The sequence below is a fragment of the Trichomycterus rosablanca genome, chromosome 1, assembly GCF_030014385.1.
Source record: "Trichomycterus rosablanca isolate fTriRos1 chromosome 1, fTriRos1.hap1, whole genome shotgun sequence".
NCBI lineage: Eukaryota > Metazoa > Chordata > Actinopteri > Siluriformes > Trichomycteridae > Trichomycterus > Trichomycterus rosablanca.
The window spans coordinates 62233821-62439124 of NC_085988.1; the positions used below are offsets into that span (position 1 = coordinate 62233821).

The window sequence follows — 205304 nt, forward strand, 5'->3', positions numbered from 1 at the left end:
AGGATCCATGCTGTGTTATCACATAAATGTTTTTAAATACAAAATAAAGGCTTAATTATGCCCATAGTTCTAGTAAATGTACATAAAAGCATGCTCAGTTTTAAGCACACTCTGGACGTGAATGGCGGATAATAGTGAAATCGGGGATAAAAAACCTCAATTAACCTCTAACACAGGGTACAAGTGTCAGCTGGCACTATCTCTCGTCATCTAACTCTGGAGGACTCTGAAACAGAGACATAAAGCCAGACTGGAGTTTTCCTGAAACCACAACCATTTAAAGAGAACATACAGTGAGCCAAATAAGACCACAATAGAGTTTTTTCAAAGAAAATAACACAGTCCCATGAGTGAAAATGGTGAAGGTTCACAAATGTTTTGGGGTTGCTTTAGTGCCTCTCTGGACTGGAAGCCTTGACCGTGCCTGACATTATAAAATCTGATGACTACCAAAACATTTTGGAGCACAATGTAGGGCTCAGTGTTAGAAAACCAGGTCTCTATAAGAAGGTTCTTCAAGCTGGACAGTCACCCAAAGCATAGTTCAAAAAGCACCCAAAAATGTATTAAGACAAAGTTCTGGAGAGTTTTGCAGTAGCCAACAATGAGTCCAGATCTAAATCCCAGTTTAAAGAAGGCACGCTTCAAATCTGAGAGACCTTAAGCAGTTGATAAAAAAGAGTGGTCCAAACGTCCAGTGGAGTACAAATCATTCATGGTTACAGTAAGAGACTGATTTCAGTTATTGTTTCCAAAGGGTGTGCTATCAAATATTAGGGTGAGGGTGCCAATAATTTGTCCAGTTCGTTTCTGGAGTTATTTGTAAAATAATATCAGATTTGATTTTTTCTTACCTTTTTTTATGTGGTTTTAATGTTAACCATAAATAAACACAAAAATGCCAAAGCATTTTTTAGAAGTGATGTTTTTTCTGAAAGAAGTGTGTTGATGTCAATATTTTCGGTCATTATTTTCAATAAACTCATTATTAATTCATCTTTAAGAAATGCTTCATCCTGATCAGGGTTGTGATCTGTCTCAGGCCGGTTAAAAAAACACTGTACACAAGGTAGCAATACCCCCTGGACAGGGCATCAATTAATTACCACTATCACACAGACTTACTTTCTCTCAGGGGTAATTTAGACACCAAATACATTACATAAAGAAAAAGGTATTATACGTCAAAACAAGCTCATCAGACATAGTATTATAAGAAAAACTGCATAAAACTGAGAATTTTTATCTATCCAGTTAAATGTTATTGTATATTTTATTTTATGTTGTCTGCTCTTCATACCATTTTTTAATGGTTCCAGCCATTAAAAAAAAACATATTTTGCTAAATTATTAACACACAGGTGGCACAGTGGCTAAGTGGGTAGCACTGTCGCCTCACAGCAAGAAGGTCCTGGGTTTGATTCCCAGGTGGGGCGGTCCGGGTCCTTTCTGTGCGGAGTCTGCATGTTCTCCCCGTGTATGCGTGGGTTTCCTCCGGGAGCACCGGTTTCCTCCCACAGTCCAAAAACATGCAGTCAGGTGAATTGGAGACACTGAATTGCCCTGTAGGTGAATGTGTGTGTGTCTGTCCTGCAATGGACTGGCGCCCCGTCCAGGGTGTTACTGTGTGCCTTGTGCCCATTGAAAAGCAAAATTTAGATTTTTCTATATTTATGTTTTTACTTGCTTAAAATATGCTTTTTGTTGTGTCCTAAAAACATACACACTTTACACTGGGTGTTAATTACTGTATACACTATATGGGCAAATGTATTTGGACACCTGATCTCATTAAAAAAAAAAAAAATGGTATCAAATAAAGTGACCTCTGTGTGATATTTTAGCTATAACAACAGCCACTCTTCAGAGGCTTCTCACAAGACTTTGAAGCATACCTGTGGGAATTTGTGCACATTCAGTCAAAAGAGCATTTGTATGGCTGAGCACTGATATTGGTCAAGAAAGCTTTAGTTGATGTTCCAGTTTATTCCAAAGCTGTTCAGTAGGGCTGAGGTCAGGGCTCTGTGTAGGTCACTGGAGTTTCTTTAAACCAAGCTTTTCCTCATGTCTTCATAGACCTTGCTTTGTGCAAAGTCATGCAAGAATGGCAAAGGGCATTCCTTAAACTGTTTCTTAAAGCATATAATTACTTTTATTTAACTGATTTATAACTCCTTTTGGCAATTGTTGTGGCTGAAACACTTAAAAGATCTGAATACTTTTGCTCAGGTACAACCAATAACCTCCTAGATAAAACACCAGGCTAACTGTTCCCCACTTGACACTAATTGTAGGGCATTTATTTAAAATACAACTTGCTGGTTCCTAAAGGTTTTACTACAGGATGTGAATTGTAATGCATAAAAAATTGGTTATGGTTAAAAGGGTGCTTGGAAAGGCACAAGTTGGAAGATGAAAATAAAAAAGATTTCAGGAGCTTTAACTGTCCCTTATACTGTAAAAAGTGGCTGATGGCACCGCCAACTTCTGGCAAATTGGAATTTTATTGTCAGATGGGACAAAGAATAAACTTTTTAAACTACTAGTCCCACTCCAAGCACTCTGATTGGCAAAAAACCAAAACAGCACACATGACACACCCCAAAATACACCATATCAACAGTGAAGCATAGTGGTGGCAACAATATGCTCAGTTGAAACTGTGCAATTGGTCAGGATTGAAGGGAAAATGGATGTTTCCAGGTACACACAAAACCTTGAATTTTCTTGTCTGGCCAAATCAGACAGAACCCTGACCTCAGTCCAATAGAAGGTGTGGATGGAGCAGTCCATTCTAACTCACCGTGAAAACTGAACTGAACTGAACTGGAACAATTCTTCAAGGAAAGAAGGGTAAATATTCCCCAATTCAGCTGTGCAAAGCTGGTACAGACATATTAAAACAGACTGGTGACTGTAATTAAAGCCAATTGGCTCTGCAAAGTATAAAATCATTAGACTGATCAAATTTTTAGCCCTGTTGCAGTAGCTTTTTATTTAATAATATTTACAACTGTTGCTTACTTCTTGTTACTTTGATGTTCTAAGGCAAAATGTGTAAATTAGATTTGAAGATGTGTGTGCGCGCGCGTGTGTGTGGTGGTTGTGGATGTGTGTGTGTATTTCAGGCTATAAGCCTAAAAAATTGACCATTTTAAGAGGCCATAAAGATTTTCCATAGGCACTGTATTTTAAATAATCTAGTCTATTGAAAGTGACCATGAACCTTAAGGACAAAACATCTCTGGAATGAGGAATACAAAACATGACTCAATGATGAAAGGCCTGTTTGATTTACTTAAGTATGTCCAAATACGTATGTCCCCCCGGTATCGGCTCCACATGGTACCAGGCTTCTGATAACAAGGTGCAGGCTGTTTTGCGTCCTGTCAACTCCTACAACTCATCCTCTCCTCACTCCTCACTTCATTCCTGCAAAACTTCACAGTCTCATAACCATATTATACAACACTATCTTTATAAACACCATTCCTAAACCTGCAGAGACCTCTTTGCAACTCAACAAATTTAACACTAAACCAAAGCTGTTATTCATTAAATACATGTTTTTGACTTTTGTATAGAACTGTCTTATTTGTCATATTTGTGTGAAGCGTAATTGGAAGGTACACATACAGTACATATGGTAACTGTCATAAGATTTACACATTTTTGTAGTGTACTTAATCTAGAACACACTTACCAGGCAGCAGTAAATCTGGTAAATCAGGATTCAGTAACACTGAGATACTAAAAAGACCAATACCCAAGATTATGTCTTAAGAATTTCATCAGCAGGTGCTTATGTGTCCCTATGAGAAGTCATGCCATGTCACAATGCCATCATCGCTTTGCGCAGATGGGTGAACTTTTTCTGAGTTCTTCCACAAGTCCTGTCATAACACTGCCTTCCATGTTGTAATTTGGGAGCCTCATCACATGTCCAAAGTAACGTAGCTAGTGGGACTTAATGTGGTCCGGTGGCACCTTTACTCCATTTTATCCTGGGCGATGTCTAAGCCATTATGGTATTGTTTCTTGGACCTACTTATTTGTGCTCTCTGGGATCAAATAGACTGACTGAGCATCCCAATCTCTTGTCAGTCTTGCAGCTGACTCACCATTGTTGACCCAGCATGCACATTGTCATGAAAAATAACATATGTTATTAGGAACTGCGCTGCAAATTACAGTTCTTGTGCCTCATGGGTGAGGTTGTGATCACTCTTTGACCAGAACCTCCTCTTTCACCTTACTGTTAAAGGGTGACCTTATGAGCACAGCGCCAAGCAGTATTGCTTATAAGTACATAAGTACTGTGGTAAGTGGCTAGCTTACTAAGAACTCATGAAAATAGACACCACCTTTTTGGTGTTCCAGAATGCCCTGTGTCACTCTTGTGAGGGCTGGGCACTGTTTTTTCTGGTGCCGCCTGCTAAATAATGTGACTAAATGTGAATAGTAATTGTGTAAGAAGAATCCCTCTTTTTTCCCCAATTTTTGTCCCTCAGTCTAGTTGTGTCCAATTACCCTGATTGCGTCCTCTATACTGATTCAACCCTTCACCGCTGACTCCGGTATGTACAGTCAGTACATACTGCATTTTTCACCTGCACGAGTCGAGTTCATACACTTGACGGGCACTGTGTATGGAGGGCCACACCCCCATCAGCATTATTCCTCAGCCCTGTACAGGCGCCATCAGTCAGCCAGCAGGGGCCGCAGTCGCACCAGTTATGAGGACCTATGATCCGACTTTCTTACCCTCTAACCCTGAACAACAGCCAATCGTTGTTCATGCTGCCGCCCAGCCCAGTCTGAAAGGCAGAGCTGAGATTCGATATGATGTATTCGAAACCCCAACTCTGGTGAGCTAGCGTACTTTACCACTGCGTCACCTGAGCGGCGAGTCTACAATGTTGTACGCAATGTTTGGAGTAGCTTGTATGGCAGGGGCAGTTATAGCCTAGTGGTTAAGGTACTGGACTAGTAATCCAAAGGTCGCTGGTTTAAGCCCCACCACTGCCAGGTTGCCACTGTTGGGCCCTTGAGCAAGGCCCTAAACCCTCAACTGCTTATACAATATATCGCTACAGGGCTGTAAGTTGCTTTGAATAAAAGCGTCTGCTAAATTCCCGAAAATGTAAATGTATGGTGGTTTGTGTACTTGATTAATGCCGATCATGTTGTTGAGTATCACATTGTTTTATTTTGTAAACTTCTTTACTAACATACATGTTTTTCTTGTGTCTGTTGGGTTTCCTAAAGCTTCATAAAAATGCTTGTAGGTGGATTGTAGGTTTTAAGTGAGTGAATAGTTAATAGTTGCAGATGTCCTGTAAAGAACTTGTACCCTGGTTAGTACATAATCCCTTGTTTGCCCAGTGTTTACAAAAAGGCTCTGGAGCCTTCGTGACCCTGATCATATTAAAGTGCCTACTGACAATGTACTTATTTATTATTAGTTACTTCATCAGCAAAGCACTCCTTGGACATCTACATACCGTATGTGGACATCCATCCTGAATTACTAACTTTAAGTGTTTTAGCCACAATTGCTAACAGGTGTACACAACCAGTGGAGGGTTCTTTTCTGTTCTATCATGACTGTGCCACTGTGCACAGGGCAAGATCCATAAAGACATGATTTGAGAAGTTTGGTGTAGAGGAACTCTGGTGGTCTGCACAGAAATCTGACATCAATCCCATTAAACAGAGAGTGTAAGCCAAGCCTTCTCACCCAACACAAATGTCTACATTCCAAAGACACTCCAAAATATTGTGCAAAGTCTTCACAAAAGAGTGCAGGCTCCATATTAATGACCATGACTTTGGAATGAGATGTCCAACAGGCTTGTGGTCATGTAGTGTAGGCTAAAATGGAAGGAGATTCAGACCCAAGGCTTATCAGAGGGCCGCTGGTACGTGCTGCTGGTACTTGGCACAACATTACTGCTGAAAAGATCTGAAGAGGAGCAGAAAGCACATGAGGTGAATAATACTCTCTCACATTCCAGGAATTCCATTCACCATTGTGGGTCTCCACTGACTAACGCTGTGAAACAGGGTCCAACAGAGGCCCTTGACCGAGCTAATGGGAGGTAAATTCCTAAAGCTGAACGCCAAAGGAGGGCTCCATGTGCCAAATTATTTAGCATGCAATTCCACTGCCCTGTTTCATTACAAATTACATCATCGCCATCACCCCATGAATCCCAGAAAACAAGGAATGAATGGTACTACACAAATACAGTTTTAAATCTTTAAATGGGTTAAGTAACTTAATTTTAAAAAGTATGACACCTGACCACAATCTTGTTGGACAGTTTATTTCTAAACCATGGACACAAATATAGAGTTGACCATTTTTGTGGCTATAACAGCCTCAATGCTTATTTAGGGACTTCCCCAAAATATTAAAGTGTTTCTGTGAAAATTTGTGTCAGTTCAGTCAGAAGAGCAAGTCAGAGACTCTGGAATGAGAAGACCTGGAATGAGAATTAGACTCAAATGAGAAAACCCAGCTTGCAACTGACATCCCAATTCATTCCAGAATAGTTTAACTGGGTCAGGTTTTCTCAAACCATGTATTTTGAACCTTGCTTTGTGCACCACAACAAAGTTTTTTTTTAATGCATTTTCTCCCCCTTCAGAGCATCCAATTGTTCAATTGCATCATGCTTTTTCTCCGCCTATGCCGATCTCTGCTCTGACCTAGGAGATCGAAGCTAACCCACGCTCCCTCCGTCACGTGAGCAGCAAGCCGCATGCATCTTATCACCCACACATTGACGAGTGTTGTGCCACCTAGCGTTGTGTACGGAGGGACACACCCTAAGAGCACTCTTTTGGCATCTCTGTGTAGGCACCTCTAATCAGCCAGCAGAGGTCGTAACCGCACCATTCTGACAGAGAGAGACCCATATCTGGCTTAAGTCCCACCCATCTGAACAACAGGCCAATCGTTGTTCATAGCCGCTCAGCCTTTAATTTGTTTTATAAATTTGATTTTAGCTGAAACATCTTAGATTTATAGCGGACATGGTCATTGTGACTATGATGTACATCCTTGTGCTTGTGGGCATTGTCATACTTGAATGTACCACTCCCATCACTATATAAAAATCCATGATACTGATCAGGTGAAAAGTCTTATAACTATGTATGTATTTACACTGGCACAGTAAAACCACTGGTGGGATGGACGAGGCGAGATGGACAGTTGCTTGAAGTTGGGGCTGTCAGGTAAGCCTATTTCTATTCATATCTTCTAGAGGCACTTGGGTGGTGCAGCAGTAAATTGCACTAGTCCACTACTGCTGGCATCCTGGGTTCTAATCCCCAGCTGTGCTATCAGCCAGTTGGTATCTACATACAGATATGATTGGCTATATGTGAGGGATTATGGCCCAGTTTTAAGTGCTTTGAAAAAAGTATGCATTTTTATGTTCTATGTTCCCTTACATACTGTATGTTTTATGAGAAAAAAACAAAGACAACTGTTAGTAGCATTAAAATACAAAATACTGGCAATAATTAAAATGCCTAGTTAATTTTTTTTATGGTGATATAAGTCTTAGCCAAGAGGAATGAATGTTAATGCTGATGATTTGAAAGTGGTGACAGCGGTCATTTTAGTCAATATCACTTTTGTACTATTTTTGGCCTCTGTGAGTTGGTCAGGAAGACTGGCCCACCGCACCCATGTGTTTATCACACTGTCACTCAGTCAAGCAAACTAACATTTCCTCTCTGATGCTAACAACCTGCCCATAAGCTTAGCTTCCCATGACTTGACATGCGTCACACTTTAAACAATTGCATTTTTTTATACTCTTAATTCTCTTTGTAAGGAAAATGAAATACCAGTCTGGATGGCAGTCCTATTAGATGAAAGATTATTCTTTCTTTGAAAATAAGTTCACTGTGACATTGCTGATCCCGGCTACTCCAGAGACCATACAGGGTGACCATACGCCTTCTTTTTCCCGGACTTGTCCTCTTTTTGGGACCAAATAAATGTGTCCGGCTGGGATTTCTAAATCACCAAAAATGTCTGTGATTTAGCTTCTCTAGTCTGCACTCTTTAGTTTCTGTGTGTTTCTTTTGCATTGATTTCACCTTTGTTTTTAGATCTTTTTGGGAGTTTTTTCATTTTACACCACAAAGCAACACAGCAGGTGCAGACCAACCTATAAATAAATTTGTTAAAACCTTAATTTGTTGTTATTATTGTTTAGGGCTAAACGCTGAATGGAGTACAATTATTAAGCCATAAAGGCATTTGTTAGTTGGCTTGTTAAAGAGTAGCTGTATACAGTGTATCACAAAAGTGAGTACACCCCTCACATTTCTGCAAATATTTCATTATATCTTTTCATGGGACAACACTATAGACATGAAACTTGGATATAACTTAGAGTAGTCAGTGTACAGCGTGTATAGCAGTGTAGATTTACTGTCTTCTGAAAATAACTCAACACACAGCCATTAATGTCTAAATAGCTGGCAACATAAGTGAGTACACCCCACAGTGAACATGTCCAAATTGTGCCCAAATGTGTCGTTGTCCCTCCCTGGTGTCATGTGTCAAGGTCCCAGGTGTAAATGGGAAGCAGGGCTGTTAAATTTGGTGTTTTGGGTACAATTCTCTCATACTGGCCACTGGATATTCAACATGGCACCTCATGGCAAAGAACTCTCTGAGGATGTGAGAAATAGAATTGTTGCTCTCCACAAAGATGGCCTGGGCTATAAGAAGATTGCTAACACCCTGAAACTGAGCTACAGCATGGTGGCCAAGGTCATACAGCGGTTTTCCAGGACAGGTTCCACTCGGAACAGGCTTCGCCAGGGTCGACCAAAGAAGTTGAGTCCACGTGTTCGGCGTCATATCCAGAGGTTGGCTTTAAAAAATAGACACATGAGTGCTGCCAGCATTGCTGCAGAGGTTGAAGACGTGGGAGGTCAGCCTGTCAGTGCTCAGACCATACGCCGCACACTGCGTCAACTCGGTCTGCATGGTCGTCATCCCAGAAGGAAGCTGACGCACAAGAAAGCCAGCAAACAGTTTGCTGAAGACAAGCAGTCCAAGAACATGGATTACTGGAATGCCCTGTGGTCTGACGAGACCAAGATAAACTTGTTTGGCTCAGATGGTGTCCAGCATGTGTGGCGGCGCCCTGGTGAGAAGTACCAAGACAGCTGTATCTTGCCTACAGTCAAGCATGGTGGTGGTAGCATCATGGTCTTGGGCTGCATGAGTGTTGCTGGCACTGGGGAGCTGCGGTTCATTGAGGGAAACATGAATTCCAACATGTACTGTGACATTCTGAAACAGAGCATGATCCCCTCCCTTCGAAAACTGGGCCTCATGGCAGTTTTCCAACAGGATAACGACCCCAAACACAACCTCCAAGATGACAACTGCCTTGCTGAGGAAGCTGAAGGTAAAGGTGATGGACTAAACCCAATTGAGCACCTGTGGCGCATCCTCAAGTGGAAGGTGGAGGAGTTCAAGGTGTCTAACATCCACCAGCTCCGTGATGTCATCATGGAGGAGTGGAAGAGGATTCCAGTAGCAACCTGTGCAGCTCTGGTGAATTCCATGCCCAGGAGGGTTAAGGCAGTGCTGGATAATAATGGTGGTCACACAAAATATTGACACTTTGGGCACAATTTGGACATGTTCACTGTGGGGTGTACTCACTTATGTTGCCAGCCATTTAGACATTAATGGCTGTGTGTTGAGTTATTTTCAGAAGACAGTAAATCTACACTGCTATACAAGCTGTACACTGACTACTCTAAGTTATATCGAAGTTTCATGTCTATAGTGTTGTCCCATGAAAAGATATAATAAAATATTTGCAGAAATGTGAGGGGTGTACTCACTTTTGTGATACACTGTATGTGTTAAAGTTCAATAACATAGTTGCATGATTATTAATGCATTTGTCAAATATTTAAATCTCTATCCCATACACATTGCCATGGCACCACTAATTATATAAAATTTAACCCAAAGACCAAGTGTCCTCTTTTTTCAAAACCAAAATATGGTCACTCTGCTTCAACTCGCATCATATAAATATATATTTTTTGCATTTTTTGGAATTTTGCATCCCAATCGAGTCGTATCTAATTACCTGATTGCATTACGCTTCCTCTCTACTGATGCTGATTCCCACTTCTGATTGAGGTGAGCGAGACTGTCACACTCCAACACGACTGCATCTTTTCACCTGCACGAGGCGAGTTCATATGCGGATCAGCTTTGTGTATGGAGAGCCACACCCTGCCTACATTATCCCTTGTCTCTGTGCAGGCACCATCAACCAGCCAGCAGAGGTCGTAATTGCATCAGTTATGAGGTCCCTATCCAGCTTCCCGCCCTGTATGAACAATCATATAGCCGCCCAGCCCAGCCCAGCGCTGAGTTTCGAACCAACGAGTTTGAAATGTCAGCTTTGGTGTGCTGGTGTGTTTTGCTGCTGCGCCACCTGAGCGGCCTTCCCACCAAGCTTTGTTTTTACCAAACCTGCTCACTGTGCAGTCATAAAACATTCTTGGTATAATGTGAAAAGCTTTAAAATTTTTCCCATTTGACTAAATCCAATACCATAGTACAAGACATACCAGATATACATATCATACAATGTTATCCTGCATGCCATCCTTTGTTTATATTTATTTAAATAACTATAACGTCACATCATGTAAGTAAATTAAGAATGGACATGAATACTGGAATTATTCAATATTTGTTCAGTTTTATATTTACACACACACAAACACAGTCCTCAAAATGGTTGTCAAAAGTAGTAAGGCACAATGTGGATGCAAAAATCAATCTGTATTTTGCACCCCCATAAAAAATCCTATTCTTTACGGCAGACTGAAGTAGAAATTCAATTTAAATTAAACCATCCTTTTCAGAGTCTGTAGGTAAATCAGTGTGGATAACTTTTTACTGGTGTTAATGAGTTAGCATGTGTGTCACATTTAATAAATGAAAGCAAAATTAAGTACCAAATTATGGCAGGTTTAGTTTAGTTTTAGTAAAAGGCATGGATAGCAGGTAAACATTTATGCTGTGCCAGAGCAGGCAGTTCCTCCTTTTCATCCCTTCTCATGACCTTGCTAACAGGTGCTAAAAATCTTCAGATTTCTTATCAGTCAAGCTGTTTATACCATTGATCTCTCCCCCAGCTACTCTAATACTTGGTGTTACAGCAACATTCGTGGTTTTCTGGATCACTACAAAAACATGCAGCAACGTTTTTATGTTTCAACTGTTTGCCATTTTAGCCAATTTTGTTACATACAAAATCAAGTCAGAGAGAATTTTATTTTAAAATTTGCTACATTTTTATATATTCAGGAAGTTCCGGGAGTCTCCCGCATATACATAGTGGCTCCCTGATGCCCGCAAGTCAGATAATATCTCCCAGAATCTAGAACAAGCAGCCAAGAGCGACACACACACACACGCGCACGCATGCGACACAGACTTTATTCCCGATCGCGTATTAAATCCGTTATCTGATATACAATCTAGTGCACTGTGTGGTAGTGTGCAAACAAATCAATTGTCTAATATACTGTCTAGTGCACTAAGTTGGGAACATAAATCTGTGATCGAATATACAATCTAGTGCACTCTGTAGGGAACATAATTAATTATGTAATACAATATCTAGTGCACTATGTAGTGAACATATATGCGTTATCTAATATACAATCTAGTGCACTATGTAGGGAACATAAATCTATTATCTAGTTCACTATCTAGTGCACTATGTAGGGAACATAAATCTATTATCTTGTACACTATCTAGTGCACTAAGTAAGGAACATAAATTATTTTCTAATATACAATCTAGTGCACTATGTAGGGAACATAAATCTATTATCTTTCACACTATCTAGTGCACTATGTAGTACACATTAATGTGTTTGTGATGCAAACAGTTAGCTTAGTAGCTCAGTTAGCAGCTCCTAAAAGTTCTGTTATCACCCATATCCTTTGGTGTGTGCGAGAGTTTTTTTTTTTGGGCTTGGGATGTCTGTATATTCAACTTTTGTTTATTAAATAAAATTCATTATGTTAGTTTGTTAAAGAAGCACTCAAAGTGAGTTCTCTGTATTACAACACCAAATCGGAAAAAACTGGGACAGTATGGAAAATGCAAATACAAAATGCGTGTTTCTTAGATTTACTTAAACATGTATAGGTGCAGTACGGTATTGATTCACAAGGCGGCAGTAAAAACAAGCAGCAATTTCCTTTAGTATGGCCCTGAGCTCATGACCAGACAGTTATCATTTTTGTCTTTTTTGAGCCTGTTTTAGAATCAAAACAAGAATACTGTACTGGTCAGATACCGATACATATGCATTGACTTGACAGAATTGGTGTGGCCTACAACAGATATAACTGTTCAAATAAAAATCCAATTCCATAAAGCTGAGATATATAATTTATATATTACACATATAAATGAAATACATTTTTAGGAACAAAATATAACAGTAATCCATGACTTACTGCTTTCTGTTTTGCTGAGGTATATATATATATATACATACACACCGATCAGCCATAACATTAAAACCACCTACTTGTTTCAACACTCACTGTCCATTTTATTAACTCCATATACCATATAGAAGCACTTTGTAGTTCTACAATTACTGACTGTAGTCCATCTGTTTTTTTGCATGCTTTGTTAGCCCCCTTTCATGCTGTTCTTCAATGGTCAGGACTCTTCCAGGACCATTACAGAGCAGGTATTATTTGGGTGGTGGGTCATTCCCAGCACTGCAGTGACACTGATATGGTGGTGGTGTGTTAGTGTGTGTTGTGCTGGTATGAGTTGATAAGACACAGCAATGCTGATGGAGTTTTTAAACGCCTCACTGTCACTGCTGGACTGAGAATAGTCCACCTACCAAAAATATATCCAGCCAACAGCGCCCTGTGGTCCACCTTGTAGATGTAAAGTCAGAGACGATCGCTCATCACTGATGAAGGTCTAGAAGATGACCAACTCAAACAGCAGCAATAGATGAGCGATCGTCTCTGACTTTACATCTACAAAGTGGTCCAACTAGGTAGGAGTGTCTAATAGAGTGGACAGTGAGTGAACAAGGTATTTAAAAACTCCAGCAGCGCTGCTGTGTCTGATCCACTCATACCAGCACAACACACACTAACACACCACCACCATGTCAGTGTTACTGCAGTGCTGAGAATGATTCACCACCTAAATAATACCTGCTCTGTGGTGGTCCTGTGGGGGTCCTGACCATTGAAGAACAGGGTGAAAGCAGGCTAAAAAGGTATGTAGAGAAACAGATGGACTACAGTCAGTAATTGTAGTACTACAAAGTGCTCCTGTATGGTAAGTGGAGCTGATAAAATGGACAGTGAGTGTAGAAACAAGGAGGTGGTTGTAATGTTATGGCTGATCAGTGTATATTGATTAGCTGACATGGGTAAAATTCTCTTATTCGTTGTTCAACATGGAAATACAAGAGAATACACAAATCAAATGAGGAAAAATTGTGTTAACTTTTTTATGTCATTGAATAGCTATTAAAAAAACCTAGTCTGATTATAAAAAATCCTCTCATCTAAAAAGGCCCATATCCACAGTCCATAATGAACAAGTTCCAATAATCTGGAACTGTGACAAACTTGGTGAGGACCCAAATTTGTTTTGCCCCCCCGCATAGGGTAGATGATGGAATAAAAGTCAAATAATCCCTAGAGATCACTGTTTGATAGTTACAGATTGCCAGAAAAAGCCTTCTGTTATCCAGTCTGAAATGATGATCTATGGTCAGATGAAAGGAAATTTTATCATTTTGGCAACAAACACTCAAGAAGGATTTGGCCTACAAAGTAGAGTGATTGCACTGGAAAGTACCTGATGTCCACTGTTAACCATGATGGGAGGTCTGTGATGTTGTGAGATTGTTTTTCCTCAAAGGTCCTGGACTCCTTAAAATACCGAAATCTTTTCAATCCAATCTGTCTGCCCCTGCCTAAAAACTAAAAATGAGTCATTATTAAATCTTCCAGCTGATGGCAAAATTAAGCCATGGCAATTTTAGTCCCTTGATCTAAAATAAACCCCATTAAAAACACATATGCCGCTCAGGTGGTGCAGTGGTAAAACACGCTAGCACACCAGAGCTGACATTTCGAACTCATCGGTTCAAAACTCAGCTCTGCCATCCAGCTGGTCTGGTCGGCTACATGAACAACGATTGACTTGTTGTTCATCATAGGGTAGGATAAGCCAGATAGGGAGATAGGGACTCCTCAGAACTGAGCAAATTATGACCTCTGCTGGCAGGTTGATGGCGTCTGCACAGAGTCGGCGAATAACGCAATCGGGGTGTGGCTCTTCGTGCACAAAGCTGATCCACATATGAACTCGCCTCGTGTAGGTGAAAAGATGCAGTCGGCTGCTGTGCACGTGTTGGAGGGGGGCGTGTGATAGTCTTGCTCTCCTCAATTGGTGCGAGGGTCAGCTCCAGTGGAGAGGAAGCATAACACAATTTAAAAAAAAATCGGGAGGAAAAGGGAGAAAATGCATAAAAAACACATATAAGATGTTATAGGAGAAGACTAAGTGCTGTTTTATTGGCCAAATAGGTTGTACAAAGTATTAAATGCAGTGGTACCAGTAATTGTGACACATGTGGTTTTATTAAACAGAACCACAGAAGCAATTATTTCTTAATGAGGAAAAATGTTCTTCTTATTTTTTTAGAATAAATTAAAGATTGGATTTACTCATTTTTTCAGTATGAGAGATACAATTACTAAAATCCAAGACCACCAGGACATACTTATCCTTTAAAAGTTTATGTAAATATTTAACTTTACCTGCACCTATTGACTACATCTGCATCACACTTAGTCTTTTCCATTCTCAGCCCTAGGCTAAGGTGTATCAGTGTGCTGGAATTAAGTCATTCCTGCACTCATCAGGAGTAACTGCACTGCATGCAGAGAGAAGATCATTACAGGTAAGACTAGAATACCTGGTTTTGTCTTATCATTTTTAATACATTGAATAAAAGAGTAGGATGTAAATGCTGCGATTCCACACTTTATTACTAATAATTGTATCACCTGTATAATATTGTTATACTCTTTACAGTGTAGTTATAACATTTCTGTGGTATTCTCATGATATTATGTGGTACAGCTGCATGCAAATGTTTGCAAAGTGTTTGAATAAAAAATACAACTTGTTTTAATAATCAGGTAACTAAAGTGTAACGCATGAAACCAAAAACTCTACATGCGGTTTTATTATTTATAAAAAAAATACAAATTATATATATATAAAAAAAAAAAAATACTTCTCACTAAATAAATGTTCATATGTTGGTGGTATTTCATTTGATTTAGTTTAGTTAAGTCTTCTTGCAATCAAAGAGGTAAATGCTTTGAAATAAAAAATATTGAAGTAATAATTCAAGTGTTTGCATTTTTAATTACACATCTCAAATTTACACATAGTGTTTTGACTTAAAATACTTAAAATATGCATAATTATTAAAAAATATAAAAATAAAAAGTCTTATGACCTGTTTTACCTTTTTGAGTACTTATTTATACATGCTGCATAAATACCTAACTTAACAATAATAAATTACATGAACAAATGTATGTTAACATGCATTCAATAACTGAGTTTAGGTCTTTTAGTCACACTCATTGGTATCAGATATATGAACTCAAATAATATGAGTTAGGTGCTTTAAACGTTTTGGCAACAATCTGGGAAAGGCAATTTGCTGTTCCCGCTTGACACTGTGCAAAACGTGAGGTCCATCAGTTTGTTGTAGAGGAACTTTAGTGGCCTGCACAGATCCCTGACCTCACCTGCAAGGAAAACCTTTGTTCTAAACTGGATGTCTCTTTGAACTGCTCTTCATATTACCAGTTTCAGGTGGAGCAACTTTACATTCAGAATCAGAATCAGAATACTTTATTGATCCCAGAGGGAAATTGCAGTTCTTACAGTTGCACCCACTTATGTAGAAAGAATAAACACTCTACTAGCTAAAAACTAAGAAGAAAAAAAAGAAAAAAAATTTGCAAATAGAATTTAAAAAGTTATTTACACATTATTAATAATTAAATGCTAAAAAATAGAGCCGACTTTGGCCCTTCTTGTAGAGGGCATCGGTGTTCTTAGCCCAGTCCAGTTTATTGTCAATGTGCACTCCCAGATATTTGTAGTCCTCCACAATGTCCACACTGACCCCCCTGATGGACACAGGGGTCACCTTGTCCCTCCTTGTCACCTTGTCCCACCTTGTCCCTCCTCAGGTCCACCACCAGTTCCTTTGTCTTTGTCACATTGAGCTGCAGGCAGTTCAGCTCGCACCATGTGACAAAGTCCTTCACCGTTGCCCTGTACTCATCCTCATCACCCCTTCTGATACATCCAACTATTGCAGAGTCATCAGAAAACTTCTGTAGGTGACAATTCTCTGTGCAGTAGCTGAAGTCCGTGGTGTAGAGGGTAAAGAGGAAGGGAGAGAGGACCGTTCCCTGCGGTGCTCCAGTGTTGCTGATCACTCTATCCGACACACAGTGCTGCAGGCGTACATACTGTGGTCTGCCAGTTAGGTAGTCAACAATCCAGGACACGAGGGGGGCGTCTACTTGCATTACTGTCAGTTTGTCACCCAGAAGAGCAGGCCGAATGGTGTTGAATGCACTGGAGAAGTAAAAAAACATGACCCTCACAGTGCTGGCTGGCTTGTCCAGGTGAGCGTATACTCGGTTGAGCAGGTAGATGATGGCATCCTCTACTCCCAGACGGGGCTGATAGGCGAACTAGAGGGGGTCCAGAAGTGACTGGACTATGAGCCGGAGCTGATCCAGGATGAGCCTCTCCATGGTGTTCATGATGTGGGACGTCAGTGCTACTGGCCTGTAATCCTTGATGTAACTAGGTCGCGGCGTCTTCGGAACAGGAACAATGCAGGACGTCTTCCACAACACAGGGACCCTCTGGAGACCCAGGCTCATATTAAAAACATATTGCAGTACTCCACAAAGCTGGGTGGCACAGGCTTTAAGCACCCTGGGGGGGACCCCATCAGGTCCTGCAGCCTTGTTTGTTTGGAGTCTCTTTAATTGTTTTCTCACCTGGTCAGAAGTGAGGCTCACTGTAGAGGTGACGGGTGGGGGAGGGGTGGAGGTGTGAGGTGTACGATCACAGGAGGGGGGCAGACTACCAGGAGGAGGAGGGAGGGTGAGTATAGTGGGCTGCTGAGGACCAGCAGCAGAAGAATCAGGACTGGGGAGGACAGAGCTTGTAGTGTCAAACCTGTTAAAGAACAGATTTAGCTCATTGGCCCTGTCCACGCTGCCCTCTGCTCATAACACAGCAGCATTTATTAATATCTTGGTTAAAGAGTAATTCCATTTTTATCTCAGTTTTCCTTTTTATTGTGATGTTAAAAAGATGTATTTACATGTAGAGTAAAACACACAAAAAGTACACGAGTTAGTTAGTGAATTACACACTTTGCATCTACAATTGAAAGTTTTGCTCCATCATGCTTAGATAACATGCAATAGTATAACATTATGCAAATATGCTTGCATTAAGCTCATACAGACTCATACTTTAAATAACGTACAGCTTTATGGAAACTATGCAACACTTAGAACATTAATTTTAATTTAACCACAAGAGCATTAGTGAGGCTGGGTAGAGTAGAGGTCAGGCCAGTCAAGTTCTTCCACACCAAACTCACCTTACCACATATTTTTGGACCTTTTGTGCATGGAGGCATTGTCACACTGGTACTGAAAATTGATTTTCTGACCTGTGGACACAAAACTGAAGCAAGGCTCAAAGCAACCCAGCTTTAGACCTTTAATGCTACTTCACTATACTTTGCAGCTGGCACTACACATCTGGGCAGGTACTGTGCCAAACCCTTCCTGGTCTGTTAGACTTCATTGATGGTGAAGTGTGATTATTCACTCCACCACTCCAGCTTACAGCCATTCATATTTCAGTGGATGTGCATCTGCTTAACCACTAAAAGCAATTTCATCTATCTCTATAATTATGGCTTGTGTTGATGCTGCTTCCAAAGGCCATTTGTAACACATTAACAGGTTAGGTCACACTCCAGGTGTAGCCCTTGACCTGCAAGATTTACCTGCAGACAGCGACAGAGATAGGAGAAAGGAGCTCAGTATACGTCAGTTGACAAAAAGGAGCCGAGCGGTCACTCCATCACTGATGCTGCCCGTGTCCATTATGGATTTGTCTATGGGGCTCTGTTCAAAAGGCAGCTTGCCTATCCAGGGTGGTTACTCTGTGATGGCCAATAAGCTATGCAACAATGGCTAAGGTTCTTGAAAAAAAAAAGATTAAACAAAAGATAGGAACGAACACCATACAATGCAAAGCCAATGAAACCGGACAGGACAAGGATCTCCTAGCTGCAGTGCATTACCGCTGATGAGACTCTCTGATTAAAGAGACCACTTTAAACAGTCATCTGCGCCTCCATGCCCCCTGTCATTTATTAATGTCAATCTCCATGGGCCTGTTACAAAGAATAATATTTGTTTCTTTCATATATATACTGTATATATACTGTATATATACGTATATATATTGTTGAGTACTTATTTATACATGCTGCATAAATACCTCATTTATAATAATAAACTACATGGACAAATGTATGTGGACATGCGTTCTAATAACTGAGTTTAGGTCTTTTAGTCGCACTCATTGGTTTCAGACATATTACATCTATTAAATAATATGAGTTAGATGCTTTCAACTTTGTGGCTACAATCTGGGAAAGGCAATTTGCTGTTCCCGCTTGACACTGTGCAAAACGTGAGGTCCATCAGTTTGTTGTGAAGGAACTTTAGTGGCCTGCACAGATCCCTGACCTCACCTGCAAGGAAAACCTTTGTTCTAAACTAGATGTCACTTTGAATTGCTCTTTCGGTGCTGACTGTCATTTACATCTCTATTTACATTTAAGGAATTTGGGCAGATGCTTTTGTTCAGAGTCACGTCTTGATTGACTTGTTTGCTAGTGCAGCTTAGCCTGACAGTGCTGATAAAAGAAGAAATGTTGGGATGCTTTGTGTGTGTGTGTGTGTGTGTGTGTATATATATACAGGTCCTTCTCAAAAAATTAGCATATTGTGATAAAGTTCATTATTTTCCATAATGTAATGATAAAAATTTAACTTTCATATATTTTAGATTCATTGCACACCAACTGAAATATTTCAGGTCTTTTATTGTTTTAATACTGATGATTTTGGCATACAGCTCATGAAAACCCAAAATTCCTATCTCAAAAAATTAGCATATTTCATCCGACCAATAAAAGAAAAGTGTTTTTAATACAAAAAAAGTAAACCTTCAAATAATTATGTTCAGTTATGCACTCAATACTTGGTCGGGAATCCTTTTGCAGAAATGACTGCTTCAATGCGGCGTGGCATGGAGGCAATCAGCCTGTGGCACTGCTGAGGTGTTATGGAGGCCCAGGATGCTTCGATAGCGGCCTTAAGCTCATCCAGAGTGTTGGGTCTTGTGTCTCTCAACTTTCTCTTCACAATATCCCACAGATTCTCTATGGGGTTCAGGTCAGGAGAGTTGGCAGGCCAATTGGGCACAGTAATACCATAGTCAGTAAACCATTCACTAGTGGTTTTGGCACTGTGAGCAGGTGCCAGGTCGTGCTGAAAAATGAAATCTTCATCTCCATAAAGCTTTTCAGCAGATGGAAGCATGAAGTGCTCCAAAATCTCCTGATAGCTAGCTGCATTGACCCTGCCCTTGATAAAACACAGTGGACCAACACCAGCAGCTGACATGGCACCCCAGACCATCACTGACTGTGGGTACTTGACACTGGACTTCAGGCATTTTGGCATTTCCTTCTCCCCAGTCTTCCTCCAGACTCTGGCACCTTGATTTCCGAAAACAGTACTTTGGACCACTGAGCAACAGTCCAGTGCTGCTTCTCTGTAGCCCAGGTCAGGCGCTTCTGCCGCTGTTTCTGGTTCAAAAGTGGCTTGACCTGGGGAATGCGGCACCTGTAGCCCATTTCCTGCACACGCCTGTGCACGGTGGCTCTGGATGTTTCTACTCCAGACTCAGTCCACTGCTTCCGCAGGTCCCCCAAGGTCTGGAATCGGCCCTTCTCCACAATCTTCCTCAGGGTCCGGTCACCTCTTCTCGTTGTGCAGGGTTTTCTGCCACACTTTTTCCTTCCCACAGACTTCCCACTGAGGTGCCTTGATACAGCACTCTGGGAACAGCCTATTCGTTCAGAAATTTCTTTCTGTGTCTTACCCTCTTGCTTGAGGGTGTCAATGATGGCCTTCTGGACAGCAGTCAGGTCGGCAGTCTTACCCATGATTGCAGTTTTGAGTAATGAACCAGGCTGGGAGTTTTTAAAAGCCTCAGGAATCTTTTGCAGGTGTTTAGAGTTAATTCGTTGATTCAGATGATTAGGTTAATAGCTCGTTTAGAGAACCTTTTCATGATATGCTAATTTTTTAAGACCTGAAATATTTCAGTTGGTGTGCAATGAATCTAAAATATATGAAAGTTTAATTTTTATCATTACATTATGGAAAATAATGAACTTTATCACAATATGCTAATTTTTTGAGAAGGACCTGTATATATACAGTATATATATATATATATATATATATATATATACTACAGTATATATACTGTATATACAGTGTATCACATAAGTGAGTACACCCCTCACATTTCTGCAGATATTTAAGTATATCTTTTCATGGGACAACACTGACAAAATGACACTTTGACACAATGAAAAGTAGTCTGTGTGCAGCTTATATAACAGTGTAAATTTATTCTTCCCTCAAAATAACTCAATATACAGCCATTAATGTTTAAACCACCGGCAACAAAAGTGAGTACACCCCTAAGAGACTACACCCCTAAATGTCCAAATTGAGCACTGCTTGTCATTTTCCCTCCAAAATGTCATGTGATTTGTTAGTGTTACTAGGTCTCAGGTGTGCATAGGGAGCAGGTGTGTTCAATTTAGTAGTACAGCTCTCACACTCTCTCATACTGGTCACTGAAAGTTCCAACATGGCACCTCATGGCAAAGAACTCTCTGAGGATCTTAAAAGACGAATTGTTGCGCTACATGAAGATGGCCAAGGCTACAAGAAGATTGCCAACACCCTGAAACTGAGCTGCAGCACAGTGGCCAAGATCATCCAGCGTTTTAAAAGAGCAGGGTCCACTCAGAACAGACCTCGCGTTGGTCGTCCAAAGAAGCTGAGTGCACGTGCTCAGCGTCACATCCAACTGCTGTCTTTGAAAGATAGGTGCAGCAGTGCTGTCAGCATTGCTGCAGAGATTGAAAAGGTGGGGGGTCAGCCTGTCAGTGCTCACACGATACGCTGCACACTACATCAAATTGGTCTGCATGGCTGTCACCCCAGAAGGAAGCCTCTTCTGAAGTCTCTACACAAGAAAGCCCGCAAACAGTTTGCTGAAGACATGTCAACAAAGGACATGGATTACTGGAACCATGTCCTATGGTCTGATGAGACCAAGATTAATTTGTTTGGTTCAGATGGTCTCAAGCATGTGTGGCGGCAATCAGGTGAGGAGTACAAAGATAAGTGTGTCATGCCTACAGTCAAGCATGGTGGTGGGAATGCCATGGTCTGGGGCTGCATGAGTGCAGCAGGTGTTGGGGAGTTACATTTCATTGAGGGACACATGAACTCCAATATGTACTGTGAAATACTGAAGCAGAGCATGATCCCCTCCCTCCGGAAACTGGGTCGCAGGGCAGTGTTCCAGCATGATAATGACCCCAAACACACCTCTAAGACGACCACTGCTTTATTGAAGACGCTGAGGGTAAAGGTGATGGACTGGCCAAGCATGTCTCCAGACCTAAACCCAATAGAACATCTTTGGGGCATCCTCAAGCGGAAGGTGGAGGAGCGCAAAGTCTCGAATATCCGCCAGCTCCGTGATGTCGTCATGGAGGAGTGGAAAAGCATTCCAGTGGCAACCTGTGAAGCTCTGGTAAACTCCATGCCCAGGAGATTTAAGGCAGTTCTGGGAAATAATGGTGGCCACACAAAATATTGACACTTCAGGAACTTTCACTAAGGGGTGTACTCACTTCTGTTGCCGGTGGTTTAGACATTAATGGCTGTATATTGAGTTATTTTGAGGGAAGAATACATTTACACTGTTATATAAGCTGCACACAGACTACTTTTCATTGTGTCAAAGTGTCATTTTGTCAGTGTTGTCCCATGAAAAGATATACTTAAATATCTGCAGAAATGTGAGGGGTGTACTCACTTTTGTGATACACTGTATATAACTGTCCTGCGACCCAGTTTCCGGAGGGAGGGGATCATGCTCTGCTTCAGTATTTCACAGTACATATTGGAGTTCATGTGTCCCTCAATGAAATGTAACTCCCCAACACCTGCTGCACTCATGCAGCCCCAGACCATGGCATTCCCACCACCATGCTTGACTGTAGGCATGACACACTTATCTTTGTACTCCTCACCTGATTGCCGCCACACATGCTTGAGACCATCTGAACCAAACAAATTAATCTTGGTCTCATCAGACCATAGGACATGGTTCCAGTAATCCATGTCCTTTGTTGACATGTCTTCAGCAAACTGTTTGCGGGCTTTCTTGTGTAGAGACTTCAGAAGAGGCTTCCTTCTGGGGTGACAGCCATGCAGACCAATTTGATGTAGTGTGCGGCGTATGGTCTGAGCACTGACAGACTGACCCCCCACCTTTTCAATCTCTGCAGCAATGCTGACAGCACTCCTGCGCCTATCTTTCAAAGACAGCAGTTGGATGTGACGCTGAGCACGTGCACTCAGCTTCTTTGGACGACCAACGCGAGGTCTGTTCTGAGTGGACCCTGCTCTTTTAAAACGCTGGATGATCTTGGCCACTGTGCTGCAGCTCAGTTTCAGGGTGTTGGCAATCTTCTTGTAGCCTTGGCCATCTTCATGTAGCGCAACAATTCGTCTTTTAAGATCCTCAGAGAGTTCTTTGCCATGAGGTGCCATGTTGGAACTTTCAGTGACCAGTATGAGAGAGTGTGAGAGCTGTACTACTAAATTGAACACACCTGCTCCCTATGCACACCTGAGACCTAGTAACACTAACAAATCACATGACATTTTGGAGGGAAAATGACAAGCAGTGCTCAATTTGGACATTTAGGGGTGTAGTCTCTTAGGGGTGTACTCACTTTTGTTGCCGGTGGTTTAGACATTAATGGCTGTATATTGAGTTATTTTGAGGGAAGAATAAATTTACACTGTTATATAAGCTGCACACAGACTACTTTTCATTGTGTCAAAGTGTCATTTTGTCAGTGTTGTCCCATGAAAAGATATACTTAAATATCTGCAGAAATGTGAGGGGTGTACTCACTTTTGTGATACACTGTATATATATATATATATATATATATATATATTAGGGCTGTCGAAGTTAACGCGATAATAACGCATTAACGCAATCTCAATTTAACGCGATTATAAAAATTAGTGCCGTTAACGCAAATTCTAGTTCATGTTGAGACTTGACTGGTAGAACCAACGTTTTAATGTCGGACTTGCCACCGTTTTTCATTTGCGGTTTGTTAACATAATGTTACCGAGCGTCGCAGTGTCGTAGTAATGCACTTGCATAATAAAGAAGCTGCCAGTCCTCCATTCACGTAACGCTAGGACGGACACTTCAAAATCCTCCTTTTGGAGTGAACTGGTTTCATTTTTGATCAATATTATTTACCATTGGCTCAGGTACATGTCGAAACAAATGCTTTGTATTTCATTGGTTTAACAGCCTCATTTGACTCCTTATAGAGCTACCACTGGCCAGTCGGAGAAGGTCCGCCCTCTAAATGCTAGTCTGTGATTGGGTGGTTGAATTTCGCCCGCCCTCTCTGTTTTGTAAACACCGCGCTACCTGAGTCAATCACTCAGCTCTCATGATCAGGAACGCGGTGAAAATGCCAAAAAGTAAACTTTTGAGGCAGCGATGAACGGACCTAAATATGAAAAGACACAACATTTAGTGAGTAAAACAGTCATTTGTTATATAATTCTTGCTTAAATTGGTCAAAAACTGTTATATGGGTTCTGGATTCATTCTGTGTGTTGCAGTAGCATGTCCCCCTGTTCCTAATAAGATGTCCGGCTTTTTGGGGTGTAATGAATTTTTTTTGTTACTATGAATCTGGCCACCCTAGTCTAAACACACTCAGTTCGTGTAGAAACGTCCATTAAACCATTGGATAGTATTACTGCCTAGTATGTTAGTGAATAAACTCCCTTACAGTTTTCTCTTGTCCCAGCAGTTTTTAACATTAGTACATTTAGCATAAAATGTGTTCACCATTGTAATTGTAACATTTCACTTAAAAATCCTTGTTTTCTATAACATTTACACAGATTTTTTTAAATGCGATTAATCGCGATTAACTATATGAAATTCTGAGATTAATCGCGATTAAAAATTTTAATCGTTTGACAGCCCTAATATATATATATATATATATATACAGTGTATCACAAAAGTGAGTACACCCCTCACATTTCTGCAAATATTTCATTATATCTTTTCATGGGACAACACTATAGACATGAAACTTGGATATAACTTAGAGTAGTCAGTGTACAACTTGTATAGCAGTGTAGATTTACTGTCTTCTGAAAATAACTCAACACACAGCCATTAATGTCTAAATGGCTGGCAACATAAGTGAGTACACCCCACAGTGAACATGTCCAAATTGTGCCCAAAGTGTCAATATTTTGTGTGACCACCATTATTATCCAGCACTGCCTTAACCCTCCTGGGCATGGAATTCACCAGAGGTGCACAGGTTGCTACTGGAATCCTCTTCCACTCCTCCATGATGACATCACGGAGCTGGTGGATGTTAGACACCTTGAACTCCTCCACCTTCCACTTGAGGATGCGCCACAGGTGCTCAATTGGGTTTAGTCCATCACCTTTACCTTCAGCTTCCTCAGCAAGGCAGTTGTCATCTTGGAGGTTGTGTTTGGGGTCGTTATCCTGTTGGAAAACTGCCATGAGTTTTCGAAGGGAGGGGATCATGCTCTGTTTCAGAATGTCACAGTACATGTTGGAACTCATGTTTCCCTCAATGAACTGCAGCTCCCCAGTGCCAGCAACACTCATGCAGCCCAAGACCATGATGCTACCACCACCATGCTTGACTGTAGGCAAGATACAGTTGTCTTGGTACTTCTCACCAGGGCGCCACCACACATGCTGGACACCATCTGAGCCAAACAAGTTTATCTTGGTCTCGTCAGACCACAGGGCATTCCAGTAATCCATGTTCTTGGACTGCTTGTCTTCAACAAACTGTTTGCGGGCTTTCTTGTGCGTCAGCTTCCTTCTGGGATGACGACCATGCAGACCGAGTTGATGCAGTGTGCGGCGTATGGTCTGAGCACTGACAGGCTGACCTCCCACGTCTTCAACCTCTGCAGCAATGCTGGCAGCACTCATGTGTCTATTTTTTAAAGCCAACCTCTGGATATGACGCCGAACACGTGGACTCAACTTCTTTGGTCGACCCTGGCGAAGCCTGTTCCGAGTGGAACCTGTCCTGGAAAACCGCTGTATGACCTTGGCCACCATGCTGTAGCTCAGTTTCAGGGTGTTAGCAATCTTCTTATAGCCCAGGCCATCTTTGTGGAGAGCAACAATTCTATTTCTCACATCCTCAGAGAGTTCTTTGCCATGAGGTGCCATGTTGAATATCCAGTGGCCAGTATGAGAGAATTGTACCCAAAACACCAAATTTAACAGCCCTGCTCCCCATTTACACCTGGGACCTTGACACATGACACCAGGGAGGGACAACGACACATTTGGGCACAATTTGGACATGTTCACTGTGGGGTGTACTCACTTATGTTGCCAGCTATTTAGACATTAATGGCTGTGTGTTGAGTTATTTTCAGAAGACAGTAAATCTACACTGCTATACAAGCTGTACACTGACTACTCTAAGTTATATCCAAGTTTCATGTCTATAGTGTTGTCCCATGAAAAGATATAATGAAATATTTGCAGAAATGTGAGGGGTGTACTCACTTTTGTGATACACTGTATATTGTAGTGTCACCGCTAGGGGGCCGCCACGGGCTTTACCCAGAAGCCCTTGCGGCCATGCTGTCCGTGCTTACCGTGACCGTGTAGCCCAGTGTTGGGGCTGGGGTGGCTACGGTGAGGGCTGGATAGGCAGCTTTTATGTTTGTCTGTTGTATAAATGTCTATGTGTATGAATGAGTGTCTGTCCCAAATGACTGAGTGAACTGCCGAGGGCAGCTCGCTCGCGGCCCCGACGCTCTCCTTTCTACTCGCCGGAGCCACATTGGTGTCAGCAGTGGGATAGTGGCGTTTGGGTGGCTCTGGTGGTTCGGTGGGCCAATATGCCCAGTCTGTCCGATTGCGCTAGCCCAGGTGCTGCTGCGGGGGCATGTGTTACTGGCGGCTGAGAAGATGGAGTTCTTCTTTTTGTGCCCTGCCCATTGAACGGGTCAGTGCGGTATTCCAGTAAGCCAGGTGCAGCAGTGGGTACAACGGCGGCTCGGCAGTGTAATGGGGTGCGGTCCGGCCGAGGAGCCACCCAGTGAACGCTGGTGAGTTGGTCAGCGGGTCGGTTGACCATTAGGGAGGGGGCAATGTAGCGTCACCGCTAGGGGGCCGCCACGGGCTTAAACCAAAAATAGATGGACTACAGTCAGTAATTGTAGAACTATAAAGTGCTTCTATATGGTAAGTGGAGCTGATAAAATGGACAGTGACTGTAGAAACAAGGAGGTGGTTTTAATGTTATGGCTGATCAGTGTATATTGCAGGGCTCTAGAGTGCGACCAATTTGGTCGCACATGCGACCTAATTTCTCAATGGTGCGACTAAAAAAAATCTCAGGTCGCACCGGTGCGACCAGGCGACCGAGGGAAAAACAAAACAAGACACACATTAGGCCAATATCATGGTCTAAACCAATCAGAGATAGTGAAGGGCGGGACAATATTGTAGCGGTGATATGTGAGCGACATTCAGCTCAGCCAATCAGAATGCAGCACCAGGTTATACACGTGCGTTCGGACGTTCTGCCGTAAGTTTAGTTTTGTATATGAGGCTCGCCGGATGTCCCCAGAATGGAAGTTCGGGTTCTGGAGCTCGGCGGTGTAAAGTGTTGTAACGCTCACTTAAGTCCTGACTAAACAGTTAAAGGGACTCGACCCTGTCGTGTGCCTTTATTCCCACACCTCCACCACCGCACAGCAAAAGACCCGCAGCATCCCCACCGGACAGCGGCTAGGTGAGCCGACCCTCTACAGTAGCAAGGGGCTAATGCTAGCGGTAAAGTGCGGCGATAGTGAAAGTAAAAACACGACAATATTTTCGTTAAGTAAAATATAAAAATAACTAAAAGACCAAAATATATTACAATACATGTAGTCAAAATACGCAGTGAGTGCACCGCAAGCGATTTTGGGAATCTGTGTAAAAGATTCAGTAAAGCCGATAATATAATGCACTGCATTTAAGATTACACTCTAACACACACACAAACATATACATATAATTTTAAATATACACACACATATAAATAGATATACATACATACATACACATTTACTCTATTATTTTTATAATTTTTATAAGTGTGCTATAATTAGTCTGTAATACTATAATTAACTGTAAAGAAGACAGTGGCCGGCAATAGTATATTTGTGACTGATTCTAATACATTTCGAATTGAAAGGCTGAAAAAGCCCAGTGCATCTATAAAACACATTACATGCCGCGATAAATGCACTGCCCAAGTGTCCCCTCTCCCCACTGCCCTTCATTGTCAGGCAGCAGCAAACAGATCATCAGACAAGGCCATGTTGACCAGATTGTTAGTTATTTCCAAGTCAATATTGCCTGTATGGACAGTGATTAAAAAAAAAAAAAAAAAAAATGAACCTGTAAAACTGCGGTGTTAAATGCGATGCGGTCGAAAATTTGGGTGCACCTAACTTTTGTGCTGGTGCACCTAAGAAAAAAAGTTAGGTGCACCAGTGCAACCAGTGCAAAACGTTAGTCTAGAGCCCTGTATTGACTCTCTGTTGACTCTTTTGACTAAATAGAGTCTTGTATAAAGACTTTTCAAAAAAGTTTAACTTTTAACAGCCTGAAGTAGCTTTGGGACACGTTTCTGAATATCCGTAAATGTCCCAAACAAAGCCCAGACATATATCGCTTCAAACATCTGTGTAGAAACCTGAACATGGCAGTTCACAGACACTTGCCATTTAATCTGGCAGAGTTTTAAAGAACCTGCATGAAGAATGAAACAGGTGTAAGAAGCTACTAGAGATGTATCCAAAATGATTTGAAAGGGTCTGAATACTTTAAACTGAATACTTAAAAATCCTAAAAACATTTTTTACTGTGTTATTATTATGGGTGATTAAGTGTGGATGGGTGAGTAAAAATAGCAAAAATATTGATTAAGATCAAAACACAATGACATGCAAAAAGTCAAGGTGTCTGAATAATAGTGTATTTAAATGACTAAAACATACTTTTTGGTCAAAAAAGATTATGTTTATTCATAGGTCTCCCTGTGTTAAATCATATAGTATACACATAGCATACCTAATATTTAGTTATATGTCTATTTGCGTTTTTCACCTTGATCAGATGTTTTAGGGTTAAAGTCAGGACTTTGACTGAGAACTTACTGAGAACTTACAGCTAAGTTAGGCTTGCAATGTGTGCCAAGAATTATAGGTAACCATTTAACACTACACAGTCTAAGCAAAGTGATCTTTTCTGTTATTCTTGCTGCAAGTATGGAAGGTTTCCAATTACACATGCTATTGCCTCTATATCTGCATACTGCTCTACCATCTTCATCTAATCTCTGCTGACATTTCAATTGTGAAATTCCCCAGCAGGATACTTCATCTTCTCACAGCTTATCACCTCTCCATATTTCCACTGGACCTTTAACCTATAGCATTTCTGTTTTGCAGCACTTGGAAATCTGCACACACACACACACAAATATACACTATATGGTCAAAAGTATTTGGACACCTGACCATGAGCTTGTTGGACATCCTATTTTGGAAACAAATGGTATTATGGTGATCTATATGTGATCTTACTAGCCAGAAGATCAATCACTACTCTAAGAAGGTCTTCTATAAGACATATTTCCACAGGACTATGCTTTTGATAATTTGTGCCCATTCAAAAAAAACATTTGAATGTTCGAACAATTGATGTACCAGTTCATTCCAAGCTGTTCAGTGGGGGCTGAGGTCAGGGACAAAGTCATTATCGAACAGGAAAGGGCCTTCCCTAAACCCTAATTTCCTTTATATAATTGATTCATTAGATTGTTAGCAATTGTTCTGGCTGAAACACATGAATTCAAAAATTAAAAGGGGTGTCCCAATACTTTAAAACCCAAATGTCTAAAACCACTAGTCAAAATGCTGTTAATTACATTTTCTTTAATTTACAATGTATAACAAAATCCTAAAAACCAAAGAAGATCAAGCAATGCTTACTGTCTTGGTCTTTCCTCAACAGTCAAATGGTCAAAATCTCATTTTCAGATTTTGTAGGGCCAATTAAAGATAAGGAAAGCAAAGCATTTAGTAACATCACAGGATGGTTTTTTGGAATATTAATAAATCACGCTGGTACAACATGGATGTCCAGACTGGTCTATCCCAGCTTGAGTGCATTACAGCAAAAGAAAACAAAAACTATGAGGGTGGGAGGAGTAGTAATTGGTCGTGTCTGGGAGACAGAGAGAGCTTATAGGCTGAATTTAACACCATGTAGATGAAGATGTAAAAGCAGCGGCCCAGTGGCTATGTGCTCAACCAAAAATGTTTTTTTGCTGATGGCATTAAAAAGTTGGTACGAGCCGCTCAGGTGGGGCAGCGGTAAAGTACGCTAGGGTTGGGGTTTAGAATACATCGTATCGAATCTCAGCTCTGCCTTTCAGACTGGGCTGGGCGGCAGCATGAACAACGATTGGCTGTTGTTCAGGGTTAGAGGGTAAGAAAGTCGGATCATAGGTCCTCATAACTGGTGCAACTGCGTCCCCTGCTGGCTGACTGATGGCGCCTGCACAGGGCTGAGGAATAATGCTGATGGGGATGTGGCCCTCCATACACAGTGCCTGTCAAGTGTATGAACTCAACTCGTGCAGGTGAAAAATGCAGTCTGTACTGAATGTATGTGCCGGAGGGGGCGTATTTCAGTTGAGAGGCGTTTTCAGTCAGCGGTGAAGGGTCGAATCAATATAGAGGACGCATTCAGGGTAATTGGACACGACTAGATTAGGGGAAAAAAAACTGAAAAAAAGTTGGTACGACACTGGGAAAAAGGTGACTAAAGAGTTAAAAGAAGGTGACTAAAGAGTTAAAAAAGTGCGGAAACTTTTTGAACAATATATATATATATATATATATACATATATAAGATAAGATAAGATGCCTTTATTGTCAAAATGCTTTATTAGAAGCAAAAAATATATACATATACACAATACACACACTAAAAATCTTAAATATAAAGAATAAAGACTAAACTATAATTATTAAAAAGGACAAAAGACATTGTTTACAGCAGTGAGGTAGCAGTGGGGTATTGCACATGCCCTGAGTAGCTTAAGAGAATATTGCACAGAATATATATTTAGCTCTAAAAAAACAGTAGTGCAGACATAATAAATATAAATATAAATACGGTCAGAGTAGAATGAAACATTGTGCCATTTTTAAAGGAGTCCAGTGTTTAATTTTGTTTTTCAGTTTACTTGTGTACTCTTTATAAGAGTCAGTTGTTAGTGTGTGGTTTGGGAGTGTTTAGTTCCCGTATGGCCCTGGGGTAAAAACTGTTTTTTAGTCTGTTTGTCCGGGCTGTGATGGACCTGAAGCCCGGACAAACAGACTATTGAGGACAGCAAAGCCTGAAGCCCGGACCTGAAGCCCGGACAAACAGACATGTATTGAGGACAGCAAAACCTGATCAATTGCAGTAATAAGCGCCAATTAAGCTGTGTGGTAATAAGATACATTCCTGTTTGACTCTGCTCTGTTTTAGCAGTGTTTTACTCTCTCTTACAAAAATAATTTAGTGACAGACCAAACGCAATCGAGTATTACAAATTATAAAGCTTATCTTAAATCCTCTAAGCAATGCACAATGCATATTTGATATAAATATAATATAATATAATATAATATTTGAGTATATTATATGTAATATATTTTTAAAGAAAATTTGTAGTAGACAGAACTATTTGCATACAGTTTATGCACCTAAATCATGACATGTCTAAATCATTGATTTAGTGCTGTGTGCGTTTTCAAAATAATTTGTGTCTGGTTTGCTTAAGTTTGCTTTAAACACAGATAACCTTGCATAACTCTCTTCTGCTTCTGTTGTGTGATTATGCAGTGCAAGCCATGTTAATATTTGCAATATTTGTTAAAAAGTTGACAAAAACTGTTTTAAAGATTTAGCTTTCACACTGAATGGAATTTTTTTCCAATCATTTACTAATCTGTGTGAGTGTTGTAAATGTGTTACCATTTTGGTTAGATTTGGTTGGGTTCATCCTGGGTGGCAGATTGTCATTTGATATTTTGGCTTTGTACCTCACATACATTACATATCTCTATCTTATTCTCTTTCTTGCTTTGTTTCTCTGAGAGGTATGTCCCGTGTTACTGTTCATATCCGTGGACAATGGCTGACGATTCCGTGCACAGACCGTTCTTTGAGTATGCGCTGGCTGGGTGAGGAGGCACGGCGACGCTATGCTAAGTCTTTTCCCAGTGAAGGTGTAAATGGAAAGAAAGGTTTTACACTCAGAGGCTGTCAGGATGGAGGACTGCTGGATCTGGATGATGCCATTATCAATGTGCTTGACACCATTGATTTTGTTGAGCTAAGTGTGTTGCATTTGTAATTAGTTTGTATGTTTTGATATGTTGTTTTTTGCATCAGTCATTTGGTTTTTATTGTAAATGTTTGCTATTTAAATATATTTTGTTTTTACAGACATTGATGGAGACACTTGGACGTCTCAAGTGATGTTGCCTGACAATATGTATCTTTTGTCTACATATTTTGTTCTTCAAAATATACCACTGCCGTGTTTATTAGCAATAAATCTGTCAGTTCCCATACCTAAACATTTAAACATTAAGTTAATACTTTTTATTCAATGTAAATTAAAACCAAGACAGGTAACAATCCGAACAATTGAAAATTAAGGGCTTTGCTCAGAAGCCGAGCAGTGACAGATTTAGAAATTAGACACTGGACCTGTACCTTTGCACACAGGTGATTTCCTGTCTGCATCCCAAGCTGTATCCAATGTGCTACATAGTGTGTAAGCAAACTATCAGTAATGCGATAATTACATGTAATATTTAGTGTACTAGATATACGTACACAGGCAGTTTTAATCTAGTTCGTAACAATCAGTCTTTAGGAGGTCTTCAGGAGTCTGGCTTCTAAAATCCCAGTGAAATTTTCTTCACCCAGCTAAAAACATGCTTCTCCAGATTTAAATTAATAAAATATCATACTTCACGAGTATTTAAGTTATTGAAATAACTCATAGGCCGCTCAGGTGGCGCAGCGGTAAAACACACAATAGAAAACCAGAGCTGGAGAGGAACCATGGTTCCTGGAGAGGAACCATGACTCAATCAGGCAACTGGACGTGCTAAAGTCTGGAGAAAAAGGGAGAAAATGTATAGAACTAAATATAAAATAACTCATATATTGTTGCTTCTAATTTCCTATATGCTATCCCTAATCAAGAGTCGAAAGAAAACTCCAATTGAAAAAAGCTGAAAAGGTAGAGTCTAATACACTTTGACACAGTTATCACTTCGTTGTCAGTTGTTGCTTGTGTGTGTTACACCACTCTTTCTCATTGTGTTTTCTTGCAGTATATCTTTTTGGATGGGAAGAGCCTAACTACTGCTGATTTGGTCAATTTGGGTAAAGGACTTTACAAAATTAAGGTACATCACTTCTGCACAGAACAGAACAGACCTTTATGAAAATCATATGTAAGAACATTATTTATAAATTATGGCCATTAAGGAAAAAATAGCATGCAAGCATGATATTATACATTTTTGTGTTTGCATTGCACATATGTTTGAGGATGAGTTAAAAAAAACCTATAGCCATAAGACAATCACAGGAAATTACTTTGCATTTCTTAAACTGCTACTAGCTTAATTTTTTGAATATGTTTTAATTTGTCTAAAGATATGTTGTAATGTAAAGCTTTAAACATAATGCTTTAATGATCAACAATTAAAATGCTTAGTTTATCTTGGATGGCTGACCCTGTTTAAAAATGTCAAATGCTTTTATTTAAAGAGATTTCCATTAAATAATTATAATCGACAAAAAATCTCTAGGCTATTTAGGACGCTGAAGACTTTTTATCAATAACTTCATAAGTCACACATTTAGCAAACCAAGGTGACTTACAATTGAAAAAGATAACAATCCAAGCAGTTTCTATTAAATACATTCATAATATACTACTATTATTTATATATTATCTATGTTGTTTCTGACCAACTTAGATGTATTTTGATAGTATAAACAAATTTGTTATTCAATGGCAGAAAAGTTGGGACAGAGGCATGTTTACCACTGTGTTACATTACCTTTCCTATTAAGAGAAGAGAACTGAAGAGACCAAAAACTACCTAAATCATAGACTCTTCTGACCACAACACACATTTCCACTGTCTTTTGAATCTTCTAAGATGAGCTCGAGCCCAGAGAATTGATGTACAGATTTTCTTTATGTAAAAGAGTTTCAGGTTGCATTTCTTTATGTAGCGGGCAACTGTGTTGAGTGTCAATGGTTTTCTGCAGTACTGCTGAGCCCATGTTCATATTCATATTCATCACAGTAGCATGACAGTTTCTCATGAAATGACATTTGAGAGCTCAAAGGTCACAAAGATTCAACAATGGTTTCTGGCTTTGCTGTACACAGACTGAAATCTCTCCAGGTTCCCTGATTCTTTTTCACAATATTTTAAATGGTAGATGTGGATGTGAAAGTCTAAATTATTTGTAATATTCCATTGAAAATTTTCTTATTGAACCAATTGACAATTCTCTCCTGAGGTTGGGCAGAAAAAGGTGAGCTACAACCCACAATTGCTTGTAAAGACTGATCCGTTAGTGGATTTTTCTTTTATATTCAATCACCTGTTACCAATTCACCTGCTTTTTGTGAAACACTATAACTTGAATGTTTTATAACTCCCAACCCAACCCTGTTGAAGTGTGTTGCATAATTCTAAATTCCATTCTTCAATGTCCCAACTTTTTTTAAATACAGGAATTGTAAATATATAATCCAGTTGTTTTTGTATCTTAGCTGACTGCTGATTCAGAGCAACGTGTGATCCAAGCCAGAGATCTCATTGAGAAGATCATTTCTGAAAACAAAGGTAGTAAACTTCATGCTTTTATAGATTAGAGTGAAAACTGACCTTACATTTAATTGACTGTTAGAAAACATTATTAAGTTGCAAAATCCAGCCAAGTCTTCTGACAATTTTAGTTATGCTACAGTATTTAAATCAACAATTAAAAATGGTTTAGTTGTACTAAAGAATTATTAGGAATGCACCATAATATTTCAGCAGGTGAGGAACATTACTTTAAAACAAACTGGAGATCCTTTGCCCATCTTTTTTCATCAAAGACTTAACCTTTGTGTATACTTCTTTTTTGTTCCAGTTCATGATTGCAATTGAATTGTAATTACCTGTTTAAAATCACATCATTATTTATGCTGTATCTTAAGATTTAATGTTTTGAAACATTTGCTAATCCTTCTAAATTGGCCTGAAGACTCTCAAAGAATAAAAAACGTAATTTTCAGAGGTTTCCAAGGACATAATTATGCTATAAAGGTGGCACAGTCATACAGTTGGTTGTGTGTGTGTCTAGACAACACCCAGGTCTTGGGAAGCTGGGTTTGACACCGCCAGTCCCATTCTGAGGGGTGTTTTGCATATCCTCTTGGATGGGTTGTAGTGTGTGATCCGAATAATTGGTGTGTTGGATGTACTCTTTAGATGGTGTGAGATGAGAAGGTTTCCAAAACTCACCATTAAAAATATGGTAAAATAAAATCTTATCTTTGACTTTGCATTTTTTGTTTTTCATTACAGTTGTTTATGGAGTTAACACAGGATTTGGAAAATTTGCACAAACTATTGTGGGAAAAGATCTACTTAAGTAAGTTGAAGTACTGTTTTAATTTAAAAAGACTAAAACATTGACCAACATCAGAGCCTGATCTCAGAAGTCTTTTGCCTAAAATTTCCATAGATACATTCCAAAATCTTGCATGCAATATAACTGTGTGTGTGTGTGTGTGTGTGTATGTGTGTGTATGTGTGTGTATGTGTGTGTGTGTGTTTTAGGGAACTGCAGTACAATCTGATTCGCTCCCACAGTGCTGGTAAGTATATATTTTCTACTGTGAAACAACTAATGGTAAAATCAGTCTTTTACTGTAATGCTAGAGTGTTAGTAATTCTTTACCAGTCTAAGGTTGTTGGTTCAGTATGACTAATTTATTTACAGATATCAGTGTCAGCATATTGTGTGCATGAATATGACTTATGTGACTGGGCCACTGTGTGTACTTGCAGGGGTTGGACCCCCCCTAAGTCCGGAGCAGACCCGGATGCTACTTGCTCTTAGGATTAACATTCTAGCCAAAGGTTATAGTGGTGTTTCCTTGGAGACCCTTCAGAAAATGGTTGCAGCCTTCAATGGTATTTAATGGATTTTTTCTTTATTTTATTTTGTATAGTTATAATTATTAGAAAGTAAGGTTTTATTAGGTGACCAACTGTTGCTAGGCAAAATTAATACAAATATACCAATATTGGTTTACCACACTATATGAGTTCACAGCAAAGCAGTGACAGTGGAATTTTAGTCTCTTCACAACCGTAATGTAATTTGACACTACAGTGTAAAACATGGCCAAAAGAATAGCATTTTAGATTCAACAACATTAAAATATTGAATATTGAACTCCCCTATTTCAAATCTTAGCTCTGCAACCAGCTGGCTGGGTGCCCCCTAGTGGACACAATTGGCAGTGCCTGCAGCACACAAAATTGACCACTATAGACTACCGGGTGGGATATATACCCTCCTCGGATGTGATCGGGGTCTCCAGCAGCGAAAGACAAATTGGCTATGTTCTAAATCAGGAAAATAAGGGGGAGAAAATGCAGAAAAAAATGGCAAACAAATGCATAAATCACAAAGAGGAAAGGCATAGTAAAGGCACATTTTGTCAATTTTAGTTAAATAAATATAGACGTCTTGGAGTAGGCTTGCAAAAAGGTGGCATTCCAAGAACCGAGTGAAAAACACTGCCATTTACAATACGTGAAAAACAGACAAGTGTATGATTGTAGTAATCATTCTCCTGTGTGACTGCAGACTTATTTGTGCACTGTGTTTCTGTAGCCTCTTGCCTCTCTTGGGTCCCTGAGCAAGGGACAGTAGGGGCAAGTGGAGACCTGGCACCCCTAGCTCACTTGGTTCTGGGGCTTATAGGAGAAGGGCGCATGTGGTCCCCACAGACTGGCTGGGCTGATGCCAGAAATGTAAGACTCAGCTTCCTGCAATGCTCTGCTTTTAAAATTATACCCCAGACTTTGATTAAAAGTTAAAATCGTTGTAAAATTATGTTTTATTCTCTTGATCTAAAAAGGTACTAGAAGGCCATGGTTTGACCCCAATATCACTGAAACCCAAGGAGGTATTTATGCCAAGCACTGTGGAACGTTTTACTTAATACATCATTTTTCAAATATAGCAGATGGTGACAACATGAAACTACATTACAGGGTATTGCTCTCATTAATGGAACGCAGTTGATATCATCACTGGGAGCTGTTGCACTTGTAAGAGCTGAGGCTATCGCTCGACAGGCTGATGTCATTGCAGCTCTTACTTTGGAGACACTGAAGGGAACAAACAAAGCGTTTGATCCTGGTGAGTGTTAACATAAGTGATTTTGTGCTTGTATGTGTGTTGAACAGCTTAACGGTGGCATGATAGTGCAGGAGGAAATGATGTTAAACTGTAGTTACTTAATTGAATCCTGAAAAATTTCTTCAGATATGAATGAGTGTCAATGTGTTTGTAGGATTGTAATGGGTGTACTGTACAGGATGCCTTGCACTTAAAGCTTAGACACAAGCACCTAACCACTACAACCTTGACCAGGAAAAGTGATTTTTGAATATGAATTGTATGCCTCTTTTCTTAAAATGTTAGTTTTTATATAATTTGGCAAATTAAAGGTAATTCAAGTGTAAGCACATAAAGCATGTGGTGCAAAATGTACTGTATACATTCCAGAATGGAGCATGTCTCTGTTGGAAATGTGCATGCTCATGAAATGCTTATATTAATAATCTAATTATATGACAATGCTAACTCTTTCTGTATCAGATATCCATGCAGTAAGGCCTCACCCAGGTCAGATTGTGGTTGCCCAGCGATTCAGGTCTCTTCTCCATTCTGACGTTTTTCCTTCACAAATCACAGGTACAATCACAGATATAGAAACTAGTTTTGACTCTATTAGTGGAACGTAGGCACAGTAACACAGTAATGCTTTAGTTAGTTTATAAAGCCCTGATGATTGGTGATTCCTTCTTTTATACCCTATCATGATTCCATCGCCTGTTACACATCTGCTTATTGTAGAATAGTTAAAATCACTGTACCTTCAATATTCTATTTTGCCTCTGTCCCAAATTTTGGAGTGTGTTTCAGACATCAAATTTTAAATATGTTTATGTTAACATACCACAATGAAGCTGATAAAGGTGGCTCGGTGGGTAGCACTGTAGTCTCACAGCAAGAAGGTCCTGGGTTCAATACCCAGGCGGTCCGGGTCCTTTCTGTGTGGAGTTTGCATGTTCTTTCCGTGTCTGCGTGGGTTTCCTCCAGGAGCTCCAGTTTCCTCCCACAGTCCAAAAACATGCAGTCAGGTTAACTGGAAACACTGAATTGCCCTATAGGTGAATGGATGTGTGTGTGTGTGTGTGTGTGTGTGTGTGTGTGTGTGTCTGCCCAGGGTGTTACAGTGTGCCTTGCGCCCATTGAAAAGCTGGGATAGGCTCCAGCACACCCCGCGACCCTAATGGGATAAGTGGTTAAGAAAGTGACTGAGTGCGTGAATGAAGCTGATAAAGTCATAAAAACACTGGACATCTACTCTACTTTTGTCCGTTAAATACTGTAGATTCAAATGAATAAACAAGTCATGCATTCTTCTCATTATTTTATTTTACAAAATGTCCCAACTTTTTAGTAAATGGGGTTTGTACATATACATTATACACAGTCAAGTCACATCATTATGACCACTGCTTACTCTTGACGGTGACAGCACGTAGCTCATAAAGGAAGTCATGTTTCATGAGCTGGCTTGGTAGGTATATAAGGTGTGCGATAGGCTGCCTGCACACATATCCCTCGTTGCTGTCATGGGTAAAAGTACCGTGGGTAAAATTGTCTTCCTTGGGGCGGATGGGATCTTCCAGCAAGACGATGTGACATGTCACACAACTAGAAGTGTTCGACGTTAGTTGGAAGAGCATGACCAAGACTTCCAAGTACTACCCTGCCCCCCTAATTCCCCAGACCTGAAATCAATTGGGCATTGGTGGGACCACCTAGATTGTCGTGTTCGCTCTATGGATCCCCACCACGCACCCTTGAACAACTGTGGGATGCACTGCAGTCAGCATGGCTCCAGATACCTGTGACAACCTACCAGGACCTTATTGAGTTACTCTAGATATTGGCTGGTGGTCATATTAATGTGACTCGACTGTATAAAAGTCATGTATAGACAGGACAAATGCATTTATTTGATCTTAGCTAATAATTTACCATCTGAAAAACATTTTATATTCTTTTTAACTTTTATTTATATTTATTTATTCTCTCTCAATGTTTTGTTTGACTTATAATTTAAATAAAATGCTACATCCTTCTTTTAAAGGGGAAGGCTCTGACTGTGTTCAGGATGCTTATACCCTACGCTGCTGCTCTCAGGTAAATTCCTTAATTCAGAATAAAAAAATGACATACATTAAAATTGCTTGATTTATGTATTTTCATCTTTTTAGGTGCATGGAGTGGCCAACGACACCATTGATTTTGTGAATAAAATTCTCACTGTTGAACTAAACAGCGCTACAGACAATCCTGTATCCTTCTTTACCTGGCTATATATTTATGAACCATATATACTACTCAAAAAAATTTAAGGGAACACTTAAATCATGCATCAAATTTTGATAACTAAAAGATTGAAATTGAAAATCTTTACTTATATAAATTGTGTAGTTTGTTAAGAACAAAAACATCAACCCAATGAAGCCTGAATTTCAAATCACACCAAAATTCTAAGTAAAAAAAATTAAATCACAGGCTAATTGTGTGAATTTAATAATGTGTGGAACTCATAATGTCACTCAGTAGTGTGTATGACCCCCACGTGCCTGTATGCACTCCTGACAACATCTGAGCATGCTTCTGGTGAGATGGTGGGTGAAGTCGTGGAGGATCTCTTCACAGACCTGGATTAGGGCATCAGTAAGCTCCTCTGATACATCACGTCCCAGAAACTTTCAACTGGATTTAGGTCTGGGTAATGTGAGAGCCAGTCAGTGGCATCAATGCCTCCATCATTCAGCAATTACATACACACTCGGGCCACATGAATCCAGGAATGGTCATGCACCAGGAGGAACATAGGGCTACTGCACCATTTACATTTACATTTTCAGCATTTAGCAGACGCTTTTATCCAAAGCGACTTACACAATGAGCGGAACACGATGAGCTTGAGGGTTAAGGGCCTTGCTCAGCGACCCAACAGTGGCAACTTGGTGGTGGCGGGGCTTGAACCGGCAACCTTCTGTTTACTAGTCCAGTACCTTAACCACTGAGCTATCACTGGCCCCACTGTAAAGTCTTACATTGTCTTTGAGGATTTAATTCCAGTACCTAACAGCAGTCAGGGCACTGTTGGCTATCGCACAGAGACTTGTTTGACCCTCTAAGGATATGCCTCCCCAAACCATCACTGACCCACTTCCAAACCAGTCGTGCAGGCTGATGTTGCAGGAAGCATAATGCTCATCATGGCATCAGTGTGCCAGTGGTGAACCTGCCGATTCTGGTATTCTCTGGCAAATAACACACAGGTCCTGCTAGAGGGAGTCGAGTCCTTATGCCACCCTCATGAAGTCTTTTTCTGACAGTTTGGTCAAAAACATGCACACCGGTGGCCCACTGGAGATATTTTGTAGAACTCTGGCAGTGCTCCTCCTGTTCCTCTTCACAGAAATGAGCAGAATTAAGTACTGCTGCTGGGCTGATGCCATTTAACAGTGCTGTCCAGCTCTGTGTCCTGGTATCTCCTCCATGCTCTTGAGACTATGCTGAGAGACACAGCCCTTCTTGTGACAGCACGTGTGACATCCTGGAGGAGCTGGACTACCTGTGCAAACTGAATGGGCTGCAGATACCGCCTCATGCTACCAGTAGTGACAAGGACACTAGCAAAATGCAAAACTAGAAAAGAATTACTCAGAAAAGAGTATTTGTCTAAAAACATCCCCTTTTTGACGGTGGTCTAGTGCACCCACTTTAACTTTCATTTGCACCAAAGCAGTTAAAATTGATTCTTAACTGCGTATGGTTCCTAACTGGACAGATTAATATCCCTGACCTTAGTCTTTACACTGTGATAATTAAGTGTTCCCTTAATTATCCCTTAAAAACAGCACATTTTGTTAAACATGTATTCATTCATGTATTTACCTGAATGTTACTTGAATCCGATCATTTGATGGCCCTTAGTCATGATAGTGCCATCTAGTGATAATTACAAAAACTGGGTTTTTTTAATTGACGAGACAACTTGTTATTTATTTAGGAAATGCACTAAATGATTTATTACATCCTCTGATCATCTCTATCACTTAACCCCTCCCCATCAGCTGGTGTTTGCAGATCGAGGAATCACTATTTCAGGAGGAAACTTTCATGGAGAGTATCCGGCCAAGGTATAAATACAAAGCGTTGCCACTATATTTTTGCACTGCTTATCTTGTCCTAGTCTGAGTATATCCAATGCAAGGGACGGTGGGAAGAAAATGTTCTAAATTGTCTACTTATCAGACTTCCTTTTCCAGGCTCTGGACTTTCTGGCCATAGGAGTGCACGAATTGGCAAGTATCAGTGAACGTCGCATTGAGAGACTGTGTAACCCCTCACTCAGCAAACTTCCTGCTTTCCTAGTGAAAGACGGAGGCCTTAATTCAGGCTTCATGATAGCCCACTGCACGGCTGCTGCCCTCGGTGATAACAGATTTCTTCTAAAGTAAAATTAATTTATACCTGTACATGTTATGCTCTGAGTATTGAGACTACCCCTTATATGTGCAGTGTCAGAAAATAAGGTGCTGTGCCACCCGTCCTCCGTGGACTCCTTGTCCACCAGTGCAGCCACTGAAGACCATGTATCTATGGGGGGATGGGCAGCCAGGAAAGCCCTAAGGGTGGTTGAACATGTGGAAAAAGGTATGTCCCAAGGAAGGCATATCAAAAAGGAAATATTTAATGTTAATACACAGCAACAATCTGTTTATACCTGTCCCTCCCTTTCCATCTTTGCCCACAAACACAGTTCTTGCCATAGAGCTGCTCGCTGCCTGTCAGGCTTTGGAGTTTCACAGGCCATTGAAGACCACAGCACCACTGGAAAAGGTTTATGAGCTGCTGCGCTTTCTAGTCAGGTAGTTACCAATTTACAGCCACCTACTTCTTAATAAAATCCTAAATCCAGTAGTCTATCTTTCCAATGCACATTAATCACACTACTGGCAACAAATAAATCCTAGGGTTATGCTTCTATCTAAGCCTTCAAAGCCTACAATGCCTTAAAGTGCTTGGATAAGTGCATCAAAAGGGACAAGTGCAGTTTAAAAAAGGACATCTTTGAACAGAGGAATTTAAAAACTCTTCCCTACTTAGTTGTGATAAGGAGTATGGAAGATAAGGGAAGTGCACAAAGCGTCTGCAAATGTTCGAGCCAGATACATGTCTGTGTTCCAAACAACATACTACCATCCTAAATAGTTTACCAAATTGCTTGACCGGTCACAAAAGTCCATGATTGACTCCTATATTTCCAATACAGACCATACAGTAAGAATGTTTGAACATTTTTTATTTTTATTTTACTACTTTTCTCAGCTTTCCTGTTTCATGGCATTGGGTAGATTAGTGCACACATGCATAAACTGACAGATTACTGACAGCAATGGTGTCTGTCCTTTAAATAAAAAAAACAGGCCAAACAGCTTGGGTTTGTGAGGAGTGATGGCACTTTTGAATAATGAACTTCTCACCTGCATTTTTATTGTATTACCCCATTCTATAAAGTGGTGCATAATAGTGCTGCATTTTTTAATTCACTGCAAAATCAACATTTTAGTCTACTATAAAGACTGTGGGATTTAGTTGGGGCTGCTACACTATAAGGTCAAAAGTATTGGACACTTGACCATGAGCTTGTTAGACATTCCATTTAAAAACTAATTATATTAAAAGTGATTTCTTTACGATGTTTTAACTATAACAACAGCAACTCTTCAGAGAAGGCTTTTCACAAGAATTTGTAGTATGTTTGTTGGAATTTGTGGCCATTCAGTCAAAAAGCATTTGTATGGATGGGCACTGATCAAATGTTCCAGTTCATTCCAAAGCTGTTCAGTGGGGCTGAAGTCAAGGCTTTGTGCAGGCTACTAGTGTTTCTTTAAACCACGATTTTCTTCATGTCCTTATAGACCTTGCTTTGTGCACAGGAGCCCAGCCATGCTGGAAAAGGAAATGTCCTTCCCTAAACTATTGCTGCAAAGTTGAAAGCATATAATTTCCTGTATATAATTTATTACATTTGTTTGCAATTGTTGTGGCTGATGAACACATGAATTCAGCAGTTAGAAGGGATGTCCTAATACTTTTGTACACATAGTGTAAATGCTCCTATTTTTACATTTACATTTTCAGCATTTAGCAGACGCTCTTATCCAAAGCGACTTACTATTGAGACTATATACACTGCAAGCAATTGAGGGTTAAAGAGCCTTGTTCAAGGGCCCAACAGTGGCAATCTGGTGGGGCTTGAACCAGTGACCTTCTGATTACTAGTCCTGTACCTTAAGCGCTGAGCTAGCACTGCCTCATGTTTTTACTATTATTGACTATACTAATATTCAAGCACATTATCAAGCAGTTTCTGCTTAACCATTTATCCCTTTGGTTGAGCAAACCTTGAGTCTAAATAAGCTGTATTTAAATCATCTAGTTTGGGCTGTATCTACTTCTTGGTTAACATGTGTTATACTCAAAAATATTGGTCAAAAATGATGGTTTTAAGTAAACAACCTTTTTAACCTACTGTATATGTCAACTTAAAGCTAGCAGCTGAAAAATCATCCATTAAAAATGTTTGGTAGTCCTCATTAAAAATACTGTGTGAATTAAAAATGTTAATTCCTTGTTGTTGGTATAATCCCAAGAAAATAAGAAATGCAAAGAAAAAATTTTTTAACCATTGTTTCTTGGTGAGACCATTAAAGGGTTAAGGAGAATGGTGATGGAAACAGTATTATGTAGTAGTAATGCTATATGTAGTGTAGCTTAAATGTTTATCAGTATTTTCAGGCTGTAAGGAGCCTATGGAAGTGCAAGTTCAGTGTTTAGGGCTCTGGGATATTAACTGAGATAATGAGGTGCTGCAGAGTTTCTTGGTTCTTGGAAAAGTAAGTGAGTAAATAAATGTGTACAGAATATATTCCTGTATTGTGGCCAGACACACCACGACTCCAAATACATAAACAACCCAAAACATAATGTAAGCAAATAAAAAAAAATCTTCAAAAGAACCATTTTGAAAAAAACTATTACAAAGCAGACAAACCTTTGGATTCTAGTCAAAAGCACAAAATGTTCTATATTTATTATTCTGCTAATATTACACCATGTCCTTTAAATCACCAACATGGAATACCTTAAACGTCCTCATGTTATTGGACATTATTTGTGAAACAACACAGGTGGTGATTTAGTTTGTAGGAAAACCATTTTGGTGTTGGTTAAACTTAAGTTTTACAATTTTAATTTAGATTTGGCCAAATCATTTTAATGAAGTTTGTTTAGTTTATGTGTGTTTTGTAAAAGTGCCTGTTCAAATTGTGTTTTTTCTGTTAGGCCGTGGGACAAAGATCGTATCATGAGCTGTGATATCGAAGCAGCTCACAACCTCCTTCTAGAGGAAAAAGTAAGTATCTTTATTCATGATTTTTAACCCATATTCTTCACTACACCCCTTTCCTGCTCTCTTTTTGACATAAACACTTTATGGACAATATATGTGCACACCTGACCATGTGCTTTTTAGACATCACATTTAAAAACCATTGGCATAATATGAAGTTGGCCCATTCTTTGCAGCCATAACAGTATCCACTGGTCTGGGAAGGCCTTTGAAATGTGTCTAAATGGAATTTGTGCCCATTCAGCCACTAAAGCATTGATAAGATTAGACACTGATGTTAAACTAGAAGGCCTAGCATTTAAATACATCCCAAAGATGTTATGCAGATACAGTCATCCTGGAACAGATAGATTTTCCAAACAGTTGTCACTCAGCTGAAAGCATGCAATTTTAAAAATTGGGATATTTTGTAAAATACAATAAAAATAAGAATCTGTCATTTGTTAATTCTCTTAAACCTTTATTGAACTAAAAAAAACACTCCAATGTTGTCACTTAATTGTATTTTAATACAAACAATTTTGAATTTGATGCCTGAAATTGAGACAGATGCAACAAAAGAGTGAAAGATTCATAGAATTATACAGTTACACTGTTTTTAAACATTTCACAATAAATGGGTAAATTGGCAATGGGTGAGGGTGCAATGATTGGGTGTAAAAGGAGAATCCACAAAAAAATGCCAAACAGTTTAAAAAGAACTTTTCTGAATGCAAGATTTCAAATAATTTCGATGTTATCTTCTGTACATATTATTATAAAAATATTGATGGAATCTGAAAAAGTCAGTGTAGGGCAAGAGTGGAAGCCCTTTGGCATGGCATAAGAAATTGTCATGTTACTATGATAAATATAGCCAAATGAACTTGGGAGTACATATGAAAACCATTGTCACTTAACTCATACTGTCACTGCATCAAGAAATGCAACCTAAAACTCTGTTAAGAAAAGAGAAAGACAAATCAGTTCTTCGCAGAAATGGTGCCTCTCATCTCAGATGGAGAGAAATTAACATAGAAATGTGTTTCTGATAAGGCCTGTTTCTGGGAATAATGGACATCAAGTTGGGCATATGTGAGAAGGTTCAATTGAGCTGGAGGCATTTACTGGGATTTTAGAGAGAGTTATGGTTTTGTAGACACAGAGTGTATGTGCTTGACTGGCCTGCCTACAGCCCAGATGTGTCTCTTACTGTATGGTGGATCATCAGGAGGAGAATCAGAAAAACGGTGACCAAAACTTTTAAACAGTTGAACAAACAAAAATGCAACAATTCATTTCTTCAATTCCCAAATGAATAAAATGTGTTATTAATAGGTACAGTGGTGTAGCACAGTAATAAACATACACAGACGAGGCAAAACATTATGACCACTGACAGGTGAAGTGAATAACACTAATTATCTCTTCATCACGGCATCTGTTAGTGGATGGCTGGGTGCGTGTGCGTTGCTTACCTGGGGAACACATGGCACCAGAAAACTATGGGAAGTAGGCAAGTCGACAGAGGCAGTGTGCTGCTTTGGACAATGTTCTGCTGGGAAACCTTGGTCCTGCCATCCATGTGGATGTTCCTCTGACTTTGATACCTAAGCATTGTTGCAGACCATGTACACCCTTTCATGGAAACGGTATTCCCTGATGGCTGTGGCATAGCTGTGGAGCACAACAACGAGTTTGAAGTGTTGACTTGGCCTGCAAATTCCCCAGATCTCAATCCAATTAAGCATCTGTGGGATGTGCTGGACAAACAAGTCTGATCCATGAAGCCCCACCTCGCAACTTACAAGAGTAAAAGGATCTGCTGCTAACATCTTGGTGCCAGATACCACAGCACACGTTTAGGGGACTAGTAGAGTCCATGCTTCAACGGGTCAGGGCTGTTTTGGCAGCAAAAGGGGGACCAACACAATATTAGGACGGTGGACATAATGTTATGCCTGATCGGTGTACTTGGCTATACAGTGTATAGAAAAGTTTTTTGTCAGTAAACAAAGATTTTGACCAAAATAAGTTGTCAGTTTCCATTAAGTTTGATGATAATGTCTGTGTGTAGGTGTGGGAGGCAGTGCTACCCTACATGGAGCAGTACAAGCAGAAGCAACACCAAATGACTGACAGCTAAAATCAACCTTTTTGGAATTTCATGATCTAAGTCTTAGCATACATATAGCATATGACTGTACTGAATTATCAGTTGCATTTACTGTTTTGTTTATTGAGGAATAAAGCAGAATCTTGATAGCTACAGTGTATCACAAAAGTGAGTACACCCCTCACATTTCTTCAGATATTTAAGTATATCTTTTCATGGGACAACACTGACAAAATGACACTTTGACACAATGAAAAGTAGTCTGTGTGCAGCTTATATAACAGTGTAAATTTATTCTTCCCTCAAAATAACTCAATATACAGCCATTAATGTCTAAACCACCGGCAACAAAAGTGAGTACACCCCTTAGTGAAAGTTCCTGAAGTGTCAATATTTTGTGTGGCCACCATTATTTCCCAGAACTGCCTTAACTCTCCTGGGCATGGAGTTTACCAGAGCTTCACAGGTTGCCACTGGAATGCTTTTCCACTCCTCCATGACGACATCACGGAGCTGGCGGATATTCGAGACTTTGCGCTCCTCCACCTTCCGCTTGAGGATGCCCCAAAGATGTTCTATTGGGTTTAGGTCTGGAGACATGCTTGGCCAGTCCATCACCTTTACCCTCAGCCTCTTCAATAAAGCAGTGGTCGTCTTAGAGGTGTGTTTGGGGTCATTATCATGCTGGAACACTGCCCTGCGACCCAGTTTCCGGAGGGAGGGGATCATGCTCTGCTTCAGTATTTCACAGTACATATTGGAGTTCATGTGTCCCTCAATGAAATGTAACTCCCCAACACCTGCTGCACTCATGCAGCCCCAGACCATGGCATTCCCACCACCATGCTTGACTGTAGGCATGACACACTTATCTTTGTACTCCTCACCTGATTGCCGCCACACATGCTTGAGACCATCTGAACCAAACAAATTAATCTTGGTCTCATCAGACCATAGGACATGGTTCCAGTAATCCATGTCCTTTGTTGACATGTCTTCAGCAAACTGTTTGCGGGCTTTCTTGTGTAGAGACTTCAGAAGAGGCTTCCTTCTGGGGTGACAGCCATGCAGACCAATTTGATGTAGTGTGCGGCGTATGGTCTGAGCACTGACAGGCTGACCCCCCACCTTTTCAATCTCTGCAGCAATGCTGACAGCACTCCTGCGCCTATCTTTCAAAGACAGCAGTTGGATGTGACGCTGAGCACGTGCACTCAGCTTCTTTGGACGACCAACGCAAGGTCTGTTCTGAGTGGACCCTGCTCTTTTAAAACGCTGGATGATCTTGGCCACTGTGCTGCAGCTCAGTTTCAGGGTGTTGGCAATCTTCTTGTAGCCTTGGCCATCTTCATGTAGCGCAACAATTCGTCTTTTAAGATCCTCAGAGAGTTCTTTGCCATGAGGTGCCATGTTGGAACTTTAAGTGACCAGTATGAGAGAGTGTGAGAGCTGTACTACTAAATTGAACACACCTGCTCCCTATGCACACCTGAGACCTAGTAACACTAACGAGTCACATGACATTTTGGAGGGAAAATGACAAGCGGTGCTCAATTTGGACATTTAGGGGTGTAGTCTCTTAGGGGTGTACTCACTTTTGTTGCCGGTGGTTTAGACATTAATGGCTGTATATTGAGTTATTTTGAGGGAAGAATAAATTTACACTGTTACATAAGCTGCACACAGACTACTTTTCATTGTGTCAAAGTGTCAATTTGTCAGTGTTGTCCCATGAAAAGATATACTTAAATATCTGCAGAAATGTGAGGGGTGTACTCACTTTTGTGATACACTGTATGTATAGTGGAATACAAAATGATGAAATCATAAATAATAATTAAACAATTATGCTGACTTCTGGTGTATTATTTCTTTTACCACTGTATTCATTATTGTAATTAAACTTTTAGATTTTCTGATTTAATAAAAGCAAAAATAAAGACCCTGCCTATTTTTTAAAAATAGATCTATTATCTATGCTTGTGGCTATGTCAATTTGTGTTAATTTAATTTTGGACAAAATCAGCTATGTCAATCTATTTGGCTCATTGTGCTGTTGGAACACCCAACTGTGTCCAAAATAACACATATTTGGGTTTAAATGCCTGTGATGATGTTGAATGCATGGTCATAGAGGTCAAGGGAAAAGTAGCAAAACCATGACGAAAAGTTCAGGTCCCAAAAAACCATTTAACCAAAAATGTGTGCTTTAAAAAAAATAATAGCACACCGTGCATAAACCACAAAAATACAAAAGCATAATAAACTAATTATAAAAAAAACTGATGATAATAAACAAAAACTAATGATAAATAAAACGAGGCTCAGTCAGTACACTAGGACTGTAAGTTATTTCAGGACATCAAAACTTTCTGAAGCACTGAAGGTTACTTTCCAACTGTGTAGAAAAATGGTTAATTACTCGATGCTTTATGACACAGTGCACATTAGCGGCATCTGGTGGTCAAAATGATGAAGTGTTCCGTGTAAAAAAAAGTTTTTTTATTGTTATAATTTTTTTTTTTTTACATTTATTCATTTATTTATTTTTAAAACTGTGTTCCAGCATTAAAACATGACATCTGTTGTTGTTTTAAAAGCAACTAATGAATCGTTTGTTGTGCATGTCTTGGGTTGGGTATGAATATCCAGGGTTGAGCAGGATGCTTTATAAAAAGTAGTGATGGCTGAATAAAGTAATGTATTCTATTACAAGGTATTAAACAGTAATTTATGTAGAATATATGTAGAACACAAAACACATATTGATAAGCCACAGTGGAAACATTGTGTTGTATTTATTATTATATTTACACTGTAGCTGGTTGGCACTTATTGTCATGTTATTATTCTGTTAACATAGTGTGGCATCACCTTGGTTAGGAATGATAAAGAAAGAACTGTTTTATTTGCCCTTTTATTGAACAGATAATAAACAGAATCTACTCTGAGACTTTACTCTGAACACATGGCTTAGCCCACCAAAACCAATACAACATGTCAAAATGGTGGCTCAACATAAACACATCAGCCTTGACACCACAGATATACTTCGTGATGTTACAAAGTTACTTAATCATTTATGCTTCATCAATTATTTACATTACACAACACAATTATTTACACTGAGAGTGACGCTGGCATCCTGGGAACGCCAGAATAGCTACTCTCAATAACTCAGCAAACGTGCACTGCTATCTACTATTCAACTACAATACTACAATTCTTCAACAAACTCTAGAGTGGGGCTTTTGATAACATATTTACATTTACCACAGTCCTAATCCATTGTTATTAATAAATATATGAGCACAGAAATGTTAGCAGTTGTGTTCTGTAATCACAATCACAGAAAAAAACGGCCATGCCATAAAAATTTAATGACATTAAAAGAATTTTTTACAACCCCAGAGTAGCCTGTTGAGTTTTTGCAGTAAAGTTGTTGGTCACACTGGAAGGCAGAGGGTATTGGGTTGGATTCTGTTTTTTCTGCTTCAGCACTTTAATCATTCACCCTAATAGGCCGGTAAGAACACTAGGCAGAGAATACAGTTCAAACTTTACAGTGGATCAGCACAACATGACCGTTTTCATGAACAATGGCATCTTTGGCTTTCCATAACCCACACTTATGATACAATTAACTGAATATCCAAATTTAAGCATGGGAATGTTGCAAATTCAGACAGTTCAAATGACTCTGGTAGGTAAACTTGCCTAGAGGTGTGGGTGCAGCTATGTGTTTGTGTGTGTGTGTGTGTGTGTGTGTGTGTGCATGTCTAAATGTATGATTTGGTTACTTAATGACTTTCAGTTACAGTAAGTTTAGTTAGTGTAGTTGTACAATAAGTTAAGTGTACTCAGAGATACTTTAGCACTGTTCTGCACTCAGGTGTGTAAGTCTCTATTATGCACTGCACTGTTTAGTTATTTTCTATATCTATAAAAGCTTAAATATGATCTTTGCTTGTGTTATGTTTATAGGGACACTTGGAAAGAGCCTGGCAACATGTATTCTTTATCTGCTGATATTTAATGTGTTCTTGTGTATTTTACATTACTTTTAAATTTGCATTTGAAGTTAAAAGCTTAATCTAAATGTATATCATGACAGCTGTGTGATTTCAATGATTTCTGCAACTGTTCTTTTTCTGTGACTAAACACACAGCTTTGCACAGTGTTACAAAAGTTTTTTTTAACTGAAATTATTTAAGATTCCACTTGTCATATAGTAAAACATAATAACATAATTATATGATATTAAAGTTTATTTATTATTATTTTTTAATAATTGATAAGGCAGTGGTAGCTCAATGAGTATGCCCTTGAGAAAAGCATTTAAAACTCAATTGTTTAGATTGTATTCAAGACAAGTGTAAGCTTGTACAAAATCATCTGCTAAATGCTGTAAATATTTAAAAAATATGCAAGCAATGAGTATAGCAAATACACCATAAATTAATCTGTAGAAATGTCCACAGCATTATGCTATATAGTGTATTGTCACATGTAAAGTACAGTTGCAGAAATCAGAAGAAAATCCAAAACTACATTGAACTTTTAACTTCAACTATTAATACACAATTAAAATTTGAGTAAATTCATATTTTCATTCTTAACCTCAATAACAAGGAATAGCCAGTCAACGAATCAAGATAAGGTAGGAAAGTGCTGCACATTTACACATTTTTCAATTTACCTTGAAAGATCCTGCAAAGCTGCATTTTTAATGAATACAAGCTTCTCTGTTTTACATAAGTTGTAGGTCTTACATTTGTTATTCATATATACAAACTAATGAGTACATTCATGTAAATTCAACTTATATTTTACCAAATCTGCTACTAGTAATGTTTATTATAAATTTTGAGACATGTGGGCACAACAGAATAATGAAGAATAACCATGTACTTCAGAATAAATATGCAACATGCATTTACTAAAGATAGCAGTAATTTATACTGGGATCAACAACTTGGACCTAAAGCTCAAAATATTTAAGGTTTTTTTTTCTTTGCATTTTTCCCAATTTTCCTCCTAATCTAGTCGTATCTAATTACCCAATTGCATTACGCTTCCTCTCTACTGATGCTGATCTCCACTGCTGATTGAGGAGAGTGAGATCAGCTTTGTGTATGGAGAGCCACCCCCTGATCAATTATTCCTCGTCTCTGTGCAGGGGGCATCAATCAGCCAGCAGAGGTCATAATTTCATCAGTTATGAGGTCCCTATCCAGCTTCCTACCCTGTATGAACAACAAGCCAATCGTTGTTCATGTAGCCACCCAGCCCAGCTGGATGGCAGAGCTGAGTTTCGAACCGACGAGTTTGAAATGTCAGCTCTGGTGCGCTAGTGCGTTTTACCGCTGCGCCCCCTGAGCAGAAATATTTAAGGTTTTATTTAGATGTTGCTTGTTTAGATGTGTCCCATTAACAAATCTATTATTAAATAGTGAATAATTTATTAGGAAATACTACTGTTGAGCAGTATTAAGTTATCAATTTCCATTATTTTAATATAACATAATTTGAGAGTGTCACTTTTATCCTGGAGGACTAAAAAATTTGGGCCAGTTACTTATTCTTTTAATGCAGTGCAATGCACAACCAACTAACTGCAAGTGCTTGACTGTTATGGGGCTTTCGGTTCTGGGATCTGTGAAGTTGCTTTGAGACAATGTCCATTGTAAACAGCGCTATGCACATGTCTGCCGCAGACGTGATTGATAACTTCCTTATCACTGCTGCAATTATAGCCTATGCTGGCTGGTCAGTGGTGTCTGCACAGAGACAGTGGATAACGGAGAGCAGTGCGCGACTCTCTGTATGTGGTACTGTTCCATGTTTGTACCCGCCTCGTGCAGGTAAAAAAGAGTTGTTGGTAAATGCATGCATGTTGGAGGGGGCGTGTCTTAGGTACGGCCCTCCTAGGCCAGGATCTAAATATACTCAGTGTAATTGGATACAACTAGACTGGGAGAAAAAGAGAAAAAAGCACAAACTGAATTTTGAAAAAGCACTGTACAAATCCATTTGACTTGACTTTAATTGTGCTTTCTTGAACACCCAGCCAAGGATGGCTGTGGCATTTCTAAATACTTGTGCGACTCTGAAATTCACTTCTAGCATAGAATACGCTAAGTTAAAGTTAAAGTAAATTAAAGTTTGCGAATAATCAGCTTGTTGTTGTAATCTCAATAATAGTACAAATAAACAGTTTGTGTTTATTTAATTCTGAGCTGCTCCTATTGTGTTTTCTTGTAGTATATCTCCTTAGATGGAAACACCCTCACAGCTGCTGATTTGGTCAGTTTAGGAAAAGGACTTTATAAGATTAAGGTGAGTGAGGTACTGTAACACTAGGTATGTCATCTGAATTACAGAGCAGATCATCAGTGCTTTGTATAAATCTGTTATTTTTGTCTATTAGCTGACCGCTGAGGCAGAGCAGCGTGTGAACAGAGCAAGAGATGTTATTGAAAAGATCCTCTCTGAAAACAAAGGTACCATATTTAAACACAACATCAAACTCAGCCTCTTTTTAAGAACACTTACCCTGTAAGCACTCATTGTAATGAATCAGCCAGTGATCCCCTCTTCCACCAGCAGAACAAATAGTAGTAGTAGTTTTAGAAGAATGACATGATCCAAGAGCTTTTGCATTCACTTGCGCTAATTTGCTCTAGCTGAATTCAACACACTATAAACTAGTAAGGTAGAGGTTCGTGCTGCATTTGCATATTTTTTTTCTGAAAATGCTGTCTCTACCCAGTAGTAGTGTGGAACATCAAACGGATCAGTGATCCGATTCTGCTTGAGTTGATTCTCTAGTTAGGATCAGAATTAACCGGCAGTTGTAGCCTAGTGGTTAAGTTACTGGACTAGTAATGGAAAGGTTGGTGATTCAAGCCCCAACGCTGCCATGTTGCCACTTTTGAGCAACTGCTAACCCTCAATTGCTTAGACAATATACTGTCATAGTAATGTAAGTCGCTTTGGATAAAAAAGCATCCACTAAATGCTGCAAATGTAAATGGAAATATTCAATAGTATTGTGTTGAACATCAAACAGATCAGTGATACGATTCTACAGAGTTGATTCTCTAGTTAGGGTTAGAACCAAAAGCAACACTCAGCAATCAGATCACAGCACATTGGTGGATTGAGTAGCTAACATGGCAAGTTCAATTGCATTTTCAGCCTTGTGCTCTGTTTTCCTTAGTTCTCTATTTAATTAAGATATCTCCTCTTATTTGTTTTGCAAAATGATTAGTGTGTTTAAAAAACCAATCACATCCACCCATTTGAGAGTTTCAGTCCTGCAGCCTTGCTGACAGTTTAGTGCACTTGTCCCTGATGTGCTACAATGTGAAAGTGAATTCCACCATAGCCGATTAGTTTTTCCTCATCATCCCATACATAGAGAGACTAGAGTTGATTTCTATTTTATGAACAGTGTGTATACATCTTCCTATAGTCTATCAGTAAACACTTTCTGATCACATGATGTTGTTGAATTACATTTTTGGAAGTAGCACTAATCTCCTTCCAGCACTGACAATGAGATACAACACCCACTACCTTGTTATTTTAATATTTGTGTCATATTTGTGCTCAGCCATACAAATGCTCTTTTGACACAAATTCCACAGGCATAGTTCAAAGTCTTATGAGAAGCCTTCTATAAAGCATGGCTGTCATACCTGAAAAGATCAAATATAGGTCACCATTTTAATACCATTTGTTTTTGAAAAGGGATGTCCGGCAAGCTTGTGGTCAGGTGTCCAAATACTGTTGTCTATATAATGAATGTGTTATAACAATACCACACCCTACTACAGTGAAATACACATATCTGTATTCCTACTGTTTTTTGTAGAGTCTTGTATTATTTTTAACGCTCTTATTGCAGTTGTTTATGGAGTTAACACAGGATTTGGGAAATTTGCACAGACTGTCGTGGAAAAAGATAAACTCAAGTACGTTGATTATTAACACGGTTTGATACACATGATATGTGTATGAAAGTTTAACATCCTGTTTACTTGTGTTTTTTTTGCAGGGAACTGCAAGATAATCTTGTACGATCCACATGTGCTGGCAAGTGTTTAACTTATTTCTTGTAATACTTGAACAGTTTGCACATTTGTATGTAACTATGGCATGGACACCAGTTATTTTTTGGCAGCGCTTAAAAGACCCTTAGTTAATGTGTATGGGCAAGCTATATTTAAGCCTACGGTTTTGTAATCATAAGTCAAAGTCAGGTGTCCACATACATTTAACCGTATAGTGTACCTCAACCACCTTCATCACTCATATGAATTAACTGAATAAAAACATGACCTCTACCAGCCCCAAATCAGAAAAAGTTGGGACAGCAGGGAACATGCAAATAATAAAAAAACACAGAGTTTCTTACATTCATTTTGACTTTTATTTGATTGCAGACAGGATGAACCTGAGATATTTCATGTTTTATCTGCTCAACTTCATTTCATTTATTAATAAACATCCATTCCTGCATTTCAGGCCTGCAACACATTCAAAAAAAGTTGGGACAGTACAGCATTTACCACTTTGTAATGTTACCATTTTTTTTCACCACACTTAAAAGATGTTTTGTCACCGATGATACCAAGCGATTTAGTGTTTCAGCTTTTATTTTGTTCCATTCTTCCTGCAAACACGTCTTAAGATGTGTAACAGTATGGTGTCATTGTCAAATGTTTTGTTTCAAAATTCTTCACACATTCTCTATTGGGGACAGGTCAGGACTGCAGGCAGGCCAGTCCAGTACCCATACCCATACCTTCTTCCGCAGCCATGCCTTTGTAATGTGTGCAGCATGTGGTTTTGCATCGTCTTGTTGAAAAATGCATGGACGTCCCTGGAAAAGATGACGTCTTGAAAGCAGCATATGTTGCTCTAATATCTCAATGTACTTTTCTGCATTAATGCTGCCATCACAGAAGTGTAAATTACCAAGGGCACTGACACAGCCCCATACCATGACAGACCCTGGCTTTTGGACTTGCTGATAACAGTCTGGATGGTCCTTTTCGTTATTGGTCCGGAGCACACAGCATCCATTTTTCCAAAAAAAGACCTGGAATGTTGATTCATCTGACCACAATACATGTTTCCACTGTGTGATGGTCCATCCTAGATGCCTCAGAGCCCAGAGAAGTCGACGCTGCTTCTGAACATGGTTAACATAAGGCTTCTTGTTTGCACAGTAAAGTTTTAAGTGGCATTTGTGCATGTAACTCCGTATTGTAGTGCTTGACAAAGGTTTGCCAAAGTAATCCCTCACCCATGTGGTTATATCCATGTGGTGCTGTCTGAGGGATCAAAGATCATAGGCGTTCAGCTTAAGCTTGCGCATTTAATGATATTATGCACTGTAGAGGGAGAAATATGCAATTTCCTTCCAATCTTTCTTTGAGGTACATTGTTTTTAAACATTTCAATCATTTTCTGCCATCTTTGCTCATCAAAGACTCAGCCTTTCCTGGATGCTGCTTTTGTACCAAACCATGATTACATTTTTTTGTATTGTGTTGCAGGCCTGAAATGCAGGAATGGAGTTATATTAACAAATGAAGCTGGCCCGACAAAACATGAAATATCTTGGGTTCAAACTGTCTGCAATCAAATAAAAGTCAAAGTAAATGTACGGAACACTGCATTTTTATTTTATTTGCATTTTCCATACTGTCCCAACTTTATCTGATTTGGGGTCGTAACTTGTTGGCTGTATTCAAAATTGGCAAATTAAATATACACTTTATATATTTAAAAATGGGATGCACACTTAGACAGCAATCCATTCAGACTATGTAAATGACCTGTGTTAAATGATGTGTGTGTGTGTGTGTGTGTGTACTTGCAGGGGTTGGACCCCCCCTAAGTCCAGAGAGGACCCGGATGCTTCTTGCTCTCAGGATAAACATTCTAGCCAAAGGTTATAGTGGCATTTCCTTGGAGAATCTTGGGAAAATGATAGCAGCTTTTAATGGTATATTCTCAGAATCCACCCTTTATTTTTATTTTATTTGTTGGTTTGAGTATGACGCATCACATAATTAGAATTACAGGTCCACTAAATACACACGTTTGCATGTTTCTGTAGCGTCTTGTCTCTCCTGGGTCCCTGAGCAAGGTACAGTGGGGGCAAGTGGAGACCTGGCACCCCTAGCTCATCTAGCTTTAGGGCTGATGGGAGAAGGTCGCATGTGGTCACCAGAGACTGGTTGGGCTGATGCCAAAACTGTAAGTTTGCTATCATTTTAGACAGCCTGTTTTTAATGTTTACATACATTATAAAATCAAAAGTGTTGGGACACCTACAGGAACTTTTGTGGTATCTCATTGTTAATTCATAGGCATTTAAATGGAGTTGGTCCCCCTACCAGTGTGTCGGTAGCTATAACAGCTTCCACTTTTCTGGGAAAGCCTTCTACAAGATTTATGATTGAGTGCCTATTCACCTAGAGATGCAATTGTCAGGTCAGACACTGATGTTTGCTCACAATTTCCATTCTAGTTCATCCCAAAGGTGTTTGATGGGGTCAAGGTCAGGGCTCTGTGCGGGCCAGTCAAGTTCCTACAAAATAAACTCACCCACCTTGCTTTGTGCCCTGGACACAGTCATCCTGGAACAAAAAAGGGCATTCCCCAAAGTGTTCTCACAAAGTTGGAAGCCTACAATTGTCTAAACTGGCTTGGTATGCTGAAGCTAGTATTCTCCTAACCAAGAGAAGTGTAATTCACCACTCCATACAACTTGTTTCCACTGATCCAGAGTCCACTGGCAGCATGCTTTACGTCACTCTATCAGACACTAGGCATTGTGCTTGGTGATATAAGGCTTGCATACATCTGCTCGGCCATGGAAACCCATGACATGAAGCTCCTGGCGTACAGTTTTTGTCCTGATTTTAATTTAAGAAGAGGTTTGTAACTTTACAGTTATTGAGTCTGTAGAGTGTTCGTGACTGCCACTTGATGGCTGAGCTGCTATGGTTTCTAAACACTTCCACTTTTCAATGATACCACTCACAGTTGATCGTAGGAGGGAAGAAATCTGTGGCAACGGTAATATCTAAATGGCAATACATTTTCACGATAATATTCAGTGAGCTCTTTAGAATGAGCCATTCTTTCACAAATGTTTATAAAGACAGACTGCATGGCTAGGTGTTTGATTTTTAACACCTTTGGCAGTAAGACCGAATGAAGTGTGAGGTGTGTCTCAATACATTTGTAAATTTGTAAGGGACATGTATGTCATAGCAGTCTTGTCGTTGTAATTGTTTCTCTTATTCTGTGACTACATGATAGGAACAATTATTTTTGTCCTAATAATAACAATAATAATAAAATATTATTGTTGTTATTGTTATTATTATAATAATTATTATATATTTTTTTATATTAATGTAATAGTAATAATAATAACAATAATGATAACAAATTTTATTATAATAATTATTTTATTATTATTGTGATATTATATATGTTATGTTAATTTAATAACAATAATAATAATTATCATTATTTTTATGATTATTATTACTATTATAACTGTTATTATTGTAATTAGTATTATCATTTATTGTTATATTATGTAATAAGTATCATCCAATCACCAACATAAATGATTACAAGTTTCTAGCTTATTTTCAATAGTCACATTTTTATGTTTATCATTTCTATTTAAGGTACTAGAGGGCCATGGTCTGACTTCTATTTCACTAAAACCCAAAGAGGTACTCAAATAATCCTTGCTTTGCTTGTAAATATTAATACATATTTAATTAAGTTGGTGTGACTACATGATACTATGTTTTAGGGTCTATCTTTAATTAATGGGACACAGTTGATATCATCACTGGGTGCTGAGGCCCTTGTAAGAGCTGAAGCTATCGCCCCACAGGCTGATGTCATCGCCGCCCTTACTTTGGAGGTGTTGAAAGGAACAAACAAAGCCTTTGACGTTGGTAAGACTTTCACCATCTATTATTATGTGTTTGACTACATTTTGTTTATGCTGGTACATACATACTTTTTTGTTCATACTTATAAGTACAGTATTTATAATTGTCTGTGCATATGTAAAGTACAGTACAGTAGGCCCTTGACTTACGAATTTAATTGGTTCCGAAGGGCTGCTCTTAAGTCAAAATGTTTGTTAGTTAAACCGATTTTTTCCATAAGAAATAATGTAAATAGAATTAATCCGTGCCAGACCTCCCAAACCACCCCCTTACCTAACCTCTCTAATGTCTTAAACGGTCTTTTTTGTTATAAATACAAGTATATTTTCCCTTTAATCTTAAATTATAGAATAGACATTACTGTACTAAACAATAATAAACAACAATACACAGTAGTACTGTACATAAAACAACACACATCACATTTCAGTACAATACGTGTGCTGTACCATACACCATAATACATTTCCTTCTTTTTTTAGAAAATGTATCTACCAGAAACAACAATAACTCTCATATTTCTCTATTATTTCCTACTTTATTTCAATAGTGTTGTATTTTGTAGGTGTAATTACACGAAAGAAAGAATACTTTACTCAGCCAAGTTCCTTCTTCTCTCTCACTCACTGTCCCCTCTGTCTGATACACAGTGACACCTACTGGCAGGAGTAATTATACAACACAACAACGCCTTCTCTGTAGCTTTTTTTTGGCCATTTTAATACAGAATTTTACAAAATATAAAGAAAACACCGAAAAAAACACCGTCTGGTGTCCGAATGTTCACTCACTGTGTATATATAGAGAGAGAGATGGTCAGAGTGTTTCGTGAATTTCGGTTCGTAAACCGAAATTTGTTCGAATGTTAAGTTGAAAAAGATCGCTCGTAACCCAAAATGTTCGTATGGTAAACGGTTCGTAACTCAAGGGTCTACTGTATATGCAAAGAAAGTATTTTAAACAAACGTGATTGAACCCTTGTTTCTCTCTCACTGTAATGTAAAGAAAACAGTGAAGGACTACTATTGTTGGTGCACATTAGTGCTTAAATATTTGTAGGTCTGTTGGGACAAATCTTTTGATCTGTTATTCTTCACTTACACCACTGTGTTTTGTTCTGTATCAGATGTCCACGCAGTAAGGCCTCACTCAGGTCAGATTTTGGTTGCCCAAAGATTCCGCTCCCTTCTCCATTCTGATGTCTTCCACTCCCAAATCACAGGTACAAAATATCAACAATCAACATTTTACATTTTTGTTCTTTGGTTATCTGCTGATAAAGTCTAAAACCCAACAAGTAATGCATGTTGTCTTAACCCAAAAAAGAAACCAGATTAAAAAAAAAAATTCAATTTACTTTGGTAATTCAACCTGTTTTATCAAATCATAGAAATTGTGACCTCTGTCAGCATTTGTTTTTTATCACTTTGTTTTGTCTTTTATGTTTGGGCTACACCTCAGGTTTATTGCAATAAATCCTTAAACACTAAATAAAGAAGTTCATCATAAGTTAATGATCATTTACGATAGCTCAAGGGGGTTTATTGTTTAATAAACTGTTTAATAAATTGTTTATTATTTAAAGTAGTAACTTTGATAGCCAGTGATAGCTCAGTGGTTAAGGTACTGGACTAGTAAACAGAAGGTTGCCGGTTCAAGCCCCGCCACCACCAAGTCCCTGAGCAAGGCCCTTAACCCTCAATTGCTCGTTGTGTTCAGCTCATTGTGTAAGTCGCTTTGGATAAAAGTGTCTGCTAAATGCTGTAAATGTAAATGTAGTAACTTCAATAGGTAAGTAAGAAAAATGTTAATATACAGAATGTGAGGCAAAAGTTGTAATACGCACTTAGGCATGTGCATGTCTTTCCAAGTTATTGACTAAAGTTGAAAAACATTAAAGGAGCCCTATTTATTATGCAAATTAAGGGCATATTACACTGCTAATATTTTCTCATGTTTCCACTGATCCCACTGATTGTAGGGCAAGCCGTAGCCTAGTGGTTAAGGCACAGGACTAGTAATCCAAAGGTTGCTGGTTCAAGCCCCACCACTGCTAGGTTGCTGCTGTTGGGCACTTGAGCAAGGCCCTTAACCCTCAGTTGCTCAGACTGTATACTGTAACTGTAATGTAAGTCGCTTTGGATAAAGGCGTCTGCTAAATGCTGAAAATGTAAATGTAAATGATCCACTGAGTAACACTTGCAAAACGCATGATTTGTTTAAAAAAAGTCTTAGCACTCTAAGTTAAAAGGTCTAAGGCTAAGTCAAAGTAATAGGGGAATTTGGATTTGTTTTAGCAAATTTTTAGAAATAGCTACTAAAGCTTTCTTTAATGCTACACTACTGCCAACATTTTTTTATTATAGCAATAGGGCAAAGTTTGACAAGTTTTGGCAAAGTTTTCTTTTTATATCGCTACTCTTAAATGTGTCCATAAAACAGTGTGTGTGTGGCACGCCCGGAGTGGCTAATCGGGAGATTCGGGAGGATTCCCGATGGGCAGACTCATGTCATCTCGAGTTTGGGCCGGTTGGATGGGAAAAATGATTTTGACACTTATCTGTCACTTATCTAATCTTTTTGCATTCATTCTCCATTCATCTGACAGCGCAGCCCCTACATCGCTGTAGATTAGATGGGTTCTACCATCTGAGGCAATTCTCCCCTCCCAAATGTTTAAGTTGGTTGGGCCCATGAGGCGTCTTTTCTGGAGCGCCGGTAAAAGTAAATATAGCAACAGAATAGCGCAAACCATCAGTCGGTGGTGATGGAGGGCAGAAAGAGGCTAGGGGGGGCCGAAAAGGCCAGGTAAAAAAAAAGAAAGGCGTTGGAAGAAGATGCTGCCAAATGTGCCAAATGAACAGACCTGTTTTCCAGAGGACAGACCCCAGTTGCAGCCGGTAGAGAGAGATATCGAAATAATTTTGTATTGTCACTGTAAGGCTATTGCGCAACAATTGCAACGTCAACTTAGCGTAGTTTATTTTGTAGAACCCAATTCACACCATTAATCACAAATATCCAGTTTCAAGCTGAAAATAATGAACATAATTTGAAGTGTAATATATTAAATAGCCTAACTCATTAATGGAATGTTTTTGTTCCGACGCTACTGTACTGATGATCCCGAGGAGGCCATGACTACTGAAGGGACAGGTAGAGCAGAGTTAAAACTAAGATAGTTATTTGTAATGTAAAATATAACGTAGAGAATATACCTGATATATGTTAAATTGTTCAGACATTCAGAAAGATGTCAGCACGATAGCCTCATTTATTTTAACAAATGGAGACAAATAGCCTAAATCACTATAAATTTTACACCATCATAATATAGGCTAAATTGTTTAAAAAAAAAAAAAAAAAGAGCATCAGAGCAGCAGATAAGTCATGTCGATAGACAATGACACCGTTATTAATAAAGTTGCAGAAACCAGTGCACTTCTTAGGAGGCTTTTGATGCTTTTTATGTAGCCCACTAAATAGTTCCGGTCCTAAAATCTGATTGGCTGAGCCGCGTTCTAAGCCGTTGTAAAATCCCCGATAAACGCACACCTATGACCACCTCACATCATTCCATATTAATACGCCACTGAATAGAGAAAATTAATGTTATTTTCGCCCTCATGTTGCCTAGCAACACTGTTAATCGAACTATTTTGCGTCGCGGAAGAATGCTTTATTGTACGTTTATACACAATAAATACATTTATGAATTAAACATTGTTGTATTTATTATATTTTATGTTGACCGCCGTTTTATAAAAGCAATAAGCCACTCGAGACCGTGCATTACTGTTATGATTTTAGCACGGGGAAAGAAGTTTTAGGCACGTCATCCCCGTGCTGAAATCACAGTAACGCACGGCCTCTCGTGGCTTATTGCTTTAATAGAGCACCTCTGTTGGGAAGACAAATGCAATTTTAATTTCAAATTATTTTTATTTCAACTTATTGCTCCTGTACAAATGTAAATACGTTCTCATCTTTATTACATTTTTTTTACCTTTTAAATCTTTATCGGATTTAAATTTGAATTAAACATGTTTAAGTGAAGTGTTTTCTGTTAACTTACCAACATATACCTGAACTTATACCCAATAAAAAGGCATTGTAAGAGCTAGCTGCTGTTTCATTTATTCAAATTCCTCCTCCATGGAAAAAGTGGGCCGGGTTTGGGCATGAAACTCCCGGGCTGAAAAAGGGGCCCACTCCGGCCCTGATGTGTGGGAAGTTCTAAGCAAAAAAAAAAGTCCCTCCCCAAAACTTACTGCAAAGACACAAAGACATACAGTACTTATGGGTTGGCTAGGTGTAGGTGTGCCACATTAAGACATGTTTTGCCCCCCCTCCCCCAAAGCATATTTAATAATAAATCACACCTCAGCCTTATGTTTTTTAAAATGAACTGACTGTTATACACACTGGATTTTTAAAAATAATTTATATAATTTATAAATAATAAATAATTTATTTATTTAATTTTTAATTTACAAATTTATAACACTAATTACAAAAAATCTTCTTTTTTGATGATTTAGGTTTTTTTTGTAGTTTACTTTTTTTCCAGTTTTGCCTGAACGTCAACTTTAGTCTCAGCTGCAAATGTTTATTTATCATGAGTATAAAATGATTATGTACTGCTGACAACACTAGACTTAGATTTTACAATCCTATTTAGTATGTCGTCAGTACGTTTATAGTAATATAATATTAATTACATAATTTAAACTATCCTCTAGGCCTTTCAAAAAGTATGGGTCCCTTTTGAGTCTGGTTCCTCTTATTTTAGAAGATTGTCCTTGCCATTGTTGCCCTAGGCTCACATTAGAAGGGTTTTGGACTTGGATTTTATGTAAACCTGCTTTGAGACAATGCTCATTCTAAAAGGCTACATCATCTGTTAGGACAGATTCAATATGCTGTTGTGATTGGCCCAAACAGTAAGGTATTAAATTCAGTACCATTATGTTTACTGTGATAACATCACGTCAGGTAACATGAAAACAACAAAGTGAAAATACCTGACATCAGCTTTTATAACTGATGGTTTAAGTAAATAGTTATTATATCACATTCATGTTTCAGAGTCATATGATGGTGTTCAGGATGCCTATACCCTGCGCTGTTGCCCTCAGGTAACCACTTAATTATTTGCAAAGATCATTTTTATTAAACACATTCTACATCTGTTTAAAATGTGTTTTTGCCCCTCTGTAGGTACACGGGGTGGCCAATGACACCATTGCTTTTGTGAAAAACATTCTCAACACTGAGCTAAACAGTGCTACTGATAATCCTGTATCCTTATTTACATAATTGTTTCTTACATAGTTATACAATCTATTTATCATTTTGTAAGAAACATATGTATGATCTTCCCTGTACAGAAGGTAATAGATTTTTGTCCAGAATCATTTTAAGGTCCCAAGATCTTATGTTCTGATGATTGTTCTTAAGTACCAAGTGCATGAAACAGTGGTCTCTTTATCAAAGTCTAACAAAAATCTCAAATGATAAGAGTATATCAAGATGTCTGATTTAAGTTAATTTAAATTAGAAGCAGCAAGATCACAGGTGTCATCATCCAAAATCATGATGTACACTGTCATAGGCTTAGAGGCTGCCATGCAAGAAAGAAGCTCCTGCACCAAAAAACACCACCCTAAAGACAAACAAAGTTTGTTGTTGTACTCTAGATGTAGAAAAGGCCATTTTAGACTGTCTCATCAACAACAAATATGAGGGCAAGACCTTATACTAGATGAAGACTGTCAGACTCCCATCACTATAAAACTTCCTGGCTGAATGCCCTAAATACAAAAGAGACTGCACATGCATATGTACTTAAAACAATAGTTGGGTCATTTAAAAAAAAAGTATAGAAGCAGATATATCCAATAATGACGCACCCTTTTTTGGTCGTTCTATCACTTAACTTCTTTTCCAACAGCTGGTATTTGCAGATCGAGGAATTACTATTTCAGGCGGGAACTTCCATGGAGAATATCCGGCTAAGGTACTGGATGAATAATCATTGAGGTATATTCTAGAGTGGTTACTGTAGAGCGTCTAATCTTGCCTCTGGTGATTATTGCTTGCATACCCTGTATGGGTTTGCTCTGGATACTCCAATTTCCCTGTACTTTGTTGAATATGTTGAAGCTTAAATGACTGCTTTTATCCATTCCTGATTGTGTCTAGCCAGTAGAGTAATTATATCTTTTAATTATGTTAAGTTAAAGCCAAATCCTCTTTCTCCTGTAGGCTTTGGACTTCCTCGCCATAGGAGTGCATGAGCTGGCAAGTATCAGTGAGCGGCGCATTGAGAGGCTGTGTAACCCCTCACTTAGCAAACTTCCTGCTTTCCTGGTAAAGGATGGAGGTTTGAACACAGGATTCATGGTGGTTCACTGCACTGCTGCTGCCCTTGGTGACAACATTTTACTGTTTTTAAAGCCTATACCTGTTTAAATTTTAGTGCTCATGATTAATACCTATTTTTTACCCTGTAGTCTCTGAGAATAAGGTGCTGTGCCACCCATCCTCGGTGGACTCCTTGTCCACCAGTGCAGCCACTGAAGACCATGTATCTATGGGGGGATGGGCAGCCAGGAAAGTCCTGAAAGTGGTCAAACATGTAGAACTAGGTATGGTCCCAGTTTTGGCAAATAAAAATGTTAAAAAATTGGATATTTCATGTCAATTTATGTTTACAATTTTGGTCATGTACATTTATTTAACATTAATTGTCTTTCTCTCATTTGACATTTAACTTTTTTGCCTCCACACACAGTTCTTGCAATAGAGCTACTTGCTGCCTGTCAGGCTCTGGAATTTCACCGGCCATTAAAGACCACAGCACCACTGGAGAAGGTTCATGAGCTGGTGCGCTCCAAAGTCAGGTGGCCAAATTTCTAACAATTCACTTTTAACTTTGGACATGGTTAATATTCTAATCTTCTTCTAATATTCTTTTATCCTTTATTTTAGAAATTTCACTTGCCAAACTGCAACAATTAGTATCTTACATTTACATTTTTGGCATTTAGCAGATGCTTTTATCCTAAGTGGCATACAGTATTGTGACAGTATAGTGTCTAAGCAATTGAGGGTTAAGGGCCTTGCTCAAGGGTCCAACAGTGGCAACCTAGCAGTAGTAGGGCTTGAACCAGAAACCTTTCGATTACTAGTACATTATCCGCTAGGCTACAACTGCCCTATCTTCAATTTACAAATGATTAAAAAGTTAAATCGAGCCGCTCAGGTGGCACAGCGGTAAAACACGCACCAGAGTTTTCAAATACATCGTATCAAATCTCAGCTCTGCCATCTGGCTGGGCTGGGTGGCTACATGAAAAAAGATTGGCTGTTGTTCACAGGGTGGGCAAGCCGGCTCCTCCCAGCTCTGGTGTGCTGGTGCAATTACGACCTCTGCTGCCTACACAGAGTAGAGGAATAATGCTGATCAGGGTGTGGCTCTCCGTGCACAGGGCTGATTCGCACATGAACTCGCCTCATGCAGGTGAAGAGATGCAGTCGGTACTGCACATGTGTCGGAGGGGCCGTGGGCCAGTTGCGAAGCTCCTCAGTCAGCAGTGGAGGGTTGTATCGGTAGAGGTGAAATGTAACGCAATCAGGGTAATTGGATACGACTAAATTAGGGGAGAATTAGAGGAAAAAAAGTTTAATTAAAAGAAAAGCTGAACCTGTATTGCCAAGATTTAAAAACAACTGTTAAATTCTTGCATTTCTTATTAGACCATGGGATAAAGACCGTGTTATGAGCTCTGATATTGAAGCAGCACACAAGCTCCTACTAGAGGAAAAAGTGAGTATACACATTTCTCCCTGATTTACTGACTGCCACTACTAAATCAATACAGTATACAGTATTGTAATTTAATTTTCTACTAATATAATGAGCTACTTGCAGTGTGTTTGTTGAGTGATAATGTCTGTGTGTAGGTGTGGGAGGCAGTGCTACCCTACATGGAGCAGTACAAGCAGAAGCATCAGTAATAACTCACTGTTCCTGACTAAAATTGACACTTCTATTACTTCATTTCTTGCACTAATAAAAATCAAAGTTATTATAAGTCATTGGCAGTTAAGTAGTTCTGCTTAAACCAAAGTATGATGCACTGTGATGTGAATGATGGAACTTCAAATGTCTTCATTTCTCCTAATTTTAGACTTACTGTATATGTTTTCTTACACCCACTGAGTCTTCCTTATCCCTTATCTATAGGTACTATACCTGGAACATAACTACTCACATGCATTTGTTAAAGGTCTGTACTCATGAGCTTGCAATTTGACTATGATGAATAGTACGAGGGATCCGTAAAAGTTTCCGCACTTTTATATTTTGCTTGGAAACAGTGAGGGTGGGAGGAGGAGTAATTGGTCATGTCTGAGAGACTGAGAAAGAGCTTATTGTCTGGATTTAGCGCCATCTGATTTCCACCTTTTTGACATACTTCTGACCTTATCCTGTATTTCTGTCTTTATGAATGATCCATTAAACCCATAAAATATTTTCATTTCTTTATTTTTGTTCATAGTCATTACACAAGAATTCAAATTCTGTCACATTAAAGGAAAACAAGAACAAACCAAGAAGTAAACCATCCACCACAAATGCACATTTTATCACTTATGCGACATCCAGCATAGTGGGTCCTCAGTCAGTTCATTCAAATTCAGCTTCATGCTGTCACCATTCAGTCTGATATCTGTTTACCATCTTCAATGTACTGCTGCAGCTGAGTGTCTTTTCAAAGCTGTATAGCAGATCAAACTCCAAAGAGCTTCACAGAAAGTCTGAGATTGATTCAGCTATCCTGGAGAAGGTCATAGGGGGCTCCTTCAACCACCTGATGCTTGTCTTCCTTCTAAAACAAAGTATTAGTTAGTCTCAGTACTTTATAATAAACAAGAATATTGTAATGATAAATAAAGAATTATTATAATGAATAAAATGCATAATGAATAAAACTGAATGAAGTGTTCATTGTTATATATAAGCATTATTCATTGGTCAGCATGTGGTTAAATAACCTTGGCAGCCAGTACAGGCAGTGTTTTTTTGTCTTAGTTAATTAGATCGTTTAATTAAGCAATACAACCCCATTCCTTTGTACAAAAATTCTTTGAATTAAGACATATTACAAAGAGAGTATTGGTGTACAGCAGGGCCGGCGCTAGGGGGGGCTGAGGGGGGCATTGCCCCCCCAAATTGTGTCTTTGCCCCCCCAAATTGTGTCTTTGCCCCCCCAAGCACAATGCAAGCAACGGCTATTTTTAAAATTATCTCTGAACCAATCACAAAAATGCATTTTGTTTTACAGTGTGAAGATATTTCCTTGCTTATTCCTGATTGGCTCTTTGAGTCATAAAAATCGGCAGACTGCCCCAAACAGTTCAGTTCGGCAGTATATGTTCTGTTAGTGTGAGCGAGAGGCAGGTATACTGGTAAACACTTTTTTTTTACAGAATTAGTATTCTTTTGTTTTCTTTATATTTTAATTTCCCAATAATATAAATATTCTCACTCATTCCTATTTCCACGTTTGATTATTCTCAGTCTGTGTGTAGGTACATTTGTCAGCTTTGACTTAAATTTGTATTAAAGCCTTTCAAGAAATAGAGTTGTTCTATTAGTAATGGCAATTTAATTAAGGGGGCGTATTAAAATGAAATACAATTAGATAATCTTTTTTCTCCATTTACATAATCAACATGTATTTTTTAATCATTGGGTTTTAAGTTTAAGTTCGAAAACATGCATTTTTATTTCTTTACCTCATACATCACTTTAAGCCAGTATCAATAGCTTGGCTGTCATCATTCATGCACAAATCAAGCCTTGAATATATTTCTGGCTTTAAAAACATGACTATCAACATGCCCCCTCATTAGGTTTTACTGCCCCCCCAAGCAAAGCAGTCCAGAACCGGGGCTGGTGTACAGCAATTTTGAGTTCTTGTCACAGATTGTCATTGTCTTGCTGACAACCTCCTTCTCAGTTAAAGCTCTCTGGCATGATGACATAATGCTACCACCACCAGGTTTTACAGTTGTGATTATGTTACCTGGCTGAGGAGCCGTCTTTGATTTCTAATAAGTGCCTTTCTAGTGTGCTGTCTAATGCAGCATTCACATGAAGTGTGGCTAAACCACTTTTGTGCTGGCCATGCCATCGTTTCCTATAGAGTGAGATAGTGCCGCTTACTTTGCTGCAGCACTACCTTGAGCGTCATGCACTACACACATTTAGCTTTTTGATGCTTGTTTTTACAAAACCTTGAATTGTTCTATTCCACTTTAATAAGACCCATGGCATTATGAGGAAAAAAAACAGTACTGCATAATGACTAAGTGTATTTTAGTTAATCATTTTTCTAATCCTGGAATTGCTTGTTGTGGTTTTGTAGCTCTTTAATGTGATTTAATTCACATTTTGATTAAGGAAACCATAAAGTTTCATGAACCCACTTTATTTATTTGTTGTTTTTTCTTCTCATGTCTCTAAATGCTGACCATTGCCATAGATTTTTTGCATAAACTAGAATACTAGAATACATTAAATGCAAAACTGCATCTGAATTCACTGTCAATAGTCATTCAGTAGTTTTCATTAATTCAAGCTTGGTGCTCAGTGGCACAGCCAGCAGAAAGCAGTTTTGCTGTGTAACATGTGAAAGGCTTAAACGCTGGGCTAAGCAGCAAAGTTCAAGCCTTGCAGTGAACGAAGAGCAAAATGTTATAAAAAGGCAATTTTTCTTTATTAGCATAGTGATTTAACTTCAAGAAACAGAAAACTTACAGGTACATCTTCTACTGGAAGCGCTGGAGCACTGGGGGCAGATGTAGACTCATACATGGGGTTATTCACATATGGAGTGGATTCAGGTGTGCTCTCATCTTCCTTCTCATCCTCCTGAAAGCAAATAGACATTTAAGTATATAAAACATACAACATACAATACATTTGGATTAATTCTTTATTGTTCAAGACGTTTCCTCCCCAATTTAGTCACTGATATCTACCCATTAGTTTAACTAGCTTTTTCAGAATATTTGGGGCATTATGCAGACAAAAAGCCCATTTTTGCTTGACCCAAAGGTTGCTTCTTTGGTGGATCCTCCTTTACTTCCCAATCATGGAATCCTCATCTGTTACTAATTCACCTACCTATTGTGAAATGTTTAAAAATATAATTTGAATAATCTATAAACTTAAAAATTTTTGCCCCTTTCTCAGCTTCATTGTGAGTGTGTTGGAAGCATCAAATTTGTTCATATTTACAAGAAAACAATCATGTTGGTCAGTGAAAACAATGCAATTTTTTGTGGTCAGTTTAATTATGATTTAGAAATGTAATTAAAAAAACAGATTACTGCTTCTCTATACATGGGACCATGTAGCCCTTTTCCGAATACATAGTTATAATACCGGTTCAAGAACTTCAATTCATTTTGGAAAATGTATGTACTTTTCTACTAAATTTAATCTAATATTCAGCTTAAATCTGGAACTTGGAATGTGTCATGTGTTCCAGGGTGTTTTTTTTTGTCCTTCATGACAGCTAATAAATTATAAATATTTACAGTGTAAAGAGTTTAAAATCATTTTTAATAAAAATAAAATAATGTGTTACACAGATCAGTCACATGTTCCAAAAAAGCACTAGTGATGTGGGGTTTAAATGCTGTATGTATGTATATGTGTGTGTGTCTTGACCTAAATATTGGACCACATTTTATGAGTCAAAAATGTATAAATCAATAACATTAAATGTGTTGGCAACTTTTACTTGATTCTGTACTTACCTTAAAATAATGAAACTGAAATGGCTTGGTTTGCTGCTTGTAGAAGTGATACACTACAAATGCACCAGCAACAATGAGAGCTATCAGCAACAGAACCCCAATCCCCATCCCAGCCCTATGTGCTTGAGGGAAGGACTGCAGTGAAGGAGGTGGTGCTTTTAGTGGCCCCTGCAGCACATGGATGATCCCGTTGGATGCTAGAATATCTGGTTCAATGATATAACGATCATTCACATATCCAGAGGAGATCTGATGAGGGAAATCATATTTGAAATTAGCTAGGTAGTCATACTGTTAATTAGATCATAGTAGCCCAATTCCAAAAAAGTTGAAACAGTCTGTAAAATGTGAATAAAAATAGAAAGAAGTGATGTGTATTAAGTGAACAGTTAACTTCATTACATCCCATCAACACATCAAGTTTTATGTCAACAAGACAAGCTTTGCTTAATAAAATCTTTTGACTTATCTTTGACATCTTGACTTAGTGTACATGGCAGTGTTGTAGCACAACGACATAACTATCATGACCAGAACTATTCATATTGAACTGTTTATTGTTAGAACATTAATTCATCATGCTAATCATAGAATAGAGGTGCAGCCATTGTCTTAAAGTTTTTCACAGTATTTTTGAAACTGTATATATACAGGTTGGTATATGTAAATATATAAGAAAACAATAAAAATTGAATTGGCTAAACATTCTTGAGGGTCAATCCAAGTATCCAGCAGACTTAATGCAATTTAAGTCATGTAGACTTACGAGTGTTTGAGGGCTTTGTAGACTGGGGACACCTTTTACAATCAGTGTCTGTCCCAGATAAGACCGGATGTGACTGACGTTGATAAGATCCTGTAGCACCAGAGCTCTACCATCCAACATGTGGTGCTCCAAATCCCTGTAGGATAGTGTCTGTTTGGCAGATAGGGAGAGATAATTTTTTTGTTGTTGTTTTTTTTTTGTTGTATACCGCAGGACTCTTTCTAATGAAATGTTTATAATATTAAAGCTTATATATCTCAAAATACTGTATAAAAATGTTCTAGTGTTAAGGTTACTGCTTAGTATTTTAACAAGTGATAAAGCTAAAACTTTCAAGTAAAATTAAAGTTTCAGATTTCCGTATAATACACAAACCAATAATTCTCATATACTGCATTTCTTACTGCATACGAACATAAAAACAGTTGCAAAACATACTGGTGAGGTTGCAGTACATTTCAAACCCAGTCATTGTGTATATGTGGTACCAATGAAGAATCGTTACCTCATTCTCATAGAGCCCGTTGTTATCAGGTACAAACATAGTGGCCTGGTTAGTTATGTTGCTGAGGCGCTTTAAAAACTCTTCTCCTTTTGCTGAAGTTCTGGAGTAGTTCAGGATTTGCTGCAGAAGGAAAACAATGTTAAATGAAAAGCAGGATACTGCACTCAGGTTAGAGTATTCTACAAACTGCACGAAAAGTCATCTTTGGATTGATTATTCATTAATTGGATTTGGAAACGCTACTATTTTACTACCTAGTAACACTCCCTTTGTCAGATATCACAGCTTGCACACTTTTTATGTAACCAGCTATTAGTTTTCTTTTATTTCTTAAATATTCATCTGCCATCTTGCATAGACAGCATGTTTAAGATCTACCCACATATTTCTTTATTTTTTATTATTTTTTAATTTAATTTTTTAATGCCTTTTTCTCCCGATTATTAGCGCATCCAATTTTTACCCAATTGCATTATGCTTCCTCTCTACTGGTGCTGACCCCCGCCCTAATTGAGGACAACAAACTGACACGTGTGCAGTAGCCGACTGCATCTTTTCACCTGCACGAGGCAAGTTCTCATGCCGATCAGCCTTGTATAATTGCATCAGTTATGAGGTCCCTATCTGGCTTCTTACCTGGATGAACAACAGCCAAACATATAGCCATCCAGCCCAGCCGGGTGGCAGAGCTGAGATTGGATACGATGTATTCAAAATCCCAGCTCTGGTGTGCTAGAGTATTTTACTGCTGCACCACCTGAGCGGTCCTACCCACATATTTCTAATAATGGTAATTGTTGTCCTAATATAAAAGCCATTTGTTGACTAAACAAATCCACATTCAACTTTTTACATAATGTTTTTTTAATGTAATATATGTGTATAAATATACACACATACAATGTCTCTAATCTATGGATGTGTCTGTTATTTCACTCTCCTACAATGCCTGGTTGGTAAGAAATTCATTGTAAACAAAGGTGCCACTGCTAATTCTAACATATGGAACCTTCACACGTTAATTGCAAAACAATTATTGCTTACAACCAGATAACAATGCAGCACAGTAAAAAAAAAACTAACAACATTTGTTTAATAAGAGTTACCTTTGTTACATATTTCATTAGAAGTAGAAAAACGTGAAGTCTAGAAGGTATGTTGCAATATTTTCAAAAAAGCTATTGTACTTACTGATAGAAAGTTGGAAAAGTTAGGCTTAGCGGTAAGAACTTGCAAGATGTTTCCAGTGCACATGAACCCATCACCAATATAGCCGATCTTACACTCACAATTCACATCTAAAACACACACAAACACAGTCACACATATTGAGATGACAGGTAGACAGGTGTTGTAACACCGCTGTCTGCTTTCCAAAATGGCTCAAACTAGTTCAAAATACATATGAATAGTAGACATTTCAGTAAACAGAGACATTTTCGAGGAATAGATATTACAGTGAATAGCATTCTCATACCTTTTACTCTGTAGCAGAACGTATCCCAGGTCTTACTCAAATTTGTTTGAGTGCCATAGTCCACAATGCCCACATGGCCAAAACCACAGGTAGGACGGGAGTAGCTCATAGGATAGGCTACCAGTTTCTGTGCTAACCAACCTGCAGAACACATGCTATATCCTGCCTGCAGAACACACAGTGAGGGTCACATACATCAATACAAAAAGTAAAATGTTGCATCACATTTTTATGAGACCAGAATTAAAACAAGCAAACTTTATAAAACTTTCAACCAGTGCACTGATACTGTAGCTAAATCACACACACCACATGTGGTACAGCCTACTAATTTAGAGACAGGCTTTAAAACTGCTGTAAAATAGTAATAACTAGCCATTCAATGGCTGCCAAAAAGCTCTAGATTTAAGAAATGAATTGAAACAGAAAAATAGAGTAAATAATATAAAAGGACAATCTGAAATAGAGATGCATGTCACGGCAGGTAAATGTGAGCAGGACTGACATGTCATTTGATTCTCAGGTTAATTATAAATCTATAAATCTAAATGTTATGTAAAAAAATCCAAATTAAAGGGATTCTCATGGATTTCAGTCCTTATATGTTGTGGCTGGTTGACTGTACTGATTTAAAATAATCTAAATGCCAGATAGAATCATGGCACAATTAGATTATTAATTCATGATTAGATTGTAATGATTTTATTATTTAAGAAAATGACATGGTTTCAACACTAATTTCGCCTTTGTACTTTTTTAATGCTAATCTGGCAACCCTGATTATGGCACCATAAACTATATAGAATTTATTTGATAAGAATACAAACCAATACTTTTATTTATAAATGTGCGTTTAGTTTTTATATGCAGTATAAAAGCGAGACAGTAGCTTACAAGCATCAATGGATGTGCCCCCACCACCACTTAGTTTACAACCAGTATTGTTGTTACTAATTTAGATATAATGTAGTCTCTTGTAAGTCCTTACAGTATTTAGTCAAATTGTATTTAAAACTGGCGCAAAAGGCTCATCATGTTTAGCCATCAGTGTGTTCACTTGAGTTTATACATACCTGCTGTGCATACGAGAGCTGTGTATAAGTAGCGATGGTGCCTCCTTCCTGCTTACAGGATTCTTGAGCCTGAGTGTAATTCAGTTTGTATGAACCCAAAGGAGAACGGTAGTGGAAAACACCAACCGTTTTATCTGTAAATAAATAAACAAATAAATAACACAACCCAAACTATGCAAACAAAAGCTACTATGCCATAAAAAATACAGACCATAAACATTCCTATTTGAGCAGGCTTACAGCTCAGTTTAAAACACTGTTCACCTTTCATCCTGTAAAAGCACTTCATTATCTTTATTTTTTTTGAGTAAATAGACAGAGATAAAGAAAAGCTATAAGGGTAATAAGAAACTGAATAATAATTAGATTTCCCCTTGTGCAACGTCAAGCTTCTAGTATAACTGCAGCACTAGCCAAAGGAAAATCCGTCTAAAATACCAGAGGTTAACAATTTCATGAATTTAACAAATTCATTTATGATATATTTATTAATAATATATTTATGAGACTGTTTATACCCTTTAAATGTCATTTAAATTAAGTGTCACCTACTTGTTTGCTGTTTTGGCTCTTTAATCCAGCAAATTTAATTTGTAAGGCAACATGAATAGAAACAAAATAACAGCTTTAATTCAATGACAATTAAAATCTAAAGTGAATGAATATAGACAACAATCTATTTTCTTTTATCTGCTCCCATATGTAGGGGTCGCCTAGCGGAACTGAACTACATAACAGATGTGGCACAATTTTTAAGCTGGATGCCCTTTTTGAAGCAACACTTCTATTTTTAACCAGGCTTGGGACTAACTCTGAGAGAGCCTGCCAAAGGCTAGGCTGTTTTGGCCACCCCCTTGATAATTCACTAGTCATGTCAATGCACACGCCCGACCGGCTGATAGCATGGCTAAGATTCAAACCCTGGATCCCCTAGCACTAGTGGGTTAGTGTACTTTACCACTGCGCTACTCAAGTACAATTCTAGCTCTAAGTTTGCTTATATTCATTTTGACTGAGCACGGTAATTAACTACAAGGATTTTTACATCCTGTTTTTACCAATCTTAACAAAAGGTGGCATTGATTTTGAAGCTGACTGTAAAGAAAGACTACAATACTGACCCTGGTAGTGCAGGTCAGTGCACTGTGCATCTGGATGACACTGGCCATTATCCACCATACAGCGGTTCACTGGAAGCACCTTCAGTTCACACACCAGTCCATCGCCAATGTAGTTAGTCTTACACTCACATTTCCTTTTAGCCTGGGGTTCAAATACACACAAATGTAAAACATTAAATATACCATTTCTGCATTTGACCAAACAAAAGTATGGATATGAAGTACACTATATAGTCAAATATATGTTTATACTTAGAAGTATTATTGAGTTCAGATGTTTTAGCCACACCCAATGCTAATACATGCAAACCCATGCTACTGGCTTAAACAGAGCTCTAACCGTAACCCCACTAGACACCTTCAGTTTAGAGCCAGGCTGTTCATCATTAATGTCTGAGCTTACAAATGCTTGTTTGACAGAATGGGCACCACAGAATAGGCAACTCCATACTAATGCCAATCGTTTTGGAATAGGATGTTACATTAGTTGATGGCCAGGTGTCTTCATACTTTTGGCCATACAGTGTAAGTAATACATATGCAATACCAATGTTTTGCTCTTTACATTAATGAAGAATACTACAGAGATAAAATAAGAGTAGCTTGTTTACAGGTCCAGTCAGGGTGCAGATGGCATGCTCATGGCATCCTCCGTTGTCCTCTTCAACACAGAGGTCCACCTGTGAGCACACATGGCCATCTCCAGTGTAGCCTTTCAGACAGGTACAGTTCACCTTCTCACCTTTCTGGGAACATTTAGCATTCTTTGAGCAGCCTCCATTCCAGAACTTGCACATGTCTGTCACTAGAAAAAAAGTGGGGTCAGCATTACAGAAATTCAAACAGGTTTGGTGATCATACACACATCATAAAAACAATTTGACAAATGGCTGTGTGCAGGGCTTGAACATGATTGACCAGTCATAGCATGTGAGAGGCAGGACTTATAGAGAAGTATGAAAGCAAGCAGTTTAGGTCCTGGTCGTGACAAGAAAATGTCCAGGAAAAAGAGGATGTATGGTCCCCCTAGTCTGTAAGGACTTGCATAAACTTCTGACCAAGATAATTATTTATGTATTTATGTAATCCTTTTTTGTGGAAAGAACAAACTTTCTTTGACAAAAATCTTAATAGAACTAAGAATAGAATAGAAATGCAACAATCAACAACAGTAAACAGCACAATAAAATACTGATAGCAAAAAAATGTCTGTTCACAGGGACAAATAGAGACTAAAATTGAATGACAGTTTTTACAGCAAGTATTTTTGACAGAGTAAACCAGCTTTAGTACCTGCTTATTTTTCATTAGAGTAGAATATTTACCTGTGCAGGAGATTCCATCTCCCTCGTAGAAAGGCTTGCATATGCAGGTGTTGTTTGGAGTACACACTGCCTTCTCATGACAAGCAGGCAAGCACACAGGACCATCAGCTACACAATTAGAAAAAAACACGAAGTACATGTGGGTGAATCTGGAAGCATCTGTATTCCGAAAAACATTTACTTTTGAGAATTGTTTTTACATGTCATACCTAATTTTTGCTCACAATGTGCACCAGTCCAGCCCTCATCACAGAAACAGGAGCCAGTGCCTTCTCGACCCACATCACACGATCCATGCTCAGTGCAGTTACATTCTATGAAGACAAGATGTGAAGAAAAAAAGTTTTACAATATGAACTGTTACTTTCAAACATTCACTTGAAGATGCTGTCCACAAATATGATGACATATTGCAGGTCTAGTTAATGGGCAGCCTGTAAGCTAAAAGATGAAATTGCTTTATCATTTACAGTATAAAAGGTATATTTGTTGAACTTGCTGACATGCAATAATGTAGAGAGACTGTGGCTGTATCTAAATTGCTCATGTACTGGTTTAACATAATATTTAACACAGCAACATGCAAATTGGAACACAGTCTAGGCATGTGTGAGGTATCATGCTGTTGTTTACTATAGCATTTTTTTTTTTGTCACACAATCAGTTTAATAATTAAATGCATTGGATGGATGTAATATGTACATTTAAAGTATTTTATTTATTTTTATTATTTTTTATCCTGGTCTGGGTTGCACTGGGTTTGGTTTCACCGGGAATCACCAGACGCAAGGCAGGGGCTACCCTACACAGGGTGGCAATTTATTTAGGTTTTTAATTCCATTTGTTACCAATATGAATGAGTGCAATAGCCCAATGTTTACTAGAGAAGTGCGCGCAGTGACAGTTTTTTTATTGTCTTTATTTTCTACAGCACAGTTTGCTGATCTGAACACCAAAGGGTGATTTGTTTTTATTATTTTGTTTGTGCATTTCTTCACTTTGTCTCCCAACTCTAGCGTATCAAATTACCCAATTGCATTCCTCTCCACCGATGTTGATCTCCACCCTGGTTGAGGAGAGCCGGGACATACACATGCCCTCTCTGACATCTTTTCACTTGCACGAGGCGAGTTCATATGCAGATCAGGTTTGTGTACAATTGTGCCAATCGTTGTTTAAGTTGGCCGCCCAGCCTGCTGAACAGCAGTGCTGAGATTCGAAATGACAAGCTCGAAATTTCAGCTCTGGTGTGCTAGTGTGTTTTACTGCTGCGCCACCTAAGCACCGAAAGGCTACACAGGCTACATAACATCTACACATGAAAAACAACAAATATAAACCGTCAGAAACTTATATCAATTCAACTTTAACTTGTTAAAAAAGCCAACAACTGCCACATTGTCTATTTTACCACTGCTTAGGGCGAAAAGTAAAAAACACCCTAGACAGGTCACCAGTCCATCACAGGGCAAACCCACACACACAATTGTGTATCTCCAATTAACCTGACTGCATGTATTTGGACTGTGGGAGGACATCCAGACAGACACAGGGAGAACATGCACACTCCACACAGAAAGGACCCAGATTGCTCCACCTAGAAATCAAACCCAGGACCTTATTGCTATGGGGCGACAGTGCTGGTGTAGATCTGACTAGATTAATTATTTTATAGTAAAAATAAATATGATGATGTCTTACAAATGCCTTTCTACTAAATGAGTACATGTCTAGTAAAAAAAGAATATTAAAGGTCTTATTGCTTGTTTAAAAATATTAAAAAGCACCTTTACAGTCTGGTCCGAAGCGACCCTCTGTGCAGAGTTCACAGGCCACTCCATGAAACCCAGTGTCACATGTGCAGGTACCATTGCCAAGATTATCCTCATCACACTGCCCATGATTACTGCATGGAGATCCAGATCCTCCAGGACAGACTGGAGAGAAGGTTTTAGAAAGAGTACAGGAACAAAATACATACAGAGACCTTAGCAAGATAACCAAAGTTATTATTCCAGTGTGGCCAATCCTGAGCACTTTATTGCGGCCAGGCCAAGACCTCTGTTAATCCTGATTATTACTTGCAGCTCAGCTCAGAGAACATGTTCAATATGCCTAAAACTGCAAAAAATAGAATAATCACTGTGCTGTGAAAAAGTACTTGTCCCTTTTCTAATTTCTTCTTTTTTGCATTTTTTTCTCTCAATTTAGTCATATCCAATTACCCAATTTCATTTTATATCCTCTCTACTGACTGAGAAGAGCCGTGAATAACATACGCCCCCTTCGACACGTGTGCAGTAGCCGACTGCATCTTTCCACCTGCACGAGACAAGTTCATATGAGGCTCGGTCTCGCACATGGAAAGTCACGCACTGATCTCTATTATCCCTTGTCTCTGTGCAGATGCCATCGTTCAGCCAGCAGAGGTCGTAACTGCATCAGTTATGAGGAAATTTCCTCCAGCATCCAACCCGACAGACGAGCCAATCATTGTCCGTGTAGGCGCCCAGCCTGCTGGTAGCAGAGCTGAGATTCGAACTCACGAGTCTCACTGGTTCAAGATGTCAGCTCTGGTGTGCTAGCGTGTTTTACCACAGCGCCACCTGAGTGCAAATTTCTTCTATTTTTACATATTTTTCAGATCATCAAACCTCAATTTACTTTTAAGATCAGAAAATGACAATTAATTGTAAATTAATTAATTAAAAGTACATTAATTGAAGTTGATGAATTAACGGAAAAATGCTGTTCAGTCCTACCTGGCCCCTATGTAAAAAAAAAACTAATTGCTCCCTTATCTACTAAATCAACCAGTTAACCAAATTCAGTTGATAGATGGGTTCAGTTTCACCATCCACATCCAGGTATGATTACTGCCAGATCTGTTGAATCTAAACATCACTTAAAGAGAATTTGTCTAACAAAGTAAATCCAGCTATAATGTCTTAAATAGCAGCACATGATGTCACATTCTAAAAAGATTCAAATACAGATGTGTAACTACGCCATTGCTAAGGCTCTGAGATGCCGGCGAGCCTACAGAAATGTTCCCCAGAACACATTGCCGAATCATTCAGAAGGTCACAAAAGAACCAAGACAAACATCTAGAAAAACTGCAGGTCTCACCTGTTTCATTAAAGGTTTTACGATAAGAAAAAATTTACAATAAGAAAGATAACAGGCAAAAATGGCATGCATAAAAGAGCTGCAAGGCACAAAGAACAGCTGACCAAAAGGAACACAAGGCTCGCCAAAAACATCTGCATGACTCACAAGACTATATATAAATATTCTGTGGTCTGATGGGTCAAAGACCTATTTGTTATACAGTGGTGCTTAAAAGTTTGTGAACCCTTTAGAATTTTCTATATTTCTGCATAAATATGACCTAAAACATCATCAGATTTTCACACAAGTCCTAAAAGTGATAAAGAGAACCCAGTTAAACAAATGAGACAAAAACATTGTACTTGGTCATTTATTTATTGAGGAAAATGATCCAATATTACATATTTGTGAGTGGCAAAAGTATGTGAACCTTTGCTTTCAGTATCTGGTGTGACCCCCCTTTGCAGCAATAACTGCAACTAAACGTTTCCGGTAACTGTTGATCAGTCCTGCACACCAGCTTGGAGGAATTTTAGCCCATTCCTCCGTACAGAACAGCTTCAACTCTGGGATGTTGGTGGGTTTCCTCACATTAACTGCTCGCTTCAGGTCCTTCCACAACATTTCGATTTTATTAAGGTCAGGACTTTGACTTGGCCATTCCAAAACAGTAACTTTATTCTTCTTTAACCATTCTTTGTAGAACGACTTGTGTGCTCAGGGTCGTTGTCTTGCTGCATGACCCACCTTCTCTTGAGATTCAGTTCATGGACAGATGTCCTGACATATTCCTTAAGAATTCTCTGATATAATTCAGAATTCATTGTTCCATCAATGATGACAAGCCGTCCTGGCCCAGATGCAGCAAAACAGGCCCAAACCATGATACTACCACCACCATGTTTCACAGATGGGATAAGGTTCTTATGCTGGAATGCAGTGTTTTCCTTTCTCCAAACATAACACTTTTCATTTAAACCAAAAAGTTCTATTTTGGTCTCATCCGTCCACAAAACATTCTTCCAATAGCCTTCTGGCTTGTCCACGTGATCTGTAGCAAACTGCAGATGAGCAGCAATGTTCTTTTTGGAGAGCAGTGGCTTTCTTCTTGCAACCCTGCCATGCACACCATTGTTGTTCAGTGTTCTCCTGATGGTGGACTCATGAACATTAACATTAGCCAATGTGAGAGAGGCCTTCAGTTGCTTAGAAGTTACCCTGTGGTCCTTTGTGACCTCGCCGACTATTACACGCCTTGCTCTTGGAGTGATCTTTGTTGGTCGACCACTCCTGGGCAGGGTAACAATGGTCTTGAATTTCCTGTATTTGTACACAATCTGTCTGACTGTGGATTGGTGGAGTCCAAACTCTTTAGAGATGGTTTTGTAACCTTGTCCAGCCTGATGAGCATCAACAACTCTTTTTCTGAGGTCCTCAGAAATCTCCTTTGTTCGTGCCATGATACACTACCACAAACATGTATTGTGAAGAGCAGACTTTGATAGATCCCTGTTCTTTAAATAAAACAGGGTGCCCACTCACACCTGATTGTCATCCCATTGATTGAAAACACCTGACTCTAATTTCACCTTCAAATTAACTGCGAATCCTAGAGGTTCACATACGTTTGCCACTCACAAATATGTAATATTGGATAATTTTCCTCAATAAATAAATGACCAAGTACAATATTTTTGTCTCATTTGTTTAACTGGGTTCTCTTTATCTACTTTTAGGACTTGTGTGAAAATCTGATGATGTTTTAGGTCATATTTATGCAGAAATATAGAAAATTCTAAAGGGTTCACAAACTTTCAAGCACCACTGTATATTATACATGAATGGGCAGCTTACCAAGACAGTCCCTGCCATAGTACCCTGGGCAGCACTTGGGCTTCCACACAACCATGGAGCACACAGACTGACATCCAGAATTTATGGATAAGAAGGTCCTTGGAAGGTCGCATTTCTTTTTAGTCTGTATGAAAAAACAAGTTTTAATGTTATAATGTTACTGTATTCAAACACATGCTTTTCTTCAATTCAAAGGTATTTTTTTCCATCACCTGCTTTCCTGGTGTGCCCAAGGGCACAACAACGCGCACAAGGCAGGGCTTTGGCCATAACCCACAACTCCATTATACATAGCCAGTCATGTCTGTGTAGGTGCCAGGCCAGATGATGGCACGGCATCAGTGGTGGTGGGCTAGCGTAAAAGACCATGCACCAACCGAGCACTTTGCCAGCTTATAAGTGATTTGATTAGCTGTCAGGGTTTTATTCTGGTACACTTACCTTGTACCTACACTGATTGCCATTGTCTATTATACACCTACCACATACACTATATGTTAACACCCAACCATGAGTTTGCTGGACATCCTATTATAAATCTATGGACAACCCAATCAGTTAAAAGCACAAGAGGACCTGATTTGCAATCATATTTCAACTTAGACTATATGGACAACATTATTGGGACAAACCTCTTAATCATTAAATGTAGGTGTTTCAGTCAGTTTCATTGCCACATGTGTATAAAAACATTCTAAATAGCTCACTGAATTTAAATGTGGTGCTGTAACTATGATCACACTATTGCAACAAGTCAGTCTGTGAATTATTTTCCCTCCTTGATATTCCAGCAGAGAGCCCAGACTGTTAAGCAGCTGTTTTATTAATCAAGAATAGAAAAGGGTTATTCCACTTTCATAACTACAACAACTGTGCTAGTAAAGGTCAGGTTACATCCTGTGTTGCACCAGTAACAACTGTATCAACTTTTTCTGGAATTGGTATTTCAGATAGAGAACATACACTTTAGTTAGTGAATTACACATTTCTGAACATTAAAAATCCACAGGATGTCTTCAAATCAGACATAAATGCAACATACCTTAGGTTTACTCACTGCAGGGCAGTCAAAGACTTTGAAACCACATTGTCTGCATGGCATCTGTTACATAAAAAATAAACAATGTCTATATACTGACAGTTTCAGTTATGTACCATTCATTGATTTTAAGATAATTAAGAACTTACTGTGATTTCTACAACATCTTTCTCATCACAGCGTCCACCAAGACTGGGTGGGGTTAGCAGACAATCAATACCGTAGACAAGGCCTCCATTGAAATCAATGTTCCTCTTCACAATTGGACAGCTTTTGTCATTGATATACAGAGCCCCCTTTAAGGTGGAAAAAACAAATAACATAATGGAGAAACATAAATTTGGTTATCAATGTGTTTTTCTTTTATAGTGCTGAATGCTGAATGAACATGTATCAGATACAGTATGTACTGAATAATAAACTGTTGGGTCTAGTTCAGTCAGTTCTGTTCCTAACAAAACGTAACTCTTTGCCAAAATCTCTAAGTTTACTTGATATGATTTGCCTAAAGATATGATTTGCCTATATCTGGGTCATTATAGCATTGCATATCACTTCAAATAAAAAAAGAATAAATTTTTTACTACATTGATGAAAAAGAACAATTAATGTTATCTTAAAATGCTATTTTACTTAAACTATGTAAACGTTTTAACTAGTCAGCCCCATCTGCTGTACTGACTAGTAAATGTTTAGCCAACTGTCTCTAAGACTTGCTTTTCCTAAGGGTTATCAGTCAAAGTGAACTACATCTTGCAGTTATGTTCAGTTACACCCAGAGGCACGGGGTGTAACTGAACCCAACTGCAAGATACATAACCAGGCAGAACAATAGATTACCTTTTTCATAAACTTTTCAGTGGGTTTAGTAAAACTAGCCCTACTTAGTTGAAGAACAAGTTGTACAGTTGTATGAGCCATTGACATACACATTCTTTACAAGTGTATGAAAACCTTGACTTAAATTAAACACCAACCCACTGTGCATCAACCTGTATGATATGTAATGGTCATTAGAATAGAATTGAATAGAATTGTGTTCTGTTCTTTCATCACTCACTATGTAGTCTTCTCCAACACAGCCTGCAGTGATATCAGAGCCCTGAAGCGTCTTTATTGAATCGTAATGCACCATCTCTGCAGCCTGCACCTAAACCAGACACACACAAAACATATTTACTCTACTGTAGGGGTGCCCATGCTTGCGTGGCTTGAGATATATTATTTTCAGTCGACAGGTCATCGCAATCTACTTTTTTTTGTTGCACCCCCCCCAATATTCCTCCTAATCTAGTTGTATCCAATCAGCCTATTGCATTACGCTTCCTCTCTACTGATGTTGATCTCTACCCTGGTTGAGGAGACCTGTGACTAACACACGCTCCCTCCGACACGGGTGCAGTAGCCGACTACATCTTTTCATCTGCACGAGGCGATAAATATGTGGATCAGCTTTGTGTACAAAGAGACACACCCTGATCCTCATTATCCCTTGACTCAGTGAGGCCCCCTCCGGCACCCTGCCCTTGAACAACAGCCAAATGTATGGCAGAGCTGAGTTTTGAACCGATAAGCTTGAAATGTCAGCTCTGGTGTGCTAGCGTGTTTTACCGCTGCACCACCTAAGTGCCTACTTTTTAAAAAGTTCGGCCTCATCATTTTTCAAAAAAGCAACATTACAGGCCAAGCGACTGAAACGTCACACCAACCTTATTTTAATGATTTGCACTGAATGGTGTCAGCCAGGTTTATATAGTCTGAACAGTAGCTGCTGATGCCAATTCTCAAGCAGTCTTAAGGGTGGACTGATATATAATTTTTATGTGGTTCTATTACAACTACAGACAGGTGGGCAACCATAAGGGCCAGTGATAGCTCAGTGGTTAAGGTACTGGACTAGTAAACAGAAGGTTGCCGGTTAAAGCCCCGCCACCACCGAGTTGCCACTGTTGGGTCCTTGAGCAAGGCCCTTAACCCTCAATTGCTCATTGTGTAAGTCGCTTTGGATAAAAGCGTCTGCTAAATGCTGAAAATGTAAATGTAATGTAAATGTGGGAAAAGGCTGATTTACACAAGTAGGTTGATGCTGTCAAATATGTGGCATATGTTTGGATATTTTTCCTCAGCCAGCAAATTCCAAAATTGTCCAGCAGAGGCTCTTGACTTCATATGAATGTCAGAATGTAGGGTCAAGAGCAGATGGGTCCATGTGGAACAACAATGCAGTTTTTAAAGCCAACACATCAGCTTCAGCTGTACCACCAAATAGAAATCGGCTCAAGCAAACACAAGTCTCGAAAGTGCTGTTCAAAGTCTGCTTTCACATTCTAAATTTGTTTAATGTACCGTGCACTTTTCAGTTGTATGCAAAATGCCCCCTGCTTTTCCAGCTCCGATGACACGTTTGGGAAGTTCTGTAAGTTGTGATGTAACTTTGAGGACAATAACTCTTTTTATTTGAAAGTGTTCACAAAGCTGATCATGTCTACCACACATTTGTCTTTGCCTTGCAGCTCTAAATTAAGCTTATTAACATGTTTGTTAGATCTGTCATAAATGCCAAATCTAAGAGCCACTGTTTGTCATCCAGCTGGGCGTATTCTCTACCGTTTGAGATATGAAGAAACTCTTTGATGTCGGGTAAAAGATCCTAAAATTCCTGGAGAAATTTGCCTCTACTAAGCTATCTAACATCTGTATGTAACATCAGATCTGAATATTCTCCGTCAGCTTCATCCATGTTTTAACGAAACGGTCGTCTTTGCAGTGTTCTTGCCCGAATCGGAACTGTTTGGTTGTGCACTCATCTTCAGACCCAGTGTAGGTTACAAAAGGAAAATGCTAAAAATTGCGCAAACTGGCTAATGATGATTGAAAACTAAATTAGCGGTGCTTTAGATGGGCTGATGCGTAGCTCTAGTTACAAACGGCAAATTAAAAAAACAGTGGCCACTTCATGTCAATCAAGTTGACCTGTTTGAATGAGGCACGATCGATCAAAGTATGGGGCACCCATGCTCTACTGTATATATCAGGTTTTACTGAGGAAGACATTGTTACTTTTTATAGTACAGAAGACTATTTACATCATGTGGCTGTGCTTTGAAGCAGTGCCCCCTAGCACAATTCACTAAATCCAGAGTTCCCATGAACGCAGCACTCAGCACAAGTCAGCACTAAAAGCATCCTGTCTCACCTTTTTGTCTCGGAGAATGTGATATTCAAGGTACTCTACAAGTTGGGCTCGGTTATGCAGACCATACAGAAAGTCCTTTTGTTTCTGAGGTAAAGCTGCCATAGTGTTGTCAGTTGGCAAAAACAGAGTAACTGGCTGATGGAGAGGGTCCTGAATCTGCTTTATTACGTCTGTATCCTAAAAACAACAAGAGACCCAGTTTTCTTTTCAACAGTAACTAATTATGATGCCATTAAAATAAATAAAAATGGTTTAATTAGTACATACCTCCAGCAGCTTGAAGAAAGTCTTGAAGCCATGTTGTTCTGATACATCCTTGAGGCTGGACTGTAAAATAAAGCTAAGGTTATTTACCAATAGGTAAATAAGTGCATTATTTCAGGAAAAATCAGAAAAAGAAGAAAACCATAGCTTGCAAAAAATAAAAGAATTAAATAATTTAAAACAGCATGCCCTGGATACACAGTGTTTCAGATTACAGTGGCACCTTAAAACTCAACATCAATTGGTTCTGGGACTGGCGTCAAGTTTAAAAGGCATTGAGTTTTAAGGTATTTTTTCCATAAGGATGTATGGACAACCTGTTAATGCGTTCCATGGTCCCGTGGACTTGCATATATTTTAGGCATATTTAAAATAATGGGGTTGTTTTTGACACTTTTACACTGAAAATAACACAAATATAATATAAAAACACTGAAATCAAAAGCTGATTCTTGCAATTTCTCAGAACCTCGAGCTGTAACACAAGTTTAAAAGTTAAACAGTGAAGAGAATCCAGATAAACACAGATACATGTGGAGCTTTCAGAGTGAATCTGACGGTTATTCCACACAAATGCAGATTTGTCTCATATTCTCACTTTGATGACGTGTTACCACACTGTTCAAGCAGAGCGCTGAACAAAGCGGCTGTTCATTGTTAATTTTAAATTAAAGAAATACATTTTGAAAAAACAAACTGAACACTTTGAGTTGAACGGAAACGTTGAGTTTAAGGGTACAAATTTCTCAACAAAGGGCGTTGAGTTTCAAAGATTTTGAGTTAAGGAAACGTTGAGTTACAAGGTACCACTGTATTAGATTTAGGCAGATATAACCAAACCACGGAGGAATGATCCCAAGTAGGGATGGTGATGGCATTGCCATAAATTGGGGTGGACAGTATAAAAATTGGAAATCTTAATTGTACTATCCCACCTATTCTGGAATGGACTTTGTAATATACAGCTGTAAAAAAAACATGCAATTTTACAAAAAACATAAAAAAATAAATAAATATTATGTTGTGAAATTACTGTTACTACTACTAATAATAGTAATAATAATTATTTTTATAAAAATTTTTCTATTTTACTTTAGCGTGGTTAGAATACCAAAACATTGCATGGCTCCAGCCCACTCCTCAGACATATTATTATATTTTTTATTATTATCACCGTTGTTAATGTTGTAATGACCCCTTTATTTTAGATACAATGAGAAACAAACTCACAGTCTTTGTGGTGTTCATTTTGCTTAATTTCTCATAACTGGGAGGAAACAGAACCGTGTCAATCTCATAGAAAATCCCGTTGCTACTTTCTTCATCACTGTACACAACTTTCACATTGTTATTGATATATATTGTGCCCTGTAAAAACAAATTAAGTTAAAAAATATTAGGATGTAATGTCAATACATTTATTTAAATACATTTTTGATGTTTTGGTTAGCCTGTGTACCTCTGAATAGGAAACAGTGATAGTTTCACCAGTGAGCGTGGTGAGGTTGCGAGGTTGCATGAAATCTGCAGGAAGAAGGCTCTGGCATGACACGATGTGGTACATCAGGATTGCAGGTTTTTCAGCATTGTTTAACATGTTTTTATTCTAAAAATAGAAAAAAAGATATAAACAAAAGAAGCAGAGAGATGAGAATTATCAAAAATAAAACAATAAAATAAAGAAGGAATGAGAAAAGTTAAGAGTAAGATTCAGTTTTAATATTACTTAACCCATAAAAAAGGTTAATACCAATTTTATAAGCAAAACAATTTGATAAGCATTAGTATTTTGCTGCTTGTGCATTAAATACTTATAGTTATTAAATCTCTATGTGGTTGCTTGAGATGTGGATGGGAGTCTAAGGTACAGAGTTAAGCAATGAGTTACCACAGCTACCCACAGCTCTGTTCCTGGTTCTTCTCCAGTTACACTGCTTCCAATTCAGTCAACTGTGATCTTTGTTTTCATTCATCATCTCACCTTATTTTTCCACGACAAATCCTTTTTAACATTTTGATGACTTAAGTTTCTAGCTATGGATATAGCCCAATTGCTAAGTGTTATTATATAATAATACAAGTTAGTGTTTTATTAGTTCTAAACTAATAAAAGGCTAATCAATGACCAAAGAGTAGAGTACTAAGACATGCTGTTACATGCTATAGTTTGGAAAGATGTGCAGTTAACAGAGGTGGGCAAAATGTATAAATAGGACAGCACCAACAAAAATGAGCTTACCTGTAGTTTTTTAAATGCTTTAGCATTAGGAGCAAATACAGTGTATGGACCACGTCCTTTAAGATCTATGATGGAAGCCCTCTGAAAATTCAATATATTCATCACTTCAAGCTATTTTTCAGTACATTTGGTTAAATACATGTTTTATTCTGAAGCTTTAATACTGTACACACCCAAAATCATTGTAGTACATGAAAAATATATAGACACACATGAATTGGATTATTATGTGCTTAATTAACTTATTACATACCATGGGCATTAACGTTCACTCATTAATCAGAGCAAATGTCTGTACTGCTTTAGAATCTAAGAATGGTGGGTCTTAAACTGCTTCAGACAAAGCTTGCCATTGTGTATGATAACCTTAAGCTTAGATGATTCTGGAAGCTTCTGACCGTACCTGTTGCTTCCAGAGGCATTTGGGAACTCATAACTAAAGTCTGGCAAGCTAAAAGGGTAATTCTATGTTGTGCATGGCTTAAAATTGGCTACAATTTGAGGCATCTACAAAGATTTGACCAAGAGTGTACAGCAGATGCTTAGGATCAAATTTAGATTTCTGTATAATATAAAAAAACACAATATAACACAAAGCAAACCTAACTTAAATATATTAAAATATATGCAGTAACAATAATACTTTATTTCACTTTTATTGTAATTTTTATATTCCCTAAATAACAGAATGTAATAAAGAAAGACCTAAAGGAGCAACACACCCAAACACCATCAGACTACCACCACCTTGCTGTTGTTATAATGTCTTTATAAAAGGCTGTATTTGTTGTATTACTGTTACTGTATTAAAGAACGTTATTCTAAAAACTTTGGGGTTAATCCAGGTGCTTTTTAAGGTTTCCCCCCTGATACACTCCCACAGATCCCATTGTTGTCTGATCTCTGTATTGTGGAGTCATAAACACTGACCTTAACTGATACTAAAGCTGTTAAATCTTCCATAACCTCCTTGAAGTTACCCTTCATGATATTTTAACAGACCAATAAATCCTACTAGATTCACAACTTTTTTAAGGGTTTTTAGATTAAAGGTAAATGCACTTTCTGTGGTTCAGTGGAGTCAAAGAGCCCTAGGATCGGATTGTAAATTATTTATTCTCAGCTTTTTTTAAATGATTTCCGATTGTGGCATAATGTCCCTGTACAAGCTTTAACATGACTGCTTGACGATAAGGTCCGTGATGAGTGAGGTTTATATTCTGTGTTGCACTGTAAAAACTGTGCTCTAAAATCTTGTTTATATTTTTAATAAGTTAGAATATGTATTGCAAAATGTTTTCTTTTTAAGTTAATTGAGTGTACTTTAGTTCTCTTGTATAAAATCATATATTGTTTATTGCAGTTATACTGTATATATTAATAACTGTACTTACAAGCAAACGAAATGAGAAGTCAATCAGATTCCTGTTTTGAATCTCCTGTAGTCATATTAAATTAAATATTTAAGTTAAACAAGAAAATTACACATTACATTACATATGCAGTGCATTAAATAATTGTACTTACCCGCATGATACTTTCTTTGCATTTTAACCCATCGCCAATAGTGTTTTTTGGGCAAGTGCAGTTCCTTTCTCCTGGTCCTGTCATTGTACATATGGCGATTCTGTGGCAGCCACCATTTTTCTGACAAGAATTAGAAAAGTACACATTCCTTTAAACCACCAAATAATGTATTGTGTTTTGGCACAGCATTTGTTAAGTAGTCCTACTGCAGTTACAACTTAAATGTTGCAATAAAAACTCATAAAACATACAGTCTAGGCCAAAAAACCTAGATACAGTGTATCACAAAAGTGAGTACACCCCTCACATTTCTGCAAATATTTTATTATATCTTTTCATGGGAAAACACTATAGAAATAAAACTTGGATATAACTTAGAGTAGTCAGTGTACAACTTGTATAACAGTGTAGATTTACTGTCTTCTGAAAATAACTCAACACACAGCCATTAATGTCTAAATAGCTGGCAACATAAGTGAGTACACCCCACAGTGAACATGTCCAAATTGTGCCCAAAGTGTCAATATTTTGTGTGACCACCATTATTATCCAGCACTGCCTTAACCCTCCTGGGCATGGAATTCACCAGAGCTGCACAGGTTGCTACTGGAATCCTCTTCCACTCCTCCATGATGACATCACAGAGCTGGTGGATGTTAGACACCTTGAACTCCTCCACCTTCCACTTGAGGATGCGCCACAGGTGCTCAATTGGGTTTAGTCCATCACCTTTACCTTCAGCTTCCTCAGCAAGGCAGTTGTCATCTTGGAGGTTGTGTTTGGGGTCGTTATCCTGTTGGAAAACTGCCATGAGGCCCAGTTTTCGAAGGGAGGGGATCATGCTCTGTTTCAGAATGTCACAGTACATGTTGGAATTCATGTTTCCCTCAATGAACTGCAGCTCCCCAGTGCCAGCAACACTCATGCAGCCCAAGACCATGATGCTACCACCACCATGCTTGACTGTAGGCAAGATACAGTTGTCTTGGTAATTCTCACCAGGGCGCCGCCACACATGCTGGACACCATCTGAGCCAAACAAGTTTATCTTGGTCTCGTCAGACCACAGGGCATTCCAGTAATCCATGTTCTTGGACTGCTTGTCTTCAGCAAACTGTTTGCGGGCTTTCTTGTGCGTCAGCTTCCTTCTGGGATGACGACCATGCAGACCGAGTTGATGCAGTGTGCGGCGTATGGTCTGAGCACTGACAGGCTGACCTCCCACGTCTTCAACCTCTGCAGCAATGCTGGCAGCACTCATGTGTCTATTTTTTAAAGCCAACCTCTGGATATGACGCCGAACACGTGGACTTAACTTTCTTTGGTCGACCCTGGCGAAGCCTGTTCCGAGTGGAACCTGTCCTGGAAAACCGCTGTATGACCTTGGCCACCATGCTGTAGCTCAGTTTCAGGGTGTTAGCAATCTTCTTATAGCCCAGGCCATCTTTGTGGAGAGCAACAATTCTATTTCTCACATCCTCAGAGAGTTCTTTGCCATGAGGTGCCATGTTGAATATCCAGTGGCCAGTATGAGAGAATTGTACCCAAAACACCAAATTTAACAGCCCTGCTCCCCATTTACACCTGGGACCTTGACACATGACACCAGGGAGGGACAACGACACATTTGGGCACAATTTGGACATGTTCACTGTGGGGTGTACTCACTTATGTTGCCAGCTATTTAGACATTAATGGCTGTGTGTTGAGTTATTTTCAGAAGACAGTAAATCTACACTGCTATACAAGCTGTACACTGACTACTCTAAGTTATATCCAAGTTTCATGTCTATAGTGTTGTCCCATAAAAAGATATAATGAAATATTTGCAGAAATGTGAGGGGTGTACTCACTTTTGTGATACACTGTATATAATACAAACACCTCCATTTCACTCCATTTTCAAACTTTCAATATATTTCATATAATCACCTCAACAGCTGGAGTAAAAAGTTGAATGTTACATAAAATTCAGAACGAGATCCTTAGACTAGTCTGTGAGAGTCACTATTTGATCTTTCTTTCTTTCATGTAGTTAATGCAAGGCTTTAAGGTTTAAAATTTGTAATAAAATAAACTGAGAAATAAACAATTACATTTGAGGAAAAAAAGTTAAAGCACACTGAGTACTTGATTTAGTAGCAAGTAATGAGATGTGCCAGTGGCAACTACTGAAACCTTACCTTCTTACACACATTGATAGGAGCACATGCCTTTCCATCGCCAGAGTAGCCAGTTTTGCACACACAAGCTGACTAAAAGCAAACAAAAACAACATGCCTTTGTAAGTACGTGTGTGTGTGTGTATATATATATATATATATATATATATATATATATATATATATATATATATATATATACAATAAGGCATAACATTATGACCACCTAATATTGTGTTGGTCCCCCTTTTGCAGCCCTGTCCCATCGCTGGCCTTCGCTGGCCCTTATTGTCCAATGGATATTAAACTGATAAAGTGTTATACTTTTTGTTAAATCTTAGTTACACTTATGTCCATATACTTATGGTATTAGGCCTAGTATCTCTGCACTTCTCACCACTTACGAGCTGAGCATGCAGTTCTGAACATGGTTTTGTCTAGTTTTGTTCTCTAAAACTTTCTCATGTAGTTTAGCCATCACACACACACATACACTCTCTCACCCACACACATACTTGTCTTGTGTTCTCTTTTAGTAAAGTCATTCATACTTTGACTTGGTGTCTTGTCTGGGTGCTTTCCTTGTGCACGAGATTCAACGAATGATTCTTTTCCTGGTTAAGTTCTTTCTATTAGCTCAAGGGACAGGACTTCGAGGTGACTGAGTAAAAACACTTTTATTTAAGAACAGTTGTCTCTAGAATCAGTGTGCTATACAAGCCTGATTGAAGGGTTTACAAAACAACACAAACTTAAAAAAACAATTATTCTGTACTCCAAATACTGCAAGATTTATTTAGCATCAGTGGCATGAGTAATCAAGTCATTTTACGAATTAATATTTCTTTTTTAAATGAATATACATGGTACAAATCTGATGCACAATCTCTGCCAATCAGGTAAAACACACTTAATAATTAGGAGGGGTGTTTACAGACTTCTGATCACGTAATTATTTTCCAGTAACATTCTATGGTGAAAATGTAAGTATACATTCATTTTTTAACTTCTATAAAAATTTATTAATTACTTAATCATATGACATGCTTCTAACATCTCATTATGCAAAAAAGGCAAGTCTTTGTTCTCTTTCTTTTTTTAATGTATGAGTTTAAAAGCTTTTCATATGTAATTCTAATGCATATGTAAATGACTGTCTCGCATATATTCCTGCCCTGCACTTGAAGGCTTTCATGTGGCTTTAATAAACTGCCAACAGCATTCTGACTAATAACGCATGCAATCTTTCAGACCACTTATGCAAACTTTTTTTTTTAATAAGAGGGAGTCAGGAAGTCATTTGCTACTTTGGCAAAAACATCACATATATATCGGTTTGTTACCTTGTTTGGACCTGTGTGTATGCACTCTGAATTATTACTGCAGCCTGCATTGCCATCCAGACAGGGGTTGATTGCTGGAGGAGAACATATAATCAGAAAATAAACATTTAAAGAACAAACCTGAAATGACATCACTAGCACAAATACTAGGCAGTTCAACAGAAGACAGTAAACTTACAAACACACACTTGTCCATCTCCTGCATAGCCGGGGTTACAGACACATTGCCTGCGTCCTGGTTGAGTCCTTTTACACACAGCGTTGGGGGAGCAGTTGCCATTATTGTTTGCACATTGGTCAACCACTAAGGACACACACACACAAGGTCAGCCACTATTAAGTACTCCCTAAAACAAGTAATAGAGTCAAAGACAGTATAGATCAGGATTTCTTAAGTATCTGATTCTCTTTTGCCCATTGCAGTTAGTGAAAATAAACAAGACTTGACACTGAAAATAGAGAAGCACCTACCTGTGCAGTGTGTACCATTCCCCTCAAAACCAGCTGCACAGCTACAGTAATACGAATTATCTGTTACTCTTAGAAGGCAGCTAAAAATACAAACACACATGAGAGTACATACTAACACTAACAACACAAATATTAATAAGAAACATTAATTATTTATATAAAGTTTTTTAATTTTGACCTTATAATGCAGTGTGATTCGCTCTTTTTGGATTAAACACAAAATACGGTTTTTAACTAATCATTTCATTTATTCAAGCCCTAAAATGCCTATATTACTAGTTGTTTCACATTTAGCAACAAACAACTGCAACTAAATGTTAATGAAAGCTGGTCTTTTAGGTTTTGGGTCTCGTCCTTTTTGCATTATTGCTTTTTTTGCTTTAATTCAGCAGAAGATTTTCAAGCAAACTATATTTTTGTGTTTACTACTTATCTTTTTATATTAAATTTTGTTTTAAAAATTTTATTCCAATTAATGTGACAAATATGCAGTTATGGAAAAATCAGAAGTTGGAAGTAATGCAGCATGGTGGTGGTAGGTGATTTAGGCCTGTTTTGGTGGCTAGCTATTTTGATGAACCAATAAATTCTGAGAATTTATAAATAAATAGTTAAAAAAGAGTAGGAAAGTTAATGTTTCATAAATGTTGTGGAAAGACCTAAAGCTAGCCATTTATGAAAGAATGGGCTAAAATGAATAGGCCTGATCAGCAATGACCAGAAATGTTTAGTCACACCAAGATACTGAATAGATACTGGGTTTACATTTGCAACATTTAGCAGACACTTTTATCCAAAGCAATTATGACTGAACATAATCTCAGTACTTTTACCAGTGAGCTACCACTGCCCTAAAGCAAGTTCCTTCGAGTCGGATTCGAACCAGCAACCTTAGGATGCCAACACTATCCACTATAGTCCTCCACTCTACCAACTAAGCTATCAAAGGGCACTTGCATACACATACCTTATATACATACACATATATACAGGGCTTACATACTTTTGGCACTTGCAAAAATGTAATACTGGATTATATGCCTCAATATATAAATGACCAAGTATTATATTTTGGTCATATTTGTTCCATTGGATTGTGTGAAAATTTGATTTAGGTCTGATTTAAGATTTAGGTCATATACATGCATAAATATGGATTAAAAAAAGGGGTAAATTTAAAAGGGTTCACAAAATAATAATGGGTTTCTGTTATTTTGTCCAAATTAGAATACATACTGTATGTAAACAAGATTAAACAAGATAAACAACACATTGATGCTGCACTTACTTTGCATTTGAGTGGCACTTTCCTGCACATGAATCTGAGGTAATGCCTGAAACAAAACAAAACAAACAAAATAGCATTTTTTTGTTTTTCTCACAAGAGGAATTAAAATAATCTAATTGTGAATGTAATTGTTGTAAATGTGATTTCATACTTATAGAGCAGTAGATTCCTTTCCAACCCACATCACAATCACAGGTGCCATCTCCATTCAGACCACTATTGCACCTACCATTTACACACTTACAGTCTGCATGATGGGGCACAGAGAATGAGAAAAAAGACACATTTTAAATAAAAGTGGTTTACATTAAAAGCTAATAATCATAAATGCCTAAGCAAATAAATAATAAAATATAATGTTAAATACAATGCATTAAAAAAGTCTACATTTCCCAGTTTACTACGTAAATGATTGCTCCAATATGAGACTTGTATTACTTTGGCTATTTGGTGGTGTATTTGTGCAACATATCTTCATTTCCATTAATTCTGACCAGACTGCTAGTCTCAGTTGTTGATAAGCATCCCCAAAACATCCCATATATGTACGGAGCCGGCTGGCCAACAGCACCTGCTAAGGTTCAAACCCTGATATTATTGGTGGTGGGCTAGTGTAAAGTCCACTGTGACATCCGAGTGTCTTCTGTAGATTTATATTTTATTTAATTTTCAGCAGTGGGGTGGCTCGGTGGGTAGCATTGTTGCCTCACAGCAAAAAGGTCCTGGGTTTGATCCCCAGGTGGGGCGATCCAGGTCCTTTCTGTGTGGAGTTTGCATGTTCTCCCCGTGTCTGCATGGGTTTCCTCTGGGGGCTCCGGTTTCCTCCCACAGTCCAAAGATGTGCAAGTGAGGTGAATTGGAGATACTAAATTGTCCATGACTGTGTTCGCTATAACCTTGTGAACTGATGAACTTTGTGTAATGAGTGACTACCATTCCTGTTATTAATGTAACCAAAGTGTAAAACATGATGTTAATATCCAAATAAATAAATACATTTCAGCAGTGGACTCAACTCTATGCTGTATTTAATGAATTTGAGGTGGTCTTGTATGATTCTCTGGGCAAGTCATTTTTCCCTGGCTTTCCCTGGCTTGTTTCACATTTTTCTTTGACTTCTATTTTCTATTTCTATTTAGTTTAGACCATATGAGTAGTAGTTTCCACCATACTGATAGACAATAGAAAGGAAAGCCTTTTTATTTATTAAAGAAACAGCTGATCCACACATTTTCCATGCAGGTACTGACTATCAATATATGTAAATTGGTAATCTAATTTGTTACACGAAATTGATCATAAAGTGGGTCAAATATTTGTACAACTTTTACAGTGGGTCAAATACTTTTACAACACAAACATTCATTCATTAATTTTCTGTTTTACTACTGCTTTATCTTATTAAGGGTTGTGGTAGGTCTGATTCACTGGGCGAAAGGCAGGAAACACCCTGAACAGGTCGCCACTCACACACACACACACACACTCAGGAAACTTTAGTATCTACAATCAATCTCTCTGCATGTACAGTGTATCACAAAAGTGAGTACACCCCTCACATTTCTGCAGATATTTAAGTATATCTTTTCATGGGACAACACTGACAAAATGACACTTTGACACAATGAAAAGTAGTCTGTGTGCAGCTTATATAACAGTGTAAATTTATTCTTCCCTCAAAATAACTCAATATACAGCCATTAATGTCTAAACCACCGGCAACAAAAGTGAGTACACCCCTAAGAGACTACACCCCTAAATGTCCAAATTGAGCACTGCTTGTCATTTTCCCTCCAAAATGTCATGTGATTTGTTAGTGTTACTAGGTCTCAGGTGTGCATAGGGAGCAGGCGTGTTCAATTTAGTAGTATAGCTCTCACACTCTCTCATACTGGTCACTGAAAGTTCCAACATGGCACCTCATGGCAAAGAACTCTCTGCGGATCTTAAAAGACGAATTGTTGCGCTACATGAAGATGGCCAAGGCTACAAGAAGATTGCCAACACCCTGAAACTTAGCTGCAGCACAGTGGCCAAGATCATCCAGCGTTTTAAAAGAGCAGAGTCCACTCAGAACAGACCTCGCGTTGGTCGTCCAAAGAAGCTGAGTGCACGTGCTCAGCGTCACATCCAACTGCTGTCTTTGAAAGATAGGCGCAGGAGTGCTGTCAGCATTGCTGCAGAGATTGAAAAGGTGGGGGGTCAGCCTGTCAGTGCTCAGACCATACGCCGCACACTACATCAAATTGGTCTGCATGGCTGTCACCCCAGAAGGAAGCCTCTTCTGAAGTCTCTACACAAGAAAGCCCGCAAACAGTTTGCTGAAGACATGTCAACAAAGGACATGGATTACTGGAACCATGTCCTATGGTCTGATGAGACCAAGATTAATTTGTTTGGTTCAGACTGTCTCAAGCATGTGTGGCGGCAATCAGGTGAGGTGTACAAAGATAAGTGTGTCATGCCTACAGTCAAGCATGGTGGTGGGAATGCCATGGTCTGGGGCTGCATGAGTGCAGCCGGTGTTGGGGAGTTACATTTCATTGAGGGACACATGAACTCCAATATGTACTGTGAAATACTGAAGCAGAGCATGATCCCCTCCCTCCGGAAACTGGGTCGCAGGGCAGTGTTCCAGCATAATAATGACCCCAAACACGCCTCTAAGACGACCACTGCTTTATTGAAGAGGCTGAGGGTAAAGGTGATGGACTGACCAAGCATGTCTCCAGACCTAAACCCAATAGAACATCTTTGGGGCATCCTCAAGCGGAAGGTGGAGGAGCGCAAAGTCTCGAATATCCGCCAGCTCCGTGATGTCGTCATGGAGGAGTGGAAAAGCATTCCAGTGGCAACCTGTGAAGCTCTGGTAAACTCCATGCCCAGGAGAGTTAAGGCAGTTCTGGGAAATAATGGTGGCCACACAAAATATTGACACTTCAGGAACTTTCACTAAGGGGTGTACTCACTTTTGTTGCCGGTGGTTTAGACATTAATGGCTGTATATTGAGTTATTTTGAGGGAAGAATAAATTTACACTGTTAAATAAGCTGCACACAGACTACTTTTCATTGTGTCAAAGTGTCATTTTGTCAGTGTTGTCCCATGAAAAGATATACTTAAATATCTGCAGAAATGTGAGGGGTGTACTCACTTTTGTGATACACTGTATTTGGACTGTAAGAGGAAACTACAGCTCCCGGAGGAAACCCACATAGACATGGGGAGAACATGCAATTTTGGAGAGCATGTCACCTGGTAATCAAACCCAGGACCTTCTTGCTGTGAGGTGACTGTATTACCCACTTTTTTCTTTTGATTTACATTGATTATATTTTAACTGGTTAAAGCCTCATTTGATTTTACTATATGTAAAAGTGTGAAAAAGTGTAATCTGATACTAGAAAATATTAAAATATGTCAGGGAATGAACATTTTAAGGCACTGTATGTAATTGTAATGCAATTTTTTTTGTTTGTATTTAGCACCTTGGTCACAGTGAATGCTGTATTTGTTAGTTTGGCAGGTCTCGCAGGCAGTCCCATTAAAGCCAAGATTGCACTGACACACACCAGTGCCCCTGATGCCATCCACACATACACCATTACCAAAACATGGCTGGCCCTCTGGCCCTGGACAACTCTCACAGTTAGTGCCATAAAACCCATTACAGCACTTCCGTACCTGCAGAACACATACAGACGTTTCAATGCATTCAAATGCCTTTAATAAACATTATAAAATACCCATAAAGTGGTCATAAAAAAACACTAAAATATGATTTTTAAAAAATATTTGTATGTATTTTTTTTTATTAAAAGCCAAATTAACCCATGTTAAATTAACCCATAATAACCCATATGGCTCCAATGGCCTGCACAGATCCCTGACCTCAGCCCAACTAAACAGTTGTTTTTATAGCCAAAATATAACATAGAGATCACTATTTTAATACCATTTGTTTTTTAAATGGGACGTCCAACAAGCTCATAATTTGGCCACATTGTGTATATAAAAGTATGTGAAATTTTTTTTTATAACAATTATTATTTATCCTCCATTGCTAAATTCACTGCTAAATCATGTATATCAATTATATAAAATAGAAAATGTATATTCATAAGTAATCATCACACTTTTAGCAAACCTTTATACTATTATTCATAATTTATATGGTATAATTATTATTTTAAAAAGAGCATACATACAATATTTAACTTTTCACATAAAGCTGCACAGCCGACGAACAATCCATACTTCTTCACACTGTATGTGCATTTTCTCGCTGTTACCTTTTAATAAAAAGCACATGTTATTGAGGTTATACCATATTTAAAACAACAACAATACAGCTACACTATACTAACTGTTACACTTGGTTTATCACTTGTTGTATATGATAAAGTACCTTTGATTTTAATAACTGTTATATATAAATATTACAGCATATATAGCAGTTTTGCAGTACAGTGATGCAGCTGAAAGAGTGTAATACATACAATACATACATGGGTTCCACAGACAAGGGTTTGATCACTGCTATTGGTTACAGTCTTTAAAGAGTTTGACATGTGCTCACTGTATCCGCTTAAATTACTAACATAAATTGCCTTTAGGTGTAAATAACTAGGTGTGTGTTGCCGTGTAATGAATTGGAGTCATCCAAGTCTTTTTTTCCTTTATTGTGTCCAATGTTTTCAGGTTGCACCTGACCCACCACAACTTTAACTAGGATAAAGAAGGTAATTATTAGGATTTTAATGTCATGGGTAATAACAGTGAATTAATTATATTTAACTGTTAATTAACCCTTAAACTGTGTGCACTAGTAGGCTAGGATTAAAGTGCATAGCTAACAGTGAAAATTTAATTCTGGATTTGGATGTAAAAACCACTGGATCTGGGAGGTTTGAGGAATTTAATCAATTAAGCAGAAACAGTTCGACTTTCAGAATGTAGATTTTAAACAGAGTCAGTAACGAACAGTTCATTACAAGCACTAACTGACCATGCCAATCATAATTGATAATGATGTAGTGGGTATTTTAAAGGCTCTTCCTCACATCATTACTGTAGTTATTGTAAGATGATGAGCTACACTTATTAATTAATTAATTGCTAAATTTAATGAATTATGGCCAGAATAATGATAATACAAATAAGTATTGTGGTGACCGTAATAAGGCGGAAAGGGGAGGGTCCCCTGCGTGCATCATCGGCCAAGGGAGTCTGGCATCCCAGAATGCCCTGAAGCCACAGCCTATGCAGTTTTAGGGGTTGTGGTTGGAATGCTGTTTTTATGTTGTGTGTATTTAATTATTAGTGTGATTGCCTAAAGGCAATCATACTATTGTTATCCGAAAGTCATATTATTAGTGTGATTGCAGAATGCAAGCACACTATTGTTATTGTTATTTTCGTTTTCAATATATTATTATTATTCTGCCCGTTTTTTGTCCGTGCTTCTTCTCCCGCAGTTTTCGAGATATCGACCCCGTTCCAGCGCCAAATCGTCCGGCCCATACGGGAATAGAGCGCTTGTATACAACTTTTTGATCGAACCAACACTGTGGGCACAGTGCCCGTTTTAAGGTGCCCGTTTTTCCCCATTGACTCCCATTCATTTTGAAATGAATTTCGAGCTATCAACGCCGTTCCAACCCTTGATCGACCGGGTCATTAATTAGCGCCCAAATCCAAAAAATCATCCGGATACGCCCATCCGTGTGGCATTTATGCCCGTTTTTGCCCGAATTTTTGGACAAAAATCTTGACACCTTTGGCTTTCCACAGAACGTCAACGTGATGACGTAGACGGCATCTTCAGGCCGTTCTGAGAATAGAAAATGGCGGCCGCCAAAAAATCTGACTTATTTTGGTCTGTAACTAAAGTATTAGTGATTTTTAAGATGAAAACGCTGCACAGAATGAAATTATAGTGCAGTTAGACTTTGCAGTGAGCGTCATATCGTTCGCGCTGCAACAGAAACAAAGATATTTATATCCGTTAGCTTCAAGGCTAACGGATGCATTGAAATCAATGGGAATTGCTAAATGCTAAAAGAGGGACCGAAGTCTGAGTGCACTATGCCTGAAATCTGTAAATGAGACACAGCCGATCATAGATTGCGCAATACCATGGCCCCTGCAGTGATAATCACATGTAAATGAATGAGTACTGATTTGTAAGCAGTACAAACGTGCAGAAATGCATTTTTTTACAGGTTTGGCTTTTCAAACACACCCAGAGTGAACTTGTGCTCACACCACAGCTTGTGCACAGATACAGTGGCCTGTCTGGGAGAAAGTATTCACACCCCACGCACCGCACCACTTCTAAACGCATGCGCGCCCCCGACCTGCGCACGCCCGCCGACCGGCACACGGCAATCACACTCGCATTTTCTCCGGAAATGCACTCTCTAGTTATTATTATTATTCTGCCGGTTTTTTGTCCGTGCTTCTCCTCCCGCAGTTTTCGAGATATCGACCCCGTTCCAGCGCCAAATCGTCCGGCCCATACGGGAATGGAGCGCTTGTATACAACTTTTTGATACGCCCGCGCGTTCGCCCGCCACGCCCGCTTTTGTAGCGTTTTTTGGTCCCATTGACTTCCATTCATTTTTTAGAATGGGATTTTCCTATACTCAAATCGAGAGCTAGGATTTAAAGATAAAGTATTTACCCCCCCCGTCCCCCAAACACACACTGTAGCTCTTCTATACAGCATTTAGATACGCTCACTTCCCACTGATGTAACCCCACTCACATACAGCATTTAGATACGCTTACTTCCCACTGAGCATGGGGATTCGAACCCACGCCCACCTGCCACGCCCGGTTTTTGTCCCCATTCACTTCCATTCATTTTTTGAAAGTTCGAGATATCAACGCCGTTCCAACTCTATATCGTGAAGCTCACTGATGTAACCCCGACTCAGATACAGCATGGGGATTCGAACCCACGCCCACCTGCCACGCCCGGTTTTCAGCCCCATTCACTTCCATTCATTTTTTGAAAGTTTGAGATATCAACGCCGTTCCAACTCTAAATCGTAAAGTCCACTGATGTAACCCCTACTTGGGTACAGCATGGGGATTCGAACCCACGCCCAACTGCCACGCCCGGTTTTCAGCCCCATTCACTTCTATTCATTTTTTGAAAGTTCAAGATATCAACATCGTTCCAACTCTATATCGTAAAGCCCACTGATGTAACCCCGACTAAGATACAGCATGGGGATTCAAACCCATGCCCACCTGCCACGCCCGTTTTTTCTGCTCCATTCACTTCCATTCATTTTTTGAAAGTTCGAGATATCGACGCCGTTCCAACTCTAAATCATAAAGCCCACTGATGTAACCCCGACTTGGGTACAGCATGGGGATTCGAACCCACACCCACCTGCCACGCCCGGTTTTCGGCCCCATTCACTTCCATTCATTTTTTGAAAGTTCGAGATATCAACGCCGTTCCAACTCTATATCGTAAAGCTCACTGATGTTACCCCGACTCAGATACAGCCCGGGGATTCGAACCCGCGCCCACCTGCCACGCCCGGTTTTTGTCCCCATTCACTTCCATTCATTTTTTGAAAGTTCGAGATATCGACACCGTTCCAACTCTAAATCGTAAAGCCCCCTGATGTAACCCCGACTCAGATACAGCATGGGGATTCGAACCCACGCCCACCTGCCACGCCCGGTTTTTCTGTTCCATTCACTTCCATTCATTTTTTGAAAGTTCGAGATATCAACGCCGTTCCAACTCTTAATCGTAAAGCCCACTGATGTAACCCCGACTGGGGTACAGCATGGGGATTCGAACCCACGCCCACCTGCCACGCCCGGTTTTTGGCCCCATTCACTTCCATTCATTTTTTGAAAGTTCGAGATATCAACGCCGTTCCAACTCTATATCGTAAAGCTCACTGATGTAACCCCGACTCAGATACAGCATGGGGATTTGAACCCACACCCACCTGCCACGCCCGGTTTTCGGCCCCATTCACTTCCATTCATTTTTTGAAAGTTTGAGATATCGACGCCGTTCCAACTCTATATCGTAAAGCTCACTGATGTAACCCGGACTCAGATACAGCATGGGGATTCGACCCCACGCCCACCTGCCACGCCCGGTTTTTGTCCCCATTCACTTCCATTCATTTTTTGAAAGTTCGAGATATCGACGCCGTTCCAACTCTATATCGTAAAGCTCACTGATGTAACCCCGACTTAGATACAGCATGGGGATTCGAACCCACACCCACCTGCCACGCCCGGTTTTTGTCCCCATTCACTTCCATTCATTTTTTGAAAGTTCGAGATATCGACGCCGTTCCAACTCTATATCGTAAAGCTCACTGATGTAACCCCGACTCAGATTCAGCATGGGAATTCGAACCCACGCCCAACTGCCACGCCCGGTTTTTGTCCCCATTCACTTCCATTCAATTTTTGAAAGTTCGAGATATCGACGCCGTTCCAATTCTAAATCGTAAAGCCCACTGATGACACCCCGAGTTGGATAAAGCATTAGGATACGCGCCCGCCCGACCGGCACACGGCAATCACACTCGCATTTTCTCCGGAAATGCACATCTCTAGTTAGTGTGATTGCAGAATGCAAGCACACTATTGTTATTGTTATTTTCGTTTTCAATATATTATTATTATTCTGCCCGTTTTTTGTCCGTGCTTCTTCTCCCGCAGTTTTCGAGATATCGACCCCGTTCCAGCGCCAAATCGTCCGGCCCATACGGGAATAGAGCGCTTGTATACAACTTTTTGATCGAACCAACACTGTGGGCACAGTGCCCGTTTTAAGGTGCCCGTTTTTCCCCATTGACTCCCATTCATTTTGAAATGAATTTCGAGCTATCAACGCCGTTCCAACCCTTGATCGACCGGGTCATTAATTAGCGCCCAAATCCAAAAAATCATCCGGATACGCCCATCCGTGTGGCATTTATGCCCGTTTTTGCCCGAATTTTTGGACAAAAATCTTGACACCTTTGGCTTTCCACAGAACGTCAACGTGATGACGTAGACGGCATCTTCAGGCCGTTCTGAGAATAGAAAATGGCGGCCGCCAAAAAATCTGACTTATTTTGGTCTGTAACTAAAGTATTAGTGATTTTTAAGATGAAAACGCTGCACAGAATGAAATTATAGTGCAGTTAGACTTTGCAGTGAGCGTCATATCGTTCGCGCTGCAACAGAAACAAAGATATTTATATCCGTTAGCTTCAAGGCTAACGGATGCATTGAAATCAATGGGAATTGCTAAATGCTAAAAGAGGGACCGAAGTCTGAGTGCACTATGCCTGAAAGCTGTAAATGAGACACAGCCGATCATAGATTGCGCAATACCATGGCCCCTGCAGTGATAATCACATGTAAATGAATGAGTACTGATTTGTAAGCAGTACAAACGTGCAGAAATGCATTTTTTTACAGGTTTGGCTTTTCAAACACACCCAGAGTGAACTTGTGCTCACACCACAGCTTGTGCACAGATACAGTGGCCTGTCTGGGAGAAAGTATTCACACCCCACGCACCGCACCACTTCTAAACGCATGCGCGCCCCCGACCTGCGCACGCCCGCCGACCGGCACACGGCAATCACACTCGCATTTTCTCCGGAAATGCACTCTCTAGTTAGTGTGATTGCAGAATGCAAGCACACTATTGTTATTGTTATTTTCGTTTTCAATATATTATTATTATTCTGCCCGTTTTTTGTCCGTGCTTCTTCTCCCGCAGTTTTCGAGATATCGACCCCGTTCCAGCGCCAAATCGTCCGGCCCATACGGGAATAGAGCGCTTGTATACAACTTTTTGATCGAACCAACACTGTGGGCACAGTGCCCGTTTTAAGGTGCCCGTTTTTCCCCATTGACTCCCATTCATTTTGAAATGAATTTCGAGCTATCAACGCCGTTCCAACCCTTGATCGACCGGGTCATTAATTAGCGCCCAAATCCAAAAAATCATCCGGATACGCCCATCCGTGTGGCATTTATGCCCGTTTTTGCCCGAATTTTTGGACAAAAATCTTGACACCTTTGGCTTTCCACAGAACGTCAACGTGATGACGTAGACGGCATCTTCAGGCCGTTCTGAGAATAGAAAATGGCGGCCGCCAAAAAATCTGACTTATTTTGGTCTGTAACTAAAGTATTAGTGATTTTTAAGATGAAAACGCTGCACAGAATGAAATTATAGTGCAGTTAGACTTTGCAGTGAGCGTCATATCGTTCGCGCTGCAACAGAAACAAAGATATTTATATCCGTTAGCTTCAAGGCTAACGGATGCATTGAAATCAATGGGAATTGCTAAATGCTAAAAGAGGGACCGAAGTCTGAGTGCACTATGCCTGAAAGCTGTAAATGAGACACAGCCGATCATAGATTGCGCAATACCATGGCCCCTGCAGTGATAATCACATGTAAATGAATGAGTACTGATTTGTAAGCAGTACAAACGTGCAGAAATGCATTTTTTTACAGGTTTGGCTTTTCAAACACACCCAGAGTGAACTTGTGCTCACACCACAGCTTGTGCACAGATACAGTGGCCTGTCTGGGAGAAAGTATTCACACCCCACGCACCGCACCACTTCTAAACGCATGCGCGCCCCCGACCTGCGCACGCCCGCCGACCGGCACACGGCAATCACACTCGCATTTTCTCCGGAAATGCACTCTCTAGTTAGTGTGATTGCAGAATGCAAGCACACTATTGTTATTGTTATTTTCGTTTTCAATATATTATTATTATTCTGCCCGTTTTTTGTCCGTGCTTCTTCTCCCGCAGTTTTCGAGATATCGACCCCGTTCCAGCGCCAAATCGTCCGGCCCATACGGGAATAGAGCGCTTGTATACAACTTTTTGATCGAACCAACACTGTGGGCACAGTGCCCGTTTTAAGGTGCCCGTTTTTCCCCATTGACTCCCATTCATTTTGAAATGAATTTCGAGCTATCAACGCCGTTCCAACCCTTGATCGACCGGGTCATTAATTAGCGCCCAAATCCAAAAAATCATCCGGATACGCCCATCCGTGTGGCATTTATGCCCGTTTTTGCCCGAATTTTTGGACAAAAATCTTGACACCTTTGGCTTTCCACAGAACGTCAACGTGATGACGTAGACGGCATCTTCAGGCCGTTCTGAGAATAGAAAATGGCGGCCGCCAAAAAAATCTGACTTATTTTGGTCTGTAACTAAAGTATTAGTGATTTTTAAGATGAAAACGCTGCACAGAATGAAATTATAGTGCAGTTAGACTTTGCAGTGAGCGTCATATCGTTCGCGCTGCAACAGAAACAAAGATATTTATATCCGTTAGCTTCAAGGCTAACGGATGCATTGAAATCAATGGGAATTGCTAAATGCTAAAAGAGGGACCGAAGTCTGAGTGCACTATGCCTGAAAGCTGTAAATGAGACACAGCCGATCATAGATTGCGCAATACCATGGCCCCTGCAGTGATAATCACATGTAAATGAATGAGTACTGATTTGTAAGCAGTACAAACGTGCAGAAATGCATTTTTTTACAGGTTTGGCTTTTCAAACACACCCAGAGTGAACTTGTGCTCACACCACAGCTTGTGCACAGATACAGTGGCCTGTCTGGGAGAAAGTATTCACACCCCACGCACCGCACCACTTCTAAACGCATGCGCGCCCCCGACCTGCGCACGCCCGCCGACCGGCACACGGCAATCACACTCGCATTTTCTCCGGAAATGCACTCTCTAGTTAGTGTGATTGCAGAATGCAAGCACACTATTGTTATTGTTATTTTCGTTTTCAATATATTATTATTATTCTGCCCGTTTTTTGTCCGTGCTTCTTCTCCCGCAGTTTTCGAGATATCGACCCCGTTCCAGCGCCAAATCGTCCGGCCCATACGGGAATAGAGCGCTTGTATACAACTTTTTGATCGAACCAACACTGTGGGCACAGTGCCCGTTTTAAGGTGCCCGTTTTTCCCCATTGACTCCCATTCATTTTGAAATGAATTTCGAGCTATCAACGCCGTTCCAACCCTTGATCGACCGGGTCATTAATTAGCGCCCAAATCCAAAAAATCATCCGGATACGCCCATCCGTGTGGCATTTATGCCCGTTTTTGCCCGAATTTTTGGACAAAAATCTTGACACCTTTGGCTTTCCACAGAACGTCAACGTGATGACGTAGACGGCATCTTCAGGCCGTTCTGAGAATAGAAAATGGCGGCCGCCAAAAAATCTGACTTATTTTGGTCTGTAACTAAAGTATTAGTGATTTTTAAGATGAAAACGCTGCACAGAATGAAATTATAGTGCAGTTAGACTTTGCAGTGAGCGTCATATCGTTCGCGCTGCAACAGAAACAAAGATATTTATATCCGTTAGCTTCAAGGCTAACGGATGCATTGAAATCAATGGGAATTGCTAAATGCTAAAAGAGGGACCGAAGTCTGAGTGCACTATGCCTGAAATCTGTAAATGAGACACAGCCGATCATAGATTGCGCAATACCATGGCCCCTGCAGTGATAATCACATGTAAATGAATGAGTACTGATTTGTAAGCAGTACAAACGTGCAGAAATGCATTTTTTTACAGGTTTGGCTTTTCAAACACACCCAGAGTGAACTTGTGCTCACACCACAGCTTGTGCACAGATACAGTGGCCTGTCTGGGAGAAAGTATTCACACCCCACGCACCGCACCACTTCTAAACGCATGCGCGCCCCCGACCTGCGCACGCCCGCCGACCGGCACACGGCAATCACACTCGCATTTTCTCCGGAAATGCACTCTCTAGTTATTATTATTATTCTGCCGGTTTTTTGTCCGTGCTTCTCCTCCCGCAGTTTTCGAGATATCGACCCCGTTCCAGCGCCAAATCGTCCGGCCCATACGGGAATGGAGCGCTTGTATACAACTTTTTGATACGCCCGCGCGTTCGCCCGCCACGCCCGCTTTTGTAGCGTTTTTTGGTCCCATTGACTTCCATTCATTTTTTAGAATGGGATTTTCCTATACCCGCCCTCGACTCAAATCGAGAGCTAGGATTTAAAGATAAAGTATTTACCCCCCCCGTCCCCCAAACACACACTGTAGCTCTTCTATACAGCATTTAGATACGCTCACTTCCCACTGATGTAACCCCACTCACATACAGCATTTAGATACGCTTACTTCCCACTGAGCATGGGGATTCGAACCCACGCCCACCTGCCACGCCCGGTTTTTGTCCCCATTCACTTCCATTCATTTTTTGAAAGTTCGAGATATCAACGCCGTTCCAACTCTATATCGTAAAGCTCACTGATGTAACCCCGACTCAGATACAGCATGGGGATTCGAACCCACACCCACCTGCCACGCCCGGTTTTCAGCCCCATTCACTTCCATTCATTTTTTGAAAGTTTGAGATATCAACGCCGTTCCAACTCTAAATCGTAAAGTCCACTGATGTAACCCCTACTTGGGTACAGCATGGGGATTCGAACCCACGCCCAACTGCCACGCCCGGTTTTCAGCCCCATTCACTTCTATTCATTTTTTGAAAGTTCGAGATATCAACGCCGTTCCAACTCTAAATCATAAAGCCCACTGATGTAACCCCGACTTGGGTACAGCATGGGGATTCGAACCCATGCCCACCTGCCACGCCCGTTTTTTCTGCTCCATTCACTTCCATTCATTTTTTGAAAGTTCGAGATATCGACGCCGTTCCAACTCTAAATCGTAAAGCTCACTGATGTAACCCCGACTTGGGTACAGCATGGGGATTCGAACCCACGCCCACCTGCCACGCCCGGTTTTCGGCCCCATTCACTTCTATTCATTTTTTGAAAGTTCGAGATATCAACGCCGTTCCAACTCTAAATCATAAAGCCCACTGATGTAACCCCGACTTGGGTACAGCATGGGGATTCGAACCCACACCCACCTGCCACGCCCGGTTTTTGTCCCCATTCACTTCCATTCATTTTTTGAAAGTTTGAGATATCGACGCCGTTCCAACTCTAAATCATAAAGCCCACTGATGTAACCCCGACTTGGGTACAGCATGGGGATTCGAACTTACCCCCACCTGCCACGCCCGTTTTTCGGCTCCATTTACTTCCATTCATTTTTTGAAAGTTTGAGATATCAACACCGTTCCAACTTTAAATCGTAAAGCTCACTGATGTAACCCCGACTCAGATACAACATGGGGATTCGAACCCACGCCCACCTGCCACGCCCGGTTTTTGTCCCTATTCACTTCCATTCATTTTTTGAAAGTTTGAGACATCAACACCGTTACAACTTTAAATCGTAAAGCCCACTGATGTAACCCCGACTCAGATACAGCATGGGGATTCGAACCCACGCCCATCTGCCACGCCCGGTTTTTGTCCCCATTCACTTCCATTCATTTTTTGAAAGTTCGAGATATTGACGCCGTTCCAACTCTAAATCGTAATGCCCAATGATGACACCCCTACATGGGTACAGCATGGGGACTCGAACCCATGCCCACCTGCCACGCCCGTTTTTTGGCTTTATTTACTTCCATTCATTTTTTGAAAGTTCGAGATATCAATGCCGTTCCAACTCTAAATCGTGAAGCCCACTGATGACTCTCCGAGTTGGATAGAGCATGGGGATTCGAACCCACGCCCGATCGGCACACGGCAATCACACTCGCATTTTCTCCGGAAATGCACATCTCTAGTTAGTGTGATTGCAGAATGCAAGCACACTATTGTTATTGTTATTTTCGTTTTCAATATATTATTATTATTCTGCCCGTTTTTTGTCCGTGCTTCTTCTCCCGCAGTTTTCGAGATATCGACCCCGTTCCAGCGCCAAATCGTCCGGCCCATACGGGAATAGAGCGCTTGTATACAACTTTTTGATCGAACCAACACTGTGGGCACAGTGCCCGTTTTAAGGTGCCCGTTTTTCCCCATTGACTCCCATTCATTTTGAAATGAATTTCGAGCTATCAACGCCGTTCCAACCCTTGATCGACCGGGTCATTAATTAGCGCCCAAATCCAAAAAATCATCCGGATACGCCCATCCGTGTGGCATTTATGCCCGTTTTTGCCCGAATTTTTGGACAAAAATCTTGACACCTTTGGCTTTCCACAGAACGTCAACGTGATGACGTAGACGGCATCTTCAGGCCGTTCTGAGAATAGAAAATGGCGGCCGCCAAAAAATCTGACTTATTTTGGTCTGTAACTAAAGTATTAGTGATTTTTAAGATGAAAACGCTGCACAGAATGAAATTATAGTGCAGTTAGACTTTGCAGTGAGCGTCATATCGTTCGCGCTGCAACAGAAACAAAGATATTTATATCCGTTAGCTTCAAGGCTAACGGATGCATTGAAATCAATGGGAATTGCTAAATGCTAAAAGAGGGACCGAAGTCTGAGTGCACTATGCCTGAAATCTGTAAATGAGACACAGCCGATCATAGATTGCGCAATACCATGGCCCCTGCAGTGATAATCACATGTAAATGAATGAGTACTGATTTGTAAGCAGTACAAACGTGCAGAAATGCATTTTTTTACAGGTTTGGCTTTTCAAACACACCCAGAGTGAACTTGTGCTCACACCACAGCTTGTGCACAGATACAGTGGCCTGTCTGGGAGAAAGTATTCACACCCCACGCACCGCACCACTTCTAAACGCATGCGCGCCCCCGACCTGCGCACGCCCGCCGACCGGCACACGGCAATCACACTCGCATTTTCTCCGGAAATGCACTCTCTAGTTAGTGTGATTGCCTAAAGGCAATCATACTATTGTTATCCGTTAGTCATATTATTATTATTATTATTCTGCCGGTTTTTTGTCCGTGCTTCTCCTCCCGCAGTTTTCGAGATATCGACCCCGTTCCAGCGCCAAATGGTCCGGCCCATACGGGAATGGAGCGCTTGTATACAACTTTTTGATTCGCCCGCGCGTTCACGTGCCACGCCCGCTTTTGTAGCGTTTTTTGGTCCCATTGACTTCCATTCATTTTTTAGAATGGGATTTTCCTATACTCAAATCGAGAGCTAGGATTTAAAGATAAAGTATTTACCCCCCCCCGTCCCCCAAACACACACTGTAGCTCTTCTATACAGCATTTAGATACGCTCACTTCCCACTGATGTAACCCCACTCACATACAGCATTTAGATACGCTCACTTCCCACTGAGCATGGGGATTCGAACCCACGCCCACCTGCCACGCCCGGTTTTTGTCCCCATTCACTTCCATTCATTTTTTGAAAGTTCGAGATATCGACGCCGTTCCGACTCTATATCGTAAAGCTCACTGATGTAACCCCGACTCAGATACAGCATGGGGATTCGAACCCACGCCCACCTGCCACGCCCGGTTTTTGACTTTATTCACTTCCATTCATTTTTTGAAAGTTTGAGATAATGTCGCCCTTTCAACTCTAAATCGTAAAGCTCACTGATGTAACCCCGACTCAGATACAGCATGGGGATTCGAACCCACACCCACCTGCCACGCCCGGTTTTTAGCCCCATTCACTTCCATTCATTTTTTGAAAGTTTGAGATATCGACGCCGTTCCAACTCTATATCGTAAAGCTCACTGATGTAACCCCGACTCAGATACAGCATGGGGATTCGAACCCACACCCACCTGCCACGCCCGGTTTTCAGCCTCATTCACTTCCATTCATTTTTTTTAAATTTGAGATATCAACGCTGTTCCAACTCTATATCGTAAAGCTCACTGATGTAACCCCGACTCAGATACAGCATGGGGATTCGAACCCACACCCACCTGCCACGCCCGGTTTTCAGCCTCATTCACTTCCATTCATTTTTTTTAAATTTGAGATATCAACGCTGTTCCAACTCTATATCGTAAAGCTCACTGATGTAACCCCGACTTAGATACAGCATGAGGATTCGAACCCACACCCACCTGCCACGCCCGGTTTTCAGCCTCATTCACTTCCATTCATTTTTTTTAAATTTGAGATATCAACGCTGTTCCGACTCTATATCGTAAAGCTCACTGATGTAACCCCGACTCAGATACAGCATGGGGATTCGAACCCACACCCACCTGCCACGCCCGGTTTTCAGCCCCATTCACTTCCATTCATTTTTTTTAAATTTGAGATATCAACGCTGTTCCAACTCTATATCGTAAAGCTCACTGATGTAACCCCGACTCAGATACAGCATGGGGATTCGAACCCACACCCACCTGCCACGCCCGGTTTTTAGCCCCATTCACTTCCATTCATTTTTTGAAAGTTTGAGATATCGACGCCGTTCCAACTCTAAATTGTAAAGCCCACTGATGTAACCCCGACTTAGATACAGCATGGGGACTCGAACCCACGCCCACCTGCCACGCCCGGTTTTTGTTCCCATTTACTTCCATTCATTTTTTGAAAGTTTGAGATATCGACGCCGTTCCAACTCTAAATCGTAAAGCCCACTGATGTAACCCCGACTCAGGTACAGCATGGGGATTCGAACCCACACCCACCTGCCACGCCCGGTTTTTAGCCCCATTCACTTCCATTCATTTTTTGAAAGTTTGAGATATCGACGCCGTTCCAACTCTAAATCGTAAAGCCCACTGATGTAACCCCGAGTTAGGAACAGCATGGGGATTCGAACCCACGCCCACCTGCCACGCCCGGTTTTTGGTCCCATTCACTTCCATTCATTTTTTGAAAGTTCGAGATATAAACGCCGTTCCAACTATAAATCGTAAAGCCCACTGATGTAACCCCGACTCAGATACAGCATGGGGATTCGAACCCACGCCCACCTGCCACGCCCGGTTTTTGGTCCCATTCACTTCCATTCATTTTTTGAAAGTTCGAGATATCAACGCCGTTCCAACTCTAAATCGTAAAGCCCACTGATGTAACCCCGACTCAGATACAGCATGGGGATTCGAACCCACACCCACCTGCCACGCCCGTTTTTCGGCTCCATTCACTTCCATTCATTTTTTGAAAGTTTGAGATATCAACACAGTTCCAACTCTAAATTGTAAAGCCCCCTGATGTAACCCCGACTCAGGTACAGCATGGGGATTCGAACCCACACCCACCTGCCACGCCCGGTTTTTGTCCCCATTCACTTCCATTCATTTTTTGAAAGTTCGAGATATCAACGCCGTTCCAACTCTATATCGTAAAGCCCCCTGATGTAACCCCGACTCAGATACAGCATGGGGATTCGAACCCACACCCACCTGCCACGCCCGGTTTTTGGTCCCATTCACTTCCATTCATTTTTTGAAAGTTTGAGATATCAACGCCGTTCCAACTCTATATCGTAAAGCCCACTGATGACGCCCCAACATGGGTACAGCATGGGGATTCGAACCCACGCCCACCTGCCACGCCCGGTTTTTGGTCCCATTCACTTCCATTCATTTTTTGAAAGTTCGAGATAACAACGCCGTTCCAACTCTATATCGTAAAGCCCACTGATGACGCCCCAACATGGGTACAGCATGGGGATTCGAACCCACGCCCACCTGCCACGCCCGGTTTCCGGCTCCATTCACTTCCATTCATTTTTTGAAAGTTCGAGATATCGACGCCGTTCCAATTTTAAATCGTAAAGCCCCCTGATGACACCCCAACTTGGATAAAGCATTGGGTTACGCGCTCCCGCCCGACCAGCACACGGCAATCACACTCGCATTTTCTCCGGAAATGCACATCTCTAGTTATTATTATTATTCCACCCGTTTTTTGTCCGCGTTTCTTCGTCCGCAGTTTTCGAGATATCGACCCCGTTCCAGCGCCAAATCGTCCGGCCCATACGGGAATCGAGCGCTTGTATACACGTTTTCGATCCGCCCGCCCGTTCGCCAGCCACGCCCGCTTTTGTAGCGTTTTTTGGTCCCATTGACTTCCATTCATTTTTTTAGAATGGGATTTTCCTATACCCGCCCTCGACTCAAATCGAGAGCTAGGATTTAAAGATAAAGTATTTACCCCCCCATCCACCAAACACACACTGTAGCTCTTCTATACAGCATTTAGATACGCTCACTTCCCACTGATGTAACCCCACTCACATACAACATTTAGATACGCTCACTTCCCACTGAGCATGGGCATTCGAACTCACACCCACCTGCCACGCCCGGTTTTCAGCCACATTCACTTCCATTCATTTTTTGAAAGTTCGAGATATCAACGCCGTTCCAACTCTAAATTGTAAAGCCCCCTGATGTAACCCCGACATGGGTACAGCATGGGGATTCGAACCCACACCCACCTGCCACGCCCGGTTTTTGGTCCCATTCACTTCCATTCATTTTTTGAAAGTTCGAGATATCAACGCCGTTCCAACTCTAAATTGTAAAGCCCCCTGATGTAACCCCGACTCGGGTACAGCATGGGGATTCGAACCCACACCCACCTGCCACGCCCGATTTTCGGCTCCATTCACTTCCATTCATTTTTTGAAAGTTCGAGATATCAACGCCGTTCCAACTCTAAATCGGAAAACCCACTGATGTAACCCCAACTTGGGTACAGCATGGGGATTCGAACCCACACCCACCTGCCACGCCCGGTTTTTGGTCCCATTCACTTCTATTCATTTTTTGAAAGTTCGATATATCAACGCCGTTACAACTCTATATCGTAAAGCCCACTGATGTAACCCCGACTCAGATACAGCATGGGGATTCGAACCCATGCCCACCTGCCACGCCCATTTTCCGGCTCCATTCACTTCCATTAATTTTTTGAAAGTTCGAGATATCAACGCCGTTCCAACTCTATATCGTAAAGCCCACTGATGTAACCCCGACTTGGGTACAGCATGGGGATTCGAACCCACACCCACCTGCCACGCCCGGTTTTTGGTCCCATTCACTTCCATTCATTTTTTGAAAGTTTGAGATATCAACGCCGTTCCAACTCTATATCATAAAGCCCCCTGATGTAACCAAGACTCAGGTACAGCATGGGGATTCGAACCCACGCCCACCTGCCACGCCCGGTTTTTGTCACCATTCACTTCCATTCATTTTTTGAAAGTTCGAAATATCGACGCCGTTCCAACTCTTTATCGTAAAACCCACTGATGTAACCCCGACTCAAATACAGCATGGGGATTCGACCCCACGCCCACCTGCCACGCCCGGTTTTTGTCCCCATTCACTTCCATTCATTTTTTGAAAGTTTGAGATATCGACGCCGTTCCAACTCTATATCGTGAAGCTCACTGATGTAACCCCGACTCAGATACAGCATGGGGATTCGAACCCACGCCCACCTGCCACGCCCGGTTTTTGTCCCCATTCACTTCCATTCATTTTTTGAAAGTTTGAGATATCAAAACCGTTCCAACTCTAAATCGTAAAGCCCACTGATGACACCCCAACATGGGTACAACATGGGGATTCGAACCCATGCCCACCTGCCACGCCCATTTTTCAGCTCCATTTACTTCCATTCATTTTTTGAAAGTTCGAGATATCAACGCCGTTCCAACTCTAAATCGTAAAGCCCACTGATGTAACCCCGAATCAGATACAGCATGGGGATTCGAACCCACGCCCACCTGCCACGCCCGGTTTTTGGTCCCATTCACTTCCATTCATTTTTTGAAAGTTCGAGATATCAACGCCGTTCCAACTCTATATCGTAAAGCCCCCTGATGTAACCCCGACTCAGGTACAGCATGGGGATTCGAACCCACACCCACCTGCCACGCCCGGTTTTTGTCCCCATTCACTTCCATTCATTTTTTGAAAGTTTGAGATATCATTGCCATTCCAACTCTATATCGTAAAGCTCACTGATGTAACCCCGACTCAGATACAGCATGGGGATTCGAACCCATGCCCACCTGCCACGCCCGGTTTTTGTCCCCATTCACTTCCATTCATTTTTTAAAAGTTCGAGATATCAACGCCGTTCCAACTCTATATCGTAAAGCTACCTGATGTAACCCCGACTCAGATACAGCATGGGGATTCGAACCCACACCCACCTGCCACGCCCGGTTTTTGTCCCAATTCACTTCCATTAATTTTTTGAAAGTTCGAGATATCAACGCCGTTCCAACTCTATATCGTAAAGCTACCTGATGTAACCCCGACTCAGGTACAGCATGGGGATTCGAACCCACACCCACCTGCCACGCCCGGTTTTTGTCCTCATTCACTTCCATTCATTTTTTGAAAGTTCGAGATATCAACGCCGTTCCAACTCTATATCGTAAAGCCCACTGATGTAACCCCGACTAAGGTACAGCATGGGGATTTGAACCCACACCCACTTGCCACGCCCAGTTTTTGTCCCCATTCACTTCCATTCATTTTTTGAAAGTTCGAGATATCAACGCCGTTCCAACTCTATATCGTAAAACCCACTGATGTAACCCCGACTCAGATACAGCATGGGGATTCGAACCCACGCCGACCTGCCACGCCCGGTTTTTGTCCTCATTCACTTCCATTCATTTTTTTAAAGTTCGAGATATCGACGCCGTTTCAATTTTAAATCGTAAATCCCACTGATGACACCCCAACTTGGATAAAGCATTGGGTTACGCGCGCCCGCCCGATCGGCACACGGCAATCACACTCGCATTTTCTGCAGGAAATGCACTCTCTAGTTAGTGTGATTGCAGAATGCAAGCACACTATTGTTATTAGTGTGATTGCCTAAAGGCAATCATACTATTGTTATCCGTTAGTCATATTATTATTATTATTATTCTGCCGGTTTTTTGTCCGTGCTTCTCCTCCCGCAGTTTTCGAGATATCGACCCCGTTCCAGCGCCAAATCGTCCGGCCCATATGGGAATGGAGCGCTTGTATACAACTTTTTGATTCGCCCGCCCGTTCACGTGCCACGCCCGCTTTTGTAGCGTTTTTTGGTCCCATTGACTTCCATTCATTTTTTAGAATGGGATTTTCCTATACTCAAATCGAGAGCTAGGATTTAAAGATAAAGTATTTACCCCCCCCTCCCCCAAACACACACTGTACCTCTTCTATACAGCATTTAGATACGCTCACTTCCCACTGATGTAACCCCACTCACATACAGCATTTAGATACATTCACTTCCCACTGAGCATGGGGATTCGAACCCACACCCACCTGCCACGCCCATTTTTATGCTTTTATTCACTTCCATTCATTTTTTGAAAGTTCGAGATATCGACGCCGTTCCAACTCTATATCGTAAAGCTCACTGATGTAACCCCGACTCAGGTACAGCATGGGGATTCGAACCTACGCCCACCTGCCACGCCCGGTTTTTGTCCCCATTCACTTCCATTCATTTTTTGAAAGTTCGAGATATCGACACCGTTCCAACTCTATATCGTAAAGCCCACTGATGTAACCCCGACTCAGATACAGCATGGGGATTCGAACCCACACCCACCTGCCACGCCCGGTTTTTGTCCCCATTCACTTCCATTCATTTTTTGAAAGTTCGAGATATCGACACCGTTCCAAATCTATATCGTAAAGCCCACTGATGTAACCCCGACTCAGATACAGCATGGGGATTCGAACCCACACCCACCTGCCACGCCCGGTTTTTGTCCCCATTCACTTCCATTCATTTTTTGAAAGTTCGAGATATCGATGCCGTTCCAACTCTATATCATAAAGCTCACTGATGTTACCCCGACTCAGATACAGCATGGGGATTCGAACCCACACCCACCTGCCACGCCCGGTTTTTGTCCCCATTCACTTCCATTCATTTTTTGAAAGTTCGAGATATCGACGCCGTTCCAACTCTATATCGTAAAGCTCACTGATGTAACCCCGACTCAGATACAGCATGGGGATTCGAACCCACACCCACCTGCCACGCCCGGTTTTTGTCCCCATTCACTTCCATTCATTTTTTGAAAGTTCGAGATATCAACGCCGTTCCAACTCTATATCGTAAAGCTCACTGATGTAACCCCGACTCAGATACAGCATGGGGATTCGAACCCACACCCACCTGCCACGCCCGGTTTTTATCCCCATTCACTTCCATTCATTTTTTGAAAGTTCGAGATATCAACGCCGTTCCAACTCTATATCGTAAAGCTCACTGATGTAACCCCGACTCAGATACAGCATGGGGATTCGAACCCACGCCCACCTGCCACGCCCGGTTTTTGTCCCCATTCACTTCCATTCATTTTTTGAAAGTTTGAGATATCGACTCCGTTCCAACTCTATATCATAAAGCTCACTGATGTAACCCCGACTCAGAAACAGCTTGGGGATTCGAACCCACGCCCACCTGCCACGCCCGGTTTTTGTCCCCATTCACTTCCATTCATTTTTTGAAAGTTTGAGATATCGACTCCGTTCCAACTCTATATCGTGAAGCTCACTGATGTAACCCCGACTCAGATACAGCATGGGGATTCGAACCCACACCCATCTGCCACGCCCGGTTTTTGTCCCCATTCACTTCCATTCATTTTTTGAAAGTTCGAGATATCGACGCCGTTCCAACTCTATATCGTGAAGCTCACTGATGTAACCCCGACTCAGATACAGCATGGGGATTCGAACCCACACCCACCTGCCACGCCCGGTTTTTGACCCCATTCACTTCCATTCATTTTTTGAAAGTTTGAGATATCGACGCCGTTCCAACTCTATATCGTAAAGCCCACTGATGTAACCCCGACTCAGATACAGCATGGGGATTCGAACCCACGCCCACCTGCCACGCCCGGTTTTTGTCCCCATTCACTTCCATTCATTTTTTGAAAGTTCGAGATATCAACGCCGTTCCAACTCTAAATGGTAAAGCCCACTGATGTAACCCCGACTCAGATACAGCATGGGGATTCGAACCCACACCCACCTGCCACGCCCGGTTTTTGTCCCCATTCACTTCCATTCATTTTTTGAAAGTTCGAGATATCAACGCCGTTCCAACTGTAAATGGTAAAGCCCACTGATGTAACCCCGACTCAGATACAGCATGGGGATTCGAACCCACACCCACCTGCCACGCCCGGTTTTTGGTCCCATTCACTTCCATTCATTTTTTGAAAGTTCGAGATATCAACGCCGTTCCAACTCTAAATTGTAAAGCCCCCTGATGTAACCCCGACTCAGATACATTATGGGGATTCGAACCCACACCCACCTGCCACGCCCGGTTTTTGGTCCCATTCACTTCCATTCATTTTTTTAAAGTTCGAGATATCAACGCCGTTCCAACTCTATATCGTAAAGCCCCCTGATGTAACCCCGACTCAGGTACAGCATGGGGATTCGAACCCACGCCCACCTGCCACGCCCGGTTTTTGTCCCCATTCACTTCCATTCATTTTTTGAAAGTTCGAGATATCAACGCCGTTCCAACTCTAAATCGTAAAGCCCACTGATGTAACCCCGACTTGGGTACAGCCTGGGGATTCGAACCCACACCCACCTGCCACGCCCGGTTTTTGGTCCCATTCACTTCTATTCATTTTTTGAAAGTTCGAGATATCAACGCCGTTCCAACTCTAAATTGTAAAGCCCCCTGATGTAACCCCGACTCAGGTACAGCATGGGGATTCGAACCCACACCCACCTGCCACGCCCGGTTTTTGGTCCCATTCACTTCCATTCATTTTTTGAAAGTTTGAGATATCGACGCCGTTCCAACTCTAAATCGTAAAGCCCACTGATGTAACCCCGACTCAGGTACAGCATGGGGATTCGAAACCACGCCCACATGCCACGCCCGGTTTTTGGTCCCATTCACTTCCATTCATTTTTTGAAAGTTCGAGATATCAACGCCGTTCCAACTCTAAATCGTAAAGCCCACTGATGTAACCCCGACTTGGGTACAGCCTGGGGATTCGAACCCACACCCACCTGCCACGCCCGGTTTTTGGTCCCATTCACTTCCATTCATTTTTTGAAAGTTTGAGATATCAACGCCGTTCCAATTCTAAATCGTAAAGCCCACTGATGACACCCCGAGTTGGATAAAGCATTAGGATACGCGCCCGCCCGACCGGCACACGGCAATCACACTCGCATTTTCTCCGGAAATGCACTCTCTAGTTGTTATTTTCGTTTTCAATATATTATTATTATTCTGCCCGTTTTTTGTCCGTGCTTCTTCTCCCGCAGTTTTCGAGATATCGACCCCGTTCCAGCGCCAAATCGTCCGGCCCATACGGGAATAGAGCGCTTGTATACAACTTTTTGATCGAACCAACACTGTGGGCACAGTGCCCGTTTTAAGGTGCCCGTTTTTCCCCATTGACTCCCATTCATTTTGAAATGAATTTCGAGCTATCAACGCCGTTCCAACCCTTGATCGACCGGGTCATTAATTAGCGCCCAAATCCAAAAAATCATCCGGATACGCCCATCCGTGTGGCATTTATGCCCGTTTTTGCCCGAATTTTTGGACAAAAATCTTGACACCTTTGGCTTTCCACAGAACGTCAACGTGATGACGTAGACGGCATCTTCAGGCCGTTCTGAGAATAGAAAATGGCGGCCGCCAAAAAATCTGACTTATTTTGGTCTGTAACTAAAGTATTAGTGATTTTTAAGATGAAAACGCTGCACAGAATGAAATTATAGTGCAGTTAGACTTTGCAGTGAGCGTCATATCGTTCGCGCTGCAACAGAAACAAAGATATTTATATCCGTTAGCTTCAAGGCTAACGGATGCATTGAAATCAATGGGAATTGCTAAATGCTAAAAGAGGGACCGAAGTCTGAGTGCACTATGCCTGAAATCTGTAAATGAGACACAGCCGATCATAGATTGCGCAATACCATGGCCCCTGCAGTGATAATCACATGTAAATGAATGAGTACTGATTTGTAAGCAGTACAAACGTGCAGAAATGCATTTTTTTACAGGTTTGGCTTTTCAAACACACCCAGAGTGAACTTGTGCTCACACCACAGCTTGTGCACAGATACAGTGGCCTGTCTGGGAGAAAGTATTCACACCCCACGCACCGCACCACTTCTAAACGCATGCGCGCCCCCGACCTGCGCACGCCCGCCGACCGGCACACGGCAATCACACTCGCATTTTCTCCGGAAATGCACTCTCTAGGGTTATTATTATTATTATTCCACCCGTTTTTTGTCCGCGTTTCTTCGTCCGCAGTTTTCGAGATATCGACCCCGTTCCAGCGCCAAATCGTCCGGCCCATACGGGAATCGAGCGCTTGTATACACGTTTTCGATCCGCCCGCCCGTTCGCCAGCCACGCCCGCTTTTGTAGCGTTTTTTGGTCCCATTGACTTCCATTCATTTTTTTAGAATGGGATTTTCCTATACCCGCCCTCGACTCAAATCGAGAGCTAGGATTTAAAGATAAAGTATTTACCCCCCCATCCACCAAACACACACTGTAGCTCTTCTATACAGCATTTAGATACGCTCACTTCCCACTGATGTAACCCCACTCACATACAACATTTAGATACGCTCACTTCCCACTGAGCATGGGCATTCGAACTCACACCCACCTGCCACGCCCGGTTTTCAGCCCCATTCACTTCCATTCATTTTTTGAAAGTTCGAGATATCAACGCCGTTCCAACTCTAAATTGTAAAGCCCCCTGATGTAACCCCGACATGGGTACAGCATGGGGATTCGAACCCACACCCACCTGCCACGCCCGGTTTTTGGTCCCATTCACTTCCATTCATTTTTTGAAAGTTCGAGATATCAACGCCGTTCCAACTCTAAATTGTAAAGCCCCCTGATGTAACCCCGACTCGGGTACAGCATGGGGATTCGAACCCACACCCACCTGCCACGCCCGATTTTCGGCTCCATTCACTTCCATTCATTTTTTGAAAGTTCGAGATATCAACGCCGTTCCAACTCTAAATCGGAAAACCCACTGATGTAACCCCAACTTGGGTACAGCATGGGGATTCGAACCCACACCCACCTGCCACGCCCGGTTTTTGGTCCCATTCACTTCTATTCATTTTTTGAAAGTTCGATATATCAACGCCGTTACAACTCTATATCGTAAAGCCCACTGATGTAACCCCGACTCAGATACAGCATGGGGATTCGAACCCATGCCCACCTGCCACGCCCATTTTCCGGCTCCATTCACTTCCATTAATTTTTTGAAAGTTCGAGATATCAACGCCGTTCCAACTCTATATCGTAAAGCCCACTGATGTAACCCCGACTTGGGTACAGCATGGGGATTCGAACCCACACCCACCTGCCACGCCCGGTTTTTGGTCCCATTCACTTCCATTCATTTTTTGAAAGTTTGAGATATCAACGCCGTTCCAACTCTATATCATAAAGCCCCCTGATGTAACCAAGACTCAGGTACAGCATGGGGATTCGAACCCACGCCCACCTGCCACGCCCGGTTTTTGTCACCATTCACTTCCATTCATTTTTTGAAAGTTCGAAATATCGACGCCGTTCCAACTCTTTATCGTAAAACCCACTGATGTAACCCCGACTCAAATACAGCATGGGGATTCGACCCCACGCCCACCTGCCACGCCCGGTTTTTGTCCCCATTCACTTCCATTCATTTTTTGAAAGTTTGAGATATCGACGCCGTTCCAACTCTATATCGTGAAGCTCACTGATGTAACCCCGACTCAGATACAGCATGGGGATTCGAACCCACGCCCACCTGCCACGCCCGGTTTTTGTCCCCATTCACTTCCATTCATTTTTTGAAAGTTTGAGATATCAAAACCGTTCCAACTCTAAATCGTAAAGCCCACTGATGACACCCCAACATGGGTACAACATGGGGATTCGAACCCATGCCCACCTGCCACGCCCATTTTTCAGCTCCATTTACTTCCATTCATTTTTTGAAAGTTCGAGATATCAACGCCGTTCCAACTCTAAATCGTAAAGCCCACTGATGTAACCCCGAATCAGATACAGCATGGGGATTCGAACCCACGCCCACCTGCCACGCCCGGTTTTTGGTCCCATTCACTTCCATTCATTTTTTGAAAGTTCGAGATATCAACGCCGTTCCAACTCTATATCGTAAAGCCCCCTGATGTAACCCCGACTCAGGTACAGCATGGGGATTCGAACCCACACCCACCTGCCACGCCCGGTTTTTGTCCCCATTCACTTCCATTCATTTTTTGAAAGTTTGAGATATCATTGCCATTCCAACTCTATATCGTAAAGCTCACTGATGTAACCCCGACTCAGATACAGCATGGGGATTCGAACCCATGCCCACCTGCCACGCCCGGTTTTTGTCCCCATTCACTTCCATTCATTTTTTAAAAGTTCGAGATATCAACGCCGTTCCAACTCTATATCGTAAAGCTACCTGATGTAACCCCGACTCAGATACAGCATGGGGATTCGAACCCACACCCACCTGCCACGCCCGGTTTTTGTCCCAATTCACTTCCATTAATTTTTTGAAAGTTCGAGATATCAACGCCGTTCCAACTCTATATCGTAAAGCTACCTGATGTAACCCCGACTCAGGTACAGCATGGGGATTCGAACCCACACCCACCTGCCACGCCCGGTTTTTGTCCTCATTCACTTCCATTCATTTTTTGAAAGTTCGAGATATCAACGCCGTTCCAACTCTATATCGTAAAGCCCACTGATGTAACCCCGACTAAGGTACAGCATGGGGATTTGAACCCACACCCACTTGCCACGCCCAGTTTTTGTCCCCATTCACTTCCATTCATTTTTTGAAAGTTCGAGATATCAACGCCGTTCCAACTCTATATCGTAAAACCCACTGATGTAACCCCGACTCAGATACAGCATGGGGATTCGAACCCACGCCGACCTGCCACGCCCGGTTTTTGTCCTCATTCACTTCCATTCATTTTTTTAAAGTTCGAGATATCGACGCCGTTTCAATTTTAAATCGTAAATCCCACTGATGACACCCCAACTTGGATAAAGCATTGGGTTACGCGCGCCCGCCCGATCGGCACACGGCAATCACACTCGCATTTTCTGCAGGAAATGCACTCTCTAGTTAGTGTGATTGCAGAATGCAAGCACACTATTGTTATTGTTATTTTCGTTTTCAATATATTATTATTATTCTGCCCGTTTTTTGTCCGTGCTTCTTCTCCCGCAGTTTTCGAGATATCGACCCCGTTCCAGCGCCAAATCGTCCGGCCCATACGGGAATAGAGCGCTTGTATACAACTTTTTGATCGAACCAACACTGTGGGCACAGTGCCCGTTTTAAGGTGCCCGTTTTTCCCCATTGACTCCCATTCATTTTGAAATGAATTTCGAGCTATCAACGCCGTTCCAACCCTTGATCGACCGGGTCATTAATTAGCGCCCAAATCCAAAAAATCATCCGGATACGCCCATCCGTGTGGCATTTATGCCCGTTTTTGCCCGAATTTTTGGACAAAAATCTTGACACCTTTGGCTTTCCACAGAACGTCAACGTGATGACGTAGACGGCATCTTCAGGCCGTTCTGAGAATAGAAAATGGCGGCCGCCAAAAAATCTGACTTATTTTGGTCTGTAACTAAAGTATTAGTGATTTTTAAGATGAAAACGCTGCACAGAATGAAATTATAGTGCAGTTAGACTTTGCAGTGAGCGTCATATCGTTCGCGCTGCAACAGAAACAAAGATATTTATATCCGTTAGCTTCAAGGCTAACGGATGCATTGAAATCAATGGGAATTGCTAAATGCTAAAAGAGGGACCGAAGTCTGAGTGCACTATGCCTGAAATCTGTAAATGAGACACAGCCGATCATAGATTGCGCAATACCATGGCCCCTGCAGTGATAATCACATGTAAATGAATGAGTACTGATTTGTAAGCAGTACAAACGTGCAGAAATGCATTTTTTTACAGGTTTGGCTTTTCAAACACACCCAGAGTGAACTTGTGCTCACACCACAGCTTGTGCACAGATACAGTGGCCTGTCTGGGAGAAAGTATTCACACCCCACGCACCGCACCACTTCTAAACGCATGCGCGCCCCCGACCTGCGCACGCCCGCCGACCGGCACACGGCAATCACACTCGCATTTTCTCCGGAAATGCACTCTCTAGTTATTATTAGTGTGATTGCAGAATGCAAGCACACTATTGTTATTGTTATTTTCGTTTTCAATATATTATTATTATTCTGCCCGTTTTTTGTCCGTGCTTCTTCTCCCGCAGTTTTCGAGATATCGACCCCGTTCCAGCGCCAAATCGTCCGGCCCATACGGGAATAGAGCGCTTGTATACAACTTTTTGATCGAACCAACACTGTGGGCACAGTGCCCGTTTTAAGGTGCCCGTTTTTCCCCATTGACTCCCATTCATTTTGAAATGAATTTCGAGCTATCAACGCCGTTCCAACCCTTGATCGACCGGGTCATTAATTAGCGCCCAAATCCAAAAAATCATCCGGATACGCCCATCCGTGTGGCATTTATGCCCGTTTTTGCCCGAATTTTTGGACAAAAATCTTGACACCTTTGGCTTTCCACAGAACGTCAACGTGATGACGTAGCCGGCATCTTCAGGCCGTTCTGAGAATAGAAAATGGCGGCCGCCAAAAAATCTGACTTATTTTGGTCTGTAACTAAAGTATTAGTGATTTTTAAGATGAAAACGCTGCACAGAATGAAATTATAGTGCAGTTAGACTTTGCAGTGAGCGTCATATCGTTCGCGCTGCAACAGAAACAAAGATATTTATATCCGTTAGCTTCAAGGCTAACGGATGCATTGAAATCAATGGGAATTGCTAAATGCTAAAAGAGGGACCGAAGTCTGAGTGCACTATGCCTGAAAGCTGTAAATGAGACACAGCCGATCATAGATTGCGCAATACCATGGCCCCTGCAGTGATAATCACATGTAAATGAATGAGTACTGATTTGTAAGCAGTACAAACGTGCAGAAATGCATTTTTTTACAGGTTTGGCTTTTCAAACACACCCAGAGTGAACTTGTGCTCACACCACAGCTTGTGCACAGATACAGTGGCCTGTCTGGGAGAAAGTATTCACACCCCACGCACCGCACCACTTCTAAACGCATGCGCGCCCCCGACCTGCGCACGCCCGCCGACCGGCACACGGCAATCACACTCGCATTTTCTCCGGAAATGCACTCTCTAGTTATTAGTGTGATTGCAGTAGGCAAGCACACTATTGTTATCCGAAAGTCATATTATTAGTGTGATTGCCTAAAGGCAATCATACTATTGTTATCCGTTAGTCATATTATTATTATTATTATTCTGCCGGTTTTTTGTCCGTGCTTCTCCTCCCGCAGTTTTCGAGATATCGACCCCGTTCCAGCGCCAAATCGTCCGGCCCATATGGGAATGGAGCGCTTGTATACAACTTTTTGATTCGCCCGCCCGTTCACGTGCCACGCCCGCTTTTGTAGCGTTTTTTGGTCCCATTGACTTCCATTCATTTTTTAGAATGGGATTTTCCTATACTCAAATCGAGAGCTAGGATTTAAAGATAAAGTATTTACCCCCCCCTCCCCCAAACACACACTGTACCTCTTCTATACAGCATTTAGATACGCTCACTTCCCACTGATGTAACCCCACTCACATACAGCATTTAGATACATTCACTTCCCACTGAGCATGGGGATTCGAACCCACACCCACCTGCCACGCCCATTTTTATGCTTTTATTCACTTCCATTCATTTTTTGAAAGTTCGAGATATCGACGCCGTTCCAACTCTATATCGTAAAGCTCACTGATGTAACCCCGACTCAGGTACAGCATGGGGATTCGAACCTACGCCCACCTGCCACGCCCGGTTTTTGTCCCCATTCACTTCCATTCATTTTTTGAAAGTTCGAGATATCGACACCGTTCCAACTCTATATCGTAAAGCCCACTGATGTAACCCCGACTCAGATACAGCATGGGGATTCGAACCCACACCCACCTGCCACGCCCGGTTTTTGTCCCCATTCACTTCCATTCATTTTTTGAAAGTTCGAGATATCGACACCGTTCCAACTCTATATCGTAAAGCCCACTGATGTAACCCCGACTCAGATACAGCATGGGGATTCGAACCCACACCCACCTGCCACGCCCGGTTTTTGTCCCCATTCACTTCCATTCATTTTTTGAAAGTTCGAGATATCGATGCCGTTCCAACTCTATATCATAAAGCTCACTGATGTTACCCCGACTCAGATACAGCATGGGGATTCGAACCCACACCCACCTGCCACGCCCGGTTTTTGTCCCCATTCACTTCCATTCATTTTTTGAAAGTTCGAGATATCGACGCCGTTCCAACTCTATATCGTAAAGCTCACTGATGTAACCCCGACTCAGATACAGCATGGGGATTCGAACCCACACCCACCTGCCACGCCCGGTTTTTATCCCCATTCACTTCCATTCATTTTTTGAAAGTTCGAGATATCAACGCCGTTCCAACTCTATATCGTAAAGCTCACTGATGTAACCCCGACTCAGATACAGCATGGGGATTCGAACCCACGCCCACCTGCCACGCCCGGTTTTTGTCCCCATTCACTTCCATTCATTTTTTGAAAGTTTGAGATATCGACTCCGTTCCAACTCTATATCATAAAGCTCACTGATGTAACCCCGACTCAGAAACAGCTTGGGGATTCGAACCCACGCCCACCTGCCACGCCCGGTTTTTGTCCCCATTCACTTCCATTCATTTTTTGAAAGTTTGAGATATCGACTCCGTTCCAACTCTATATCGTGAAGCTCACTGATGTAACCCCGACTCAGATACAGCATGGGGATTCGAACCCACACCCATCTGCCACGCCCGGTTTTTGTCCCCATTCACTTCCATTCATTTTTTGAAAGTTCGAGATATCGACGCCGTTCCAACTCTATATCGTGAAGCTCACTGATGTAACCCCGACTCAGATACAGCATGGGGATTCGAACCCACACCCACCTGCCACGCCCGGTTTTTGACCCCATTCACTTCCATTCATTTTTTGAAAGTTTGAGATATCGACGCCGTTCCAACTCTATATCGTAAAGCCCACTGATGTAACCCCGACTCAGATACAGCATGGGGATTCGAACCCACGCCCACCTGCCACGCCCGGTTTTTGTCCCCATTCACTTCCATTCATTTTTTGAAAGTTCGAGATATCAACGCCGTTCCAACTCTAAATGGTAAAGCCCACTGATGTAACCCCGACTCAGATACAGCATGGGGATTCGAACCCACACCCACCTGCCACGCCCGGTTTTTGTCCCCATTCACTTCCATTCATTTTTTGAAAGTTCGAGATATCAACGCCGTTCCAACTGTAAATGGTAAAGCCCACTGATGTAACCCCGACTCAGATACAGCATGGGGATTCGAACCCACACCCACCTGCCACGCCCGGTTTTTGGTCCCATTCACTTCCATTCATTTTTTGAAAGTTCGAGATATCAACGCCGTTCCAACTCTAAATTGTAAAGCCCCCTGATGTAACCCCGACTCAGATACATTATGGGGATTCGAACCCACACCCACCTGCCACGCCCGGTTTTTGGTCCCATTCACTTCCATTCATTTTTTTTAAGTTCGAGATATCAACGCCGTTCCAACTCTATATCGTAAAGCCCCCTGATGTAACCCCGACTTAGGTACAGCATGGGGATTCGAACCCACGCCCACCTGCCACGCCCGGTTTTTGTTCCCATTCACTTCCATTCATTTTTTTAAAGTTCGAGATATCAACGCCGTTCCAACTCTATATCGTAAAGCCCCCTGATGTAACCCCGACTCAGGTACAGCATGGGGATTCGAACCCACGCCCACCTGCCACGCCCGGTTTTTGTCCCCATTCACTTCCATTCATTTTTTGAAAGTTCGAGATATCAACGCCGTTCCAACTCTAAATCGTAAAGCCCACTGATGTAACCCCGACTTGGGTACAGCCTGGGGATTCGAACCCACACCCACCTGCCACGCCCGGTTTTTGGTCCCATTCACTTCTATTCATTTTTTGAAAGTTCGAGATATCAACGCCGTTCCAACTCTAAATTGTAAAGCCCCCTGATGTAACCCCGACTCAGGTACAGCATGGGGATTCGAACCCACACCCACCTGCCACGCCCGGTTTTTGGTCCCATTCACTTCCATTCATTTTTTGAAAGTTTGAGATATCGACGCCGTTCCAACTCTAAATCGTAAAGCCCACTGATGTAACCCCGACTCAGGTACAGCATGGGGATTCGAAACCACGCCCACATGCCACGCCCGGTTTTTGGTCCCATTCACTTCCATTCATTTTTTGAAAGTTCGAGATATCAACGCCGTTCCAACTCTAAATCGTAAAGCCCACTGATGTAACCCCGACTTGGGTACAGCCTGGGGATTCGAACCCACACCCACCTGCCACGCCCGGTTTTTGGTCCCATTCACTTCCATTCATTTTTTGAAAGTTTGAGATATCAACGCCATTCCAATTCTAAATCGTAAAGCCCACTGATGACACCCCGAGTTGGATAAAGCATTAGGATACGCGCCCGCCCGACCGGCACACGGCAATCACACTCGCATTTTCTCCGGAAATGCACTCTCTAGTTATTATTATTATTATTAGTGTGATTGCCTAAAGGCAATCATACTATTGTTATCCGTTAGTCATATTATTAGTGTGATTGCAGAATGCAAGCACACTATTGTTATTGTTATTTTCGTTTTCAATATATTATTATTATTCTGCCCGTTTTTTGTCCGTGCTTCTTCTCCCGCAGTTTTCGAGATATCGACCCCGTTCCAGCGCCAAATCGTCCGGCCCATACGGGAATAGAGCGCTTGTATACAACTTTTTGATCGAACCAACACTGTGGGCACAGTGCCCGTTTTAAGGTGCCCGTTTTTCCCCATTGACTCCCATTCATTTTGAAATGAATTTCGAGCTATCAACGCCGTTCCAACCCTTGATCGACCGGGTCATTAATTAGCGCCCAAATCCAAAAAATCATCCGGATACGCCCATCCGTGTGGCATTTATGCCCGTTTTTGCCCGAATTTTTGGACAAAAATCTTGACACCTTTGGCTTTCCACAGAACGTCAACGTGATGACGTAGACGGCATCTTCAGGCCGTTCTGAGAATAGAAAATGGCGGCCGCCAAAAAATCTGACTTATTTTGGTCTGTAACTAAAGTATTAGTGATTTTTAAGATGAAAACGCTGCACAGAATGAAATTATAGTGCAGTTAGACTTTGCAGTGAGCGTCATATCGTTCGCGCTGCAACAGAAACAAAGATATTTATATCCGTTAGCTTCAAGGCTAACGGATGCATTGAAATCAATGGGAATTGCTAAATGCTAAAAGAGGGACCGAAGTCTGAGTGCACTATGCCTGAAATCTGTAAATGAGACACAGCCGATCATAGATTGCGCAATACCATGGCCCCTGCAGTGATAATCACATGTAAATGAATGAGTACTGATTTGTAAGCAGTACAAACGTGCAGAAATGCATTTTTTTACAGGTTTGGCTTTTCAAACACACCCAGAGTGAACTTGTGCTCACACCACAGCTTGTGCACAGATACAGTGGCCTGTCTGGGAGAAAGTATTCACACCCCACGCACCGCACCACTTCTAAACGCATGCGCGCCCCCGACCTGCGCACGCCCGCCGACCGGCACACGGCAATCACACTCGCATTTTCTCCGGAAATGCACTCTCTAGTTATTATTATTATTCTGCCGTTTTTTTGTCCGTGCTTCTCCTCCCGCAGTTTTCGAGATATCGACCCCGTTCCAGCGCCAAATCGTCCGGCCCATACGGGAATGGAGCGCTTGTATACAACTTTTTGATACGCCCGCGCGTTCGCCCGCCACGCCCGCTTTTGTAGCGTTTTTTGGTCCCATTGACTTCCATTCATTTTTTAGAATGGGATTTTCCTATACTCAAATCGAGAGCTAGGATTTAAAGATAAAGTATTTACCCCCCCCGTCCCCCAAACACACACTGTAGCTCTTCTATACAGCATTTAGATACGCTCACTTCCCACTGATGTAACCCCACTCACATACAACATTTAGATACGCTCACTTCCCACTGAGCATGAGGATTCGAACCCACGCCCACCTGCCACGCCCGGTTTTTCTGTTCCATTCACTTCCATTCATTTTTTGAAAGTTCGAGATATCAACGCCGTTCCAACTCTTAATCGTAAAGCCCACTGATGTAACCCCGACTGGGGTACAGCATGGGGATTCGAACCCACGCCCACCTGCCACGCCCGGTTTTCGGCCCCATTCACTTCCATTCATTTTTTGAAAGTTCGAGATATCAACGCCGTTCCAACTCTATATCGTAAAGCTCACTGATGTAACCCCGACTCAGATACAGCATGGGGATTTGAACCCACACCCACCTGCCACGCCCGGTTTTCGGCCCCATTCACTTCCATTCATTTTTTGAAAGTTTGAGATATCGACGCCGTTCCAACTCTATATCGTAAAGCTCACTGATGTAACCCGGACTCAGATACAGCATGGGGATTCGAACCCACGCCCACCTGCCACGCCCGGTTTTCGGCCCCATTCACTTCCATTCATTTTTTGAAAGTTCGAGATATCAACGCCGTTCCAACTCTATATCGTAAAGCTCACTTATGTAACCCCGACTCAGATACAGCATGGGGATTTGAACCCACACCCACCTGCCACGCCCGGTTTTCGGCCCCATTCACTTCCATTCATTTTTTGAAAGTTTGAGATATCGACGCCGTTCCAACTCTATATCGTAAAGCCTCCTGATGTAACCCCGACTCAGATACAGCATGGGGATTCGAACCCACGCCCACCTGCCACGCCCGGTTTTTCTGTTCCATTCACTTCCATTCATTTTTTGAAAGTTCGAGATATCAACGCCGTTCCAACTCTATATCGTAAAGCTCACTGATGTAACCCCGACTCAGATACAGCATGGGGATTTGAACCCACACCCACCTGCCACGCCCGGTTTTCGGCCCCATTCACTTCCATTCATTTTTTGAAAGTTTGAGATATCGACGCCGTTCCAACTCTATATCGTAAAGCTCACTGATGTAACCCGGACTCAGATACAGCATGGGGATTCGACCCCACGCCCACCTGCCACGCCCGGTTTTTGTCCCCATTCACTTCCATTGATTTTTTGAAAGTTCGAGATATCGACGCCGTTCCAACTCTATATCGTAAAGCCCACTGATGTAACCCCGACTCAGATACAGCATGGGAATTCGAACTCACGCCCAACTGCCACGCCCGGTTTTGTGCCTATTCACTTCCATTCATTTTTTAAAAGTTCGAGATATCAACGCCGTTCCAACTCTATATCGTAAAGCCCACTGATGTAACCCCGACTCAGATACAGCATGGGAATTCGAACTCACGCCCAACTGCCACGCCCGGTTTTGTGCCTATTCACTTCCATTCATTTTTTAAAAGTTCGAGATATCAACGCCGTTCCAACTCTATATCGTAAAGCTCACTGATGTTACCCCGAGTTGGATAAAGCATTAGGATACGCTCCCGCCCGACCGGCACACGGCAATCACACTCGCATTTTCTCCGGAAATGCACATCTCTAGTTATTATTATTATTCCACCCGTTTTTTGTCTCCCTTTCTTCGTCCGCAGTTTTCGAGATATCGACCCCGTTCCAGCGCCAAATCGTCCGGCCCATACGGGAATGGACTGCTTGTATACAGGTTTTCGATCCGCTCGCCCGTTCACGTGCCACGCCCGCTTTTGTAGCGTTTTTTGGTCCCATTGACTTCCATTCATTTTTAGAATGGCATGTTCCTATACCGGCCTTCGGCTCAAATCGAGAGCTAGGATTCAGATAGAGACGCCTGTGAGTCTTCACCCACCCGACACCCCACATTACAGCTCTTCTATACAGCATTTAGACACGCTCACTTCCCACTGATGTAACCCCACTAACATACAGCATGGGGATTCGAACCCACGCCCACCTGCCACGCCCGGTTTTTGGTCCCATTCACTTCCATTCATTTTTTGAAAGTTCGAGATATCAACGCCGTTCCAACTCTATATCGAAAAAGCTCACTGATGTAACTCCAACTTGGGTACAGCATGGGGATTCGAACCCACACCCACCTGCCACGCCCGGTTTTTGTCCCCATTCACTTCCATTCATTTTTTGAAAGTTCGAGATATCGACACCGTTCCAACTCTATATCGTAAAGCCCACTGATGTAACCCCGACTCAGGTACAGCATGGGGATTCGAACCCACACCCACCTGCCACGCCCGGTTTTTGTCCCCATTCACTTCCATTCATTTTTTGAAAGTTCGAGATATCGACACCGTTCCAACTCTATATCGTAAAGCCCACTGATGTAACCCCGACTCAGATACAGCATGGGGATTCGAACCCACACCCACCTGCCACGCCCGGTTTTTGTCCCCATTTACTTCCATTCATTTTTTGAAAGTTTGAGATATCAACGCCGTTCCAACTCTAAATTGTAAAGCCCACTGATGTAACCCCGACTTGGGTACAGCATGGGGATTCGAACCCACACCCACCTGCCACGCCCGGTTTTTGGTTCCATTCACTTCCATTCATTTTTTGAAAGTTTGAGATATCAACGCCGTTCCAACTCTAAATCGTAAAGCCCACTGATGTAACCCCGACTTGGGTACAGCATGGGGATTCGAACCCACACCCACCTGCCACGCCCGGTTTTTGTCCCCATTCACTTCCATTCATTTTTTGAAAGTTCGAGATATCGACGCCGTTCCAACTCTATATCGTGAAGCTCACTGATGTAACCCCGACTCAGATACAGCATGGGGATTCGAACCCACACCCACCTGCCACGCCCGGTTTTCGGCCCTATTCACTTCCATTTATTTTTTGAAAGTTCGAGATATCAACGCCGTTCCAACTCTAAATTGTAAAGCCCACTGATGTAACCCCGACTCAGGTACAGCATGGGGATTCGAACCCATGCCCACCTGCCACGCCCGGTTTTCAGCCCCATTCACTTCCATTCATTTTTTTTAAATTTGAGATATCGACGCCGTTCCAACTCTAAATTGTAAAGCCCACTGATGTAACCCCGACTCAGGTACAGCATGGGGATTCGAACCCACACCCACCTGCCACGCCCGGTTTTCGGCTCCATTCACTTCCATTCATTTTTTGAAAGTTCGAGATATCAACGCCGTTCCAACTCCAAATTGTAAATCCCACTGATGTAACCCGACTCAGATACAGCATGGGGATTCGAACACATGCCCACCTGCCACGCCCGGTTTTCAGCCCCATTCACTTCCATTCATTTTTTTTTAATTTGAGATATCAACGCCGTTCCAACTCTAAATCGTAAAGCTCACTGATGTAACCCCGACTCAGATACAGCATGGGGACTCGAACCCACGCCCACCTGCCACGCCCGGTTTTTGTTCCCATTCACTTCCATTCATTTTTTGAAAGTTTGAGATATCGACGCCGTTCCAACTCTAAATCGTAAAGCCCACTGATGTAACCCCGACTCAGATACAGCATGGGGATTCGAACCCACACACACCTGCCACGCCCGGTTTTTAGCCCCATTGACTTCCATTCATTTTTTGAAAGTTTGAGATATCGACGCCGTTCCAACTCTAAATCGTAAAGCCCACTGATGTAACCCCGACTCAGATACAGCATGGGGATTCGAACCCACACCCACCTGCCACGCCCGGTTTTTAGCCCCATTCACTTCCATTCATTTTTTGAAAGTTTGAGATATCGACGCCGTTCCAACTCTAAATCGTAAAGCCCACTGATGTTACCCCGACTCAGGTACAGCATGGGGACTCGAACCCACGCCCACCTGCCACGCCCGGTTTTTGTTCCCATTTACTTCCATTCATTTTTTGAAAGTTTGAGATATCGACGCCGTTCCAACTCTAAATCGTAAAGCCCACTGATGTAACCCCGACTCAGGTACAGCATGGGGATTCGAACCCACACCCACCTGCCACGCCCGGTTTTTAGCCCCATTCACTTCCATTCATTTTTTGAAAGTTTGAGATATCGACGCCGTTCCAACTCTAAATCGTAAAGCCCACTGATGTAACCCCGAGTTAGGAACAGCATGGGGATTCGAACCCACGCCCACCTGCCACGCCCGGTTTTTGGTCCCATTCACTTCCATTCATTTTTTGAAAGTTCGAGATATAAACGCCGTTCCAACTATAAATCGTAAAGCCCACTGATGTAACCCCGACTCTGATACAACATGGGGATTCGAACCCACGCCCACCTGCCACGCCCGGTTTTTGGTCCCATTCACTTCCATTCATTTTTTGAAAGTTCGAGATATCAACGCCGTTCCAACTCTAAATTGTAAAGCCCACTAATGTAACCCCGACTCAGATACAGCATGGGGATTCGAACCCACACCCACCTGCCACGCCCGTTTTTCGGCTCCATTCACTTCCATTCATTTTTTGAAAGTTTGAGATATCAACACCGTTCCAACTCTAAATTGTAAAGCCCCCTGATGTAACCCCGACTCAGGTACAGCATGGGGATTCGAACCCACACCCACCTGCCACGCCCGGTTTTTGTCCCCATTCACTTCCATTCATTTTTTGAAAGTTCGAGATATCAACGCCGTTCCAACTCTATATCGTAAAGCCCCCTGATGTAACCCCGACTCAGATACAGCATGGGGATTCGAACCTACGCCCACCTGCCACGCCCGGTTTTTGGTCCCATTCACTTCCATTCATTTTTTGAAAGTTTGAGATATCAACGCCGTTCCAACTCTATATCGTAAAGCCCACTGATGACGCCCCAACATGGGTACAGCATGGGGATTCGAACCCACGCCCACCTGCCACGCCCGGTTTTTGGTCCCATTCACTTCCATTCATTTTTTGAAAGTTTGAGATATCAACGCCGTTCCAACTCTATATCGTAAAGCCCACTGATGACGCCCCAACATGGGTACAGCATGGGGATTCGAACCCACGCCCACCTGCCACGCCCGGTTTTTGGTCCCATTCACTTCCATTCATTTTTTGAAAGTTTGAGATATCAACGCCGTTCCAACTCTATATCGTAAAGCTCACTGATGACGCCCCAACATGGGTACAGCATGGGGATTCGAACCCACGCCCACCTGCCACGCCCGGTTTCCGGCTCCATTCACTTCCATTCATTTTTTGAAAGTTCGAGATATCGACGCCGTTCCAATTTTAAATCGTAAAGCCCCCTGATGACACCCCAACTTGGATAAAGCATTGGGTTACGCGCTCCCGCCCGACCAGCACACGGCAATCACACTCGCATTTTCTCCGGAAATGCACATCTCTAGTTATTATTATTATTCCACCCGTTTTTTGTCTCCCTTTCTTCGTCCGCAGTTTTCGAGATATCGACCCCGTTCCAGCGCCAAATCGTCCGGCCCATACGGGAATGGACTGCTTGTATACAGGTTTTCGATCCGCTCGCCCGTTCACGTGCCACGCCCGCTTTTGTAGCGTTTTTTGGTCCCATTGACTTCCATTCATTTTTAGAATGGCATGTTCCTATACCGGCCTTCGGCTCAAATCGAGAGCTAGGATTCAGATAGAGACGCCTGTGAGTCTTCACCCACCCGACACCCCACATTACAGCTCTTCTATACAGCATTTAGACACGCTCACTTCCCACTGATGTAACCCCACTAACATACAGCTTGGGGATTCGAACCCACGCCCACCTGCCACGCCCGGTTTTTGTCCCCATTCACTTCCATTCATTTTTTGAAAGTTCGAGATATCGATGCCGTTCCAACTCTATATCATAAAGCTCACTGATGTAACCCCGACTCAGATACAGCATGGGGATTCGAACCCACGCCCACCTGCCACGCCCGGTTTTTGTCCCCATTCACTTCCATTCATTTTTTGAAAGTTCGAGATATCGACGCCGTTCCAACTCTATATCGTAAAGCTCACTGATGTAACCCCGACTCAGATACAGCATGGGGATTCGAACCCACACCCACCTGCCACGCCCGGTTTTTGGTCCCATTCACTTCCATTCATTTTTTGAAAGTTCGAGATATCAACGCCGTTCCAACTCTAAATCGTAAAGCCCACTGATGTAACCCCATCTCAGGTACAGCATTGGGATTCGAACCCACACCCACCTGCCACGCCCGGTTTTTGTCCCCATTCACTTCCATTCATTTTTTGAAAGTTCAAGATATCGACACCGTTCCAACTCTATATCATAAAGCTCACTGATGTAACCCCGACTCAGATACAGCATGGGGATTCGAACCAACGCCCACCTGCCACGCCCGTTTTTTGGTCCCATTCACTTCCATTCATTTTTTGAAAGTTCAAGATATCGACACCGTTCCAACTCTATATCATAAAGCTCACTGATGTAACCCCGACTCAGATACAGCATGGGGATTCGAACCCACGCCCACCTGCCACGCCCGGTTTTTGTCCCCATTCACTTCCATTCATTTTTTGAAAGTTCGAGATATCGACGCCGTTCCAACTCTATATCGTAAAGCTCACTGATGTAACTCCGACTCAGATACAGCATGGGGATTCGAACCCACACCCACCTGCCACGCCCGGTTTTTGTCCCCATTCACTTCCATTCATTTTTTGAAAGTTCAAGATATCGACACCGTTCCAACTCTATATCGTAAAGCTCACTGATGTAACCCCGACTCAGGTATAGCATGAGGATTCGAACCCACACCCACCTGCCACGCCCGGTTTTTGTCCCCATTCACTTCCATTCATTTTTTGAAAGTTCAAGATATCGACACCGTTCCAACTCTATATCGTAAAGCTCACTGATGTAACCCCGACTCAGGTATAGCATGGGGATTCGAACCCACACCCACCTGCCACGCCCGTTTTTTGTCCCCATTCACTTCCATTCATTTTTTGAAAGTTCAAGATATCGACACCGTTCCAACTCTATATCGTAAAGCTCACTGATGTAACCCCGACTCAGGTATAGCATGGGGATTCGAACCCACACCCAACTGCCACGCCCGTTTTTCGGCCCCATTCACTTCCATTCATTTTTTGAAAGTTTGAGATATCAACGCCGTTCCAACTCTATATCGTAAAGCCCCCTGATGTAACCCCGACTCAGGTACAGCATGGGGATTCGAACCCACACCCACCTGCCACGCCCGGTTTTTGTTCCCATTCACTTCCATTCATTTTTTGAAAGTTCGAGATATCAACGCCGTTCCAACTCTAAATTGTAAAGCCCCCTGATGTAACCCCGACTCAGGTACAGCATGGGGATTCGAACCCACACCCACCTGCCACGCCCGGTTTTTGGCCCTATTCACTTCCATTCATTTTTTGAAAGTTCGAGATATCAACGCCGTTCCAACTCTAAATCGTAAAGCCCACTGATGTAACCCCGACTCAGGTACAGCATGGGGATTCGAACCCACACCCACCTGCCACGCCCGGTTTTTGGTCCCATTCACTTCCATTCATTTTTTGAAAGTTCGAGATATCAACGCCGTTCCAACTCTAAATCGTAAAGCCCACTGATGTAACCCCGTCTCAGGTACAGCATTGGGATTCGAACCCACACCCACCTGCCACGCCCGGTTTTTGTCCCCATTCACTTCCATTCATTTTTTGAAAGTTCGAGATATCGACGCCGTTCCAACTCTATATCGTAAAGCCCACTGATGTAACCCCGACTCAGATACAGCATGGGAATTCGAACTCACGCCCAACTGCCACGCCCGGTTTTGTGCCTATTCACTTCCATTCATTTTTTAAAAGTTCGAGATATCAACGCCGTTCCAACTCTATATCGTAAAGCTCACTGATGTAACCCCGAGTTGGATAAAGCATTAGGATACGCTCCTGCCCGACCGGCACACGGCAATCACACTCGCATTTTCTCCGGAAATGCACATCTCTAGTTATGTGTTGATATGTTCATTGTGTGTTTTGTGTTTGTTTTTATGTTAAGTTTATAAGCTACCGTTTTCAAGTTTTACTTTGTGTTTGATGTGGGGGGCCTGTTCTGTGCATGTTTGGATTTAGCGGGAGTGGTCTGTGTATCGAGATCAAGCCTCTTCTTTAGGCTATTTAAGCAACTGAATAATGAGTGCTGTCTCCTGCAGTTTAAAAGAGCAGAAATGTTGTTCTTACTTACTATCGCCACAATATATTGTGTAAGAAAGTTTATTCTAATATTCTAGTACAAGATATCATTTCTCTCTACATACAGTAGATCAACATTTTAACAGGCATGGTTTTGATTTTACCAGTTTATTCTCCTTTGTTCTAGCTGGACAGCGTGGCTCAGTTGGATGAAAGCAGTCCATACACTTCCCCTACACATAATATAATTGCACACACAAATATCACACCAGTTTGACAAGGTTAGTAAGTATTAATTTACTGTTATGTGGTTTCATTACAGAATAAAAATCTTATTATACTAAGCTAAAAACTTAAAGGTTTGGACAGTAACCGGTCATACCTGAGTATTGGTTCTCAAAGCTGTGTCACAGCGGTTATTAGGATTTTTTTGTACAGCAGACACTCCATGAATCACTCCTTTATCAGTCAGTATATCTGTAGCAATCACTTGTGCGTTATTTACAAACCACTGAAAAAGAGAAAAAGAAAGATAATCAGGTATTTGATTTAATAAAGCAGACCCCTTCTTTTACACCCGTGCTTCAGTGGATTCGCACTTGAGGCTCATCCACTTTCTGCACAGGCGCCTCTATCTGATAACTATGGTCCTTGCACAGCGTTTTGAAGACCCCACCCACTTAGTCCGGTCATTTTCTCACCCAGCAGACACGGTGGCCAATTTTTTCTGCTGCAGGTGGTGCCAATTGTGCCTGCTAGATGGTGCCCAGCCGACCGGTAGCAGAGCCGAGATTTAAACCGGGGTGTTTAGAACCTTTGCACTGGTGTGCTAGCGGAATGTCCCGCTGTGCCACCTGGGTGCTCAGAATGTAGATTTTAAACAGAGTTGAACAGTTCATTACAAGTGCAAGAAGAGCATTAGTATGTACAAGTCAGCTTAAGTGCTTAGTAAAGAAGTGGGTTTTGAAGACAGTGAGAAACTCAGCTGTTCGGACAGACAAGGGAAGCTCGTTCCACCACTTGGGTGCATGTACAGAGAAGAGCCTTGATGCTTGTCTTCCTTGAGTTCTGGGTGAAGGATCAAGTCGAGCGAGGTTGCGTGGTACAGAGCTGCGTTTTATTAGACCTTGAAGGTAGCTTGGGGCTGGTCCATTTTTGGCTTTGTAGGCGAGCATCAGTGTTTTAAACTGAATAAGTGCAGATACAGGAAGCCAGTGAAGAGAACGCAGCAGTGGGGTGATGTGGCAGTGTTTAGGTTGGTTAAAAACCAGGTAAGCAGCTGCATTTTGAATGAGTTGCAAGGGTTGCATTGTGGTAAAAATGTCATGGTACTGGAATTAATATAAGCAGATGAAATTGGAAACACTACTAAACATTTGTCAGACAGGTAAAAGAATTGTCTAGAAATGCTGACAACTTCTCTGGGCTCAAGCTCTTCTGAGATAAACTGATGCAAAGTGAAAATGTAAGCAGTGGTCTGAGGAGTAGACCTTCAAAATGTATTTCATTCTTGCAGGTGTGGGACTTCCCTTTGCACTTTAGTTGGCCTATTACAGAGCCCAGTATAGCTTTAGATTCATGATAGTATTCTATTCTAGTATTCCATCTCTATTTCCAAAAAATCGCCTTTTGTATGTACATTTTTTTACAAAAATGTAGGATGTTTAACTTACATTATTGTCTTTGCGAAATATACCCAGCTGATAGGCAAATCCGAGCATAGTGTCTTTATATAGGCCATCCTGCAAGTCAGTCTGCTTCAGAGTCTCACCCAGGATAACATGGTATCGTGTCACATTCACATTCTAGAAGCAACAAGTATTGTTATTTACATGTATACACGTGTGTATGTCCTTGTGTGTGGGGGGGGGGGGGGTTAATGGCATGTACCAGTGAATGCTGTCCTGTACTGTTCAGGAACTTTGCAATGGCATCGTTTGTAGGTGCGAACACAGTAAAACCAGAAGCTTCGTCAATCTCCTCTGTCAGGCTGTATGTCTAAAGCACAACAAAATGTAATTAAAGATTTTTATATTCAAAGGAAAAACATTTAAAACAAGACAGCAAACTTTAAGATACTGTTTATACACCGATCAGGCATAACATTATGACCACCTTCCTATAATTGTGTTGGTCCTCCTTTTGCTGCCAAAACAGCCCTGCAACTGTGATGCACTGTGTATTCTGACACCTTTCCATCACAACCAGCATTAACTTCTTTAGCAATTTGAGCTACAGTAGCTCGTCTGTTGGATCGGACCACACGGGCCAGCTATCGATCCCCACATGCATCAGTGAGCCATGACCCTGTCGCCGGTTTACCACTGTTCCTTCCTTGGACCACTTTTCATAGATACTGACCACTGCAGACCGGGAACACCCCACAAGAGCTGCAGTTTTGGAGATATCCAGTCGTCTAGCCATCACAATCTGGTCCTTGTCAAACTCGCTCAAATCCTTACGCTTGCCCATTTTTCCTGCTTCTAACACATCAACTTTGAGGAGAAAATGTTCACTTGCTGCCTAATATATCCCACCTACTAACAGGTGCCATGATGAAAAGATAATCAGTGTTATTCACTTCACCTGTCAGTGCTCATAATGTTATGCCTGGTCAGCATCTGATTAGCATCTTTATTTGAATGGAAAGCTTACAATGAGAGCACTTCTGAAGAGAGAGAATTCTGGTCTCTGGTTCAGCTTTGCAAGTAAACCTTCACTCGAATTCCTATCTGATATCAGGACCTGGAAAAGAAAAACATTAAATTAGAAAATTACAAACAACAGCATATTGGTTGCCAGTTTTACTACATTTGCTAAAAGTAGATTAAGGACAGCAATACTTGCTTTGTCAATTAGATGAATAAGTCCATTCTTGGCAAGCATATTTCCTGATAAAATTGCAGCTCCAGCAACCGTGGTGGTCTAATAAAAAAAGAAAAACTTAATTAAAACATTGCGGCAGGCAGAGGTTGCCAAATACACAATAAACAATAAACTTAATAATATGCAAGTTTAATGCAGTTCAGCCTGAAATGATGTACAAAATATTGGATTGTCATATGGTAATAAATCATAAATTGTCATGTAATAAAAATATTGAGAATCTTGGCTTTACCCCCATTTTAATCCCCAATTGAGAAGTATTTTAATAGAAATCCAATATTTAAGAATCAGTTTCTTGATAAAACATTTTTATATGACTTTATAACAGCTTGATAAACTGGGCGATTAGCGCATTATCCCTCGTCTGCCAGCCAGGAATTCCTGTTCAGCTCCCACCCTGTATGAATAACAGCCAGTCGTCGTTTATGTAGGTGCCCAGCCTGGCAAATAGCAGAGCTGAGATTCGAACCGACGAATTTAAAATGTCAGCTCTGGTGTGCTAGCGTGTTTTACCGCTGTGCCACCTGAGCACCCTAATCCAATTCTTTTTACCAACTTAAATCTAAGGTGAGAAGAAAAAAATACAATGTTATTATATAATTATATAAATTTTATAAGAATATATTATAAAAAATTTGGTAATTATATAATGAAAAATATTGTTTTCAATTTACAAAAAAATGCTTAATCAAAGCATGTTGACTAGTAGTCTCAGACTTTGCCCCCAATGTATGTATGGTGCTATTATAGGAATCCAAATATAATCTAATTAGCAAAGTGAGGGTGCATCAGAACACTAATGTTGTACAATCAAGCCTTTACCGCATTGGTCCAGGAAACAGGAAGTGTTCTTCCTAAAAGTGAAACCAGTTTTGGAGAAGGGAAACTTCGCATGTCAGTTAATCCATACAACCCATTCACAATGTGACTCCTAGGGATAAAATCAGCATGTATTAACCTACCACCAAACACACTTAAATAAAAGAATAACCAGATAACACAGAGATAATGATCTTACATGACCAGGCTTGGAAGGTTGCTACTGGACAGCCAGAAATCCTGATCTTCTTTGCTCATATCGTTGATGGCTTGTGCTGAGGGCACAAACAGAGTCATGTTCTGCGCCTCAAACAGCATCTGACTGAGGTCTGCTTGCTGTGGAGTGTTTCAGAACAGAAGAAATGTTTAAAACCCCATCATAAATACATACATTAATTGTTTCTTAATTGTAGGGCTGTAACGATACTGGGTTCACAATACAATTTTTTTCCAATTTTTTAAACAAAATGAAATTGAAGACAAATTATGACAAAGTTTCCTTTTATTATTAATCTTTAAAATAAAATACTGTATTTGTGCTTATGTTTTATTTATTTAAATAATGAATGCCCTTTTATTTCTGAGGTACGTGCAAACTATGCAAAACAATGCTGGTTTCATTTTTTGTGTAAAAAAAAAAGTATAGCGCCAGTGCCCTCTGCTGTTTAAAATGAATATTGATTAATCTTAAATAAATAACCGATTCAAATCATGGCACATGTGCACCGATTTTTAACTGTCTTGTGGTGCATTGTTACATCCCTACTTAATTGTTATCTAATACAATTTTAGTAGCATGCCTTTAGACCTGTAGTCAAATGTCTAAGACTTTGCAGACGCTTTTATCCAAAGCGACGTACAATTGTGACAAAATACTATGCCAGCTTGTGGTGGGGTTTGAACCAGCAACCTTCCAGTCAGTATTCCAGTACCTTAACTGCTGTGCTTACACTACATCACATATAATATGCATATTCACATTCATGCAAATTCATATTTGTAGGTATTTTATGGGAAAAAAGCCATTTTGTGTGTGGTTTAGACTGTGCCAACTCTTGTGTGCTACAAAGTTCATGTCTTGAATAGACACAGCTGCATTAACTTCACATGCAGCTACCCTCTAAGGTACACTATAAGGTCAAGAGTAGTTAAAAAGCTTTGTTTCTGCATGATCTGGAAGAATAGAATACCATAATCCCTCCACAGTGATGTATGTTATGTATGCCTTTGTGGCACAACTAGTTATTAGATTTAGCTAAACACCAGATTTAGTTTCTTTCCCTTGTAAGGATTAAAACTTATAAACAGTTTTTAACTACCCACTTATAACTTGACCAATAGAACAATCAGATATATGTCAATTAACAAAGCAGAAACCAGAACAGACCACCTTGTACCACTAAAGCAAAGCAACAACCAATACATGTAACCATGTGACAAGAAAAGCCATATAGATAGATAGATAGATAGATAGATAGATAGATAGATAGATAGATAGATAGATAGATAGATAGATAGATAGATAGATAGATAGATAGATAGATAGATAGATAGATAGATAGATAGATAGAGATAGATAGATAGCAAAGGAAATTAAAGCAACTAGTTATTAAGTTTAGCCAAACAACCACCCAGACAGAAGCACTGCTGAGATTTAAACCCACCAGATCTCAGCATAATATACCATTTCACCACCCAAACACCTCATGTTGCCTTGAGCTTTTATGCATCATATGCATCACTGATAGCTCTCAGCCTAAGTGAAAAGAAGCGTTAACAAATGTTTCCATTTTAAACGTTACTAAATCTAGGGTCATTAGTGGTAATTGCAGCATATTAAATAAATAAACAAACAAACACAAATAAATAAATAGGTATACACATTAATACAATTAAACAAGTTCATCTTTAATCAATCAATTAATTAGAAACATAAATCATCATTAAAACATAAATTAAACTCACAGTCACCCATGCATTGAATCCTCTAAAGTCAAGATTGTTTTCCACTTCCTACAGAAACACAGTAAAACAAACATAAAAGCTTCTCTTTATTTCTTCATTTATTTTTTTATTTATTTCTAGTAACTGCTTCATTGCAGGAACGGAACACACCCTGAACAGGGCGCCAATCTATAACAGGACCCATTCACATACTCACACCTTTAGTAATATGATTTTAGAGTGTCTAATCCATGTTTTGCATGTTGAAGACAGTTGGAATACCTTAAGGTAATCAACATAAACATGCAGAGAACATACAACACTGAAGCCTGAAGCCTGGTCCTTTGGGCGTGTGGAACATTACAGAAGATTTTAATATACAAAAATTCTTGATACTGGTGCACATAAAATGCTGTTGTACCTGTGCCAGGGTCCCGTAGCAAACTTTTCCATCTCCTGAATAGCCGGGCTGACACACACACTGAAACCTTCCTTGATTTGTGGACACACACGTGGCCTGATGGGACAAGCACACATTTATATTGCAAAAATCAACTTATGCAAGGTTTTACATTGTTAGCCATTATTGATCTGAAAATTGTACAAAAGTTTACCTGCTGATGGCATCCTCCCATCTGATCCACACACTCATTTACAGGTTCACACTCTCCACCATTGCCACGGAAATGTTGCTTACAGACACAGTCATTCTAAAAAACATCAATAAATAAAGCAAATCACAAAACTGGATTATGTTGTGATCAGAATTAAATATGTATTGGCCATTTGTTCTTGCAATTGAAGTGTACACACACAAATGCAGAATGAATTGATGGATGGATGGTTAAAAGGATGGATGGACAAATACAAACACAGTTTCTAGAAAATTTGGGACATTTGGTAAAATGCAATAAAAAAGCAAACGGTCATATATTAATTCAATTAAACCTTCAGTGCATAATATCATTAAAGTCAAGAAAATGGGAGAAATTTCTGTGCCTAAAAGCCAAGGGCGCAAGCCTAAGCTGAACACCTGAGATCTCTGATCTCTCAGACGGAACTGCATCAAAAACTGTCATTCATCAATAGCTGATATAACCACACGGGTGAGCGATTACTTTGGCAAAATTTTGTCAAGCACTACAATATGGAGTTACATGCACAAATGCCACTTAAAACTTTACTGTGCAAAAAAGAAGCCTTATGTTAACCATGGCCAGAAGCAGCGTCGACTTCTCTGGGCTCTGAGGCATCTAGGATGGACCATCACACAGTGGAAATGCGTATTGTGGTCAGCTGAATCAGCATTCCAGGTCTTTTTTGGAACAAATGGATGCCGTTTGCTCCGGACCAAAGACGAAAACAACCATCCAGACTGTTATCAGCAACAAGTCTAAAGTAAAAGTAAATGTAAGAAACTATGTGTTTTTTATTATTTGCGTTTTCCCAACTTTTTTTCAGATTTCGGGTTGTATTTTTGTATTTTTTTATTCACTTCTAGTTGGGTTCTTGAGCCGTTGTGCTGTCAAGGGATATGGACATGACAACATTTTAACTGTGTATATTCATGATTTTTTCTGGTTCTTCCAAGGACTGTCACTAATTTAGACCTGTCCCTGACTGGAGCTGTCCCTCCAAATGTCCATGATTTTTACTGTTTGCAGTGTGAATGGATTCTTGTAAGATGATGGAACATTTCTAGCTGCTTAAATCTTTAAATAATGGTCAGATGAACCACCTTCAACCACCTATGATCTTAAAACAGATCTTTTTCAATGCATCAGTTTATTTGTAATAGTAAGGAATGACACTGTAGGAAGTTCTTCTCACCTGTCCTGGACCCACATAGATGCATGCAGCATTGATATGGCATCCTCCTCTGGATGGCTCCAAACAGTTATTTACAGGCTGGCACTCATCTCCATCCTGTTTCCAACCACTTAAACACTCACACCTGTGTTTTCCTTCTCCTGTCTTTATACATTTAGCCTGAGACAAAGAAGTTCAGACATTTAAAATATGTACACACGTTCACATTTATGCAGAAAAAAATATCCTGCATAGACCTACATTGTCACCACAGCCTCCATTGGTTGTCCAAGTACATGGGTCATCATGAATGCATGACAATCCGTCTCCCATGTAACCAGGCTTGCATACACACCTTCACAAAAGCAGAATACATGATTGAAATAAAGGGAAACAAACTCCTATAGGAAACATTATATACTAGTTGTTATACATCAAGTTTTGAATTTAGGTCTATAGTGTAATTTTAGGTTCTTTAAACGTTATTGTAACTACATTTACATTATAAACTTTTTTTCAATTTTGGTAAAAACAGTTACCTTATTTAATATTATTTAATTATTTAATAGTTATTTAATATTTTTATCATCATACACCAACAAAGTACAGCTTATATGCAGTACTCACTGGTTTGTATTCATGCTGAATATGCAGTCGGCGTGGACGTGGCATATCTGGTTGGACCCGCAGGGCTGTGCGTGTTTATCACAGAACTGCCCACTGATGCCCGATACACAGGACCCTGGTTTACATGCTCCATTTGCTTCAGGTCTGTTGTCACATGTACCCTTTACACACCTGCAGGCTAAAGAATGTAAAAAAGAAAATGATTAAGTAAATTAAAAAGTATAACTTGTTCTTGGTTCTAGAATTTAAGGGAAAAAAAGATGAAATCTTACTTTGGTTGCACAATGGGCCGTACTTGTTGGGGTCAGCACAGTACTGGCAACGTGATCCTTTAAAGTTGGGCTCACATTGACAAGTTCCATTGCCATCTATGCCATCAAAACACTGAAGAAAAAGATATGTTTATATAAGAACATTAGTGAATATTAGTGCTAGCCTCTAGGATTTGCAAGACATACCTTGCCATGAGAGGAGCAGGGCTTACTAAAACCACCAGGACAAGGGGAACAGTCTGGTCCAAAAAATCCTTTACAGCATTGAGGAATCTAAAATAACATAATGACAATATATATAAAGAAGGTCATTTTTATAATGTTGATTTTTTTCAAGGGTTTTATATAAACAGTGCTTTTAGAACAATTTGAATAAACCCAATAATGATTACCCCTGATTGAGTTTAGAGTTAAGAAGTCTTGTTTAGGGTTGAAATCTTGTTCATGTTTTGTGTTAGTAAGTTCATGTGTAGCTTTAGCATTTGTTAGCATTAGTGTTAATGTTTGCTTAGCTTAGGGTCTAGCATAGGTTAGTCAGATTTCTTGTCTGTTTAGATTAGCGTTAGCATTTAGTTGTTAGCATTTCATGTGTTTGTGTCTGGTCTTGTCTTGTGTACCCCGGTCTTGTCTTGTTGTAATTATTATATATTGTTTAACATCTCTGTGTGTGTCTGCCCCCTCTTGTCACATTATAGTCCATTCGTTACAGTTAATTAAAATACGATTAATTACTAAACTAAAGTCAATTTATTAAAAATTGAAACTTCTGCATTTACTTTATGCAGCCTTCCTTTGTCAACCTAACAGTTCATCGCTATAATGTTTTAAAAAACAAATAACCTAACAAACAACCTTAAAGCACTCCTTAAATCTCCTGAAATCTTTTAGGGTCCTACCTTCAATCTTATGAACTTTAACATTGGATAAATGAAAGAAATGAAAGACAAAGATCATGTGGCCATTTAGGTCAATCATCTGTGAATATATTACATAGTGTTGAATGTTACTAATGTGATAGCCAAAGTGTTGCTACTTAGTTTTTAAGATGTTTCTGCTTACATATTAGAGTTAAAAATAAATAAATACATTAATTATGCCAGAGCACAAACTTTTTCTTTAAAATAATTGGTATTTCAGATTTTGGGTATCATACTTACAGTATTTGTCCTATTGCAGAGCGTACTGCAGCCTTTAATAGGAATTTTCCTATTTGCAGATCCTAAGGATATATACATGTAGACACAGTCTTTGGATGTTGTGTTCTTTACAAAAAAAAGCATAGAATTGAGTTAGAACATAATAAAATCATCACTTTATTATATACAACATAAACATGTTAAATTTTCACAACTGGATCTCTTGCAGTTGGGAGTCGCTGTGTATTTCACACTACATGACTGATCAGTGATAGGGGATTACACACTACACGATCTATCACCAGGAGGAAGTGCAGACGAAAACTACGTTTTGTCAGAAAGATCACAAAATACTGTAAAGCTTGTGTGTGTGCCACCCCCACCCCCGGTTTCCCCTCCGTATCTGGCGTTTTCTTCCACTCGCAACTTGCTCGCAACGCCTTTCACATTTCTACAGGATTTTGTGACACAGACTGGTCCAGATATTTACCATACTTTTGAGTCGCCGAGTGATCAGCAAGCCGCTCGGATCGAGTTGTTGAACAGTTCACACATAGCGATCGAGAGCCGAGTTTCGAGAAAAATCGTGTAGTGTGAATTAGGCATAACATAGACTGAATTCCTAAATTGTTGTAAAAACATTTGCAGCAGTTGCAAAGTGCACAAAATAAAGTATGTTAAATCACAGCAAGTATGAAATTAACGTCATATTTGAATTAAGTAGCTAAACTCAAAATACTGTATAAAATGTACAATCATTATTTGTTTTTGTTTTTTTATTTAAAAATAAAAAGTTCTATATAGCTATTTAAAAATGTCTCCTTACCAGTGAGACACCTGTTGGACAGGTGGACTTGGATATAAATGAACAGCTAACACATGTACCCTGAGGACAGAAAACAACACTATCTTAATTAATGTAATTCCTTCAGTTCAGTTGGAACTTATGCAAGTCAGCAAAATACTTATTATGAACTTTTGGAAAAGTTGGAACATTTGGTAAAATGCAGCAAAAACAAGAAACTTTGTTATTCATTAAACTTTTATTTAATTTTCATTAGTACAAATAAGTGACTTTTCATGATTGGGTTGACCAACCTGATTGCATTTTGTAAATATAAACATAAAGAGTTTTATGTTTTATTTGATGTCTGCAAAACACTCAAAATACAGTTGAGACAGGGTAAAAAAGTTTATAAATTGTTTAGGTTTCACCATTTTCAAACATTCCATGAGGGTATCGTGCTTGGTTATAAAAGGAGGACCCACCAAAGGCTCAGTCTTTGCAAGCAAAGATGGGTCATGGCTCACCACTTTGTGACAAACTTTGTGAGAGAATTGTCAATTCATAAAGCAGATTTCAAAAATGAAAAGAATTTAGTTCTTTCACCATCTTTTGTACATAATATTGTAAAAAGATTCAGGGAATCAAAAAAAGTCATGCAACTGTAAAAAATGTAGGCACAAGAGTTTGGGTTCTTTAGTGCTTCAGAAAACCCTTCTAACTTAATACAGTCCACTGCTGCATCAAGAAAGAAATGCAACCTGAAACCATATAGCAATGCCAGAATTCAGCCATATTTTCTTGGCCTATCTCAGATGGACTGAAAGACAGTAGAAATGTGTTCTGTGGTCATATGAGTTCACATATCAGAATGTTTTTGGGGAAAATGGTTAAGTTTTTGTGCTAAACGATCAGCTTCCAGATCAGCGAAATGTACAAAAGCCAACATATGTCTTGATAAAGGGGTGCATTAGTGCCCATGGATTAAGTGTTTATTGGGATTTTAGATAGGCGTATGCTAATTACAACATTTTTGTTTTCTTGCAAAGTCCATGGTTATTTTAGCAAGATAATTCCAGGTGTAATTTTGCATGCACTACTACACCAACAACGCTTTATAAATAAAAAGCGTGTGTGCATTACTGGCCAGCTAGCAGTCTATCTCTTTCTCCTTTTGGAAATCTATGGTGCATCATTAAGAGAAGAATGAGACAACAGCAACTATGACCTGCTGATCTGATGTCTTGAATTAAACAAGAATGGGCAAATAGACTAATATATCCTAAAGTTAAGAGCTGCTTAAGATCAATAGCCAAAAGAATGGATTTATTATAAGAATTAATTATTTAACAGTTCTAAGAAGAATAACAAGCAGTACTATCAAAATAGTAAGAGGTTATTAAACACACTGCCCAAAATGTTTTTTTTCAGTTAATTAGAACTTATTATAATGGTAATAATAATAATAATAAAAACAACAACAATAAGGAATATGTGGCTGACACTTACCTGATAAATGTTATTTTCTACAGTGTCACAGCGATGAGGAAGAATGGGCTCAATGGATGCTGGGACTAAAATACCCTCCAGAGAATATAGACGTCCATTGTTCGCCTCCACATCTGCCTCAGCCACAGCTACTCCACTTACCAGGATTTGACCCTAATTACACGCATTACGAAATAATAGCAATGTATTATTATTTATGAGTATTATATGCTTAGATATCTTCCGAATGTTTGTTGCTGACTTAATTTGACTACTCTTAAAGAGCCCATTATTAGTAATGTTAACATTTTCTAAAATACAGTATCTTCATTTGGTGATTTAAGGTCAAACTTGAATACTCACAGTAGCAGTGACATTAAATGACAAAACTTGATTTGCCATGGATATGGTCTGTGGGCTCGACACAATGTAGCTAGCCTTCAGCTGCCATGGTAAACACAGATAAGTGCACAAGATTACATAAATATAAGAACAAAATATACATGAAATATTATATGAAAATATGAAAATTCAAGTTTCAAAAGCATATAAAATTAAACCACAAGATGTTATACACTTTACAGACGGAAACACACACCTGGGCTGAAGCCACAATATGATTTCTCAGTAATTCCAGTAGTTTAGATTTACCCTACAGATAAAAGATAAAAGAAACAGATTAAAGAAAAAAACAGCAATATAAAACTCATCCAGAAATTATGGTTAATTAGAAATAGTGGCAATTACATGATACTACAAATTCAAATTGCAGTTATAAATAAATAAATAATCAGGAGAACACTTAATTCCATACTCAAATAATTGTAACGCAGTTTGTAACTGCTTATAAGTTCCTATTGTATATACTTAAATAATGTGTAATAAATCAGCTATATTACAAATAAGGCATTAATAATAAAATGTTGTAACTTGCATTTAATTATTAATTTTCATGTAATGTAGTGTACTGTATGTATAAAACTAATTAAAACTGTGCATTTATTTTAAAAGTATTTTTGTTAAGTATATATGTTTATTCTTATGAAATATAATTTTCTTCTTATTATTCTTGTTCTTCTTCTTATTATTCTTATTCTTATTATTATTATGTATTATTATTTTTATTTATATGTATTATATTTCTTATTTTTCATTATAAGTATTAGTTCTGGTCATAATTAATTTTAAGTTTGGTCTTAATAAACAATGTTTTGAGAAACAGTCCATGTGACTGCACTGAATGGATTTGTGTTGGGCTAAATAGCAAATAGAAAGCTGATTTAATTGGTTGTTCATTTTGAAAACTTGAGCTAATGAAGTTAACCACTTAAGTAATTAGCTTCATCAAAAAAAAAAACCAGTGATACCCTCTTCATTGTACCAGAACTGAAACAAATTTAAACATTTGGTGTTTTGTGGTATTTATGTACATACTTGTTACACATACAAAATAACAGAAGGTGAACAAAGGAATTTATAATTTGCATATTACATATTATATTTATAGACTTTTTGGGCGACTTTACCCAGTTTACTGGCCTTTTAAAAATATTTATTTTACATCCAATGTTTTACATGGGCTCTAGTCTTTTTAGAAAAATGATTTATAGATATTTTTTTACATCACTCAGTAATCAGTCATTATCAGTCAGATCGACCATAGCTTAATTTAAATGGAATAAATTGTATTTTGCTGTTGTACAGCGATATATTGTATGTTTGAACAAAGGTCATAATGTTTATACTTACCTCTTCAGATGTGAGGTAGTCGAAGTGATCTTTCTTCATTAAAGAAAATGCTGTATTTGTGGGAGCAAACAATGTGTATGGACCAGGCAGTTCTAACACATCTGCCAGAGAGGTTTTCTGAAACAACAGGACAGACCATTAGAGCTTTACAGGTAGACTTGTTTTCTCAAAGTATAGATATTGACTATTGACATAATTTATATATAGAGATTGAATGCTTCATTAATTACCTCAATTAAAGATTTAAGCTGGGAAAACTTTCCATTGTCTGACAGAATCTTCATTAAGTTTTCCTAAAGTAAATGCAGTCATTATTTGAGTTAGAAATAAATTTTTTGGTATTACGACATGTCAAATTTTCATTAGAGAATGTGTAGCAGGAGAGAGGAGAGGCAGTAAGTTTCAGTGTTGGGTTGTGTTGTTTGTTTATTTATTAGGATTTTAACGTCATGTTTTACACTTTGGTTACATTCATGACAGGAACAGTTACTCATTACACAAGGTTCATCAATTCAAAAGGTTATATTGAACACAGTCATGGACAATTTAGTGTCTCCAATTCACCTCACTTGCATGTCATTGGACTGTGGGAGGAAAACGGAGCACCCAGAGGAACCCCACGTGGACACGGGGAGAACATGCAAACTCCACACAGAAAGGACCCGGACCGCCCCACCTGGGGATTAAACTCAGGACCTTCTTGCTGTGAGGCGACAGTGCTACCCACTTAGCCACTGTGCCACCCCCAGTTGTGTTGCTATATCCACAAAGCAATATTTTAATATTTATGCGCTGATAATTTAGATCTAATGCAATGTAATTATCTAAAATATTTTTTTAATTTATTTCATCAACTTTATAGTCGATGAAATAATTGTTTTAATTATAAAGCTTAAGGGATCTTTAAAATGTTTAAGATGTTAAGTAAACTGATTTTATGTTAAGAAGAAAAGGATATACAGTATATTGGATCTTGGCAATTTGTAGACTTGATAAAAGCTGGTCTTGAACATAGTCCTAGTGACCAGTCAATAAATCAAACCCAGAGTTTTTGATTAATTGATTTTAAAAAGAGAAATTAATTCAGCTTGATCAAAAATGCAATGCAGCATAATATATTTTGGGAGCATTAGCATTCTAAATTGTCAGGGATTTTAGATGAATGTAAACTACAATACATGTATTAAGCTAGTGGCATTAGTTACAGTTCGTGCCAAATTTAACTGTTCCCCTTTAACACAGCTTGCCCAACACTGAACCTATAATCTAAAAAAAAGTTGTATGGTAGCAAACCTGATTGTCACTTATCACGGTAGGTGGGACTGTGTCCAACACTTTATCTATTATATGAATCAATCCGTTTGAAGTGATAACATCTGAATCCAAAACCGTCCCCTTTTTACGACTTCCATGAATTCGGACTTTCACCTGCTTCAACTTAAAAGGAAGGAAATCAGCAAATGACGCATACAATACAAAAGCACAGGTGCTATTTCCTTACAAAAACACATATACACATGCTCACACAGAAACTGCCTTACCTCAGTTAATGATTCAGCAGTCTTTCCTGTCAGAGTATAATAGAGTATTCCCTTCTTTAAAGTATCAAAGTTTACTTCTCCAGCAATCATGTGCATCTTTACAAGATAGCGGGCCTTCGCCTCATCCGCCACCATAGTTTCCACCTGTAACAGGAAAGGTTTAGGAATGGATTTTTTTGTGTGTTTGTGTAAAGGGGCTTACTTTAATAGTATTATAGTAAAAAGCTTACAGATGTTGATTTGAAAGCCTTGTTGGTGGGCACAAACACAGTGAATGGTCCAAGTTTCATCAAAGGCCAGGACATGACTGACTCTGAAACATTAAGACCATAAAATAACACAAAATTAACTTACAACATAGCAAAGTCATCATTCATTTCAGTAAATAATTTATTCCTATCAGAGAAGCAATGTTAACAGCTATGACTGTGTGCCAGTTCAGCACAGGGAATCATAAACATATCCATTTACTCAGACCTACATTAAAATTTAAAGTTTATATACACCCGTGTAACAAGTCCACCTGTTGTGTAGATCAGTCAGGGGCACGAATTGCAGGAATGTTTAAGGTTGTACCAAGCTTCTTTTCATTTAAAACTTATTAAAGCCACTGAGGTCCTGGGAACACTTAAAGCCTTAGATACTATTTTATATTTTTTTCCCCCTAGTTTATGTCTTGCCACAGTTTGATAGCTGTTTAGCCCTGACCTTACAGAACCAAGTGTGTACCTTTCCATACTAATTTCAGTCAATTCAAATTGCAACAGGTAAACTCCTTTCTAGGCACATCTTAAAGATAATAAATGCAAACATGGTGCACCTAACAACAGCAAAGGGTCTAAATACTTTTGTTAATAAGAAATGTCAGCTTTTGATTTCTAATATCAATAACAACAACAAAGTGTGCAAAAAGTCAAGGGACCTGAATACTTTCTGAATGCACAGAATTTTGTATTCCAGTTTATTCAAAAGGTTTTGAAGTAGTTAAGGGCACTACCAAACCAAATGTGTCTAATCGTATATTTATGAACATCAGTTTGTGAGATAGTCATGTTAAAGAAGGTAATTAAGGAAAAGGTGCATTTTAAAAGCTGACATTTTTCTTACCAAGCAGACTGATGGCTTTAGACAATTGACCAGTCCAGTGACCGTCAGGGTCTGAGTTCAGTTCTTGCAAACGATGCATTATATTGCCAAAGCAGATTTTGCCATTGCCAAGAAAACCCTGAAAACAATTACACCTGTAAGACAATGTGTACAATATGTTGGTTAACAATCCAAAGTAATAATAATAATAATTATAGTAATAAATGTTCAAAAACCATTCAGTTCACACATGCACACACACACACAGAAGTGAAGCAAACTTTCTTAAGGAAACTTACTCCACTGTTCCTGGTGCCACTGTAGTGCAATTAGCATTTTTATGACAAGAGCCTGGCTTACATGCATCTTTCACAGAACAGCCCTCACCCATAACCAACTTGTCAAATCCGGATAGGCATTCACAGTGACCCTATAAAAAAGAATTTTTTAGCTGTATACGTAAGGGCACAGTTTTTATGATAGAGTATTAGAGAACATGTAAGTATTATCTTTTATATAATATAAGAGAAGTAAAATCACAATGTTGGTACATGTAAATGTGACAGATATATGAGGTGTGGTCTGATATGCTGCTTTAATGTCCTGTAACATCAGCCCTTTATAACCTTTTATAATCGCAGAAACAAAAGAACATAAATTTTGACAAAAAATGAAGAAAAAATTTTTTATTAAAATAAATGAATATATAACATGCTGTGTTTTAAAATAAATAACAGAGAATCCAACAATTTTTTTATTATTATTATTATGAATGAGCTCAACAGTCATGGTTGATGGTAACATGATGGATCATGGTAAACATGTTTTACAACATGAAATAACATCTTTTACATTCTTTACTTTACAGAAAACACAACAGAATTGGTGGGCTTGTGTCTGCCACCATGTGGAAGTACCCAGCTGGATAATAAAATAATTGTGGTAAGCATGGTATTAAATTTGTGTATAGTAATTTTGCTGATTTCTCATATGACAATTATTTTTTAAATTGATTTAAGTAAGTTGCATGACTTAGATATCTCCTAGATTTGGGGCGAAAGTTAAGGTTGCATCATAAATAGTGTCCATCCACAGGCCAGGCGATTAAAAAACCCTATAATATGGACAACACAAATTCAAAAGTGTGCCTGTAATTGAAGATAATTAACAAGAAAATCACAAAAGTACAGCCAACATTTTAACAAAGACTACTCATAAAAAGTGTAATTACATACCTTTCCAGGTCCATCATACACGCATTGAGTGGAATCGCTGATGCAGCCTCCATAATTGTTTTGGCAGGGATCAATGGGCATGCAGACCAGCCCATCTCCTTCATAACCCTCTGTACAGGTACATGTGTGTTGGTTTGGTCCAGTGTGAACACACAATGCTTTCTCATGACAGACCTTCCTCAGACATGGGTTAATTGCTGTGAATAACAGCAAATATTGATGAAGAATAATAAAGAGGACTAAAACCATCGTTTAGAATAAAAAATAAAAAAATAAAAAAAATAAAATAAATATATATATATATATATATATATATATATATATATATATATATATATATATATATATATATATATATTCATCAGCAGGAGAGAAACTCCAAATAAAATAAACAGTTAAGTAATGATGAGGGAAAATTACTCATTAGTCATCAATGCACTACATCTGGTTAGGCTTTTTAAAACAAATCCTTGGGACTGGATTTTATTTGGCTGATATAGGGGCTTAAGGTGATTTTCAAACTGCCTTACTTTTTTGGTGGTGCTTTTTGATATTTTTTCAGCTGGTGGCTTGGTATTCCTTTGTATCATTTCATTTTATCTATTTGTACTTACAGGTACACTGGGTTCCATCACCACGGTAACCAGGCTTGCATTTACACGATAATTTTCTCACTGAAATGTCCTCAAAACAAAGTGCATTGGGTCCACAGTTTAGAGCAGCGCAATCTGGAAGCTCTGAAAATATACACACAGATATACAATAGTGTCACAGCACAGCAGCTGGAACAATAGTACAGATGTTTTGTGCCAGAAAAAGACTCATCAATCAGCCACAACATTAAAACCAATGATAGATGTAGTAAATAACATTGATTAAAACATTACGGTGGCAGGTCCACCCTGTAGGATATTTTATGCAGCAAGTGAACAGTCAGTTCACTTTAAGGAATAAATGATTAAGTGCATTGATGGCAAGGGCCAAATTGTGATGGTTAGATGACTGGCTAAGAACTTCTCCATAATGGAAGGTTTTGTGGAGGACAACACAAAAATCCAGTGATAGTTTCATGGGTGCCTAATGCTCTTTTATAAAAGCTAGCCCATCTAATCTGATCCCACAGGATGGCTAATGTGGCATAAATAGCCTCAGAGTGGTCAGAGTAACCATGTTGACCATTGTCTACCATTGAAAGTGCCTACATTATGCATGTGAGAACAAAATTACCCGGAGAAGAGATGACCCAAGGTTGCCCTTTAGAAAGATGGTAGGCTGTGATGCTATGGGGAATTCTGGCATTTATGTGTATGTTACTTTGACATGTACCACCTACCTAAATATCACAGCACACCAAGTACACCCCTCTATGGCAGTAGTATTACCCAATGGCAATGGCCTGTTTTATCGGGATAAAGCACCCTGCTACGTTGAGAAAACTGTTTAGAAATTGTTTGAGAAAAATAAGAGTAAAAGGTGTTGGCCTGGCCTGATTCATCACCAGAAGATCTGATTCATAGAGGCCAACCCTGCAACAGTATTTGTAAGGACCTGCTGCTAACTTCACCTTCAGATATGATATGTTGTGGAGTACAAGACCTCATTGGGTGAGAGCTGTTTTGATGACACAAGGGGGGGGGGGGGGGGGGCTACACAATATTAGGCAGGTGGTTTCAATGTTTTGGCTAATTGTTGTATAGAGCAAATGATTTAAGAGTTATCTTACCCTGGTCACAGTCTTGGCCTGTGTATCCTGAAAAGCAGGTGCACTGGCCATCTCCTTTAATCCCATTGTTACAGAGACCATGCTTGCATCTACAGACTAACACACACACACACACACAGCTTAGCTACCACTGCCTTTCTTACTGAGAGATTATAGTTAAAGAAGTGTTTTAGCAAGTGCATGTGTTGGGGTTTAATTACCACTGCTGCATGTGAGTCCATACAGGTTCTCATTACACATCTCACATGCTGTTCCTACAAAACCTGCCTGCAAAACAAAAGCATCCTCTATGAATGCATTACAGCTCAGCAGCACTTATAAATGTGGCGTGTATTTATGCCCATGATGGTTTTAATTCCATTTGATGTGTCAATTTAATAATAATTATTTCTAATTAAATATCTATATATTTTAGTTATATATTTAACATGATATTTAAATATTTTTTTATTCAAAATGATGATTTTATCCTTGTTTTTATATGATTTTTTTAATAAGGCACGTTCTGTAAAAAATATTTAAGGCTTAATTAAAAAGAAAAGACTTTGACTGGCTAAACCTAAAAGTAAAAAAATATATGAACTGAAAGTTAAAACACACAGATATACACATATAATAATAATAATAATAATAACAATAATAATAATAGCAATAACAACAAAAACAACAACAATATTCATAATGATAATAATAACAATAACAAAAACAAAACAGCATCCATAATAATAATAATAATAATAATAAATCATGTTTTCAGTTCACTTTTAGTTAGTTTTAACAGCTTTTGTTTTCCTATTTTGTTATCCATTTCCCCCTATTTTCTATATTTTTACCTATCTGTTTTAGTATTGTATGAAATTAGTAAAATTATTACTCATTGGAGTTGAATTTAAAAAGTTTTGGTTCATAATTAGTTTGTACGTTTAATTCTAGCATATATTGTACTAAGTGAAAATGACAAATAATAAAAAAAGAACTAATAATAAAACACTACAAATACTTATTAATAATTATTTATGTATAATTTCTTATTTCAGTTAATATTTCAGTTTTAGTTTTTAGTAGATATTATTTCATTATACTTCATGACGAGCAAAAGAACAAATAAAATAGTACAGTCCAGTTAGTTTAATTCTGCTTCATATTTGTATATTAGGTAGTTTTAGAGGCAGTATTTTAATTTTTTTTTAGATATAACTAAATGTAGTCTATAATTGTACTTATAATTTAAATTTTTTATTCAGGTATATAATTTTTTGTGTGTGTATGTGGTGTTAAAACAACGCTTACTTTACAAGTGCAAGTGCCGTTACCACCCATGCCATCAGAGCACAGTCCGTTGTTATTGCAGGGAGTAGCTGCTGATCCTGGACACTCTAAACAGAGAACATTTATATTATGTGTTAAATCCTTTATAGGTAGGTTATAACTAGGCATAACATTATGACCATCTTCCTAATGTTGTGTTTGTCCCCCTTTTGCTGCCCCATACGCAACAAACTGCGATGCACTGTGTATTCTGACTCCTTTGGATCAGACCACACGAGCTAGCCTTCGTTCCCCATGTGCATCAATGAGCCTTGGCCGCCCATGACCCTGTCACCGGTTTACCACTGTTCCTTCCTTGGACCACTTTTATAGATACTGACCACTGCAGACCGGGAACACCCCACAAGAGCTGCAGTTTTGGAGATGCTCTGACTCAGTCGTCTAGCCATCACAATTTGACCCTTGTCAAACTCGCTCAAATCCTTACGCTTGCACATTTTTCCTGCTTCTAACACATCAACTTTGAGGATAAAATGTTCACTTGCTGCCTAATATATCCCACCTACTAACAGGTGCCGTGATGAAGAGAAAATCAGTGTTATTCACTTTACCTCTCAGTGGTCATAATGTCATGCCTGGTCGGTGTACACTATGAAGTATTTGACCACCTGACTGTTAGCTTGTTGGACATCCCATTTCAAATAAAATTATATTAAAATAAAGTGACCTCTATGTGATCTTTTCAGCTAAAACAACAGCCACTTTTCTGAGATGACTTTTCACATAGGTATATCTGTGGGAATTTGTGCCCATTTAGTCAAAAGAACATTTCATGGCTGGGCACTGATGTTGGTCAAGAAAGCCTCGGTTGATGTTCAAGTTCATTTCAAAGCAGTTCAGTGGGGCTGAGGTCAGGGCTCTGTGCAGGCCACTGGGGCTTTATTAAACCAGCTTTTCTTCATGTCTTTATAGACCTTACTTTAGTAATAATCTCACTTCACAAAAACATGCAGATGTTATACTGGTTGCTTTCAGTTACCCCAAGGTTTAAGTGATCAAATGTGTACGTAACTGACCGATGTACACTCCATGTTTTCCGGTTGTACCATGTATTTGCAGAAGGTTGAGTGACTACAGTAAGCTGCTACAATGTGTGAAATTGTAGCACTGGGCTCACTACAACTTCCACCAATATAGGGCAGTCAGTGGAAAAGTATGACCGATTGCTTGACTTCTCTAATCTTGCAGTAGTTGCACTTACATGCCTTCTTTATTTTACAGAAGAATTTACAGAGTTTACATGATTTCTTATGACACATGAGGCTGAATGAATAAAGCCTTGTGCCGGATAAGAAATAATGAATAAAGTTTAGCTGATATCTGAGAAAAAGCAATATACATGGCATGACTTTACGGCCTGCAGTGCCATCACTTACTCAGGTCTGTTTGACTGCTGACACTTAGAGGAAGTGTTGGAAATGAGAGTGTTTGGGGTCAGCACATTCCTTCATCAGTGAGGCCATCGAAGCCACACTTTCAAGGAAAGGAAGTGTGCTATTTCCCCCCACTCCAGAAAGATCTGCTGAGTCAACTAGGAATTAGAAAGAAGGAGTACAGAAACTCCAGTGTGTGGAGGGTTGCATGTACAGCACAAATGTGAGGTCTACACAGACCTGTTCAGCAAACCAAATCCTACACTTAATCATTGGTTCTATGGGCAGGCACATGTCAGTATAGGGTTTTAACATGATTTTATATCTAATATGGAATTTACATTAAAGGAAAAGTGATTCTACTGGGTTAATTGATCGAGTAGTACACCACTGACTTCCATGAGGTCGCAGTGTTCAGTGTATTTGTGTAAATAGTCTTTATAAAAGCTCACTTCAAGAAAAAAGGAGCATCCATGTGCTTTTGATCTCCCAAACTGATACAAATCTGTTTGTCTTTAAACTATGTTTGATATAGCCTGTCACCCTGTCATACAGTCTGCTGCTGGTGATATCTAACACCGTCCTACCTCACTGTGTACCAGTCTTTCAACTTTATATAACTTTTATTTGTATTTCCAATCCCATGTGGTTGTGTTCATTACAGAAGCTTTTTCCTTTCTTGCATTTTTCTCCCAATCTAGTCATATCCACTTACCCTATTGCATTACACTTCCTTTCTACAGCCGTTACTAAGCCGCGTCAGACACGTGTGCAGTAGCCAACTGCATCTTTTCACCTGCACGAGACGAGTTCATATGCGGATCAGCTTTGTGTATGGAGAGCCACACCCTGATCCTCATTATCCCTCGACTCTGTGCAGGCGCCATCAGTCAACCTGAGATCCTAATTGCATCAGTTATGAGGTCCCCTACTGGACCGTACCCTTGAACAACAGCCAATCGTTGTTCGTGTAGCCTCCCAGCCTGCCGGATGGCAGAACTGAGTCTCGAACCAACAAGTCCAAAAAGTCAGCTCTGGTGTGCTAGAATGTTTTACCACTGCGCCACCTAAGCACCAGCATGTCAGTTTTAATGAAAGGGCCATCTGATGGATCAAAGGTCACAGACTTTAATTACTGTTTTTTGGCCTTGCCATTAATGTTCAGATTTATCTTGATTCTCTACATTATTTTAAAGATGTTTTGGACTGTATGCTAAAAGGTCTAAATTACTTGCAGTTGTGCATAGAGAAACAATTTTCTTAGACTTTTAAACTTGTTCCTCACAATGTTTTATTTATTTATTTTTTATTATTATTATTTTTAAATGGCAAAGCGTGACCCATCCTTGTCTATACACAACTAAGTATTTAAGTAATGCCCATTTGATAGCCAATCATGACAGCAATGTATTATTTATAAACCCTTTTACCTGTAGAAGTATCAAAACAGGTGTCCTTTTCTGAAATGTATTGTAGACATCAAATTAGAATTTGTTTTCTAATTTGTACATTTCATAAGGTAAATTAGTAGATAGAGTAAAACATTAAATAATCAGTTTAATTTAAAAATATTAATAAATTTTTTGTGCTTTCTTAAATGAAGACCATGTAAACCAGTGGTTTTCAACCAGGGGGCCGAGGCCACCTAGGGGGCCTCAGTGAGCCTAGAGGAGGGTCCTGTTGCATTTAATTGAGAAAAATTAAAATTAATCACTTGTGATAGGAAGGGACAATCAATAGGCTATTAGCATATGGGACTTCTCGTAATGTCATATAAATCTGCTTATAGCATACATTGGGTCTTTGAGAATGAACACATATTTGATTTACACACCACAAAAGTGCAAAAGTCAACGGACAGCGACTACAAAAGATTTCAATACAATTGTTGAAGCAGACCAAGGTGAAGAAGCTCCCACCACCAGTTCACAAGAAGTAAACCCACTTCATCAACCAAAATCAGAAAATAGCAAGATAATATACCATCATCATGGGTTTATAGAATTTCCCATAAACAAAAACACAATAACTTTCGTCATTCTTGCTGAAAGCATAAGCATAATATCATAGATAACCCATGTCAAGGGGGTCCCAGAATTTTATTTATTTCTTTTTTTAACACGGGAGGTGAAGGAAGAAAAAAGGTTGAGAACCACTGATGTAATCTACGGTTTTTAAATCACTTCTTCCTGTTTTAGTTGCATTTTACTTAATGTCCCAATTTTTTTGAGGAATTGGGGTGGCACTGTAATTTAAAATTTCAGTATTTGATAGGATTTAATAGGTACTTGCTTTTTTTTAAAATTACATCTCTCACATTCAGTACTGTTTTACACTGTTCAAGTTATTTTCATATTGTAACACTTTAGATTAATTAAAAGTGTCTCGTAATTATATAAATACCAATACTACTAGTATTACAGCAACTGCTAATTACAGTTATAACTGCCAGGACTTTTAATCTGCAGACACGTCAATTTAAAATCCAGCTGTTCTTTTATACACATACACCCACAGTTCCTCAAATTCTAAAGATAACCATTTTTCTACCTTCATTACACTTTTTCTTTTCTTCCCTGAAGCTCACAGCGATTCAGCGCTTTCCTTTGTTTTTGTACCATTGATTCTGTTAGCTGTCCTGCACTTCCTGTCAAAATATTCCCTCAGTGTCCCCCACCATCCAAAGCAGACAAAGTAAAGGAAATGCCATTCCAGCAATGGCAGCAGTGTGTGTGATCATATCAGGAAAGATAACAAGACAGAGGAAAAAGCCTTTTTAGAGTGTAATCTTGAATTAAAGGGAAATGAGAAACACCTATATGGGAGTAATTATTGTAATGGATATTATTTAAATAAAATATTAATAGCTTTTTAGTTTCACCAAAGGATATTTAAACAGGATGGTTAAACTTACCGAGACAGTCGTATCCCCAGTACCCTGGACAGCATCTTTTTTCTACCACATCTTTGTAACATTCATGTGAGCAGCCTTGGGAGGAGAGACCCGAAATACCATAATGATACCTTCAAATGTAAAACAAAATGCAGAGATTTCAAAAGTCATTCATTATGGAACTTTAAGTAATACATAAAGTTCATTACAACAGAAAGTAAATAAAAGTGCGCCTCCGAACCAGAGATTTATATAAAACTCTGTATTGAAAGTCAATTAGCTCAAGGTTTTTTAAACACTGTCAAAAAAGGGTAGCAGAGACAAATAATAATAATGAAATAAATGAATTCTAACAGGCATATAAACACAAAATGAACTTGTCCATGGACGCCCTCATGTGAAGGCTTTACGTTACATCTTGTAAAACACAGTGGGACCAGGTTGCCATAATTTTTATTAAGTATATTTTGTTTTATGTTTCATTTTGATGCATTGTTTGTGTTGCTTGGGTCACAGTAAAAATCATGGACAAAATGAGTGTTACTTAAAAAAGTTAAATTCATCATTACTTCACTCAGACAATAAAGTATCTGACGAAAATTTACTGTTACGAATCTACTATTACTAATTAATATGCTGTAGATTATTGGTAACAAGTAACATACAAGTTGTTAGCCATTAGCTCTACTCAAAAAATATAAAGAAAAGAAGAAACCTATACACACTCTCTCTCACACACACACACACACACACACACACACACACACACCTGCAGTCCCGTTGTCCACCTCCAGACTTTTTCTTGCTGTAGCCCTCTGGGCAGTTCACTAAAAAGCTTATAGTGCAGGAATGGCATGCTGTCTTTGTCATCACCTGAATGTTCTTATTGCAGTGGTTCTAATAAACACACACATATCAATCATATCAAGTCAATACTATGACATACACTGTTGGTGTCCTTTGTTTTCTTCAAAGTAATAGATAAAGACACATCAAAACTTCACCAAGATCAGGGTCAAAATAGGTCTGAAGCCACTGAACAGAACACCAATTCATAAGAGGGCATTTCATACCCACTCATTTACCTTTGCACCTCTTGAGAAAATTCTCAGTACCTATAAGCAATAAACTCGTCATTTACACCAGTTTTAAAAAAGAAGAAATAATCTGGGTAATTACATCAGATTGTTGCAGTTGCAAAAATAAACTTCTAATACTCTTGTCATTGATTCATTACCAAAAGCATTGGATCAACTTATAATAGACCAAAATAATCTTGTTTAAGAAACTTTGGTGCTTTAAAAAAAGAAAATCTATATATTGCTTGCCATGTGTAAGTCATTTAATTATCTTTTCATTTCATTTTTTTAAATCCACTGTAATGGATTATTGTATCACATATTAGTATCACCACCTGCTGCACATTTTAAAATCAGATTAAAACAGATTAGGGTATTATTAAGGGTAGCACAATAAAGAGGGGCACAGGCAAAATAAAAAACATTAAATAATGCACTCTCAAGAGTTGCCTAGTGACAAAATTGTAAAACAAACTATACAAATAAATGACATGCAGTTACTATAACAGATATGAGAATGAAGTGACAAGTGCGTATAGTAATTAATTACAATTGCTTTATAATTTTCACCCAGATTTTTGCAACATATTTAATAATTTAATTCAGCTTCAGTAACATGTCAAAGTCCAGTCAATTGCATGGTATCACACCCATATTTAGCTGCTTCATCCTAATCAGGGTCAAGTTGGAAACTTCAAGGCAGTAATACAGTCACCTATTTATTTACTTTAAAGGAACCAGTCAACCCACAGGCATGTTTTGGAAGGTATGAAGAAACCTAGGTGCCCACATGGGCATATAAAACATACCAAACCTCACACAGACAGTGTAGAATAGAATAGGATAGAACCTGGGTCATTAGAACAATGTGGCAACAACACTGCACCAGCACTCACACATAATGTAATTCAAAATATTTAGTGAAACAAATTTGTTTTATTGTCATTTATTAATTTGGTCATTATTCATTCATTCATTTAGCTTTATCAACCATTTCATTCTGCTCAGGGTCATGTTGGTATAGAGCCTATCCAAAACCACAACTGATTTATATAGAAGGGCACAGCTCATAGGAACATAGGAGAACATAGCAGTCTCTCATAGACAGTGGACTGAAATTAAGGGCCTGGAGCTGTGTACCACCCACACTACCTGCTGCATCACTGTGCCACCATGTTGGACAGATCCAATAAAAAATATTTTTGGATTTGTTTTTCCGAACAGCTTAGTTGTATGTGTATTTTTGTCTGTGTCATAGGAAATATGGTGCATAAACAGGAAATAGATGGTTCTATTAGCCAGAAAAGGATCTGATAAGCACTGAACTAACATAGGGCATGAAGTAACAGCTTCTGTTAAGCTTTTACTCCTTCTAGAGAGAAACAGCATCACCCTGTATTAAACACCCTGTATTGCAAACAGAAAAATACCCAAATCACTACAGTGGCATCCAAATAACCTTGCATGTAAGTATAGAAGTGTTATTGTACAAAGCTTGTTTTGTAATCTTGAGAAAACCTGGTATCTGTCAGCTTAATAACAACTTGTGCTGTGCTTTAAACAAAATGCTACTAGAATGAAAGTGTTTTACTCACCTGTGAAGCTGCAAGATGCACTTTCATTCCAATCAGGATGAGCAAAATGAACAGTCCAGCTTCACTAAAAGAGTTCATCTTGAACTCCACGTCTGTGCACACACTCTTCCTCTCCTACAGACTTCGCTTTAAACTCTGACCACTTTAGATGGTCATCTGCCTTTTTAACTCCCTTTCCTTTTCTTCTCTCCTTCCTGTGCCATGACAGTCCAGGGACCAGCACCTTCCTCTCAGACCCTTCCTCCAGCACACCATCAGCAAGCAGGAAAAGGTCCATGACAGTGGTTACCAGACTGTGACCCAAAAGCTATATGTGGCTCTTTTATTTTATTCTTTCTTCAAATGGTTAAATTGTTAGTAATTTGATAGCATTTCATATCAGTAGTTCATATAAAGAGTCTCCCAGATAACTATCCAAACTGCAACAGCCAAATAAATTATATAAATAGAGGTAAGGAAAGATAGATATGTGTCTGTTATAAAAACCACAGAATAGCTCAGTTCAAGCAAGTAATTTTACTAAGACCTCTCTTAATGATCATGTTAAATAAAGATGGTTTCTTTATTCTTGGCAAACAGCAAAATGCACTGCTTCAAGGCTTATGTCCATGTTATATTTTCCTAATTAAGAATTTGGGGGGATGTCACAGCATTGAATTACATTATAGAACTTTACAACACTACATTACTAATCTGTATGCATATTTTGAAACCAGCATGTTCAAAAATGTCCCTAAATAAACGTAAAAATACAAACCCCAGTTTAGGAATTGTTGGGACATTTTGAATAATGCAGTAAAACAATTCTGTTTGTTTATTAGGATTTTAACATCATGTTTTACACTTTGGTTACATTCATGACAGGAACGGTAGTTACACATTACACAAGACTCATTAGTTCACAAGGTTATATCAAACACAGTCATGGACAATTTAGTGTCTCCAAGTCACCTCACTTGCATGTCTTTGGACTGTGGGAGGAAACGCGGACACGGGGAGAACATGCAAACTCCACACAGAAAGAACCCGGACCGACCCACCTGGGGATTGAACCCAGGACCTTCTAAAACAATTCTGCAATGACCAATAATTTGTTCACTTTTTTGTCTATGCAGGTCCTTCATTTAACTGACAAAAAGTTCACAGAAATGACTTTTTAATGACCAACTTCATTGTATTTCATAAATATAAACAAATTTTAGTTGCTTAATTAAACAATATAGGACAGGACAAAATTATATAATATTAAAGCTTCACCACTCTGAAACATTCCACAACAAGCAGGTGAATTGTAAGAGGTGTTATGGTTATATGATAGTTTGGTATAAAGGAGGATCCACCAAAGATGTGGCTCACCATTTTGTGCCAAACTGAGAGAGTAAAAAAAAGTTAAAATTTCTAAGAGCAAAATAATACCAATAATTGTTGTGTCTTTAACCATCAACTGTACATGATATTGCAAACAGATCAAGGGAATAAAGAGAAATCTTACTTCGTGTAGGGCAAAGCCAAAGTTTGCGGAAAAAATTATAGCTAAAAATGCCTGTCCCAACTCTTTTTGGTAAGAGAGTGGTGCCATTATCAGGAAGAATTACAAATGTTTCAAGGTCTCAATTTGGAGAGTACAGGTCTTACTGTGGTTTTAGGAGAGTCCTAAAATGTCTTTGAAACCTTTTACAGACTGTATACTGAACATATTTCAACAAATTAACTTATTTTGATTGCAGTATCAAAAGATGCATTTAGTGTCGTTTTAGCTTACTTTACATTGCTGGAAAGGTTTTATTAAGGTGATGTTCAGATTCAACAAGGCTAGCAATAATCTAGACTTGTTGTCTATTTTCTAATTAAACTTCATTAATAATACAATTTATTTAACTAATTGTTTGTTTAACTGAACATTTTTTTCTCAAAGAAGCAGTTTTTTTTTTTTTGAATTTTGTTTATGCATTTTCTCCCTTTTTTTCCCGACTTTAGCACGTCCAATTGCCTGATTGCGTCATGCTTCCTCTCCACTAATGCCGACCCCGGCTCTGATTGAGGAGAACAAAGCTAATCCACGCCCCATTCGACACGTGGGCAGCAGCCGTATGCATTTTGTCATCTACACTTCATGAGTGCATATGCGGATCAGCACTGTGTACGGAGAGACACACCCTGATCAATGCACTCTTTCCTAGTCTCTGAACAGGCGCCATCAATCAGCCAGCAGAGGTTGTAGTTGCATCAGTTATGAAAGAGTCCCTATCCGGCTCAATATCCCACCCCTACATGAACAACAGGCCAATTGTTGTTCATGTGGCACTGGTCTCAGCAATGCCAATCTCTGCTCTGATTGAGGAGAACGAAGCTAACCCATGCCCCCTCCGACATGTGGGCAGCATGCCGTATGCATCTTATCACCTACACTTTGACGAGTGCAATGCAGCCTAGCTGCGTGTACAGAGGGACACACCCTAAGAGCACTCTTTTCTCATCTCTGTGCAGGTGCCATCAATCAGCCAGCAGAGGTCGTAATTGCACCAGTCATGAGAGAGAGACCCCATCCTGCTTCGTCCCGCCTATATGAACAACAGGCCTCAGCCGGCAGGCAGGGCTGAGATTCAATACAATGTATTCGAGATCCCAGCTCTGGTTCCAGCGTGTGTTTTTACTGCTGCGCCACCTGAGCGGCCTGGTCTCATATTGTTAAAATGCCCAGGAGCAGTCACACCTCAACTACAAAGTGGCAGGTCTCATGGTTGGAATTCTGGTGAGAGGAGGGGGGATTGGGGGTTTCTGACCCTCCTAATTAATACTTAGACCCTTAAAAAAGAGATAAAAACAAGAATTTGGGCTGTCATTAGTTTGCTAAAGTGTTACTTCAGGCAAAACTTTCATTCATCAATGTGCAGCTGACACAATCTAATTCAGAAGCTCAGCTCTGGCTAATCAACCCCCCCTTTCATTTATCACTGTATAATTACTTTGGTACATCTTACAAGATCACAAAATTAAGCATATTGTGCTAAAGCATGTATAGCAAAGGTATTATCAGGTTTTTAGTGCTTTACCTGTTTGTCTTGAGCCTCATGAACTGGATTTCCATGTTTAAACTGATGGCCTGCAATGACCACATGCAGTGTCAGCATGTGCTGAAGTGGTGTAAAAGACACAAATCAAAGTAATCTGTTTGGGAAATGCCTTTAACTTTTACTTAAGCAAAGTCCATAGTAAAATGCTGACTGGCTAATGTCAGATCCAGACCTCACTTAAGCTCACCTATGACAGTTATAACTGAGAAAGGAATTAAATACATGATTACGCACAGTCATTGCAAAATACCAAAGTAGTTCTCTAAAATCTTAAAATTTAGACACTAGGTACACAGTTTTAGCCAAAAGTGTGTATGAGAGGAGAGAGGGAGTAAGGGGATGTACAAGGGGGGCTTTGAATTGTAGGTAGTGTAAGTGTAAACTCTCTGGAGCAGAAGTACAGGATGTCCTCAGTCACAAAATAAGCAGAGTAACAGGCTGTTTTGCTCCACACATACTTCCTGTATGTTTTGCTTTGTCCGACTTTTTTAGCTTCACAAGTAACTGAGATGCACTGTTTGTGCTGTGTAAGCATGTGAGGAATGCACAAGTGTGTTAGAACTATTGTTAAGCATTTTAGAACACTGATCAGCCACAGTATCACAATGTACTAAAATAAATGCAACATAACTGCACACATTGGAATATGATATTCTCTATTAGGTGTTGGTTTCTTTAGTGTTGTCAGGCACTACAAGGTCCCAGACATGAAACTTCATTTGGAGTAGATGCCTTTTTAAAATGTAATATATAAAAATGGCACATATAAAGTTATTCTGGCAGTGGACTTACTGCAGCCAATATCAAAATGATATGATTACTGTAGATGAATAAATACATGTAGGACTGGGATAGCTACATGTTTTAGAGTTCCTCATACACAATTTGGTCACATACTGCTTCTGCGATGCCTGTTAATTTGATAATACTCTTCTTCATGTCTTGCTGGAGTGTACTGTTAATATACACCGATCAGCCATAACATTAAAACCACCTCCTTGTTTCTACACTTACTGTCCATTTTATCAGCTCCACTTACCATATAGAAGCACTTTGAAGTTCTACAATTACTGACTGTAGTCCATCTGTTTCTCTGCATGCTTTGTTAGCCCCCTTTAATGCTGTTCTTCAATGATCAGGACAACCAAAGAGCAGGTATTATTTAGGTGGTGAATCATTCTCAGCACTGCAGTGACATTGACACAGTGGTGGTGTGTTAGTGTGTGTTGTGCTGGTATGAAAGGATAAGACACAGCAGTGCTGCTGGAGTTTTTAAACACATGACTGTCCCTGCTGGACTCAGAACAGTCCACCAACAAAAAATATCCAGCCAACAGCACCCCGTGGGCAGCGTCCTGTGACCACTGATGAAGATCTAGAGGATGACCAACTCAAACAGCAGCAATAGATGAGTGATCATCTCTGACTTTACATCTACAAGGTGGACCAACTGGGTAGGAGTGTCTAACAGAGTGGACAGTGAGTGGACATGGTATTTAAAAACTCCAGCAGCGCTGCTGTGCCTGATCCACTCATACCAGCACAACACACACTAACACACCAACACCATGTCAGTGTCACTGCAGTGCTGAAAATGATCCACCACCTAAATAATACCTGCTCTGTGGTGGTCCTGACCATTGAAGAACAGGGTGAAAGCAGGCTAAAAAAAAGTATGCAGAGAAACAGATGGACTACAGTCAGTAACTGTAGAACTACAAAGTGCTTCTATATGGTAAGTCGAGCTGATAAAATGGACAGTGAGTGTAGAAACAAGGAGGTGGTTTTAATGTTATGGCTAATCAGTGTATACTGAACTCGTTTTTATTTATCATATTTCCTTTTTTAATAAATGTTTTATTTTCATATTGTAATTGTAAAATGATGTTTGATGTGAAATCTTACTCCAGCAACACACTTGATTAATATAACCCCATAGCAAAAAATACCTAGTTTAAAACTGATAACACACATTATGATTCAAATTAATATTACACATACTTATTAAAATTAGGAATTAATTTGGCACAAGATTTAAGAAGCTTAATCAGATTACAAAGCCTTCTATCAAATGAATTTCCACGCTTCATGAAAGCAGTGATACCCAATTGTACATAATCTCCATAGTAAGGATTTGGAAGGGACCCATGGCTAGTAACGGGATTATATTCGTACTCATCTTTTATTGGTCTTCTCTTGATCCTCTAGTGTTTTGCTTTACAGTTCAGGTACCACAAGCTTGGAAATCATCCCTGTTTCAGTGATGAGCCTAAGAAGCACAAGTATGGAACGCAGCATCAAGAACGACACAGAGGAAGCAGCATTAGATTTTCCTCCAGTTCCTACTCTCCTGCCTCCAACAGGATATGCTCTTTTGTCATTATGGATGTTTATTATTACTTTGATCTCTGTCTTAAGTAACTCTCTGGTTATTGCAGTGATGTTAAAGAACAGTAAGCTCTTCTTTCCTGCAAACATCCTTATCCTCAGCTTGGCTATATCCGACCTGCTCATGACTCTGAGTGGATCAGCAATCGGTACAGTCACCAACTACTATGGCCAGTTCTTCATGGGAAGACAGCTCTGTGTCTTTCAGGGATTTATGGTCAATTACTTTGGTGAGTCACAATTAAAAGTACTTAAATAAACATGAAATTAGTCAAAATAATTGTTTCATTATGAAAGTATGATGTAAAGGAACTAAACAAAATATTCAAACACCTGCATAAACATGTGAATTATACAAAGCCTGTTCTTATAAGTAAAAGCAAATCCTGCAAAAAAAAGTAAATAAATAAATAAATAATGCTGCTCCAATAAGCAGCAGTTCTGCAGACACCTAATTTATGAGAGATGGTCAGACTGGTTTAAACTGACCAACCAGTCACTTTGATAGCATGTCACAATGCACAAAACATCAAACAGTGAGGCAGATGGTCTACAAGAGCGAAAAATCATATAGAGGGTCCAATCCCATCAGCCAAGAATATGAATTTGCGAAAAACATGGAACAAATTAGCAAAGACATTTCTAAAATCTTGTGTAATGCATGCTACAAAAAATTAAGGCAGTTCTGAGAGCAAATGGGTGGAGTCTTACCCAAAGTAATTATGTTGTTAATAAAAAACAATTGTCATTATATATGGTATATGTGGCAATCTGGTCAAAATAACACTTCTTTTTTTACCTTACTTAAGGCTATTTTATTATATTATTATCTTATTATACAGTCAGGCCGGACGGTCTGCACACCCCTTTCACCTTCTCCACGTTTTATTACATTACAGACTCATTCTATAATAGATTGAGTTCTTTTTTGTCACAAAATTCTACACAAAACAGCCCACAATGACAAAGTGAAAGCAGGTTTTTAGAAGTGTGTGCTAATTTATTAAAAATCAAAATGTAAAATATCATATGTACACAAGTGTGCACACCCTTTGATATGACACCCAAAAGTGAGCTGAATCACGCCTTTATGGTAGAGTGGCCAGATGAAAGCTCTCAAAACATGAGAAACAAGATTCTCTGGTCTGATGACACCAAAATTGAACTTTTTGCCCTGAATACCAAGCGTCACGTCTGGAGGAAACAAGGCACCGCTCATCACTTGGCTAATGCCATCCCTACAGTGAAGCATGGCGGTGGAAGCATCATGATGTGGGGATGTTTTTCAGCAGCGGGACCGGGGCGACTAGTCCTGATAGAGGGAAAGATGAATGCAGCTTAGTACACTGAGATCCTTGAATAAAACCTTCTCCAGGGCGCTCTGGACCTCAGACTGGGGTGAAGGTTTACCTTCCAACATGACAACTACCCGAAGCACACAGCCAAGAGAACAAAGGAGTGGCTTCAGAGAAAATCTGTGAATGTCCTTGAGTGGCCCAGCCAGAGCCCAGACCTGAATCCAATCCAACATCTGTGGAAGGAGCTGAAAATGTCTGTGTACTGACGCTTCCCATCTAACATGACGGAGCTTGCAAGGATATTCCAAGAGGAATGGGCAAAAATGTCCAGAAATAAGTGTGCCAAGCTCGTAGCATCTTTCCCAAGACGCCTTGAAGCTGTAATTGCTGCCAAAGGTGCATCAACCAAGTATTAGGCTAAGGGTGTGTACAGATATGTAACCACTAAATAAACCATTTTGCATATTTTCTAAACCCTGTTTTCACTTTGTAATTATTGGTTATTGTGTGTAGATGTTTGAGGCAAAAAAGAACTCGATCTATATTAGGATGAGTCTGTAATGTAATAAGACATAGAGAAAATGAAAGGGGTGTGCAGACTTTCCAGCTTGACTGTATTATAAGTGTCACAAATCATCTTTAAAATATCCATTGACCGGAACTTTAAAACTCATCTTAGGTACCAAGGAAACAGTTTTATCTGATGATTTACTGATATTGGTTGTAAATGTAACCTAAAATACCATTAAGAGTAAACAGAAGCTGACACATTAAGATGCGATTAAGACACTTTGGCACCTTTTGAGGCAGTTGGCTTAACATGTTAGAACTGTTAACTAAAATAAATGATGCAAAAATAAGTAAGCTGTTGGCCATTTGTAGTGATGACAAATGTACTTATTTACAAAAACTATATAGGTGCATAATGTCTACATTTATAAGCTAGTCAGCAGTGACTAACTCTAAGATTAATCTGAGAGAAATCAGTAAATAAAATTACATTTCACCAATCCCATTGTACATTGGATTTGTTACATGCAACACTGATTGTAACAAACCATTTTTTAAATATGAAGTGGGCTTTATTTTGCATTCTATCCTCTTTAGGCCTGGTGTCCCTCTGCACACTTACCCTTATGGCCTATGAGCGCTACCACATAGTATGCAGTGCCATGGGAGTCTTCAAGATCACAATGAGGCGCAGTGCTAAGGGTCTGCTACTGGTCTGGCTCTACTGCCTGTTCTGGTGTGTGGTTCCACTCTTGGGCTGGGGCTCCTATGGGCCGGAAGGAGTTCAGACTTCATGCTCTCTGGCCTGGGAGGAGCGCACCTGGATCAGCTACAGCTATCTGATCCCATACTGGTATTTCTGCTTTCTGCTACCGACCGGGATTATCATCTACTGCTACTACCATATACTGTACTCCATGAAAAGGGTGAGGGTAAAAACAGTGTTAATGTGTAATTGTTCGCTAATTTTATTTAATGCTTATGTTTATATGTGTGTGTATAGCTGAATCTGAGTGTGGAGAATCAGGGTGGCAAGTCCCGGCAGAAAGACGACAGGCAGGTCACATGCATGGTAGCTGGCATGATCGGCTCTTTCTTCTTTTGCTGGCTGCCTTATGCTGTCGTTTCCATGCTTGTAGTCTTTTTGCCAGATCTCTCAATAGCCCCACTGCTTGCCTCCTTGCCCGCTTACTTGGCCAAGACCAGCCCTGTATACAACCCCATCATCTTCTTCCTGGCCAAAAAACAGGTGAGAGAGAAATACAGACCTAGAGCTATGCAACACAAATCAAGGTGGAGGTGTTTATTAATATGAATATGTTACTGAGTACTTTCTCTGGTTCTGCAGAGGATGTGTCTGTGTTGTAGCCTTTTCAGGCTATAATAAAAAATACCTTTTAAGTTTTAATTAATTAATTAAATAAACATTTACTAACTTAACAATAATTCTCAGTTTTTGGTTGTTTAAAGCTCACAAGCTAAGCAGATGTGACTGAAGGACAGGCAGTAGCCCAGTTTTAACAGCAGATGACACTACACCAAAATTTCACTTTAAAATGTAATGTCACATAGAATAATCGCTTTTGTGATTCAGGATTTGACCTCTTGTTTAACTCTGTTTTCACAGAATTGTTCACTGTGTTAAAAGTATAAAATCTCTCTTAGTAACCTGTTAATTACTTTTTTTTTTTTTTTACCCCTTTTTCTCCCCTTTTTAGCGCATCCAATTGTTCAATTAGCATCGTGCTTCCTCTCTGTCTATGCCGAACCCTGCCCTGACGGAGGTGATTGAAGCTAACCCGTATCCCCTCCGAAACACGAGCAGCAGCCAGATGCATCTTTGCCACCCACACATTGACGAGTTTGGCGCCACCTAGCGTTGCATGCGGAGAGACACACCCTAAGGGCACCCTCTCCCATCTCTGTGCAAGCGCCTCCAATCAGCCGGCAGAAAACGCAATCGCATTCTGACAGAGAGAGACCCACATCCGGTTCTTTGTCCCACCCCCCATATGAGCAACCGGCCAATCGTTGCTCATATAGCCACTCAGCTTCGAACCGGTAAAGCAAGGCTGGATTCGATACCACGTTCTCAGAATCCAGCCCTGGTTGCAGCGCGTTTCTTTTTACCGCTGCGCCACCTGAGCGGCACCTGTTAATTACTTTTAACATCAGTGTCCATTTGAGGCTACATTGCATTCTGGTTTTAAAATCGTTTTGCTGTTAAAAATACATGTTATTTGTAACACATTTGGTGTTGTATACACACAACATACATCTGTATGCTTAACTGCCATTTTACCAGTGATGTTCACAAGTTACAAAATCCAAGTCCGAGTCAAGTCACGAGTCATTAGGCTAGAGTCAGAGTCAAGTCACGAGTCATTAGGCTAGAGTCCGAGTCAAGTCACGAGTCAATATAATATACACAAAACATATATTGGAAATGTAGCGTAGAAATAAACAAATAATATGTACGTTCAGATCAAAAACAACAACAGATTAGATTTTGCCATTTTACTTCGTGCCTTTACTTTCCTAGGTACCAGTTAAAAACTTAAACTGACATTTTGTTTTCATGGCAAATTACAGCACAGCGGCCAAAATCCAAAACACAGCAACATATCCATAACCACTGCTTACCTTAGCTTATGTTCTTCCAGATGCTATTAAATTTATAACCGTGTGTTGTCCCATTAGGAATATAATCCGTTATTTTGTAAATGTGCTAATAATTAAAAACCTCCAAACTTTTCCCGGTTGTGAAGTATAACACAAACTCGTTAGAAAGCCAATCAAGCGTTTCGTTAAAACATCATCTGTGTGACGCTGCAAACTAAATACATGCAAATAACAGCATTTCTTACTAAAAATTTTAATCAGAATGTCTGATTGGTTCAGAAAGCGTTTTTTCAATCATTAGCGCCAATTCTGTAGGCGCGTTTCATAAACATTATCTGTTACTGTGAAAAATGACACGATCAGAATGATGTCGAATCCAAAAAAAAATGCAACAACTCCAAAAAGTTGGAACAGAGGCATGTTAACCTCTATGTTCCATCACCTTTCCTACTAATAAGCCTTTTTAATGGTTTGGAAACTAAAGGCACTAATTGTTTCAGTTTTGCAAATAAAATGTTTGTCTATTCTTGCTTGATACCTGAAGCCTTTTTCATCAAGACAATGCCACATCTCATTTTGCACATACTACAACAGTGTGGCTTAGTAGATACAAAGTACATGTGCTTGACTGGCCTGCCTGCAGTCCAGATCTGTTTCCTATTAAACGTGTTTGGTACATCAAGAAGAGAGAAGTCTTAAGCGCAAAACAGATCTGAACTGCAGGCAGGCCAGTCAAGCAAATTCACTCTGTATCTACAAAGCTACACTGTTGTAGCATGTGCAAAATGAGATGAATGTGTTTTCAAAACTGTAGCGGGCTTTTGCCACCATGGCAGGTGGGCCCAGAGCACAAAATCGTATCCACCTGTCGACTCCTTGTCCAAAGGAACTCGACCGGTTTGTGGCACCCTTTGTAACCTCCCTAGATGGGCAGAGTGACTCCAGAGGTGGCATGACTGCACCTTTTTGACCGGAGACCCCCAGATGAATCCACACTGTACATGGGTTGTATCAGGGATGGAATAGCTACTCCTCCACTTTTTAATTGCCACCCAGCATATACTGCACTCCTCTCTGTTGTATTTATTTTTCCAAAAATGTGAGTTATCACACATTGGTAGACCAAGTGGTAACTTAGTTATCTCCCCTGTCCTTTTATCTCATTGTTTCCCACTTTTATTGGGGGCAAACACATGACCACCTGAGTTTTACAAAGTACGCTGGGGCGAGCATAAGCCTTTCTTTTCTAGCCAAGCATGTGTAGTTTGTTATCCCCTGCTCCACTAATGCACTTGTCTATTAGTTCTGTCATCTCTTCTCTTTGGGGTGCAGATTTTACTTGGTCCTTTTGTTACACCTGGGGCTACATCTGCTGCCTCATCAGCACACAAAATACAATTAATTGGAAAAAAATTTTTGCAAATGGGGTTTGTACATACAAAGAAATTGTGTGGAACACAGTGCCTGGTTTAGTCCCTGAGTTCAAGTTCCCACAAACTTTTCAGGCAGAATTTCTGACATGGTGCACATCTAACCCTGAGATACACATTTCTTCTTTTACTATTTTAGTTGTAGTAAAGATATAACCCATAAATAATAATCTACTCTTTTTTTTTAGTTCCGTGATGAAGCCCGGAAGATAATATTGTGTGGCTGCTCTGGTCGTACACCTACCACAATAACCAGTGCCAGTGAGGCCGAGAATACAGCCAAACGTCCCAACAGCGTACAACCTGAACCCTGAACCTTATGAAGGTGGTGTGTGTGTGTGTTGGGGGTCATCACTATGACTGTTTTACATAATAGGGAAAAAAGGATTAGTGAGCAATCTAACTAAAAGATTTTTTGCCACTTTTTTGTTCTACAGCCATGATATTATTATATGGCATTAAAAGGGTCGAAATATACATTAGTTATTAGAATTTTTTAATTATCCTTAAATCAGCCCAGATATATTAACTGATAATTGTTACATTTTAAAATGTTTAATAAAATCTTTTAATGCAATTAAATTATAAATATACAGTAGTATCTGGAGCATTCAGTTTGCTGTACCAAACTATAGTTTGACCACATACATTTAAAACAATTCATATAGTTGCTGGACAGCACAGTGGCACAACTTGTAGCACCTCAGGAAGGGCCTGGGTTCAATTTCCTGGCTGGGTGGTCAGGGTCAGTTTGCATGTTCTCCATGTGTCCACATGGGTTTTCTTCAGGTGCTCTGTTTCTCCAGGTGCTCCCACAAGTCCAAAACATTCAGTCAGGTTAATTGGAGCTACTAAATTGCGAGTGTGTGTGTGTATGCACTGTGATGCACTGATGACCTGTCTGGGGTCTTACCTGCCTTTTCCCAATCAATCAGACCCACCGCGACCCAGACCAGAATAAAGCGGTGGTAAAACAGTCAATGGATGAATAAATAAAGAAATAAATGAATATAACTGCTAAATTATTTTTGCAAAAAATGTTTTGGAAAATCTCTTTTTGTCCTAAAAAAAAAAGGTCACTTTAATAAAAATATGACCCATTATTAACATTTGTATTTTATTTGTTGCAACATAAAGTCTGCAGACCTGGGTTAAAACCTCATCTCTGTTTGCTGTATGTACGAAGATTTGTACGAAGGTTTTCTCTGGGTACTTTGGTTTCTCCCCTTTTCATAAAACATGTAAAACATGCTGATTTAAATATTGACCAGATGTAAGTGTGATTTGTTCATTTGTTTCACTGAGTGGTTTTGAACCCACCACGAACACCAACATCACTGAAATATAGAGCCATACACACCGATCAGCCAAAACATTAACACCACCTCCTTGTTTCTACACTCACTGTCCATTTTATCAGCTCCACTTACCATATAGAAGCACTTTGTAGTTCTACAATTACTGACTGTAGTCCATCTGTTTCTCTGCATGCTTTGTTGGCCCCCTTTCATGCTGTTCTTTAATGGTCAGGACCCCCACAGGACCACTACAGAGTAGGTGTTATTTGGGTGGTGGATCATTCTCAGCACTGCAGTGACACTGACATGGTGGTGGTGTGTTAGTGTGTGTTGTGCTGGTATGAGTGGATAAGACACAGAAATGCTGATGGAGTTTTTAAACACATTACTGAGAATAGTCCACCAACAAAAAATATCCAGCCAACAGCGCCCCATGGGCAGCGTCCTGTGACCACTGATAAAGGTCTAGAAGATGACCAACTCAAACAGCAGCAATAGATGAGCGATCATCTCTGACTTTACATCTACAGCACAACACACACTAACACACCACCATGTCAGTGTCACTGCAGTGCTGAGAATGATCCACCACCCAAATAATACCTGCTCTGTGGTGACCCTGTGGGGGTCCTGACCATTGAAGAACAGCATGAAAGCAGGTTAAAAAGGTAGAGAAACAGATGGACTACAGTCAGTAATTGTAGAACTACAAAGTGCTTCTATATGGTAAGTGGAGCTGATAAAATGGACAGTGAGTGTAGAAACAAGGAGGTGGTTTTAATGTTTTGCCTCATCGGTGTATATAGGGCCCTACACCTGGGTTAAAATAAAATCAGAGGAAGTACCACATTTCACGGACCACATCAACTCGGTGGACAAACACATCAAGTTCACAAGGGAGGATGCAAGCGACAACGTTTTAGCCTTCTTAGACTGTGAAATTGCTAGTAAAGATGGGGGACGGTTGAAAGTAAATTTTTACTGCAAACCAACACACACGGACCAGTACTTAAGGTTTGACTCCCATCATCCTTTGGAGCACAAACTAGGAGTCATCAGGACGCTGCACCACCGGGCGAACAGCATCCCCACAGACACTACGGCCAAGGATAGAGAGAAATCTCATGTCAAGAAGGCCCTGGGTGAACGTGGTTATCCCAACTGGGCATTCGTAAAAGCGGGAAAAATGCCCAAACACAGCTCCAGTGGTTCGAAGGGAGGAGAAGAACAACCGCGGTCCAAGCGCAAACCAGTGGTGATTCCGTATGTGGTGGGAGTATCGGAACAATTAAGACGGATATTCTCCAAACACCATGTTTCAGTTGCTTTCAAACCCCAGAACACGCTACGCCAGAAATTAGTTCACCCTAAGGACCAGGTTCCTCGACACAAACAGAGTAATGTAGTGTATGCTGTTAGGTGCCGGAAGGATTGTCGGGAACTGTACATCGGGGAAACTAAACAGCCACTGGCGAAACGGATGGCCCAACATAGAAGATCGACCTCTTCTGGCCAGGACTCTGCGGTTTACACCCACCTGCAAGCCAGCGGCCACTCAATTAATGATGAAGATGTGCAGATCCTTGACAAGGAGGAACGCTGGTTTGAACGTGGAGTCAAAGAGGCCATTTATGTGAAGAGGGAACGACCATCTCTGAACCGGGGAGGGGGCCTGAGAGTACATCTCTCACCATCATACAACGCCGTAATTGGAGCTTTACCCCAATCATGTGTGAAAGACACACATGACCATTGTAATTAATGGTCATTGTGAATTTCATATGGACCTGATCACCAGTTCCATTGTTATGCAATGGGCAGTGATCAGTCGTTATGCAAATCAACTGCATATAAGGTTGGGGTATTCAACACCAGCTCAGACTGAAAAAGTCATTCGGATTGAGTGACGAAACGCATCTCTACAACAAACTTGTGTCCAGATGAACTGATTCAACTTTGTGGATAGGGCCCTATAAATTCACAGGAAAATGTGCTTAATATCGCAGACCTTAAGATCACGATTTCACGACAGTCATTAAATAGTCTTTAAATAACACTCATAATTGAAATGATAAAATAAAAACAAGCTACAATACACAGTACAGATTACCTTAACGGATATGTGAGTACTCGTCCGTGTTTTGACACACACACCCTCAGCTTCCACAGAACTGGTTGTGTGTTTTCCAAACTCAAATTGCTTTGTCGTGTTTTAGCTGCTTTAGACTTCGACATTGCTTAACTCAAACCTTACATTGTGAATTTTACAGCAAATTGCACATTTCACGGGAAACGGCTTATATAAAAATCTTTACACATATACAGTATCATTCGCGTCACGAGGTAGGGCATTACATATATGTGTAAAGATTTTTATATGGTCCACTAGATGGCGACAAATACTCATCCGTTGGGTTAAAAAAAACTAAAGAATAATAACGTATCTAGGTGATTCTTCAATTGGGGGAACTTTTACGTCCCTAAGTTATACATTTGTGTTAAAAATACTTTATTACAAAACAAATATTTTAGGTATTAAAAAGATCATTCATTGCATCACTAAAAAAAATTACATACCAAAATAATTATGATTTTCATTTTTTATGATGATTTAAACATCAATATTTTGCTACTTTGGCCTTGTCCCCAACCCAAACTTTAAAACTTCTCTGCTCTAATAAAATTTTTGAGCAATATATTACTGTCCCCAGCATTATCGTAATTACCGCAACAGTGTATGGTTTCTGTAGGGAATCATTTCAAGGTAACACTTGTTTAATGTTGTAACCATGGAAACAAAGACTTGCAAGGAAGCACATGCCAGCCATGAGAGAAGATTAACATTTTAATGTCTGGAAATGTGAGTAATTTGATCATGTAGTCCTCCTGATAATGACATTTTGCTATGCCACTTCGCAAATAAATATGAAATATTACAATTCTATATGAGCTCAATTGTAGCCATCATTAAGTCTTTGCTCTAGCATTATCTTGACATAATTAAAACTAAATTATTCCTAATTTTTATTTTATGGTCAAAAGAGCCCACAATTGAAGAATCACCCATCTATACTATCTATAGATGTAATAATGTGGCAAATATTCAGCAAAATGTCATATCCAGAGGTGGAAAGAGTACTAAAATATTGTACTCAAGTAAAAGTACTATTACTTTAATAAATTTTTACTTACGTACGAGTAAAGTTACTAGTCTAAAAATCTACTCAAGAAAAAAGTAACTCATTTAAAATGTACTCGGAGTAAACGTTACTTAGTTACTTTTTTTTAACAGGAGAGGGTGACAAGTGGATATAAATGTCACAAAAGTAGTTTTTTTATTGAAATCTAATAAAAAAAAACATGTTGATACAACATTTAAAACATTTAGGGATGTGTAATGTGTCGTTTTAGTACAGACCATTCCATAACACTTTTTCAAACTTTATAACTACTAGTGATGGGTCGATTCTATTAAACGGCTCTTTAAAATGAACGAAAGGAACCGAGTCGTGCCTTTGGGAGTCGTTATACATATATATATATATATATAAAAGGAGCCGAGCCAAAAGATCCGACTCCCCATCGCAGAATTTACTGCAGCAGTTTCCCAGACGCGATTTTTTTTTAGCGTTTATTTTACTCAGTGACAGATGTTATTTAAAATGTAGCGAATTACAATTCTTAATACAAAACATACTTAAGTAAAAGTAACATAAATGTAAATGTACTTCGTTACTTTCCACCTCTAGTCACATCTAGCAGTGGTGTGCGATTCTGCAAAATTTGGTATCGATCCGATACCAAGTAAATACAGGGCCAGTATCACCGATATCGATACTGATACCAATACTTTTTAATAATAAAGGTAGATGCATCTTCAAATGGCTGAATCTGAATGAATTTTCAGTGTTAAGTGTATTATTGTAATACATACATTTTTTGTAAGTAGCTGCTCTCAGTAGGGTTGTCAATAAATTCAGTTGTTTAAAGCGGTCCGATTTCTTGTTTCTGGTGCTTTACTTTCTCACAACGTTACCATCATGGCGTATCACCACCAAGTAGCTAACTCATACCACATAGTTGTGTTTGCTGGGTGAATACATTTGTACAATTTTAATAGTGACCGAATACATGTGTCCTTGTTAATTTAAAATACAAAATCGATGCTATTCTGTTTACATTTATAAGCACAAAGTCAAAAGAAAGGAGCTCTCATTCACCAAAACACGGAATAAGAGCCTCACTACGCATGCTCAGATTCATGTGCGTAAGGTGCGTCCGTACTTTACGTACGTATAGTTTACACTATTATTTCCATAAAATTGCCCCTATTTCTGTATCTGCAAAGCAAAGTATTTAAAAACTTACAATCTTCCAATGCCTACCAATGTACCGATGTCTGTTAGGATTTTAACAACATAAGAACGTGACGGTACCACAACAAAACCCAGCAGAGCAGGTGGGTAGGAGCACGGTGAGCATGTAAGATGTGAGAGAAGTGGCGTCTGTACAGACATGGTCTTTACTTTCTGACGAAACAGGAGAAATGTGCTGAATGTAGTGGAGAAAAAGTAAAACTAAGGAAGGTTGATTATGTTTCTTTGTTGCTGCTGCACATGCGACCTTTGTTGGCTGCTCAAGGCAACTGCCTAAAGGATGGAAAAATCACAAAGCAGCACAGCACCTAAAAAGACGTAGTCATCGATTGCAGGTCAATTATATTATTATGGTGGACTTTTTAGAGCTATATTTGACAACACTTGTTTGCAGTAAGGTAATAATGTTATTTATTAGTGCTCTCTGAACGTTTAATCCGCTGTCTATTATGCTTATGATTACATATTTATATAAAAAATAAATAATAAAGTACAACAATAAGTTTGTAAAGGTAATTTCTTGTTTACCATCACTGCAAATGTACCATTAATTGTAAATTTAACAGATATTAAGTTACTAATAGTTGTAGATTATTTTATCACTATTTTTATGTAAAGCACTTTCGTTGTGTTTTCAAAATATCACACTAAAAGCAAATGAAGCTAAGCTAACTTAAAACAGGCTGATTGATTGCTATTATCAAAGGAATGCTTACTGGCAAAGACAGCCTATGACTTTTCCAAACCCCCTCAGCATTTCGGCAGCACTACTAGGCTCAGACACAAACCCCCACAGACTTCTGGGAACATTTATGCATTCTGGCATCACTCACAGAATGCAGGGAAATGAAAAACTGAATAAAGCATTACTGTCTGCTTGGGTCTGTTACTCTACGCTTTTTTAATGGCCATTCAGAAAAAGATGAGCAACATATCAAGTGAATTATGTAAGTGAGGCACAAACCTGCATGGAAGAAATGTACCTTAACCACTGTGTATGACACCATGCCTTCCTGTTAACCACGGTGCTGCAATCCAGCCAGCAAAAGAGAAGATGCATCAAACAATGATAAACAATGATTTTTTTTCTGTACTATCACAACATTGGTTTTAAACATGATCTTATCTTGTCTTAAATAACCTTAAGCGTAATTGGATTTTTGTATAGCTGTTGTATAACTTGGATCCACTGGGACTGAACCATAACCAAAACAAGGAGGAAAAATAAGTACAACGTCAAGGGATTAGACATGAAAAATGGTCTCGTAATCATGTCAGTAATATGATAGTATTTTTTCTTCCCCAGGAAACATTTTATTGTTTGTCAGTAGGAGCCAGAAACAGTGATGTAGATCTATAGTTGTCCCTGTCATTAACACAGTTTTTAAGTAAAAAAAGAAAACAATATTTTACAGATAACCTGGCAAGCACTTGGGCTCGTCCAGTCTTGCTGACTGATGCTGCCATATGGATTAGTTTATTGATTGTGTGTCTCCAAGGTGAGGTCTCATCCACATGTATGCTCCCTCACCCAGTTACCCCCACAATTTGAGCCTGGGCTTTACAAATTTTTTTTGCTGCAAGGAAAAAAGACTTTGGGCAGTAGATTCACCCCCCACTGTGTTCTGGGATCCTATTTAGACATTTGTTTCGGATGTGAAAATAAAACAAGTACTGTTAAATGTTCCCATCATTTACAGGATTAAGAGTGTATATACACTTGTATACACTTGAATTCTGTATATATATATATATATATATATATATATACAGTGTATCACAAAAGTGAGTACACCCCTCACATTTCTGCAAATATTTTATTATATCTTTTCATGGGACAACACTATAGAAATAAAACTTGGATATAACTTAGAGTAGTCAGTGTACAACTTGTATAGCAGTGTAGATTTACTGTCTTCTGAAAATAACTCAACACACAGCCATTAATGTCTAAATGGCTGGCAACATAAGTGAGTACACCCCACAGTGAACATGTCCAAATTGTGCCCAAAGTGTCAATATTTTGTGTGACCACCATTATTAGCACTGCCTTAACCCTCCTGGGCATGGAATTCACCAGAGCTGCACAGGTTGCTACTGGAATCCTCTTCCACTCCTCCATGATGACATCACTAAGCTGGTGGATGTTAGACACCTTGAACTCCTCCACCTTCCACTTGAGGATGCGCCACAGGTGCTCAATTGGGTTTAGTTCATCACCTTTACCTTCAGCTTCCTCAGCAAGGCAGTTGTCATCTTGGAGGTTGTGTTTGGGGTCGTTATCCTGTTGGAAAACTGCCATGAGGCCCAGTTTTCGAAGGGAGGGGATCATGCTGTGTTTCAGAATGTCACAGTACATGTTGGAATTCATGTTTCCCTCAATGAACTGCAGCTCCCCAGTGCCAGCAACACTCATGCAGCCCAAGACCATGATGCTACCACCACCATGCTTGACTGTAGGCAAGATACAGTTGTGTTGGTACTTCTCACCAGGGCGCTGCCACACATGCTGGACACCATCTGAGCCAAACAAGTTTATCTTGGTCTCATCAGACCACAGGGCATTCCAGTAATCCATGTTCTTAGACTGATGTCTTCAGCAAACTGTTTGCGGGCTTTCTTGTGCGTCAGCTTCCTTCTGGGATGACGACCATGCAGACCGAGTTGATGCAGTATGCGGCGTATGGTCTGAGCACTGACAGGCTGACCTCCCACGTCTTCAACCTCTGCAGCAATGCTGGCAGCACTCATGTGTCTATTTTTTAAAGCCAACCTCTGGATATGACGCCGAACACGTGGACTCAACTTCTTTGGTCGACCCTGGTGAAGCCTGTTCCGAGTGGAACCTGTCCTGGAAAACCGCTGTATGACCTTGGCCACCATGCTGTAGCTCAGTTTCAGGGTGTTAGCAATCTTCTTATAGCCCAGGCCATCTTTGTGGAGAGCAACAATTCTATTTCTCACATCCTCAGAGAGTTCTTTGCCATGAGGTGCCATGTTGAATATCCAGTGGCCAGTATGAGAGAATTGTACCCAAAACACCAAATTTAACAGCCCTGCTCCCCATTTACACCTGGGACCTTGACACATGACACCAGGGAGGGACAACGACACATTTGGGCACAATTTGGACATGTTCACTGTGGGGTGTACTCACTTATGTTGCCAGCTATTTAGACATTAATGGCTGTGTGTTGAGTTATTTTCAGAAGACAGTAAATCTACACTGCTATACAAGCTGTACACTGACTACTCTAAGTTATATTCAAGTTTCATGTCTATAGTGTTGTTCCATGAAAAGATATAATGAAATATTTGCAGAAATGTGAGGGGTGTACTCACTTTTGTGATACACTGTATATATATATATATATATATATATATATATATATATATATATATATATAGCCATAACATTAAAACCACCTCCTTGTTTCTACACTCACTGACCATTTTATCAACTCCACTTACCATATAGAAGCACTTTGTAGTTCTACAACTACTGACTGTAGTCCATCTGTTTCTCTGCATGCTTTGTTAGCCCCCTTTCATGCTGTTCTTCAATGGTCAGGACTCTCCCAGGACCACCACAGAGCAGGTATTATTTATACGGTGAATTATTCTCAGCACTGCAGTGACACTGACACGGTGGTGGTGTGTTAGTGTGTGTTGTGCTGCAATGAGTGGATCAGACACAGCAGCACTGCTGGAGTTTTTAAATACTGTGTCCACTTACTGTCCACTATTAGCCACTCCTACCTAGTTGGTCCACCTTGTAGATGTAAAGTCAGAGACGATCGGTCATCTATGGCTGCTGTTTGAGTTGGTCATCTTTGAGATCAGTGGTCACAGGACGCTGCCCACAGGGCACTGTTGGCTGGATATACAGTATTTTTGGTTGGTGGACTATTCTCAGTCCAGCAGTGACAGTGAGGTGTTAAAAAAACTCCAGCAGCACTGCTGTGTCTGATCCACTCATACCAGCACAGCACACACTAACACACCACATGTCAGTTGCAGTGCTGAGAATGATCCACCACCCAAATAATACCTGCTCTGTAGTGGTCCTGGTAGAGTACTGACCATTGAAGAACAGCATGAAAGGGGGCTAACAAAGCATGCAGAGAAACAGATGGACTACAGTCAGTAATTGTAGAACTACAAAGTGATTCTATATGGTATGTGGAACTGATAAAATGGACAGTGAGTGTAGAAACAAGGAGGTGGTTTTAATGTTATGGTTGTGTAATACACCTGTAAACACTGGGCACAAGGCAGGAACCCACCCCTGTCAGGGTCTGATCCTTCATTGAGCTGTTTAAATTTTTAATTTCTAGTTTAATTTCTTTGCTCACATACACCAGCCCCATTCTGGTCAAGGAGAGCCAAAGAGTAGCACACACCTATTTTAACACTTGTGAATATACTGACTATTGATTTGTTGCTTGTTGTTATTTATCAGCTAGTGTCAGCAGATGTTTACATATAGCCCTAATAGATATGGAAGAAAACTGATATGCTCTCTGAATTCCTCTGCCAACTGTGCCCAACCAGGCCTGTGGCACTGCTAAGAATTGAACTTGGTGCTGGTGAGATAGCACTCTATATTGATTCAACTGGTTAACATCTTATGTTTTCTAAATTCTGAGTTAAGTGCCCAGAAGTCTTCTGTTTTACTGGAAAAAACTGGTACCAGTCCACAACATGGCTTTGACCATGCCCCCTCAGACATAGCCAATAATGTCTTAGATGTCTATTATAGCAAATAAATATGGTAACAGATTTTTTAACACAAAGCCATGCAAAAAAAGGTCTTGAGAAGCAGTGAGAAAAATACTGACTTGGCCTCTTCAGGCTAGCATTTAAACACTAGAAGGGTAGTAGTAACACTAAAAGTAACACTAATGTAAGTAACACTAATGCAATTGAAGCATGAGGTGAAGGCTTACACATGCAAAAATGGATCCAAGTGCAGATGCTTGACCAAGGTAGAACAATACTGTGACTAAAAGCCACTAACAAAAAAGGGGACAATCGTAAATAAACAAGGTGGCCAAAATAATGAGAACAAAGAACAATAAAAGACACAAAATATTTGCATCCCACAACGGAGAAAGTGAATAGAACAGGGATAGTGCAGAACTATAGCTGGTTGTCACACAAGCTGCTCCATCTATCTCCGGAAACTCAGTTTCCGTAAAAGGAAGAAAAATTGGAAACCCTCTGAACCAGTCAAAACCAGCTGGTTCAAAGACGAAATGGGATGTCATGCCACCACTGGGGCAATCCTCTCCTCCAGGGCAGTTCTTTGTGAGGCCCAAAATGCTGCAACACCGGGTGAGTTCCTAGAAAGAAATAGGAGTGCTGGCATCACAGCCAGGGGAACACTGGATCGGACTGAGAAGACTAGTATCACAGTTTTACAGAAAAGCAGGTTTTGCTGTCTGAGAAGAAGAAACCGTGATATATAGAAAATACTGTATCTCACTTGGAGTAAATTAACGCTCACAAGGCTCAGGTGATTGTCAATTGAAAGAAACTGACACATTAAACGTCTGCGCCTCTGTGCTTCCTTTGCTGGCCAAAATGGCAAAACAGGAGGACACAACTCATCCAAAAGGGCTGAAATGCATATTCAACAGCTATTTTGGATATTTGCTAAACTAGTTAAAACCTGTCAAACAGATGCAAGCTCCCAAACGCAGCTGAAGCCAGTCATTCACAGTAGATTAACTGTACCGGTGACAGTTTAGCTTCACTTCTAAATAACTGCTGTCCACTTGCTTACACAAGTGTCACTTGTGTTAGCTTTTTAGGGCTGGTTTTAAGTCAAAATACTTGTGGTATTTGGCACAAGTCTGTCACTTCTAACAAATTACGTTTCTTATGGAGCATGTGGAGGAGGCAAAGCAGAGTAAGAAAACCTCCAAATAGTAAAAGTTTGGCAGAAGGAAGGAACAGTATTGGACATGTATTGGTTTACAGGACTATACACTTGACTCTTAAGACTAAAGACATGTACAAACACTTTAGTTTCACATTGAATTCCACATTTAATAATTAAACCATGTACCGTGAATGCATTTGTAACTGCACTTTTATTTAGCTGATATTATCTACAGTAACAAAGCATTTTAGACAGAGATGAGCTAACTAGAGTTTGGTCACTGGTTGAAATATGAATAGACTAGCACACTAACACTTACATGATGGTAACATTTAAAGTAATAGCTGGCATTTAGTTGAAAACAAGCCTGGTTTAAGTCAAAATATTACAATTTATCCCTGACCTACATGACATTTAGGATAATTAGTAAGTAGTTAAAACCTAGTCCAAAGGATGAACCATAAACTACTTCATAATGATGTTGGGTGTAGAAGCCACCATGTTATAGCAAGACATGAAGAAAATCTTGCTTTAAAGAAACTCCAGTGGCCTGCACACAGCCCTGACCTCAGCCCCATTGAACAGCTTTGGAATAACCTGGAACATTGATTAAGGCTTTCTTGACCAACATCAGTACCCAGCTTTACATAGGCTCTTACCTACAGACATATCTCAAAGTGAGAAGCCTTTTCAGAAAATTGGCTGTTGTAATAGCTAAAAAGATAACACAGATGTCACTCTATTTTATTACCTGTTATTTTTTGGTATGGGATGTCCAACAAGTCACGGTCAGGTGTCCAGATACATACACCGATCAGGCATAACATTATGACCACCTCCTTGTTTCTACACTCACTGTCCATTTTATCTGCTCCAGTTACCATATAGAAGCACTTAGATGGACTACAGACAGTAATTGTAGAACAACAGTTTCTCTGCATGCTTTGTTAGCCCCCTTTCATGCTGTTCTTTAATGGTCAGGACCCCCACAGGACCACCACAGAGCAGGTATTATTTGGGTGGTGGATCATTCTCAGCACTGCAGTGACACTGACATGGTGGTGGTGTGTTAGTGTGTGTTGTGCTGGTATGAGTGGATCAGACACAGCAGCGCTGATGTAGTTTTTAAACACATTCACTGTCCCTGCTGGACTGAGAATAGTCCACCAACCAAAAATATCCATCCAACAGTGTCCCGTGACCACTGATGAAGGTCTAGAAGATGACCAATTCAAACAGCAGCCATAGATGAGCGATCGTCTCTGACTTTACATCTACAAGGTGGACCAACTAGGTAGGAGTGTCTAATAGAGTGGACAGTGAGTGGACACGGTATTTAAAAACTCCAGCAGCACTGCTGTGTCTGATCCACTTATACCAGCACAACACACACTAACACACCACCACCATGTCAGTGTCACTGCAGTGCTGAGAATGATCCAGCACCCAAATAATACCTACTCTGTAGTGGTCCTGTGGGGGTCCTGACCATTGAAGAACAGCAAGCTAAAAAAGTATGTAGAGAAACAGATGGACTACAGTCAGTAATTGTAGAACCACAAAGTGCTTCTATATGGTAAGTGGAGCTGATAAAATGGACAGTGAGTGTAGAAACAAGGAGGTGGTCATAATATTATGCCTTATCGTTGTATAGTGTACATTACTGATGGTTTGACCTAGAGCTATTGTGTTATAGATGTCTGTAGATGGACCTCTCTCTCTTTCTTCTAAGATCATTTCCGCTAATATTTAAAATACAGAATGTATTTTTTTCTTTGGCTTTGCAGCAAGTAGAGCCAAACAATAGTAACAGCAAATATGTTGCAGATGTTGATGTTGGATATCAAACTTAAATACTAACCCTAACGCAAGAACTTAAGCCAACACCAATTCTACTCATCCAGTGGTCCACATTTTTTCACTGCAAACTGATTTGATAAACAGGCCATGTTAATTCTGAATAAGTATCTATGTGATTTTTAACATACATTGTTTCAATTGCCTCACAATTATCTGAACTGTTGGTCAAACTGGATCCATATGACTTGATTCCCAACTTTGGAACCCAAACAACAGGGCATGCCAGTGGTCTGCTAAACTGAGTTACTCGTCTGGTTGTCTTGGATACTTTGTCCACAAACTGGTTTGTATTTGCAGACTGTCTAATAAGGGAAGCAGATCATTGGAAAACGGTCAGTTTATCCTTCTCACTGAGGAGAAGAAATGCCACCTTGGTCTAGTTTTCCTAGCTTTCATGGCAGTATGTAAGCAGTCTTTGAGTGCTGTATACTGAGGGTCCTTAGAGTCCCTTATTGCCCTTCTTTATGGCACACATGCATCTCTTTTATTATGTCCTGAGAACCCAAATGCACAAGCAAAAGACAATGCAACTGGGAGAGTTCTCTATCAGAACAAATCATTGCTGACATAAAATAAATGAAGATGTATGATGAAGATGCAGGACTGGTGGTAGTAATGGGCTAGATGTATTTTTTCCTGGTCCCTTTCCCTGGTTTGCCACTTCATTTGCACGTGTGAATGTCATTCATGGTCTCGCAGCGTCTGCAGCGCACGTAGCAGCACCAGACGAACTTGCATTCGCAGCGCTCCACGTGCCGCACGACATGCGTGTTGTATCCCCGGCCACAGCACAACAGATTGCAGCCTTCTGGGCCGGCAGAAGTGCGGTTGCACCGGCGTCCTCGAGTCCCGACCACACCCAGCCGACGGTCCTCCACACAGTAATTGGGTGACTTGTTGAGAAAAACTAGGTCCTCCCGAGTGATGGGCACCTGTCGCTGCTCTCTCTCCTTGCGCCGGAACTTGCGCTTGGTGCGGTCCTGCACCTGCACGCTGTTTTCATAGCGTTCTTTTAAGTAGCTGCCCACACGTTCAAAAGATGCCATTGTTTTCCAGCATGTCTTTACTGCGCAGGAGCCTGAGACACCGTGGCAGCGGCAGTCCGTCCACATCGTCTTGGCCACAGCCTGTAGAAGATAAATAATAGTGAATTATTTATATATTGTGAACTAAACCATTAGCAGTGTACTAAATATGCACACTATGGGTCTGTCTGTAAACCTAGTGATCTGCCTTGCTTCCTACTTCCTACCTAGGCAGCAACCTAAATAGAAAGATTCTAATAAGACTTTAAACTTATAAGGCAGGTTATTTAGACACACTACTTGAACAGCAATTACGGCAATTACGTCACTAAGCTAACACAGTTAGCCTCACGCCATTCAAACCAATGGGCTGAGGCGGCACAACCCGCTAGCATGCCAGCTAACATCTCCCTCCGTGTACCAAAAATGGTTAAATTGTCACTGACAAGCCTGATGCCTAAATGCCTAAATCCTAAATGACACTTGTACACCTTTATACAAATCAAATTTAAAATCAAGGCAAGGGGTTGCCTTCACTGCTAAGGAAGCATCTGATGCTCCCTCTTCATTTAGTCTGATTATCACTTCAAAATAAGGCACCTTAGTAGGCAGCATTTTAAGGTATCTAAAAATGTAGACAGCCTTTATCTTGAGAGCGTGTAGGATGACGTAAAATGCTGTCTATATAGAGAGCTCACTAGGTTTTCAGATAGACCCATTATATATTTAAATAATTTTGACATATCCACCACCTTTTCCCCCACTACATTGTCATCCTCTGCCTCATGCACAACTTCCATGCTGGCCAGGGAAAATTGCAGACTAGCACAAGAGCCCTCCAACACATGGAAAGCAATAAGGCTCTTTCAATGTAGAGAAAAACACACTACATTAAAGTATCCCTCCACCATGTATGCAGAGGATGTGTGTATGTACTATAAATTTGTTTTCAATGTAATCATATGTTTATTCATTTTTAATAACCATTATTACATTTACTTTTACCAGCCTTCTCAGAAACAATGGGTGCAAAGCTAAGGCTAAAAAGCATCCTGGACAGGGCACCAGTCCATCATAGGGCCTATGTTATACATCCAATCCAGAGAATGTAGAGCAGCAAATTTACCAAAGGGCAAGTATTCGAAGGAAACCCTTGTGTACATGGAAAAAAAAAAACATGTGGGAGACGGTGACCAGAAGTGAACCCAAGTTTTCAGAATCCTGGGATTGTACAGTACCCACACTTCCTGCTGTATCATTGTGCCAAGTCTTACACAATAGCCTGTAGCAGATATTCAGCACTTAAGGCAAAAATTTTCACCACCAGGAGAGTTTTTCCATATCGTACCCAAAATCCTGAAGTTGATTGATTTTTTTATATAACATTCTGTTGGTCCAAACACAAGCTGTTTGCTGGTATGCCTGTACACTTCCTAAAAATCTGCCCTCTATTTTCTAGTTGGCAAGAAAACAGACTCAAAAGCAGAATGTAAAGAGAGGCTGCATTCCAAACTGCACATCAATGCAGGGTTTAGATTAATACTGATCATTTACATGGTACATGTCTGCTTTATATTTATCTTTAAGCTTGTGCTAACTTTCTGTATGCATACACGCACATCAAATAATTTTGTATATTTCCAAAAATTTAGATAACATGACTGCATGACTTTACCAGATGTGAAAAGTACCTAATTAAGTCTAATGGTGTTTTCTGAAACATTGAATCATCCAAACAAAAGCACAGAAACAGTATTGTTCACAGTATATGGTATACACCGATGAGCCATAACATAGGAACACCCCCAACAAATAGATAGAAACAACAATGAAACTCAACGTCAGTTGATTCTGGGAGTGGCGTCGAGTTTAAAAGGTGTTGAGTTTTAAGTTTTTTTTTCCCATAAGGATGTATTGGAAAACCTGTTAATGTGTTCCATGATCCCGTAGAAGTGCATATATTTTAGGCTAATGTAAAATAATGGGGTTGTTTTTGACACTTACACACTGAAAATAACACAAGTATAATATAAAAACCACTGTAATACAACTGAAAAACAGTTAAAAATCAATAAAAATACAACAAAACCTGCATTTTACCTTTACTTTTTTTATTGTTTCCTTATGCTTCTTAATTGTGGGGATGCGTGATCTTGGAAAACCGTATTAAAAGTAAAGGCGCATGCCATTATTTCCTATCGAGTGTGGCAGTGCACAAAGCTTGACATGACTTATTGTACTAAAACAAGCGAGGAATTTTATTAGTGGAGAGAACTTATGAGCAGTAGTAATTAAGAGAGGTTTAATGTTCCTATGTCGTTCTTTTAATACATTAAGTCACGTTAAGATTTTTTTTAACAATAAGCGTTTTAGACTCTCGGAAAAGCTTTTTTTTCACAATATCTCAGCACCACAAGCTACATTAATAAATAAATAATAATAAAAAAAATAAAAAATAATAAAAATAATAAAACTACATTAATGAGCAACTGAGGGTTAAGGGCCCAACAGTGGCAACCTGGTGATGTTGGGGCTTGAACTGGCAACCTTATACCGGCAACCTTACTAGTCCAGTACCTTAACCACTGAGCTACCACTGCCCTTGATTTGATTTGTTTTAAATCAAATGAGAATTATTATTGGTTAGACATGTAAAGGTAAATTTTCAACCATAAATTAATTATAAATTAAAGTTATGCCTAATTTGTAACAACTTAATTTGCATGTCACAGTCTGGATTATATTAAATGTTAGTCTGTAATTGGTAGTTACTCATAGCACATGTGTTGAATGCAGCAGATATGATCAGGCACTTCAATAAGGGCCAAATTGTTGTGGCCAGATGACTGGGTTGTTCAAAGGCAGTATGGTGTGCACCAAACCCACAGTGTTTCGAAGAAGGACAAATCATAAACCTCTGATAGCTTGTTGTTGATGCCAGAGGACATAAAAGCTGTGGCTTCCAATAAAGACTGTGGCTTAAACTGCAGATCATTTTAATACCAGTGATGAAATGAATGTGTCAACACACAATGCATCAAAGTGCTTGTGCTAACTCTTGTCCACCATCGACTGCAGCTATGATTGGCATGCAGGCATAAATACTGGACATCAAAGTAATGGAAGAAGGTCGACTGTCCTGACAAATCCTGTTTTCTCCAAGATCACGTTGATGGCCGTGCACAAGTACATGATCTGACAAGACGCTGGACAAAGCAGTCTGAATACTTCTGAAGCAAACACAACCAGTTGTGTTAAATAGAAACAGACTAACATGTATTTTAGAAAGCATCAGCATTAAATTTAACATTTGTTCTCCAAATCAGAAAAAGTTGGGACAGTATGGAAAATGCAAATAAAATAAAGATGCAGAGTTGCTTACATTTACTTTGACTTTTATTTAATTGCAGACAGTTTGAACCGAAGATATTTCATGTTTTGTCTGATTTGGTATACTAACTATACCAAATTATACACAAGCCTACTGGTACATATGCAGTATGTGGGCGAAGATTTTGTGCTTTCATTGGGGCTGCTGAATACTCTGCAAGTCCATATAAAAGTAAATAAATAAATCCCAACGAATATTAATTACCATTTTTATTACGTTTACTGAACAAGTCATAAAAGTTTAAACGTAAAATTTTTAAACTGCATAATTGAAAAGATTGATAAAATGAAATAAAGAAAATTTGTTTAAAGATCAATATCTGATAAGTTCATTTAAAATGTTTCTACTGATTTATAAACTTTAGTTGAGACAAATGTGTGCATTATAGCACTATAAACACTAATAAAAGCCAATTTGCAAAGAATTCTTCCAAAAAAAAAAAAGCTTTTAAAACTAAGAAATAATTAAATGTGGCGCGATTACAGCTGTAAAAGTATAAAACATACACATCATACAAGTTAAATTATTCCTTTGGTGGTGTAGGAAGCTGGTAGTCGGTGACTGTTCAGTACCCAAATAAATAGGGCTAATTTGCCTGCAAATATTACAAAGTAATAAGTAATAGTAACTTTATAGTAATAAAGTAATCTTTTCCAAGATTGAAACCTTGTTAAGGAAATTTGTTGATAGTCAGATGTAATCCAAGGATTACCAAAACAGGTCTGTGTAAAACAGAAGCTGCTGAAAAGCATAGTGTAAAATCTTGTGTGGTGCACTTGACTGGGGAGTCTGTGGTTCAAGAAACTTTTTACTTGCAGATTATTGAACTGATTGCTGAGGGGGATGGTTAAGGTTCAGCTATCCCAAAGAAATGTAAATTTCTTTTAAATTATTAATTTCTTTACTTTTTTAATGTTTTTTTAATGTAACTTGTGGCTGCTCTCATCACAGGTCGCCACAGCAGATCACTCATCTTTATCACACCAACCGACTGCATGTCCTCACTGTGTCCATTAACCTCCTCTTTGGCCTTCTTTTCCTTCCCCTTCCTGGTGGCTCCATCCTTAACACTCCTCTCCTGATATGACCATTATTCCAACTTCTCTCTCCCTTCTTCCTCCCTAACCTTGTCTCCAAAACACCCTACCTGTACAGTCCTTCTTTTAAACTTGTTCCTAATCTTGTCCATCTTTTTCACTTACAGCGAGAATCACAGCATCTTCATGGCCTTCAACCCGTACAACACAGCTACTATTGTCTTGTAAACTTTCCCTTTCACTCTGGCAGATAACATTTTATCATAAATGACTCCTGCCTCTCTACACCACCCACTCCACCTGCCTGCACTCTCTTCTTTACCTCTCTACCACACTCTTTATTACATTGTACACTCGACCACAAGTATTTTTAAACTCATCAACTTTCACCATCTTCACTTGTTACAAGTGCACCTTTCCACCCCCTACCTCTCATTCACACACATGTACTCCGTTTTACTCCTGCTAACTTTCATTAGCCTTCTCTGTAATGCATAGGAACACATGTTAAATTGCTTTGGATAAACTATTTGTTTTAAAATTAAGCCAAAAATATTAATGTTTAGGCATGTAATAGCAATATTTACAATAATCAATTAATTTATAAAAATGCATCCAAATAAAAATATGCATTTAGGCCAGGTAATGAAAGAATGTCTAAAGTTTATGATTATAAGAATTAACAAAGTAATTAGGAATGACTATACTGCTGTAGAAGATTAGCAAATACAGATATGCAGAAAATAAACATTACAATAGGGCAGGTATAACAGGTTCTGGACTAGTAATCAGAAGGTTGGCGGTTCAAGCCTCACCACTGCCAAGTTGCTACTGTTGGGCCACTGAGCAAGGCCCTTAACTTCATTTGCCACAGGTGGCTCAGTGGGTAGCACTGTCACCTCACAGAAAGGAGGTCTGGATCCTTTCTGTGTGGAGTTTGCATGTTCTCCCCGTGTCTGCGTGGGTTTTCTCCAGGAGCTCTGGTTTCCTCCCACAGTCCAAAAACATGCAAGTGAGGTGAATTAAAGATACAAAATTGTCCATGACTGTGTTTGACATTAAACTTGTAAACTGATGAATCTTGTGTAACAAGTAACTACCGTTCCTGTCATAAATATAATCAGGGATAATAATATAATAAAGTGTGTAATACATGATGTTAAAATCCTAATAAATAAATAAAAGCGTCTGCTAAATGCCGCAAATGTGGGAAGTTTAAGTGTCATTAGCAAGTTTTATAATCAATGTGGCATGTAGGAGTAAGCCAGTGCAAAGTAAACAGGACCAGATGAAGATGATCAGATTTTCTAATCCTGCTAAGAACACTAACTGCAGCATCCCATAATGTAATAGTAAAATCTTGAAATGATAAAAACATGCACTAGTTTTTCAGCATCATTTAGCAAAGATTTCATTTATCCCTGCCTGTTTTTCCCAAAGGGGCGGCACGGTGGCTCAGTAGGTAGCACTGTTGCCTCACAGCAAGAAGGTCCTGGGTTCAATCCCCTGGTGGAGCGGTCTGGGTCCTTCCTGTGTGCAGTTTGCATGTACTTCCCGTGTAAGCGTAGGTTTCCTTCGGGAGCTCTGGTTTCCTCCCACATTCCAAAGACATGCAAGTGAGGTGAATTGGAGAGACAAAATTGTCCACAACTGTGTTTGACATTAAACTTGTTAACTGATGAATCTTGTATAATGAGTAACTATCATTCCTGCCATGAATGTAACCAAAGTGTAAAACATGACGTTAAAATCCTAATAAATAAATAAATAATTTTTTCCCAAAGCTTGGTCAACTGTTTAGTGGAATGGAAACCTAAATTGATGTCTTGCTCTCACCTGCCTCCCCGCCTCACTGTTGTGCTGGTTCATGATGAGCAGTGATTCATCTCCTCGGGCTGACGCATTCTTCACTGCATGGTCGATGAAACGGCGACTAAACCAGGTACCATAGGCAAGGTCGTCTGAGCAGCCACCCCAGTGCCAGCCCTCGGTTTGAGATCCGCTGCCTGTCAGCGTGGTGTCACATGAACACTCAGTCATGTTGCCTGCACTGCATGACCGGGTGACTGAATGGACCAGCCCAGCTGCCATGATGGCATAGATGAAAGCTGTCTCTTTGGTTCCTGAAAGCAAACAAATAATTATACACCATAATTTTATTTATTTATTTATATTCTCTGATGAGCCAGAAAATGGGGCCCACATATGTGCATGGCAGTGCCTATTTTGTAAGAGTTGCCATGGTCAAAAAGATATGGTTGCCATGGTCAAAAAGCAGACATTATCAGGCATAAAGACCTGAGTGTCATTAATTAGAAAAAATTATTAGGACCAGTTGATTGGGTTAAAGGATCTCCGAAACAGCATGGGGTGCTCACTGGCAACCGTGATGAGTATTTACCAAGAGTGGTCCACTAGCCACAAAGCGCCAACAGGTTGTTGACTATGGCTTCTGGTAAAAACCAACATAATGGCTACTGGGGCTCAAACTGCAGATCATTTTAATGGAGGTGATAAGGTGTATGTGACACAATTTAGTGCATCGAACCATTTTATGTATAGGACTGCTTAGTCACAGGCCAGTCAGAGTGCCCATGCTTGATCTTGATCTTGTCTACCATCAAAAGCAGCAACAATAACCACACAGACATTTGAACTTGACACCAGAGCCATGGAAAAAGGTTGACTGGTCCAACAAATCCTGTTATATGTTATATGCGTCTAACATTGTGGCCACCGTTTGGGGAAGGCCCTTGTTCAAATCTAAAAGTAAGGTCCATGATGTATTCTAAATGTATTTTGAAAGACAATGTTTGATGAGTTTGGTGTGGCCTGCAGTGAGCCCTGGCCTCAACCCCACTGAACACATTTGGGATAAATAAGATACATTTCTGTTATATACACAAGAAAGGTAAAAAAATAGAGCTGCACTATAAAACTCCCATCAACTGTGATTCAACTTCCTCAGTGTCTGTTTATGGATTGTACACTTCATTTTTATCCAAGAGCTTCACACCAGTTACATCATGCCAGTTTTCTGTAAACTATTAGGCTGCATCCTTAATACGTCAGCCTACTATAAAAATAATACACCACTATACAAACCTCATTTCCGAAAAAGTTGGGACATTCTTTAAAATGCAAAAAAAAGAAGAATCTGGGATTTGTTAATTCTTTTAAATCTTATTTCACTGATAAATGTGAAAGGCAAAGATTTTCAATGTTGTCACTAATCAACTTCATTGTATTTTGTAAATATAAACACATTTGGAATTTGATGCCTGCAACACAAACAAGGTTTAGACAGAAGCATGATTACTACAATGTTACATCAACTTCACTACTAATTATTCATTCAGTCATTTTCTTAACCACTTATCCAATTAGGGTCGAGGGGGGTGCTGGAGCCTATCCCAGCTTTTCAATAAGCGCAAGGCACACAGTAACACCCTGGACGGGACGCCAGTCCATCGCAGGACAGACACACATCCATTCACTTATAGGGCAATTCAGTGTCTCCAATTAACCTGAGTGCATGTTTTTGGACTGTTGAAAAAAACCCCACACAGACACAGGGAGAACATGCAAACTCCGCACAGAAAGGACCCGGATCGCCCCACATGGGGATCAAACCCAGGACCTTCTTGCTGTGAGGCGACAGTGCTACCCACTAAGCCACCGTGCTGCCCCAACAAACCGTTCGAAGACCCCACTCACATATTCCAGTCATCCCTCCCTGCAGGCACTGCCAGTTATGCCCGCTGGATGGCGCTGAGTTTGAACCGAGGAGTTCAGAGGAGTTCAGGAGGAGTTCAAAATCTCAGCACTGGTGTTCTAGCGGAATATTCCGCTGCGCCACCTGGGCGCCCACTATTAATTAGTTTTACTTATTTGGAACTGAAGACACTGATTTGTTGCCGTGTTGAAAATGAAATTTTGTCTATTTTTTCTTGGTAAAAGAATTTCAATAGGAAACAGATCTGGACTGCAGACAGGCCGGTCAAGCGCACACACACACACACACACACACACTGTGCCATGCTGTTGTAATGTGTGCAAACATACTGGGAAAGGACATTGATGGCAGCATGTGTTTCTTTAAAAAAATATATCAATATCCGCCATCACATTAATGACATTTTGACACATGTGCAAGTCACCCATTCTGTGGGCACTAATTCTTCCCGATACCTTGACGGATGTTGGTTTTTGCATCTTTTGCTGATAATAGTCTGGACAGTCTTTTTCATCTTTGGCATGAAGAACTTTGTATCCAATTTTACTAAAAACAAGCTGAAATGTAAACTCGTGTGATCACAGCACATGTTCTCATTGTGTTTTGGTCCAAAATGAGCTCAGGCACAGAGAACTTGGCGGCATTGATGTTTAGCATTTCTTGTTTTAACTGACTGATGACAATTCTCCCTTGAGGTCTGGCCATAAGAGGAGAGCCATGACCCGTCTTTGCTTTCAAAGAGTCTTTGGTAGATATTCCTTTATTACCTAATTCTGATACCCTCACCTGTTACTTATTCATCTACTTATTGTGGAATATTGTGCAACATTGCAACTTTAACATTCTATAAACTTGTTTACACATTTTTGAATGTGTTGCTGGTGTTAAATTCAAAATTTGTTCATATTTACAAAATATCAAACAAGTTGGTAAGCCACATTACATTAAAACATTATTTTTTACATTTTTTTTTTTTGTTAGTGATATAAATGTTCAAGAAATTTAATCACAAATTCTAGTTATTATTGCATTTTATAAAATGCCCCAACTTTTCCAGATATAGGGTTTTTATTTACATAGTTACCACAGTTGGTGCACTATTTTTTAGAATCACCATAAAAAGTAAATGCCACTTTTTTGAAAATGTGTGTTGTGTTGTTGGTGGTCGTACCGCTTGTGAGTTCGTAGCCAAACACAGACGTCTCTCGGCTGGTGCTGCAGTTCCAGCGCTCGTGTTTGAACTGGGATTGGCACTCTGTGATGCCCATGCGTGCTCCATCTTTAATGCTGGGCAGCATGTAAGGTTTACGCTTGCACACCTCCTTCTGCTTGCTGGACAGGGGCAGATTAGTGCAGCCCATCTTCTCCACCGCTCCCACTGATGTGATGCCCAGCCACCTGTGATGTAAAGCAGTGTAAGCAGTGGTAAAAAAAAACTGCAATGTTTATTTATTTATTTATTCATTCATTTATTTTGCCTTTTTATTGTAAAAATATAACTGGAAGAATTATTCGCCATTATTTTACCTATAATAAGTTAAATGGTTCATAAATTTTTTTTTACTATTTCAGAATATTTTCATAAAAAACAATCAATCTAATCAATCTAAATGGAATCTGTTTAGATTACATTGCTTTAGTGTATAGATGTAATTCAGAAATCTTAACAAATCTGCACTGCAGAGCAATGCGTTTCAGTTTAATTGGCTGAATGCAAACAGAATGATCTCCCTGCCATCTATTTACAGTTCATTACAATGCACCCTAGATGCCAGGCTATATACAAATGTTACAAATGTTATTAATTTTGTACACAATATGAAAGTCATTTTAGGCAAACCTGAGTATGTAACATATAACTTTACAACATGTCTAGATTTTGACATTTATTAATAATTATTTATTTTTACAATTACTGCATTTGGGTACCTTATAAAATAAGCAAGAAATGCATGTACTTTATAGGTGTGCCTAATAAAGTGCTCATTGACTGTATATTCAGTTTATTGTGGCACTAGAAAAAGAGCTGAAGAACCAAGCACTAAACAGGTAATCAAAAACAGTTTATTGCATTTTTAAATAAACACCTGAAGTGCTTTGAAATACTTTAGACACCAGATGCCATGGGTAGACGCCACTTATTTTTGGAGGCCCAATAGTGGCAACCTGGCAGTGATTACTAGTCCAGTAACCTGCTGATTGTTAGCCCTGTACCTTACCTGCTGCAGGATAGCTGGGAAGCAGTTGAGAAACATACAGGACAAGAGAATTCCCATACTAGAAAAGCACTTTTAATGTCCGGTGAAAGGTGCACAGTGGCATAACCCAAATAACCACATTCAATAAAATAATTAAAAGGGAAAAATGACTTAAGCAAAGCTATACCTAATTCCTTTCAATTATAATATGCAAAAATTCCATCTAAGCCAAAAGCAGCGTTGTTTAAAAAGGCTGAAGAGCTCTTTAAATACATGTTCATATTTGAATGAATATTACATAAATAATTACAAAAGATATAAAAAACACACACATATATAAGGATATTTTATCATTTTATCTGTATATCAGTATTTACTGTTGTCAGTATTTGCAAATTTGCACATGGTACTACTGCACTATTTACACCAGCACAACAATAATGTACATATTGTATATACTGTATCCGCTATACTTATATACTCTATTTATTATCATTCATTACTCATTCATTTGGCCACTTTTATTTACCTTTTATTACTCTGTAATGATCTATTATAATCAGCATTACCTGTTTAATATTCGTGTGTCTCCTCATTTCACATATCTGGTCACTTCTGCACTTTAACTGTATTATATGTAAATAATCTCTATCTTGCACTTCTGGTTAGATGCTACTGCATTTCATTGGCTCTGTTCTTGTACTCTGCACAATGACAGTAAAGTTAAATCTAATCTAATATAAATATTAGAACACTACCCAGGGACTCCATCTGCAAACTGCAAACTACCAGAGCTATACAAGACCCATCAACTACCAGAGCTCATGCTCTTTAACTCCCCAGCTTTGGCTACGATCATGCTAGATAGAACCTAAGTAAAATCCAGACAACCATTTCTTAGTTATTACAGATTTAATGGGTATTTAAAAGGATTTTTTTCTATTCAACAGGACAATCTAAAATCATGCATAACAAGACTTTTTATGTTTTCGCCTGTCTATGTTTGTTGTGTTGGAGTTCTAATAAAAACCTTCTAAACCTCTGTCTGAACCTATGTCATTTTGTGCCCAAGTAATAATGCTCTTTCTTAGTACCCTACAGTACCTTTGCAAAATGTGAAAATGCAAAAAGTGAAGCAGCAAGATAACCTTCTTTCACAAAAACAATATGCATAATAAAAGTGCTTTGCTTAAAGGTCTTAGATAGTTAAGAGTAATATGCAATGCGCAGTAAGAAGCTAAGAGTTAAGATTTAGAGTTAAGATCAAGGTCAGCTGGTAAAGTGTTTACGTGATGTGACTTTAAAACTTGCTTTTGGTCACTGCTTGTGAAGAATTTTGCATGTTCTCATTATGTCTGTACATGTTCAGTTTGCTTTACTTTTTCCCCTCCACCAGTGAAAAAGTGGCTAACCTAAATTGCCACTACATGTGAGTGATTAATTGTGTATGTGATTAAGTGTTCATTGAAATGCAACAAAGGTATTGCATGCTGTTCAGGGTGTATTCATGCCCCATGCCCTATTATTGTTATTATTATTATTATTATTATTATTATTATTATTGACTATTTGCATTATCGAAATGTATTCTGAATAATTTGCTCTTTACATTTACATTTTCAGCATTTAGCAGACACCTTTATCCAAAGCGACTTACATTACAGTTACAGTATACAATCTGAGCAATTGAGGGTTAAGGGTCTTGCTCAAGGGCCCAACAGCAGCAACCTGGCAGTGGTGAGGCTAGAACCAGCAACCTTTGGATTACTAGTCCAGTACCCTAACCACTAGGCTATGGCTTGCCTCTTTAGATGTATTAACCTGTGGTTAAGGTACTAGACTAGTAATAAACAGGTTGCTGGTTTAAGCCCCACCACTTCCAGGTTGCCAGTGCCCTTAACCCTCAACTGCTTAGAAAATAAACTGTCACAGTACTGTAAGTCGCTTTGGATAAAAGTGTTAATTTATTAAATTGCTTTCAGTATCCATCAATCAGCATTTCTGTAAAAAAAAATTTGCCCAACACTAAAAACTATTTGCAAAGCAATTCAAGGTAAAAAGAGAAAAAGGATGGTCAACTTACATCCAGCTCCCCTGACAGCATAACGGATAACCCGAGAGAAACAGCAGCAGGAACAGGTTGAATGATTGAATCCCCCAGATACCGCTCCTCTCCATGTCCACCTCATTTAAACACACCGCTGGATAACGCAGGTAGTCCAAAGCTCCATGAAGCTCACCTCACTCACAGCTCCATCATTTTCACAGCAATAATCCGAACGCTCAGTTTTCTTACACTCATTACTTATTTTGTTCGAATCCATTCAGCAGACTCACTCAGAACCTGAACCTGTGTTAGACGCGCGCTGAGATGAGTGA

At 40.0% G+C, this 205304-nt stretch overlaps 5 protein-coding genes across 5 annotated transcripts; 3 read left to right on the plus strand and 2 right to left on the minus strand.

Annotated features, from left to right (window-relative positions):
• The first annotated feature begins 33160 nt into the window (after positions 1-33160).
• LOC134323597 (histidine ammonia-lyase-like) lies at positions 33161-46793 on the plus strand. Its single transcript, XM_063005148.1, has 17 exons — positions 33161-33208; positions 34600-34672; positions 35402-35468; positions 35657-35694; positions 35888-36013; positions 36723-36862; positions 36970-37017; positions 37106-37253; positions 37716-37811; positions 39280-39332; positions 39407-39487; positions 41288-41353; positions 41483-41648; positions 41736-41870; positions 41977-42085; positions 44565-44634; positions 46688-46793. Exons 5-17 carry the CDS (start codon positions 35923-35925, stop codon positions 46754-46756), a joined length of 1272 nt encoding a protein of 423 aa, XP_062861218.1. The 5' UTR covers positions 33161-33208; positions 34600-34672; positions 35402-35468; positions 35657-35694; positions 35888-35922; the 3' UTR covers positions 46757-46793.
• A 9829-nt stretch (positions 46794-56622) lies between these two features.
• Positions 56623-66813, plus strand: LOC134323606 (histidine ammonia-lyase-like). The gene is made up of 13 exons (XM_063005160.1): positions 56623-56748; positions 56863-57002; positions 58454-58501; positions 58585-58732; positions 59856-59951; positions 63818-63867; positions 63950-64030; positions 64683-64748; positions 64997-65162; positions 65245-65379; positions 65526-65634; positions 66491-66560; positions 66698-66813. Exons 1-13 carry the CDS (start codon positions 56658-56660, stop codon positions 66749-66751), a joined length of 1254 nt encoding a protein of 417 aa, XP_062861230.1. The 5' UTR covers positions 56623-56657; the 3' UTR covers positions 66752-66813.
• Positions 66814-67293: 480 nt separating this feature from the next.
• stab2 (stabilin 2) lies at positions 67294-166873 on the minus strand. The gene is made up of 68 exons (XM_063007611.1): positions 166796-166873; positions 164891-165018; positions 164143-164252; positions 159817-159902; positions 158727-158793; positions 158527-158622; positions 157418-157540; positions 156804-157000; positions 155868-155998; positions 155590-155723; positions 154713-154795; positions 154483-154626; positions 154235-154378; positions 153172-153234; positions 152942-153058; positions 151791-151844; positions 151556-151636; positions 151214-151366; positions 149747-149806; positions 148942-149046; positions 147971-148057; positions 147785-147896; positions 147513-147690; positions 147147-147240; positions 146907-147065; positions 145691-145786; positions 145498-145593; positions 145098-145145; positions 143332-143468; positions 143136-143244; positions 142275-142352; positions 142083-142172; positions 141318-141425; positions 141101-141232; positions 139810-139938; positions 139592-139660; positions 99538-99621; positions 98818-99013; positions 95481-95576; positions 95330-95375; positions 94042-94121; positions 93749-93874; positions 93571-93644; positions 92249-92320; positions 90066-90185; positions 89933-89977; positions 88539-88619; positions 87759-87905; positions 87530-87667; positions 86303-86362; positions 86036-86212; positions 83900-83989; positions 82989-83135; positions 82843-82902; positions 81801-81924; positions 78622-78771; positions 77044-77148; positions 76835-76942; positions 76121-76314; positions 75510-75651; positions 74389-74522; positions 73316-73481; positions 73030-73136; positions 71839-71958; positions 71334-71483; positions 70568-70816; positions 69567-69674; positions 67294-67626 (listed from the first exon to the last, which is right to left on the minus strand). Exons 1-68 carry the CDS (start codon positions 166871-166873, stop codon positions 67567-67569), a joined length of 7632 nt encoding a protein of 2543 aa, XP_062863681.1. The 3' UTR covers positions 67294-67566.
• A 5280-nt stretch (positions 166874-172153) lies between these two features.
• Positions 172154-178431, plus strand: LOC134325478 (pinopsin-like). The gene is made up of 4 exons (XM_063007726.1): positions 172154-172487; positions 174663-174991; positions 175069-175314; positions 178306-178431. The coding sequence occupies exons 1-4, from the start codon at positions 172154-172156 to the stop codon at positions 178429-178431; spliced, it is 1035 nt and encodes a 344-aa protein (XP_062863796.1).
• Positions 178432-192200: 13769 nt separating this feature from the next.
• Positions 192201-205103, minus strand: wnt16 (wingless-type MMTV integration site family, member 16). Its single transcript, XM_063005174.1, has 4 exons — positions 205009-205103; positions 201899-202125; positions 198828-199114; positions 192201-192665 (listed from the first exon to the last, which is right to left on the minus strand). The coding sequence occupies exons 1-4, from the start codon at positions 205101-205103 to the stop codon at positions 192201-192203; spliced, it is 1074 nt and encodes a 357-aa protein (XP_062861244.1).
• Between the last annotated feature and the right edge of the window lie 201 nt (positions 205104-205304).

What these genes read in the sequence shown, in the direction of transcription:
- LOC134323597 (XM_063005148.1), top strand. Translation starts at nt 35,923, where the DNA reads ATGCTACTTGCTCTTAGGATTAACATTCTAGCCAAAGGTTATAGTGGT. An exon ending in CTGCTGCGCTTTCTAGTCAG is followed by an intron (nt 42,086 to 44,564) that starts GTAGTTACCAAT and finishes TTTTTCTGTTAG; the next exon opens with GCCGTGGGACAAAGATCGTA. An exon ending in ACCTCCTTCTAGAGGAAAAA is followed by an intron (nt 44,635 to 46,687) that starts GTAAGTATCTTT and finishes GTCTGTGTGTAG; the next exon opens with GTGTGGGAGGCAGTGCTACC.
- LOC134323606 (XM_063005160.1), top strand. Translation starts at nt 56,658, where the DNA reads ATGCTTCTTGCTCTCAGGATAAACATTCTAGCCAAAGGTTATAGTGGC. An exon ending in CTTCCACTCCCAAATCACAG is followed by an intron (nt 59,952 to 63,817) that starts GTACAAAATATC and finishes TTCATGTTTCAG; the next exon opens with AGTCATATGATGGTGTTCAG. An exon ending in CTGGTGCGCTCCAAAGTCAG is followed by an intron (nt 65,635 to 66,490) that starts GTGGCCAAATTT and finishes ATTTCTTATTAG; the next exon opens with ACCATGGGATAAAGACCGTG.
- stab2 (XM_063007611.1), bottom strand. Translation starts at nt 166,873, where the DNA reads ATGAACTCTTTTAGTGAAGCTGGACTGTTCATTTTGCTCATCCTGATT. An exon ending in TCTGCAATAGGACAAATACT is followed by an intron (nt 148,058 to 148,941) that starts GTAAGTATGATA and finishes ATGTTATTTTAG; the next exon opens with ATTCCTCAATGCTGTAAAGG. An exon ending in TCTGCACCCTGACTGGACCT is followed by an intron (nt 75,652 to 76,120) that starts GTAAACAAGCTA and finishes TTTGAACCCCAG; the next exon opens with GCTAAAAGGAAATGTGAGTG.
- LOC134325478 (XM_063007726.1), top strand. Translation starts at nt 172,154, where the DNA reads ATGGAACGCAGCATCAAGAACGACACAGAGGAAGCAGCATTAGATTTT. An exon ending in ATTTATGGTCAATTACTTTG is followed by an intron (nt 172,488 to 174,662) that starts GTGAGTCACAAT and finishes TATCCTCTTTAG; the next exon opens with GCCTGGTGTCCCTCTGCACA. An exon ending in TACTGTACTCCATGAAAAGG is followed by an intron (nt 174,992 to 175,068) that starts GTGAGGGTAAAA and finishes GTGTGTGTATAG; the next exon opens with CTGAATCTGAGTGTGGAGAA.
- wnt16 (XM_063005174.1), bottom strand. Translation starts at nt 205,103, where the DNA reads ATGGAGAGGAGCGGTATCTGGGGGATTCAATCATTCAACCTGTTCCTG. An exon ending in TGGCTACGAACTCACAAGCG is followed by an intron (nt 199,115 to 201,898) that starts GTACGACCACCA and finishes GTTTGCTTTCAG; the next exon opens with GAACCAAAGAGACAGCTTTC. An exon ending in ACAGTGAGGCGGGGAGGCAG is followed by an intron (nt 192,666 to 198,827) that starts GTGAGAGCAAGA and finishes TATCTTCTACAG; the next exon opens with GCTGTGGCCAAGACGATGTG.